Consider the following 246,506-nt stretch of genomic DNA (forward strand, 5'->3'; position numbering starts at 1 on the left):
CAAGAAAGAAGACTGCCACTCAGACCATCTTCTACCTCTTGATGTCTGCTTTCTGGCCTTGCTTTTCTTATCTATTGACTTAAGCAAAAAGATACCCTGAAATACGGGTTGCAAGAAAGGTTTTGGGAACAGGAGAGGTAATTTATTTGAATAATTACCCTTTTCCTCTTCAGAATTTATGGGTGAAACCCGCTCCATTGAAATCAACAGACATTTTGGTGTTGATTTTCATGGGGTCAGGGTTTAATCCTAAATTGATGCCAGCATATCTGTGTTGTTGCACACCACATCACTACCCCAGAATCATTAAACTTCAGTCTGAGAAAGATAATAAAATACCATCAAATTCCTTAGTTAATGTGCCAAGAAAACAATTGCTATGGTTATAGACAAAAGTTATTCTGTGAGACCCAGGTGGAATGATTCTGAATTCCAGGTTCTCACTTTGAGGTTGTTCTAATGTACTCCATTTTGTCAGGTGAAAAAGATGGAAAAAGTGCCAGTGAGGAAAAGAAGAGAAAGTCATACTGACTTTGTTACATTCTCCTCATTTGTTCTCTCAAGACATCACCTTTTTAGGAGAAAGTGTAATTGTGCAATGAAGTCTACCTCTGTCAGAACTGTACTGGATAGGGAGGTCTGCCTGAAAAGAAGACAGATTTATTAAACTTCCTAATTACTTCTGATCATCTGGGTCAGCTCTTCCATAAATTTTTCTTTTGTTCCTGGCCCCTGCCAGACTCTGAGCTGATTTCCAGACCTGCCCTCCCTCACTAGAGTCTTGCAAATTCATTCCGAATAAGGACAAAGCTTGTTTCACTCTGTTGCTGCAAATGTTGCCTTTGGCACCCTTACAAAACAGCATCATTGCCCGTCAGTGCTGATGCCATCAAGAGATTCCATCAGAGAGGAGATGGGCACATGTGGGTGCAATAATGACTACATGCCACTTATGCAAAGGGAGTTCAAGGTACAGTTTTGCAAGTGTGCCCTGAAGCAGCCGCACTAACGGACCAACCTAGAGAAGGATGCACAAACCACATGAGGAAATCAGAATATTCATCTTAAATTAAACAACAATATTTAACAGCAGTGTACCACCTCTAACCACAAGCCCTCTGAAGACAGTATTGTGTGAGCTTTGCAGGTCATACTGAATGGCTTGAGATCTTCTATGAGCAAAACATGAGCAAGTTCATTTGAAGGTCAGCAAACCTTTCCCTGGTCTGTGGGAAAGGTTTCAGAGGAACCTTATTTAATATTTTTTTAAATGCTCCCCTGTGACATTCTTTTCCCCACTTGCCTCCCAAGTTCTGGCAAAATGATGATACTATCTTGAACTTTTTATACTGTGGAGCTAGTTTAAACTTGGAATACAGTATGAAACTTGGAGGATCTAAGTTCACATGCAAGTAGGAAAGGAAAGGAAAGGAAAGGAAAAAGGAAAGGAAAAAGGAAAGGAAAAAGGAAAGGAAAAAGGAAAGGAAAGGAAAAAGGAAAGGAAAGGAAAAAGGAAAGGAAAGGAAAAAGGAAAGGAAAGGAAAAAAAGGAAAGGAAAGGAAAGGAAAGGAAAGGAAAGGAAAGGAAAGGAAAGGAAAGGAAAGGAAAGGAAAGGAAAGGAAAGGAAAGGAAAGGAAAGGAAAGGAAAGGAAAGGAAAGGAAAGGAAAGGAAAAAAAGAAAAGAAGGGAAGAAAGGAAAGGAAAGGAAAGGAAAGGAAAGGAAAGGAAAGGAAAGGAAAGGAAAGGAAAAAAGGAAAGGAAAATAAAAAAGAAAAAAGAAAAGAAAAGAAAGAAAAGAAAAGAAAAGAAAAGAAAAGAGAAAAGAAAAAAGAAGAAAAGAAAAGAAAAGAAAAGAAAAGAAAAGAAAAGAAAAGAAAAGAAAAGAAAAGAAAAGAAAAGAAAAGAAAAGAAAAGAAAAGAAAAGAAAAGAAAAGAAAAGAAAAGAAAAGAAAAGAAAAGAAAAGAAAAAAAAGAAGTGGCTAAGAAAATTCCCTGACAATTACAACAACTGAGCATGGCTAAATAACCACAGTGTATGGCAGGGGGCTGAACAGGCTGACCTGGACAGGAACAGATAAACCAGGATTGTTCTATGTGACAGCAGATGCCTTGGGTGTTCTTTTATTTAATCCCAAACAGCAAGCCTGGTCTCTAATTCTCAGCAGAGTATTTCTGTAGCTAGAGTTGGAAGCTTTATTTTAATTCCATTATGCAAATTGTACATGAGTCTTGAACTGTGGTCTAGATTCAGATCTGTTTTGCGTTGGCATCGGACTGAGTTAACTCAATTAACTTCAGTGGAGTATCTCCTGCCTTCTGCCAATGAATATAAAATCAACATCAGGTCTGTTTCTAACTATCCTGCCCTAGAGACAAGCTTTGAATGACTCTGTCCACTTCTTATTATAGCTATTCTGTCCACCACAGAGAACTCTGTCTACTTGGGAGAAGCCAGAAAGCCAGACACTGAACAGATCCAATCAGAGCACTCAACAGAACCTGATGAAATAATCAAATGATAACTCAGAATTACTATTTTATTGTTTATAATCCTTCTTAAGAGTGGCTTAAAGACAGCAAGTCTTTATCTTGCTCTGTGCCCTTTTCATATAAATTCACCCAAAAAAAAAGAGACTGTTTCGACAGGGTGACCTTCCACCCTGAGTATCTGTGCTCTGAACCTGGTATGATGGGTATGATGAGAGCAGAGCACTATGCAGCTGATCTCAGCAAATCACGTTCCCGTCATGATGCTCTGAATTAGTTTTGAAACTGAGAGTTGAGATTGGCTTCTAGCCATAAAAAAACTGTGAATTTGCATCCAGTTAAAACTGAAAACAAAATACTTAGCTGAATTTTTTAAAAAAGTTTTTTTTGGGTTGTTTTGTAGAGCCAGTTTGGAAAAAAGAAGTTAAGCATGGAGAAAAATTCTAACCAATCTGAATTTGGGATCTATATAGAGAGTAGGGGTATCCACCCTGCTGGTGTCCTTTTTGTGCTCTTTCTGTGGAGAAAAGCAGCCTCAAAGATCTAAAATGGCTGATGGTCCACCATAAGCCTAATGCTACAGCTGAAGTAGGTATGTGGGAGTGCTAGCATTGCTAAAAGGTAACATCTCAGTCCTAGCTTCAACTGCTGATTCTCAGTAGAATATACCTGCTCTTAAGTATTCAAATCCTTCTATGGACCAAAGAGCTGCCAATGAAGATGCTTTTTAATGCTGACTAAAAAAACACCCTTTGCCTATTGCAAAGCTTATGTATAGACAGAAAATTTAACCACTAAATTAATTTAAACACTAAATTAAGTGGGTGAGCAATATTTCTACCTCAGCACAAGATTGCTTGATGTCTCTGAACTTTAAACGTCCAGTAGGTGGTCATAGGCAAAGGTGAGTTCTGAGTCTCATGTCCATGCATTTCTCTCTATCACAATTCATTCACAATGGCCTGTGGAAGATTTCCTACAGAGAGGTTAAAAAGGACATGCAAACGCTAAAAACAGATTTCTGGCTCAAACTTTCTGGCCAGCTGAGCACTACTGAGTGAAAATACCCCCGAAGCAACACAAGAAATGCCAACTCGCATTTTTTGTTCTTCATGAATGGAAGCAAAATCAATCTGGATTTCTCAGGCTATTTTTTTCTTGTTTTTAATCAAAGTGGTTGAATTATGTTTTCATGTTGTTCAGTTATTTATGTGTCTTTATAACAACTCATCTCTGCATTCTTTTGCTCTCCCACCATTATCTAAGAGCTAAGCTTGAGTTTTGATTTTATGAGAGGCCACAAAAATAGTTTTGGTGGAACAGGAGAAGCCCATATAAAAACTAATTTTTATAGAGATGGCAGGATTTGCTGCCTCAAAACAAAATGTTCCTTTGGGTCAACATTATTTGCTGTCTGGCAGGTTCAGCCTTTCACTTCCATAGGCAAAACCAGGAGAATAACCTCCCAGTGAATATCCACAGGGAGCGACGTGCTCTTTATTTTTGTCATACATTTTGTGAATTATCATGTTTTCCAGGTAAATCCAGACAGCCATGGCCAGTCATGATGGAAATTTATTTAAAGGGTCTGTCACAAACTCATTTTCTTTACAATTTAATATTTTTCTCATTTCAAGACACCCTAGAGGAATGGGATATAAAATCTACTCTGGAGAATCACACTGGATGCTTGAAAAGCTCTGTAGCTGGCCAGGGATATGATATATATCCTTTGTTTACTCTGCAGAATGTGGCAGCCCATCAGCAATAGCAGTAAAAATAATAACTACAAAAAATCAAACAGCAAATCTGTTCCAGCATGAAGCTCATTGAAAAATGTCAATTTTCCAAGACCTTCCTGAGGGTGCAACATGGTCTCTTCCCTAGCAAGTGCTGTCAGCAGGGCAGTGGCATGGTGAAGATCTACATTAACCTGCCTATGGTCTTTAAAGCTTCCTCACCTGCTGAGCATCTTGCAACCATCAGTGCAGTGCCTGTTTGTGGCACAGGATGAAAAGTTGAAGAGCATTACCCCCCAAGTTTGGAAAATACTGCCCCAGATTTTTTTATCCTTTTGCTTCCTGTTACAGCCAAAATGTTATAAAATTCAGATAAGGCCAGAAAGAGAGGCTGTGAACCATAGTACTGCTGCATAACTTTCCATAACAAGGCACAGATAGGATTTTAGCAAACTCATGGGCACCAACACATATAAAAAAGCACATACACCAAATAAGAAGCAATGAAGCACATTGACAGACTTCACAGGTTCATACAAACTCTCCCTTAAAGGTCAACTCTTAAAGTGCTTTCTCTTATTTCATGCAGTCCTATCTCAGATGAAAGAGTCATTGACCATAGTGAGAGATTCAGATGAATTAAGAGATATGCTGATCACTCTCCTCATCATCAGTATGCTTGAAGCTTTCTAGGTGTGTAAAAAAATTAACCAGTGAAAAAGCAAGAGAACCCAACCTTTAAATGAGGTTTCTTAACTTTCTGAAACATCAAAACCTGAACTTTTAAACGAGGCATTGAGTTTGTAAGAAAAAAACAAACCCCCAAACCAACCTGAAAACACCCCATAAAAACTTTCCTCTGAATATATTTTTATGTTTTAAAAAATGGTAAATTGTTTCCAGCACTGTGGATGTTCTACAACCTTCAGCCAGTTGCCCATAAACAGATAAACCAAGCCAATCCCTGGCTGAAGAGTTCAATTTCAGGAGATCTTTGTGAACTAATTTGGCTTTAATATGTATCAGACAAGAAGAGTTGAGGAGGGGTGAGGAAAAGGACAAGACATGATCTCATCTGAACCTAGACCAAGCAGTATATAGAAGGTGTAAAAACATTTGCCTGCACATATCCAGGCAAAGTAAAAATGACAAGGCTGCTGCCAAAAGTAATCCTTAAGAAACACAAGGCTGAGGAACATTTAACAGCTCTGTGTCCATCCAAAGAGGAGGTAGATCAAGTAAGAAGGATTCACAAAGAAAAATAGACTATGCTGCTGTGGATGAGAACAGAAGAGGTGCTGGGCTGGTAGGATGAGAAGAACCTGCCAAGGATGGAGATTCCCTTGCCCAAGCCCAACAATTCTGTGGCACTGGTGTTACTGGGCAAGGAAATTCCTCCCGTGTGAGCCAGTCAGCTGGGATATTGCAGTACACAGCTTGGCTTGTACCAGCCCATCAGGCTAAGGGAAGTTGGGGGGGGTCTAAACACTCCTGAGGATTGCCAGCTGCTTTACAAGATGGGAGGAAAAAGGCCACAAATCTGACACCATGGAGGAGGGAAAATTAGAAAAATACAGGCAACCAACTCCTGTGGACCTCCTTGAAGTGAACTTGAGAAAGTCTCTCTGCCTATGTGCTCGCTGTACACTGACTTCAAAGCAATACGCTCTCTCTGCTCCACAATCCGATGTTGAATCTCAACCAGGATGTAGGTCACAAACCCTGTCCAAGTTTGCAGTGGTACCTTGATGAATCACAGACAAATGCACCCTCACCTCACCATGTTTTTGTTTTCTGTGGCCTTTGGAGTATGTTTGCATTAGTAAATCAGACAGGAAATGAATTGCCACCCCAGGTGGACTCAGACCTTTGGATGGGCATAAACTGTCCTTGAGAAATGCCCACATCTCCTGGTGATGGAGAAAGCAAAGGGGAGCTGACTCTGAATCTAGAGGCTTTGGATAAATGCCAGCAGGATCATTCTGCTTGCCCTTCCAGGGCAAACTGTGGTTTCTTCTCTGTTTTTAGACATCACAGGTCTAACCCCTTCCTCACTAAAAGCAGTGAAGGATGTCCTTTCATATCCAGATAATAGATCATGCTATATACTCAATCAACAGTTTGTTATCAGCCCAGGAATGATAGGAACAGGCTTTGACAAACACAAAGTCTGCTGGGCCTTAGTGACAGTTATTCCCCTGTTTTGCTATCAGCATTTTCCGAGTTTTTACATGCATATTGCTCATGCACATGAACACCCAGGAGAAAAAATAAAAATCTAATATGCATGATTTGTAACTGAAAGGATTAAGAAAGTATTTCTTCCCCTGTACATCCCTTGTGCATGTAATTTTTATCTCCACTTAACAACATTTCTGACATTTATTCTAAACAAGTGACAAATGCATTTCAGCGAGGGCTGCATTCTAAAAGGGGTGTTGTATTTGTTAATAAATAATTTTATGGCTTTTGCGTATTCACTGAACTTTGCTGAGTGATTGCTAAACATGTTATTAATATTGAATTCTAAACAACAAATACAAGCAAATACTGAGTCACTGGCGGGGGAGGGTTTGGTTTGGCTTTTTTTTTTTTTCCTTTGTTCCAACAATGAAATGATACTAAGAAATCTCTGTAAGTGAAAAAAATCCGGAGGGTCATTCCATCTACTTGGCAGGATTTAAGCACAACGTACTTCTGGAAAGCTGGAAAGCCAGAGCCAGCATATTCAGTGTTCTCTCTCATTGGTGGTTCAGCCACATGGGATGCTAAATAACACAGCTGTACACACTCTGACAGCCAACTATTAATAACTTGTGCCCCCTCTGATTGCCTCCAGAAGCCGTACCAGCATCTGTGGGGAAAGAGGTGAGCAGTGAGCGTAGCTGGGCTGACCCAGATTTCTGTGGAGCTGGTTAGCTCCTCATGCCACACTTTCACTAGAGTTGACTTCTCTTGCAAGATTACTTAATTTCTCTGTAATACTATTGCTAGTATTATTATAGGAATAACAACAACAATTGTTGAGCATGAATGATTATTCTTTGAAAACCTTACATTTAAATAGCTGCCATTTGGTGTAAAACGTTTTTGATGATATTTGACCTACTTTAATGACACAAAAGAATAGAATGTCACAGATAAATACTGGCTTTTAAAGATCTGCTCATGTATGTTTGTAGCTGGAGTTTCAGTGTCTGACAGAGGACTGCCTCTTACCCACCACATACCCTACCATGTCTGAATCCAAAACTCAGAGATATTGAAGGGAAGAGGTTTTCTCCTTGACTTTACTGGGGTTTGGATCGGGCCCTAACCTGAGAGGTTGTCTAAAGATGTGGGATACAGAGTCAAGGTCCCACTGCTCTTCCTGACCTCCTTCAGAGTTTTGGGGAAGTTAGTAATTTGCTCTCAGAAGACCAGCTGATTGCATTGACTGGATGCATCTCAGAAGTTCTGGTTGACGTGACTCAGCAGCAGTATCTAAAGCATCAGGATAGAAGGTAGATTATCCCATTGGCCCCACCTATGTCCCAGAGGATTTCTGCAGACTTGCCCAATACCTCTTTCCTATTCCATTTGAGTAACCGTCAGGTGTGGTTGAAATATTTCAGTTACTAGAAACTTGCTAAGAGGAAAAAAAGAAGTAAGAAAAAAAAAAAGCACCATGAGGAGCTGACTCAGACTGAAACAAGCGAATAGTGGTGTTATGACAGGCGCTGAATTGAGGATCCAGGCTGGCTCAGCAAGAGTCCTTCCTTTGGGGAAGCACGTACTGCAACAGGAAGTTTGGTCACTGTCACTGATTTCCCACTTCTGGGCAATCTTGTATCATGCTTGGAAAATGTCAGAGACCCTTCGCTAGATGATCTGCTGATGTGGCAGCTCCAACACAACGCACGGTTGGCCAACAAGGACTGTACCTCTTCATTTCTGCTAAAGATTATCTGTATCAGAGACCAACCTTTTGGTTACACCCTGAAAAAATCACCAGCAAGGGAAATTGCATGGTGACAAAATCTTCCTGGCCTTTGTCTCCTGTAAGAAGAAGGCATTTCCTTGTGCAGTTACCTTTCAGAGGTAACTGCAATAACTTTCCTCATCTGAGCAATAGCCTTATCTGGTTGAAGTTAGACTTGTTAACGTCAGCTAAGACTCTGAGCTGGTGCACATACGTGTGTGTGTGATCAAAATGCAAAGAATAGGAAAGTTTAGATGTTCAAAAGTAACCATCCATGAGCAATTCCTGTGCTTTTATCAAGCAAATATTGCCTTTGGATCTCATGAGCTTAGGTTTGTCTGGCTGTATCCAGCAGCTTGTGCTGCTGGGTGACACAGGCAGACTGTTGATGGAGTCTTTCTCCTAATGAGGGTTTTGGCTAGTAAGAAACAGGAAATTCAGAGGGCGGAACAAGAAGCAATTTAGAGGTTTAAAAACTGACTGAAGCCTGTTTCCATGAGCACCCACAAAAAGGGAGGGCTGAGTTAGCTACCCTCTCAACTGATTTTAGCCACACACACTTAGGCACATACACCCAAGAACTGCAAATTCCCCACCCTGCCTCAACGCACTCGGTGGGCCCCTCTCTCTGCTACGTCTGGAAGAACAAAAATGTCACACATTCTGACGAGCACATTTTCCATCCTGAAACTGCACTGGTTTCTGGCTTGCTACTGGGACTCAGGTCAGGGAGAGGAGAACAACGTTGTCTGCCTGCATTCAGCAACCTTGAGCTGTTAACCCTGCTCACCTTAGAGGAGCATTTTGCCGAGGAGTGAGGTTGCCGAAGTGAAGAACATGCGACCAGTGGTACTGAGCTGTCTGCATTGAGTGCTTATCTGAAAGGGTGGGCAGCTATGACCCCGCAATAGGTCTTGATCAGTGTTGTGTGTGTTACCAGGCAGACTTTATAGGGAAACAGCAAACCAAACTGAAGACACTGATACTCAGGGTGGCTTGTACCCTCACAAGAAGATGGCACTGTACACTCTCTGCAAGACTCTTGTTTTACTGGGTGAGTCCTGTCCTCCTCAGCTGCCCACACTCTCCAAGAGATCCAAGGACCACATTGCTGCTATACAACCCTCCTTCATGAACTCCCAGTATCTCAGTTGTTCAACAGTAGCAAGGCTGTGGATCTAGACAGCCCTGCTTCTGCTAACACCAGAGAGACTTAGATCACTTGAGAATATGTATGTGATCGACAGCTGGCCACATTGGTGGCTCACATTTTTTTTCCCATATAACTTAACTTCTCGTTCCATAGAACAGAGAAACTGTATGGAAACCCTTGGCATCCAATGCGTGGCCTGATACTCTTTTGCCCACTAAATGCTCTCCAGGAACCTTTTTCATCCTTTTGCTTCTTTTATCTCTTTCTCTCTTTACATCACTGTCTCTCTTTCTTCTTCAACAAGTACTGTAGGTCTGTCTCCATCGTAAAGGCCAGAGCCATTCAGGTACTCCTCATCTTTGTTGTACTGCTCTGGTCCAGAAGAAGGCATGGAGTTTTCAGAAATGGAGCCATTTTTTACATAACCTGGCAAATTCCGGTGTCCATTGAGGGTCCCTGGTATAAGTCTTGTATTGAGATGGAGGGCAAGTGCTCCTCTTGTGGCTACATTTGTGATGCTGGTGTGGGAAACCATTGGTCCATAACTGTAGGTTGTACTCCCACTTCGTGCTTTCCTTTTAAAGTCAAGTGCTAATGTCCACCTGCTCCATGACTTCTTTATTTCTGCTTGGACCTGAGAAGCAAAAGGGGATAAAAAAGCATAAGTAGGAGCAGATGGGAGCAGGAGGAGGTAGTATCCGCAGACAGCATGGGTGAGAAACATTCTGGGGAGTGAAATTGGAAGGAACACTAAATTCACATTAAATCTGCCCTTTCCAAATGAAATATTTGACATTGGAAAGCTTGAATAGCTGAAAACATCTAACTGAAATATGTGTTAACTCTCTCCCAGGGTTAAGGGACATGATCAGCTCCCCTTATGATAGGTATTTTATCTTAGTTTTATGCTGTAAAACTTAAGCAGTGGATTTGTAGTTTCATTTAGCCTTAAAATCCATAAACTTAGGCCAAGCCAGCCTTATGCTGGACCAGTCTTATGCTGGGCCACATTCTGTTCTTTCTCAGTGTACAGCCACTAACCATCTAGTTTCTTAGTTGGCAGGAACAGAGGGAATTAGTGAAAAAAAAAAAAAGACATTAAAGCATTATCACTTTGGAAATAGAAAAAAGGTCAGAAAAGCCTGGACAATTAAAAGAGCTTGCTGGTTAGGCAGCTACTCTATTGATCCACTTTTCTTCCTACCACAGATCTCAAATTAAGCAACACTAAACAGCACTTATGCTAGGAAAAGGAAAACCACATTTTTTTCCCCTCCATTAGCTACTTCCAGTAGGTTATTTATTGGTGACATATTGACCTGGATATCTTATATGTCAAAAGCAAGGATATGAACTTTCTATGTGCACTGACATATCTTTCATTGAGAGCAAAACAATGTTGTGTCTCTAAAATAAGTGAGGAGATGCTGATGTGCATCTGCCTTACCATATGTGTGTGAAACTAATGTAACAAAGGAGAGAAATAATTAAGAAGCTGGTGACATACCTCTCCATTGCAAAAACAGTATATGATGGCAACAAAAAATCCCTAGAAGGAAGAAGAAACAACATACTAATGTTAATCTTGCTGCATGTGAATATTTCTTTTCTGATGACACTGCCCAGCATCTCTGTGTTCCTCTGAAATCAATGACATCCACAGTATGCAGTATATAATATGTGTAAGAAACCTTGCATTGTTCAATAGCACATGAGAGACAGATCGACACAGACATTTTCCTTCAGACTATTGACAAAGTAGATAGACTATATAAGCCCTCTGGGTCATGGCTTAGCCATGGGACTATTTTCACCCCCAGAGCTATTGCAGAGGTTGCAAGATGCTGATGGGTGCCTGGGAAGTTGGTGGCATCTACCTCATTGGGCATGTTTACAAACTATTGTATAAATATTTCTAGTGTTTTACATGTAGCTCATCCTGCTGCAGGATGTCAGAGTGGAAGGTGGTTCTGATGGGGCTTTTTCAGCTCTGGCTGTAAGTGGGGTAGCCTGTGTGTGAAGTAGAATGGACTTAATGGGATCAGCAAAGGAATTCAGATGTGAGCAAACCATCTACATCTTTGTGTTGGCCAATAGCTTACCCAGATCTTGTTGAGGTAACCTACTGTTTCATCCTATCTACACCCAACAGGGATTGTGGAAGCACATGAATGTAAGCTTGCTCCCCATCTCTCTTGCAGTTTTGCTAAACCATCACCTGGCCAGACCAGCTGTCCACATTTCATCATCCACACTGGTCAACCATGACGATAGTAGCATATGAACCAGAAATTCATCTCTCAGGGAAAGGTGTGCAGTAACAACCAAACACTGCTTTGCTTGTAGAGGGTTATGTATTCTTGCTGCTGTGTCTTGTATAGGACCGGTACTGTAACTGAACCTGCCTTTTGCTCAAACCTAAAACTGAGGAATCCATTCACAGGACTGAAAGACAACTTTGGGACAAGCAAAATGGAAGCTAATTTGAAACAACATGTCTCTGTGGAGAGACCAGATTACGTCTAACCTGGATTTAAAGGGATTTATTCTGTGGGGCAAGTTATCTTTCAGCAGGAACGTTTTTTTGTTGAACACACTGAGCCTTTATATGTTGTGTTTAGCAAATATAGAACATAGTTGATGCTAAAATACTGTCAAATCACCTTGTGAATGAAATCTGGTGTATTGTAAAAACAGCCCTGCTTCCAAAGACAACCTTACACTTTCATTTCTCTTCCCACCCCACTGAAATTCTTTCAGTTCTTCCCCATGGTTTAACAGTTTACAGTACCTGGAAAGAGTTGAACAGCATTTCATAGTGCATTTGAACTTGCCAAAGAATCCCTGACACATCTGTGTATGGCATAGCCATGAAAACAATATAGTGAACGCCAAACAGAGGCATAAGGACGAGGGTAGATTTCAGCAGCTTCCTATAGCAATAAGAAGAGAGAAAGACACAGAGGAAATTAGTGGGTGGAGTATACCTCCCAGTCAAACTTGTCCACCTCATACCCTGGGCACAAGTTGAATGTAATTTCATACCTGCTTGCATGTCCTCTTGACAAGGTTTGGATATCTTACATTTACACAGGCACTGTGTCCCCCTGAAGTTTCAAACTTACTTCTCTTATGGCATGTGACACAACCCAGTCCATCTCAGGCATGTGTTGATGTGCTAGTCTAACCTTCTGCACATACATGTCCCCATGTGATGCTATATATACTGGAGATTAAGATTCTGAGATGTCTTTTTCAGCCTCAGACTATCCCTGTCTTTGGCTCAGGATCATGGGTACAGGGTGGAAATGTGACTGGAAAGAAATTTGCACTGCTGCTTCCAGCACTCAGCCTCTGACTGGCACTAAATACCCTTGTCATCATAGAATCATGGAGTGGTTTGGATTGGAAGGGACCTTAAAGCTCATCCAGTTCCAACCCCCTGCCATGGGCAGGGACACCTTCCACTAGACCAGGTTGCTCCAAGCCCCATCCAACCTGGCCTTGAGCACTGCCAGGGATGGGGCAGCCACAGCTTCTCTGGGCAACCTGTGCCAGAGCCTCACCACCCTCACAGGGAAGAACTTCTTCCTTTATACCTAGTCTAAATTTACCCTCCTTTAGTTGTTTTCCCTAAAGTCAGTTTGTCTCTAAATGCTGGTCTGCTTCAGCTTATGACAACTGGACATGGTCCTCTACAACCTACAGTAACTGACAATGCTGGAGCAGGGAGGCTTTGGATACATGACCTCCAGAGATATCTTCCAACCTCAACCACTTTGTGATTCTGTGATTGAGCCTGTTTATTGAGGCAAGACACGAAGGTCCACCCTGGGTTAGTGCCTCCTGTAAAGAGCAGGGCTGGTGGAGAGGTAAGTGCATCTAGGAGCAGAATTCCTCTAGATATCAAGGGGAAGAGGACAGTGCACTACGGGGTGAGCATGGTGAACACTCTCAGGAGGTGCTTTGGACTGCCATCTCACTTGGAAAGCCCCTTTTTAAAGAAGCAGATCCACCTCAGCAGAGGACCTGTGCTGGGGACTGGGGGGAGGTACAGTGCAACCCTGAGTACTTGGCTGCGTTTGCTCCCGACGGAACCAGCCTTGCCTGGAAGTGATATTAATTGAAGGAGTAAACATTCTGCCAAGAGTTACAGCAAGTCACCAAGTGCAGGCAATGACTGAGAAGGGTGGACATCATTACCAGAAAGACCTGGTACCTCCTCTGTCCAGCAACTGGAAACCGCTGAGGGAATTATCATATTAAAAGGAGAAGGTTGCATCCAAACCATAATTAAGAGCAAGCTTCAGCCAGGAGGAAATAAACAAATAGATAAATCAGAGCCCTGACAGGGCAGCAAAGCAAAATAGAGAGGTGTTTTCCTGCCAAATCTCATTCCTGCTTCAAATGAAACGTCTTGTGTTTGGAGAGTGAGATGGTAGCAATGAGCTCATGGTTTGCATCCCAAATCTTTCTGCCCCCACTCCCTGCCTTTGCTGGTCATGCTCGTCAGTCAAGCTCAGGAGATTACAAGAAGCCTTGGGAGCAAACAAACAGCCAAGGTGTCTCAACAATCTGCTTTTTCTGTGCAGTTTTGACCATGCTACAAATATCCTAAATTATCAAGAGAGAAGAGCTGGCAGAACAAAGGAAAATAAAACAAGCAGGGATATGCCAGGTTTCCAGCAAAGAGTCAGGAATCCTTTTTTCCTTTCAGCAAAGGCACTGAAACATCCACTGAAATGCAGATTTAACAAACAGACCAAGTTTTACAAAGTACAGGAGAGAAATGAAAAAAATAAATAAACTGACACAAGTTTTAGGGACTCCAATGGCAAACACAATGCTTTTATTTTTGAACTTTTGTTTCAAGGCCAAATTGGCTGAAGACTGAATTCATTTCTTTAAACTACAAGGCAGGTCCCCCAGGTTGTATTTGAAAGGTTTAGGAGATGTTTGAACTGCTGTTGATTCATTCTGCCTTACCAGACTTGGAAGACAGCATTCGTTTCACCTTATTTTAGGTGTCTACAGTGTAGACACTCTAAACTAGTCACCCTAGCCTCCTTCTCTAGTCAAGGGGTGAAACAAAGACTTTGACATCTCCCCAAAAGTGGAAAGGGTATGTGACTCACCTGTACTGTTGTCTTGAGTCACACCTCCCTGCATTTGTCTCTCGTAGCTTGGTTGCTAGGACTCTGATAATATTGATAAAAAGAATAAAATTTACCTGGAAGAGGTGGGAAAAAGAAACAACACAACAAAGAAAGGATAACTGTTAATAAAGATGCAGTCAATGGTAAGGCTGTTCAGTCAGTGCTTTCCCCAAGATGAGTGAAGGGGCTGTGGCAGTGACCTGATCATGCTGTGTGAAAAGCTCCTTCTGGGGGAGCTTGTACTGTGGAAGGGATGAGCTCCCCAGGAAAGACCACAAATGGTTTGATGGGATCTAGTCATCTGTGTTCAACCTGAATGGTTGAGAGAGAGAAGGGAATAGCTGTCTCTGACAAAGTGTGGGCATCTCACATGGATACACCTACATCTGTGCTAGCTAGCCTGGCAGACACCTGGTAACGGGACATGATATCAGTATATAAGGCAGTGCTTATCAGGCATTTTGAGGCCTGGACTACAGACAACTGTCAGTATTTTTCACACCATCTTTTTAAAAAACTCCATACAGAAATATGGGTCATTTTCATAGCCTTGTAAATCTCTCAAACTTAGCTTGGGATCTAAGGAGCAGACTGAAATACGGTTATATTTGTCTCTTGTAGCCCACCTGAGAATTAGATACCCTCTGGCTAAAAGAAGCATTAGTAAGATGCCTTTCCATATTTTCTTGTGCAAAAGGAAAGAAGAGTAAGCAAACTGCACCATGACAAAGACATGGAGTAGCCCTAACAAGACACGAGAGATCAAGAATGCAGAAAGGCAATAGAACTGTAAAACTTCTGTTCTATATGCACTGCTAACTGTTCCTCTGGAGGAGTGTTTAGTATGGACTGGATAAGGACAATAAGTAATACCTATTTCCTACTCAGGGAGCCACCTCTACGAGCCCATCTTGTGGCCAGCTGCTCAACTGAGCTAATCCAGTCCTACAGGAACATGCTCATGGTGACCTGTGCTGCAAAAGGCAATGGCACCATTTTATGGCTGCACTGACACTTACCAGAGGGGGGAAATGAGGACATGTTTGAGGGATTCTCAGCTTTTTGGAGCTCTTCAGAGACTGGTTTCACTAGGGCTGGATTTACATCTGCTGCTGCCCTAGACTATCCTGTTTTTGGGACTATGGAAGGCCATAAATAGAACCATTGTGTAACTGTCCACTGGGCTGATCCATGTTGCTGGGCTAATGCTGATGCCTATGGGTTTCTTTTGAAGCTTGCAGCAGTCATTTGACTTCTCAGATGCCAGTATAGTGGCATTTCAAGGAAACAACTTGCCATGTCACACACAGGCTCATAGTTTTATGCCAGAAGGGACCATTGTGAACTTCTAGTCTGATCTCCTGCAAAACGCAGTCCATAAGACCTCCTTGTATTAATTTTTCTTTGAGTTATAGCAGATCTGGGTTTCAGTGTTTCCATGACGGAGATCCTACCACAACCATTGCTAAGTTGTTCCAACGTTTAATTATCCTCACTATTAAAACAAGTAGTTCCCTGAGCCACTGAATGAACACGGCCTGGTTTACTATGGCTTTGTCTTCTGTGGTTGGATTCCTTCTCCTTTAACGAGGTGCAAGTTCATTTTGAACAGCTCTCCTCTGTGTTAAAAAGGAGGTGAGGTTGTACTACACCCATTCCCTTGAAGGGGCATTAGTAGAATTTCTCTCCCATATCTACTCAACTGTTTTCATGAGGTTTTTGGGAATTTAACATCCATGCAACCCCATTCCCTTCGTTACATTTGGTTGGAATTTACTGACTGGCACAAAAGCTATAGGGAAAAGATGGATAGACTGACAGGCAGAGAGGCATACAGCCTAGGGCATTTAATTAATTTTCATTGGAAATCAATCTGAAAGGGAAAGAAAAGAAAAAAAAAGGGCAGGCTTTGTTTCTCATATGAGTTTTTCTAGCTTCAGAAGCTCAAAAGTGGGATTTTGTTCTGCATTTGTTGGCTAAATTGAAGATGTCCAACTGTATCACAGTCAAGAGGGAAAGTCCTCTGACTTCCTGAAAAGTGCTAAGTTTCAAAAGAAATCCAGACTACTGAATAAGATCAAAGCTACCAGCAGAATGGATGGATTTTAAGCCCCTCAGCCTCCAAATTCTCTGCACTACATCCAGAAAATGCTGAAGTTAGTCCAGCAACATACGACAAGCTAGTGTGGGAATTGAAAAGGCAGCCAAGTGAACAATACGAACCCACAGAAATTAAACAGAAACAACCCACAGAATATTTTTGCATGATAAATAGCTGCATTTGCAAATAGCCAGGCTACAAGCACAGCAGAGCCTCGTGGAGAAACATTGTTTTTACAAGGACAAGCCTTAATTGAGCTCTTTCTCCTCTGCTAATTGGGCTTTAAATTAAATGCAATGGGGTTGCTGGCATTCATCTAGTTGAACTATCTGAACTTCGTTCTCCATCCTACTATTTCATTTCCAGTGACTACAATGTGGGCTTGGTGATTCGTTTCTTCCAAGGTGCAGAACTATTTGCTAGAGCCAGGTGGAGAATTTCCACCAAAAGGAAATTCTGATGAAGAAAAAAGCCCCCCAACTCAAAAGCAGCTCACCTAATCACATGTATGAGCACGTTCACCTCAGAAACTTTCCTGCTGTTTATATGCAGATGGTCTGATTTTTCTCTCATCCACACTGATGATCTTCTAAGGCTTCCTGATGTGCGAGTTGCAAGGAATTATATACAGCTTGATGCAAAACCCTCTGAAGACTGTAGGGAGATTCATGGATGAATGTAAAGAGGACCTAGGATGTGTGGGAGTGGACAAGCTTTCCTGCATGCTCTCATGTAACCATCAGAAGATAGAGTAATGGAGAACCACAGAGACTGAGGGGGAAGAAAGGGTATTTAAAGGAAACTATGAAAGCAAGTTCTCTAGCTAATTAGGACCCTGCTCTTGCAAATGCACACTACCCATCTGATTATCTTTGTGAGTTCTTCAGCTTGTGAGATCTCAGTCCTTTGTCTGCGTAATGTTACTTACATCCTTTCTGTTCCCTCTGGTTGTTGGGTGGGGGCTGAAGTAATCCTCCATCAGTGATTATCATTGTGTCCAATCATAGCTGGGATGGTTTAATTTCCATCCCCACCTTTGAGTTATCCAAAGCTTTTATCAGTTCAGAAAGATTGTCTGAGACAATCTGATGACACTGAAGCATGACTGGGGAAAAGGTTTGGTCTAGGTATGGAACTCAAATTCCAGTTCTTCCGACTGGAGATTCCTGCTGAGAACATGTTATGAACCCTGAGGGGTTCCCCCCATATCATATGGGTTGGGAATATTGGTTTGAATATGTGTTTAACTAGTGATTTTAGCATCTTACTCCTGCATCATTCTTCTCCCCTAAGCAAAACTTGAAGTTGCTCATAAGCCCTCTGCAGTATGCAGCTATCAAATTTAGAGGCAGGTCAAATATAAATCCCTTGAACTGGATATATAGAGACTCCATGGTATTAAGGCAGGAGTTGTGTTAACAGGGTGATTAGAGTAGGGCCGTCTGGCTCAACTCTTCCCACTGGGCCTGCATCAACCAAAGGCACTGCTTCCACCCCTTGCAATCACCCAGTACTCACCACTATAGCTGCCAGGATGGGCACCTGAATAATCCATTTTAAATTGCCAGCACTCAAGTCCCAACACCTGAGAAAAGATTGACATCCCATCAGGAAACCATTGGTTACAAAGAGCAATACAGTCAAGCATCTTGTTGGATAAAACCACCCTGAAAGAATGGGTTCCTCCAAAGCATGATGTGGTGGAAGGACTTAGCTCTATCCCTGCCTTCAGTTGTCATGGCTTTGAAATTAGGCCTTTCTCCTGCTGTTATAATGTACAAAACTGAAATCACTAATAGACGCATTTACAGTTATGCTCTCCAGATGGTGGAACAGCTCTTTTCACAGCCATAAAGGCTTGTTCCTGCTTCTGGGCAGGAACCCACCCTTTTCCACTTCTTCACCTTCTTACTGTAAAAAACTACGATCTTCGTGAAAACAAGAGGCTGAAATGGCCAAATATTATCCCTTGAAATAAACCAGCACCATGTTGCATGGGTCCTGTCTGAAGACAGTGGTGGGGACAACATTGTGGTTCTACATTCAGTTCCTGGGTTTCCTTCAGCCCTGCTCTTGCAATGAGACCCAGCCCTGCCTCACAAAAGCCTTTATCTCTTTTTCATCTTTAGCCCTTATCCAAGTGAAGACTGGAAGGGCAAACTGTTGGTGGCGTGGATATTGGGCTATTCCCTCTGCCAAGAAGGGGCTGAACACTATTTCCTCCCAGGAGTTTCCAGCAGCTATTAAATAAGGTCACTCAGTGTTAATTACTCTGAATTCTCTCCAACCACGGAGAGAGGAGTGCCACAGGCTTTTCTTTATCTGAGCCAGACGGCCCCCACAGGGAAGCTGCAGTTTTCATTTCACTGGCCAAATACTGCCCAGGCAGCTATTCAAGGAAAGCGAGAGGCAGGGGCAGAGAAACCACCAGTGCTGACTGAAAGACGAGGATAAGGCTCTGCCAGTGCAGATGCGTCAGACCTCAGTAGCTGTGCTATTCCATCCTTCCAAGCCTGGAGCTGGTATCCCATTTAGGAAACCAGTGTCCTCCTAGCGGAAGACATTTGAAAAGCTACCTGGGGACCCCACACTTTTGCTGGTGGATCATGGGCTGGTGAAACCCGTTGTGTGGTCAAGCCTGTGCATCATGGGGAGAAAATGTGATTGTTTGGGGGTTTGAGGGTTGGATGCTATGCAACCTTCATTCAGCACTGTAAGAGTAAGAAGCCATGAGGGTGCATGCGTAGAACTAAAGAAGCAGCTGATCTGTATCTTGTTTCTGACAGTACCCAGAAGCTGATATTTAAGGTGGAACAGCAGTTCTGCCTAAGCAGGTAGTAATGTTTTTCTTGCTTTTTCTTCCAATACTTTGCTGTTCAGGATGGCTTCCTGAGCCAGACAATTACAGAATAACTAAGACTTCTAGAGGAATTTATCTTCCATGAATTTGTACAAATGCTTTTTAAACCTAAGGATATGCTGGCATCCACACCTCCTGCAGGGAGGAGTACAGCTTCCCCACCTCATCAACACTGTGCTGAGCCTGTTATCTCTCAACTTCATTCCCTTTCATTCAGGATTTTAAAGATCCCCATCCTGTCCCTGCCTAGCTGTGAAGCAGTACCTTTTAGCCCCAGGGATAACAGCTGCAAGTGTTCACATTTATCACATTCTGTAAAATGAAAGGAGAGCTGGGAACGTTGCACCCACTTTGTCCTTTCATGCCACACTCACCCCCAGAAGTTTGTTAACTTCATGGTAGGAATCGATTCTGGCTTTGCCAAAAGCCCCGCAAAAGAGTAATGCGTAAAAGAGAGAAAAGAAAACACAATGCAACTTACTCTGTGTCGGCTAGAGTGGCCCTCACGCTGGCCCATGCTGTAACAAATACAGCAGGGAGTCCTGCAAAAAAACACAGGTCAAGCAGGGTGAGAAGGGGGACTGGAGGGGTCCATTACCATAAGCGTAGGTGGAGTGGGAGAGAGGAAGGCGGAAGAATCAATTTTAAATATTTAAGCATAATTAGACCAAGAAAGCTGGGTCTTGGTGTTATGTCTCTTCTGTAGGCCAAATGGTAAACCGAACAGTGGCAGGGAACATTTTCTGGAAGGCAAATGTCATAGTCTGCACATGTCCACCCCACTGAACTCTCCTGGCTTTTGAAACAGTTCTCCAAAATCCCAGGAGTGGTCCAGGCTTAAGCTACCTCCTGGTTTGTGTTTGGGAGATAGCCGTGTGGTCTCTCCTGGGATGGTCATGGACATGACAGGATAAATCATCATGTCCCGTGGCTTTCTCTAATGCTACTTTATAGGTACACAACCTGCAGTGCTTGAACCTGGGTAACTGATACCTGCTCTAGCCCACTCATTCCTTTTGAAGCAGAGAAGGGTTTAATGCAGCACACCTTTCCCAAGGTATTTGTTCCCTTCCCCTGACATCAAAGAAAGGTGTATCTGGAGGCACGCTCAGAGCGTTTCTCCCAGCACAGGGCTGGATGGATTAGAAGCTTGTTAAGAGTGAGAGACTTGCTGCATGAAGCAGCTAAATGCTAGAATTTAGAGTAATGTTTGCAGAATATACTAGTCAAACTTTCACTCCCAAATGAACCATCCTTATTTCAGCACAGTTACACCGGGCTTCATCTTTTCCCTGTGAAAAGGTGAAGAATCACCAATAACCAAATGCAATCTTCTATTTATTTTTTTAGGGTCCAGTTCTGCTTTATTTGTACAACTGAGTCCCCTACTGGCTTCCCTTACAAGGCAGGATCAAATCCACAGTAGCTTCCACAAACTCAAGAAGAATAGCCCCTTTCAGGTGAGAAAAAAAATAAAAAATAAATAAAGGCGACATTTATCACTGATGACTGTAAATATGCTGTTCACAGTCTAAGCTAGTTGGGGCTCGGCATGCATAAGCACACGCTTAACTTTCAGCATGCACTTAAGTCTCATTAGGGTGCTTAAAGGCTTTCCTGACCACGAGCGCTTTCCTGAGCTGGGGTGTGGAGCAGGGATGCTTGTCTCGTACACACATGGACAACGGCGCCGTTATCTTGGTTCAAACTTTAAATGCCATGGTAATATAAGAAAGCATAAATAATTAAACACAGAGCCTCACTCAGGACCACTGCAGCACTGCTGCCTACAAAGATACATTTATAAGGAATGTACCCTTCTCTACAGTCCCCTGCAATGGCTGGCATTGGAAAGAAAATACTTAACCTATTGCACTGGGAACCCATGAGTGTGTTGAAGCCTAGGGCTTGGGGAGGGTGATGATTTATTGTAACAAACACTGCCTGTTTCCTCCTTACTGTTAATCTCCTATCTATGAAAAATACGTGCATGCTCCAGACTACTGGCTGAGATATCAAAGGCTTAAGTGCTGATACCATTGATGATATTCCAGTTTATATCAACTGAGAAACCGGCTGTGTTGAGAAGCTGACATGCCTGCTGCCCACCTGCAAGACAGTAGATGTTCACCCACTACTGTGAAGCTCTAAGTTTGAAAGACTGTTTCAGAGATTTGGATGTGTTTGACATGTGCTTGTTCCTCTCTAGCCTGTCCTGCACTTCAGAAGAAATACTGTCCCCATTCATACTAACCCTGTGCTGTGTTCAAGGTTCCTAGTGACAATAAAATATACAGAAGAAAATAATTACTCCTAAAAAAATCCCTATGTGTGGGTTTATTGTGGGTTTACTCCTAAAAAAAATCCCTGTGTGCTGCCGCATCATTTCGTTCAGGCAAGCTTAGGAAAAGGATCCTTGATATTTTCTGCAAAACACACCAAGTGAATTCCTGGCACTGGTTTTATTGCTACGTTTGTCTTTCTGTGTCCCTTACATAGTTCTTTTGCAGTGTTAACAATCCTGAACATTTTTCAATTCACAAAAAGTGGTATGAATCCTCTCCCTCCTTTTCCTCTGCCTCATGTTTAGATTCTTTCTACACCAACATATCATGGAGTGCTTGGGCTGTCAGGTAATTTCTAGATCTAATTCTCCCACTGTGGTAAGCTAGTCTTACAACATGAAGATTCAGAAGGTTTAGCTTTGCCTCCGGCACGTCTTTTACTTTCAGAGGGTGACAACTGTCTTTCTGGTTCTCCATTTGAAAGTTCTGGTCTCTGATGCCCCAAGATTGACAGTCCCTCCTGCTGAGCACTCATAGCACTCATTGATGGGAGAATCATTGACCCCCAAATCAGGACTGAAGTCCTCAAAGCCAGACATCCAAGGATGTCTGGAAACAGCAAGAAAACTGAGAGGGTGCAGCTCTGTGAGCAGGAAGGTAATTCATGTTTAAATGCATCTGGCCACCTCACCAGAGAAGGGAAAGCAAATCTCCAAAAAGCCTGTGATCTCTTGGGTAGCTGTGAGCAGACAGATGCAGTTGTGGATGGATGCGTGCCCCCTTGCACTTAAGTACCCCATGTGCACGACCAGTGTGACACAGGATGAACCCCACTGGGCGGTGATGCTGTGAATGACTTCTACAGAATCCACATTGTATGCGCTGTGCATTTCCAGTCAATACACACAGTGTGTACAATGCAGGTGCTATAAAGTCAGGTATCTCCCCAGCAGCTGGAAAATGCAAACCTCAAGCTGGGCAAAGTCTCGTGGCCATTCCAACCCCTTGCTTTCTTTTGTTGCTTTTCTTGTGTACATGTCTGCTAATAGCTGGAAAAGTGGCTTAACATGCGTGTGTCAAAGCTGTGAGTAAGGGAGGTGGCTGCAAAGCGACTGCTAGAAGAAAGCTTATGAATAAAGACCTTATGTAGGTCTACAAAAATCTGGTCTCAGTTCCCTGTTATTTGAAAACCTCTCTGAGGAACAATGCATGTGTTTTTTCTGCCTCCCTGTGTCACAGTTTCTTAATATTAAATAGAGCTAGTAATATCCTTTTTTTGCCTCTTATCCTGTTAGGTATGAATGCTTTCAGTCAAGGATGATTTCTGCTCAGGTAAACATTCAGGGTTCACCATCATGGGGTTTTTGGACCTGAGCACCTCTAACAGTACCACATCGATATATCTGTCTTTTCAGGTCTTCCTGCAATCCTCATTTGCACCGTAGCTGCAAGCCAGTGCAGTCCAGCCAGTGGCAGTGAATTAACACGGTGTGGAGGAAAAATGCCAGTGGAATCAGCTTGGGTTTTCTAGGTATTGGTCATGCTTCTTAGGCTTCCTTCATAAAACAGCTGCAGGGAACTTGAAGTCTGCTGGGGAATTTATTGTTGCCCATAATACCGTTATTTATTTATTTTTTTCTGGGTGCTGGCAAGGAACAAATTCCTTTCAGTCATCAGTGTCTCCCTTGCAAGAAGGGTGCTGCAGACTTTTAAGGAGCTGTGCTTCCTTGTGCCAGTGAGGATATGTATGGAAAAGACTCAACAGAAATCTTTGGGTGTGACATCAGAGAGTAACTATATGTTCTGGTTTCTTCAGTAGTCTGGAAATAAGGTGTTGTAGGGTGATTTTTGCTCCTTGCTCCCACCTTGTAAATTTCCAGGCAGGATAAATGCATGCTGCTTATCGTTATGCAAGCAAACAAACAAAAAAATCAGAGCTTTTGGGGCAAACTTGTCTTTGAGGAAGGTTATCATTATTTATCACTGATTCCCTGTTACTCATTTCTGTGGTATGGGCAGGATCCAGTGCCCACTGCAGGGAACTGGAGTTCTTCCACTGTCTCCAGTGGGTCTTGGATTGGGTTGCCCTTTCAAGTGCCCAAAAGCTATCAAAACAATACATCTGTGCGGGTGTGTGTGTGTACATTATCATGCTAATCAAAACAAAGCAAAACTGAATGCAACTGGAGGGATCCTATTTTCTCATTCCAGAGGAATTTAAACTGAGCAGCCTCAAACTTTTGGAAGCACACGGATGATTGGTGTTGTGACAGGTGTGACTTCAGCTTTGTGGTTGCTCTGATAAAACAATTATACTCTGGCTGTGGCTGGAGGAATTAATGAGAGAAAACCATGCCTGTTAGACTGTTTTCCTTTGGCTGCATTACAAGCAACATCAAGTTGGTTTTTCTTGTTAAACATAAGGCATTATTTTCCAGCTGTTTCCCTCTTTTCCAGAATTTGCTCTAGGGAATTGCTTTTTTATGTCTGCTCTGTACAGTTTAATGCCATTTTCTGAGAAGCAAATTTTATGTACCTTGAAGGTTTGGAAGAGGATGAGTTTGGGGTTTTTCTGGATTTGTTTTTTGTTTGTTTTAAAAAAAGAGGTGACACCTAAAGTCCTCTCTGCAACTGCAGTAAGAAATGCCCTGTCTCCAAAATATTTCACAGAATCACAGAATCACACACAGAATCATAGAATGGTTTGTGTCGGATGGGACCTGGAAAGATTGTCTATTTCAACTCCCAAGGTGGCAAGGGTTTCCACCATCCATATACTTCATGCCCCCAGATTTCTACAGAAATTGTGAAAATAGGGATTTTAAATCCCAATCTATTCAGCCTTCATTGCACCCTCTGAGGCTCCCTGTGACCCTTTTGTGCTTCAGTACTCTACGGGTACCTACCAACTGGTTGGGACTAGACTTTGCCTGAGAAATGGATGTCCACTTTGGGACTCATATTTACACCTCCCATCTTTATCATATGACAACACCACCAGTTTTTGACCTATACACCAGCTGAACATGAGGTTAACAAGGAGCTTCTGGTCCCCTTCTTGCCCATATGACACTTTGGAAAGAGAAAAGCTGAAGAAAGTCCTGCAGGCTAGACTGCCCTGTGTTACTGAATCCTTTGCTTGCTCTCCCAAAACAAAACCCTCCAGTTCTCCATAAACTCAGTTCTGCACTAACTGGTTTGCTCAGAACTCCACTGTTAGAGACTGGTTTTCTTCCAGAAGAAATCATGTTCTGGAATGTGGATGGTGTGGTGCACACATTAATCTTGCCCTAAAATGCAGTCAGGATGTGGCCAAGTACATTTTGGTCTTTTCTGGGGAAGTGGTCCTGTGCCATACAGTTTAGAGATAACCGTAGACACCTCTGAACAGTTCTTTCCTGCTGTAAAGTCCTTTGTAGGCCTACACCCCATTATTTTTAGTTATATCCTCAAGGATTTTGTAATACATTTCCTGTTCTCCCTTATAGTCCACACACTTCAGACAACTGTGGGCAGTTGTTATATTGTTCTCAGCTTACCAGCACCTCATAACTCCTTGCAAGCCAAGGCTAATGCCAGAAGTGAACAGAAAGCACATTCTTGTCTGAAATGTTTGTGCCCACAAAATATTTGCTAATGAGCACCCTCCCTACACCCACATCCCGCTCCTTTTTCTTTACTCCAGGGAAAAGATGCCCAGGTTAAAAGAAAAGGAAAAAGAAAAGTCTTCCCCATGGATCACAGGTTTCTCCTGGTGTTCCAACACTCATAAAACCTCAGGAGCTTTTTAAAGCAACTGAGATATGAGGCAGGAAATCAGAGCTTAGGTCTGCCACTGGGAGCAGATGCTCACAGCCTCATGCAACTTTCTGCCCCTCCAGCCCAGTGCCTGTTTCTCAGCAGAAGGCACTTGGCAGTGATGCAGGTAACTAAGAAGGCGCACTACAATCAGCTGTCACATGCAGACATTTGCTGCCCTGGAAGAATGGCAAGATATATTGTTACTCCAAGTTTGGGCTGATCCTTCCAGAAATCCTGGAAGTGCCACGGTTTAAATACGACAATTTAGAAATGATAACAGTTTCACAAGAGAGCTAACCTGTCCTTGCAAGAGTCATTGTGTCTCTGGTGCTTACCCTGCCTCTCTCCCCTCTTGTATATTTAGTATATGTACTATCTGCTTCAAAGACGCCTCCAACAAGCTTCTTACAGATCAGCTGTAAGGAGCAGCCATAACTTACCCCAGCCAAATAATGTGAATCCCCAAAGATACTTCTTCTCTGAGAAAAATGCCATGAAGATGAGGCTGTGGAGATAGAGCCCTTCCACCAGAATCCAGTAGTAATTGGTTGCCAGGAAGTAAAGGAAGAAGGTAACTGCTACTTTACAGCCTACCTGCAATGACCACAGAAAGACATGGTTAAGTGAGGAATATGGTGTAAAATTCTTGTTCTGCATAAAACCATCATTTACAAAAATGGGATGGAAAACAAGATGAAGAAAGGGAAATAATCAGAAAATTCTGTTCCAGGGCTTTCACAAGGCGGAAAAAACAGTGTAAGAACAGAAGAGATGACCAACTGAGAAGAAAGCTTCCCCTCAGCTTGACATTGTGTGTCCAATAGCAGGTGAGTTGGGAGGTGCAGGACTACAAGGCACTTGCGGAGACGTTGACCTCATCCTACTCTCTTCCAATCCCAGTGGTGAGGGTCACACACACTTTCAAAGGCAGCTGTGTTTCATCTTTTCCCTCTGTCTCTTGTCTATGTTAGGGAGGAAAGGGCTGTAGCCTTGGTCTGGGTGACCTGGTGCAAGTCACATCACTTGGAAGTATGAATCCCTCCTCAGCTCATGGAGAGATATGGGCACCATGCTGAAGGTGAGTCATCCCATCCTGTTGTGGATGTTCAAGACAGGGTCCTCCAGGCTGCCTGTCTTTCCTCAGTGACTCTGAAGACACTAGATGGCTGCTGTAGGCTTTGGTGACTGGTCCTCCAAGGCGATTTCAACCACAGTGTCAAGGTGTTTTCTGAACAGACCTAAGCAGCAAGATAGGAGACCTGGTAGAGACTCCCAGGACATACTAATCTTTAATAGATTCATAAGCTGACCTCTCACTCCTCAGTGACCTGGAATCCTTTGCTTTCATGAGAGGAAAACCCTGACTGCAACTCAAGGCTCTCCTGTCCTTCTGCCACAGTGGGGTAAAGCCACCCTTCTTTGAGAGGGAGTGGGAAGGGATGGAGAGAGGTTATGGAGAATGAGGGAAAGGGGGAGCTGGTGTCCCTCAGTAGGGTGGAAAACCCACATGAAAGTGGCCAGGTGTTCAACAGAGAGGACAGAGGAACAAAGCCTGGCGAACAGTCTGCTCCGGTGATACTCACAAACTGTGATTTATCTGCTGGAGGTGCTTCAGTAATGGATTTTAAGTCTTCCTCTGAGATCCTTTCCATCTCCTCCAAAGCTGACCCAGAGTACAAGACTGCGTCCTTCACAAAGATGCTCACGGCTCTCAGCATGAAGGAGACAAACAGGTGCATGTGGATGTAGTTTCTAGTGCAGTGCAAACGTCTGGAGGAGAAGACAGAGAAGGATTGGAGTATTTTAGACCATCTGTTGGACTGTCTCAGGGATCACCTCTGCTTCTGAAGAACCCCAGCTCCTCTCATCAGCACTGTGCCACCATGGGAAGCAGTGCTAGTGCCACTGCTACCCTGTGCTCACAGTTCACCCATGGGGTTGGTAAAATAATTAATATCTCCAGGGTTTTGGCTGCAGCACACTGCTGTTGGCTTTGCATTAGGACAATTCTGTGCCTGTACTCAATTAAACTCCTTTATTTCTGGCTGTGAAATCTTGCAGAGAAACAGGGCTGCATTTTGCCTGTGTTGGGCATGGGTAATGAACATGCATGCAGTGGGCAGCGCGGGCATTGAGGATGGTGTGTGTGCAGTGCACATGCAGCTGGAGGAGGGTATGTGGTACGCAGTCCATACTCAGTGTATGCAAATCTGGAGTGTAGTGTGTGTGCAGTGTGCATGCACCTGAAGGCAGTGAGAGGTGCATTTGTATGAAGCACATGTGCAGTGTCAGCACATCTGGTGAACATCAGGACAAATGCAGTGGATGTGCAGCTGATGTGTAGGGTATGTGCAGTTAGCATGCATCCAGTGTGCAGGGTACATCCAGGGAATGTACATCTGGTGTGCAATGTGTGTTCAGTGAGCCAACAATAGCTGGGCAGTGTGTGCATGGCAGGCATGTCCCTGGTGCTCAGTGTACATGCAATGAGTGTGCACCAGACGTGCAGTCATTTTCCAAGATGTATAGACAGAAGGCAGCATACATGCACCGTGGTCACCACTACTAAAGTGTGTATTCTGTGTGTGTCCCTTTCACTGTTAAATCCATCCCTCCAACAAATACACCCTTCTGAGTCAAACCCTGCATTTAAAAACTTCACAGAGGAAATGAACTACAAAGGCTACAGTCCTTGGGGCCACTAAAAACCTTGCAGAGGTTTGTGTAAACTGCTAGTATTTGTGCCCACTCCAAATTTAGTAGCAACTATAATAGTTACTATAGGGTGCTCAGCTGCCTTCTTGTTTCAGTTAGAGATGCTGTCCTTTGCTTGGTCATATTGAGCCGTTTCTGGGCTCCACCCCAGCAGTGGCAGCAATGACCCCAAATGCTGATTGTAAAGCGCTTTAAGATCCTTTCCGGGGAAAAGCCAGATGGTAAGAAGTGAATGGGTTAGGCTTGTATTTATGAGGTGTGTTTTAGAAACTGTAGCCATGCCTTTGGGGAGAAGAAAGAATTAACTGACCTGTTGAAGTCCCCTTCTGTCCTCTAGACCTCAGTTGCCTGGCTAACCGTGCAGGAATAAATTCATACCCCCTTAAATCCCCAGCTCCAAAAATGGAAATAAAAAGTCAAAGCCCAAAAGAAGATGGGCTTTGTTCCCTGCATTTGAAAGGTGATCACTGAATTTCTGGATTATGTGTTACCTGGAATAAAATCTGTCTTGGTCCCTGCTGCTGCTTTGATCCCTGGGACAAAGACATTTTAGCACAGTTGCCCATGTAGTCTGGGCTGTAAATGGAGAGCTCTGACTACATGAATAAAGACAGAGTATGTCTCCTGAAACTAGGAGTACTCTTCCATACATGAATACTAAATAGTTGAACAACCTGCCACTGTCCAGTCAGAAATGAAACAGAAGGGAATGGGTTGAGAGGACAGGAGGGTGGTGGCAGGGATGGGTTCTGGGAAGTGTCTCCAGGAGGGATCTGCAGTCCCCTTTGGCTCTAGCGTGTCACGAATTCAGGTGCTGGGATGCTCTGCTGTACAAGTAAATTCCCTTGACCTCCATTTGTTCACAGAGATGCCTGAGCACATTCAGTGCCAAAGGCCACACATTTTATTCCCACTGGTATGTGTCTGAGGCTTAGCTTGAACTTGCACGATGGGAGCTGCTGAGCCTATCTATCTGCAGACACCATGTGGCTGTTTGCTGTGCGGAGAATTTCTCTTCACAGCTGTTGTCTGGGTCCTGCTGTCTGCTAGGAGAAGAAACTGCCAGCCACAGAAGGGAAGCAATCTGGGACTCAGGGGATCGAGGGTCAGCACCTGCTCTATCTGCAGCTCATCAGGTATGGTTTCCCAAAGGACAAACTACTAGCCATGAGCAACTCCTTTCATTCATTACATCCTATGGTCTCTGTGGCTGCAAGAAGATGCAACAAGTAGGCTTGAGGAAAGGGTGGCGTGGGTTCAAGATGTATCTAGGGGTCTACATCACCTGGTAGGGGTGATGGAAAGGGACGGCAGACAATCAGAGTTAGGAGGGTGAGCGGTCATTTTTGGATGAGGTCCCATTCAACTGATCTACCCTTCATGAATACTGGGGTTTAGAGCGGAATTTCCCTTATGAAACCTTAGTTATCTAAACATTAGCCATTTAAATCTAAGCCAGTCATCTGAAGGGGTAATACAGACAGAAAACCCCAGATACTCTTCCAAGCGAGACACGCCTCTTCCTGAAGTTGCCTCTCTTTGCCTTTGCAACAGAAAGGGTCTAGAAAACTCAATTGCAGGCAAAAGGAAGAAGTTCAGACATCCCACCCACCATCCCCCAAGAAGTTTGACCTATGTGCCACTAACACAGCCCAAAGCAGAGATGCAACCTCTTGTGGCTTGCTGAAGAAGCACAGGCCGCCCCAGTTTTATCTTTTAGGAAAGCCAGAGGCTTTTCCAGTCTAGTGAGAACTCACTTAGGTAGAAACAGAGCCGCCTACCTGAAGTATCCCAGGATAAGGACAGCAACTGTGAGGGATCCCAGAGAGATGGAGTATCCAACAGTATAAATCAAATAGAGGCGATCAAAGACCTCCTGCAGTACAAATGATGGAAAAAATAGCGTCACATTAGAACGCGTCCTACTGCATCGTAACACAACCATGGTAGCAGCACAGAGATTCAGGCTATCATACTTGCTAGGGGCGTACAGCTCGGGGTCTGTGTAACCTTTGGCAGTCATACGTCTTGTCACCTTTTTCATGTAAGATCAGCTTTGAAAGCAGTATTCATTTTTCCTAATGACTGTGGGGAGACAGGATTTTTGCAAGGGACAAGTGATGGAGTTGGGTTAATCCCATGCATGGGAGTTTTACAGCATTTTCATCCCAAAGGAACCCAAAGCGCTTTACAAACTCTCAGCCAAATCCAGAGATCATTTGGCAACTTTTGCTTGAACAAAATGCCCACTGACCTGGGATTTTTATGGAACTTTAAAATTTAAGGCTATGCCATACCATTGCTGAATGACCGATGTCCATGCTGGTGGAGTGTATCAATCCACCACAGAAAACATGGCAAGGATATATTTTGGCTGCAGGATATGAGAAGAAATCACCTGTGTTCATCTTTTTTTGTTTTTTTTTTTTTTTAAATCAGAAGCAGCCAGTGACTGCAGTTATCCAAACCAGACAAAAAATTAGCTTGCCAAAGCCCCATTGGAAATGGTCCTGTCACAGCAGAGCTTATAGTAATTAATCCTGTAGCAGGGTTTAGTTCTCTTGGCCCCCTTTTATTTTAGAGTTGGCCTTAGAAACCCTAAGGTTTCCATTAAATACTGAGATGTTTTCCTTCATCCTGTGCTGGGGCATACAGCTTAACTCAGGGATTACTGAATATCTGCCTGAAAAGGGTTAAAACATCTGCCACTGTCCGAGCTTGTACTGCCTTTCGTCATCTAAAATTAGAAATAAAACCCAAAGAAACCAACAAATTCAGCATCTTTCTCTTTGCTTCCTCTTCCTCCTCCCACTTTTCCCTCACCCCACCCACTGGGTTACAATAACATTAGTAATGCTGAACTGTGAATGACAGCTCTGATTTTTATTTGAAGCTAGAAATGCTGTCCTGGAATGTGAAACCTCAGCCCTATTACATCAGAATCCCCAGATATGTGACTGTTTCTCTGTGGTTTCCACTGGTAGAGTGGTGCACTTGGCAATATTAACCTAGTGCGTGTGTGTGTATTTATATATATATTTCTATATATCTGTGCAGGCAGCAGGCACTAAAAAGCCACTGTAAGCAGATTTGAGAGCTTTAGGGAAAAAAAAAGCTCCTTTCCTTCTAAGCACTGCCAAGCAGGAATCCTTGTTGAACTGGAAAATGGTGAAAATTTAAAATCAAATAAAAAACCCTCTCCAGGTTTAGGATTCTTTGTAGTTCATTAGTTGTGAGGTGTTACTATGCCCAGCTGAACAAAAGTGTCCCTGAGACCCATTCAGAAATTTAACCAGAAAGATCCATGCTCCCATCGGACAATGACACCGTTGTAGCAGCAATGGTCTTGGGAAGGCCCTGCTGATTGGCTGGCAGGACGTTTTCAGAGGCTGTGGTTAATTCCTCTGATTAACCACAGGGCCTCTTTTTGAAAGGATATTGAGTCAGAACTGCCAAGACATACACATGCATGCAGGCATGCATGCTGGTGTGCCTGCTTGCATAGATAGATGCCACAAATCTTACCCTGTGTCATGATGGGGAGCCTTCAGGGAATGTGATTTTTTGGATAGGGGCTTAGGTCCTTGGGAAAAGCCTCAGAAGCAAAAGGTTGAGGTTCTTCAAAAGGCTGCATAGAGAAGCCCCTTGGAGTGCAGCTCATGCTTGCTAGTTCCCAGGAGCGTTCATCCTCAGGAATGGGGAGACTTGAATTTACCCAGGAGGAAAAAAAAACCCACAACTCTCTAAAGGCAATTCCAGGTCTCATTCATCTCCTAGCATGACGGAGGTCCCAGGTTGGTGGAAACCACAATGCTGAATCAGGAAAGGTCCTCCAGGTAACAAAATATTGAGTCATCTGCCAGCTGAAACAACCACCTCCATGGTCTGAGAACCCTCTCTTTGGAGCTGAGATGGATGGCAATTTAAATAATTCACAGAAGACCATAAAGGTCATGCATGGCCAAGCCACGGGCACAACCTGGACCACCACAGTCTCAGGACAGCACACTACTTACTAGACCATCCTGACGCAGCAGGAGCTCTACCTGATTTATCTTATAAATCCCCCCTGAAGATAGACTGAGCATCAATGGTCGTCCACAGATCTTCTGGAGGAAGCAACCCACCCTGCAAAAATGTACCCTTGCCACACCATGAGACCCCGGTTTAAAAAGTTCGATCTAAATCTCCCCTCTGTCCTTTTAAAGCCATTCCCCCTTGTCCTACCACTACTTGCTCTTATAAAGAGAGCATAATACGACGCTGGGAATAGCATTATATGGGGAAGGTGTGGGAAAGTTGTGGGATGGATCTGATCCCCCTCGCATTTCTTCCTGTTTCTTAAATTTTTCCCGTGCTTATTGCACTTGCCATCTCCCCAAGGCGTATCCAACTTGTCCACTTCCCCTGCCAACAGAGCTTGCAAAAGAGTGCTCTGTAAACCTTCCCTTCACAAGGCTGAGCTAGTCGTGGTTGATCCTGAAGGATGCTGGGCAGGATGAGGTCCCCCGTTGTGGATGAGCTGGTTTTGGGGTTGGAAAAGTGATTTCTGAACAAGTCATGCACCATGACCTCTCTAGGTCATGCTCTGTGGTGCCCTCAGGCACTGCACGTTCTCAGGGCACTTCATTGCCCTCATTGTCTCTGGTCACACATTGTAAAGCTCCACCAAACCACAGCCATTTGTCTTATACAGCCAGGTGAAATGATCTTTCTGCAGTGAGCTAGCCCACCTGGTCCTGACTTCCCAATCTCGATCCAGCCATAACTCAAGAGACTCACAATAAACCAAGCTGCAAAAAACATTAAGTACTATTTCAGCTGTATTGACCTGTAACAAGATCTCCCTTTCCCCCCTCCCTCTTGGTCTGGTGGGAGACTTCCTCTCTGCTCCCCTTTGCCCCTCAGCTTTCCACCAGCCTGACCTCAGGGTAGAAACTTCACAACAGCCTGGCAGCTTTAGGAGAATAGGAAACCAATATAGAGCTAAAGATGGCTTCTGCATGAACTCAGTGCATGGAAAAACCAAAATAAACAAAACCTAGCCACCATGGGTATCCATGGGCTGGATGTGGTCCCCTCCCACAAGGATCCTTGAATTCTTCACTCCCTGAGGTTTGGACATTTTCCAGATGTGTGACCCTCAGAGTAGCTGGCTATTACATTTTCATACTGTGCTTGGGGCTCAATCTGACTCCTAATTTGCCCACTTCCACCAATAGGGAGATAATTTGCATTGATCTGAATCCAAAAGAAAACTGCTTTCTGCTGCAGGACAGGTCAAAGCTACATCAGAGCACCACGCATGGGACTTTTGAGGCCCTGTCCATTGTGAAACCATGGATGTGCTTTTATCTTGCATTGCAACCAGGTGTAGGACCTTCTGTGTGAATGGTATTTCTGCTCCCTCAAATTCTATTATGGTTATATGAGCTTATAAAGTGGATGTGGTCCTCTAATTTAGGTGTCTATGATGATGGCTCCATCAGAGCTGGCCACCTAAGGGCCCAGCAGCTGTAAGAAAGAGGTGCTTCTATTTTAACGAGAGGATGGTGCCCTCAGCCATCAGCTGTACTGTCTGGGTTGTCACAAGCATTGTCCAGAATGGCTAACTCAAATGGAAGTGTTTACATTTATACAGCAAGTCCCATCCATTTGAGTCTCAGGTAAGAGATCTTGCAACACTTAGGACTCAATTAAATTGTCTTTACACGTGTCATTTTAGATACCCAAGTGTCCTGTCTGGCTTCAAGCCGCTTTTACATAAGGGAATGCATTTCCTCTAGGTCCAGTGTGGTATCTGCAGTTCTCTTGTAATTGTCTTATACACCCTAGGACACCACATTTAACTCTGGGTGTAAATGACACCTATGTTTCAGCATGTCTGAAAACTTCAGGGCTTTGCTCTTCATATCTCCTGTTTCCTTTGAGTGGCACAGAGAGGGACACGGGTGACTGAGACATATTTTCTAGATGACTGAGGGCAAACTCCATTTTGAGTATCACTGCACTGTGCCCTGTATCCAACTTTCTCCTTTCATCCTTTTCCTTTCCCCTTTGTTAGACAAAAGCAAGATTCTGCAACATTTATGTTGTGAAGCTGAAATGGATCCAGTGGTCTTTTGAGGGGTTGGCAGGCTATACTGAAGGGTGGGATTAGCAGTATATAAGGATGGAAGCATATGTAAGGGCTTTCCAGATCAAGTATCTGCAAAGTTTTACAAAGCTGCTGATTCAGATGTTGCTAATGACATGTTTGAAATTAACAGGGCAAGCATTTTACTGCTTTGACTGATAAGCAATGCCAGAAAGACTCTGTCAGTAGCTTTATTCATTATTTTCTTGTCTTTTTTTTTTTTTTTACAATAGACATGATTAAGGAAAGAAGCTTAATGGCAGGGAGAAGGGGTATTTTGCTAAAGGCATAAAACAGTCAGTGATTTCCAAAGCCTCTAGACTAAAAGAATAGGCATGATATAAGGAGTGAATTACAGGGCTGCTTGTAAAAATGAACACATCTTGAAGATGCTTTTTTTTTTTATTCCTACAAATACTTAAAACATCTGCCCATCTTTCATGGTGCAAATGTACGACACTGATGGCATTTCACCTGTATTACTCAGTATAAACTATGTAAACAAGTTTTATGCCATCAGTTTGAGGCTACACAAAGTTGTTTGCTTTTAAAAGGACCCCAGAGAGCTCCAAGAACAAAGGCCAAGCATAGAGGATTTTTGGTTTGAACAATGGTGTTTAGATAAAGCAGCCCTGCAACATGCTGTGCCTTTCCCATTGTGTTTGACATGCCATGGAATCTTGAGGCCTTTCTGATTTCCCTAGAAGCAGTAAACCCACCATGATCTAAACAAGCAGTAGCAGATGAAGACAGGATTGGTGCAGCGAGGTTAGATCTTAGGATGGTCCATCTTACTAGACTGGTGGTTTCCAAGCTGAGCTAACCTCCCAAGTTGCTGGCTTGTATTTCCTTTCCCCATGATTTCAGTAGATGTAGGTCACGCTTGCCCTTAAGCTCATCCTTGAAAACAGGCTGGGTTTGAGTTGTTTAAAAAAAACCCCATGTTTGGCATTAGTGTTGTTTTGGGGGATATGGGAATGAAGGAAATTTCTGCTTATTGAGCAAAATATGCCATTACTCCTGTAATGTCTGAAAAGGAGATGAGAAAAATTACCATGCTGAAAGGTGCTGCTATTGGCTGGGATGTGTGGAAGGGGGCTGTAGTCAAAGTGTTACTATGGGTTTTGGAGAGAAATGCCCAAAAGCTGCTTCTTCATGACAGGGGCACACCAGGACTTTCCGTGTATGCCACGTTTTATCCAAAGACTGAGGAACTCTTAAGAACACAGGTAGCCCTCCCATTTTTAAGGGAACCTATGAAAGCTGTAAGTGAATGGCTAATCTGGGCCAGACCAAAGGTCCTTTTACCTGTGCTCTCAGTCTTCTACATGCCCATGAACAGGTGTTTAAGTACAGATCAAATACAGAATATATATAGAATATATATACACATACACCTACGTGTCTGTCATCTAGTGGTTATGTAGCGATGCTGTATAGCTGTATACCTCTCCCAGTGTTCAGCAGCTTGTGGTTCAGCAATGTGAAACACACAGGAGACAGATAAACAGCTGGTGTTTACCCACACCACCTTCCTCAAAGAGTGAACACTGGCCAATACATTCCCTTTCCTTCCCTTGTCCCACCTTCTCGCTTTACACACTGATGGAAAATAAACGAAGGGTGCTGTGGTGGTAAGCCACAGATCTCTCATCTTATCTGTTCAGAGGCAGGGAGACTTTCTGAAGATACAGGGTGTATTTAGGATGGGGGATGCCCATACATGTCTCCTGGAGAAGTAGTTGGAGAACAAGATTTTCCACCATCTCTGCTGCACTGGTGAAGTGTTATCTTAAAGGAAGAATATGGTAGAATATATACAGACTGTGGTGTAGTGGTGGCTTTCAGCACTGCCCAAAGACACAAAGAAAACTGTCTTGTCTTCCCATGACATGCTGCTAAAACACCTTTCCACAAAGCTTCTTACTAATCCTTGCTAAACAATTGTCTTCTACAGGCCATGCGGGGGACATGGTTGTTTGCATCAAGATTAATGCTATCTGCAAGGTATTTTGGGAAACACACTTCAATAGCTAGCTGCAACCTACCTGCTTTCCTGGCTAAAGAGAGGACATCAATCTTCAGTGCTGTCAATCCCGCGTCCTTTAGCAGTGCTAATTTTCCCTTAGGAAACAGCCCAAGAGCAATTGCTCACCGGGCAGTTATGAGCTGTAATTCTCCTGGCTCTGATGGCTTTAGCATACTTTGCTAATTTCAGAAAGCAGTTTCCATGCTGCTCTGTGTGAAATAATCCTACTCATATGGTTCAGGAAAAGGTAGCGAAAGATGCAAACTTGCCCTGGGGCCCTATGTTTGCTGCTTTGGTCAATCTTATAATTATCCCACAGTGGCTAAAATGAGAAAACTACACACTTAAACAAACATACATGGACATATATATGTGTGTGTGTGCGCATGGACATGGGTTTTATTAAGGGTGTGTATCTGTACATATGCCTATCTATAAATATAGGCCTATTACTAGGCATAGTAATGCAGATATATATATATCTCGTAACAGACAGACATTTTTCCTAACGCTTTCTAATGCATAGTTTCTTACAAGTTCCTCTGGTTGCATCTGTTCAGATGCTGTCCTACTTGGGAGTCAGCCCACGATCTCCTTTCATAACGTTGGTTAAATGCAGCTGTTACTGGTGATGCAAAGATGCTGTTCCCCAGGGGAAGACATAATAATAGAAAACAATCTCCCTCTAAAGATGACTAGTCTATCTTGCCAAATTCCCCAATTCTGACATCTCTTAACATATTTACTTCAAAAAGAAAAATAATCAAAGGAAGGTTTATTAATACCAGTGCTTGAGAGCCACTCTTGGGTGTGAAAGACAAGAGGCCTTCCTTGCTCTCTGGAAGTCATCACCCAAATGAGAAATAAAAGATGGTTATTCCTTTTCTTTTTGTTTTATTTGCAGAGTGCTTTTCATTTCAGGAGCCCCAAGAGACCCACAGCGTGTATGCATTGCTTCACTTGTTACTAAAATGAAGCCACCTGTATGGCAAAACAAGGCAACTACATGACCACATGCAGCTATGTCACTATGAGATGAGTGCACGGCTGGACTGAGGAAAGCAACGTCTTGCAAATACAAGGTTAATAATGATTATCATAGTGAGTAATATATGCTGTTGGAAAGCATTTGTTAATAAGATACAATTCCAAAACTGAGGAAGCACAAGAAGGATGTGGACCTGTTGAAGCAAGTCCAGAGGAAGCCACAAAGATGCTCTGAGGGCCGGAGCATCTTTCCTATGCTGAGAGACAGGCTGAGAGAGCTGGGCTTGTTCAGCCTGGAGAAGAGAGCCTCCAGGCACATCTTAGTGCAGCTTCCAGTGCCTAAAGGGGCCTACAAGAAAGCTGGAAGAGGGGCTTTTGACAGGGACAGGTAGGGATAGAACAAGGAGTGATGGGACAAGGGGTTTAACCTGACAGAGCGGAGACTGAGATGAGATCTGAGGAAGAAGTTCTTCCCTGTGAGGGTGGTGAGGCCCTGGCACAGGTTGCCCAGAGAAGCTGTGGCTGCCCCATCCCTGGCAGTGTTCAAGGCCAGGTTGGACAGAGCTTGGAGCAACCTGGTCTGGTGGAAGGTGTCCCTGTCCATGGAAGGGTGGTTTAGAACTGGATGAGCTTTAAGGTCCCTTCCAACCCAAACCATTCTACAATTGTATGAGAAGCAGTAATTTTCCAAGAGCAGATGCTGAGTGTAAAAATGCAGTTTTCTGCATCATGACTCCCCACCAAATATCTGTCCATTAGGAAGCACAGTCCATGTTCCTTATCTGTGCAGTGACCACTCAGGAGACACAGACAGAGACAGGTACATGAAACCCAGGGCAACAGACTGCTTTCAGCCTTTTTAGCAGCCTGTGGGTGGTGGTCTGTATTTCCTCCCTGTGCTAGTAAAAAATGGACAACTCTCTTCTTCCCTGTGCCCTTCTCCTACAGTTTTACCTTGACCAAGTCCTAGCTGCCAGCGTGGAACATTTAAAAGAATGGACCTCTTTTCCCTAAGGGAAGTCTAGGAGAGTTGCTTGGAAGAAGTCTGCAGCAGAAAACTCCCACTTCAGGATATGGCTGAGAGGGGTTGAACAGGGGAGACAATGACTTCAGAGAGTTTAAGAAGTTGTGCAACTTAAAATCATAAAATCATAAGATAGTTTGGATTGGAAGGGACCTTCAAAGGTCATCAAGTCCCACACCTCTACAATGAGCAGGGACATCTTCAACTAGATCAGGTTGCTCAGAATCACATCCAGTCTGGCCTTGAATGTCTTCAGGGACTGTGCATCTACCACCTCTCTGGGCAACCTGTGCCAGTATTTTACCACCCTCAATGTAGAAAATTTCTTCCTCACATCCAGCCTGAATTTTCCCTCTTCTAGTTTAAAAGCATTACCCCTCATCCTATTGCAACAGGTCCTCAGAGCCTTCTCTTCTCCAGGCTGAACAATTCCCACCCTCTCTGCCTTTCCTCACAGGAGACGTGTCCAGCCTTCTGATCATTTTTGTGGCCCTCCTTTAGACCCTCTCCAATAGGTCCATATCTAATGCTGTTAGTGTGAGCAAGATTTTAATGACTCCAACTCCTACTCCAGAAACTTCCCAGAAATCTCTTGGGGCTAAAATAGTTGTTTTCACTATATGGACTGGGAAAATTTAAGTCCCAGCAAACTTGATCTAAATGTCAATGTTGTCTGCCACTGAGACAACATGCTTTGCTGTTAAGTACCTGGTGTACACAACCTTGTCTGTTCCTTGACTGTGTGATATAAAGCATGCAGATGTTCAAATAACATCTTTCCTCACTAAACAATTTCATTCATGTGTTGCTTCACTGCTGAGAAAAAAACAAAAAGGCAAAAAAATTTCTGTGCTGTGGTTGGATTTAAAATTAAGAACATTCTCCCAAAGGGACTGTGTATCAACCTTAAGCCTGCTCCCCACTGTGAAGCTTGTGGTTGGATCTTTATCTTCTGCTGTCTGAAAATAACCCGTGCTGCAAATGATCACTCCCTAATGCCATATCCAAGGAGGACATCTTTCAAATACCATTGAGAAAACAAAGGTTTCTGCTAAATTCTTTTCAAATTACAGAAATAGAGCGGCAACCTCATGTGGGTAGAAATGTCTTTCTCTGAGAAATGAGGTCACATCCTCTTAGGTGACTCCACTGACAGCTTTGCTGTCACGTTAGCATGGAATTGCTTCTGTGATGCACCCAGCTTGGGAGGCATTCAGTAGTACCACAGAGTCCCAGCTGGGCTCAGACACAGACAGAGAGGTAGGAAATTCCTGCCAGCTATTATTTTGCCAATGACCTGAATTTATGTAAAAATAAGGCACATAGCTCTGATGTACTGATAGGCAACACCTCCTTGCCCCCCCTCCCCCTCCTTTTCTTTTTCCTCCATGTGCTAGGAATCCTTTCTCTAACTTTGGCCTGGTGTCCCTGTTTCAAAATTGTGATGACACCAGAATTAGTTCAAGATCCGTTCTTATATGTTAATTTGCTTTAGCAAAGGATTTTTTTGCTACCCATCTCCAATGAACAGATTATGTAAAAATCTCTGATACTTCATCTATACCTCTCAACCAAGAGGTTCACTATTAATCACCTACAGAAACAGGATTGCTACCGGTTTGACTGACACTTTTTCTTGGCTGTGTTTGTACACCTCCTAGCACAGACAAGCGCATATACATTGGAATTATTGGTAACAACCTGGTAGCAAAATTATTGCCTGGTGGGGAAGAGGAAGTTGCAATGCATGGAACAAGCTCCAACCACTTCTTAGTGTCCCTGAGCTCGTTTCAAGTTTCCCCAAGATCTCTTTAAAATGGGATCATGGCAGGTGGAAGAACCCTTTTTGGCTTTGAGGACAATTTCAAATTCAAATAATTCCGCATCAAAACAAAGATGTGGCTTTGGCAAGCTCAGACATAGTTTCCAAGAGGAGGCAGCAAATTATAGCTCATCAAGGGTTTTAAATGAGAAATGCTCCTAGTGTTAGCCATGGATGAGGCCAACACTTCATGCTCCACACACAAATGCAGTTGCCTACCCTTTCCCTCGTCTCATTGGTGAGAAACTTGGCACATTCACTGTAGTTTGCCCAGGTGCGGTTGTTGCCTGGGACCAGCTCCCAGCTCCCGTTCAGGTCACACCGGCGATAAGCATGGCCTTTGGGAGAGATGAGAAAGAGAGTAAACAGGACTAGACCTGGCAGAGCAGGAAAAGCTTCTTCCAGTGGTGGTTCCTATCAACCTTGATGCCTCCTGCCTGCTTTGAAGCTCAGCTGCAAGAACATAGTTTCCATCTCCTTGGCAACTTTATCAATTTTCTAGCTGAGAAACACCAGAGAGCTAATAAAAAGTTGCACTCAGTTTAGGTTAAGATATCGGGTCTACAAACCAAGGAGAGATGCTTTAAAAAGTCCCAAAGCACAAAATCATCCTCAGAGTTGCAGCTCTCCCTATGAAAATAAGCAGTAACCTATATTATGCTGCTCTTTTTTTTTACAGATTCAGTACACCTTAAGATAGATTTAATATGGTTACCCTCCACATGATGATGATGAAAGAAGAGAAGGCGAAGTTTCATTTTAGGTTTCAGCTGACAGATGAAAGCATCCATGTGCAGAGTTTTAGGCTGGTGGGTATCATTTCATGAACTGTGTGTAAGAAGTTACACATCACAGTTGACAGGCATGAAACCAGTCAACAGATCTGTCCTGTGACTACAGAGAGAGAGCGCATAGAGACCTCTGCACCTTAATCAGTCAGTCTTACTCTGACTTGCACACTAGCTGATTTGACCAGTGGATATCGGTGCAGTGTGGAACCTATGCCATGTTGGATTGTGAAGAGAAAAAGGATGGATTGCCTGTTTCTCCTGGCCTCTAGTGTGAAGTGCATGTTCAGTCCCTCTGTGAGAGGTCATCAGCCAGGGGTTAAGCTGGCTCAGCTCACGGACCCTTCTAGAAAAGTCAGGACAGACTATGAACAACTGCGGTGCACTGGAATATCATTACTTGTTTTCTGAAAAGAGCATCAGTACTCTGCGGAGCATATAGTCTTAATTCCCTAATTTTTCAGCCTTTGGGTGCACAGCTTTCCCTGAGAAAAGAGAATGCTTTAGCTTTGAAAATACACTGAGGAGCGAGTGTACTTCAATTGCTTCTGAAAACATGCACAGACTTTGCGGCACCACAAGCAAGCCAAGAAATGTGCTGCCTGAGGGAAAGTGAGATGGGGAGGAATTCACATGTTCTGGTTACTGGCGCTGTTCTCAGAAACCCACCATAGGGGTCTGGGCAGAGATCAGGGGCTAGAATTAACAAACGCGTGAGGAATATAAATTGGAAGAATATCTTGCAGGTTTCTATTGGTATGCAGTTTGCAGTGTCAAACAAATACAGATTTGTAATGCTGCAAGACTACCAAGTTGTAAGCTTGCAATTGGTGCTTATAACCCTAATTAGACACCCCAATCAGTGCCTAACCCCATTACAGTCTGGGTTGGGCAGGTGGGAAACTTGTCACTGTCTAGGTTAAAACAGCTTTTCTTTCAGCATAAAACCATAATGGCTGTTTCTTTACTTCCCTTTCTCTGGCTTACTCCTGACTGGGTGGGAGTGACCATGTCATAAAACAGGGATGCTAAAGAGGATTTTAATTTTCTGATTCCCAGGCCTCCTTTTGTTGCAGCTTATCAGGCTTTGCTGACACTAAGGTCAACACATACCTTTGTGATTGAAGTCATAGATGTACTCAGGACATGGCATAGCCACCACTTTGCCTGGCACACCTTCAGGCCAGCAGACGATACCATCCCACTCAGGAAGACAGAAGCCATCTGTGGAAGAGACACAAAGATACAGAGGAGTCACTGGACCTCCAGAGTCCTGCTGTTTGGAGAGGGCTGTCCTTGAAAAAGCCATCAATACTGTCACTCAGTTCAAGAAAACCGCTCTTAGTCATCAGTACAATTTTCTTCTTAGTGTTTAGCTCCAGAAGGTACAACTTCTCACAAGGTTTATTTCAGAAGGACAGGTTCCCCAACATTGGACACTTAAGATTTGGTTGGACAGGGTGCTGGGCCATCCAGTCTAGATCATGCTTTGCCAAAAGGTTGGATAAGATGATCCTTGAAGTCCCTTCCAACCTGGGATTCCAGAATTTTATGGGATAATACCTGATGAGAGTGGTCAAAGATTTTGGAAAGCTGCTTTCCCTTGTGGGCTGGAAGAAATGAAAATGAGGCAGGACAGCAGAGTGGAGAACAAGAGGACCTAAACAGTCAGGACTCTGTAGACTGATGGGAAACATGGAAAAACCCAGGCAAGTTTGGTTATGTATAGCCTTGATATGGCAGCACATATCTGAGCCTACACTAGCAAGGAGATGGATTATGCTGTGGCTACATTACTGTGAGCCTCAAAGGTACCAGTTCAGGGAAGGTACTCATGCACATGGAGTGGGAGGGCTGTGATTTAATATCTACATGCCATTAATCCAAATTCAGCTGTATTTTTAACTCATTATTTACATCAGCTTGTGCTATGCTATACCACAGTGCTCTGCTGCTTTCTCAGATGTGCTTGTGTGCCTGAATTTTGTTGTTCTTTTAATTAACACTAAGACTAGCAAGAATCTATAGAGAGGTGTCTGTAGCACTGTTTCTAACCATAAATAGAGAATATTTCATTACCTTGCCTCATAAGGTGTGAAACAATGGAATTTCTGTTTCATAAAGATTTGCATCCTTTCCCATCTGACAGCCTTTTTGCTTAGGACTTTGCCATTGTACCTCTACCTCTATTTTCCTCATTGTGCAAGATGCAGTGCAATCATGCACTGATCGATTTGGAGCTGTGCCCATGCTAACTGGCTGGCAGTGCATGCACACTAATTGACCAGTTGCGTGCCGCCAAGAACAGGGTGACATGGCTGAGCTTTCCCAGCTTCCCCATGTCTACCCTTTTTCCCCAAACCTCTTTTTTCTTTTTTGAAAATTGGCAGGTATATAAGTACATATTGTAATTTTGCAATTATCCAGAACATAAGAAAAAATCAAGCAGGTCTTTTAATGACCCATAATTATGAGAAGCTTTGCTTCTCTCTTCACAAATGAGGTACTAGCTGATCATTCAAGGCCTCCAGGTTATGTCCTATGCGGGCTAAGAGCGTCTTCAAGGAGCTCTGCAGCCCATGCGATTTGCCATCAGCTTCTGAAGCAGCTGAGATACCAGTGATGGAGACAGACTCCCCTGGGAGATGAGTGCCCACCCTCGCATCAGTCTCATCTTCCTCATTGTCTGTTCATTCTTTCTGCAAGGGACAAAGCCAGAACATACCCACATTTAGAAGTGTTGAGAAATCCTCCAGGCATCTCAAAAAACTGTGGAACTTGACCTCATTTTCAACATTGCTTTAAAAAGAGGGAACTCAAACCCTGCTCTCCACCTCTTTTATCCTTCCAGCTTGTCAACCACCCATTTCTGCAGCTTTTTGTCCGTAAGCTTCCAGTTCCAAAAGGGTGCAAGTTCCAGTTCAGATGCAGACATTCAACATGGGCAGGCAGGACTATGCAACCAAGCCTAACCTGGTGTTTACATATGCCTTTGTGTTGGCCTGCAATAGCTGCACCTACCAATTAAAACCCAGCTGCAGTAGAGGATTTGAAGTGAAGAGCAAAAAACAGTGAATCTACCCAAGGTCTGGTTTCAGAACTGCCTCTGCCCCCTGTACCCATGGCAGCCGATGAAGGAATTTATCAACAGCCTATAAAGTGTCTGACAGAGAGGAATTATACATGAATCAAAATAAAATGAAATGGACCACTCTTATCTGCACAAGAGCTCGGCTTGAAAAGAAATGATAAACACGACCAAGATTTCAACATATTTCATTAGTATCAAAGCTAGTGCCTTAGCAATCTTTCAATCAAAGTGCAATTTATCCTTTATAATGAATGTATTTTCACAAGATTAAATAAGGATGCAGGATTGCTTTAAAGACCTTTGGCTGGTATTGTACCCTCTAGGGTCAGAGCTGACAGTGATCAATTCAGTTTGCTGGTATTTCGGGGTATGAAAAACAACAGAAAAACTCTGAAGAGCTGATTTCTTATGTTTAATTTAGTGCTGATAAAGAGGACCCAACTAATCACTGCCTATCTTCTAAAACTTTAACTGGGAGTGAGGATAGGAGAGCTAAATACCTCTGTATTGTTTCCATAAAAAAAGAGGAAGAAGCTTATTGCATTTGCTCCACTTCCAGTCACATTAGAGGAAGAATAATGCTAGATTTCCTATTCATGGAAACCAGGAAAGCCCTTCCCTTTGGCTCATTATGTTGCAGGATTACTTACACTGTGAAAACTGGTTTATTTATTTTCCAGTTCTCTGAAAGGATCAAAATAAAAAGGAAAAAAAGTAGCCCACAGAATTTGGATTAGGACAAAATGTTATTGTCTCTGAGGTTTTTTTTTGCAGACAAGAAAGTAAATGAAAATTTAATTTAGCAGTCAAAGTGGTCTTACCTAAAATAAAACCAATTCCTTTTACAAATAAATAGATTTGGGTAAACTTGAAAATGAATGCTGGGGGGAAACAACACTGAGGAGAAAATGTCATGCTCTGAAATACTGAGAGAAAAACCTTGCGCTTTTCTACGATCTTCAGAATAGCTCACAAAGGTCAGCCTTCACTTGTAAGTAGTTTCATTTAGTATCATACTGCAATATTTGTCCAGAAAATATTAATGTGGAAAAGTATCTGATGTGTACACCTTCCTTACAGCGTAAACATTCACACACACATTTGAAATGGACTCATTCAAAGGAAAACAATGCTTTCTGGATAACAGAATATACAATTGTTTCTTTTGGGGTACTTTGATCCCCACAGTCCTTGCAAAAAGCAGAGGACACCTCTGGACTGGTGTTTTATCATGTGGACAATTTGGGAAGCCATCAGCTGCCCCCAAAAATTTGGAAAAAAAAAAAAAAAATCAGGTTTGCTGCCTCTTAACTGCATCTGAAATATTTTATTGCCTCTGTGTATTGACCCATGGAATTGATTCATTTAACCTGATTAGGATTTGGTGGGAATTAATCTTCAGAAACCATCCAAGAAAGATGCAAATGAGTCTGTCATTGTTATCATGAACTGTTGCAACACAGAAAAACCTCTGTAGCCTGCTCTCCATCTCTCTGTCATCCCCTAGCTCTCTCTCCCCACTCTGTTCTTGGAAAACACATTTCAGCCAGATTTGAAGGAGGGGTAAGAGATCTCAGTCTGCCAATTTCATGGTGATAGATGATCAGTAAAGAGCAGGTGAACATTTGGCACCTGCCACCTGGCAACCAGTCTTTGCCAACCGACTAGCCAACTGGCACATGCATAACTTAAAACTAGGCACAGCATGGCTGTTTCTTGCCAATCCAGGGTGCCATAGGTAAGGCAAGGGGAGAGGAACTGGGTGGGGAAGAAGGACTGACAACTACTAGAGAACATCAACAGGGCAAGCCAGGTGCCTCTGGATCTCCTGGTTGCAGAAAGAATTGAAAAGTTTCTAGACTGATTGAAACCCTTGGAAAACATTTTTCAAAATAGAAATATTGGACCAGCCATGCTTTCTGACTGCTTGATCCACTTTCCTGGATTTTAACACAGCCAAAAGCTTTTTCTCCCCTCTGTACATGCCTGTTGTCCCATACAGTAGCCCCACTGTCCTTCTCTCACTCCTTCCTCCAATACCTCTATTTTTCCATCTAAGGAGACAAATCATCAACCATCTGACAAGACAAGGAGTAATGGCTTTAAACTAAAAGAGCATTTATTCAGACTAGGTATGAGGAAGAAATTTTTTACAGTGAGGGTGGTGAAGCACTGGAACAGGTTGCCTCGAGGGTGGTGAATGTCCCATCCCTGGAGCAACTCAAGGCCAGGCTGGACAGGGCTTTGAGCAACCTGGTCTAGTGGAAGGTGTCCCTGCCTGTGGCAATGGGGTTGGAACTAGATGAGCTTTAAGGTCCCTTCCAACCCAAACCAGTCTATCATTCTATGACTCCCAACATCCCTTGCTTACTCCCTCACCTTGTCTCCTCTGGTCCACCCAGCCATGTGGCACCTTTATCATTAATTTCACCAGTTTGAGACTACTGGGAACAAATTCTGCACCTTCTGCCTCCAAGTTTCTCCTATTTTACTCACTCTAGAGGTCACTTAATAACTGAGCTGATTATACAATGAGGAGGGAAAATACCGTATATTTCATTGGTATTGTGCTGGAATCCAAACAAGACTTTTCTTTTTGTTTGTTTTCCCAAATATTTCCAACATTTTTTTATTGGTTTATAAAAACATTAACAGTACTAACAACTTGGCTTCTCTCTGTTGTTTTTCTTTTCCCCTGGCCATTTCTCAAAAGAAATCTATGCTGAGTTACAAAAAGAAATCTGAAAAATGGTGAGGAGTTTCAGGAAAGCAATAAAAAGAATCTGAAAGCTGACATTTTTTCCTGATGGTTATGTTATAAAATAAAATTTAAAAAAATTTACAACCTTTTTTTATAAGCTGTCATTAGAAAAAAAAAATGCACCACCTGCAAGTAGTGTGCTTTTGGCGTGCTAAATACAAGTCCTTCTCTCCTGGGACACTTAACAATATTTAGAAGCATAGATAATCAGAAGGGATCCAGTTCATCCTAACTGCCAATAGAAAAGCTCTCAAAAATTTCTTTTTTAGGTGAAAAATAATTTGAAGGTTCAAATATGCTGTTTGGGTTGATACAGGTGAGTAGGTTTGGGACAAAGAGCCACATGTTCTAAGCAAACTGGGAATGCAAAACATTTCTTTCTTTGGAAGAAACAGTAGGATTCACTGAAGACGTAAGTCAGAAGGAATTCATAAACTTTCAAGAAAACAAGAAAATCTCACACATATCCCACATCCCAAGCATCTTGGATGTGTATCAGTCATTCAGGCAACGCTTTCTCAGGCATTTATGTATGCCAGTGAAGCTCCTCTAAATTCAGAGCCATAACTCTCATGGATGGAGACAGGGAAGGTGGGAATTGCACCAGGGTTTCTCATTGTTTAGAGGACATGACTGACCACTTTAGTGCTGAAGAAATTAGTTTTGTTGGACAACACCAGCAGCTGGAAGTGATGCAAGAACTTTTTCTTTTCTAGAAGCTTTGCAGATGGCTCATCCTGGTGTCTCCCCTTCTGTCTCCATGGTTTGATACAAATTCAGGGAGATAGAGCAATTGTACTCATGGAGAAAGTGAGTATCAGTGACCAACACAGTCCCTGACTACAAGCCTATCACAGGCAGGTAAATGAGTTGGTAAAAGCTGCTGAGGCAGGAATTAAAGGTTTGTCTTTTAAGACTTATTGTGCTTTTTCATCCCTTAGGAGCTGCTAGAAGAGGTTTCACAAGTCCCAAGATGTCCTTGCTACTGATGAAACAAAATAACCTCTCTGGGGAAAAGATCCTAAGTTCCTTTGCTGGAAAGGAAGGAAAGAAGTCTTCCGGCAATTTGGAAAGACTGGTAGGGCGGAAAGATTTTTTTGATGCCCTAGAGGAGAATAAAAGTCTCGGTCTGCTTAATCCAACAAGAGAGAATGAGAAAGGTTTTTCTCATAATACTGGTAAGCACTATGAATGGACATGAGCTACAGAAGTGCAAAAATAACGAGATGTAAACTGGCAGTGAACAAAGCTTATACTGGAAATTAAAAGAAGTTTCTATCCTTCACATGGGTAATGTTTGTGCTGAGGCCAGTAAGTTCCATTTCCCTCAGTGATTTTTAAATGGTATCATTAAAGCAAAGGGAGGCTGTGGCATGAATGGGGCTGGGAGGAGAGCACCATGTCACTTGCAACTTTCTCTGCCATCCTTGTGCTAGGACAGGTCAGTGCATCTTCATCTTATTTCAGTATCGTGTATGCTGCTGTGTTATGATCAGCATAGTCACTTGTGCTTCCTAAAACCATCTCAGTTTTCAGGCTGACTATCTACCTTTCCTCCAGGTCTCAGAAACCATCTTACACCAGAGACAGTTACTTCCAAGGGCAGAAGAAATTCTAAACCAGTCCAGATTATTGTGTCCTTCCATCCCATTACAAAGATGCCAACAGACCTCCCAGTGTAATTCTGCACTCATCCCTTGAGACACCCAGCTCAATGCTTCCTCAAGACAAACTAAGCCATGGCAGAGCTGAGCCTCTCTTTCCACCACCATAGCCCTGCACCAGTAAGGGTCTCTAGTTTCCCGAAGCATTTCCTATAAGGTTGTTTTTCACTTCTCAGCCCATCAATCCAGCTTGTTCAAATCCTCAGCTTCAGCTGAAGGCAGCCCCAAGGGTTCAGGCAACAAATCCCTCATCAAAATACAGACTTCTCTCTGAGGGACATGTGTTGGGAGAGATGGTGCTAAATGCTGCCTTCATCCACTGCCTTCCCAGGGCTGTGCTTGAGCAAGGATGCAGGTCACCACCAGACGGCTGCTCCTCTGCAGAGAACATACCACCACCATGAAATAAGCACTCTGAGAAGATGAGACATGTGGTGTCAATTCACCGTCTAAGTAGAAGTTACCAGCGCCTCATTGAAATGCACTGAGTGGCAAGTTCCTCTAAATCAATCTCAATAGGATGTATACCTATCAGATATAGGTCAGAAAATCTGATTTACTTCTCTGCATGTGCATACCATATATCACAGACCATCTTTGCCCATTTTCTAAGACTAGAGTGTAAAATATTCCAGGCAGGGTGTGTGTCTCAGTTCCTGAGGTGTCTGAAGGTTACTATTGTAGGGTACCCATTCATCTCACCATTGCTTGGACTGTCATGAACACTGCCTTACAGTAACACCATCCTACAGAGTAGTTATAGCAGCACAGATTACTGTAGTTTTAGAACAGATGTGCCTTGCAACTCTCCTTAGACCTTGAGGGTTGAAGTCTCGGGGCATGGAAATGTAGTCATTATCAGAAACCAATATGATATTCAGGATGGAGTAAGCAAATGCTCTGTTTGATGACTTTGCTGTGGGACTTGCCTTTTGAAGCCCGGGCACAGAGTGCTTTCCGAAAGGGCTGCATCACATGCATCTCTTATTTTTTCTTCATTTCTGCTTCCCCATCTGAGCCTTGTCAGAAATCCCAGGTTGTTTTGGTGGGAGAGGAAAGGAAAGGCATATTTTGGCCATGCCTGCTCGCTTGCTCAGACTGCATCCCCAGGATGTAATGAAGGCTATTCTCTCCTGCCTGCTACTTTTCCCTTGCCTCCTCCCTCCTTTCTTTCTCCCCCAGACTCAATTCCAATTTCTGTGAAAGTGGTACATGCATGTGGAGAACACATTAAAATCATCTGTGAGGCTGCTTGGCAGCTGGATAAATGCAAACACGGTCTTGAGGTGTTTATCTAGGGGTATGGAATATAAATCAGCCCAACTTATTCTGGCACCATGCAAGGCACCAGGGAGACCACATTTGGAATATGGTGTGCAATTGTGGTCACTCTATTACGGGAAGGACATTTGGAGGATTGGAAACAGGCAGGGAGGAGCAACTGAAAAAATGATCCAGCATTTTGGGACAGGAAGGGGAGAAAGGGAGGCTTGGAGGACCAGTGGCTCTGTATAGGGGTATTTGGTGTTGCAGATGCATTGGCTGTCAGAGCATGTGTGTATGAGCACCTGCACACACATGTATAGCTGTGTGTTGTTGTTGACCTGTGCTGTGCAACTGGGGGGAGGATATGTTATTCTGGGGAAAGATGCTCCCATGCATCCAAGGGCATTTGCGTGGGTAGCTGGGGACATACAGTGGAGTTGTGTGCAGTGTGTCCTGTGCCAGTGCACGCAGCTCTAAAATTCTCTCTGCGTATGGGTTCTGTGTGCTGACCTGCTGAAGGGGAGGGTAAGGAGAGAGAGGGGATGGAGGGATGGAGGGATGATGGATGGATACAGGTTCTGCTTATTACTACTCAGAGACCTTTGCTGGTCTGTGTAGCAGTGCTCAGTGGGCAGAACACCCCTTGCATGATCAGCCATTACAGGGGAAATCTCCTGAGACCTGTTCCTCCTTTGCATTGCAAGACTTATATGGCTACCTAGTAGGCATTTCTTAATGGGATTGGAAGTCCTTGACCTATAAACCTTTGCAGGTAGAGGCCAGCTGTTGGTAGTTTCTATCTCTTGCTAGCTCTAATTCAAGCATGACTGGCAAGCAGCCATCTGTGAAGAGCTGCAAGGCCTTGAAAGTCATCATAGTCTTCTGTCTTGAATGGTAGCTGTGGTAGATGGGTTGGATGGAAGAAGACATCTCTCTGTAGGGTTCCGTGCTTCTTTGATTCATCCTAGAACCACAGATGCCATGAATCTGAACTTCCCCCTCACAGTCTTGTCTGGTTTGCTATCCTGAAAGGTCTCCTGGTCCATGCTGTCCCCCACACAGTGTCCAATGGAGCAGTGACAGCTGTCCCAGGCCAAAGCTGTGCTAGAAGCATGCTAACAAGGGGTGGTTTGATGTTTGCATGACAAAATTTAGGCCAATGTTCTAGCCCTACACCATAGAGCCACAAGGACTGAGAGAAAAAAACAGGGTAGAAAGAGAAGGAAAAAAAGCCCTCCAAAACCTACCAAAACAAAACAAAAAACAACAGCAGAAACAAGATAGAAAGAGCAGGAAGAGATATGGTTTTATAGTGGTCTGGGTGTTTAGGGCAAATCCTGAGTGCCCTGGATGCCTTTGTCCCCCTTAACTTCTAAGCCACCTGAGGCTACTCAGACCCCCTGAGAAGACCCTGGCAGGCTGGATGATCAGGGGGTGGTGCTTGAGCCTCTGGAGAGAAAACCAGGAGCAGATCCTCTGCTTCTGCAAGCCCAAAGAGAGCCTGGGCTTGGGTATAGGTCCTTTAGGGACAATTAAGCCATAAACTCAGTTGCACAACCCACGTACCTTAAGTAAATACACACAGCTTCTCAACTAAAAATAAAACCCTCTCCCTAGCAAATAGGTTTATTTACTATAAAAACAAGGCATCCTGAAGCAAGCTGGAACACCTAGGACTCTGAGAAAGGATTGCTGATGGCCTTTACTAATAACAGGTTTGTGTAAAAATCTTTCTTCCCCCACAAAATGTCCCATCTCCTTTTCCAAACCAGGGAAAGACAGGCTTTTAATTCATGGGTGAAAAAAAAGGAAAAGAAAAAAGAAAAAAAAAAAAGCAGGTCTGATGGCATATGGCTGGGAATTTCACTTCATCCCCTTCCAGGTTTAACTTTGGGGTGGCATCAGGCTGCCCACCATGCCTGAAATGTAATATTTGTGTACATAGAAAAGAAATTTTAGGGTTTCCTGTTCTTTCCAAAAGGCTTTCATCTAGAGACTAAATTTAAAGAAAAAAAGAGGAGAAAAAAAAGAGGAAAGAAAAGAGGAAAGGAAGCCAAATGCTTGTGGGGACAGGTTTGAGTTGGTTTTGGTGTGTTTTTTTTTTTGTTTTAATATTTTGGGTCTGTGTCCCTCACTGCCTTAGCCAAAAGCAGCAGATGACGCACATATCCTGAGAGAGGGGTGCATGGAATCACACCGGAGTGGCTCAGCCCTGTCTCCCCATGGCACGGGTTCGTGTGGGGCTGTACCCATGCCATCCCATGGATCAGAGTCCATGGCAGGTTCTTAGGCTCAGGGATATGCCTGGGAGGTGGGCAGGGGACAGATGACACTGTCTACATAATCTATGGTAGGGGTACAAGAGGAAGCTCACCCTCTGTTAGCTAGTCTAAAGCGAAAAGTTAACCTTTTTAAAGGGAGAAAAAAAAAAAGAAAAAAAAGGAATTCTGAATCTTTACACAGAAACAGGAATTCATTATTGCTAAAGAAAGTTTAGAATTGTATTAAATTTTTATGTTTTATTTTCTAGGACTTTCTTTTGGACTACCAACACTGCTACGAATCATACATATAGTAACCACATGTTTCCACTCTCCAAAAACACTTGGCATGTCTGTTACTCACTCTGATGCTCCTTAGTCCCTAATTCAGCTCTTGAGATGCATCTCAGACACATATCTAAATAAATTGCATCTGGTTTATTTCAAGTGAACAAAATATTGCTGAACCATAATAGCAGATAAGATATCTGTATACTACTTTTGACAGCTAATTGCATAGGGCAGGAATCAGATGAAAGTTAAACACATGACAGTGAACATTCTTTCCAGACTCTGGAAACCTCCTTCCAATAAACGTCTCTTTCCAGTCTCTACAGGGTGGGTGGACATGACTACACTCTCCATACTCCCAATCAACTCTATTCTTTCTTCACAATATGCAGTTCTAGTTTTATTATATTTTTATATTTATTTATTATACTGGGTATTATGGCCATTTTTAGTAGCTGGAGGTACATTAAAGATCAGCTCTATGGCACAAAGACAAAGCCAGTGTTGGTCAAGCTTGTGAAGGTGCAGGCTGATCAGCAGAAAAACATAACCACTCCCTGGTCACTCTGGTAGGAACTGCGCTGGAAACAGCTGTCTTTTGGCACTGCACTCTGAGGGCCATGGCACTTGCTAATAATTGTGCAGGCTGAGGAAAATTGTGGACTTTATAAAACTGAGAAAGTAAAAACCAGCAAAGGGAAAAGGACAACGCTAAGTGGAACAGATGGGAGACCAAGGTCTTCCTGCTTCCAGAGGATGGTGGAGCTTTATTCAAAGTACTTATCTCTTCTGGGCTGGCTGCTTCCTGGTGAAGAGTTCATGAAGTCCATGCACAGCCAGGATCACATTTTCCACTCAAAGAACCAGTTCTAGTGCATGTTCTATGCCAAATCCAAGTCTGTGATGGAAGAATGATGTACAGAAACCTCCTCAAAATCTCATTTCCCCTCTTGGGGGCAAGGAGGGTTTCTGTACACACAGGTCCCTCCCATGGTGTGTCTTCTTGTGTTAATCTGTGTAGCCATTTCTAGTCTGTGATTGCCAAGTAAAAGCATTAGGAGTTGGTAGCTGCAAGGCAGAAGAGTGAACAGCAAATAACAGTACAAAAATGGAGGTTCAGTGCTGATCCAGGCTACCTCATTCATTAAGGCCCATGGATATGTCTGAAATTTTAATTTTCCCTTTGTAAAATAGTGGTTGAATGAATAGGGGGTGGAGAGGGAGGAAGGGAAGGAGAAATAAGTTGCAGAGCTGAACTGTGTAAGAAATCAGTGAATCTGAGATAAATCAATGCCCTCACTAAACTGAATAGGAATCTGCCAGTTCATACCAGGAAAAGAAGTGGTCCATGAAATGTACTTAGCAATGAGATGTACAAAAGAGGAAGAGAACCCAGGTACCCACTGCACTGCAGGAAATTTCTAATGCACTTTCCTTATTTCAAAACAAACCTGGAGGCTTTAAAGTGAGAACGATGATGAAAGTTTTGAGTTTCAGTCAAGTGGGATTTATCCAAAGATTTTTGTCAGTTTCTGTCCACCTGGATTTGAATCTTTGTAGCCTCACCTTGAATTCCAGGACAAAAGGAAATGTGGTTTGTGGCTTGTGCCCTGGCTGAAGAGGAAGTAGATGAGCATTCAAATCTTGGATCTGCCACAGACTCTCCTTTGAGATTGGAGGCGAGGCGTTGAATATCCCTGTGTGTCAGATCTCAAGAATGAGGTCACAAGCCCCAACAGGCTTTCATGCCAGCTTACATGATATTTCTATCTAAAAACATAAAAAAATAATAATCAAGGTGTCCCAAATTCCCTCACAGCTTCCTAAAACACAGATCAATTAGCCATGGAATGGAATAAATCATCACACTGGGCTGCGATCACACCCAGGCAGAGGCAGGATCCAAGCAGCCCTCTGCCAGGTGGTATCTGGCAACTTCTGATGAACAGGAATAGACGTGGGTGAGTGCAGGACAAGATCTGATTGCACTAAGTGGATTCATACACCCCTTGAGGTAAAGTGGGCCTGCATGGGAACAAGGAGAGGAGGCAATGGGAAATAAATCCGTTTGGCTTTTCAAAACCTCTTGATATTCATTCAGCATGTAATGCTCAATGCAGTACTGCTAACACCAACACCTTTCTTTCCTGGCACTGCTCCTTTCCCTGTGATGGCTCTGTTTATGTGGCTGCATTATGATCCAGATCAGGAAGCCTCCTCCAAAAAGGCTGCTTCTCAGGTCAGTCAGTTGCACCACTGGCCCGCTCATACTTGCATACTAAAGGGAGTCTGAAATAGCAAATGAAGGCATTCTTCTTGGTGATAAGAAAACTGACCTCTGTGTACACACACAGGTCCTCAGCACCTCTCTTAGCATAACCTGAGTTCTGCTTAGTCCCTGTTAGACATACTGTCTTAACCATACCGGCTTATACTGAAGTCACTCCTTTCATTTGTCATCGAGATGCCCTGCAGAACCAGTTCAAGACATGACATGCAGTTAGGAGTCCATGGGACTCCATTTTCCTTTTGTCTGAGAGGAGAGACATTACTGCTGCCTCTTCACCCCTTCCATCTGGCTGCCTTTGAGCTGGCAGAACAGTGCTTTATTCAGTCTTGTTCAAATCCAGGTATGAACTCAAAGTGTTGATGAGAGCAGGTTTGCAGGAAGAGGTCCCCAGAAGGCTCGAGGAGAAGCAGAGGCTGTCTGCAGACATGCACGTGCCTATTTCTCATAGTTTAAGAGAGCCATGAGAGGAAAGTATGCATGCGTGCCCATAGCAATGGATGTGTCTCTCAAAGTCCTCTTCTGACTATCCACAAGCCCTAACACTGAACACTGAGGGGTGCAGGACAAAACCCCAGAGCAGAGGCATGAAACACAGATCTCAGGCTGAACAAATGTCTTCACTTGTTGCAGAGCTTGCGTAAGTGTTCAACACAAAGCAACTCTAAAACAGCCATGGCGCAAAGGCCTCTTTTCCTGTAACCTCTGTGGTTAAGAGCTTTCCTGGAGAGATAGGACTCTCGACTCCAAAGCACTCCTTGTTGACTTGGGCCAGGGGTTTTAGGCAGGAGTTTTCTCCTTTCCCAAACATCCTACACCGCTGGGCTGTACACAGAGTTGTCCCAGATTTAAAGTTGCTCCATGTTGAAGGCTGCTACAGTAGTCCCAGAAGATACTGGCTCTACAAGCAGATTCTGAGGCTGGGCAGCTGAGATACAGTTCTTGCACAAGTGCTTTTTGGTACTTTCAGACATAGGGAAGCAGAACTAATGGAAGGGAATTCAATCTCCTTTTTTACGTTTGACATGCTAGGCAGTAAATAATTGTTTCTGGGAAATAGCAATATATATTTAGATTCCCCCAAGCAGAGCTGAATGTGAGTATTTTCCCTCACCAGAAACAATTATGTAAGAAAGACTGGACAAGTCTCTTCTTTTGATGACTGTGTGATGAGCTTTCCTTATGATCTTCCCAGAACTACTGCCTCACTGTGGGCTTGTCCTTTTTCCTTCTTTGGAATGACAAACCAAGCACAGACTTGAACATGCAAGATGACTGGATACAACATCACAGAATCATGACAGCTGGAAGGACCTCTGGAGATCATCTAGCCCAACCCCTCAGAAAATATAAAAAACCCCAAACAAACCAACCACAAAAAAAGGAAAAAAAAAAAAAAGAGACATAACATGTGAAGACCTGTGAAGTTCCTTTTCCAATGTAAACCCAGACCTCCCCTTCTCTCCTTGTCCAGCTCTGCACCTGCTGCATTCTAGTTAGGCTCTCACCAACCTTTGATAACTGAACCTTGAAGTCTACAGGGAGGAAACAATCCCTCCAAGGAGCCTCCATGTTGTTAGCTTGTGATCATACATCCCCTGGGCAGGACTAATTCAAGGCCACACTTGAAATACTGTGTTCACTTCTGGACCCTCACAACAAGGAAGACATTGAGGTGCTGGAACATATCCGATAAAGGGCAAGGAAGCTGGTGAAGGATGTGGAGCACAAATGTGATGAGGAATGGCTGAGGGAACTGGGGCTGTTTAATCTGGAGAAAAGGAGGCTCAGGGGAGACCTCATCACTCTCTACAGCTACCTGAAGGGAGGTTGTAGTGAGGTGGGGATCAGTCTCTTCTCCCAGGTTACAAGCGACAGGACAAGAGGAAGTGGCCTCAAGTTGTGCCAGGGGAGGTTTGTGTTTGATATTAGGGACATTTTACTCCCTGAAAGGGTTGTCAAGCATCAGAACAGTCTGTCCAGGGCAGTGGTGGGGTCACCGCCCTGGAGGAATTTAAGAGAGGCGTAGATGTGGTGCTTAGGGACATGTTTTAGTGGTGGACTTGGCAGTGCCAGGTTAATGGTTGGTGCTGATGATCTTAGACGCCTTTTCCAACCTAAATGATTCTGTGATTCTGTTGTTTCAGGCCAAGGGGTGCACTGCTCCCTATGAGCTGTCAAGACAGGAAGGAGCATAGCTACATACTATCCAGAAGATCTTTCAAGCAGACAAGGCCCTTTGTGCCTCTCACATGGAGACCATCAGTCTCATTGCCAATAGGTAGACTTGTTACGGATATAGTAGAACATCAATGCCATAGGCTGCCACTATTATTAAACTGAGGGTCAAATGAACCTGGGCACAGCTCCCTGCCTGCAGAATCCCTTCTTTTCCTTCCAGGAAAGGCCAGGTCTTGCAGATCCAAAATACAAATACATTGTAAGGGACAGCTGTGTCCTACCCCACTAGAAATCCAAAGACAAGACAGATAGGGGACCTGGTGGTGTAAAACACAACTCAAGTTCTCCGTGGCAGTTAGAAGAGTCCTCCTGCCACCCAAATGGGTGCTCTTTAGAAACACTCCAAGTGATATCACAGGACACTGAAAGCTTGGGGTGGCTGCCCAAGGTTTATATTGCTCCAAGTGGCAACAACTTGGCCCCCATAAATATTGTCTGCAGGTGGGGGCTGGTGCATCTTATTTGTAAAGACAATGTTGCTCTTAATAGGCTTTTTCTTTTGGGTCTGTACCAAGGGAAGAGGCAATAGGATGAGGTCCTCCATCTGGCTGAGAAGGGCAGACCCATATGTCCCTGGATGATTAACACAAATCAAAACCAGGCCCCAGTTTCCATACCATCAAAGGAGGAAAAGACTGGACCTAATCACTTTTCACCCTGGGCTCTGAAGCCTTTGTGCAAAAACAAAGCTTCTGAGCCTTAGCCAGACAATTAATTACATTAAAGCTAACACAGTACAGATTAAAGCTTTTTGTTCTGTCACTCCCCACCCCACAAGAGGATCTAAAACTATCCATCTCCTTTGACTCCTGCAGCATGAAAGAGCAGATACACCTCAAAATGAAGATCAAGTTAGTCTGTTCTCAAATATCCATATAACATTATCATTTCATGTATCCAAAGGCATCTGTAGCTTAAAAATCAGTGGATGACAGCTCTTCTGCATAGTGGGAAGATCATTTGCAAATTGCAGAATCCTCTGTCTGTGATAGCCAACTCTAGACCACCTCAGAAATGGTCTGGCAACTTGATACCTTGTTTGTGAAGTACCAGAGTGAATTTTGGGGGTGTTGCAGAGGCGCTGCCACTGAAGATTCTTTCACAACATCTTAAACTGTTTCTGGGGAAAGGCTTAATGAGAATTCATTGTGCCTTTGGATTAGCAGACCACTTACAGATTAATTCGATCTAACTACTTTGATGTAAAGCTAATGATTGCTTTGACTCTTTAAAGCTGTATTACTGCTGTGATTATTGACATCAAGGTGGTTCCTCCTCTTGGCTGTGCTCTTTGGGATTAGGCAGAGATTTGCAACAGAGAATGCATCAATGAGCCCGAGTTCTATTGCCTGAGCAGCTCAGAATAGCTTTTTCCAAAGCCATGACTTGGGTTCATGAGATATCTAAATAAAAATATATTAGATTTCTTTCTGTTCCAGTCAAAGGCAGAGCTAATGCCAGCCTCAATCACAGAACCAGGTCTCAAAACAGGAACAAAGGCATATTTGCAAAGCCCAGTGCTATGATTCCTCTGCTCTACCAAACTTGACCATGGTAAAGAGCCCAAAGTCTGCTTGTCAGTGACATGCATCTCCCCAACCCTACCAAAACTGCTCATGACAATTAAGAAGATAAATGCTAAAGGCTAACAGTCATATAGAAAAGAATTAGAAAATAGGGTGTGAGAGCAAGACCAGCTGGTGGACATCACCAGATGCCAAGGTAGGTAGGTGGTCTATAGTACAACAGAAGGAAATGCCTTTGCACATATGTTTTTTAATGAGGTGTTAATTGGGCATTGGGTGGACAGGACAAAGAAGCAACTGAGGATGTGGCTTGAGGTTTTGGTTGATGCAAAGCAGGAGGCCTGGAATAAAATGAAAGCTGGGCTTTTATGGCCTCTTGCTGTCCTTTTGTCATTTGCAACAGGAGAGGGACACCAGGTGGGCAGGCAACTCTGCTCTGAAATCATAGCTAGCTTTAGGAAACCCTCCTTCTGCTGGTGGTGTCTCTAAGTACTCCCAGAGCACTGGCTGTAGAAAAGAGATTTCTAAGATGCAACAGTGGAAGTGGGAAACACTCTAGCTTGTCTTCGTCAGTCAGGCAACAGAGGGAGATGGGACAGCATGCCCACCCAGGAGTAGCTGAGTGGGTGCAGGATGGCTCAGCACACAGACCTGGTGCCAATAATTAGCACATCTGAAATTGATGAAAGAACCCAATAGGAGATGATTACTTTGCTACCCACATGAGAGAGCTTTCTCCCTTCCTTCTCCCTCCAGCTTTACATCTGGTAACGATTTTGCAGCTCAAAATAGAAAGGAAGGCTTAGCCGAGCTTAGGCCTATTTGAGGAGAATAGAGAGAGTATGTCAGAGGGAAACAAAGAAGTGTTGTTGGAAGAATGCTTTGTTTCCTGTACCACTGGTGTCACACTGCAAAGGATCTTGGGAGAACTGATGGTGAACGGTATCTCCCATACTTTGCCTGGTGATGGTAAGTGGGCTCTGGGTATAGCAATAAGGGCTGTAAACCCATGACTAAGACTCTTTCACCCTCCTGACCCCTTGGCATCTGGAGCTCTGGAGGGGAAGAAAGAGGCTGTGACAGTTTTGTTTCACAACACCTTGTGTTAAAGATAGCCTAACCTGAAAAAAAATATATTGAGCCTTCTTCAGCTACCTACCTATATGCTCTGTGTGTGGGACTAAGGGGAAGGGCTGCATTGGAGCAGAGAGGAGCCTGGGCCCAGCCCCAGCCATGCAGTCTGGATTGCTGTGGGAACACTCACCATGCACCTTGGGGACCTTGGCTTTGAGGTGTCGTTCACACTTAGCCTTGGCTTTTAGCAGTAGGAAGATCTGCTCCTCTTTGGTAATGACATCATCAGCATCCACCTGCAGTGATGGGGAGAAATGAGGTCAAACCTCAGCACGTGAAGAGCAGCAGGACACAAACTTATTAGATAATGCAAATGATCTGAATGCATAACCTCCTTTGCATCAGCAGTTTCCTCCACCAGCCTTACTCTATGTGTATCTCTGTTTGCTCAGCAGTCAGTGTCCCAAGCAACACCTCTTACAAGATGCCACATGGAATCATCCGTGTACATGGCAAAGGAAGCACACGCTGCAATTATTCACATCATACACATGCACACACAAGAAACCAGCAATTTCTGGGCTGGCATGCCCCAGCTTGCAGGGACAAGACTACTGTCTAAGAGGGAAAAATATCCTAGTAAATAATATTGTAGCAAGGACTCCTTTCTTCCTCTTAAAAATTGCAACCTGCCACCATCAATGCAGCGCTATTTCCATCTCTGCATGCAGGCAGGCCTTCAACCTCTGTAAGTCCAAGAACATGTGCAGAGAGGGCTGTCCCAGGCAGGCCTGTGAGCTGACAGCAGCTGCCCCCCAAAGACGGAGGCTCTGAGAAAACCGTGTGCACCATCCTGGGAGAATTAAGTTTCTCATCCTGTAAGATCTCTAGAGGGCAAGGAACAAGAAAAGGGGGGGCAGGTAGGGTCCTGTTTTACCCCCCTCTGTTTGTTTCTTCCTGATATGAGATATACTTGGCTCTCAAAGGCACTCACTGCTCATCAAAAAAGAGAAAAACAATCTTGCTTCATAAGGCTGGCACATTCCCATCAGGAATGGCTGGCCTCAGTAATCTGGGGGCACCACCATGGGGAAGGCTTGTTCTACAAATGTTATAGAGTATAGAGCTTTGATCTGATGCAATATGGCTGCTTTAATTTTCTGCTGTGCTTCTTGGGCACTTAGCCTGTATGTCCTACTCAGGAATCCATGACCGGTCCCACTGCCAGATAGAACCTGAGATTAGGAAGACTTCTTGCATGTCACTTTGTCAGGAATGCATGAACATTTCACTGTACCCATCCCAGGTACACTGAGGTGATACTGCCTTTGTTCTTTTCTGCTTCCCCACCCTCCCCTAAAAAAGCTGTATACTTAACCTTCTCCCACATTCATTTTTTGCCCTAGATCTCCATCACCACCAGAATGGGTGATGCTGATCATACCCTGCAGGTGCTTTGCGATTTGCATCATGTAAGGGAGTGAGGAAAGTTGGGGGCTATATTGATCTAGTGTCAATCCTCCTTTTCAGGCTCTGACCTGCAGCACCTGACCACCCCTGTGAAACCTTTGAGGTTTGGGTCCATCCCTGGAACTCTGCCAGTCATGGCAGAGTGTCTCTGGGAGAAATCCTCATACACAAGATTGCCCCAAAACAGTTCAAAGCAAAGAATAACCATGTGTAACACTTTGTAGGGCTCCTGAATTAAGGGTGTTGATAACGCACTATGACCACTCTTCTCATTGCCTCGGTTTCCCTAATATGTGTCTGGTTTGATTAATCAGGCTATAAATGCAATGAGAGGAGATGTTGCCTCTGGATTTGTAGAGAATTTAGCACACTCACTCACAAAAGCATAACGTAAGCAAGGGCTGCAATACTGGTTTATAGAAAGCAACTTTTATTTTTCTTTTATTTTATTATATTGACTGTGCTGGTGGGACTGGCCACTGTAAATGTGCAATGCAAAACCTAGGGTAGTGCTTCACATCCTGATGGATGAAGCAGACTTAAACCTCAACACATAGTACAGGCAGGCAAAGGAAAGATTACAAAACCTTGTGTAGACAGCTGTGATCTATAGATGAGAGGGAAACCTGTTGATGGGTTGTAGAGCCTGCTTATGGAGCTGGCTGCTCATTTCAATTCCTCTGAAGCACAGACTTGAAGGGGAGTTATGACATTTTGCTGTACTCCCCCAGAATGCTGCTATTCAGAACTAAGGTCACTTCACTCAAGTTAATTCGTTTTGGAAAGCAAGTAAGATAAACCAGCTGAAGGCAAAGCAGTTCTCGAGCAAGACTTATTACAAATGACATAAGGAGGGTTAATGAAATCCAGCTTAGAAGTAAACTCAGATACAATTTCCCAGAGTGCTCCTATGGAGAGGGACAGTGTATGTTTGAGCAGCTGGTGCAGCAATGGACACACAGATGGAGAGCTAGATCTGATAAGGGGACTCCGAGTAAAACAGAAGTTAGTTTTTCATGTCCCTGGAAAAAATCCACACTAAAAATCCTCCAGAAGTGGGAGTTGGTTTCAGAACTGCATCAACATTAATCCAAAACAAAGCCATCCTTTTCCAGATGTTTGGCCTGTCCATATTTAAGGCAACATCCCACATTTAAACTCTTATTGCAAACATGAAGCCTCTGGGTCAAATTCTGCTGTCATTTATATCTGCACAAACCTTGAGTGATTCCACCAAAGCTGGGGGAGTTATAGTCTGGATTTACAGTGGCCAGAGTAGAATCTGACCTTAGGCATTTTAAATGATTCATCCTTTGCATGCTTAATCCTCCGGCTCCTTTGGCTGTGCTTTGAGAGTAGGGCCGCTCCCAGCCAGAAGGACATATGGTCTCCAGGCCAGGACAGAAAATAAGTTTTACTTCCCAGAAAGGGAGATAAAGTCACCGAGCACTGTCGGAACTGGGCAGAATGGCCGGGCCAGAGCTCTGAACCCAATCCTCAGGACCCAAAGGCTCCTCAGCCGTCCTGAGCCCTGGTTACTAGTCTTAAATTTAGAAAACCTGCCAGACCCTTAAAAAAAACAACAAAACCAAACACAACTCCTCATTCTCTCCCCTCCCCCAGAACTTGTTCAAATGCTAAGAGGTATGTTTAGGACCTATCTTTCTGTGTTTCTCCTGGGTCAAAAAGGCTAAAACATGTCTGTAAACAGCTATATGAACAGGAATAGATTTTCATTTGGTCCTGCAACTTGAAGGAGACACCTATTCTCAAGAGACTTAGGAAAACTATGCAGTCTGGCAATGCTGCTCCTTTGGTCCTGAATCATAGAATGGTTTGAGTTGGAAGGGACTTTAAGAGCCATCTGATTCCAATCACCCTGCCATGGGCAGGGACACCTTCCACTAGAAAAGGTTGCTCAAAGGCCCATCCAACCTGACCTTGAACACTTCTAATGATGGAGCATTCACAACTTCCCTGAGCAACCTGTTCTAATGTCTCACCATCCTCATAGTGAGGAATTTATTCCTCAGATCTCATCTCAATCTCCCTGTCTGTCAGTTTAAAACCATTCTCCCTTGTCCTGTCCCTGCCTGCCTTTGTCAAAAGCCCCTCTCCAGCATTCTTGTTGGCCCCTTTAGGCACCGCTCTAAAGTCTCCCTGGAGTCTTCTCTCCAGGATGAACAACCCCAGCTTCCTCAGCTTGTCTCCTTAGAAGAAGTGCTCCAGCCATAGAAACATCTCTGTGGCCCCTGCCTCTATCCCCTGTTAAACCTTCTTCTAAGGCATTTCAATGCATTAGCCAAGCTCTAAGCTCTCCAGGGGCAGAGGATTGAGCCGTATGCTGCCAGATGAGATACCAAAATGACTCAGACTTGGGTTCAAGAGACAGGAGTTAGGATAGAGCAGAGAATCACAGCTGAAAACCATAGAGCAGCTTAGGAGTTGTTGGCTACTAGAACACTTTTGACTGTTCAATACCACTTTTTCCCATGCATCTGATTTTCTTGCTCTGGATATTCCAATCTTAAGGCAATGCTGCCTTACTCATCCTTTCATCCTGGCTGTCAAAAGTTAAAAGAAAGCCACAAGAACATTTTCTTTACAACACAGATGCACTCATGATATTAGACTTACTTGCATCTGGCTCAGCAAAACTTTTTCTTTAACAAACAGTCTCAACACCTGATCCAGAAATACCGTGGGACATTGGGATTGCTAAAGTAATTAGCAATCATGAATGCCAACTTCTTGGAATCTGAATGTCCCTAGGCAGAGAAATAAGTGGCTTCATTTTCAGACGTGCTGTGGTACAGGCTATAGGCATTCGTAACAGGTGGGAGCTAATGCTAGTGAAGCAGTCACTACTTTGGAGTGGATTTAGATCCCTTGCGTTGGGAGAAATGTGGCCAGAGATACGTCTGTAAAACACTCAATGGTGCAAAGCTGAGCAGTCACAGATTTGCATAATTTGAAACCTGTGAGGCACAAGATAAAGAGAAGGTCTAAAAGGAATAGAAAAATGCATGTAAGCCAATCATAACAGTGAATTCAAAATAGGATTAGACAAATTAATAAAGAAAAATATCCATCAGTAGCTATTAAAAACTGTAGCTTGGATACAAACTTTCTGATGCAGAAATTTTCAGTGATCAGCAATCTTAAACTGCTGATCACCAAAAGCTGGAAAGTGACATCTGTAAAAGCTGTCTCTTTCCCTAAACATCCTAAACTAGCAGCTTCTAAGGATTGTCTGTTTTGACAGAAGATTGACTGAATAAGGCTGTTTCATATAAACCTATAGGCTATTTTTCTAAATCCAAAGAAAGCTTGTGCATTCTGAGCATGCAGGAACATAAACATACATCCAGGGTTTGGTATGATTTTACATGTTCAGCACAATCTGCATTCTCTACATCTGCTGCTCAGGACCATGAAGCAGTAGATAAGAGGTGCTAGAAGTGCTTCATTTGGGTGAGCACTGCAGCCACAACTTGCAAAGGCTTACATATTCAATATTTCACTCACCTTTAACAAAAAAACCTGGCTATAAGCCTACTTATCTGCAGCCCCAAATTTTTCATTCTGTAGCTACTGATTAACCAACAGAAAAGAACAACCACCACATGTACTTATCAATACAATGCCTGCCTTATTGGCCAACTGGAAATATTCAGGATAAGATTTACCAGTCTGAAGTATCTACCCAGAGTTCCCCTTATAGTCACCAAGTATTTAGAAACACAGATCAGCTGAAATTCATTCCATCCTCAAACCACCACCTAAAATAAATCAGATCAGCTGTGGGGATTCTCTCTCCTCTCCCCCTTCCTCTTTTTTTCCCCTTTAGGCAGCTGACAACTGCAGTAATTGGTACCACTAACAAGACTGAGATTTGTGGTGTTTAATTGCAGAGCTTTAGCTGGCGTGAGCTCTAGAAGCAAGAAAAGCATCTGAGGTAGGTCAGAAGTAGTGTCACAGGTAGATGTATCTCCCATATTCATCTATTTTGAAGTATGAGATCAAGGTCATTGTGCCCCTGCAGAAGTTAATCACTCTAAAAGAACTGACAGCAAATTCCTTTTCATGAGTCCTCACATAAATTTTTTCAGTGTAAGTTCCTGTGCTGAGATTGCTTGCCATTATGTTTATACAAGCTGGAAGGTATAGACAAGTTATTCAGGCTGGGCACCTCACAGCTGAGTGCCAGCTTTACACTTCAGTCCTGCTGCTTCAGACTAGCTACAGCGGGAAGAGATGGGGCTCCTTTCTGGCTTCCCCAGCTTTGTGATCAAAGCCCATCTGCTACTCTTTCCCAATGGTCGTCACCTCTCAGTTTCCCAGTGCTGTTTTTTGCCAGGAAAAAAAAAAAAAAGTGTGTTTTTTTCTCCCCCTTTTTCAGAGAAAGCAGAAATGCAGAGCAGGAAGGAGGCCAAGCAGGGAAGGGTAGAATGACAATGCTATCTAGAGGCTGTTAAATCAGTTTTGGTTCAGCTTTCCCTCCCCTCATCCCCCCCTTCCCTTGCCCCCAGAGGAGGCCATGGGGTATTATGATAATGTTTTCTAGTATTTCCATTTCATTGGCTAATCTCCCAGCCCTAAAGTAAACCCCAAATCTCAACGGGGAGGTCATATTCATCCTTGTTTATGGGACTCATTTTCAGAAATAACACTATCCTTTTTGTGAAACTTCCCTGGCAGCATCTCAACAAATATCTGAAGGCAAACAGATTCCTTGGTTGGGGTTGAGAGCATCACAGCTGCTTGACAGGCCCAAGGTAAGGGGTGGCTGGTGATCCCCATCTTGGACAGCAGTAGACAAGGTAATTGCTGGGTGTGAAGCAGAAAGAGGGTGCAGGCAGGAAGGGAAACTGGGAAAAGAAGGAAAAGGTGAAAATGAAAGCATCAGTGCTGGTGGAAAAGGGAGGTGGGTCCCAAGGGTGGGGGAACAGGGTGGGACATTGCTGGATCTGACCGTGCAGGTCACACTCCAAACCAGCCCTGCTGATTCTGGTGATCACCTCTGGAAGGTGTGATGGTACTGCTGTCTTTTTGTGGAGTGAACCTGATGGACTGGTGTGGGGACACAGAGACCATCATTTAGTCATCTTCGCGGAGTATGACAAAACTTATGTTTTTTCTCTAACAGTGCCTGGGTGAAGGGATCAACTGAAACACCAAATGAATCAATAGAAAATCATAAACAAAGTCCATTTTCTGTAACAGAGACTGCAGTTGAGCTGAGGGTATGAGTGGGAAGGAAATAAAATTAGAGCTTTATTCCGGCCTTGCTAAAGGAACAACTCCTCTCCTAAACTCTGTAAGGGTCAAGATAGCTGTTAGAATTAGAAGATTAATCTAATCTAACACAAGACCTGCACCTGCTACAGGTGAGCATACCTCTGCTGATATCAGAGCATCAGGCTGGGCTGGAGACAATGCGGTGTTGATGCTAGGCATGCAGACAAGGATGCATGACTAAATGCCATAGAGTAGGGATTCATCTGCCTTTGGCAGGAGCTGATGTAGCCATCACCATGGGATGAGCCAAAACTGTGTCAGTCAGGAGCTCATGGCAATGGGGGATTGCTCAGAAGCAGGAAAAGGTGGCAGTGTGGAGGTGGCTGGCAACACAAGGCATTGCATGAGGTTGGTCAGTAGTGGGGTGGCAACATGGGATGGCGTACAGCTGAGATTCCCATCCCTGGGTGGTTTTATTTTTTTAGTAAATGGAAATGCCTTCCTTTAGATGAGAGAGGATGGATTCTCTTGATTATTTTATGATTGGGCTTAGATACCTAGTTTGTTTTCTCTGATTTCCTATACTTTGTAAATGAGTGTTTGCTCAAAACCTGCATCTCCTGGCCACTGGCTCCTGCTGATTTACTCAGGTCCAGATGAACCCTGGCAAGTATGGAAGGACTAGGGATTTGTATGCGCTCTCTTGGACAAAATGTACCCTATGCAATCTCTGTTACTGGGTCTGCTGCCAGTCCTACAGCAAAGTAGGATCTGTCAGGCTGTAACTCAACTGGTGATTAACTGTGCTCTGTGCCTGGCTGTTTTTCACAGAAGAAATACAGGTATGCTTGTGATTGCTGGATTTGCATGCTGGCTTTTGCAGACACTCAGGACAAATGCTCCCTGGTAAGCAGAACTCCTTGTTGGGTTCAGAAGGAGATCGTGACCCCACCACTTGACTCTGGAAACTGGCATTTCAGGCAAAACACATCCCTTGCCCTCTAAAAGCTCCTCTGGGCTTGTGCTTGGACTGTATGGGTCTCACACTTCATATTTCAGCAATGGCTTACAGCATTTCCCTTGTGGAGAAACAGTGTAGGGTAAATACAGATAAACTGTGTTTACTCTTTCCTGATTTGGGCAGTGCTGGATTTGCCCGCTGCCCAAATAATCTAATTCCCTTTCTTAATTTCCTGCTACCTCTGCTCTTCTTACCTTCTGCCTGCATGTTGTCAGTGCCTTGGCATAAAAACCGTAAAGAAAAAAGGAGATGACAACTAAGACCATTGCGGGGCAATTTGTTGCAAAGAGGAGCTAACTGAGGGAGGCAAGCAGGGAGTGGTACTTGTTCTGCCCTGAGGGATTTAATTTAACTGAATAGGCATTATTTCCAAGATTAGGGGGGAAAAAATAATGTGGTTTGAAACGTATTTCCTTTCAGGTTAATGCTGGAACGATTTAGAAATAAAGCCAAAGTACCAGCTGGCCCAGCCAGAGATACAGCAGTGAAAGCAGCAGAGACATGATCCACTGCCAGCAGCTAATCGCAAAAGCTATGGAGCTGTGGTTTGCTCAGAACACCAGAGTGATGAAAAGGATGGCAGAAGGCAGGTTGTTTTGTAGCAGGAGACTCTGAACTCATGGACAGGCCAGGTCCAAGCAGGAGAAAGCAGATCTGAAGCCACTTCTGCTGCTGGGTCTGCAGCTTGTGTGGGCTGCTGCAGTGGGACTGATGTCTTTTCCCTTCTACCAGCTGCAGATCTTTGCTCAGTGCATGCTAATGTGAGGGTATGACAGCAGCAAAGTGTGTAAGTCTTGGAGGAATAAGCATCAGATTTACTCACCTGTTGTGGGACCAGACATGAGACTAACAGGAGCTCCTGTTTTTATCCCTGAGCTCTACTGTGGTTGCCCACGGACATCCAATATCACCCATAATGATGATGCAGCATGGCAGGAATTCAGTTGTGAGAGCTTGGGCAGGTAAGTGTTGAGCTGAGCTGATCTCTCTGGGTTGCTTTCCTGCCACTTGAAGCAAGGTGTGATTCTGCCCCTCACCTCATCCTACTTACAGAAGATGGGAATCAATCTCAAAAGACGTCTTACTTCTTTTAAAGACTGAGTTTATAAACACCAGAATGGGACAATCAGATCAGGAGAGCTTGAAGACAGAAGGGTGAAAGGATGCAGAGACCCAAGAAGCACCCAGATGAAGAAGAGGATGTGGAGAAAAGGAGTTGATGTGAAGGGGAAGGAAGAGCTTGGTGGATCCTGATGAAATAGGACTCTAGCCACAAGCTGGGGAAGCACTGAGAGGTTAGTGCACAAGCTGCTCTGCCCTCTACTTGCTTTTCCCAGTCTCCCAGAGGGTAAATGAAGTTGGTGGTTTTGATTTAATCCCTTGACCACATCACCCAAACCACGGCCTGCTCCAGAATGGCAGGACGTCTCTGTTCTGGCTAGTTGGTCTCAAGGACCCTGCACTGCAGATACAGAAAGCTGAATAACCTCATGCTGTGTTCAGGACTGTCTCAGCCCTTCCCACAGCTGTCCTCACTAAGCTGGCTGGTCCCCACTCTTCATCCTATCCTCAGACCCAGACCTTCCATGTCTAGGAGGCATCTATATGATTTTGAGAAGCTTTCCTTCCTGTTTTGCAGTGCCTCATTGCCCTGTAAAGAGTAGGATATAGTCCTGCCCTCAATCATAAATCCATCCTCTCAGCCCATGAATAATAGAGACCAGGTCTCAGCATGGTTCTCCCATGACTGCTGTAAAAAGAGAAACACCAGTGAATGGAAATAGGAAATGTCATCAGGGAAAGATGCTGGGCAGAACTGGGAATGTCACATTCTGTCAGTGTTTCTTGGTGAATAGTACAGTCTAAGTTGGTCTCCTTGATGCCCTTCCAATCCTATTTGCTCTCACTTTGCCTTGGGGAAGCCTTGTCATTCAAACAGAACAAGAAGAGTGGGAAGAAAATCTACCTGGGCAAAGCACAACTTTCATATTCATGCTAATTCATGCCAGAAGAAATTAACATGGATGACTGCATGCATTTGTGACCATATAGGGAAATATTTCTTTGGGATGGAGTGATACCATGACAGCTATAGAAGAGGACCTTTATCATCCTTGTCACTTCTAAACTGAAGGGGTCCACATATCTCCAGATCTCTCTGTGGAATGAGACAAACCCTTTACAGCTGGATTTCCAAGCCTGAGACCAACTGAACTCAAGGACTGTCCCCTCTGCCTAGACCAAGGCAGGGTCTGCAGGCTTAAGGTAGAAAAGCAGGTCTGTGCTCTCTGAGTTGCTGGAGAGATGCAAGATTGCTCCTTGATGACTACTGAATATGATGCCTGACCCTCCCGAAACTTGGAGGTCCCCTTCTTTGTTGATGGAACCCTGTGTCTATGCTCCACTCACTTGTTGAAATATTGAATGACAATGAAACAAAGTAGAGGTCACTCTGATATTGTGATTTGTCTTTGCTCACATCTTCAAGGGATGAGAAAAAGAAATGTGCTGTAAACCCCCACATTTCCTAGCGTGTAAGCCTAGCTACAATGCTGGCTTCTCCCTCATTTTGCCTTGTTCTTTGACAGCAGATGGTTTGTTTTAGTTTCATACCTTGCTATCTACAATGATTGTTTCACAATTATCAAGGATACGAAGCTTGATTTTTGCCCTTTCTTTTCCCTTTTACATTTAATTTAAATTGGAAGAGGGGAGATTTAGATGAGATCTGAGGAAGAAGTTCTTCCCTGTGATGGTGGTGAGGCCCTGGCACAGGTTGCCCAGAAGCTGTGGCTGCCCCATCCCTGGCAGTGTTCAAGGCCAGGTTGGACGGAGCTTGGAGCAACCTGGTCTGGTGGAAGGTGTCCTTGCCTGTGGCAGGGGGTTAGAACTGGATGAGCTTTAAGGCCCCTTCCAACCCAAACCATTCCATGGTTCTATGATTTTATGATTTTGTCTTGCAAAACAAGAGTCCAAAAGGGGTACGTAAGGGGTTCTCTTGTTAAAATGGACACCTTTTTCCTTTTATTCACAGATACAAGGAGGATCATCTGAGTACAGGACCTCTGGTCCCAAAATTATTTAAGAAAGTGTGTTTCAGTTATGTGACAGAGGACACCACTCAGAGTAACAGATGCATTTTACTCGATTCTTCACAGGAGATTCCAACTCCTTCCCCTTTGTCTCCCCTTTTGCATCTCTTAAAACCAATTCCCTCTTTCAGTTTTCTCTCTGGTTCTCAAAGCTTCAAGCACTGGTTTGTTTTTTTCATGTTTTTTTTTTTTTCAATTTTTTAAATTGTTTCTAGGAATACCCTCACTGGATGAGGGAGTTGAAGTTCAGTCTTTTGCTCAAGTACTCAGAATTTTCCTCAGACGAGACAGATGGTTGCAGTCAGCTGGGCCAACAATGCAAACAGATTTGTTTTAACGGACTCTGACACATATTCCCTTGTCATCCTCCCACGGTGGAAAGTACTGATAAGAAGTGCAGGAGAAAGATCTGTATCAAGTCATGAAATAAGAGCTCTAGAAAAAGAGTACTTTTATTTCTCACACCAGCAGCAAAAGAGCCTGGGGTTCTAAAACACAATATACCTCATGAGAGTGTGCCTGGGAGGAGGATGCTGACAGTCTTTATTCAACTCTCCAAACTTCATAAAAATGGGGTTTTCTCTATTTCACAGCTAACTAAATTTGCTTGTTTGAAACCAGGTCAGTATTATTAATGCTGAAGAATGAGACTCCCAGTGGAGTGTCTAATTGAAAGGCATTTAAGGCAACAATTATAAGCAAGGTTTATGAGTAAACACCTGCTATTAAGTAGTAAGAACTATTACCTCTATTAAGTAGTAATACAAGCAAAAAACATTCTGATGAGTTTGATCCATGAGTACTAATAATTGATGTGCCACTGTCACACCTCACTTTAGATGCTCAATATTAGGCAAAATAGAGATTCACATATAGAAATAACATATTGCGTATACTTATCCAATACCACAGATATGAATATCTTTTTCAAATCAAGCCAAAACAAACTTTTCCTGCATTGGTGTGTGCAAGTGTGCGTGTGTGTATGTGACTTGCAAAAACCCCCTCAAGAGCTGGAGGTTGCAATACCCTGCTCTGCACCTGAGTCAGACCTGTCCTGAATATGAAGTCATAGAGTGAGAGTGGGAGTTACTTACCTGAAGATCAATTAGATATTTAAAACCCTTTGTTGACTAAATAATGCTGGATGGTTTTGGAGTGTAGGGGTGGGGAGGAGAACACTGTTTTTAGAGTTTGGCCAGTCCTCCTGGCTTGTAGTGTGATGTGTGGCCCAAGGCAAAAATATCATAGAACCGTAACACTACTGTTGGACCACTGAAAAAATCAAGACAGTGCTGAGGAGCATCTAGAAATAAGGGAGGTTGATCTGGACAAAAGAGGTAGAGTGACAAAGAGCAATGCCAGGCTATAAATTGAAGTACATCATGCTCTAGGGTCTGCTGACTTCATGGACTAGATCTCCATATAAAGGTACTACACTGAGAACATCTCCTCTTCAGCACTGGAATCCCCTTATATCCCACCTGCCCTTGTAGCCCTCCCATGTTCCTCATAGTTCTTAAGTCTAGAATGGCCCAATATTGCCAGCCAATAAGATGTGGAGCTAAGTACAAGTTCAGGCAACCTATAAGGTCACTTAAAGGAATAGGGCCAGGACTTGGGAGCACATGCTCCTTGGTACAGCTAATGAATCACAACTTACCACCTACAGGGCACAGCATTTGCCAAGAGGAAAAAACAAACAACTCAGCTGGGGGTCCCAAATAATCTTTTACTAATTTGGCATTGAACTCTGAATATGTTCAGTACCTACATACCTTTGCAAATCTAAGCTTTTTAGGTAACTACATCTGCATCATTGGGAGTTTGAAAAATAAGTGGAAGTGACACCTTTACTGCCTCAGTTTCTCCCAGGCACAGCAAGCCTTCTCACATTTCCTACCATTATCTGTTTTGACTACCTCTATCTTTTCCGTGGATATATGTCTCACCAGGAGAGGGGGTGGTGGCAGGAGAGGAAAAGACAGATTTCAGAGCAGACTGATACAATGAGCGGTAACAAGCTGTAAAACATGAAGCTCGCTTCCACTGGTGTCAGGGGGGGAGCTCTCCTTGCAATGGGAACGAGAAAACAGCTTCTGCAGTCTGAATTGCTCCTCCACAGCCTTCCATTGGCAAATCATCAGCCTGTTTTGCTCAAAGGCTTGACTGAATTTCTAATGCAGCTGCTCCAGGCTGTAATTGATTTCTTTTTTGTGCCCTGCAGCTTAGAGACCTGGGACACCACAAAGCCTTTAGGTCAGACTAACCTCCTCCTTTTCAGAGCCCTGTGTGCATTTTGCTCTCTCAGTGCCAAACATGCAGATGTATCCAGCCTCAGCCAGAGACACACGTAGATATATCAGAGACTACAGGGAGCTGGCTTGGTGCAACCCTCTGTTCTCTCCTATTTGAGGAAGAAGTCAGCTGGAAGCTAAATTCATTTTTCCCATCTTTGATGTCCATACAGGGGCTTACTGGATGCTCCTCAGATGTTTCTGCTGCAACTGGTCAATACCACATCCCTCAGTCTCCTGTCCCAGTACTAGGGTTTGGGATTTACTTGTGCCAGGTCACGTCTGCTGGTGGGATGCTACCACATATGGACCACAGAATGATGAGGAATTTGTGCCCTGTGTATGCTGTGCCAAGGCTGTGGGCCAGGCAGGTATGGGCTGAATGCCATCTCCCCTCTCTGCACTCCGTGTGCCAGCAGTCACCGAAAGCAGAGACACCTTAGTGGCTCATATAGCTCACAGCAAAACAGCAGTATCTGTTCTCTCTGAGGTACATCTTCACATACCCTCCTGTGTGGGACATGCTGAGCAGCATGTCTGGCAGCTGAGGTCAGGTACTAGTGACTGATAGCAACACAGGGTTAAGCCATAGCAAGGACAAATGCCAGCATGGATTTGGTCAGGAAAATAGGCTGTCAGTGGGGGCAGTTGGCACGGTAGATGTCAGGCTGCTGTGCCTATGTGGTCCCATAAATATGCATCAATGGTCTTCATATCACCTAAATTTAGAGGTCAGTACAGAGAAATAAGCATTTCCAGAGGGCAAGAAATCACCTCTCAAACTAAATATCACCCAAATAAGTGGGCCTGTTAAGGCTTGGCTGTTGGCTATCCATGTGTCTGAGCATCTCTGCAGCCACAGGAAGAATATTGATTACGATTCTATGATTCTATGTTGTCTAGAGCAGAGGTGTTCTTTAGCCAAGTGGCAGACAATTGCACTTAGAAAAGATGCTACATGTCTGTGTGGTGAAGCAAACCATCCTGCACCATCCTCTGCCCCTGAGGTGCATGGGACAATCCACATCCTTGCTGTCAAAATCTTGCACTTTCTAAAAAAGAATGGCTGCATCCAAACTGTCATGTGGGAATGATGCCTGATGCACAATGGCTCAGCGAGGGAGAGGGCTCTTTCACTCAGGTGAAAAGCATCCAAGGAATGATGCTTGGCATTTAGTTTCTAAGGCAGTCATGAACCCAGACTCAGGAACCTTTCCAGTTTATAAATAAACTTATAGCAGTAGCCACGGATTTTTCAGGGTTGAAGTCAGAACTGCAGGGTCCAAAAGCAGGAAGCTGTGAAGTCTGGGCTAGGCTGATTTGGCCTCTGTTGAAAATATCTTTGGTACATGGAGACTCACCCTTCACTGTAAGTTCTTCTCACAAGACACAGGTTCAGAGCTACAGTGGAACCAAGATCTGCAGGTACCTAGAGGAATGCTGAGAGTTTAGATAGTGTTGTGGATTCAGGTCCAGTATCTAAATGACCTTGGCGAGAGCCAGTACAAGCTACAGACTCCTAGCAGGAGAGGGCATGTGAATTGCTGTGGTTTGTGCAGGGTGTTTGGGGTGGCCAGCCCTTCAAAACAGGCTGCACATAATCTTGTTGCTTTGATGCTAGCCTGAACTTCTCCTCAGCTGCACGTAGGCAAGTGCAAACAAACCTTCAGAGCAGGAAGGGAGGTTGGGATGGGAGGAGGGTTGCAAGAATTGGAGAGGACCTGAATTTCTGGCCAGCCAAAACCACTCCCACCCTCAGGGCTGAAACCCTAGCCCTACCCTGGTGCAGTAAAGCTCTGCGGCGGGTGGCATGGAAGAGTGTGCCCTAGTGGGATCTCCAGGGCGACTGCAACACAGTGCATGTATTCTCTGCAGCCCTGGAGCACACAACACCACTAATAGCTCTGGAGGAGCTGGCATGCCAGCATTCCTTAGCTGGTGCCAGGAAAGCTGTGCAGAGTACACAAGGATTTGGCTCTCCTCTGCAGTCACATTAGAGGCACTCTCAGGTCTTCCCAGCTTTTTCTGCAATAATACATCATCTGCTTCATTGTCCTAGGAGGCTTTGCAGAGTGCAGCATGTGGAGAAAGGTCTTGGGGGAATCAGCCCCTGTGCCATCACAGTGCATTTGCCCTTCATCACTGTGACTGAGAGTGTCACAGCAGATGTGCATAGGGTGAATTAGGCCTATCCATTGAGGACTGTCCTACACTAGAACACTGGCAACTTGGTTTCTATTCCTTGCTATGCTGGGTGAGCTTCCCCTCTTTTCCCCACTGTACAGCAGGGGTGAAACCCCTTCTCTGATACTGTCTTCTTTTATAGCTTAAGGAAAATCATTGCATGTCTGTGCACTTCAAACATTTTATCTTAGTGGACTCCTGAAGGCTTTATGATCATTAGCAAGTCTACATCTCGTATTCCACCTAAGATGTGCCACAAAGACCATCTGGTGTAGTGGAAAGGAAGATCTCATACTGAAGTTACTGTATGTAGCAGTATGTATGTATGTATGTATGTAACAGTCACATTTTTACCCAGATGACTAACAGACTGCCTATCACAATACCTGACAGTATCTCCCATTAGCATCTCTGGAAGCAAAGGTCCCAAGCAAAGAAACCCACAGCCAGCAAAGAAAGTCATCTCAGCATATCTTGCAAATATCTGGGACCTGAAAACAGAGAGCTGGAAACAGCTCTATGACTGCAGGAGTATAGATTTCTTAGGACTCCAAGAGGTCCTGGGAGCATGGATCCATTCTGGGTCCTAGTCCTAGGATGGTGGGAGAAAGCTCCTGCAGGAACAGAGGAAACATTCCAGCCCACATTCAGGTTTCTGCAGATGTGAATTTGCCTTTTTTTTTTTTTTCCTGAAGGAAATTCCCTCCCATTCATCTGGGAGCCTAGATGCTTGCCCAGGACTTGCTGAATATTCAGCCAAACCATTAGACTAGGCTGATGCCTTTTGCATGTGGATAATTACCTGCTGGAGAAGACAGGAATGGGCTGGTCCTGCTCATTGTGAGTCAGTGCGATAAGAACAGACAGCAAAATACAACTGCTCAAGCAGTCAGAGCCTTATGGATCCTGTAGCTGTTGCACCAGAGGATGCTGACACCAACAAGCTTGTCATTCCTGGAGAGCAGCTGCAGAGCACTCTCATGGTACTCAGCTTTCCAGGAAAAACAGGTTTCTCTTGTCTACAATGTATTCATGAAATCAACTGAGACCACTGTGACAGCAAAACTCCTTCAAATCAAGGTAGTTTCTAGTAGCAATAAAAAAAACAAAACAACCCAAACACCTGTTTTTAGTTTGAAGGTGTGTTTTCTCTGTAGGAGATTAGAAGTAATATCAGCAAAAGCTTGTCACATTTCAACCAGCAGACCAGGAAACTAACAAGTCTCTGCAGCAGCATCCAGGACAGCAGCTGCACTCAGTGTGTCAGTTAATGAATATGGCCCAGATTAATCCCAAACTAGATGGGAAAAAAACCCAAAGGCACTCAAATCCTATGCTCTGAAGTCCACAGGGACTTGTTGTATCTGAAGAATCACTCTGCAACAATCAGTTCTCACAAAAGAAAAAAGTCTTCTTGTTGAGCAACTTTTTGTGAGCCCACATTTTGGCCCAAAATAAAGTGAGTGGGATGGAAGTCCTTATGGCACCTCATATGACTCTACAGCGTGGACTGAAGATCAAGCCTCTAAGTGGTAAGTAGTCATACGACCCCAGGCATTGTCTGACTGTCAACCCCACTGCAGCCCGCCCCAGCAAAAAATGTCCACACTATGCCTATGTGGAGCCAGCTTGGATGGAATAGTTGAAGGCTAGGTTGGATGAGGCTTTGAGCAATCTGGTCTAGTAAAAGGTGTCCCTGACTGTGGCAGGGGGGTTGGAACCAGATGATCTTTAAGGTCCCTTCTAACCTAACCATTCTATGATTCTATGATCTCCCAGCAGAGTAGCCTGGTCCAGCCTGTTCCCTGGAAGAAAAGAGCAGAAAATTGCTCCTAGCTTGTGCCAAGATTTCCAAGGTGATCCTGGTTTTTGGTGGTTTTTTGATTTTTGTTTTTTTTGTGTGTGTGAAACCCATAGCATTTACTCTGGCAGAAAATAGTTAAAAGGGGTCATAGTGGAAAACCATATTATTATTACAGTCTTGACATGTCTTGCCCCTCTGGGTTTTCCCACCTTATTCTCCAGCCCCACTGCAGCTCCAACACATTGGTCTTCCTCCATGACATCGCCATGCTCCCACTGCCCACTGGTGAGCTCCCAGCACTTGCTGGTAGTTGCAGGCACTGAGCCATCAGGCCTATTTTCACTGAATGGCATCCTAAATTGGGGTCTCAGTAACTCCTGGGCTTATGTGCGCTTCTCGGTTGGACTAAAATGTGATGTTGTTTATTTGGCTGTAATGATTTGTGATAGTCAGACGTTGCCTGGGGAAGAGAGACAGCCTCTTCTTTCCATGTTCTGGAGTTTACCCAGATGGGTAGAGCAGATCCAGATCAGGGGAGCAGGTTGGGTGTGATGGACCCTTTGCCTGTCCAGGCACCCCTCAGCCTTGCACCCCAGCATGGCAAACTAGGCCAGCTAGGAGTATAGAGATCACTGAAGACTGGATAAAACTGGAAGCCACCTGCAGGTGTTTTGGGAAAACTGAGAGATAACGTGAAATTGTCATTCTGGGGTAGATATTTTCAACAGGTGGTTTCCAACCCTTCATTCATTCGAAAATTGCAGGCTGAGGTTAAAGATTCTCTCCAGCCCTAATTCCCTCCACTCCAACTTGCTGGTTTTAATGGTAATATTGGAAATACTTGCAATCTCTTCAAATGTCCACTTCCCTGGATCTGATGGCAGCTCTTGGTTTCCATACCTCTCTTGTAACAACAAATTCCTTAGTTTGGTAAACCTTTGAAGCATTCTAGATGTCTTATTTGTCTTTCTGTTGAATTTGCTCAGAAAATACCTTTCATCTTTTGCTATGAGACGCAAGACAGATGTCCCTGGGCACCTTTGCCTCATAGGTATGTCTGTTCTCAGCCCTGTCTGCAGATTGTGTGATGCCTTTGCTCCATGAGTCAATGCTCATTTGACCCATCTATGACCCAAGTGACTGATTTCAGTGGACGGTGATGCTCCAGACTAACCATAAACAGAGGCAAAATCAGGCTTAGGCAGATCTCCATGAAAAGCACAAGAAGTGGGGTAAGGTAGGCTATCTGAAGAAATAATATACCCTGCTGTATAAGCCCCAATGGGCAAACATGATGGATCTTATATCAAGTAAGCAACCGTGTAAAATTACACAGTTGACAAAAGTTGAAGCAATAAAAGTAGGCAAAAATAAGGGATTGTTATAGGTTTCCAAAAATGGTGGAAGGGACTTGGGAAACAAGGTAGTGACATAAGTCTGGATTTGAGAAAAGTTCTCTTCCTTCTCATGCCAAAAGCACATTTGCATGAAAGAATATGAAGAAACTGAAGCTGCTATAACAAGGGTACGCAATGCCTGGTGGGATACAACATGAAAAGGAAGGTAGATACTCTCAGTTACAGATACTTCTAGAACTTTACTGGGATCCATACAATTTTGAGTGCCAAAAGCTCAGATACTTCCATTCAAGCTCTGCACTTCCTTTGAAGCTAATGAGGAGAAACGGATACTTTGATTGATCAACTCTATTTTAAATGTCTATTTTTAGGTGAACCTAAATAGTGCCTCACATGCATGGACAGCATGAATAAGATCTCCATTATCTATAAGGATGCAGAGAGCTTCCCACACTTTGGGTGTCTGCATGAATACTGTGCAAAGTTTCTCATATTCTTTGCATCCTCAGACTCTTTCCAACACAAAAACGTCAATAACAGTATTAACACTGGCATGTTCTTTCACCTTCAGCAGCAATTCTAAGCACTACATGGTGGCAACTTCAGAAAAGATTCCCAAGAGAAAACCCTATCAAAAGGATGCCAAAGTATTATATCATTCCTAGGAGCTGGAAGGCCAGTTCATAAGGGATCACTGGTTTGGATCTAGGTAAAATGCTCTAACACACAGAGGACTTGTTGCCAGGACTCTGGGGTCTTCCTTTGTTTTCCTTTGCTGGTGGGACTGTGGATTTTGGCCATAAAGAAAAAAGCACAGAGCAAGTTAAAGAACAATTAGTTTTGCAAGAAAAGAAATTGGCACCAGTAAGAATGTTGCTGTTTTTTAGTACTTGTGTGAGTTTTCATTATAGTAAACAAATATACGCATACAAATATTAGCAAATATGTCTGTCTTCAGTAGCTGATTTTTTCCTAGGCTTAAATTTTTGCCTTTTGTGAATTAAGAAGACAGAATTTTATGTTTTTTACGGGGGGGGGGAAGAATTTTTTTTCCTTTTCAATGAACATTCCCATTTCATCAAGAAACCATTTTCTGCTGGGAAAAAAATATGCTGAGGGAAATCTTCTAACCAGCTGCTACAATGCATCTTGCGACTTCAGCAGGGTGCTTGCAATTTTAATTAGTGGTTAGTACAGTAATGTCCTGCGCTATTCTCTGATTTGAAGTACTAGCAAATAATTATTCCTAGCACCTGTTGGATCTCAGATCTTAGATCTTAGAAACATGTTGTTTCCATTTCTCTCTGGGGTTCAGCAGCCTCTTGAGATCTGCAACCCCTTTTAATCATGGTGATAAAGGATGGTCTTTTTATCAACAGCACAGCAGTACCGACTGTAAAGAGGAAACTAATTAGTGAAGCAGCAGATTGCTTTCCACCTTCCTCTTCAATGTGGCAGAGCTTCCATATTGAGGCAAAGTGGTGCTTCCATGACACAATGTTGTCATGGAGAAGGACCACCTCTGCTGCAACTTCATTGCTGTACTTGTCCATTCCCAAGCATCAAGGCCACCATGACTGGCAGTTGGCCAACTGGGTGCATCTCACAGCCCAGAACGCAAAGGTGGCTGAACTGAGTTTGGTATGATCCAATGCATATATGCTTTAGAAGGGGAAATGACTTATTACCAAGAGAAGCAACACCTGGGCAAAAGGGCTGAACCACATTACAGGATAAAATTGAAGTTAATAGAGAAATGAGAGCAAGAAGAAATACATAATTCTGCCAGGGTGAGATTCTAAGTGAGAACAATTTCAGCTGAAAGGCCCACTCCCCGTCTTAGCCTGGCCACATCACATATCCCAGGACACTGGAAGTTTCAAGAAGTGCTTGTTTAAATACAGTAGAGAATCACAGCATCTTCTGACAGCTGGGTCCTAAAGGTCCCTTGGAAAATCAGAATACATTTCTCTAGATAATCTGGCTTGATGCTTTTAAAAGTAATCTATCTAAATATGCCTTTAGGAGTGCAAAGCACAAGGATCATAGTAGAATGCATGTATCTGTGAGTGTTTGTGCATGTATTATTTTCCTCTACTTGCTTTCACACTTGTCTTCCCAGTTGTTACTGTGCTTTGGAAAAAAAAGTATCAGACAAGTATAAATTGCCAACAGTCTTTTAAAATAACATTTAGAAAGGATTTAGCTGACTAAATGCAGATGTCTCCACTGGAACTAGTCACCTTGGGCTCTCTTCAGCGTCAGCGGAGATCTGCTTAAAATAGATGGTATTTGTGTTCATTAGTGAATGAGTTATTGCTGGGGAACCCCTCTGGCTCTGAGGCAGGCATCAGGACAATGGTCTGCTTGGTCCCTGGCACACCTTCAGCTTAGGCTTTCTCAGAGTATTCCTGGGCATGGGTCAGCAGCAGGATAAGTACCATCCCTGACATGCTACTGGGATGGAGCCACCCAATGCTGAAGGTGAGAGGAATTTAATACCAAGGAAAAGTCCCAACTGGTGCCCTGGCACTGGCAGTGTTTAGTTTACTAGAGATGTCGTTTTGTTGACAGGAGTACCAGGCGTGATTTATCTCCTCTTAAAGTAGACACGTAAACAGGGCACATGAATCATGCCTTAAAAGTGCCTGTTTTTCCTCACTGGCTATAAAGGGAGCCTGGGATATGAGCTCAGAGGGAGTGGTTCCCACCCTTGCCACTGAAAGTGAGGTGGGTGAATTGCTCTCCTTCCTCCTGCATCTTTGCATCCTCTCCATCTGTAAGTCTCAGAATAGCTGTTTAGAATACCATTCCCTTTCTTATTTTTTGTGTTGTTTTTTTTTTTTTGGGGGGGGGGGGGTGTTTTTTTTTTTTTTCTGTTAACCACCGCTCTCAGAGTTTATAAAGACAACAGATGTGGCTTACACAGGGACAGATGTTCCAGATAGCTTCCTTAACAACTGTTTCAACAAAGTTTTCCTTCCAGTACTCTGTCTGTCAGAGGCAGAGCTCTGTGGTGGGGAATAGCAGATCACCTGGCTGGAACTCAGATTTGTTTTTTTTTCTGCTGCTGTTTGCCCTGTGCAAAATCCACTTTGGTAATCACCAGGCTCTCCTGCAAATGGTGGTGATGCTTGAACTTGACACCTTGTCTCCTGTCTCAGGACAAACGACTTGCTTGTCTCTCCATCACAGCCAAACCTCCCTGCTACACTTGATTGTTTCAGCATGTACAAAAGCAGATTATCATTATTTATAAGAAGACAAAAAAAAAAAAACAACAAACAAAACCAAAAACCCTAAAAATATATCACTGTGTTTAACCTCCCCAGCACCTCAATTCTCTACTGTTGAAAGCTCTTCCAGAAACTCTATTCAGATTCAGAAACAACTCAGCCACCAGTGTGCATCAACAAGGCTATAAAAGAGCTAATGAGTTTTTGTCTGTTTGAAAACAGATTCTTGGTGGGGTGAGGTTGGTTGAGAGATTACGACAAACAGTGCCTGCTCACATCCTGATTTGGAGGATAAAACTGTGCCAACAAGAAGCAGAGGGGAAAGAATTTTGTTGGAATCAGGAGGATATTGGAAAGTTATGAGATGGAGCAAGAAGATGAGACTGAAACAGGACTCTGGGGTCATGATTATATGCAAATGGGAAACAAAACAGTGAGAGGAAACCTGAAGTCAGGCATGTTAGGCCTACATTTGTACTCTACAGGTCATAGAATCTTAGAATACTAGGTTGGAAGGAACCTCAAGGATCATGTGGTCCAACCTTTCACAAACCAGGTGAACTGCTGTTATTGGTGGGAAGATGAGGAAAGGGAAACTTAGCTGTCAGAGGCAAAAGGAGTAAGTTCTTTGGCCCTGGAAATCCTCCAGCTCTGCCATCAGGGAATATTCTTGATTGTGACTTGTAGACATTTCTTTAAAGATGCTGCCAGGAGCTCTGGGCTCATTATTGCCCTGACAAAGGCCGCTGCTCCTTTTTTGGAACTAGGATGCATGCAACTTGTCATCACTAGCCTAAAACCTTATTCTCTCCATTTTCTGCTTTACTGACAAAATGCTCTTCACTCAACTGCTTTCCCAGCAACCAGCAGGTGACCCACTCAATCAATGTTTGGGGTGATCCTGTTTGCTTGGAGCCCTACTCTGCGGTGGTCATATGCAACCATCTCTGACCCTAACCTTCAGCTTCTGTCTGTGTTGTTTGTCACTTTAGGCCAGACTGTGTCAACACTGATATCAAAGTTGTGGCCCCATGATTCTGCTGACCTTTCATGGTTGTTCCTCAGCTTGGGTTCATTGCCCCTATTTCCAGGCATGTAAGAGACACCAGGACAATCAGCTTGCTGCTCCAGGCTGATTCCATCCTTCCAGTAAGCTACCACTCCCCTCAAGATCTCAAGGTGCCCTTCAATGCCTTGGTCACACACAGAGCAAGCTGACCCCTGATATAGTCATCTCAGGCAAACCTAAAGTTGAACTCCTTGTCTCATGTCACTGAAAAAAAGGGATATTTATACATCATATTTCCAGGGCTGGTCTAGAGCTACCCAAACCCAAGCAAATCTAGTACACATGTAGAAACACAACATCATCCATTTAATCTTCTCTTTGCTGTGTCTCACACTGAAGCTGGGAAAACCAGTGCTGTATTTCTTTTGAGTCCTTCATGCTATTTTTCAATGCCTACCACAGCTGAATGACGCGAATTCTCCCATCACTGGCAGCCCCAAAGAACCAACTAGAGACACAGCAAATGGGCCCAGATTTCAGGCAATGTAAATCAAGCCACCCCACTGACGTCAACTGGACTATGCTGGGGTAGGATCTCTTACTGAGAGACTGTTTCAGAATACCAGTGTTCTCACAATCACAATACATGATTTGTGTCCACTAACATCTAGACAGATATGGATATCAGCACGTGCAAATATCAAATTACTGTTTCCCCAGATAGAAATACTCAGTGGAGCACTGTGCATTTTGGTGCACACCCAGTCCTGTGACTCTTTGTTGATGTATATACATGTGTCTGTGCCTTAATTTTAGCACAGGGCACAGACTATTCTCCATCTGGAAAAGCAGAGTGGATGTCTTCTGAAAAAGAGATGCCCCATCTTAACTGTGAGAAAGGGGCTTTTCTGCTGGAATAATGGAGAGAAATTCTGCCTTGAGATATACATAAAAGCCTTTTGGCTTTGGTAGCTAAGAATACATTATGCTAACAGATCATTGCATCAATCATGGATGAAGTATATGCTAGTTTTCTTCAACCTGGCATTTCAGGGACTCTGGATGTTTTGTTGGTTAATAAAGCTGAATGTAAGGTTCAGCTTCAAGTTTGCAAGATCACCAACTGGTTCGATTCCTTTCCTCTAACTGATAGCTGATTTTTACAGACCTTGCAGGCAATGGCTGGCTTTAAAACCTCAACTAGAAGTCAGATTTGCTTAAAGTTTTCCAGAAGATTCCAAGAGGCTTGAAAATTACAGTTTTAAAGGAAAATACATGTGTGTGCACACACTTGGACAGCTTAGACATCCTTGATGATTCAGGCTTTTATTCAGGAGTCAGAGATTAGAAAATAAACCCAGATGAAGGAGAGGGAGGAATATTATACCGCATCTATTCACAACAGTGTTTCTTCCAATTTCCTCTGAAAAGTCTGGGTTTTGGCCTCTTTGGAGACAGGAACTGGGGTAAAAAGACCCCAGCTGGGTTCAGCTGAGCAAGCCCTCTGTTCTCCTTGTGAGAACAGTACAGCAAGAGCAATGATGTCCTACAGTTACTGCCACAAGACACTCAGCCCTCTAGTCACGGTCTTCTAACTCCCAAAGCAGCTGTCCCCAGTGGGTAATGAGTCCTAATTGGCAGGTAACGAGAAGGGAAACAGGCCTCAGAAAGAGAGAAGGGGAAACGTGGGCTCTGCCATCTGGGAAGTTGGTCACTCAAAACAAAGACCTGCAACAGGAAACCACTTCTATCAACATGGTCGACAGAAGCCTGAGACAGAAGCCAAATGTCTTTAGTTATAAGCAGGGCCAAACTTAGTAAATCAGATGGAAGAGGGATGAAAACAAAATGGAACAGTTTTCACTCCTCATGCAGGAGAGGATACACCTCAGGTTTCCAGAGACACATGAGGTGCTCAGGATCTCATTAGGTTTTTACAGTACCTAAGTAGAGAACGGACATGTTTCCCGTCCCACTATCTGCCCCCTCCCTTTCACCCATCCTCTGGCACTAGCTTATCCTTTTCGGTGGGAACTGAGAAGGAAAACTGATAGCAACACTATTCACTGTAGGCATTGGTCCAAGAGCACTTTGCTTCCCCACACCAAATGTGATGGTGATTCCATCCATGCTGAAAGATTTGGTCTTCTCTTGAAGCCTCGGAAGAGGAACATGGCAAGGAAATCGTTGTTCTTGGTGGCATTAGTCCACCTAGTTGGCATGAACCATGCTAATGGTCCCTATTGGTCCCACAGGTCCACATACTGTGAGAAATACTTTCAACTGGGGCACTTTGTAAGACTTTCTGAACAATTTGAAATGGCAGAAGAATGATGTCATGTGAATGCTGGGGATGTGTGTGGGAAATATGGGATCATGCTGTGTAGCACATAGCTCAGGAGCTGAGAAAGAGTGATCCAGTACCTTGAGGAACCAGGAAGGTTTTACTGGTAGGAACATAATTCTCCTGTGTAAATTTGGTCTTCTGGTTTGCATGTAACTTTAATGTTTCCATCTAAAAACACCATTCCCACAACGTGGATACTTCTCATCTAACTTTATGTACCGCACCTAAATTAGGAGTAGAGTTTTGTGGCAGCTCCCATGCACCACAAAAGACAAAGGTTGGGCTCTGGAGGATGATTCAGTCCATCCTAAATCATTGCTTACATTGGAGGAGCCTTCACTGACTACTGGGAAAAGCTTAGCAGACTAGATCCTAATTCTTGGTACCTCTCCACATTGTGGGAGAGAATGTCTTCTTATCTACAAATAGCCTTCAAGCTGTTGGCTTAGATGGAAAATCCTTCCTTAGTAAAACACCACTGGCATTATTTGGTGTGTCCCAATGTCTCCCATTTTAGAAGGCTGGCCAGCTGGATGCAAAATGATGCAGTCCCTTGTCAAGAAAGACAGCAATTAGATGGCCAAGAGTGACATCTGGTCTTAAACTGCCCTCAGGAAAACGTATGCTTGACCATGTCTCACACTAATGGGTGTCCTTGCTAACCAACAACTTGCTCAGCCTTTTTGCAGTGAAGAAAGTGCTCTAAGGGCTGCAATGCCTGAGTGTGGGTTTGTATGTATGCAATAATATATGCTAGCGAAAGCCAGAACCCATGCAATTTTCATTCCAGAAATACTCTGCTGAAAATAAACCAACAATCGCTTACCCTCCTCTCTGCCTCCAAAACAGACAGTGGTTATCTACAGATCATGATTAATGTGTTCCTGACTAGTGCTGTGGCAAGTTGATCCCAACTATTCCCGGCAATGGGGCAACTGAGATAGTACTATTTGAATCCAGATGGATTTCTCCCCAAGGACAGGCATGAACTTTCATCTTTGGGCTTTCTGCTGGTATTTGGGTTTAAAGTCAACAGCTTCTAGGAAAATACAGACGAAAGCATCCACATCCAGATCTTCTGGGAATGCAGCTCAGTCTGTTACTAGTGGAGTGAGGAGAACCAGCCTGGCCTGGAGATCGTGAGCTCATGTCTTGCCTGGATTAGGGAGGAATCCTCAAGGAGACACTGAATGGCATCCACCCATTTTGATATTTTGCTTTTACCATGACAGAAATAAAACTAAGCAACTGCACAGACTCATCTGGGTCCCAAATAGACTTGCCTGCTCTTTTTGCACCAACCTGCCAGGCCCAGACATGCACACTGCTTTTCCACACCAACATCCAGAGGCTTCTAAAAGAGAGGATGGTAAGTAACTATGAGCTATTTAAAAAGACGCTACCCATTCCCTATCGTCCCACATGTTGTCTCCTGGTGAGCAGAAAAGGTTAAGTGAACTTGGCACGTGTGAACTTGGACCTGGCAGGAGTTTGGAGTCTGCAACAAAACTTAGAGACAAGCGGTCTGCCCGAGTGGGATTGTGTTCCAAGAGGCTGCATATGGTTCCCCAGTGCCAGGACAGGACACTGAGTGTCTCGCCTGATTCTGGGAAGATGTCCTGCTGAGCTGGAGGCATTTCAGCACAAAGTTGATTCCTGTGCTTTAAAAGGCAACATCCTACTTGAAGTACACAATCTCAGAGTCTTGCCTTTGGCCCTGACATGCATAAGTTGTAGTCAGCACAGGGGTCTGATGTCTAACCAGGAGCAAAAATCTAGGCTGAGACAATCACAGTACTGTTTTCTACGGAAAGAGGGGGATTCTAATTTTTCAACCCCAAATTTGTCCCCTCCCTCCCCTTGAGCCATGCAGTAATGGCAGAGACAGCCAGTCTTATCCCATCACAGGACACGAATGCAGCAGCACCACCTGGCACTGTAAGAGACATCATCCTGATGCAGCTGGGGACAGAAAAGGGTGGAATGGAAGAGCTTGATGAGCTTGGTGGGAGAGGAGAGACAAAGGAGAGTGATGATGAGGAGCACTGCTAGAAGGGAAAAAGGCTGTAAAGCTGGTAAAGAGATGAATTAAAAGAAGATAGATCAATGGATCAAGGGAAGGTGAATTCTGTGTAGACATGCCACTCAAGAGAACAGCTAGGAACTGAAATCTCTTTTCTCCTCTGACACAGACCATGCCAATGAGCACCTTCTTTCACTGTTCAGAACTTAAAATTCTGGTTTAAAAAGAGTATGCAAAATTGGCACACTCAAAGGAGCTCAACCTCCTTTGGAAATGCTAATCAGAAGATGTGGAGCAGAAAAACCAGTAAATAAACAGAGAGTGCAGACAAATAAACAAAGGGTGCAGCAAAGAAAGTTTTGATTTGGGTTTTGACACTATGCCCTGGATCCTCAGTATCTCTGTGTCCCGAGGAGGCAAAGGATTTGTCACAGCTGTATGTTCGCCACTCCCTTCTGGTTCCACTTAGCCACGTGTGAGCGTGCGCGTGTGTGCAAGAGGTGGAGCTGCAGACCAACCTTCACCCTGCGCTTTTCTCAATTGAAAACAAATGAACGCTCTCCATTTTCCATCCACTGGTTTTATAACAGTTTGAAATTAGACTGATGATGTGTTTCCTTGCCAGCACCATCTATCTTGGTCTAATTACACAGGCGGTGCTAATTGCAGGAGCCAACCTATACAACTACAGCATTCCTCTTCTGCGCTTCTAGAGGGAAACATATGGGGGAACTCACGCTCCTGCTCAGTCTGTCTCTCCCTCCTGCTCTCTCTCTTGCCTGGGTGATTATACTCCTGAAATGATAATTGAAGGATTGCAAAGAGAATGGGACCTGGCAGAGAAACAGTGTTCCAGGCTCTGGGGAACAGCCATGGGTCTGGACCCTGGATAACAAAATGCAGAGCAAAGAGCTGGAGGGAGAGAATCCAGTAATCCAGCAAACAGCAGCTTGTGCAAAACTTTCTCCTTGGTGGTGAGGTGACTGGGAAGGTGTTTGCTTCACTGCCTAGATAATATAGTTTGAAACACTAGGGTCAGTGAGATGCACAGATACATCCAACCCTTGCACAGCTGCCATCAGAGGTAAAGTAGGATTAGGACCTTGTCTCTTACAGTGAAGAAACCAAGATGTAGAGGAAGGCTAAGTGACACCATCAAGGCCATCCGGCAAGCCTGGCCAAGGCAGGAGCCTAAACCCATATCCAAATGTGAAGTTAGTGCTATGACAGGGGACCCAGCCTGCCTCCCCCAGCAAGTCTAGTACCTGCATGGGATGAAGACAGATGGACTTCAGGTCTATCATTAGTTCCCTCCTTGACACTACAGAGGAGAAAGATGTCTTCACCAGGCTGGGATGTTTGGGACTTGATGGAAAAAGATGGTTCCACTCTGAAAGGAGGACACAGGGAACTCCTGCTAAGGCAAATAATAACTGAATAGAGGAACGGCTGTGAAACACCATGAGCCTCCAAGCAACCTCCAGAGCTCGCAGCCTCAAAACAGCAGCTGGGGCAGGAGAAGGGGAAGGAACACTGCCAAGAACTGTCTTTTATTCCTTTCTCCAAGCACCTGAGACTATTCTTTATGGGAAACAGGGCATGGGGCTGGGTAGACTTTTGGCCTGATGGTGTTTGGCTTTTCTAAGTTCTTGCAGAGCAGGAACGATTGTCATCTTGCTGGAAAATGGGAGCTGGTAAAGTTAAAGTTGTCTTGATACAGAGGTGGTGCCTTGATGTAGAAGTGGCTATGCAGATCTATAGATGGAAAGCCCTCAGTTTTGTCATCTTTTTCTACACCTAGACTCAATGGCTGCATTTTACACTGGCAAAAGGAACAAAACCAGGGCTGTTTCTCTGCTGCTGTCCCTCCTGTCCTGTTGCAGGACATTCCCCATCCTGGGGCTGTGTATGATTGTCCACACCCATGTGATGGGCAGGGATGTGTTCCATCAGATCAGGTTATTCACAGCCCCATCAAACCAGATTTTGAACACTCCTAATGATGGAGCATCCACAGCTGCTTTGGATTCTGGAACCATCCAGATTCTGGATTCTGAAACCTGTTTCAGTGTCTCACCATCCTCATAATAAAAAATGTCTTCCTTATGTCTAAATCTACCCTCTCTCAGTTTAAAAACATTGTCTCTTGTCCTGTCACGACAGGCCTTGGTCATCTTCAGGACCGTCCCTGTTGAGCAATACTGAGGGTCTTACCAGGCCTGGCTCTCTCACAGTCCCCCAGTTCATCCCAGCACCCTGGAGCATCCCAACATCTCCTGGAGGAGATCCAGGGATTGCTTGCTAGTGACCACTAGACCTGCTCGGCTGGAGATCCCAAGGTGTGAAACAGCTGGTGACCTGCATCTCTGCTCCCCTCTCCTTTTGGAGAAGAGACCATGCCCATACAGCAAAGGGATGGAGAAATTTCCCTGACTTGTGCCTTTGTTCCTGCAGCTCCCATCTGCAGCCAGCCAACACAGCGGGATGCTTTGAGACATTTGCTGCCACCTATGGCCAATAATAAATAATGCAAAAGCAGGCAGAGAGCTGGGGTCTGTCTGCAGAATGGAGTGACTGCCTCTCCACAGGAGCGCTTCTCTCCCTTGCGGGTCAGGGCTGGCCACAGGGATGGGTGCAGGGAAGCAGGGTGGTGCTGTCTGAAAGAGACTGTAGTAATCCTGCCCCAGCACAGCTATGTCATAGAAAGCTTCTGCCCTGGGACCCACAGGAGAGCAGGATTGTGCCAGACATTCAACTCTGAGTCCACCAATAATAACTGTTAAGTGCAGAAACAAGAAATACAGGGATTACCTGTGATAATCTGGGGCTGCCAATGATGTTGCACAGCTGCCCCACAGGTGGCACACAGACAGGGAGACAGACAGACACACACACACACTTGAAGGGCTTTGGAAAACATTTCTGCCCCTTCATCTTGGTGTCGTTCCTCTCCCTTTTCTCTTTTATACTTTTGCACCTCCAGAGCAGATGCCTGGAGAGCAGCCAGCTCTGATTTTGGGACTGCCATTGCATCAGCATCTCCCAAACCTCAGAGAACTATTTCAAATGTACGAGAAAGGTTTGAAGGTGGTGATTTTGTCTTGGCAGGCTTGGCACCAGATCATATATCATCTCTACACCCACTCTGGTTTCCTACCAGATCAGCTGCAGTAGCTGCTGTAGCACAGCCCTATTTTCTATGTTCTGGCTATAGCTTCAGAAACGCAGGTGCTTGATCTGCCCTGGCTTTTGGGGGCTATCACAGGTCACAGACACACTTTTAGTGGTCCTGGGGTAATTGGGAGACAGCTGGTTGTTCAGAACAGCTTGCACCTTCGCAGCAGCCATTTAGCAAGTTTTGCTTTCTCCCTTTGACCTGTGCAACAGAAAGGGGGACAAAAAGTAGAACCTTGATGGCTTTCTCTGACAGCATGGTGGACACAACCAGGCACTGGGAATGTACCTCTTGGAAACACTGACAATCTGGATCTTCTATCAAAGCCCCTCTGAGCACAAGGCTGTATACCTCCGATCAAAGCCCAGAGCTGAAGCACCTCTTCCTCCCCACAACACTGCATGCCAGATGAAGCTTGCTAGAGGTGATGTCTGCTGGTAGTGCTGTGCATCTGCCCAAGATCCCACAGGCAGCTTATGATAAAGCAGTAATGCAAAGTGAGTAAGAGCCTTACCACTGCCCCAGTGACCATGGCACACCCTTTCTGTGTGCAAAATGAAGCAGGGGCTCTGTTGGGTTGCAGCCCACCATCCACATCTTAAACTGCTCAGAAGGCCTTTGTGTAGTCTGAGTTTCCCAATACAGGGGTTAGAAAATCCATCAGTTCTCATATGCATTTCTTACCTGCTCTTGGACCATGTCTCTCCCAACTGCATGTGGCCTGGGAGTCACCATGCCACATTTCAACCAGTGCTGGGGCTTTATGGCCAGTAGGGCCTTGTGTCCTAGACAACCCCATTGCGTTAATTCCTTCCTCCCCCCTTATGACATGATCTCACATGCCAGAGACCTGTTTCCTGCTTCATTGTTGGGCTTGAGCAGTCACCTGCAGGTAAGGGAGCTGCTGGCTACGTGCATATATCTGCTCCAGGGACAAAGAACGAGCCTACAGGGGATTATTGCTGGTGGCTGAGGCACTGTGACACCATGTCCTTTCACCACTGCAAAAAGTGTGGAACTATTAATTCAGTCTGCTAGTGCAAAACCCAGAGAGGAACAAAGCCTGTGTTGCAACACATGGCTGATACAAAGGGCATTTTGATGAGCACACACCATGCAGGGAGCCTTTCCCCTTTGCGCTGGTGTAGGGGAACCCCAAGGATGACACATGGCATCAGCACAAGAGAGACACTCACTGGGTGGGGTCTTCACCAGACTAAGTGGAGAAGAACATTTAGGGGAAAAGAGACAGTTTTAGGACAGCATTTCTTTGATCTACTTTACACATCTCTTTATGCAGAGTGAGCACTGTGCATAGATTATGTGCCTGTGTGTGTGCATGTGGGTGTAGACAGCGTGTTCGAGAACACAAGCTCTCTACCAGCAAATGGACTTTTCATGCAGCGCAACCAGAATCACCGCGGGTTTTCTAGCTTCCTCTCTTGATACTATCACTTGTGTGCATGTGGGCTCAGTGCACGCGAGGTTAGCAGGGAGGCAATGGAGAGATGGGTGAACAGAGACACAGATCTACAGCCCATGCTGTGAGTGAGGGCTCTTCTTCAACCCCTGTGAGAGCCCAAGCAATGCCTCTGACTTTCCAAGGACATGGTCTTCTCCTTGAGTACACCCCTCCAACAAAAAAACACAGCTGTGAATTGCATCAAAGTACCCCGTAGAAAACAGAAACTCGACTGACAGATTACAGCACCTTTCTTAACATCGCACAAGTATCACCATCACTCAATACATCAAATTTGTCTTCCTCTTTCAGTGAGTCATTTCATCCCCATTCAGATTTCTGCCTGCTCTCTGCCTCTCCAGGCCACCACTACCCACCTCTCCTTTGCCACCCACCCCCACCTTCTACTTGGGCTGGACTGTGCTTGAAGTGTGAACTCTCTCTCCCATTTACTGCAAGGCAGAAACCTGAAGCACTGGATGCTTTATGCTCTTGTCCTCCATCCTTTATCCTTCCTTCTTGTCCAGGGGTCATCAGATGAAGCTAATAACACAGCCTTAACTTAACAGGAAGACATTTATGCTCTCAGGGCTGTTTGCACCTCCTCTCTCTCAGAGCTGTCACCTCTTAGTATTGTATCCTGTTCCCAAGTACTTAGTGCAGCTAATTCAGAGGATCCCTGAGACTGCATTCAGCTCATGGATACAGGGACACAGGCATGGCAGGAGGTCCCTCCAGAAGACACCACTACCCCCATTTCAGCCATATTGCACAGCTTTTCCTAGCAGGTGGAAAGCCTTCTCCACCACATACCTGCTTTTCACACACTGGGGCCTTTGTAGAGCTGTGTGCCCAGACCACTAGGTGCTGGTGCTCGTCTATGAGAGGGTTTCAATGTCCTGCTGAGCCTCAGTGTCTGGACATTTGTGTCTAGACATTTGTTAGCCTGCCTGCATCCACACATCACTCAGGATGCGTGCATCCCCCCCCCCCCGCCGCCTAAAACAAGTTCCTGGTGCAAATGACATTGTGCACGCTCATGCCTGCAAGCATCTGGGAGCTGCACAAGCCAGCATGTGGTGCCTCCCTCCCTCCTTCCTGGAGAGGCAGGAGAAAGCATTCCCAGTGTGGATGGCCACTGTTAATGGCCCAGGAATCCTCAATGCAGCTGTTTGTTCTGGCACCAGCACAGCGAAGCAAGGTCCTGAAGTCAGTTGAACCGCATCGACTTCCCTGCCAGGGTCAGATTTCAGAGGTATGTGATTGGGGATGCCCCCACTGAATGTTTCCAGCACCTGGCCTCCGCCCCCTTCCCCGAGCTTGCCAAGCTTGCCATCACTCCTGCAGGAGGGAAACCTAAGCCTTTTCAATACGGGCAGGAGAACAGGGCTGCCAGGAAAGTGATTTACAGCCCTGCGAAATCCCATCACTCAGCCAGCCTACGAGGCAACAGTGCTGCTATTGTGACAGCCAGCTTGGCGATAGCAGAGGACCCCTGGGCCAGACCATCTTCCTCTGTTTCCTTCTTTCCCTTCCCAAACCCAGGTCCCATGGCCCCGTGACCCTCTGACATCTGCGGGACTTGTGCAGCAAAGCACATAAATAAGATCCATGGTCCATGGACTGGCTGGGTCTCTTGGAGCTGGTGTGTCTAGTGTGGGCACCATACAGTTTCATGTGAAAAAACTGAGAAGCTGAAATCAGGATGGGGTGGCAGGTTTACCTCCACAGTACCAAGGACACACCATGTCCTTCCAAACCGGTTCAGCCCACCCTTTGGGGAAGTCTGTGTCAAGAACATAGATGGTGGAGAAAGATGGGCTCCACCACAGGACCATGAAGTCCTCTTCAGAGTACGCTGTGGCAACAAGTCCCACACATCATTATCTGCTGTATGAACTTTTGCATGCCCCGCTTCAAACCATCACTGTGTGACAGGATAGTAACAGTTATCCATTCCTCAGACCTTAGAGGAATCAAAAGGTATTTGTTGATGCTGTCTTTCTGCTCTGCCTTCTGAAGAATCCAGATGTGCTTGGATTGCTAACTTAGCTCAGCCACACTACTTATTCCAGGTGAAACGAATTTGGGCTGTTTAGTTCAGAAAATCAAATAGAGCTAAGTGACAGATCTAGGCACAGCAGGGAATGTGGTGGGAAAGGGCACAGTTCTGAAGGACCATCTAGACTGTTAGAAGACAGGATGTTTCCAGAGCCTACACACAGAGGTGCCCTGGCTGCCTAGGGAAAAGAAGGGTGTGCCTAAGAGCCCCCAGTAAATCTGTGGTAAAGCCAACTATAGAAATCAGCAGTGTCCATCTTATACCACCAGTCTGATTTGATGATCAGCAAAGCTCTGCATGAGTTCTGATAAAGTTGGAAAACTTGATGCGAAACACTGTGGATGCTAAAAGGAAAGGCCGGAGAGATTAGAAAAACAAATAAACAGAAAAGCCACTCAGGTCTGGTATGTCCATGGGAAAAATGTCTTGCTTAGGAAGTCCCTGAACTTTGTATGGTTTGGGTATTGAAAGGAAGCATTGCATTACGTTTGACCTGTTGTATGTTTCCAAAGCCATCTGCTCTTGGCCACCTACAGAGAGGGGAGTCAGGAACGTTTGCTGAGCTGCAGGGCTGCTCTTCATAAAGAAAGCTGTGCAGATCAGTCATTCTTCCGGCTGCTCTCTCGGGTATGAGTCTTCCCTCTTCAGAGATGTGGAGCAAATGTACCTGGAATACTACACCAGTACAGCAGGACAGGCAATTACTGTGTTTTCTGTGTGTTTTGGGAGGCCCCCAGGGAGTATTGGGTTGTGTTGTGCTGGATGCAGTGTGAACACAGTGAGGATATCAATAGGGTTTCCTCCTTCCTACATCAGATTCTGGAAGTACCTGAAAATTATCTGAAAGATGTTTCATCTGGGCTAGTCTCTGCAGGGTGCTTTCAGCCAGCTGAGAAAAATCAGTGCTGGATGAAGGCAGTTCAACTTAGGAAAGGTTTTTACAGATGGCTATTCCCTTCATGGCCTGTGGATGTGTGGGCTGGAGTGACCATCTCAGAGAGAAGTGCTTATCTTTCTGACATCCAGAAAAAGCAGAAGTGCCTCAGCTTGGAAGATAGCACAGTCCCCTCTTCCTTTCCACCTCCTCTCCCTTCGGGAGGAAAGCCCTTAGGGATGAACCACAGACTGATGAAAAGACACCAATGCATGTGCCCATCCCAGCCAAAAGAGGGTGAGGTGGGGGGTGTTTGTGCAGAAAAAGGACCAAATAATTTTGCAATTAAATGAGACATAACTCCAACCAGACACAAGTCTGGGGTGGTCCTCATGGTCTTGCATCTTCCCTGCTATGGCTACTGACTGGACCTGCTCTAGTGAGCTGGTTTTGCAGGGTCCCCACACCACTGCCTGTGGTGATTACTGACATGTGGACCTCTCACTTAACCGTGTATCAGATACACAGGAAATCTTTCCAGTGAGTCAGGTTTGGTTTGAACCATTAACTTTGTTCTAGTGTCTGGGCTGCCCACACTTGTGTGGGAGCGTTTGTGTTTAAAGAAAATATTTCCTTGGAGTTTTGAGGGTGTATTTCTTAAGAAAACCGTGGCAGACTCTGCAGTCATAGCACTCCCTCTGCTTCCTTCTTCTGCCCTGCCCTCCCTGCCCTTGAGGGCCCACAGAGCAGATCAATCCTGCTTCATAAATATTTTACTGGCTACTTAAATATGCACCAAAGAGACTCCTCAACACACATCAGAATCCTGCCATCAGAAAATGATGCAGTGATACCCAGACAAAAACCCTGCTATGCCACCAGGAGAGCAAGACCCAGCATCTCCGTCATCAGGGGTTCCCCTTCTAATGTGGTCCCTTGGACCTTCCTCAGGAGATTTATCCCAGCTCCTTTCTGTTGATAGGGGAAAACATGATGAGCTTATGGGGAGGGGTTCAGGGAGGCTGTCCATCCAGTTGATGCTGTGGGTCCTCCACTGCTCATCACTTGAGAGGAGTTCAAGAGCAGTGCTCCATCCTTTCTCCAGCAGCTGCCTCTGGGGGATCCTGGATCTCCCGCATGTGGTGGGTGTAAATGGAGAAAGGACCAGGCAGAGGAACAGCTTCAGGCTGAGGGGATTGCATTCATCCTGGGGCATCCTGTTCAAGGGTTCAGCCTCCCCACAACATCCATGTCCTAGACACGCCCTGTCCTTGCTCTGCTCACGTCCTTGTCTTTGCTGCATTCATGCCCTCTCATGTGTGAGAGGGAGGGAACTTGCTTGAGCTGCGTCTGCCAAATTGGAGTCCTATCATCACTGACTAATCTCTTATCTATTCTACTTATGGCACACAAGGGGGACAGATCATGTCCCACTAAGAGCAGCTGTATTTTTTCTATTGGTTCACAACTGCAAGCCAAAGAGCCCCCTCTCAGCCTTTACTCTAGCCTTCTCAATGACAGAGGAGTGTCATTGCCCTTGTCTTTGAAGGAAGCTCTATGATAAGGAGGAAAAGATACACCTTGGAGCACGAAGCCTGTCAAACAAAACCTTTCTTATTGAGCCCATCATGGGATATTTTGGGTCCTGGGACTCACAAAGCTCTGCATGAAATTGAGACCAAAATACCTGTTTTTTGCTGAGCACACTTATTTCCCTGATCCTTCCTGAATTCCTGGTATGCTGTGTGAGCTGAACGCTGATAATGGGCTCTTGGGGTGCATGCTGTGTACCTGCATGCAATATGTCTTGTAGCAGACCTACTTTGCGTAATTCTAAATTGCTCAATAAGTGCTTCATGAACAAGTAAGAAAACCCAAGGGTTTTGAAGGCTGCAGACTTGCTGGGACAGCATTTACCCCACTTCCTCCTGCAGCTGCCACAGGCCATGGTGCAGAGCTGGTGTGGCTATGAATTTTAAAGAGTGTAGCACAAAAATGGCACTGCTGCAAGTTTTACCAACCTGATGACTTTTACAAGAAAATAGTAAGATCTTTCCTGGAAGATAGACAGAAATACATGGTCAGATGCCTGCCTTTATTTCCCACCCTTCTGGGTATTAACAAATGTATCTGTTTCCTTCCAGTCTTCCACCTCTTTTAGGTGCTTTACACTATTAGACAAACCAGCAGTAGAAGGAGAGGAAATAGAATTAAAACTGATCTGCTCTACCTCCTGGGAGCTCTGTGAAAGGCAGCATCCCAAACTTTCCTGGGTAAAACAGGAGGAAGGAGAAATAATAACCCTTAAAAAAGAGGGAAAGAGGAGTGGGAACATTTATTAAATTGAAAAGATACGTTGCTTGTGCTGCCTATGTACTTATTCAGTACATAACCAGACAGATGTTGGATGGGACTACTCAGAAGCATGGCAGGTGCTATTTCCATGAGGGAGCAGAACTGACACCAGTTCAGAGTGTCAGTTCTCCCAGTCGTGTGGATTCATATACAGGTGACAGTGGCCTGCAGTTTTCATAAAATATCTAATGTTTAAGGGGTCTGAACCTGCAGCACTTTTAGAAGGCTTGATTCTGCAGATCCACTTCTATGTCTGGAGAACACAGATCAGCAAAACCTGGCAATCAGGTCTGGATTCAGAGGATACAGATTTCCTCATGTATCACCTGCTTTGAGCACAAACAGAAGCTGGCCCAAGTCCCTGCTGTGTTCATGAACCAGTTTCCCACATGCCAGTGCTCTGCAGTGACATTATACGCTTACCCAGAAAGTCAGAACACGAAGCAGATACAAACATGCCATAAAGCACCACCAATACAGTAAACACAGTGAAGATTACACAGACTGATTTGGCTGGCCTGCATTAGCTATTTTGCAGGGCTCCAGTGATGCAAAGCAGCTGTCAGCTTGGTCATTCCCATGGACAACCGTCTCCTATTAGCCCAGCCTTGCACTTGGGTCTGGGCATACTTGGGAATCTGCCCCACGGATTGCACCCTCCATGCACATACATGGATTCTGGGACACTGAGGGTTCTTCAAGGTATTGGCATGCTGTGCAAGTGCCTGGAAGCCATGGGCTGTGAATAAGAAACCCATTGAACTGAAGCCAGCTGTGGAGAATGTAATTACACAGTTAAAACTCGAAGACCACTGGCACTTGCATAACAAAGGAAACCCAGCCGGGCTGGAGGCAAATTGCTTTTGTTCTGATTGAGAAAGGAAGGTTTTGTTGACAGCCCAGATATCGGCTTTCAGACAAGAACATTTAGAAAGACTCACACAACAATGTTTTACTCCATTAGATAGCTCTACTCAGGCTGACTGGGCTTCCCTGTCCTAGAGGACTGCCATTCTGTGATGGGGCCATTAAAATGGCAAGCCAGCTCATCTTATCCTCCAATCATCACCATCATCTGCAAAAAAAAACCAAACCTTCAGAAACACATTAAAAATGTAGTGAATCATTTAGGACATGTTGTTTGCTTCCTCCTCTCCTTCCCTGAAAGACAACTGTGTGCAGAGGGGATTGTCTTGGGGTTTTGAAGATCCTGATCAGGTTTCTTCAATATATCCTCTATTGGGAAGTTGCCTTAAGAGTAGGAAGGTAAAATAAACAGATCTTGGGTACAGAGGAAGGTGGAGGCTGTAGGTTGGGTGGTCTTTGGGAAAATGTCACAACTGAATTGTTAGATCTGGTGGGAAGGACTGTGTCTAGTTTATCATAGAGTTTATCATAGAGTCACAGAATGGTTTGGGTTGGAAGGGAGCTTAAAGATCATGCAGTTCCAGCCCCCTGCCATGGGCAGGGGCACCTTCCACTAGACCAGGTTGTTCCAAGCCCCGTCCAACCTAGCCTTGAACACTGCCAGGGATGGGGCAGTCACAGCTACCCTGGGCAACCCTTCCCAAAAGGGAACAACTTCTTCTTAAGATCTCATCTAAATCTACATAATATGTAATCTAAATCTAATCATAGTTTTCTTAATCATATGTAAAATAAGTCTGGTTGTAATTGCTTTGGTGAGGTGCTGGAGCTGTTTTAGAAACTCTCAGAGGTAGACACTCTCTCTCCCTTCATGAGGTAATGTGCTTCCCTGCCCGACTATTCTCTGTTAGAAAGCTTTTCCTGACATTCAATGTGATTTCCTTTACATTAATCTAAGGTTATTAAATCCTGTCCCTGAGGGACATAGGGAACATTTTTTTAATCTTCATTCCTTTACGCAGAAGCCTTTTATGTCTTGGAAGGCTGTAATCACGTGTCTCCTTGATCTTCTCTAGACTAGACATCTTCTCTCCCCCATGTCACAGATCATGAGGTCCGTGTTGCTCTTGGCCACCTCAGAATATCCAGGCTGACGGGGCTTGGCCACCCTCATGGGGCTGCCAGAGTGGGACAAAGGCATCTCCTCCACTGGATGTATGAGAAATCATTATTCCTAGACTCTGTCATCTAAGAATGACAAGACTGCTCACAACAATAACCAAAAGGGGTACTTAGGGCAGATTCATAACCTTTGAGCCAAAAATCTTCTAATATGTCCTCAACAACTTGATGGAGGCTGTGCTGGCAGGTAGGTGGACACAGGCTAAGAACATCCTGTGGTGTGGGGAGCCCTCTTAAGCCTACTGAGTCTTTCTAGGGAGGGAGAAGAATGGTTCCTAATAGCATTGGCTGTGTTTGGCTGCAAGAATTGTGGAGTGACAAAGCAGTTGTGGGACTTCTGTTAAGGCCAAGGAGTAGCAGGTTTGAGATACTCATGCAAAATGTAGTTAGATTCATTGCTGCAAGATGTTGTGGCATGGAGGACTTGTAATGATTGAAGGTATGAACAAACCAGACTTTCTTATGGGAGGGCAATCCATTGAGAGGTTATTCAATGCAGAGACCCCACTGCTAGCTCACAAGTTTGGTGTGTCAATGGAGTGGACTAGTCTTTAACCTTCTCCCATGAGCAAAGCATTTTTCTTCTTTAAAGAGTTCTGGAATGTGCTGGAGTCTTTGAACACTCAGGACTACATCACATTAAATGCTCTACTTTTGTTGCCTGGGAGTTGGCAGGTGTCTGACCTCTGCCTTAAGGAACTGCAAAACCATGCTTGGTTGTGATACCCTTGATCTTGAATTCTAATATCCTGCCTTTGATTCTGGCCAACATCACCTGCTTCAGATGAAGGCAAAAGAAATTTTGTGGCACACAGCTATTAGTCTTCCACTGGAAGAAAATTCTTGGCCTTTATTTAGAGCAGACTGGCTTACGTGCTGAAGAATCACAGTATATCCCAAAAATGTTATTAATGTTATATTAATGGTACTTCTATCCATTTTTATGTCCATACTTGAATTCTTCTCTACCTCTGTTCATAATGCACTCTTATGGCAAAGAGTTCTACATATGAGGTGTGCATTTGCATGTTAAAAAATAGCATGAGGGATGGTTATTTTACCCAAAGGCTAATAGAGGCTACACTTCCTAAACATACTGAAGTTTCATAGACTTTTTCATGAGAAATGAGACAGGAGACAGTTTTGGAGGAAACAAATTAATACCCTGCACAAACTCAGCTTATCCTACTCAGTTGACCGGGAGTATGAAACAATATCCATGAGCACTCAGATGCAGGGGGAGAGGGAAGATGGTTATTTTGGAGTGACTGCTGAAACCACAAAGCTGTCATGCACAGTTCCCATTGTAATGATCTCTCAAATTGATTAACTCTGATTTTTCTACACCCTTCCTCCTTCCCATCCTGGGTTGATTTGCAGCAGAGGCAATGAGAAAGCAGAAATCTTCTCTGGCCAGACTCCATCCTTTACAGGGGCAGGCAGACACCGAGGAACACCAGCCCCCATGCTCATTTTCCCCTCATATCATCCACTACTGCTCTGCTAGCATCAGCCACGTTTGAACAGGAGCTGGCATAGCCAAAGTGCTCATGAGATGCACATCTCCCCATATATATGCTCCCCTCCATGCTGAGGATCCTTCAAAACTGAAAATAAAGATGCCTCTCTGAAATAAGATACTAGATTCACACAATAGATCTTGCAGGGGGGGAGGACAACATGTTGGTTTTGGCTGCTTGCCCACACCAAAAGCAGCCACCATTCTAAAGCCAATAGATCTCTATTAGTGACTCCTGTGGGAGTCACAGGCTCGAGATTTATGTTAGTATTAGTAGGACAAACACATTTTGAGGCCACAGATAAAAGTCTCCTGCTGTTGTGCTTATCTTTCCACAAGTTTGCAGCAAAATGTATCTCTCCTCTGAGGAACTTATGGCTCAGGGCCCAGAAATTAAGGTGTAAAGTTGTTTCGGTGATAACTTCCTCAGATTTCAGTTTGTACCTGGATGGGTTGAAAGCCAAGCCTAAAGAAAGAAGTTGGGCAAAGGATAGAAGAACCAAAAAAGGAAGGGGCTTCTCAAAGTCACCCTGAGGGGTGATTGGCAGAGCCAGGAATAGCACACAGGTTATTCTGGTGCAGAGCCATCTTCATCCTCAGTCGTATAAAGGTTAAACATCTAACACTGTATGTTATTCAAAGCTCTTTCTATAGACCACAGAGAAAAGCAGGAGCAACCACCTTACATGGGGTGAGAGGAGAGGTCTGACTGACTGTAGAAGGAACATCAAGAAATTTTCTGGCCCTCAAAACAAGAAGGTTGTGGAGCTGTTGCAGTGAGTCCAGATGAGGCCCCAAAGATGCTCTGAGGGCTGGAGCATCTCTGCACTGGAGACAGGCTGAGAGAGCTGGGCTTGTTCAGCCGGGAGAAGAGAAGGCTCCGGGGACACTTTAGAGCAGCTTCCAGTGCACCTAAAGGGGCCAACAAGAAAGCTGGAGAGGGGCTTTTGACAATGGCAGGTAGGGACAGGACAAGGGCGAATGGCTTCAACCTTACAGAGATTTATTTCAGATCTGAGGAAGAAGTTCTTCCCTGTGAGGGTGATGAGTCCCTGGCACAGGTTGCCCAGAGAAGCTGTGGCTGCCCCATCCCTGGCAGTGTTCAAGGCCAGGCTGGACAAGGCTTGGAGCAATCTGGTCTAGAGGAAGGTGTCCCTGCCCATGGCAGGGATTGGAACTGGATGGGCTTTAAGGTCCCTTCCAATCCAAACCACTCTGTGATTCTATGAAATAATTTTTAAAAGGCTAGATAAGATTAATCCCACCTGCTAGTCTGTGGCTCAAGAGAGGCCAGAAGCACACTCTGTCTCCATCCCAGCTGCTTTTCCCATGCCATGGTCAGCAACAGTCAGGGGTTGACAATGTCTTGGGAAGTGATCCCCAGATAAGCTACAGAACCAGAGTAAACACCAGCATTTTTGAATAAAGATCAGAAGATTAAATCATGGTGGTCTGAAGGTGATATTGGTGTCTAACTGTTCCCTTGGCCACAGAAATGTAGAAACTGTTGACTGAGTGGCGGCTATCAACCTTTTTTTGTTATTTGTAAGCCCTTTGTAATTTTTTGGTGGAGGTGTGGACCTTGTATCAAAACCGCATATCTATTAATGAAAGGCTTTGGGATTTTTGTCCACCTTTCACAAACCTCTCAGTGTTCATCACTGCCAATGAAATTGAGGACTGCAGATGCAGACTCAAAACCAGGCAGGTATGGGCTGAAACACAGGTACTGTCTGGGGTTTTAGGTGTTCCTGAAGAGGATAGGAGTCCATGCAATAGTACCAACTTCAGCATTACATTAAAATGCAAACAGATGGCAGGGACAGGAACTTGCCATGATTTTCTCAGAAGTCTCCTTTCAAGTGGATAGTTTCCTTCTGGTTTTTGACTTAATAGTTTTATTTACAAGCAGATAAACGTCTGTTTTCTGGCCATTTTCCCCAGCAAAAGCACTGTAAAAACTTTACTTAAAATACAGATTTGAAGCCCCATATTCTGGACAGAAAAGAAGGATAAAATTCACAGCCTTGCTGCAGTATTGGAGGGATTTTTATTGGTAACAACTGCTTGCATTACTACAGCAGCTGCAGGTTTTGACCAGAAATTGGAACTGTCCAGAAATTAGTTTAGCATGATCACTTAGGCCAAAATCCACCACATATACTTGAGTTGTCCTAGGATAAGTCCCTCCAGCTTAGTCAACAGAGAAAGACAGACTCTGCTTGTGAGGGGTGAATGAATCTTTTCCAGGTCTCTGTCTTGCTCCACTGACCACAGAGAGGAAAATCCCAAACCTTGCTTTGCCAAAGGCTGCTCAGTGGCAAGAAACAAGGTGTCAAGTACAACATGATGCTCTGCAGTACCTCACTTGGCCTCCAGCTCCTGCTCCATGGCTTCCTGCTGGTCCTGTGCCATGTCTACCTGACCTTGGCAGATATCTCAAGATGCCTTGGGTGCCTCTGTATGGCTACATGAAGGGAAATGAATTGAGCCTTCATTGCCTACGTAGCATGAACCAAATCTCTTCCCAGGCTCATCACTGAGCTGGCTGGAGCTCCAGGACAAACTCAGACCACAAAGCCCAGGTAGACAGACCTAGACACCTCAGAGCATGCAAGAGGAGTCTCCTGCCCAGATGCCTGAAGGAAGGGGGGACGAACCTGGACCAGAACACAAGGCAGTCACTGCCTTTCAAGGCTCCCAGCTCCAACACAGCCAAGAGGAAACAGGAGCATTTGGAGAAGAAAGAAGCTTCCTTAATATCCCCATGAGATGCTCACACAGCTACCTGCAATACCTGTGCTCACTTCATCCAAAACAGTCTGCATTCCCCAGGGACCACACTTACTGCTCTGTGGTTCTTACTATGACTGTCCTCTTTCAGTCACATTTAGGACTCCTTTTTTTTTTCTTCTTAAATTCGTGCACAAAATGCAGGATTTTGTTCTTTCCAAAGGTGCATTTCCCAAATTTAAACATGAAAACATCAACGTCAACATCCTAATGCTGAGCATCACAAGTGTAACAAAAGACCATGGGCATAGTTCCCCAAAACACTGACCAAATGAAACCAATTTCCTTTCAACACCTGTTCATAATACAAAAAAAAAGAAATCCCCAGAGGAGTGAAAACACAGGAGATTATTTTCTTTTAAGTTGCCCTGACACCTTCCTCTACCACAGAGTGACTGGCTAGATGATGAAAGTGGAAAACCACAAAAGAACTTTTACTTTCAGTAACTCCCCCAAAACTCTTTAGATGTCTACTTTGTCAACTCCTTCGAGAAGGTGAACTGCTGAAGGACATGCAGGAAGACTGACTCATTTTCCCCTATCCTTTAAGGACAAGGGTAGCAAGCCATGTATCAGGACTGTGAATTCCCACTCCTTTATCTGGTGTTTTATAAGTCTGGTTTTCTTTGAGCCTTACCTTCTGGAGTCATATACTGGGGGATACACAGATCACATGTAAAATAAAAGGAAGCATTTACCTGCCATGGCAGCAGAAGGAAGCTGGAGATGATTAACTCCAAAGTGCCAGAATAAGGGGAGAGAAAGGAAGAAAAATAAAAATTTTCCCTATTCAAAAAGCTCATAACATTTTAAACCACTGTCATAATTTTGTTATTATTTTCCACCTATAATTATTCAAATGGGTTGCTAAGGCAGGGTCTCCTTCGCTGCACCATGGGTGCTACCTGCAACCCTCTTTCATTAGGAGGAAAATGAGATGTCCATTGGATTGCAGAGGCTGAAGAGGTTTCTTCCTACATGACAGAGGGGAAAAGACTTACAAGGTCTATTGCTGTCATCCACTGCCAAGACAAATTCAGAGCAGACAATGTTCATGGAAACCAGGAAGCCTTTGAAAACATCCTGCTGATGTTGCTAACCACGATTCCACAAATGCAGCATTACTGTCTTAAAACTAGGGAGGATGCCTGAAAGCCCACCATGGTTAAAAGATGCAATAATAAATCTACAAAACCAGAAACAGGTAAAGGACAGCAAAAAGAAAAAAAAAAGAGGAGAATGATGCAACTCTAAGCCAACAGGCTTGGGCTTTGCCTAGCACTTCCTCTTTGGGGGTGGCTGATGGCTGTCTAGACCACAAGCAGAAGCAGCATCTGTCAGTCTGCACTGATAGGACCTGGTAGACAGACAGAGTGCAGGGGAGAAAGCAGCGATGTCATGGTGTCTTATCCATTTAGGTGCCTGCTATTGCATCTCTCTCCTTGCTGAATCTCTGCTGTCTATGGAAGAAAACCAGATTATCTCCCTCCCTTGGAGATGGAGAGGCTATGGCCTCCAAAAGCGAGAGCCATCTCATCTTACTTCCAAGCAAGTCTGACAGTGTTATGGCCAATATCATGCTTGCTATGGGGACTCCTACCTCCCTCCAGGCATCAGAGATAGAAGGGAAAAAAACTTCACATAGGTATTCCCACAGATCCCTCACAGCAAGCTCAGGTCTTGATCACAAACACAGACCCCTCTTTTTCTTTATACTCTCCACTCCGCCAGCCTTGTGCACTTGCAGCGTGGTGTTATGGTTCCTCTCCCCTTAGTGCTGCGCATGGCTGGGCCAGCTCTCCTGCTTGTGTTTTCAGGGACTGGGAGGAAAGAGGGTTGGATGGGAGCTGTGATGCTGGGGACCACAGCGTGCTTCTCTGAGGGCAGGCCCCAGATGTGGCTGCACTCTGGCTGGTACCCCTCTGTCTTCCTATGCCTTGTCATAGCAGATCCTGTGATCTTTTCCCATTCTGTGAATTCACCCATTGTGTCTTGTCAAGGGTGGGGAGAAACCAGGATTGAAAGCTCTGCAAACTGCCTGGGTGGACCCAAACCTGAAGTCCTGGCAGCTTTTCTAAAGCTTTATAACACCTTATATATTCTGAAAGCCAGACACATCTGAGAGCCTGTTCCATGATGCCTTGGAAAGCAAAGAAGCCTCAATCCTGGGGGAAGGGGCCCTGTCTCCTCTGGTCCGAAGCTCCCAGGAAGAGGAATCCCGTTTATTTCTCTCCCATGCCCCTGGCCCAGCCTTTAGGCTCCTGCCTTCTGACCCTCCTCTGCCGCTTCTCCTGCCTGATTGGTGTAATTAATCTTCATGCTCTCATACCGTCACTTTCTTGCTAGCATTTGTGGGAAGGGATGTGCAGCAAACTCCCTGAACAGAGGGTGCAAGAGGGAAGTCAAAGGCTCAGCAGGAAGATTATAAAGCAGGCAGCCCTCTTCTCATACTCCTGTCAGCAAAGCAACCAGGAAACCCTGGATAAGGTGGGTTTGGGGATTTTTTGTTGGTTTGTTTTTGGTTGTGTGGTTTTTTTTTTTGTTGTTGTTGTTTTGTGGTTTTCTTTCTTTTCTTTCTTTCTTTCTTTCTTTCTTTCTTTCTTTCTTTCTTTCTTTCTTTCTTTCTTTCTTTCTTTCTTTCTTTCTTTCTTTCTTTCTTTCTTTCTTTCTTTCTTTCTTTCTTTCTTTCTTTCTTTCTTTCTTTCTTCTCTTTCTCTCTTTCTCTTTCTCTTTCTTATTCTTTCTCTTTCTCTCTTTCTCTCTTTCTTATTCTTTCTCTTTCTTTCTTTCTTTCTTTCTTTCTTCCTTTCTTTCTTTCTTTCTTTTCTTTCTTTCTTTCTCTTTCTTTCTTTCTTTCTTTCTTTCTTTCTTTCTTTCTTTCTTTCTTTCTTTCTTTCTTTCTTTCTTTCTTTCTTTCTTTCTTTCTTTCTTTCTTTCTTTCTTTCTTTCTTTCTTTCTTTCTTTCTTTCTTTCTTTCTTTCTTTCTTTCTTTCTTTCTTTCTTTCTTTCTTTTCTCTCTTTCTTTCTTTCTCTCTTTCTCTCTTTCTTTCTCTTTCTTTCTCTCTTTCTTTCTCACTTTCTTTCTCTTTCTCTTTCTTTCTTTCTCGCTCTCCTTCTTTCTCTCTTTCACCTTTTCCTTTCCCACCTCCATCAGCAGCCACTTCCCCCTTTCCGTCCTCAGTCCCTGCCTCCTGGAACGTCACAGCTTTGCTCTTTCATGAGCAGTGTGTGGTATTATGACTCCAGCAATGCTGAGTCCTGCCAGCACGCCTCAAACCACAGGTATCTGACCCTATCCTAAGCCCCATAACATTGATTAATGTCTTGATTCACAACTGATGGGGTCAGCACCATTGGTACCTGAGATAGGACATAACCCCACTCCCTGCTCCCTCCTCTCCTCCCTGCAGACCCCTTTTCTCTTTGCCTGGGGAGTCTGGGGGAGCAATCCATGCCAAAAAAACCGCCAGCAGCAACTGTGGGCAGGGAGTGCGGGAGCTGCCAGAGGCAGCTGGGAGCTGTGCATGGTCAGGGTGCTGTTACAACAAGGCCAGCTCTGTGATTACGGCACATTAAGCCCTCAGTGTGGTACAGGCAGCTCTGCGCATGACGTCCTCCCAGCTCCAGCCAGTCAGCACTGGCATCCCCCTCATCTCCTCCTTTTGCTGGGCATGGAAAGGAGACACTGGAGGGCTTGACATGCTGCTCACCTGGAACTGAAGGCAGCCACAGGGGAAGGCATGGCAGGGAGAAAAGCTGTAGTGGCCATTCATGCCTCAGCAAGAAATGGAGGGGAGGGAGAAAGGTCCCCACAGTGAAAAGCATAGGCTGTGACCATTGAAAGAAGCCAAATCAGCGCTGGAGCATGTTGCAATGGGCATCCATTCACCTTTTATGGGAGTAGAAGCATCCCAACACTCCAGGGATACCAGGTGGTGGATGATGGTGGGAGTCCCTGTTTTGGAGCTGTTGATGCCTTGGATGTGACTGTAGCAGGGAAAGGAGTTAGTTGCATGCCCATGGTCTCTGTGCATGTCCTATGGACACTCACCCATGCGCGGTCCCAGTGACAATGCTGACTGCTATTACGCAGCAGATTTGGGTGAATAGCAATTACAGAAGGGATGGGTGATTCACCTCCATGTCAGCAGAAACAGGAAAACTGGCAAATGGGAGGATGCAGGGATTCACCTGGGCTGTCTGCTCCTACTCCACCTCAGACCTCTCCTCCACCCAGCTCTGCTCACAGGATGGCAGTCAGTCCACTGACTCCCTCTGCTCAAGCCAGTCATCTGACTTGGCCACTTTTCTGCTTATCTGGCTAACTAAGAGCCCTTATTGCCCTGGGAAGTGCTGAGTCAGGTCAGCCAAGCATATGCCCGCATTGACCCTCACGGAGACCCTCTTTGTGTTCAGACTTGCTGGCAAAGATCTACGGCTGGATCCTTACCTGGGTGCAAAACAAGAGCTGGCTCTGTTCCATTTTCAGCAGCTGAAGCACTCTCCCTCCCCCTGCTTCTCTATAAGCCTGAGTAATATTTTGCTGATGGCAAACTACAAGTACACAGTAGCTGTAAATTTGAATGGCTTGATTTCCCACTTCCAGTCCTACAAAATACAAGCAAAAGGCACTTAAAGTTCAGTTTGTTGATCAGACCAACATTGCCAATGACACCAAGTGATGCAAGGGGAAAACCAATATAAAAATTTTGGTAGGAGTAAAGAAAAAACAATTAAGTATTGCACAGTCTGCTTTAAGCGCTGATGTCAAATTTGCTCAAGTCTCAGAGATTCAGATATCATGATTTGGTATTCTTTAAGAATGGACACAAATCTATAGCTGAATTAATCCTTGTCCTGTGGTTTGAAAAATCCGGTCTGTCAGCATCCCTCCCCACTGTCATCATAGCCAGAAACAAGAGTGACACTCCCTCCTTTCAGATCCCCCCCAAACTGCTCTTGTTTAAATGCTTTCAGGAAGGCATTCATTGTACAAGGCAGCCAGCCACAAAAGAAGCTACTGAAGCATGGCTGAACACAGTTTGGAGAAGCATCTGGAAACTGGGGATTGTCATCTGGCCCTGGTGTCTCAATCTGCAGAATCCTCTCTTTTCCCATCCAGATGCAGCCCAGGGCCAGGAGACCAGGACCAGCATGTGCCAGTTGGGCTTCTCCAATTTACGTTCCAGCTCTCCGTATTTCCCTGTAGTGACACTGATTGACATCAGATGAGATTCTCTTGGCCTTTCTTCACTCCACAGGAACACCACTGATTTACGCCAGCAGAAGGCTCTGACCCCTTGAGATTTGTGGTTTCTGTGATGAGGCTAAGGCAAATCACAGAGAAAATCTGATCCCAGGAATGAAACAAAAAAACCCCAAAACAACAACAAACACGCTTCACTGTGGTGGTGAAAGCCTGATGGAGAAACACCAGTCGTGGTGAGAAATGAATTGGGGATGAAGTTGGTACTCTGCAGTGTGATCATATGGTGGGATGATCCAAGGCTGTTTAACAATGCTACAGCATGAGTCAGAGCTGTACAGTTATACTCACATGCTCATTGTATATACACACATACATAACAGCTTTGCCAGCTGAGGAAATAAGACTTTGATGCCCACCCAGGTTTTGCGGGGTGTAGCCACAGGTTGTCTGTGGTGGGATGCTCTGCAGCTGAGCAGGTCCCTCGAGGATATGGGGCAGCTCCAAGGTGCATGAGCATCCATTGCTGACATCTAAAGCCAAGCAAGGGAAATCAGACCTATCCTGCTTTGTCCTCATCCAGTGGCTAGCCTGAGTAAACAGTCCTGGTCATTTATTATGAGTGAAAATAAGTCACGTCTGCACTATATACAGTACATCAGACCCTCTGACCACCTACGGGTGTGCGCTTTAGCAACCACGGCTATTTAGGCTGAGAAAATATTTCCACCTTAGTGCCTATAGAGCCACCTCTCCCTCTTTTATCCTTTTCAGAGAAGAACAATAAGAATAAAGCATGTCTCCAAATGCAGACTCCTCTGCACTCCCCACAAGTCCTCTGTGCCTTTGCTGCACATAGAGAGCAAGAAATGGCTGAAAACACACAGAAAGTCAACGGAAAGAGTGAAATCTCAATTCTTTGTCTCCTCTCCTTACTGAAAAGGCCATTTTAGAGGAAGTCAATCAGTGAGTGTAACCTCAAGGGTACTGGAAGAAAACACAAGCTCAGAGAAAACTTCAGGGATATCAGCTATGGGATGTTAAAAGGCTTCACAAGCTGGTGGCTCTTGATAAGCCAGCAATTTTAGCTTTTGAAGCTTCATGTGTTGGTCATCTCTTTGCAGTCCCATCTATTATCAGCTCCCTCCTGCTTTTATTTTAATCTTTTTTTTGCTGCATTTTTACTGAGCTGAGTGAAATTGCTGACCATGAAATAGATACTCTACGTAATGCTGCTTTATTGATCTTACTCTTTGAGTGCATCCAGGAGAAAGAGGTCATTTCCTTGCAATCACTCGCCATAGCCGGTGTTTCAAAGCTACTTTAGCTCAGGGTCTGAAAGGAGAAATGGTTTGGGATGTAGGAGTCAAGAAGAAAGTCAAGCTAACATTGAAGCAAGGCAGGGGTGTAGGCAGTGAAAGTGGGATAAACGGAAAGAGTATGTGAAGTTCATGGAAATCAGTCCTGTGGTTTTCACTGAGTTCTGAAATTTTATTTGTATCTTTGCAAAACAAAAGAGGCTACTGGGTATTTGCTCCTAGAGGAGATCAGGCACTGCCTAACATGTTTCAAGATCAATAAATTAGTAACTCTATAGGTCAGCCTATTGTTTCCTATGGCTGAACAGTCTCAGGAGCCACTGGCCCCTCAAGTATCTTGGAGTCTATTCTCAGGTCTTGTGGGTAAGGGAAATGGCAGTGATATAGTCTGGGTATGAGCGAGCTTGTGCATAAACTTTGTCTTTTGGTGAGCTTCCATGTGCCTGCAGGGAGGGGTCACCATGTGCCTTCCAGGCTGGTCAAAACAACTATTGCTTTCTCCCTAGACTTGTGAAAGAAAGCAACAGAAATGACAGAACAGGCTGTCCATGCAATAGGGAGATGGAGCAGGGGAGCAGCACAGGACAGGGAAGTGTGAACAATATGAGATTCAAACAATTCTCCTGGGTACAGCAGTCCCAGCCTTTCCCAGACAGCAGGGCCAGGGTCCTTCCGTCTTCTGATACCCTCCTTTTCCTCCTCAGTTAAAAAATGTCCCACTCCATGCCTGCTACCAGCACCATTCCCATCGATGGTGTAGGGGATGGGCCTGGTGCTCTCCTGGGATGCTGCAATCCCTTGAGAGCTCAAGGCATATAAACCAGGTGAATAGATCAAAGTAGTAAGATGATGATTAAATGACTTACTAGTAGTCCTGAACAGCAGCAGAGTCCCCCAGACCCCACTGAATCTTGGTTAATTCAATGTTTGTCCTCTACTATGTGCCCAAGAAGTGGTAGCTTCCCACCATCTCCTGCTCCTTACAAAGTGCCTCCTCCCTTGAAGCACAGCAGGCATGAGCTAGGATTTGCAAACCACTCACTTTTCTGTGAAAACATACAGAAAAAAGATATTTAGGTCTCAAAGTTCAGTGAAGAGGACAGAAGGTTTTCTAAGGACAGCCAATGACTTTCAAATCAGCCTTTACAGGTGCAATTGAGGCTGCTTCTTGCTTTCAGTGTGGCAAGACCAAGCAGATACATACACTGAAATGCTTGCAGAGAGGGGAAGGGAGACTGAAGTAAAGATAACATCAAGGAACCCTGATTAGCAACAGGGCAGCCTTGTGAAAAATGAGATAACCAGCCTGCCTTGCATGCTGAGACAGCAACTTCTGTCTCCAGCCCTTGCCCCAGACACTGATCTAGGAGGAGGGCTTTTCCAAAAGGCCAGGTCTGCTTTTGATGATCAGTCCTTATCTGACAGGTGGCTGAAACTTAAGGTCATTACGATAGAAAGACTCAAAGACACCAAGCGCCTTTGGACTTTGAAGGTTCATTTGTTCTGCACCTCGACAGGGTCAGAGAGGTGGGCTAGGGCAGGATGCCTTGTCCTGCCTGGCTCAACACCTGCCTTGGTTTGGACATAGGGGAAATGTTTGGCTTGACCACTTCACTGTCCCTGCAAACAACAGGAAGCAGGTCACTGAGTACCAACCGTGTTGTCTCTCAGCTTGTACTCTGAGTCTTGTAAGTCCCTGTTGATGTCTGCACTTCTAAATACGATGCCTGGGTCCTGTCCACTGGCCCTGAAGCCAAGTGGCACAGCACACCTCATGTCTACAAGCCTAAACTCATTTTTCCCAAAAAAATCTGAAGACTGTGGTCATATCTAATACCCCTGACCTTTTTTATCCTGCACCGCCACTTGGCACTATGTGCAGGACTCATCTGCTCAGATGAGAACTCTTCCAAGTGTGCTATTGATCAAATGGTGTGGCTGATGGAGGGGAGGTTCAGAGGGAGCACAAAGCCTACACTGAGCTCACGTTGCGGTATGTGTATTTATTGCCAAGGAGTGGGAGACGTACAATGCAATGTGGGTCTGTGAAAGGGAGGACCTGGGGGATTTTATGCCAGCAAAATACAACTATACAACTATTGTGTCAGGGCAAACCTATGCACATTGCTGGCTGCTCCCATGTTTACCCTACTTCTGTGACCCAGTGTCTCCCTCCTGTGACTTGGGGATTCATCCAAGCCTTTGTTGTGCAGATGCCATTCACTGACCCAGCTACAAACCTTCTGCATTTATTTTCTTTTTTCTATCTTGTGTTAGTTTTGTGCAAGCTCAGTGAGTTGAATCGGCTCATGGAAGGGTGCACATGGTCAGGAGGGAAGAAGGGAGACAGGAACACAGCCCCTGTGCTGCTAAAATAAATTGAACGAGGGATGCTGGAGAGGTGAGAGAGAAAAGGGGCAGAGACGTCCACTTTCTTCTTTGCTGGATAAAATGAAAACAATACAGCCAGAAAGACAGGCCAGCCTTGCAGAAGATTTCAACAACTGAATCATCACCTGAATGCTGCCGGAGGGATTTGGGTTACAGGAGGATCAAAGTACAATCTGTTAAGATGATGCTGTCAGTCCAAAATTTTCCTTTCTTGAAAATCAGGCTGCTAGAGGTCAGTCCAAGCTGAGCCTCCAAAGAGAAAGGAAAACCCTAAAACACAAAGCCCCTCTAATCACTGGCAAGGGTCAGTCTGGCCTCTGGAAATAAAGGGATTAATTACAAGCCAGGTACATCAAGCATGAGTTTGGATGTTTTCTTCTCATGACACAAGACAGCAAAGCTCAGTCCAACAAGGCAGGTATTCTGCTGTCTGAGTTTCAGCCCTGAGGGTAGTTTATTTATTGCCACCAACACAAAGATCATCTTTAGTAGAGCAGCCCTCACAAGGCCTAGTGAAGTTTTATGGGTCGAGATCTCTGTTGATACAGTTGGAGAAAGCAGATTCTCCATGTTGGAGCTAAATATCTTTGATATGGTCTAATCTTTAACATAGACTGATTCTCTTGAGTTCTTCCATTCAGTCAGGGCTTGCCCTAAGGAATACTTTTTTTTTTTTTTTAATAGTGGTTATTAATTGAGAGACACCAAAATTTCAGTTACAGCAGGAGCTGAGCAGACAGACAAACCCTTCTATGCTTGACCTTTTGCAGAGGAACAGCCCATCAAAAAGGATGGGGGATCCCTGCCGGCTTCTCTCTTTGATCCAGACAGTGTCAGAGGGTGAGGGACTTCGGAGTGCTCAGAGCTAAAATGACTGAGACTAGTCCAGTGACAGCCCTGGAGTGAGAGAGCTGCACAGTCTGGTTGTACCTAAATACATGCTGTACTTCTTTGCCCTCTCCCAGCAGTGTGGGATGAGGACGGAGATGCTCAGCAGCAATGAGGGATGGCTCCTGGGAGGGGATTAAATCGAAGGCAACCATAGTCTGGCTCTGCTATTTCTTCCTTTTGGTCTTCAGGAACAAGGGAAATTCAAGGACTGCAGGGTTTAGCTGGAGCCATAGCTCTGCCACCAAACCCAGGGAGCTGGATTTCCCCAGCCCTATATCCGAGTTCCATAAAAGGTGCTTTACCACCTCACCCCACATTGCTTGGTCAGAAGCTGCCCATAATAGCTGCAATGGAGAGGGTGTTGTTTCTGTGTGATGTGTGGTGTCTGTGCCCCCAGTAGCTTTACAAACCAGGGACTGACGGAGGGGCTGAGCAGTGCATTCCCAAGCAGAGGGAAATCCTTCAGCCAGCATCTTTACAGCCTAGTCACTTATCAGTACACACAGCCCAGGAAGATAGGCAATATGAGATGCACAGCTGTGGGGTGACTCTCAGCATCGTTTTTCAAAGGGACATGGGAGCGCAGGGTGACAGTGGCAGGAACAGCAGCTGTCTCTGCTTGAGCTGTCTGGGCTGGGAGTACCCCTCTCAGGGACTGCAGACACACCACCCCAGCCAGAATAATCCCACTGAGCTCAAAGCACCACTCTGGGGCTATTTCTAGGAGGCCAGAAACCAAACAACAACTGCCTGGACCTGAAAGGCACACCTCGGATTTCATTTCCTCCAGCCTTGACACCCCTGTGTGCACAGTTGCCCGGTTGCTTTTCCTCTTCCCAAGGCGAGAAGCTCACACCAAACCCAGCCTGCTCAGGTCAGACTTGCCACCAGGCATCTGAACTTCTTTTGGCCTGTGCTGGATGAAATCACAGCCCATGCATTACCCTGATGCAGACGCTTGTTTGCTTTATATTTTGTGGTTGAGTATTTTATAGTTAAGGGATATCTGCTAATCCCAAAGTACAATAACAAAAATGGTATCTTTCATAAATACACGGGGTAGGGATGGGCATGCTCCAAGTGTGTGTGGAGAAATGAAAATTTCAGACATTGCTTCCCTGCGCTTGGAACCTGTCCTCAGTTAATGGAGTTAGATAGCTAGTTGGGATTTGCAGAATTATTTTATTAATATTATTCTTTTTTATTATGGGACATATTCTGCATCAGAATATGATTCTCTTTCCCTTCCAGATATAAATTATTCAACTTCCAATCCTTCTCTTGAAGATGTAGGTCTGATCAAAGGAACAAGTGAAAGAGTGAAACACTGATCAGCACCTCCTTAACGTAGCTGCTTTGCTGCCTGAGCACTGGGGTCTTGGCTAGTTAGTGACCTAAGTATCACTCTGGAATGAACTTTTTGATTTATTCTGGACTTTCCTAGCAGAGATTAACACCAATGCTTGTGTGAATGCAGCTTTCTTGGGAATAGAGGCTGGGAGCTTCCTCCAGGTGACCTGGCTGAGCTTGTATTTTATTTGGGTTATATCTGCAAGCAAAGGTTTCAAATCCCCTAATGATACTACTTGAATTTCTGGGAGAGTGCTACAGCTTCTCTGCAAAACTGGAGGGACGCTTCAGCTTTGCCCAAGCAGCCTGAGTGGGGCCAGGGCTGGGGAACCACAGGCTGCAGCAAACAGAAAGGCGTTGAGACCGTTCTGCTGCCAAAAAGCATCCCCCTGATGTGCAGCACCTTCTACAAGGTGCTGAGCACTGCTGAAAAGCAAGACCCACACACAGTAAAGGAGGGTCCCTTTTGCTACCCCTTTCATATCTGTCATGGATCTGCTCCCGTGTCCTGTTTTGCTCAGCAGATTGCAGCCAGCTCAGGCTCATCATACCTGTTTCCCAAAACGGAGCTATTCTGATTCAAGGCTCTGCAGATGACTTGTGGACGATGATCATCATCATAATCGTCATCGTCATAATCATTGTCCTCATTGTCATCATTATTATGCAGAATACCTTCCCTAATGATTGCTAGGTTAGGGACTGCCAGGCTGAGAAGGACAATAGAAGGAAACAAAGTGAAAACGGAAGGCTCAGCAGACCAGTCCATGGAGGTTTTGCCTGGGAGTGGGACTAGGACACAGGGACGTTTTTCTGCAAGACAGCACCTTTCTGATAAAACCATAGTGCCTACATGTTAACTTCTCCCTTGCTCTGCTGATGTCAAACCCTACTTTTAAAGCTCCTTTTGCACACATCATACTTTCGAGCCCATGTTTACAGGGCTATCTGGCTCAGGACAATCTTGCTTCCCCAGCCCTTGGACCAAACAGCAGAATTAACCCAAACTTACACCCTCACCTCACAAGATTTCAGGTTCAAAGCACTCAACTGACAGGTGAAATTCCCCTTACTGTTCAAACAGGTGTTAATCATGTTATCCACATGGCAATTCTCTGGGTAGTTGGAGGAGAGCAAATCTTCACCCAGTACTTCTCCCCACATCAAAGACAGCCATCTGTGCCTCTCAGCTGCCCCTCGACAGCTCAAGACAGAGATCTTGATCTAGGTATGGATTTTGTGTGGCCGCAGGCTCATGGAGGGGGCCACAATTTCTGCAGATACTTTTAACTCTGAGGACTCATTCCCACAGCATTTTTTCCCCCACCCTGGTTTACAGTGAATGTAGGGACACACAGCCTGCATGCTGTGGAGAAGTGATTCAGTGCCAGCATCCTGCCCCGTGATGTATCAGTGGCACAGGCAATCAAAGAAACCATTTCCAAGCCCTACTTCAGCATTTTTGCTTTGGAAAGTTCCTTTACTGTCATCTTTGCTGGCAAACAAAAAGCATAATGGGAGTGACAGCTTCAGGTCTGGGATGCATAATTCTCTGCCCCATCTCGGCATCACCAACTCTCAAGCGCAAAACGACCCAGCTGCAAAGACCGCAGCAATTAGGGCCACCGTTCTCAAGACTTGAGTCTTCCAGCCTCAGACATATGAATTGTGCCCTGAAGCTCTGAGCAGCGTCTGCCTCAGTCTGTGGAAATCCTCCTGACTCAAACTCACAACACAGCTTTGATTTGCTTTGCTGGGGAAGTAAATGATTGGGTACCACTTTTAGCTTAACCCAAAGCTGCCACAGAGCCTGTCTCTAAATTAAGTCCCTGCATCCCCATCGTTCTGCACATTGATTTTTGCTTGTTGCTTCTAAGAATGAGGCACTTGGTGACTTCTGTTGATAGCAGCACATAAAACACACTCAGACCTGCTAGCCAAATATCAATATATATACGACCCTTCTTACAGCGTAGCTATCAAGACATCACCTTGCTGAAATATGCAGTCAACACTATTCAGTGTTTTCAGAGTTCATTTAAAAATCAAGTTAGTTTGGAAAAGAAACAACTGCAGCAAAAATAAACAGGGCTTTAGGCACCCTGCAAGTTGTTCCTTGCCTCGCAAGTGGGTGTACAGTGGGGTGACATGGGATGAACTACTTATTCTGCTTAAGGGGATGCCAGAAGGGACTGATGCACGGATAGACTCCACAACTCGTTAAAGTTGTAAAATAGGTATGCTTTTTATTCAGCGCTGAGACGCACATTGGTCAAATCTCTGCATCAGGACACACAACATTTCAGCCCCTGAATTGTCAGGACAACTTTTCAAACCTTTTGACAAGTCTTTTAGCTGTCAGTACTGAGTTTGAAAAGCATGGGAAGTGTCTGAAACATGCACTTCAGTCTGGGCTTTATTAAACTCAATGGGGTTTCTTGCGGCAGGACCCTATGCCAGTACAGGAGGGTATCAGGATTTTGGAAATGCAAAAGAGCAAATACTCTTGTGCACTCCTTGCCTAGCCTTCCCAGTGAAGTTCCCTGCTTTCTTGTCCCTCTGTGATTCTATGATTCTATTCTAGATTTGTGCCCAGGTCCAACTCACCCTGAAGTGGTGCACTGGGCATGTTCAGCTGTGATCCAGTTGCCTACCAGTGCTGCTGAGCAAATGGCTTGTGATCTGAAAGTGTCTGTTGTGAGGGGGGTGTCAAAAATAGAATAGCCACTGGGAACGCGAGATGGATGATGCTTGGTTCGCTGTCTGTTCCTCAGCACCTTCTTGGAGGTACTGGGATGTACTGAGAGAGAGGAGTAAACCGAGAATGGGACTGGAGGCGCACTCTGAAGCCTTTCCTGTCTTTTCTGGGTCCTAAAGTTTGCTGAGCTCTAATCTGTCTGTTTCGTGAACCTGATTTTCACCATTACCAACAAAGACACCAAATCTAGCAGGAATTTTGGTGCTGACTTCAGCGGCAGCAGGGCTGTGGAGGTGGAGGTAGCAGGTGCTGCAGGACTTGCACTCTCATGATATATCCCCAAATTCAGATGTGGTCATGGAGATGTTAATCCCACCCCAGAAGAGGGGAAAAACCTCAACTGCAGTAAAAACAAATCTACAAGTGGTCCTCCCAGTTTCCCCAATTTTCTTTGTGTTTTTCAAGGTTTATTTGTGCTTAGAAATACAGCAAGGCAAGGATGGACCGCAACGGTGGTAGTTTTCCAAGGGGCTGTTTCTTCTCATTTATTGATGAGATGTTTCCCTTTAGCATGATGCTGGGTGTATGGTGGCAATACTCCCCTACCAGCCCTGCACAAGGTCACAAATAAAGGGGACAGCGCCCAGGGTGATGGTTCCTGGAGGGTCAGGGAAGACCTGGCTGTAGCCAGGGTCAGGGTGAGCCTACTCTCTTCCAAACACATCTCCATCCCTCGTGGAAAGCAGACACCACTTTAGATGGTGGTCATGCCCCTTCCTAAACCAAAAGGCACTGAGAAATCATAACAACAGCGGTGGTTCCAGGGACAGAAAAAGCAAGGAAAGCACGTGTCAGAGCAGCATGCCCATCTGTGGGTTAATATGTGGTGGCCAATTCCGTATCACATTCCCCTTCACTTCTGCAGAAAGGCTTTGGAGACCACTTTGGGCTGCAGAGGGGGTCTGTAGCTCTTAGCCCATTCCCCACTGCTAGCACCAAGGCATTTTTTACAAACTTCAGCCCTTTGCTACCTCTGGAAAAATATTCTCTCCTAGTGTGTGCAGGAACAGGTGAAAACAGTGACAAGTACTAAAGGGTTAATACTACTTTCATGTTCCTGAGTGTAAACTGTCTGCAAGCCCTGCACTGTAAGGTCCTCTCCAAATTTAATCCCAAAGAGGAAGGTACTGTTTCGCTGAGATTAAGCAGATTTGCAGATTAAGAAGATTGAATTAAAATTAAATTTGGTGTCTTGGGGAGGGGTGGTGAATGAAAAAAAAAAAAGAAAAAAAGAAAAAAAGAAAAAAAGAAAAGGAAAGGAAAGTTGCCCTTTACCCACAGGTGTCTTTTAAATGATCCCCTAAATGGTGTCCCTAGACTCCTGTCAAACTGCACGCGTTCCTGTCTGGAGTGGTTTAAAAGTGATTCAAACTCTTTTGGAAACACAGACATACAGACATTTTAATTTCATCTGGTACAGCAACTCTGAGACCAACTGCACACACTATCTGCCAGCGAAATAAGCCACAGGGCTGAAAAAAATAAAAAAGCAAACCCAGCACTCTGCCTTCTAAATGCTTGATACAGTAAATTACTCATCAAGGAAACAGCCGTGCAAGATCGTTCAAGAATATGAACGCGAAAGATTGAGGGACTCACCAGAGCGTAGACTGAACTCAGGACGGAGCAGCAGAGGATCAAACCCAGACTGTGATAAACCAGATATGATCCCATATCCAAGAGGCTTCTTCCAGCATCCAAGCTTGCCCAGGGAAGTAGGAGGACGAGAGGTCTTCCAGCGTTGCAGATGATTTCTCCTTCTCCTTCCCTCCCGCCCCCCCTTCCAGAATTTGTGTGTTGTTTGATTGTTTGTTTGTTTCCACAGTTTTAGCCAGAAAGGCACATGACAAGAAACCCCGGTCTTTTGCTCCGTTTTCTCATGGCTGGAGATCTGGGCAGCTCCCGAAACGCAGCCGAGGAGCCCATGTGAAGCAGAGCAACTTCGCTCCCTTCAGAGCTGCAGCCCCTGGTGCTGTTTGTTTTCCGTGTGCATCTGTCTCGTAGCAGAAAAAATCACATCCATATGTCAAAACTGCTCTTCTGTTTCCTTTTTATGAGGCAGTGGGAAGTTCAAATAATTTCTTTGTCAAACGCAAACACACAGAAGGAGAGAGAGAGAGGGAGGGAGGGAGAAGGCGAGAGAGGGGTGGAAGGGGTGGGAGATTGGAGAGGGTGGGGGAGGCTTTTAACCACTGCTTTATTTTTAGATCCAGTAATTTTATCTTTTAGTTTCAGAGGGGTTTGGGGGTGTGTGTGGAGGGGAAAGCGCTTTGTTTTTTTTTTTCTTTCGCCTTTTTTTTCGGCATGCAAACAAACGGCAAAGTCGAAAGTTACAAAAAACAAAAACTTGGAAATATTTTCACTTAGCAATTACCTTTTCGCAAACAGTGGTACTCTGGGGGCTTTTCCCTTGCATATCGCGGCGCGTTTCAGCTCCACAATAGGTTTATTCTGCCAGCCTTCAAGGTTGCAGTGCGTTTTAGTTACGAATAGGGGTGGTTTATTTTTTTGCTTCACTCTCCCTTCTCTGTCTCAAAGGATCTGCAGTTTCAAAAAGCCGATTGAGTACGGCATGAAAGCATAGGGCTGAAATATCGCTCCCCCTCCTTCGCCACCCCCTTTAAGTAGTTTATTTTTGGTTTTTGTTTTTCTTCCCTCGGCAGAAACGTTTTTCACTTACTTCGCGAAATGTTCTGAAATCCTCGGGTTTTTGTTTTATTATTACTGTTACTGTGTTATATGCATGTATGTATATATACGCATTTTCTACTCGCGCACACGCGTCCTCCGTCCCATGCCCAGGACAAGCCCTCAGAAACCCGGCAGAGGAGCCCGCAGCCTCTCGGGGTTCTCCTGGGGCTGCCCGGGACGGGGATCATGTCGCTGCCGAGCCCCCCCCCCCCCAGTACCCGGGGGAGCCGCGGCTCCGCTGCCTCCCCTTCCTCCGCTGCTACCCGCCTGGATTTCACCGATTTTGAGGAGTTTCAGGGCAGGGATGTTACTCCCAGCTCAGCCGGCCGCTTTCATTCATAAAACTAAGAAGAAAGGAAAAAAAAAAAAGATTTATACGTGTAGGAACACCCTCCCCCCCCCCCCCCCAGTCTCCCCAAAGCCAAGCAGCCAGAGGTTTTGTTCAAGAGCCGAAAGCAAGCTACAGCAACCATCCCCTTATCATTTTTAAGACGTGGGAGGAGAACCGATGAGGGGAGGGGGCTGGAAATCACACGGATGCAGCACGCTAGCAGACACACACGCAGGCGGACGCGGGGCTCTGCGCTCCGGGCTGGCTCCTCGGGGAACTTTGGAAATCGAGTCGTGGTGGTGTTTTAGTTTTTTTTCTTCCCCTCCCCCTTAATTTTTCTTCCTTTATCTTCTTTTTATGTGTGTCCGTCCCCCCCTCCCTCCTCCCCACCCTTGCCTTTTTTTTTTTTTCTCCTCCGTGATTTGATGTTTTTTCGGTTTATTTTTCCGCGCAGAAGCAGCGGTTCTTTTAGAGGAGCTGAACGGAAGCAAGGAAGGGAAAAGAAAGAAAAAGTAATAATAAAGAAAAAAGCGCGCCAACCTCCTCTCTAGGTCTGTCAGAGAGCAGACGGTAAAAACATCAAGTTTTCGCAGAGTGGAGCTGTGTGCATTTCTGTCTTATTTTTTGGAGCAGAGGAAAAAAAAAACCAGGAAAAAGAAAAAAAAACCCACAACCAAACTCTACAGTTCGTTTGTTGCGTGCCTTTTTTTTTTTTCCCTCCTTTTTATTTTTTTTTTCTCACAGCCCCATGGCTGTGAATAGGTGCCTTCAGCTAATTTTATGAAAAGGGGCTCTTTCCAAGGCGAAGGTAGAGTAGGGCTTCCTGTAAGGGGGGGTGACGGGGAGGGAAGTTCTGCTCTTGATGCAATCTTTTCCTCCACCTCTTCCTCCTCCTCCTCTGCCTCTGCCCGCCAGCCCCGGCGGGTCTCCCCGGTTGCGGGAGGAGCGGGGCCGGTGTAACACCCCCCCTCGGCCGGGCCCCCATTGGTTGGTGGTGCCAGGACTGGGAAGTACGGGGTCAGTCCTGCATCTCTCCCACCCATTCCACCCCGGCCCATTCCTGCCCCATCCCCTTCCCTCCAGCTGTCGGGGGACACGGGCCTCTAGTTAGGGAGAGGATGCGGGGAAGGGGGGGAGATGGGGATAGAGAAAGGAGGGAAAGCCGAAAGGGAGAGATGTGGAGGGGGGAGATGGGGAGAGGGATGCTGAAGGAGGGAGATTTAAAAGCCATAAAGGCATCCTCACCCCACCCCATTCACATCTCCCAGATATTTCAAGCTCTTGCAGAGTGGAATATATTACAAAGATACTTACCAAGGAGAGGGGTTGAAGAATGGGTGGGGGGTGTGTAGTGGTTTGGGAGGGATTCCTTGGGGAATCTCCAGGCAAGTATTTCCAGCTCTTCTGGGGTTTGTTTCTTGGGTATGGGTATGGCTCATGTCAGCCCAGTGTGCCCAACTTGGGGGACGGAATGGGAGGAGAGCCCCTATCCCCAGGGGAGCCTTCTGTGTGCTTAAGTGTGGGGTGGACTGAGCAAATATGTACTCAGGGCTCTATAGTCATTCTGAGAAGGAGGAAAAAAAATCCACTGCAACGTTTCAGGGGCCCCATCACAGCTCCCTTGCTGTTTTTTCTCTTGGAGAGACAGGAGAAGCAGGCAAAAGCCTTGTATATTAAAATGCCCTCACCTCCTGCTCCTACCAGGAGGAGGAGGTGCTGATAAGGTTTAGGGAATGTCTACATCCAGATTTTGGTCCCCTGTCTCTATCTGGTCCCTCATGTATGGATTATGGGACTGGACTGGGGATGCCTTGGGGCTGGTATTTATTAATTTAATGATTAAAGGCAGATTACTACCTAATTGCTGAAGCTGCACAAGAGGAAATTTTTCTGTTTAAAGCTTGCCCAAGAAATATGGCAGAGAAATCTGACTCTGGCCACATCTTGCTCTCATGTTCACAAAGGCTACGAGGGGTGTTTTCCCTCATTCCCTTTATCTACAAGCAAAATAAACTCACACCTCAGGACTCCCTAGATCCAAAGACAGCCCCTGCCAGGTACAGCAGTCAGGGTATAATTCATTTTTCCCTGCCTGTTCCCTCCTGGGAGGATGGGAGGTGCGTGGGCCACAGCTATTCTTTGGAGGGATGGCACTGCAGCCTGGTCTACAGATGGGTTTCCCCAAGCAGTAGCTGTAATCCTCCTCCCGGCCACTTGAAGCAAGGCACAAGTGAAGACGGACAAGGTACTGCCCCACACCTTCATCCCTCTCTCAGATGCTGCTGTAAGAATTAAAGCTTAGTTCACAGCTCAGCATCACTCATAGATTTTTGCCACTGCTGTGAATGAGGTCAGATCCACAGAAGTCTCCTGGCATCTCCTGGATGCCACCCTGTTCCACTCATCACCTTCTTCTCTATCCTCTGGGTAGAGCAGGAATGCAAGACACAGCTGAAGAGCAGGACTACACTGGTGGTTCGTACGGTTGTCCTCTAAAGTCATGGTAAAACATGTCCATGGACTCCCTGTACCAGGGGTGGACTTGTGAGCATCTTCACCATTCACATGACCCTACAGCAACCTAAGTCTTTTTCCTACATAAGAAGGAGCTGTCTGACTCATGAGGTGCAGAGAATTGGGCCCTGCAGTTTTAGGCCTTGATATTCTTGGAAATTGTGATTTATAAAAGGTCAGACAAGAAACAGCTCTACTGCTGTAGGGTTTTTTTTTTAGCAGGTGCCTCAGGAAAAATGATTTTCTCAACACCCACCATCCCCAAACACTGTATATTCTCTCTGCCCTGGTTACAAGAGGATCCTTTCTCTCTCTACAGTCTTTTGAGGGCAAGATTATGCATTCTGCATTTCCAGATGCATGCTTTTGTTTGGGATGATGCATTTGTGAGATCCCTGCTTGGAAGTCTTCCCACCAGGTGGCTAATGCTAAGGACATTCTCCTTAGCAGATCAGTCACAGAATCATAGAGTGGTTTGGGTTGGAAGACACCTTTAAGCTCATCCAGTTCCAACCCCCTGTCATGGGCAGGGACATCTTCCACCAGACCAGGTTACTCCAAGCCCCGTCCAACCTGGCCTTGAACACTGCCAGGGATGGGGCAGCCACAGCTTCTCTGGGCAACCTGTGCCAGGGCCTCACCACCCTCACAGGGAAGAACTTCTTCCTCACATCTCATCTCAATCTCCCCTCTGTCAGTTTAAAGCCATTCCCCCTTGTCCTGACACTACATGCCCCTGTAAAATGTCCCTCTCCAGATTCCTTGTAGGTCCTGTTTGGGTATTGGAAGGCTGTTATGAGGTCCCAGGCTTCTTTCTCATCAAGGCAAAGGCAGTTTGGACAACTAAGTTTTGTTTTGGTTTTCTTTCAGGTTGCATCCATGGATGTGTGTATATTGAACCAAGAAGGAATGCGGTGCTGAAAGAAGCCTTTGTAATGTTGCTATTTTAAGGAGACCCTTGGGGATGGCATGGGATGAAATTAGTTTCTCCAACTTCTTACAACAAAACTTTCCAAGTGTTTATATCCTTGTACTGATGTAAAACAGCAAACTCCCACCCCCCAAAAAATAGCACCCAGTTTGAATGGGCTAAGGTTTTTGCCAGAAATGATTGCTATTGGTAACTGGCTTTATTTTGTAGCTAACTTTTACACAGCCTAATAATAATAAACTTATCCTCTCCCTGGATTGTTTTCTTCCCAGCTGGGTGAACACTTCCCTTCTGCAGGAGCTGGAATCCCATCCTGGATAAAAAGCCTCCTGTTCTTTTTCTCCTGGGTCACTCAGGTTCAGCAAAACATCACGACTTACATCAACCAAAGCCATTGACTGGGAAGGCAAAGGTCTGACATGGCTGGTGCTGGCAGCCACACAGCAAAAAACCCACATTGTGTAAGAAGCAGGTCCAATGACCAAGTGCTGCAGAGGGTAAGAGGCCTTTCCTGCCTTGTTTCCTCCTGGCTATTGCTCATGTTTTGTTGGCAAAGTCAAGGCCAAAATATACAAGAAGGAACTTTGGCTAAATTAAGTTTGTGCATTGGGCAAAATGGCCACCGTGGATTTCTGGCTATATTCGCTGTATGTTTTGTCTGGATTGCAAAGAAGAGAGTTTTGATGTCACTGCTTTCTTTCAACGTGAGCAGAGAAAAGGAGTAATAACAAGGCCTGATACTTCACACCTAGTGCTATTTGCACAAGGCTGAAGTTGTAACTCTTGGCTGTGATGACTCTGAAAGAAGTGTGTGATGGCTTCCCTGCTGGCTCTTTAGGGGAAACATCTGCTCTGGGTCTTACAGACAAAATCAAAGGTGAAAATCTCTGTCAAAGCAAAATTAAAATACATACAAGGGTCCTGAGAGTAAGTCATGAGTCCCTCCATGGTTTGGCTCCTGGTGCTTCATTTTAGCCTTGGTGCAATGCTACCATAGTGAGCAGCCCATATTGTTATTGCCAGTGGTGACCAGGACCTCTGCATCCTTGTTGTCAAATGCCTCTGTGACCTGGATGAGACTGTCTTGCTTCAAATCTCCTGCTCCTTGTGACTTGGATAGTCTTGACTGAAGATCTGCCTTGTGGGAAAGGAAGGGCAAGGCTGGGTATTCAGTTCCAAAACCAGTGTCTCAGTTGAAGTTGCCTTGCAGGGGGGACAGCAGCACCCACATCATCAATGAAGAGGTGTGAGAAAAGGGGTGAAAGAGAGGAAGATGTCAGAAATAAGTCTGTGGAGGCAGGCTCAAGAAGAGTGACACCTAAGAGGTGCCACGACACTGAAAACAGTATTAGAGACGTTCTCACTCGGTAGCTCCAGGCAAAACACAGACCCAATTAGCTAAACTGAAGAAAGGTGTTTTTTTTTTTTTTATCTAGCAGTTTCTGCTGCATATGTTATATTTGGACTTGCACCAGACTAGGTATGCATCTGCCCATCATTATCACCAGTGGGAGAGATGCAGTTGGATGAAGTGAGACAAGTTTTGGGCGTTTTTGTCAAGTAGATGGGTGGGCAGGCTGTTAGATATAAGTGGGTTTCTTCCCTGCTCTCTCCTACTGCTCCACTCACAACCTTTCAGTCAGCACCACTGTCAGCTTCAAAGTGGGTTTTCCCTGGAATATATTCTCCAGAAAGCCAGCCCATCTTGGTGTCAAGGCTTCCAGGGATGGCAGATTACATTCTCCCTGTCCTTTCTTTGAAAGACAGCATGAACCATTGGTTAATCACTCAAAATGTAAGAAAAACATCCCCTTTTTTATTTTTTAAGCTGTAATTTGCTTTCTGGTACTTGTTCTGACTTTCTTCATCAGCATTTAGCACTCCAGGATCAGGGCTGCCCTGCAAGGGAGGAATGGGACAGGGAAACTACACTTGTTTTTCTCATGCAGCCTGAATGACCAACCAATGAACGATCATGACGAACTGGAGGTGAGAGTCTAAACTGCTAAAACACTTCCTAGAACAATGTTCCGGTTTTCAGCAGTTTTCTGTTTTGTTTTGATTCCTCCTGCTTCTCTGTCTTCATGTAATAGGAAATCAACTTAAGTAAAAATATTAATATTGGGCAAAAAAAGATTTTTATATTTATGGGAGAAATCTAAGGATAAATTCTAAAAAGTAGCTTACTTTTCTCTGCAAAGGCTTTTTATCTCTCTAGGTAGGAGTATGTAGGACTGCTTGTGATCTGTAGTCAAAAGTGGACTAAAGAGCCTGGACATCTCTTATAACATACTGTGGTAATGGTTTATGAGGTGCTATAGCAACCATGTCCATCTTCTTTTATGCTTGTGTCCATTCCTGAGCTATTATCCAGGGCCTTCAAACATGCTAAAAGGTTTATGTATTCAGGAGGACCATGAGATCAGATGAATGTCTGATGAACCTGCAATTCATGGGATGAGTCATCTGTGTTGACTTCACCTATGGCCTATATTCTCAGTGGTAACTCTTTCCAATTGGAAATGTACAACCAAGACCTTGCATATCTCCAGTCAGCAGGGTACCTCTACCTGTGTACGTAGAAATTGGGCCAAACATGGGAAATGGTGTGTACAGCCACCAACAGCTAGAGTGATGAGAGAGGAGGTTTCTGGGTCGTGCTTTGGGCTCTGGTCTGGGTAGGTGGTAGTGAGTCATCTCCATAGGGTTTGTTGCCCTGCATGAGAAGATGCAGAAAGTGTAGCAGTAGGAAGATCAAAACTTCTTACTGCTGTGTAAAGTAGGAAGAGCTTCTCCCAAACTCTGGGAGAACTCTTCTCCCAGACTTTTGGGAACTCTTTGGGAGAACTCTTCTCCCAAAACTCTGGTTTGGGAGAAGAGGGAGATGAGGTGTGTGGGGCTGAGGGCTTGCATTAAAGCAGACAAAGGAGTACTGGAGGTGAAGAAGAGTTCTCCCCTGAGAACAGTCAGATCCACAGGCATTTTCTAATTTAAGCAAGCCAGGTAAATTAGCAGTTGGGCTACCAAAGAAACCACCAGCAGAGACAGTAGCCAGTGGCTTCAGGGAGTGACCTTCAGCTGAAAAAAAGCTGTACTCTTCAATTTTTCATTATGAAACAGGTTTGATTCAGTCCTTTTTAAGATTTTCCAAGCAATTCCATGAAACAAGACTGAAGGTGTGCATGGACCACCTTCCTAAGCAATGGGCTTGGTTTCCATTTAGTTGCATTTTTGGAACAGCGAGGGGATGTGGTTGACTCTCTCTCTTCTTCTAAGCAGCCCTGAAAATGCCAGCCTTTGTTGAACTGAAGGTGGGACAGATAGGCTCTGCAAAGCATCCTGGGTTTTATTCTTACTCTCCGTCTGTTGCTCTCCTTGCTCTTGGCCTGGTCTGAGCTGGTGCTATGAGCCCAGATGGACGTGGGAAGGATGGAGATTGGAGGATGAGATCTGAAGCAAGGGTAGGGCTGGGAAACACAGCTCTAACTTGCACTGTTTTGTGTCAGTCCCTCAGTCTTTCAGCTGGGCAGAAGTCATCAGCATTCAGCACTGTCTACTCTGATTCTTCACCCTTCTGCTGTGAAAAAAAAAAACCCTGATAGGTAGGCGAGCACAAGAAGGAATGGGGTAAACACTGCAACTCATCTCTTTCCCAGGTGAGGTTTTTCCCCATGCTAGCGACTGATTTGCCTTCAGGTCATTCACCATATCTGCTTTGGAGAGCAGCAGCCAATGACACTTCTGGCTTGCACTCTCTGATTTCCTTCCTAGGGAGAGTATTCTTTGATTTACCAGCTCCATCTTCCAAAATAGTGATGTGAGTTGAGCGGTTTTACATTATATTTCACATGTAGTTACCCTCCCTGCTGCTCATCACAGTTTAGCTATTTCAGTGATTTCTGAACACCACTGAGCAATCTCATTCCCACCCTAAGGGAGAATCGAATGTCTCGAGCCTGCATAATTTTTCCATATGCACAAGGTCTTCTTTTACTCTGTTTAAAGATTATTTTCCCTCTCTCCTGTGATGTGCATGACAGCCTGGATGTTTCTGAGCTTGAATCAAATTGTCCTTTCTTCGTGTTGCCATCCAGCCTACAGTCAGAACCACGAGCAAACTTCAGTTCAGAGGTAAGCAAGAAAAACTACCAGGGGCTGAAAAAACTTGGCAAGCTTTGCAGAAGAAAACTGCCAGCATGGAATAACTAGATGGGAGCATTACTTCAACAGAAGAAGCTCTGATTAGCAGATTATCGCTTAAGTGATGTTGATCCCAGCCACGCTGCCTTCCAAATGAGCCCTTTCACAGTTGCCAGCTGCACCATGGAGTCATGCATGTAAATAAGTGGGCCAGATACTTTGCTGGCAGGGGTTGAGGCAGCTTTGATGGACCGTCATGGAGTTGAAACAGCTGGAGAAGTCTGGCTATAATGGGGGCCTGACTAGCTTCTCAGACTTATAGAGTTTGTGGATGAGAGAGCCTGAAAAAGAGCTGCCCACATATTGCAGAATGGGACACCTTCTCCCCTTCCAACATCATCAAAACCACAGCACACTACAGCTGCAGGGACCCTCTAAACTTCGATTGCATCCAGTTGCTGATTGACAAGGTGTTCTTTGTAAGTAGTACTTATTTTTTTTGATCGCAGATATGAAACTGAGTTAGCAGACTCTGCTGCAGTGTCTGTAATGTGCTCAGAGTCAGCATGCAAAGAGCCTGTGTAAGTGGGATGAAAGAAGCTAAAATCACCTTATCACTAACTGTAAGAGAGCTCCTTGCTGAGTCAGATAGGGGAATGATGAGGGATCTATTTTTTTTCTTGACAGTTCCTGAGCTCCTTACCTGTTCCCTGGGACCATAAACCAGTATATGGCGTCTCACCCTCATAAATCTCTATTTATCTCTGATAAGTCTGTTTGGCTGAGCATTTGGGGAGCATGTGAGCAACTCTCATGAACAGCCTTGGGGTGAGCCTGCCCTGGAGTTCACAGTCCATTTCAGCTCTGATAAGTGTTCAAAGGTGATGGCCTGAAACCTGCAGAGCTGGCAACTAGGAAACAAGCTCTCTTTGTGAGGCTGTTTAAGCTTGCTGCTCACACTGGAGACAACAGAAAGCTGCAGCTTGCTAGGATGCCTGTGCTTGGTGCATTGAATTAAATATTTCATTTGATTCTGCAAACAGTCTAGGAAAATCTTCAACCTTTGTCCTGAACCGACCTGCATCTCTGCCTAGGAAAACACTGACTGCAAATGTCAGTGACTTCAAGCTCTGGTAATTTTTATGCTACTGGGTTGAATCCTGGTTTGTCAGCACACGCTTGCTGTAGACTTGGACTTTGCAACCTAGAAAAGAGGGTAGTGAAGAAGAGGAGAGTGATAGGTAGGACATAGATCTGTGAAAATCATGAAGAGGGCCACTGGGAAATAGTCATAGAATAGTTTGGGCTGGAAGGGACCTTAAAGATCATCCACTTTCAATCCCTCTGCCATGGGCAGGGACACAGTCCACTAGATCAGGCTGCACAAAGCCCCATCCAACTGATCTGGTATCTCTCCTAATATAAAGATTGAAAATTTCAGGGTAGGTGCAAAGCAAACAAAAGGAGATGGCTTTTCACAAGCGGGCATTGAAGCTATGAAACTCCTTGCACAGGATCTTGTTTGCAAGGATTCAAAATGTGATTTAATGAATTAGCAAAAGGAAAAAAATCAGGACTTTTAAACATTAATGTGACATCTGTGCCCTTGGAGATCTCTGAGGAGTTACTGAGGAGTAACTTGAGTTACTGAGCAGTTACTGAGGGCTGGGAAGGTATGTGGGAAACCCTCAGTACATGTCAGCACTGTTATTATGGTAGTAGCAGTGCTACTAATAGTTGCCAGTACAGCACATTGTTCAGTCACTATTCATTATGAGTGCTGTTGGAGCTAGGGTACTCCAGCAGGTGGATTTTTAATCTGAACTGGATGAGCAATTCTGCTGTTAAAAAAAATACCCAAACAAAACAACAGAAGATTTTTTTCCAGTCACACAGATGGCAAGCTCTGCCTCTGACCAGGTCCCTAGCTCTCTGAATGACTGATCTTTGGAGAACTGTGAGCACAGACATGCTCCAGGTCCCACATGCCCCTGTTTATCTTCACTGCCTCTCTTCCAGCAGCCCATGGACTATGTGCAGTCAGTTCCTCTGGGTCTGCCCCATACCATGGGTGAACCCCTCTGCCTGCCTAGCTGGAAAGTCAGGTCTTGGAGGGGTAGGATAGCCCAGCAGTATTAAAAGCTGGAGTTTCAGGAGTCATTCTTTTCTTCATTTTCCCAGTGTTTTGGTAAGACCAGTCTGAACCTGGCTCCTGCTCTTTGAAGCAGGCAATCTTAGTATTATGTCTGCTCCCACAAATGCTGGAGATGGTCTTGAGAAGTGTCCTGAGAGTCATGGAGCCTGTTTGTATTGCTTGCCCCTGCTATCCAAGCCTGAAGTATTTCCCCTGATTACCACAGCACTGATAGCCCGCTCTTTTTGAGGTGTGTGAAAAGCGTCTAATTGAGAACAAGGCTTTACCTCTCAATATGGAGGCTTAAGTGTCTAAAAATCTATTACTTCTCATATCTGGCTCACTGCTAGAAAAAGGTTTAGCTGCATTTTGGCGTTCAGCTCACATGGCTTTTGTTTCCAGCTCTCGAACTTCGGAATGCCTTTCTTTCATGAACAGAGAAAAGGCTTGTCTGGTCTTTCAGTCCTCACAAAGTCTACTTTATCAAAGTGGATGGCTTTTTATGAGTCATCTCTGATTGAAGCTTCCAGGCTGCATTGGGAAATATTGGAGACAGACAAAGGAAAAAACCCCGCCTGTATATTTTCAGTGTCAGTCACTGCAGACTCAATGAAGTATTCAATTATTCTAAGCAACACATGATTATGGGCTGTTTTCTTACTGTCCTGTAACATAAACTCTGAAATAAAGCATGCTGTGGTACAGCAATAAAGCAAAAATACCAGCACTTGCACACTAGAAGAAACACAGTGAAACTTTGTGGTTAGGTCATAATTCTGTTCATTTTTCTCTTCATAAAATAACTCTGGGTTTATTTTCTTAGCTAATGAAGCAAAGATTTTTTTCTCCTGCAAAATGAATGCAATGAGCAACGGTCCTCTTGCATCTTTGTTAAAAATTTCCCCAAAGTTTGCCATTCTTCCTGTTTTCCTCCTGAATAAAAATAAAGAAACTAGGAAAATGACAGAGGCATAAGAAGAAGAACATTACCAGTTGTCTCAGTTGGGGCTAGGTTCATGAGAAGGCTGGCTTGCTTTTGTGCTGAAGGTGCACTTTGCAGAGAGGAACCAAAACAGCACATCTGCTCCCCTCCCACACCAATTCCAAGCTGAAAGTGTTCAGAAAGCCAGCACTTGGCAGTCTTGCTTCCACTGAGTGTCAGATGATGACAGTCAGCCAAAACCTGTTCTGGAACATGTTGGCACCAAAGAAAATTGCCTTTATTTTGTCAAAATTTATCTCCAGAATGGGGATAAAATTGTAACTTTTGAGAAATGGATGTACGTTACTCAAGAAAGTGGGATGCTGTATATGCCTGTGTCCTGGGTTCAGCAGTAGCAGTCATGTTTCTCCTTCTTGGTAGCTGGTGCAGTGCTGTGTTTTGACTTTCGGCTTGGGAACAGAGCGGATAACAATGATGTTTTGGTTTGGCCAAGGACTTTGCGAGCCTCATGCTCTGCCAGGGAGGAGGGGAAGCTGGGAGGAAGCAAAAACAGGACACCTGACCCAAGCTAGCCAAAGAGGTATTCCATACCACAGCACGTCATGCCCAGGATGTAACTGAGAGTTACCCGGAAGGGCTGGGACTGCAGGGTTGGAGGAGGTACCCGTCAGTGCTTGGGGGGAGCGAGTTATCGGTCGGCTGGTGGTGAGATGTTGTATTTTCTTCCCTTGTTATTTCCTTTATCATTGTTATTATTGGTAGTAGCAGTAGTGATTTGTGTTATACCTTAGTTACTAAACTGTTCTTATCTCAACCCTGGGAGTTGCATTCTTTTCGATTCTCCTCTCCGTCCCTCCGGGAGTAGGGGGAGGGAAAGAAAGGGGGGAGTGAGTGAACAAGTTGTCTGACTGGGTTTAAACCACAACAGCCTATTATATCTGCCAACGCTACTGGTGTCCAAGGCATCTTGGGTGTAACAATGCACCTGTGTTGAGCAAACTGACTCAAGACCCTAAGGTTAAATAAAATTGCTTCCACCTTTAAAATCAGGAAAGATGAACTTGAACCCTACATACTAAGGAAGGTCTGTAATTTAATCTCTCCGAGTTATGATTTTTATATATAAAATAGGACTTTTAAATATAGAAATTGTTGTAAAGTCTTACCTTGAGCTTTCTCTTCTCCAGGCTGAACAAGTCCAGCTCTCTCAGCCTGTCTTCATAGCAGAGGTGCTCCAGCTTTCGGAGCATCTTTGTGGCCTCCTCTGGACTCGCTCACATGAAATACAACAGTCTTCAGAGTGTGGTTTCTAGTTCAAAAAGTAGGATCTTCAGTAGGAGATCCTCTTCCAACACAGTAGCACAGAAGTGGCACCACATTGGTGTCGCGGTTTAAACCCTAGCCAGACAGCTTGTTCACTCACTCCCAGTGAGTGGTGCTGGGCTGAGAGCAATCGAGAGCCCCCCCCACCCCGGGGCTCTCCCCTTCCCTGCTCCCGGAGGAACGGGGAGGAGGATCGAAAGAGTGCAACTCCTACGGGTTGAGACAGGAACAGTCCAGCAACCAATGTACAACACAAATCACCACCGCTACTACCAACGACAACAATGATAAGGGAAAATAACAAGGGAAGAGAATACGATACCACTGGCCAAGAAAACGAGTCCCATCCGGAAGCCCGTGTCCTTCCGGGTAACTCCCAGTTACCCCCCACCCCGGCCATGACGTGCTGTGGTATGGAATACCTCTTTGGCTAGCCTGGGTCAGGCGCCCCATCTCTGCTTCCTCACAGCTTCCCCTCCTCCCTGGCAGAGCATGAGCCTCACAAAGTCCTTGGTCAGGGTGAACATCACTTAGCAATAACCGAAAACATCGGCTTCACCAACACTGTTCCCAGGCTGGAAGTCAAAACACAGCACTGCACCAGCTAACACAAAGGAAAAAATATGACTGCTACTGCTGAACCCAGGACAATTGGGAATCTCTCAAGGGGCAACTGGATGCTCTGGGCTTCCCATAGATGATTACTGAGTGCTTTGAGTCCTGCTATGGCACCCCCAAGCTATCATTAGCTAAGTGAGATACTAAAGCTGGTCCCAATGGTCTTTGACTCTCAATCTGAGTGGAGTGCCTGCTTTTAGGGAAAGATTGCAGGATAACACTCAAGCAAAGCAGAAAATGCCTGGAGGAAATCCAGCAGAAAACTCGAGAGATTTTAAACACAGTCTAGGAGGAGAAAATGAAACAATTTTTTATTTTTTTTTTCCCAAGACTGGGAGACAGTAGCAACCTCCTCTTCATTTACAGGGGAATAATAGCTAACGTCTTCAGGACTTCTATGATGTACTCAGAGAAGGACATTCATAGAAACATACAGTCATAGAATACTGCAATCCCAGGTTGGAAGGGAACCCAAGGATCACCTGGTCCAACCTTTCCAGGCAAAGCATGGCTCTGACTAGATGGCCCAGCATCCTGTCCGACCAATCTTAACAGTGTCCACCGCTGGGGAGTCACCACTGCCCTGGGGAGATTATTCCAATGGCTGATTGTTCTCGTGGTGGAACATTTTCTTCTTGTGTCCACTCAGAATCTCCCCAGGAGTAACTTCTGCCCAGAACCCCCCATTTTTCCATGTGACTCCTTGTAAAAAAGGAGTCTCCATCTTCTTGTTAAGCCACCCTTTAAATACTGGTACATTCACAGCAGGAAAGAGATACTTGCAGTTAATCACTTGAATTTCTTGTACCTCAGCTCAAAGTTAAGCACAGAAGAATGCTAGCTGATTTGATCTTGTGCAATGTAAAAATAATTTAAAGTTGGAAGTGTCTTTCTGCCTGTCTGCACTATACCTAGTAATATGACCGCCAGGACCCTGAAATAGCAACGTAATAGAAATCTGCTGTTGCACTCTTCTGTTTCATTAAATCATTTTGATGTGGAGTCTTGAGCAAAAATCCATTTAGAGTCCAGTGTAAAATCTGCCATGTCATTTTTAGATTCTTTTGCAGGTTTACAAATCTCTGGCATGAGCATTCACGTGAAGCAGTTTGAAGACAATGGAAAACAAGTTTTGAGAAGCATTAGAAAGTTTGTCTCTGTGGCAGAAATACTTTTTTCTCCTTCTTTTTAAAAACCTTTTAGTGTGGGAATTAGATTGTCTCCAGAGATACTTGGAGTGGGAGCAAAGGTACATGATTGAACATATTTGAGTTATGAAAGCATTTTAGGATACAAATGGGGATGCTAGAGCTGAAAAGTGAATTTCCATTTATATGGTGTGTGTCCCCATACATCCCCAAAATAAAAATGCTAGGGAAGAATCTGTGGATATATAAGAAAATAAGCAGTTAGGATAAGCTTATTACTCCCCTGAAATGAGAATCCAGAAGACTGAAATATTCTGAGGCCTCTTTGCATTTTATTTGCATAAAAGCCCAGTGTTTTTCTGATAAGATTCCTCAAAAACCCATTTTTTTTTTTTGTTTTCCTAGAGGATTATAGAAGAAGATGTTATAAGAAGGCAGTTAGATAAGGAGTACTTTGATCGATTAGATTAGACAGAAATCTCAGTTGCCTGAAGGCAGAGATACAACTGATGTTTATGCAGAGGCAAAAAAAAAGGAGGACTATGAAAGGTGCAGATGATGTTGTCCAGCTTCAGGTTTTGGGAAGATGCTGGAATGAATTCATCATAAATTCATGAACACCTGGAAGTACTAATTTGGTGATGAAAAACAACCACTAGTGATCTGTCAAGAACAAATCATGTCAAACTACTTGTCAATACTTTCAGTTTTGACAAGATAATGGGATCAGGGAGAAATAGAAGACTGTGTTATGTTTTGGTTCTAACAAAGCATTTGGCGCTGCCTTTTATGGAACTATCATAAGCAAACTGGGAAATACTAAAGTAGTATTAATCTTCCCTATATTAGATGTGTGTTGGGCATTTGTTTTTGAGCCAGTCACCCCTAGGTAGATATAAAGGAGTGTCTGTCTTGAAGTAATTAATCTCAGCCAATTTAGACACTGACCTTAAAATGGGACAAATTGTGCTCTGCAGGTGCCTATTTCTTTCCCCTGACAATGAAGATAATCTAGTGTTACCACCTCAGCATTTTTCAACTGTCTTTTAGGCACTCAACTTAGGGAAGATGAATTTTACTTAGAGTCTAAATCATTGGTTAAAATTCGTATTTTTTTGCACTTAAATATTCCCACTGGATTGAAGATAATTGTAATGACAACTTAATGCAGGTTTGCTACAAACCAGGACAGAAGATCAAATAATCTGCTTGCAGGAGAGACTAATTTAGCATTTTTCTGAGCAAATTAAATGTCTAAAATTTAATGCAACACCAAATTTGGAAGGAGAGAACTCACAGAAGAATTCAGAGTGATAGTCATCACCTGGAAGAACTGTCCCTAAGCAAAAAAGTCAAATTCAGTAATGTAAAATGCAAAGACAAAAAACAGAGCAAGAGGGAAAAAGAGGGATCTGACATCTTTACTTTGAAATGAGATAGTGTGGGAAGAAAAACAGTAATGGTCTTGTTTAACGGTATGGGAATCTGCTAAACATCACATAGAAATGCCAATGTAGGAGACAATCTAAATCTCACAGGTCCTTTTCCTTTCCCATTCCTTTCCCTTCTTCTTCATCCCCTTCCTTTTCTCTTTCCACTTTCCCATCTTCCGCCCCTTCCCCTTTCTTTTTTCTCAGGTATCTTATTCCATTTTATTCTCTTTGAGACAGCATCTGTGTGTCCAGTTGCTGTCTCCCTTTGTTCTCTGTTGGAACTTCATGAGAACCTGCAATATCTAAGATACCAGTTACTTCTTCCTATAATGAGTGGCAGAGGAATTTTGTGCACTCAGCAAGATCTTCTCACAAGACTAATGTTTCTAATCAGAATAAAAACCACTTAAAGCCCAGACCCTTCCTATTTACCCTGGAAGCTTGTCTCGGTTCTCCAACAATGTAAACATTAAATTTTTTTCTCAAAAACAGTTTTTCAACTCATCTTTACTCTAAACAGCCCTATCCAGTTCCTGGTCAAGAATGCTATGTTAAAATAAACTTTTCTTTCATGGGGGGACCATATAGTCTAGTTGTACCCTGACACTTGTTGTTTCTTTGAGATTTTTTTCTTTCTTTCATCTTCTTTTTCTTTATTTATTTATTTTGGACTTTTTTTTTTTTTTTTCCCTTTTAATTCATAACTGCTATTCTAAGAAATGCAGTGTAACATAAGATTTTCTGTGGGATTCACACCATATTGCTTATGGCAGACCATATCCCACTCCAGCTTTATGAAAGTCAGATATCTGTGATGCATAGGAGCTTCCCATGGTCTATGCATGAGCACTTGGGATGCATGAATCCACCTGTGAGGGCACTGATTTTTTTTCCATAGTTTAAAACAGGAATGCAGGGTTGTGATTCATCTTTTCAGAGGTCAGCTTTTAGGAAGTGAGAAAAATGGGGTAATGGACTCCAAGTCTCTCAGAGGAGCCCTGAGTGACCAATTCAGGTGAAGACACTTCACCTTGCAAATGCCTATATTTAACTAGACAAATACCACCACTCCCCTTTCCCCCCTTTCAAAGGTGGCTGTTTGGTTCCTTTATCAAAATAAAGGCAGCTCATCCTATGATGAGACAAAATTCCTTTCAGGGATATCCGTATCTCTCCACTGAACCAAGAACCAAAGTCTTTCAGCTAAGTCAGACCTCAAACTTTCAATCACTTCAATGTTAACTGACAGGAGCCCTTCACTAAGTATCTCTAAAATAAAATTAAGTTCTTCAGAGACATTGTCCTTCAAGCTTCCAGAAGGACTTTTAGCAATGAAAAATGGGGAGAAAGGCAATTGTCTTCTATGAAGGAAAATGGGGTTGATGTTCATTGTTTGTTTTCCAATTTGGAGCAAAGCTGCACAACCTTCAAACTTTTATGTGGAGTAGCTTATAATTTTTCTTTTTTCTTTTACTAAACTAAACCTCAAACTTTCTTATTCCAATCCCTATTGAAAAGTTTATTTACTGAATCGCGATGGTGCCTTGAAAATTAATCCGTAAATGTCCAGATGACATTTACGAGGATATATGTTGAACTGAGCACTTCGCATCCTGGGAACAGGCCCTTGTAGGTTCTTGATTTGCAATTAGGAGTCAAGAAAGATGTTAAGAGACAGGTTATCCAGAATTAAGTGAACTAATAATGGTGTATATAAAAAATGGAAATATATTTTATTTTTTTTTCTACAGAGTTCTTGGACTGAAACAGGATCTGCATGCTCAGTTCTAATGAAGTTACATTCTCCAGCCAAAAACCACCTATTCCTCTCTGATTTCTGATTGCTTAGCCTGGACAGCAATATTTTCTCATTCTTTTTCAACCAGTGGTCCTCTTAACTTTCTAAGTTAGCGACACAGACAGAGAAATGGCTCATCTTGTGTTCCTTTTTTGTCTGCTAGCTGGGAACGAGAGAACTGTGATGGATAAAAAAATTAAGTTGATGAGCTCCTTTAGCCAAAATAAGTAGAACGATTACAAAATCATTTGTTACAGCATTAATTAGGAATATTTTAATTGAAAAAGCTGAGAAGTTTTTCTGCCTTTGTACCGTCACTGACACACACCTGCCAGCTGGCTGGGAGTTTCCAAATGAGAAATTTCATGCACTTTTCTGATCTCTTCAGCACTGCGAGTAGTTTTTAGAGCATCTAAATAAAATCTCATACCCCCCCCCCCCCCCAAAGAGCAAACAAAGCCTCCAACAACCCTCATCCCCATCCACACCAATATACTATTTATTACATTCGTAACTTTTTCATTTGGGCATAAGTAGTCTTTCTTGAGAGTATCACAACTTTGTTAAACAAGGAAACTGAGCAGGGGATGGGTTAGCATGTTATGAACCAAATCTGGGCAAAACACATTGAAGGAGGATGCATGAGTTTTTTAACTATCTGCATTACTGAACCAAGCTTTGGAGTCAATTTTCATGGGAGTTAGATGCCCCTTGTAACTGCATATAGCAGTGGAAACACTCATATGCGTTTCTGTGTGTGCATTTCATCCTACACATGCAGAGCTTAAGAAGAGCTGGTAAAAATCAAGGAGAACCCTGTTCCCTGCCCAGAGAGGCTGGTTTTCTATCCTTTAATACAAGGGTTTGAACCTGTGCATTTCATGAGTGCCTTGATTGGCTATAGGAGAAGTTCACATCTGACAAAATATCGCCTCCATCCAGCAGCACCTTCTCCAAATTGCTATATTTCCACCAACTTCTTCCATTTCAAAAGGACAATACATTTTTTAATAAAGAAGCACCAAAGATTTTATTAGGAATACTCCAAACCAGCTCCAGTCGTGTACCCATAGGAATTTGTGAGCCTTAAGGGGATTCAACGATCCATCCCCTTCAGTAGATAGAAGTAGTTAGTCAACGGTTAGGAAGATAATATTTTATAAACAAATTAATTTTCCTGGCAAAAGTGCCTTCTTAAAATGGACCTCTGAATGTTATTCAGCACTTTCTATTGTTCTTAGAGTTCTTGTTTTTATGTTTTTCACTACTTTTAAAATCATGTATTAAAAAGCAGTTGGGTCGCAGTACAATTCCTGAAAGTCTCTGTACTGTGAAAACAGACTTTGAGTAAAAGCTGTGAATTTTTTCTTTCCTTCAGCAGAGATAGAAATGTTATAAAATAATGAGAAACAGAAAACATTTTGTTTAATATGTGTGAAATGCAAATGTTTTTAATATTACTCCTGAAGACTCTTGTTTTTCACACCTGACAGCTGTGAATTAGGATTTTCCTTAAACTTGCTTTCTTCAGACAGAATTTGGAGACATCCTCATGTTCCTTTAGTTTGCTCTACACTTGCATGAACTGTGTACCTAAAGGCCATCTATGAAATACACCAGGATACTGTATGGTTACAGCCCATAAACATTTTTTGCTGCATGAGGAAATAGTGGAAGTTGGCTCTTGCATGTTTCAACAAGGTAACTCAGCCAAGCATAAGAATAAGGGACCAGAATGGAAAGTAAAAAAAAAAAGGAAAGAATGAAAAGAAAAGAAACACACCAGCCTTTGGAACATTTACTTTTTTTCCAGGATTTTAGATATTTACAGTTTAGGAACATTTTCCAGCTTCTCTATTAAAAGCTTTTTCTTAGTTATAAATAGTGCTACTTTAGCAGAAGTGAGTGAAAAATTAAATTTCATTTTATAATAAAATTTCCAAAGCAAGAATCCCTGTTCTTTCAGCATTTATGTAGTCAGAAACAAGGTCCTACCTTTCAAAAAGATGAGGACTTTTCTCACAAACTCTCACATCTCAAAGACAGATCTATTCTCAAAGAACTGTCTTTGCCAGTGTGTTCTGGGCTCATTCTCTGTGTGCAGGATTGTGAAAACAATAAATATGTGTATTGTATTTGAAGTATCAGTCTTAATGTTATAACTGAGCATGTTGAGGACTAGTGGAGATTCATGCTTTCTCCTTCTTTTCTCCAATATTCTGCATGTGATCCTAGTTGAGAGACAGTCTTCCAGCTTCTCAGCTCTTTCAGCTTCTCAGCTGGTGGAAATTTATCCTCTTCTGCCTAAGAGGTAAGTAGTAATCTAAGTTTAGGATGTTATGGAGAAAAAAAATACATCTGTTTGGGGATAGCTGAGGTAGGGTTGCTCTTAGCTTGAGGGGTGGTCAGATGATGCTGTAAGGTGCCTTCCATATCTGTTTTTCTAATGATTCAGTGATGCTGAAGTGATGCTGGAGCACAGGCAGGGAACCTAATCTGTGGCCAGTCATACAACTTACACATTTATTGGTTCTTTTGAGCACCAGATTGGATCTTATGGTAGATTTTAATTAAAAAGTACATTGTTTGACCATTGTAGCAGGAGACTATCTCCCCTTCTCTCCACTGAGTTTTCACTAGATAGATTATAATTTTGTTTGTGTTTTTGCAAGCTTGGATTTAAAAATCGTGTCCTGTCCCAAGACTTGAGCAAGTCATTAAATTTTTGCAGTTTTGATTCACTGAAGTGAAGCCTTTTTCAAAGCCTCTTTTGTGGCAGGAAGTCATTTAGGTGATATTTTGCCATGTCCTTGAAGGTCTGTGGAAAAGCTAGACGCTCAGCATTGACCAGAGGTTGAACCAGTCCAGTAAAAGCTGTTTACAGCACCCCACATGGTGCTTGGTCTCTATCTAGTGAACCAAGCAGTGAAATATCTTCTGTTTTCACATTTTCAGGATATAATTATTTCACATATCAGAGAACGGGTGGGAGAGTTAAAGGAGATAATGAAAAAAGCTGCAGGTGTCACAGGACTTCATAAGCCAATCATCTCCCAGTAAATGTAAATGAATAAATGCTCATTAATGCCGGAACAGCTAAAAAAGGATGGATTTGTGTCCCTTGCCCTGCCAGAAGCAATGAGACAAATAGAGTCCTTTTCCACGTGAGTCAATAAAGAGAGGGTCAATAAAGAGACAAGTGACCTGTTTTGTGAAAGTAGGGTGAGGAAGGGAAGAAGCCACAAAAGATTCATGCAGATGCAGCTCAAGCATTACTTTCTCTCCCGTCTAAATCAAATTTTCCCTCTCTTTGTCTAGAGCAGGTTTTATTCGTTGTTTATCCTAAATAATATCCTAAATAACATCCATTCACAGCAGCAGCAGAATTCATTTTCCAAAATGTAGGCAGTACTTTCTGAGGTATCCTGTGCTATTCAATATATCCACATCAGGCTAGCAGGTGGGACACTGGATTTAAGGGAGCCTTTTGGAGTGCCTTGCAGCACTGTAATTGTAGACTATAGAAATGTGTTCAAACCACTGAATCCCTCTGGTACAGGGAAATTGATCCTTCAGTGAGATGGCAGCTGTTCATAGCAGAAGGCTGTGGATGGTCAGAATTAGGGAAGAAGCCAGTACTGTATCCCGTTATTATATACATAAAGTCACAGAAAATTTTTAATCATATTGGCAGCACTGTGCTATTGTCTGAGCTCCGGCCATTTGGGGCAACAAAGAAAGGAAAGCAAAAAATGCTATGCATCATTGGAGAAGGAGCCCTGCCAAAGAACTGGGTCCAGAGGGCTCATAGCAGAATGAGAGACCCAAAGCAACATCTTATATGTGGCGTTAGCTTGACTCAATGGGTAATGTGAAATGAAAGGGAAGCATTTCATTGGTCTGTTGATGTCAATCTTGCGTGTTGAGATGAAAAGTTGACCTTTCTAATCTGAAATGTTTCCCTCCAGGAAAGTTTAAATATGTTGACTTTGTTCCAGTTTGAGAGGAAAACAAATGTTAACATTTCAGAGCCTTCTTGTGCAAGAGCAATGTCATTGCCCCATGTGCTGTGCAGTTGCATTTATTAGTTTGCTTATATATCGCAGTTGATATTTTTTCAGTGGAAAGTTTTAAATGGAGATGTTTTGGGTTGGTTCTGAAGACTGGAACAAGGCTAAACATACTTCTCTGGGATTTCTTCTCTCCTCCTCCTCCTTTGCCAAATAATGTGGTAAACTGAGTCATGTCTAGATTCCAGGTGCATATGCCTAGATTTTATTTGCATGTGAACATCCATTTGTATAAACTTATACATGTCCAGTGGCAAGAAGAAAATAAGGACAAACAGAACCTTATTTATGCCAAATAGTATTGGTAGAGAGCAGGGAATAGAGAGAAAACCCCAAATTCACCATGCCAGAAATGTGCGTGAGGGGGAAACGTGTCAAAACGTAAAAGAAAGATTGCTACATGTCTAACTTTCAGAGAGGAACAAATATTTAGCTGAGAGGAAAGAGATTTCCTGGAGTACAGAAAATAATACAAAGATTGGCCAACATATAGTAATACTTATCTCTTTAAATTCAGCCATTTAAAGATACTTTCCTAGGATATTTCAGATGCTTATCTTTGGGTGGGAATGAAAGAGAGTGTTGTCTTCTTTCTCTGATGACTCTAGGGGGAGACTAGATTAGTCTCAGCTAGACAAGTCAATAGCTGAAATTTGGTGAAATTAATCCCATTTTTACTGTCTGTCCCTTGCTGTTGCTCAGACTCCAGTTGAAGACACTGCATGCTTATTAACTTCAAGAGAGTTTCTGATTGCTGAAGATGATAATGATCAAGATCCTTATTCCCAGGAGATAGTCTTGAAAACACCCAGAAGGCAGTCAGTAGGGAAAATGCTGCATGGACAGAAGAGTCTTGAAATAGAAAGTTGGTCCAATGTTTCTAGGAGATGACAGCAATTTTTAACTAAGCTTTGCCTGGAGATGTTCAACTGGTTGGAATTAAGCCATTTCCAGAAGAGGTGAATCAGTGTCTAGCAATTCACTAAACCACTTGTCCAAGTGCTGGTTGCTGAAAATCTGTGCTGGTTGTTAAAAATCTGTGCTGGTTGCTAAAAATCTGCACTGTTTGCTAAAAACCTGCATTTCATTGCCTTCCTGAGGGTAGAGTCCACCAGCACGCACAAGTGCATCCAAGGAGGCAGCTCTAAAAAACTTGTTTAAGCTAGTGAGTACCGGAACTGTGGCTGTCAAGCAGAACATCTCAGGCTAGACCATAAACCTTTGTGGGTTTGAGATGAGACAAGGGGAGTCAGTGAGAGGTGGAAGGGAAAAGTGTTGTGTGAGCTAAAGAACAGTTTTGTCACTGATGAGTATAAATTGGCCTTGAGCAGATTTGGGCCACAGTGAAAGAGTTGGTCTCTGTCCATCCAGGGGCAGTGGGTCCCAAATGAACTCCATTAGGTATAGTGAAAGCAGAAGTTTAGATTATTACTTGAATACAGAGTCATATATATTTCCTTATGCATTATGTAAAAAAAATTCCAGAAAGAAGAGGGAAGCTGTATTAAATGGTAGAGAAAAACTTGTTTGTATTGGATTGAGTTATGGTCAGAGGCTGCAGAGAATTGCCACCAACTTACTGAATGAGTATGGAGGTTATTCAGGTCATTTATCTTCCTAGAACACAAAGGTCAGCCAAGAAACTAAGCCCCTTCTTTAGGATTTTGAATGACTTTAAACCCAAAAAACTAAGAAACCCCCTTCCTGGAAGACTTCCCGTAGGACAAAGTGGGATTCAACTTGCATATTAAGATAGCTAAAATTAGAGATGACATTCAATCTGAGATTCAGGCATCTAAAGTGAAGGTGTGGTCTCTGCATGGCTTGATTTCTTCACATGGAATTAACCACAAATGAAAAGCTGGTCAGCTCTTTCTCCTGCAACAGCCACAGCATTCCTGAAGGTGGAAAAGAAGACCTTATGTTTACTAACAGATTTAAAACCAACAAAGGAGGAGTCTTTTTGGTCTTCAGTCACTGATGTGATGCTACTACACAAAGATGAGTCTATCTCACTTGAGATTATGTCTAAAAGTTACGTCTCCAGTTAAAGTGGCAGATGTAACTCTAGGCTCTTGAGTCGGTGGAGAGAGTCAACATTTGTAGAAGGTGAGGCATAATGCTTTGGCAATACCTTTGAGCATGTAGTCTGAACAATTTGCAGAAAGGATAAGCTTATATTTTAGACAACCAATATTCAGTTCAGTGAATCCTGTGTGACAGCTTCTGTGAAAACTATTTTATTTTATTCCAGTTTTTACCTACCGTAGCTTTTAGCCTGATTTCTTAAAGCAATGATTCTGTATTAGAAAACCCTATAACCCCAACCCCCCACACCCCACCCCCCCGTTCCTTACTATCTGTTGACCATCTTAGCATAATGCCCAATTTATGTTACCCAGTGAGTTAATGTGGGAATCTTCCAACCTTCTTGCAGCTGAGGCTTCTGTGTGCTAGTAGACAATGATGCATTTTGATTTCTCGTCCAAGGAAGGTTTTTAGTGCTGGAGACACTGGATGTATGAGGTTCCTGCATACCTAACATGACACCTCTCTGTAGCCTACCTGAGAGGAACATCTATGGTCGTGATCCAAAAGTGACTCATTGTTCTAAGAGGAAATACACTTGCAAGGTTGAGTAAGGCATGAATGCTATCCTGATGTCACTGTTTGCCTGTTTTTTAAATAAATATACTCATCCATTCCACTTAAGAGGAACACTCATGACTTAGTTTCCTAGGGATGGACCACTTTGTGATTAAGGCTCTGGCCTGAATCCAGAAAATGCTCCAGATTCATCACTAAGTCTCATATTTGAACTGGTTACTTGTGTACGCAACAGCAGTTTTGCCAGCCATTTCTCTACCCTTGCCTGAATAAGGTACAGGTCCAACAGGCTTGGATAATCAATTGGCCAAGTCACTGATTGCTCAACATTAGGTTTCACAGTATCTCTGATACCCTGTTTTATGGGGTTTTACGGTGTTTACTTGTAGTAAATGGGATTCAACTCACTTAAATTTAAACATTTAAATACTGGCGTCTAGTCTGAACTTGTTATGTAGGTATTGTACCAGAGGGAGACTCACCCTACAAACCTACCCTTGCATCGGATGGGCTGCTGTGTGGAGAAGCTGATCTCTCTTTGTGAACTCTAGAGGGAGCCTGGATGACTGCTTTAGAGGAGATACGTAATTTCTAGACAGCTAAATGAGGCGATTCAAACCCCGACATCTCTGTTTTATATCTAGCAGTTGGTATTGCATTTCACTATTTCAGCAAAACACAGCACTCAGTCTTGGAAGCTGTGCAGTTCCAGTGGTGTTCTATATATGCTTGTGTGAGAGGCTGCTGTGAAAAAATTGGTATGATTAGTGAAACCCAAGGATGGTGGGGACATTTATACTCTGATGAAAGAATCCTATTGCCATTACTTTGCTGATGGATCAAAAAAATGAGGCAAGGACTCATAAATGGCAAAGACTGGCAAGGACTTGTTAAAAAAAAGAAGGGGGAATTCCTTAGAGCATTCATGAAGACAAGAAAAATATGTATCAATTATCCTTCCTCATCAAAACAATCGAGATTATCACAGTTTTTTAAATAATTTTGCATGCATTTAATTCTATTCAAATTGTGGTTTTCCCCATCCGTCTGCTTGTCAGGTCCCTCAGTCCCTGCCCCAGTAACTTTTGAACCTGTTGCTCAATTTTAAATAAATTAACAGGTACATGAAAGTCCTGTAAATATTAAGTCATTGTCAGATTTGTGAAAATAGGTTGCCTGAGTGGAGAGGAAAAAATCCAGACAAGAACCCCTCCCAAGTGAGGGGCTGCAACGTAAAATAAGTCACTAAAGAAACTATAGGATGGAACTGCAGGAAACAGAAGTTTGTAACTTCTGCTGTTTGAAGGTCTCCTTTTCTTTTTCTGTCTCTTTTTATTAAAGCAGAAATTGTTTCCTTATATACATGCCAAAGTTAAATAAAATTTATTTATTTTGAAGGATGAATAAGCTGTAATCATGCCACTGCAATGTGGTCTGCTGAGTTTGAGTGGAGAAAGCCTAATTTAGAACCATGTTATAAAAGAAAATTAGAGAAGCCCAAAATCCCAATCCTATAATGAAATTTGCTTAAACATATTTTTTTAGTATTTTTTTTTTTAGTGGTCACCTATATTTGAAATATTGATTTCAGCAACTCAAGTTCACCCAGATGGAAATTGTGAGTGTATGTGATTGGAAGACTTTTGAGAAAGTCTAACTGTAAAAGGTTTCCCTGACAAGAAGACTGTTATAGGAGGGAAATGAAGAAAAGGAAAAAGAGAAGGGAAGGTAACGAAAGGGAAGGGACACCTTAAACTCAAAACACACCTTAAACAGAAGTATATGCTTACTGCTCATATAAGGCAGACTTAAGGTTGTTTTAGTGCTGTATATTAAGAGATTATACTTCTAGAGTTTAACCCTAGGAACTCATAAAGTCACTAGGTTGATATTACTTCAGAGTTGTTGTTGTTTTTTTTTTATTTTTTTTTTCTTGTTTGTTTGGTTTTGTATGGGTTTCTTTGTTTTTTTTGTTTTGGGGTTATTTTTCTTTCTGTAATAAATGCAGTATTGCTGTGATGCCTTTCCTGTCAAAATACCTCTGTGTATTTTTTGGCCTGAACAAGGTTTTTGTGAGTCTGATTTTGTCTGGGATCAGAAGAGCATGCAAGTATTTAAATGATGTGTTTGAAATAGTCCCATCACCATGTTTCTCAGTGTGAATGATGGACAATGGACTTCAGCTGTAATAAAGAAGATTTGAATTCAAGATCAGGAAAACATTCTAACAAAAGAATAATGAAATACCAAAACTGAGGAGAGGACCACATAGCTTCTGCCACTACGAGTTTAGAACAGAGAGGTAGATATGGTGGGAAGGGCTTATTAGACTTGGCCTTCATTTGGTGATGACCATGTACTTCCAGGGATACCTTCTGACCTAATTTTCTGGGAAACAGGATTTGATATGTCTTGGGGGAAAAGAAAAAATCCCTGTCCAAAACAAGCTGGTAATATATCCAAGTCCACAAACTGCGTTGTTGGATACATAATTACAAAGTCATGATGGGCTTTTTTTATGAGGATATTAAACATAAGAATTGAAATTATTGTGATTATCTGTCTTTTGGAACTGACATAGAAGGCCTTCTGTGGATGCCTTAGTAGGACATTTTTATCTTTTGATGAATTTAGGTCTGTTCTTATCAGCGTTATTTTCTCATGCTGAGAAAATCCCTTAAGATCCCTTAAGTGGATCTCAGTTGGCACCAGGCACCAAATTTCAGTCACCAGAGTTGTGATTCTGGGGCTACTTCAATCTGCCTTTCCATGTGGACAAGCCCCAAGAAATCTGGGAAAATGCCAAGTTTTTGCAAACTCAGCTGTTGAAAAGAGATGAAAGCAGGGACCAGCAGCAGCCACCAGAAAGGGTGATATATACCAGACTGGAGGCCTCATTTAGACCTTCAAATGTGATTCTCCTTAGAGATTTGTTTTGCTCATTTTATGAGAAAGCCTTCAGCAGAGTTACAGCGATGAACCCAGCAGAGAAGTTAGTGCATTACTTTATTGTAGGAACCCTTGTCTTTCCTCCCCACACTCCTATATCATATGCAACTCCTAAATAACGACAAGGGTTAAGGACAATGCTGTGGAGGCCAAACACTGAAAACTGATAAAAAGAAAATATTTTTCCACTCCGTTGGTTCATTGAGTTCAAAGGCAGGAGAGTTCATAGATAAGGATGTCTTGGATTTCAAGGAACCTTCACTGGTGAGGTCATTTGAAAATACATGGGCTTGCACTAAGGGCAAAATGTAATCTGGAATGAAACGACCTGTATTTTAGGGGAAGAGGTGCTCTTCCTGCCTCTGTTTTTAAGCAACTATTCTAGGCAGTTAAGTGGTTAGATTTTCTGAGGGAAACCATGCCAAAGATACAGAAATGTAAGGACTATAGCAATTTCTCTGGAGTAAATGTTGTGAGATGTTACCTGAACTGTTACATACATGATACATGTTAGAGAGGGCCTCTGTCATACAGTAGCTGAATGGAGTATGCCTGTTGTCCATGCTCTTTGCCTGTTGCAATTTCAGGTGATATACCAGCAAATCACTTGACTTATATGATGGAGCATGTGTTTCTGTCTGACCAGCACCAAGTGTTGTGACTCCTGCCAAGCCTGCTATAGCTGCAAAGCTGTTACAATATTGTGACAAGCAGTTTTGAAATCCCAGGGTTCTTTGAAATACTAGGAAGTTTATGGCCTATGGCATTGCCTTCCCTGCTGAGGATGATGAAGAAGAAAGAGCACAGTTGCCTTATCAGAAATGAATGAATGTATGGTCTGTTATTAGCCAACAGTCCCAAAGGTAAGAAGCACTTAAGAGTAAGCAAAACCTTACCATGAGTATGGTACAGGCTAATGCCCCTGGGATTTTTTTTTCCTTTTAAACAGAAATGTATCATGCAGAAATGAAATGTTTTCCTTTATGCTCCTACTCTGACTGCACAGGCAAGGGAGAAAAACCCAAAGGTTTAGTGAAACTCCACTGAAGGGTAATGGAGGAAATCACTTTTAAAAGCGTTTATAAATAGAGGCTTTTCTATTTTCTTGACATTTCCAAAGAACTCTGTTTTGACCACTTGTGCCCTGCAGCAGGTTTAGTGATAACTGTAGGATCCTTACAGCTCATGGGATGGATGAGCCAGTTGCGTGTTGCTCAGCTCCAGGTCCCCTTTGGAGGAGGGCAGCAGCTATTTAAAAGGCCTTGTGGGTCTCAGAATGTGCAGATTTACTGAGGAAAAGGATAGAGAGTAGATTTAGGTTAGATATCAGGAAGTTCTTCCCTGTGAGGGTGGTGAGGCCCTGGCACAGGTTGCCCAGAGAAGCTGTGACAGCCCCATCCCTGGCAGTGTTCAAGGCCAGGTTGAACAGGTCTTTGAGCAACTTGGTCTAGTGGAAGGTTGTAACAGGAAGAGCTTTACCCAAACCATTCTATGATTCTATGGCTCTTCTTTTACCTTTGGTAGGGGGATGAGCAGTTTTGTGTGTGGGCTGGGTGAACAGGGTAACAACAGGGAGAACTCTTTTTTCTGGAGCACTTAGAGGGTGGGATAGAGCTGTTGGGACCAATGACACAAGGTCATCTTAGCCCTCCTCAAAGATCCTTGCTCCATGTTTCCTACTAATCCTGCTTTGTTACTTAAGAACATGGTCCTCTGCTCTTAAAGTTTCTACAGGACTTATTCTTGCTTCAAGCCATCTTTCTCAATGATAAACTTCCTCAGTTTTTTGTTTTCTTGTTTTGTTTAATGCAAAATTCAAGCCATTGTAGAAAGTGATCTAAAATGCTTTGACCTGAAGCATAGAGGTCAACTGTTGGAGCTGAACTGTGATTTGTTAATTGTAATAGACTGTTACTCTGCCGGCAGATATGCCTCGCACAATGTCAAGCACATTGTGGGCTCATAAAGAATGCACTCTGACCAACTGTGATCAAAAAATATTTTGCCACATTTGGGAAGGCTATGTATTTTTGTTTATCCTTTTAATTAGCATCACCTTTCCCAACAAACCCCAAACCATTGGAATTGCTGCAGCATAAACCTGCTTTTGGGAATTTACTCTAAAACATATTCCAACACCCTGGAGGCAATAAATCCAGAAAGTCAAAGAGGAAAATGTTTATCTCACCATTATAGCATCATAGAGGGAAACTTTCCCTGTCATGTTCACTAGTGAGTCAAAGTCCATCCAGAGGGCTCCTGGTATTTAAATCTTCTAAGCAACCTTTCCTCTGTTACACTAATTGCATTAATTGTGGGCTGATTTTAAAAAGAAGCTGTAGGAACAGAGTGTGAAGCAAAGCTCAATTCAGAAGTGTTTCACACTTTCTAAACATGGAAGAGGCAGGCCATGTAAGTGCAAGGCTCTGGCTCTGTCAGAGTTTGCTGGATGTCTTTGATGAACCACTCCCTTCACCCACCAGACACTGCAAAGCCTGACCTTAGTTCTATCCAGACTTCATTAGTTCCATTCAAACTTTGTTAGCTGCCCTCCTGATTGTCTTAGTGTCCTATTGCGCTTTTGCTATGGGCAGAATTTTGTAATGGGCTATCAAAAAATTAGGTATTTAAAAAAGAAATATTGCTGTTGTTACTCTCTTCAGATTTTTAACAGCCTTATCAAAATACAAGCAGTTATTTTATGCTGTTACGATGATCTGGATACAGACAAAATTATCTGTTGCTCATTCCTATTTATAATGCATTTCAATTACGTTATTATATACAAACCTTCTACTATTCACTCCTTTTCCCAGAATTATATTCCTCCTTCCTCCGTGCCATTACAGCAACTTATCAGCCTGACAAGGTCTTTACAAGAAAGAGTGCAGTGTTGACTGTGTGGATTTCTTTCCTTCATGTCAGGGTTGTATAAAGGGTTGCTTTTTATATATTTCCAGAAGAATATTGATTAACACTTTTCTGATTGTCCTAAAAGGGTATTTAGAGAATGACTGCTAGCATTCATTTGCTCTTCCATGTATGTGGAATTGTTTCTTAAGTAATGCAGATGCATAAATCTAATCAGGTTAAAAAACACCTTGAAAATAGTTAGACGGTTTACTAAAGCAAACCCCAAACCACAGGGTACGTAATGAACACCCGATGAGTGAGTAATTTTCTCATTGTGTTTAGGAGAATTTAGACAAGGGTAATTTGCAAACACAGGAAAACATTCTTAAATACTTTTGCAAACATCAGTGAAACGAAGGTAAAAATATGTTCAAAGACAGAGAAGTCCAGACAAGGATGGAGGAGTCCAAAGTAATGTGCTCCATTGTTTTTCACTTCAATTAAATGCTGCACACTCTTCCAAGACGATGAATTTTCCTCAAAATGACATGGTCTTTGAATGGGGGCCCAGTAGCAGAAATGTCTGCTCAAAAGATTTTTATAAAGGCTTTATTCCAGTTCTGTTCTAATTTCACATATATAAAACTGAAGTCAGCGGATTGATCACAGTGAATGCATGCTCAGAGTAATGTCCCAAAAGAGACAACAGTTGGAATGTGGATAGAGGTACTGAATCAAGATGACAAGGATTTTCTGAGTTACTGTCAACAGAGCTGTGTTAGGCCCATGTACTTTCCCATTACTTCCAGAGAGAGCTAAACATGCTCAGCACCCTGCAGAATGAAATCTAGGGTGTTTTGCACTTTTTTCCTTCCTGGCAGGATGTGCTCAGCGCAGTCTATTTCAGTTTCAGCATCATCCCTTGTTTTTTTTTTTTTATTTTAGGATAATCTAGGACTTGCTTCATCAATAAGTTTTGTTCTTCCTCTTGTGCCCAGATGCATATGCCATTTTTTCTATGTATAATTTATTTTTCCTATACTGTTGAAGTTGGAATTGAAATATGGGGGAATCACAGGTAACTTTTTGCTAGATAAATGTAAAGGAATTGCTCTTTTTATTAAAAGCAAGAATGACAATTAGTCAACCGTATGTGGAGTTGTTTTTTTTAGAAATGGATTATCTAGAGGAGAATAGGGATGAGAAGGAGAAATGGTAAAGAAAACAAAGGAGATCCTAGAGGATCACAGCCTACACTGACTCCAGGGAGCAGAATTATTCCTTCCAGGGGAGGCAGCAGTGGGTTTTGGACTGGTGGCTTGGCACAGACAAGCTGCAAAATGTGCATTCCTCAATGGACTTTGAAGATACTAGTTGCAAGGAAAGGAGCAAGTGTTGCTCTAAACTGCTCAGAAAAAGAAAATAGAGATAGGACTGAAGTTCAAAATTTATGCTTAAAGGCAGGTACAAAAAACCTCAAAGCATATCTCATTTCAGTTCTCTCTTCCAAATGTTGAATAAACCCAGACTTTTCAGTCAGACTGAAACTTTGATCATTACCTTTTTTCCCCTGTTTGTCCATTATGTGTTCCTTGAAGTGCATAACCTGAAACTTGACATAGCAATTCAGCTGAGGTGTGAGCTGGTTCCCCCAGACGAGGCAGATCTCAGTGCCATCTTGTACGCCAGAAGAGAAATACCTCAAAGTCTGTGTAGGTTGAACCTAGAATTGCAGATATGCAGTCATGTACAAATGTTCTTTCTGAGATACCAAATCCACACTGAATTCATGGTCCTGCACAGTTCCTGGCATCTCTTGGAAGACAGTTGTACTCTATCAAGGTCACTGAATATGTTAAAGCTTCTTGAATATCCATCTGCTGCAACAGTTAGGCTTATATACACCATACAACATTGGGTTTGCCTTATACAGCTTACAGAAAATGGGAATAAATAAATATTGTCAACATTGGGTAACATTCAAGCTATTATAGGAACGAGTAACATGTATGGAAGGGAACTGAGATGAGTTAATGTCACTTCAAATTATCCTGTAGTAAAGAGACTGAAACACAAGGCATTTCAAAACAGAAAACCCTCTTAGCTGAAGATTTCCATAGCAGGAATTATAAATCATGGTATTTACAGTGGTCACATTTGATGGTGATTGGGAAAAAAAGTTTAAATAAAAAAGCAAGAGATAATAGAGCAGGTCAAAACTTGTTATTTTCATTTCAAGACAAAATAAGAAATGATGAAAACAAACCAGATTTGGTTCAGTTGCAACAAAGATTAATTCATTTTAGTAATGAAGATCCTGAAAATACTGTTTCACAGTAATTGGAAACATTTAGTGGGACTGAAATGAATACAAAGTTCACTTCAGAACTTGACACAGACAAACTAGATGCTTTGCTTTTAGCTGCTTACAGGAAGGTACAATTAATCCCAAATTTACCTGCACTGGATGAAGAGGTAAGGTGCGATTTTCAAGGTAAGTGCAGTAAGCATTTACCGCTGCAGCTTTTCATAACAGTAGTTGCGGTTGCCATCTGATTTAAAGAAGGGGTGAATATGCAACCACACACTGCCATTCTCATCTCATAATGCTGGGAATTGCACTTAGGATTCCTGTACTTATATCTATGAAAATATTTGCAGAAATATGTGTGTATGCATCATCTATCACACATGCAGGGAGGCTGTTGATGTGTTAAAACTTGGGTACACGTAGACCAACTGCATGCGACCAGTACCCATGGTCCTGCAGACTGGACATCCAGCCACTGTTTCTAAATGTTTGGAAACTACAAGTAAATGTACTTTTCCAGAATTAGCAAATTGTGGCATAGAGAAGTTGAATGGAAATGGATCAAATCCCTCTAAACTATCCTCATTAACAACTGAAAGTTAGACCAGTTCTTCTCAAGACCCTCTCTTGGCATAATCTGACCTAGAGAACCATGGGCAACTACAGACATCTTAAAAAAGAATCTGACATACTAATTGCTACAGCACTTTATTTTATGTTTGTCTTTTCATAGATGAACTGTGGTTCAGTTTTCTTTTGCAGCTAAAGTTTAACTATCCTTGCAGTAAAGCAGCTTTTTCTTTTTTTTTTTTTTTTAATTTTTTATTAAATCTGTTGGAAGGGATTGGGGGTGGTAGAAAGTAGTTTAAAAATTAATAAAGGTACTTTTTTTTCTTAACTGAACTATAAATGCTATTTTAATGGGTGTCCAGTAAAGTAAAAACCTAGACAGGAATTCATCTAGAAGAATGAGAACCAGCCACAGGGTCACAAAATGGTCCATTCTCAGAATAAGTATGAAATATAATTCATATTTCCTGTGGGTGGTGGTTTCATAATGTATAAAGCTACCAACAGTTTTGTCTTTCCTCCAATTTCTCATTACTCATTATTACATTTTAAAATGTAATAACTTTAAAATGTAGTAATGAGAAAAAAAATCTTTCAAGCAGAACATTGCCAGTAACAAGTTTCCCCCTTTTGTCTGCTCATTTATTTAAGCATGACTCCCTCCCTTTACATATTCTGGTGGGGGTTTTAACTTGAGATATTGGGGTTGTTTGCTATCATTTCTTATGTCTCCATAAAGTAGACATCTGACATAGATCAGATAAATCATGCCTAGAAGGGCTGGTTTTCCATCACTGACAATATAAAGCTGTAAGAGCAAGCCTGGAATATGGCGCATGAATCTGAAGCTGAATCCCAGCGTCTCTGTCTGAGGTCCGATGTACTGAATCTCAGGTAATGATTTGGGTAAAATGGATGTCTGCACTCTTATTTTGTCTTTGACCTGAAGCTGCACTGATACAAGCTGCTCTTTGCTATCTATAGCATTCAGCCATATCAGATCTTCTTGCACCTCAAGCTCACCATTTAGATGAATCCCAGGTTCTCTTGCAGCATACACAACAGCATTTTTTTAAAGCATCAGGTTTGTCTTCCCTTTTGGTTGTATTCTCCTGGACAATACAAACAGGAGCTAAAGTAAAGAAGCACTGGAAGAATCAACAAGGAACTCTAAGCAGGCTGCTATCAAGACTTTTGCATGCCTGGGAATATTTGAAATTCATAACAAAATGGTAGGAATAGGATGCAGCTGAGGCTGAGTTAATAGCACAAACTGGCTTTCGTGAGAGTCCTCTGTTATATGCTGATTGGCAGGTAGCATATGTGGGCAGGTGCATGGATTTGTGTGCTCCTGCTTTCAATCCTATAAGAAAAATGGCCAAAATGGATACAGAGAGAAGACAGATCCTACAAGACAGTTATATGTCTAAGTACCCTAGAATTGAGAAGGTAGCTTTGTTATTTCAATGTTAGATTGAAAGCTTCAAACCCTTCAGAAAATTTTGACCTATGCCTTTCTCATGGCCATGTCTGTACAGGTAGATAAGGTTGATAAAAGACAAAGGGAACTTGATCAAGGACACAAGGGGTTCCAGCCAGGGTTTTACATCTGGGTCTGATGAGCTGGAGGCTAAACTCTTCTGTATCTTCCTCTGCAAGGAGCAAGAATGTACTTAAAGACACATAAATATGTACTGTTCTTGAATTCTGTTGGTAAAATAAGATGCAATGCAGCTGGCAGAGATTGACCAAAGTCTAGTTTGTTTTATGACTAAACACAAGATTTGTTTAACCATATCCAAATAGCGTGGATATTATTTTTGATTTATAGATCTCCAGAAGTTTTATCCAAACAAAATAACGTCTGCCTCTCTCCCATGTGTCAGCTAAATGCTCTCAAGACCCTGTTTAAGAAGTAGGAAGTTATTCATTGGTCACATTGTGACCCAGTATCACCTAGGGTGGAACCAAACTGCTCCAGTCACTCAAAATTGCCTTCTGCCTTCTAGCCTAAGTTTATGCTGGGTCAATCTTTAACCTCTTTTCCTGTGCTAGTAATGACTTTCAGAATAAATGAATAACTCCTTTCCTGGTGGGAGTTCTCCCATGTATTTATATTCTCACTCAATGTTCACTTTGCTGGACTAAGCATAATATGTTGGCACACCATTTGTTTTGCTTGTGTCCTTGTCTCCTGGTTGTGCACACAGTTTGCATGCTGGTTTGCTCTGGGGTGACTAACCATTTTTCTGGCTGGGACACTATATTCTAAGAATTAAATCATGCCCCTTGGGATGGAAAGAACAGGACATTCGTTAGTATGCGCTCAAATATAATATATTCATAGCATTAATCACCCCTGACAAAATAGTCCATCCCTGCCCATGGTCATCCCAGGGGCTTTTTCATGTAGCTATTTTTATATCTTTTCATGTTTCTTGATCATGGCATTGGTAGGACTGGGAAAGTACATAGGGCAAGAGGTTCATAACTAGAACTGTCCAAGTAGTTGTTTATCCAGATATAGCTACAGAAAGATTCTTAAAAGTCAGCTCATGGAGAAGGTGCTTCTCAAAGGTATTCATCCTTTGAATCCTAAGATAGGCTTTTAAGTCAACCATCCTAAGATAGTTTTTTAAGTCAACTCAGGTGAGTTGCTTGGCAGGGACCTTTCTTTCTCCACTGGTGCTAAGGGATGGTCACACATCTGAGACTACAGGTGGGACTAATTTAATCCAACTTCAGACATCTACAAGTTGTTCTATCTGAGCTAATAACTAATGACTAGGGCTTTTTTATAGTCTGTGGGGAGAAATAGAAATTTGCAGGATTAGGAAGAGGAATTTGTAGGATGTTCAGGGATCTGATTTGTTTTTCTTATTTCTTCTGTGTCTTTGAGAAGCCTATTTCTGTGTATGGACTATGAAAACTACAGGAAAAGTGAATGGCTCAAGTGCAACTACTGGTATAGTTTTCATATCTATGCTAAAAAAAAATATCTGAAATCTTATCAAGAGCAAGGAAAATAGCTGTATCTGAGAGACAGAGCACATTTCTCTGCTTTATTACAGCTGCCATGTCTCTTGCAATCACAATGTAATTCCTTTTGCCTCTGCTTTTGGAGCAACTCTGCAGAGCATCTGCTGTTTTCCTTGGGCTGTGCTCCACCAACCTATCCTGACTGGTCCATGGCACTGCAAAGTTAGAGAGGCAATACCATGTCAGAGGGAGAAAGAAAATAACAGTTTCCTTTAGTAGGAATGCAGGTTGAAAGAGATCCTGCGAAAAGAACCTCCACAGCTGCCCAGAGAGAAAAGCTGTTTCTTATTGTATGAACATAGGTGTCTTCATTCACCCAGCAAATATTCCTGGCAGATATGGGCCAATGCAAAGGTCTTAGATGGCAGGAAAAAAATATATTCTGCAAGGTTTGTTTGTCCCATCTCTTGGTGGGGGTCTATCACCCACCTAGCCTGGGAAAGCTGCAGAAGATACGAAATTGTTTAACAGTATTGCTTTGTTTATAGGACATATCAACTGAGATTCATCTTGTCTTATTTAATCTCAAGATTAAGTAAAATGCTATGGTCCAATTTACTCTTCTGTCTGTGTTTTTACTTTTCCTATCCTATGTGGTCATTTCTGAAGCACTGCCTCACATCTTGATGTTAATTGTCCATCAGAACTGTGTTGGGGTTGCACAGTCCTCCTGCACCAAACTTGAGAAAATGTGGCCCAAAGACAGTCAAAACCCCAAGACAGGAGCTATGAAGTGCCCAGTTCCTGGTATTTTTAAGTATTTAAATAATTTGTTGAAGTCCTAGGGAAAAAACAGGGCTCTAGTATGATTCATAATGCCAGCTACTGTGCATACGCACAGAGAGGTCTATTTCACTAAGGTAGATATGAAGGCATTAGGTATTTAATTCCAAGTTCATCACCTTGGCTTCCTTCATGATTAAAAAGGGAAAAAGGCATCTTCAGAAAACAGTTAACTTGACCTATCTTAGATGACTCTCTTAAGACTGGAAAAACTGCCTTTTAGACTTTTGACCTTAGGAGAGATTAATCCTCCCTTAATTGTTTAATATAAATGAAACATTTAAGCTCTCCTGCTAGAACAGGCAGTATAGCATGAACCTCTGGAAGAAAGTTTATGCTATTTTCAGAGTCAGAGCTAAGGCAGGTGGGACAAAACATATTAAATTAATGGCTTCTTTTTCCACTGTTTTAGAAAAAGAACATTCAACAAGGTAGGGTAGACCTTGAACTTTTATATAGCTATGATTGGATGAAAGAATAGCTTTCTAGCTTGTCTATGGTCACTGGCTAGAATGTCATGCAATCTACCTCTGAATGATACGTGATGGTACATGCTACTGAACTATTCCAGACGGTGTACGTGACAGTCCCTTAAAACAAGACGAGATAAACATGCAGCATGGAAGAGAAGAAACTGTTGTCCTTTGGCACATTAGTGTTATTTTCTGTATTCCTGGAGTACAAGAATCACCTTTTGTACTTTCTTCAGCAACATGGGCTGAAATGTAAATAATTCCAGTCAGTCAGTCCCTCCTCCCTCTCAGAAAAGCTGATACTTTCTGGTTCTGAGTCAGTATTAACTGGTATATAAAATGTCCCAAGAACCCTGAAGTCAGCTGCCAACATCACAACAGGAGTCCTACAGCTAGGTTCTCTCCCCTCCCATTGGGGTGCTTGTATACAAACATACAAATGTACACTGGGAACAGCTCTTAGCCTGTGCTATTCTCCTAGTTTTGCACAGGCCAGGAACTGCTTATAAAAGGCAGTTTGGAAGGAGAAATCCCTTTCTGGGGGAGTAACAGAGCTTAAGAACATTCACACAGAGACCTTACTGCCAGTTGGCCTCCAAGCACGGTCCGTGCATATTTGACTTACTACCATAGAGAAGCCAGAGAGTGCAGAGCTCTGCAGGAGCTGAGAACCACTTCTCCACCCAGAGGCTGTTCACTGGTGGTATCTGGGCTTCTGCGGTTCCTGGAAAAAATGACTGGCCACGTTCTTCTTTTGTGCAGGGCAGTGGCTTCTGATGATTCCTGCTGAGGTGCTCAGAAAGAAGTCATTGTCTGAAATAGAAATAAAAATGGTGGCAAGGTGCCCTTCCATACAAAAGAAAGAAAGCACAACTTTGCCTAACCAGTGGACACCACCCTGATTTCAGCAGTGACTGACAGCTGCGGCAGGCATGGGTTGCAACTGGAACAGGCTATCTGAGCTGTAAAGGCGCGGACCAACCACATTCTTTAGCACTGAAATAAAAATGAGTGATGGGAAGTTTCTGGGGCATAGAGCAGCATGTCAGAGTGCTAGGGCCCCACATGCAGTGGTAGCTTCCCACAGCAATTTTTGATACAAGGTTGTTTTCCGGTTGCTGACTAAAACTATGTTGTTTAGAGAACATTGACCTTCAGGCTGCAAACAGCTGGTGGCTTTGTGGCTTCCGGGTTGGAAAGGATTGGAAGTCCATGTCCTTTGGACTTACTAAAAAAGTCATGATGGAAAAGAGGTAATGGAGGCAGGGAAATGGTTTCAGCGTGCAGTCTCACAATGCAAGGATGTGCTTCTTACTGAAGAAAAACATGAGTTTGGCCTCTCTCTTTTTCTTTACGAAGTACTCTCATTCTTTCGCCTTGTACCTTTATGAGTCCTTGCAGTGCTATGTAGTGAGATAGACTGAGTTAGTTGGTTAGTTTTCAGCCAGAGCAATTCCCTGATCTGGCTCACTGTACTGCCATACTGGTGGCACAAAAAATGGGGAGAGGACTATTCCTTTTAGGAGCAGTGAGGAATTCAATTATTTGTCAGACTTCAATCTGAGGATAATGGAGATAAGTGACTTTCAGTTTATAAAAATAGATGGAGGACCAGATCCAGGGCCAAAGGGTAAGATCTCTGCAAGACTGCTTTAAAGATTGAAGGCAAAATGCAGCCAATGGGCTCAGAGTGGAGAGATATCCCCAGAAATGACAGGAGGAAAGTCTGCAGGATTTCAGATGTCTAGCTGAATGGCAGAGTGTTATGGAAAGCTGCTGCATAGGTGGGATTAAAAAGGGATTAGAGAAATTTCTGGAACATAAATCTAGTGTTTTAGGCAGTCCTAAACTCCTGACCTCGCTAAACATGTAGGATACAACCATGGGAAACGCAGATCTAGCCTTGCCTCGTTTCTTCTGTGGTTTCCTCACTGCCCCCTGTCAGAGAAAGGATACTGAACCCAATCACTAACCTTGACTGGATTTTCCTAATTGCAGTTTTCAGACTTGTAACAAACAGTTGAATAGAGGAGCAAACATGTTGTGCCTGGTTCACTCTGGTAGTCACAGTTTGGTGCTTCCACTTCAAAACACAGGATTTGTGCCAATGGAATCACTTTGCAGACACATGGAGGGTCTTTCTAGTCACAGCTTGCTTGCATGCCCTTTCCCCCTTTTCCCCATCTCCCTGAAGAATGAATACTAATCCATTTGTTCACATGTCAAAACAAAAAACAATCTGTTTTCAAACAGGTCATGTTTACTGCACATGATGTGATGAACAGTACAAGGTGCATGCAGGCGTTTAGGCTACATAAAACTTGAGTCCCTTCTTGAATATGAAGATTTCTGAGCTTTTCCAATACACAAAAAATCTCCAAGGAATGGAGAAGAAACCAATACTGAGGGAGAGATGTTTTTTTCTGCATCACTATCTTCAATCTGTATTTTCTACCTGCATGTCGTATAATAGTTTTATATGGTAGACATTGCACTGCTTTCTCTTTCCACTGAATGTCGTCAGGAGAAGACAAACTATTAGAAGTTCATTAAGTCTGCTTCCTTTTTGAGCCCTTAAAAAAATGTTACTATGGTGGGAGACTCATTTAAGGTTAACCTGAGGACAAGCTGTATCTTGCTGAATGTGAAATGGTAAACATGCCTAGCTTAAACCAAGAGCCATTGTCCAGTTTGTTCTTGTTTCCAGTGGACAGTGGGAGCAGAGGTTATGAGAGTGAGGGAAGGAAGCTGTGTCACAAGTCAGCATATGTTAGTTCTTTTTTGTGCTCATAATGGTGTAAAACCCAAGAAGATAGTTATTCCTGTGGGTTTACCAACTCCATCATACTTATTCATCCTCAGAAGTTTAGTAGAAAAAGTCCCTGGAGCTCTACACCTTCAGCTGCAGTCCAAAGAGCTTACTTTGCTTAACTTTGTTAAGATTTGCATGCCCATCTCATCTGAAAGAAAAACTACTTCAACAAAACATTTCCTTGATTTCACATCAGAGTTTAAACCTCACCAGCTACTGTTGGACCTCTGCGTGAATCTGTTTATTGAATCAGTTCTCAGGTTATTTTATACCAAAGAATGAAGATAAAGATGAACAATTCTTCAAATACCCCAAACTGGCATGAATTCAGCCTGTTCTGGATTGCAACATACATGAGTGCAAGGCATCACTTCTAAAAATTTACAGGCTCTGGTGCAGATCACACTTACAGTCAAAGTGCTTAAGTCCGCTTTCTCAACATACCTTTGCCTTCAGTTGCTCCATAGCTCAAGAGGCAGGAGGTCCTGTTTGCAGGACTAAACTTAAGATCTTAAGTTGTAGTTGGTAGTTGTAGATCTTAAAATGGTAGCTGTGGTTCTGTGGATGTGGTCATAGTTCACCACACAGCTGTGCCTTAGCCATGATAAAGGATAAAGCTTAGCAGAAGGTCAGGCAATACGATAAATAAACCCAAACAGCTCAGCAATCCCACTGACCAGAGGATTCACTTTGTCCTCGTCGTTTAATGCCGCAAAAGAATTATTCCAGGAGTTCAGGAAGGAAAACACTCCTCTGTCTCTGCTAGCTGCCATGAATATGGCTCCTAACCACACCACAACCTCCCCCACTGGCAAGACAAATAAAGTCATGTTTTCCTAGCTCCAGCCTCCTCACTCCCTGGGAGGATTCCTGTGATTTTAAGGTGATTTGCAACAACTTTCATTTTTTGTGTTCTGACAGCAATGTTAAATATTGTGCTTTTTTAAAGCATGACAGATGTTTGTAGGAGTATTGTAGGTCTGGAAATTTCTGACCATCTTGGACTCATCTTTCCCATCCTGAACTCTCTTTGGAGTTTTTTCTTATCTGATTCATTCAAAGATAGGAAGGAAAAAAAGATTTTGTTTTAACATAAACAGGGAGTGCTTGGTGCAGTAAGACTCTTTATCAGTGAGAAAGGAATAACCAAACCCATGAAGCTGCAGAGGCATGTCCACAAGATCATAAGATATGGAGTTAGCACTTCATGAGAGATTGCCATCATCCTTTGAGATTTTTTAACAGATCATGCCCCATCCCTGGCAGCGTTCAAGGCCAGGTTAGACAGGGCTTGGAGCAACTGACGTAGTGGAAATTGTTCCTGCCCATGGCAGGAGTGTTGGAAATGGATGATCTTTAAGGTCCCTTCCATCCCAAACCATTCTTGAATTCTATGACATGTTTCTACAATCATGTTCACTTACGTGTCGTCCTAGCCCAATGCAAGTGCGCTTTAATTCACTAATAGATAGTCATGAAAATTGGTAATATCTGAAAACATTCCATTGTTGATGATGCTCAGGGTTCATGTTAGTGTTCAACCTAAACAAGGACAAAGTGTTTTTTGATGATTAGAAGAACAATAATCACATTTTTGATGCCAGTGTTAAATTTGGGGTAGAGGTAAAAAAAGCAGAATTAAGAAATTAGATATAGTGTGTGGCAAAAGAAAATACATGAAAACTAGCTTTACTTCACTTTACTCACACTGATCAGAAACTAATGCAAGCAGACAGTAACAGACTTCTCTACATCCTTCTATGCTTGCCAGGCTCTACCTGAAGAGCTGGCCAAGGAAGGATGTACATTCACTCAACAAGTTCATTAGAGCACTCTGTCTTGTTTTGATCCATTCTGCCTCTCTGTAACAATGGTAATTGCAGTGGAGACAGTCACTGACTGCCGACTGGAACACCAGCCTCCCATGGAGTTTTTGCATGGCTGCTGTGCAATGTAGATACACACACACTTTCTAGAGTTTGCTAATCCAGAATCACATCTGGGTGACTCTACTGACATTTGTCTCCCTGCACCACATAATGGAAAACTAATATGGGTACAGGCCCTTTAGCTACAAGTATTCTTTTATTCTGCTGAGCCTTGTCCTTCTCAGAATCACATTCTTGTTTTTGATTGCTGCAGTACCACTCTAGCTAGATTCTTCTGTACGTGCACTTTTACATGGTTTTGTCTCAGAAATCAACCTCTGCTCTTATTTTTACACTCTCCTTTTCCTCATCCAATATGCAAAATTCATTGCAATTGAAAAGTATCCCTGTTTGTGAAATGGTTTTCATTTTCAGACAGCACATCTGCAGAACTGAAATGCGAGTTGTGCTCCGTTTCTGCTTTTTGATGTAAGGAAAGAAAAGGGAATATTTGGTACAAATCCCAACACTTTCTTAAAGAAAAAAAATATGTTTGTGATGGAAGTGTAAATATTATGTCAGATAAAACTGGTCTGGAGGAAAAAAGGGAGACAGAGAAACCAGTTGATGCTAAGGGATGAAGAAAGGAAGGATGATCCAGCTGGTGAGTTATTACTCTGGGATTCTCAAAATTGTCAGACTCCTGCAACTGAAGATATTGATGGGTTTTAAGATATTCTCCTCTGCTGGGTGAGCAAATCTCTTTGCATGTACTCCCTTGGTCTGGTTGTTGGAAGTACAAGTAGTTACTTTAAATCCCTTTATATTGTAATCTTACTTCTTCAGGTTGTGAGTTACATCAGAGTGATTCGTGTCAGCAACTCAGGGGTCCTAGTGATCATTGCACTTTGTGTGGAGATGGAATCCCTTGTGATCATTGTGCTATGTGCAAAGAGGATGATAAGTGTCCCTGTCAATACCACAGTGAGGAGGAAGAAGAAAGAAGGGAATAATTCCCCTGGCTCAACTGCAATATTGTGCAAAGAAATGTTTTGTTCATTGTTTAAATTGCATGAATGTTCTTAGAAAAGGAGGGAGGTAGGTAACTTAGAGATATGTCCTGTTACAGAACATTGTGAAATCTGTGCGCTGAACAAACAAACACATAAGGAGTGGAATTTATGGGGGCTAAGATGGCGGTCAGACTTGTGATAGACATAATATTTCTTCACCCAGAGACAAGACCCCAACAACAGGTGGAGAAGCCTGGGAAAAGAAGACACCAGGATTGTCTGAAGACACCTGGGAAAAGAAGACAACAGGATTGGCTGAAGCCCAAGAAGCCCGAGAAACCAAAAAGTATAGGAGACTATCCCCAGAAGTTCCCAGTGTGTGAGCGAAGACTCCCCGGCGCACCCAGCGCTGCTTGCTTATTGTCTCTCAATATTAATTATAATAAAAATCAATTAAAACAGATTGGCTAGATTTTTATAACAAGGTGATCATTCATCTTCCTTCGAGTCCCAGCCTCAGAGTTTATAGGCTGCCCTCAAGGTGTGACTAACTCCCATTTTCAGTTCATAAAGCAGTTTTGATCACAGTAGACTGCAAACTTTCCAGAAGATTTAAAATCAATGGAACCACTAGATCAATAATCCTAACCCTGCTTCAACACAGGGCAGAGTTTCTCCTGATGAGTCCTTCACTGAGTTCATTAACAACCTTGTTAATGTTGTGCAGAACAGCTTCTCAACTGATCTTTCTCAGCTGAAAGTTCAACAGACGAAGTCATCTTTTTGATAAAAGGAACAGGTTAGGCTTTTTCACTCCATCACAGTGCAAAATATTTTCTGACTTTTTCTCCAGTGCTACTGTGCAGCTTTGTCTTTTCTGTATTGTAAGACATAGTTTTACTCCTACCCAAAAACCTTTTCCTTCAAATACACTTTAAAAACTCTTTTAAGTGTGTCTTCGCAGACAGGAATCCTCTAGGCTCTTAAACATTATTTTTACTCTGTGTACCTCCCACTTCTACTCCTTCCCTTCCCTTCCCTTCCCTTCCCTTCCCTTCCCTTTCCTTTCCTTTCCTTTCCTTTCCTTCCCTTCCCTTCCCTTCCCTTCCCTTCCCTTCCCTTCCCCTTCCTTTCCTTTCCCCTTCCCTTCCCTTCCCTTCCCTTCCCTTCCCTTCCCTTCCCTTCCCTTCCCTTCCCTTCCCTTCCCTTCCCTTCTCTTTCCTTTTTATATTGATTTCCTGACTCTATCTCTTTTTACTTTGCCATCTGTCCTTGTGAAATCACACCCTTTAGAAATCTAAATAAAAACTCCCAGAGCTCTTGTACATTTTTCATTTGCTTTTCCTCCTCTAAATCAATTTTGCTCATTAATCTTTGCAGGCCAGACATAAGAGGCCTTTCAGAAATACCAAGGATATAAATGATGGGTTGAGACACATCCATTTTCCTATAAGGACTGTTATCAGGCTCTGATCACTGATCCCTCAGAAACCACCAGATTCCAGTTCTGTGAGTAATTCATCTTTATTAAGTAATGAGTTCCAAAATAACCAGCTTGCATTACATGTGTGACCTTCCAATGCTACAGGATGACCAGAAGAAACTTAATTAATGCTTTAGCTGGGTTTCCATCTTTCATTGAGGACTGTGTAGAGCAGCTGATACATTTACTCCCTTCAGGTTCTATTCTGTTATAAAGAAAGGTGATTGATCCTTTGTGTGTGTATTTGGCTGCAGTTCCTGAACTGGTGGCTCACAGCTCCAGCCAGCTGTCTTAAACACACATAGAAATTTCTATGGGTCCCTCTGAGATATATGGCATGGGATTTGGTTGCTCACAAATGAGCATCCTGTGTCCCTCTGCCCAAGGTATACCCATACTCAAGGTATATGAGAAGCCTACAAAAGTTTGGCAGATGTGACCAAGGTCCTGGAGAAGATCTGTACTGAAGTCACCAGACAGCAAGTGAAGTTGAATGCTAAGAGCTCCTTGGTTGATCCTGGTAACTGCTATAAGTACAGGCTTTCATTTAATAGAAATGAGCCCTGTGATTACCTTAGGGGAAGAACTGCACAGAGCCCTCCTCACTTACTAGTCAATGGGCTGCAGGCTCTATTCTGTCTTTCAGAATTTGTTCATATTCAAAAAGAATTCTTTTTTTTTCCTTTTTTTTTTGGTGATTCCATAGGATAAAGTTGCCTTCTGATTAGGAGATGTTTGATGTCTAGCTTTGGTCTGTGTGTTTCTCCTGTCTCTTCACATTTCTTTCATCATGCCAGTTCTGTTTGCTTTGGGAAAGTTGCAAAACAGCTGATCCAAACCCCATAAAAGTCAGTGGGAGACTTTGAACAGGCTTTGATGGGGGTTTGGATTAGTCAAGTGAGAAACAATGATAGACTGACAGATTCAGATTTGGCATTAAACCTTTTGGTTGAAATAGCTGGCTGACTCTTGTTATATGTCTGTTGTTTCTTTTAAGTATTTTTACTTAACTATTTAGAATTGAATAAACAGCTCCTGGAAAAGAAAGACAGACAACAAACTATTTATCATTCTTCATTGCAAGTAGCTGTTTGCATTACATTAGTACCCAGTGGCTTTGCTGAGTCAGGTGCTGCAAAAACATGGGCTTGGTAACACGATCTCTGATGAATTCCTGAATAGAGAGTGTAGTATCACCCTCATTCCTCAGCTGGGGACTTGAAACACAGAGGGATTAAGTCACTATTCCTCAAGTAGATGCTGGCTTAAGTCTTTGACACGAGGTTTAATCAAAACCAAATGATCACAACAGTCAGTGAAAGAATCTGGGCTTTCCTTTCTCCAAAACAGAGTTTCTGTGAGATTGGAGACTCAACGAAGGGCAAGCTGGACCCTTCTGGACATTTTTAAATACAGAAAGGCCATGGGCTTGTTGAGTAGTATCTCGTAGTCCATCCTAGAACAAGCAAAGAGCATGGGGTCAGCAGTGAACAGCCAATCATTCAAACGTGGTCAGACATACAGTTGGTGACTTCGAGGTGGCACATTTACATGTATTTCCTAACTTTTTGGTCTCTGGCACTTTCATTAAGGGTGTCTATGTAGCAAGCTGGTGCTAAACTTGCAAGCAGAGTCAGCTGATAGTCCCCATACTTGGTGTCTTCCAGGTATAATGTCCAAAACACAGCCTTTGTTTCATCTTCCCTCCCACGATCCCATTCTAGCTTTGACCATCTGTAAGTTCTACGGAGTCAGGTCTACAAGAAACTGTCTAGGCTGAAACAAGACAGATCAGATGCTGAAATAGATCCAGACTGGGTTCCCAAAGGCATCTCAGTACAGAACCCGTGTTCTTACTTATTTGAAGGGAAAGCTGGTTGCCTGGTTATTTCTGTTCATTTTTTAATCTTGACTGTTATGGCTTTTAAATGGCAAACCCTCTGTAAAGGTGAGATGATGGTAACAGTTCCAAAAGGTTCATTGTACTTTAAGCAGTAAAGAAGAACAACACTGGTGCTAAGAACTGACTTTATCCTTTATATTTAACTAGCCTTTGCCCTTATGTGAAATTCATATACAGATAGTTATTTCTTGACATCTATTAGTGTACAATCTAATTTAAAAAAACAAAAAAAACCTGTGAATGGGGAGCCTCACTTTCTTGTCTTTCTTTGTTCCCAATGCAAGATTGTTTCATACTAAGCATTCTTTATTGACAGCCTGCAGTGTATCATCTAATTTGTTTGGACAATTGTTAGAATAAAAGTATGTATTATGCATAATTCTAACACGTAGACTAAGAGACTCTCACTGTCCACTTCATTAATGATGGTCTCTGAACTTCCAAAGTAACATCAGACATAGATGTCATTGAAGGATGAATGAACTCAATACAGTTCCATAAGCATAGGTAGTTTTTGGCATTTGACGCTTCCTAGAAAATCTGAGACCTCCACATGAGACTGGCAGATATGACACAACATGTATGAAAACCTTACATTCTCTTGCAGGAGCAGCTGGAATTTGGTTAGAATACCCTGGAGCATCTCTGGTATCACTAGATTCCCAATACTAAGCATCTGTATTAGTCAATGGAACTGGTATAGCCTTGGCATGTTCTCCTAAAGCAGACACCTACATCAAGGACCCACCTGACTTTTTTCTGTTGATTGTAAAGGAAGTCCAAGACATGAGATGCAACCATCTGATTGTGCACCTGCGACAGATGAGAGTGTTCTGTTTGCTCCTCGAGGGCACTGTGCACCATGAAGTGCTTGACTTTCCCAGTGTCACTGCCATAATTATCATGGTTAGCAAATGAGCCCTTTCACAGCAATTCCAGCTGAACTGTATTGGTAATTGACATTTTTTGGTACTTGAGGGTGCCATAAGGCCAAAATACAAAGAAGAGCTTTGTCATTGTCATATTTTCCTTCCTTGCCCTGTCCTTTTACGAGTAATAATAATGTCAGAGTTCATTTGTGGTAAGATGAATGGCTTCAAAGGATTCGCAATTGAAAACACAGCCTCGTGTGGGGTTGCTGCATGTTTCAGTGGGAGGTCTGGAAGAAATATAATCCCCTCACCTTAGGCTGCCAAGTGTGGGTAACTGTAGCGATATCTTTGGCAGTTCTTGTCCAGTTAGTAGACCTACAGCTATTATGCAATTTCCTTTGCTGTAGGTTTAATTTGTTCTGTCACAGAAACAGAGGGAGTTTTTCTAGAGCATCCATAAGGGAGCAGCTAGCCTTCCATGCACAGCTTGGCAGAGGAAGGCTGTCCTGATGAGAACAGAAAATTTTTCTAACTAGGCAACAACACACTGGGATATGGCCATTCACTGGGGCCAGCATGTTCCAAACATCTTAAGTTTCATAAGCTTCTGCTGAAACTGCAGGACCCAGAACACAGCAAAACAGAGGATACTATCCCAGAACTGATAATTCAGAACTCTTATTATGCTAGGTGGCTCGGACTCTGTTCAAGATATGTAGAAAGAATTAAAGTAATGGCAGCTCTTTTCTCAGGACACAGGTTTGAAACTGAATTTCTTCTAACTTTGCTCCTACAAGAAAGGGTCTCCATGAGATTTCTGAAAGTTTGGAAATGTGTAGTTTGTCCTTCAGGCATTGAAAAGGCTGTTAAAAAGGGGTGAGTATTTTACCATGCCTTTGCGTGTGTGTTGTGTTGCTACTAACGCATATCCTTAAGCTCTTACTGTCTCTTTTCATAGTAGGAAAAGAGAATAAGGATAAGAAAATAAAAAATCAGTCTGCTCTGTTATCTAAACATGTGCTTTGGATGCGCTATCTACATATTGCAAACTTTTGTACGAAAATCTTGAATCTTATTTTGTATAAAACAAGCACAGAAACCTCAACGACCACAAAATAAAACATCAGAGTCCAGTTTTCTTCTTTCAACAAGTCTCCTTCCCTCCAGCCAAAGAAAGAGTCTAAATTAATTTATCACATCATTGATTTCATAGAGCAAGATGAGAAGTTTTCATGTGTCTGACATCTGAATAATGACCTCCACCCACTGGAGTGGGACCCTGCAGTTCAGCCACTGATGCGGTGAGGATAACAGGGAAATGGGAGGCACGATCTTGAGATATTGACATAATTTTTTATGACAGAATTCCTGCTTTAAATCAAACCCATGCACACTTTTGCAATTCATACTTCTTTTGTTCAGCATGCAGGTCAGTGAAAGTTTTATGGTGAGCTGAAAGAGATGAGGATCTATCCATATATTAGTTGTCCTGCATTTACAGTTGTGGCTATTTCTGTTCACACAGTCAAGACACAAAACTTTACTTAAACCTTGTTCTTCTGACTTTCCATATTGTATTTCTGCAAACATAGTCTCAGTCCCAGCTAGAAAGCCCACCTGAATATAACCAGTTTATTAGGAGACCATGAAATATAGCCACAAAACTTGCCTGTCATCCAGCTGGGTGATGGAAAGTTGCACAAGGTTGTGGAATGCACTGTGCTTAATAAAGTCCTGAATGTCATAAGGAAGGTGACTAGGGCAGTATTTCTCATTATCTTTTGCACTACCAGCACTTTTGAAAGCAAATAAAAGCACTGAGTAACAGCTTCTGAAGAAGCCAAGGAGATAATTTTTCATATGATACATAGCTAAGCTAAAAGTCTTTTTGTTGAAGACAATGTGGATGCTAAATGTTTAAAGGGTTTCAACAGGTAAGCAAACCTAAGAAAATAAAACTCATGCAGGGCTGTTAAATGGAAAGGCACCACATCCAGTTTAGGAAACTCCTGGATTGCAGACTTTCATCCTGTGCTCACCTTAATTCTGTGGCTTCTGTAGTCATCTGTTTTTGGCCACTGCCAGAGATAAAACATTCCTTTTCAGTTTATGGGTTGATTTACATTGTGGCTTGACATCATGTCTGTAAAGGAGGCAGACTTGCTGTAGAGGACCTTGGTGGTTGATTGTGTGCAGTCAGAGAACATTTAGCACAGTTTCGTGCCTGTTTAAGCTAGTCCCAGTTTTAAAACTGGGGACATAAACTTCTCAAATAAACGTCTTTTTTTTTTTTTTTTTCACTGTATTGATGCTTATCTGAACCCCACATCCAGTTTATATGTGTTTTTCTGGTTCTTGCTGCAAACATCTTGTAGCGTGGACTGGCTCTTCTGCTTTCATGCCAGTCTCTAGCATCTCGGGTGTATCTCAGCAGTATCACTGCCACCCAAATGGAGCCTTTTCCATAGACATGAGTGTTTCAAAATAACCTCAATTTCCTCTGTGTTTCCTTTAAAACTTTTGTCCTTGATGATGGTCTCTTGCTTTTCTTACTGGTCTTTAAACGGGCTTGCTTTAATACGGAAAGAAAGGACAGTTTTCCTTCAGAAGGAAGCAGTCACTCTGGTCCATACCGTAAAACAGAGATAATTAGCACCTGGACATTACTTTTGATTCCCTTTGATTTCATATGGCTAGGAGCTTTGTTGTCAGATATTTTTCACAGGTTTCCAGTCTAAAACTGTTGAGGTGCTGCAGACCTGAGGGTGCCATAGACATGCTCAGCATGAAACCCACACTCATCTGATGCTGACCCTGGATGTCACTGTTGTAACCCTTCCATAGTGTTTTCATCTGATGTTTCTATGAAGGAGTTTGCATTAGCTGACCTAGTGGTTCTATTGATTTTAAACTGTCTGTGTAATCTGCAACATAAAGACAGTTGTGTGGAGGGGGCTGTTCATGCAATACATGTATGAGCTTTGAAGAAAGGTGCAAGCTGCCCCAGGTGTCACATGCAGTTATGGCATCACTTCTCCCCTCCCCATGACTCCATGTATGCTTTTCTGCTTGGGAGATACCCCTTGCCCCATGACACAGAGTTCTGGTCTTGGAGATATGCTAGATATCTGTGTGGGAAGTGAATTTATATGCTGTTTTCTTTTATCTTCAAACTATCCCTCATAGCTTCCTCCCCCTTTCCTTCCCTCCTGCCTGTCTGTGTCTTATCTCTTACTTGTTAACTCAAAACCTAAAATCTCTCTTCCCACTACAGGAGTAAAAAAAAAAAAGTTTAATCACCTGCTATGTCTGATGATGACCTAGGTCATGTCTTTGTGTCATGGTTTAAGTCCAGTCAGTAACTGAGAACCACAGAGTTGCTCTCTCAGTCCCCCTTCCTCTCCCCACTCCCAGAGGGATGGGGAGGAGAATCAAAAGAATGTAACTCCCATGGGTTGAGATAAGAACAGTCCAGTAACTAAGGTATAACACAAACCACTGCTGCTGCTACCAGTAATAATAATAAGGGAAACAACAAGGGAAGAGAATACAACCGCTCACCACCCACTGACCGATACCCCAACTGACCAAGCAGTGAACTTAACCCTTCCAGATAACTGCCCCCAGTTTATATAGTGGGCATGACATGCTGTGGTATGGAATACCTCTTTGGCTAGTTTGGGTCAGGTGTCCTGTCTCTGCTTCCTCCCGGCTTCCCCTCCTCCCTGGCAGAGCTTGAGAATCAGAAGTCCTTGGTCAGAGTAAACATTACTGAGCAGCAACTAAAAACATCGGTGTTATGAGTGCTGTTCCTAGGCCGAAAGTCAAAACCACAGCACTGCACCAGCTACTAAGAAGGAGGAAAATGACTGCTACTGCTGAACCCAGGACACTTTGGCAGAGTCAAGCCTTAAAGCTTGTTTTCCTGAGTTCCTGTCTCAAGCCTAGGATATAAGGATATGGCCCTGTGGAGGAATGGGCATGACACTTTCACTTTCTTACCCCTGACATTCTGCTTCTCTAAGAGGATTTCAGATGCAAACAAAGGAACATTTTAATCCTCAGAAATTTCTGTACTGCTGCACAGCTGTGTTGGCGCAAGGCTGGAAGTCTTCCTGCAGTGAAATAGAACTGACTGCCAAGACCTGTGGAGATTTTCACCTGCCTCAAACTCATGATTAGAAGGAGGCTCCTGGATCACTGAGTTCAGAGATTATAGTGTAGCCTGTAATTTAAATTTCCTCAGGAATTTATCAAGCTGCATCTTACAACAAGGTGGATATTTTTTTTCTCTTTTGTGACATCCATGCCTCTTTTGGGTAAAACAAAACACAGCTTCATTATTAATACTTTTTTTCTGATAAACATTCTGATTTACAGCCATTATAAAGTGCTTGATAAGGCAATGGCTGAAGCAGGATACCAAAATGACGGGTCCAAGTAGCTGATTGATATATTCCTTTGTTTATTTAGCACTGTCATTAGCAAAAAGAAAAGCATTCCTATGGTGGTCTCCTGAAGCTACAGTGGAAATGAAGCGCAGCCCCACATGAGAGAGAAATGCCACAGAAACCGATGGTAGTATCTTCAGAAAGCATTTCACACTTCAACTATAGCAGCAGTAAAACCGATCCCTCCCTTCATCCCTCCATTCCTTGCTTGCTTCTGTCTCCAAGATCCGTAAGTCAACGCACGTTTACTGTATAAAAGGAAAAATGGATGCTGGGCAGGATTAACCAAAAGGCTGATACTTCAAGGGTTTCAAAGAAGGATCCTGCTAAAGTCAATGGAATTTGTACCTGTACACCCCAATTAAGAAGGGGAGTGCACAGGACAGCTGAATTTGTTGCTATATACACAGGGTTTTTCTAAGGAATGTTGCATGCAGGAATCCTACAATACCAGCGGGGGAGAAAAAAAGACCTTAAACAAGTTTTGAGAAAGAGGAGGAGTTTTATACTCCTTTGCAGAAAACACTCCAAAATTAATTCCATTAAAGGTATTTGTTTTCAAGGTTAGCCTTGATTTTCTTTCTGACCCAGTTCTGCTGCTCAGGCGATACTCCTAGAGGATGCTGGATTTTAAAAGCAGCCAAATATCTATTACAGATGCAGTTCAGGTGTTTGAGAGATATTGATTCAGACCTCTGTGGGTGTAAATCAACAGAACCTTTTGGATGAGAGATATTGAGCTAATATCTTTTTTCTTAGTTCTTTGAGGTCAGTGGAGGCAAACTGATTTAGTTCAGCTGAGAATCTGCCCTAAGATATGTTTAAGAGTTATGGGAAACTGAGACAGCTTCAAGACTGGGATGCTGGGTTGATCAGACCTGAGGGGTTAAAGAACAAGGACAAAAAAGAAACTTTTAAGAGATGGTTGTTAACAGCTCTCAAGGGAGAGTTTATTCTTCATAAGAATGAATAGATCATGTTTTTGGCAACTTTTCTGGGAAAAATATATGGACCTCTCTTTAAATGGCGCAGAGGAGTCATAAAAGAATTGCTGTATGAATGGTTGAAGAGACTAAATCAATCCCTGATTGCTGGCAAATGAAGAAGCCAGTTCATGGAGGTTGGACACACTGCAAATACTTTGCTTTGCAATAAAGCAGACTAGTCCAGAACTACTAGGTCTTGGCCTAGTGATAAGCTCAGTAGGGCTTATTTGTGTGAGTATACCCCTCTAACAGTCTTTTAATGGCTGATGCCTTCTGTCTTTTTCAGGGTGTGGCAAGACCATGCTACAGCCATAAAAGCCCACATTTTTGGCCCGAAGTTGGAAACATTCATGGGCTATCAAAATTTCTCTCTTACTTTTTAGCTACTTAGAGGTTGAATAAGACCTTCATAAGATAGGTCCTCATAGGACTATTTCCATTTTCCTACTCTTCTGAGAACTACATGAATTTCTAAGTGCCTGAAAATCTTTCAAGACACTGATGAAAGGTCTAAATAAGTGTGTTAGTTTAAGCTAGACCCCCTTCCAACCAATAAAAATGTTCTAACACTGAAAGATATTTCCAAAGCTGAAACAGGCTGTTAAAGCATCTTCTTTTACTTGCATGCTGAGACAATTTTCCTTTTTATATGTAGCCTTGAAAGAGTTAACTGTGTTCATTGCTACTAAGTTTAATGAATCATCTTTTATTCTATGCAGTGCACTGCTTTTGCAGGTAGCAATTCTGTTCTCAGACATCCATTAATCTGAGTTATTCCAAAATCAAAGCCAAAATATCTGTCAGAATTCATCTTGACTGATTTTAGTATTGCTTCTTCTACATAGCATAAGCTGCACCTGATGGAATAGGCCATTCCAGCTGGACTATGCCAGAGTCTGTTAAAGAAACAATTCCCTGTATCTGTCTTTTCCATTCTGTCATAACAATAACTGACAAGTAAATTACTGATTTAGAACTGCAGCTCGTTAGGACAACATCATTGACCAAAGTAACCAGCAATGTTCAGTGTTCATTACTGAGGTGTGACGTATGGCCATGTAAACACATGTCTCCTCTTGCAGCATAGAATCATAGAACCATAGATTCATAGAATAGTTAGGGTTGGAAAGGACCTTAAGATCATCTAGTTCCAAACCCCCTGCCATGGGCAGGGACACCTCACACTAAACCATGTCACCCAAGGCTCTGTCCAAGCTTGTCCTGGGTTCAGCAGTAGCAGTCATGTTTCTCCTTCTTGGTAGCTGGCGCAGTGCAGTGTTTTGACTTTCGGCCTGGGAACAGAGCTGACAGCGATGTTTTGGTTTGGCCAAGGACTTTGTGAGCCTCATGCTCTGCCAGGGAGGAGGGGAAGCTAGGAGGAAGCAGAGACAGGACACCTGACCCAAACTGACCAAAGAGGTATTCCATACCACGGCACGTCATGCCCAGTATGTAATGGAGAGTTACCCGGAAGGGCTGGTAGACTGCAGGGTTGGAGGAGGTATGGTTCGATGCTTGGTTGGGCCTGGGGGGTGAGTTATCGGTTGGCTGGTGATGAGGTGTTGTATTCTCTTCCCTTGTTATTTCCTTTATCATTATCATCATTGGTGGTAGCCGTAGTGATTTATACCTTAGTTACTAAACTGTTCTTATCTCAACCCGTGGGAGTTGCATTCTTTTTGACTCTCTGTCCCTCCAGGAGTAGGGGGAGGGCAAGAGGAGAGGGGAAGTGAGTGAACAAATTGCCTGACTGGGTTTAAACCACGACAAACTTGGCTTTGAACATTGCCAGGGATGGAGCATTCACAGCTTCCTTGGACAACCCATTCCAGTGCCTCACCACCCTAACAATAAAGAACTTCTTCCTTATATCCAATCTAAACTTCCCCTATTTAAGTTTTAACCCATTACCCCTTGTCCTATCACTACAGCCTCTAATGAAGAATTCCTCCCCAGCATCCCTATAGCCCCCCTTCAGATACTGGAAGGCTGCTATGAGGTCTCCATGCAGCCTTCTCTTCTCCAGGCTGAACAGCCCCAACTTTCTCAGCCTGTCTTCACACGGGAGGTGCTCCAGTCCCCTGATCATCCTCGTGGCCCTTCTCTGGACTTGTTCCAACAGTTCCATGTCCTTTTTATGTTGAGGACACCAGAACTGCACACAATACTCCAACTGAGGTCTCAGAGTAGAGCAGAGTAGAGGGACAGGATCACCTCCTTTGACCTGCTGGTCATGCTGCTTTTGATGCAGCCCAGGGTACAGTTGGCTTTCTGGGCTGTGAGCGCACACTGAAGCCAGCTCATGTTCGTTTTCTCATCAACCAACACCCCCAGGTCCTTGTCTGCAGGGCTGCTCTGAATCTCTTCTCTGCCCAACCTGTAGCTGTGCCTGGGATTGCTCCAACCCAGGTGTAGGACCTTGCACTTGTCATGGTTAAACTTCATGAGGTTGGCATCAGCCCTCCTCACAAGAGTGTCAAGGTCCCTCTGGATGGCATTCCTTCCCTCCAGGGTATCAACTGAACCACACAGCTTGGTGTCATCAGCAAACTTGCTGAGGGCGCACTCAATCCCACTGTCCATGTCAGCGACGAAGATGTTGAACAAGACTGGTCCCAACACCGATCCCTGAGGGACACCACTCGTTACTGGTCTCCAGCTGGACACTGAGCCGTTGACCAGAACTCTTTGCGTGATGCCATCCAACCAGTTCTTTATCCACTGAGTGGTCCATCCATCAAATTAGTGTCTCTCCAGTTTAGAGGCAAGGATGCGATGTGGGACAGTGTTGAACGCTTTGCGCAAGTTCAGGTAGATGACGTCAACTGCTCTACCCCTGTCCATCAGTTCTGTAGCCCCATCATAGAAGGCCACCAAATTGGTCAGGCAGGATTTCCCCTTAGTGAAGCCATGCTGGCTGTCACCAAGCACCTTGTTGATTTTCATGTGCCTTAGCATGCCTTCCAGGAGAATCTGCTCCAAGATTTTGCCAGGCACAGAGGTGAGACTGACTGGTCTGTAATTCCCGGGGTCATCCATTTTCCCCTTCTTGAAAATGGGGGTTATAGTTTCTTTTTTCCAGTCTTCGGGAACTTCACCTGACTGCCATGATTTTTCAAATATGATGGACATAGCAACTTCATTCACTATCACCTTTAGGACCTGATTTCATCAGATCCCATGGACTTGTATATGTTCAGGTTCTTAAGAGGGTCTCGAACCAGATCCTCTCCTATGAAGCCTAAGGTCTTCATTCTCACAGTCCCTGCATCTGCCTTCCAAGACTTGGGTGGTGTGGTCAGAGCATTTGCCAGGGAAGACTGAGGCAAAGGATTCATTAAGAACCTCAGCCTTCTCCAAATCCAAGAACATCCTTGAATGCTCTGGGCTGGTGATGGGGAGTGCTCCTATTGTACCAGGTCCTAGGACTCAGAAATGTTAGTTTTCTTTTGAATGATTTTATCTTGGCAAAAGAAACAATTCTAATGTGCATCATAAGCAAAAGCAAAGAAATAGTCATAAAAAGGAAAAGACTTACTGGCAATCTCTTTGCTGTCCCTCATAACCTGGCCTCTCATTTCCCAGCAGAAGCAAGCAATTGGAAGAGTTAAAGAACTTGTGTCTAGGAGAGTGACAAAACACTATTACTACAACTTATTTCTTTTATACCAAAAAGCATTTCCATATTCATTTAACAGGTTATTAGAATGTGTCTTGGTATTGGCCAAACATTAATTTACTGACATTTGTGCTACTTATATATACATAAGATCTTTATGGTCATGTGTTTTGAGATTGTTGTGCCTTACCTGATACTTCATCAAAGTCTTTGAGGTCAAGTCAGCCTAGGCTTGTTTCTGTCTCACCACAAATTTAACACCATCCAGTGCCAGAGCACCCAGAGCATCCCTGAGCCCATTCCCATCTAAACACACTACCACAGCAAAAGATTTTGTCATCTTTTACCTTTTTCCTGGGTCAAAAAAATGAATCACTCCTATTTATTTCATCAGCTAGAAGAGTTTCTGTTCAGTTTGTCCACTGAGGACATCAATTTTTTTCTTACTTTTATCATGGCAATTTTTTCACGAATGTTGTCTGATGTGACATCACAGATGTTCATGTGGTTTCACATTTTAGCCTCTGCGAAGTGCTGATAGATCCTAGGACTTCAAATACACTGAGGTATTTCTCTGTACATCTGCATGTCCCCTGTGAGCCTGCCATCACTTTCTAAGAGCAATTCCTCCTCCCCCCTCTTATTTTCTGTTGAACAAGTACAAAGGGTATCATGCTTCATTAAATGTACTCCATAATTTAGCAGTGATGAATGCAGATCAGAGTTTTATTCTACATCAGTGATTCAATCTACATAGATTTTCTCCCAGAATTTCCTTTCCTCTAAATAATAGATTATTTGCTCTTTATTGACATTTATTTAGCTTCCTTGAGTCTTATTAATAAGCACAAGGTTCTGACTCCCACATTTCCTTCCTTCCCCCTTCCCTTCCCTTCCCTTCCCTTCCCTTCCCTTCCCTTCCCTTCCCTTCCCTTCCCTTCCCTTCCCTTCCCTTCCCTTCCCTTCCCTTCCCTTCATAATAGGAACCCTTCAAAAAGCATCAGTCATCAGGTGGCATTCCACAGTGTGCTGGGAAATTCTCTATTCTCAAAAAAGCATCTTCAAATTCTTCCTCAATTGCTTTATCTTTTTTGCACTTCTGATAATTACCCTCTGTGAGGAGATCAAGGGCTTAGTCTATAATTGATTTAAGCATTTACCTTATGTACTTCTCTTATGGATTTTAACTCAGCACTGGAAACACTGAATTTTATCCATTAAGCTTCAACTGCATGTGGCGTTTGGTTTCTTTCAACAGTAGCATCACTGTTTCTGGCACTTCTGAATCTCCTGTCAGTCTGTTCAGCTTAAAAGACACGTCTATTTCCCTTCTGCCTCAGTGCCATGTGTTGTACCTCTAAAACTTTTTATAGCTTCTTTCTTTCCCATAGCACATTTTTGTAATGTGTTTTACTTCTGGCACTATGTAGTTCAGTTATCACTTAGAGCCAAGGAAGCTGACAGCACTCTGGTATGTTCATTTCCAGAGTTTTGAGAGAAAATAAGAGCTTTTGTATAACATAATGGAGGAGCTGATTCCAGCTGACTCATACTAAACTGAGGCAAAGACTGCACCACACACAGATGATTTAAAAATAATGACCATGAGAATCTCCAGCACATCAGTCATGCAATTTCCACTCTCAGTTCCTGGGGCCTCAAAATGTTGGCCTGGAAGGTGTAAAAATGGTCCAGGCTCATTGTAAATAATTTATAAGGTCAGACTTCAAACAGGCAAGTTCTCTTGTACCACTATCCCAGCTCAGAATGGTTTCCGATTACACAGACACAGGCGCAGGTGGTGGTGTTTTTTTTGGGCTAAAAGCTGCTATAGAGAACTGCTGGTCCATCTTCTACTGTCTCACCACAGCTGAATTATCTGGCTTGGCTGTACATTTTGGCACACTCTAAACTTTATCAAGTCACCTGGTAGGAGTCTGGGCTTCCCTTTCCCCAATTTCAAGGCCATTTCAGTCAAGATTTTTGGACAGATGTCTCTGCTGTGGTCATGGCACACATGCTGCATGCTCTAGGCCATGTAGATGATGACCAAAAGCTTCCTCGTATGTTCCTTTAATCCTCCTGGACAGGTGGACACCTGATTTCATGACAAGGCTGTCCTACACAGTTTGAAACCCCTGATCACCTGACATCTCCATTGTCCTACTGCAATGGGCAGAGCATGGAAGATGGTGAAAAAGACTTTGTGCCATTTGAGGGTGTCTCATCCACGTTGTTTTGAGGGACAGGAACTCAGCAGGTGACAGGACAGCCTCTGCACCCACGCACGGCAAGAGAAGTTCCTTTCTGTCCGTGCAAAGAAGGCTTTGAAATAGCACCATCAGTACCTCAAGTTCCCTACCCTTCTGTTGCTTAATCTCTCTCTAACAGTGGTTCTGAAATTTCTGCAGAAAATTGCCTTCAGGTTCCTATCTACATTGTTTTAATGGATTGCTGAGTTTTTGATTTATTATCCCAAATGTCTGGCCAATGTAAATGTTTCCTTTCCTTAAAGCCAGCGAAGATCTGTAATATGCCTACAAATAATACTCCAATCTGACCACATCAATGAGATGGCAGTAAATTACAGAGGCACACACAATCCACTCACTGGTATATGTTGTGTATAATTCTATGTTGCTCATATAGCTCACAATCCAGCTTTTAGCCTGAAAATAGCCCTACTTTCCAAATGCTTCTTCCCCTTTTATTGATGAATGCCAACCCACATTAATCCTTTCTCTACCATTTCTACAGCTCAGGCACAGAGGAGTTATCTGATAGCAAAATGTTGTCATCATCAGGAACATAAAATCTCCCTTCTGGGAACAACATATGTGACATCTCCAGAAAGCTGTATCTTCAGTTCTCAATTTTGCAGGTGGCACATATCCTGATAAATATTTTTATGGAAAAGTTTACAGGAATTTCTTGCTGCTTGATGGTTCTTTAATGTTTTCTGCAGAAATTGACTTTCTCATAGAGTGTTAATCATATACCACAGAAATCCAGCTAAAACTATTTTAGGGACAAGATGGTCATACTTGTCAGTGCTTGTAATAACCTTTATTTCAAGGCAGAATTGGCAGTGGATAGTGGAAATCCACTAAGAACAAACTGGTTAAACCTAGGTTTCTTCAAACCTTGGACCTTGTAGTTAGGTGAGTATATAGCTACTTTATCCCTCCCCTGCCTTCTGTTTGCTTTTATTAAAACTAAGGCTTCTTTTAGTTAAGAAGATCTTTCACCTGTCAAGGATCCAAGCAAAATGCCTGAAAATGTGTCACTAGCCGTCTCACAGCTCAAAACCACTAGCTGACCAAAAATTGTTCCACGCATAATAAATAAAGACATTTTATGTGCAGTGGATGTCAGCTTCCCAGTGTGTTTCAAAGCTGGTTGATTTTTTTCACTGAATAATACAGGAGGCCACGTGTGAGTTTCTATGTTGTAGAGCACCAGAGGCTACTCTGGGGCTGGACGTGAATTCTTCCAACCAAGAAGACCAATTTATCTTTGTTGGAGACTCCATAAATCTTCCTCTGTGTGATCCTGCTGGTCATTAATAAAGCTGGAACTCTCATCACAGCATTTTTTTCTGGACAGGAGATGTTGTCAAGCATGTTGGCTGTATTTGGATGCTGATTTTCATTAAGCCCCATAGAAGCTTCTGGGAGTTTAAATTAAGTTTAGCTGCTATTGGCATGTGGGGTGGAAGCTGCGAGGGGATGCAGCAAGAGGAGAGAGAGTCATTCCTACATGCATCAGGTTACAGCCAGCACATACCTGCATGTCCTTAGGAGACCAGGTGGAAAAAGACTTCAGCAAGGCAGAGTTCATGTCATACGAAGTCAAGCCCCAAAAGGCCATGGATGCAGTTTGATTTCCTCAGTGGCTCAGCACAAGTGGTTTTAATCATTGCAAGGTTGTTTTTCTCTACATCAAGCGCAGTTTCAGTCAGCAAGTGCCTTGCAGCAATTTTGCTCCTGCAGATGAACAGATCTAAGCAGATGAGTCCAGATCTTAGTGCTGCGCCTTGGACTCTTCTTATTATATTTTCTCAGACAATTTTCTGAAGCCACATCTAGACCCAGACTGTGAATGCAGGCATTTCCATGTTCAGAACTCAGTGCAGGGCTGAGAAATCAGGTGGATGTTACAGCAGAAATGTTGGGGGTTTTTTTTGTTTTTTTTTTTGTTCCTAGAAATGGGTTAGATTTTGTCCTGGACTGCATGTCTGTAATTTGGAGGAAAAAGAAGGGATAATGTCCAAACAATCCAGAGTGGTCTGTGCAGGCTCTGTATCTGTTCACATCCAACCCGAAAGGTGAGGATTAAGCAAAGAAGAGTGAAAACCAGGCAGCCCTCACTTACAGTAATTTCTTAAAATCTTGGCCAAAGTAGTTTATCACTTATTCCTTGTTTGTCATGAGCATCTTTTCAAAGAGAAGATCTCCTAAGGTGAGATCCTTTGTAGGAGGATCATGTCTGGAGACAAGGTAGAAACATGTCTGGGGAGCTGGGGGGTATGTTCACCATTTCAGGTCATCTCACAGTGGGGACTTAGGGTCTTTGCAAAGTCAGGCTGCAGATGTAAGAAAGGCCAGGTGACTTGCTGTGGGTCAAAGCCAACTGTGCAATGCCGTGGTCTTTCTCTGCTTCAGGAATGCAGTCATTGGATCCAGGAGATCAGACTGGAATTGGACACATGCAATCATGTGAGAAGAGAAACTGTAGTTCTGTCTTGTAAACATATGATGTCCCAGACTAACTAGAGGAGACAGTGTGATAGGAGCCAATTCAGAGTGTCATGCTGGACACATAACGTGACACGTTATATTTAAAGTCTGTTCATCTGAGTATGACGTCCATGGAGAAACTGAAGGTCAGGAGTACAAGCTAGTCTCCACGAGAAAGGGGGTTACACCCATGGCCTAGTTTGGGTTTTAGGGCTGTCTCTGAGGCTTGTTTTCCTCTAGCAACTCATAATAGCTCTTCTCTATTTTTGGGGCAGAAGAAACTAGCCCAGATCCGGTCCATCAGCACAGGGCTTGTTTGTATCTTCTGGAGTTCCTCTTGTTTTGGACTGTGCTGAAGACTGAATTCACTATCTTCCAGAAGAAGCCAGCTTTCAGTACCCTGTCCTCCATCATCCCTTTGGTTCCAACTGGTAACAAAGGTAAATGACTCATAGGGATGTCAGTTCTTATAGAAAACAGATTTTCTACAAGAAGTGACTCAGAGTATCCGCCTCAGTATTGAACAATGGGGCCAGTCACCCAGCAGATCCTCACAAAGCAAACAGCACTGCAACCAGAACCCGGTGTTCTGTCCCCTGTTGGCAGAAATATTATTCCAGTGATAGCTCCACTAGACTTAAAGACACAATTATCAAGGATCTGATTTTAGAGGGATCATTTAAACTCATTTATGGCTTACGGACACTGTCAGGAGCAAGGGGTAAAGTATATAATCTCCTGCAGGTTGGTGGGGCAGGAATTATTTATTATTGTGTATATTATCAGAATTCTGTTATTATTTGCAAGGCCTGACTGCTTTAGTAACCTCCCAGTGCTATTAGCCAAGCTTTTTAGACTTAGACATCTAATTTGAGCTGGATTCTCAGTGAAGGGCTCAGTTCTGCTCCTCTTACTCTCCTCTTACTCTTGCCAGATGGGTCTTTAGTCTCCATATAATTCCCTTTATATCAGTATTCTTGTACTAAGTAGGTAGAATTAGGTTCCTGCAACATCTTCTATGTCAATAGGATCATGCTTTTGTGAACAGGGATGTGAGGCAGCCATCTCAAAGTGTTTAAAGAGCAGACAGCTTGGCTACTAGTGGAGATTCCTGGGATCCAGCTGATATTTGAGAGTGGACAATAGCTCTTTTATATCTTCTTCCCTTTAGTCTGCATTTGTATGGTCCAAAGTAGACCATAATTCTAGTTCATTTAAGAGCTAGGGGCACTGTGATACTGTTTTAGGAGCTGAGAATTTGAAGATTTAAATTTTGAAAAATCTTCTCACACAAATGACTGGTTTTATTACATTTAATTAGAAGGGACAACAGTTTATTATGCTGCAAACAAGCCACCCATACTTCAAGTCTCTGCTCCTTGCCTTCAATTGCTGTAATGACATAAGTGCAACCCCAGCCTCATTTGGGAGTGTAGTTTTCGTGTGTGTACTAGAAAATGCAAGTTTTGTGTCTTATCTCCTTTGTTGGTTAAATCTCAATTATATCTACACAGAAGCCTGTGTCTCAAGTGGATGTCTAGTTTGGTTTGCTAGGCAACCCATGAAGTGCTGCATTGAGTTCTTGAATTGGATACATCCCTTATCACGGGGGAATCTCTTCCCTTCAGTATGATATGACTCTCTTCTATGATTCTATGAAAATTGACTGCAGGCCTTGTATCAGTTATGGTGGATCAAGCTGATACGGCACTATCTCAGAAGCTGTAAAGTAGTACTGCTGGTCTTCTCTCTTCCCTTCCCTTCCCTTCCCTTCCCTTCCCTTCCCTTCTCTTCCCTTCCCTTCCCTTCCCTTCGCTTCCCTTCCCTTCCCTTCCCTTCCCTTCCCTTCCCTTCCCTCTCCTCTCCTCCCTCTCCTCTCCTCTCCTCCTTCCCTCCTCTCCTCTCCTCTCCCTCCTCTCCTCTCCTCTCCTCTCCCTCCCTCCTCTCCTTCCCTCCTCTCCTCTCCCTCCCTTCCCTTCCCTCCTCCTCCCTTCTCCTCTCCCTCCCCTCTCCTCTTTTTTTCTTTTTTTTTTCTTTTGTCTTGCCTTGCCTTGCCTTGCCTCTTTCCTTCCCTCTTCCTTTCCCTTCTCTTCCCCTGCAAAACTGACATATTTCTCTACTAGGAACACATCTTTGGAAAAATGTATGGGTTTTGTACTTTTTTCTAGACAATTTACTGAAAACGGTCTATAATGCCTTCATCTGAATTCCTGTCTCAGATTTCCCATTGAATTTAAACAAAACAGGTCATCTCCCTTTCTTCTATCTCCTGTTTCTTTTTGTTTTGAGATTTCAGGCTCTCTAGGACCTCATGTTTTCTTTCTTGACAGTTACATCAGTCTACATCCTGTTACAGAGCATTCATCAATTCCGCTCCCGTGGCTGGAGAGGAGACCAGGTCTGGTAGTCCTGGGTAGAAATGGTGATTTATCTAACTTGATTTATCTAAACATTGAGAGTCTAGTATCAGGTGTTTACTGTTCATCTTGATGTAGTCAACAGGAATTGATGGGCTTTATAGAGTAATGTGTTCCACCTGGTCTAGTCATCACAGCAGCAGCCTCTGAACATCTGTTTATGACTGTTGATCAGGAATTAGCAAAGGTTGTGGCCTCACTGTGGTCTGATGTTAGGTAAAATCATGCCACTGGCCAAATGACTTAGTATTCTCTTGCCCTATGGAACCATAGAAGCTGAGTTAGGCATGTTGGGCAGACGACCAGAACCTGGTCCTCACAGCTTTTCTGTTGCCTGGCAAAATGAGTTCTGGTCATTAGGGAACTAAAATAGTAGTATTATTAATGGTTATTACATGCTAATTGTCACTTTGAGCCTACTCTCAGGCTATTTCTTGAGATCAGCAAAATAAGATGTCTGGAAACAGCTGTGGGAACTGACTGGGGCCCTGCATGAGCTGTTTATTACATTAATGTTGATGGCTGCATAACATAAATTGACAGCTACGATCATCTCTAGGAGGTTGTTGCAACCACAGTAGGGGGGATAGCTCTTGGCTAGCAGGGAACTCTATGGTCTGGCTGAGCAATCAAAGAAGGTGGTAATAGCCAGGCCTAGCTATCTGGGATTGCTGGGTAATGCAAAATGCCATTCATTTTCTTAGCTGCAAATAGCCTTTATTTACATTTCCACTTAGCTAGGTAGTTTCCTTAAGACTCCAAGAATTCAAGACACAGACATGTTATTAAGACATTTAAAACATTCCTGTATTTAATGAATATATTTTATGGGATTAAAAGGCTTTGATTTTTTTTCCTCATTCTTACTCTTTCTTTCTTTTTTTTATTGAAAAGCAAAAGCATATGAAAATCTAAAGCTCTTGGACAACCATAAAATGTCTAAGAAGGGATTTTCTTTCAAAGTGGCATGTAAGCAGCCTGTACAAATATATTTTTTTTTTTTTTTTAAGAAATTATTTTAAGTTTTGGATTTCAGGGGTCATCTTGTTGGAAGGAATCCAGAGCAATATACATCTGCAGGGCAAAGAGAAAGGATCTAGGGTGGATTTTGTAGGTGATTTTGGTTGATCTCCCTGAGTTTTTTGTTGTTCAGGAGTTGAACAGATAGGGAAAAAGGAGCAACAGGGGTGCTGAATGCAATTCATTCTTAGTGACCACCACTGCTCCAGGCCAATGTGGAGCTCTGCTGATGATCCTACACAACTTGAGAAAGATGTGAATGGTTACATGACCACCATTGATTTTCACACCACCAATCCCACCCCAGCCCCTCTGCACCCATAGTGAGCAGATGCTGCGGTTTCTTTTCTGGCACCTGGTTCCCCAGCGTCTGGGCAAGTCCATCTGTATTGGCTTTGCACAAATACAGCCATGTGAAATACAGCTATGACTTGTAGGAAAGACGTTGAGACAGGCTTACATGCACAAGGATTTATTTTCAGTTACACATATACAGAAAGAGTATTGAGGAATTGCAGTATCTCACCAGGGGCTCGAAAACCGCCTATTTCAGATATTTGTACTGGTCCCCCTCCCCAGTCTAGGTGTTTAACCTGTGCACACTCCAGCCATTGCCTTGGATGCATTACGTGAGTCTCTACATCATTCAGACAATGAAATGAGTGATAGCTCCAACAGCTCTCCAAACTGAAGGACAGAGTTGCTGCAGAACGTGTCCAAAATAGAAGGCAAACCAGAAAAAACAAAACAAAATCTGAGGCTAAAACATTAAAATGAAACAACAGCCATTAAAAAATGCAGCCAGCAGCACGAAAAGAAACCATGCTTTGCCCTCACCAACTCCTACTCTGTAATTAAGTGAAAATACTGAAGGTTTGGTATTTTTAAAACTGTTCTTTGGTTTCCTCAGGGGGAAAAAAAAGGGGAAAAAAAAAAGTGTGCCTTGTATCCCTGTCCCGAGTAAACAGAATTTCATGGGCTTAATTCTCCCAGTTCTGCCAGAGCTGAAGAATGCTTTTCCTCTGTTATTTTTTTTCCTCCTGTGACTTCTAATTTTGTCACCAGGTTTCATAGTTCCTTTTGAGTCCAGAAGAAATCTTGTAGAGCTTTAGATGATCTGGAGAAAAAGGTTTGGTGTGTTGCATGAGAAACCAATGAAATTCAAGTGGTGAGGAGTGAAGGGCTGTCCTTCAATCATTTCAGGGTTTCTGGTCCTGAGGCAATGCCTGTGCTGAGGAATTTTCCTATTCAATTGGATAAGAGTAAGGAAAAGGAAAAAAGAAATAAATTTATATAATGAGTTATTAAGAATGAACAACAAATTAACTTTTTCTCAGGAAAATGGGAAAAGAATAGTATTTTCATTTGCTTGTTAAAAAATCTAACACCAAAATAATCTGACCAAGAAGCAAATGTGGCTGCAGAGCCTGAAGGACACTGAAGCACATATGTTCCCATGCTTCTCCATGGGCTGGACCCACAGGACAGACAACAATTCCCACCATTCGTAATGGTCAAACGTGTAAATGAGGACAGCTGAATACAGGGAGATGTAGTTTAGCTTTGAGACCTGTCCATTGAGAAAACTAAGACAGTTTTCCATTGTCAGAAATTATTGTGTCAGCCTTTCTTCATAAAGATATGTCAGTGATTGTCCTCAATACTATCTCATAAATTGAATCACGGGGCGGGGGGGGGAGTGTTAGAAAACTAAATTTTGTGTTAAAAGGAGGAAGACAACCTAAAAAGAGCATTGACAAAAAAAATTTCTTTTCAAAAATAGTAGAGAAGTCTGAAGACCTGCCCATGCTATTCTTAAATATTTTGTTTACCTTTTCCTACATCCACTAGTGTGATCACCAGCTACTGTAGTTACTATTTGAAAAATATGTAGACCAGTCTTGACTAATTGAAATGTGAATATGAAAGGAAATATGATTCTCTGCTGAAGATGGGAGAAAAGTTTTGGGCTAGGGGAAGAGATTTTCTCTGAATCTACATCCAGAGTCTGTTGTGAGCCACTGTGGTGCACTGATGACTTTATTGAAAAGCCCTAAGGAAGACTTAGCTGAGCAGCTGATCAGGAAAGAAGAAAACACAGGGAAGCTATAGGCTGATTAAACCCCTTTTTCCATGTCTGGAGATTTGATGCTCACCAGATGCCTGCAATCTGGTACCTGGCCTGCATTTCCAGTATCAACTCACTTTGGGATTATTTTGCATGGGTTTCAGCCATGTCAGTTCCATGGTGAGCACCCTGTAACAGCGAGTGATACCTTGAGTTCCTACACGATTACTTTGTGGAGAATGAGAATATTATGGAGTCCCACAGGATTTTGGGAAAGCAGCGACAGATCCATGATTGCTCTTGCTATATGTAGGGGGGAGATATGTAGTTGAAGGCCCTGGGACTTCCTGGTCTTTGCATGACCTTGCTGTATCAGACATTATGAGAGAGAAGAACAGCAGGAGAAACAGCATGTATGGGTCACTGCTCCTTTTACATTAACCATCTCCATTCAGGTGAACCATCTTCACTGAGGTGGCTCACACAGAAATCTCTAAAGACATTCCTGTCTTGGTCCTGGGAACCAAGTATATATGCACAGAACCATCATATATGACATAGTATCTTCTGGACCAGACTGATATAACACTCTCAAAATACGTAGAGTTTGGAAAGAGAATCAGAAACATGAAGTGTTTTGCGTAAGAGGCCACCCAGAAAGACACTAGCAAAAACGAAAAGTCCCAAGGACCTTCCTGTTGACTTGGTGTATCTCTAAAGCATTCTGTATTTATACAGATGTCAGCAAGATAAGAATCCAGCTTTAAAGGCTTAGCATCTTGCTCCCCTTAGTCATATTTTACAACTATTTTTTTTTTTTTTTACAGTTGTGTCGATATATAGAACAAGTCTGTTTCTCATGAACCCAAAACCTGCTAGAGGATATTGAATGGAAACAGGAAAACGTTATTTACATTTTGCAAGATGTAAAAATATCACATCAGTACATTGCAGAAGAATAAAGCCAGAGCATCAATGGAAAAATACCTTTCTTCAATCAAACATCAGAGACAATACATAATGAAGAAAGCTGGGTGTGGTAGAATATTTGATTTTGGCATAACTGAATTGCCACATATCCATGTGTATCTGACTAGTAAATCTGACTAGTTTATATGGGCCAAATACTCATCAAGATCAGATATAGTGTTCTTTCATCTTTTTATTTTTCTTTCTTCTTATTTTAAAAAATAATGGAAACAGTAAGTTTATTTCAAAATAACTTACATCCCTTGAGATTCTAGTAAGTGAAATCTCCACTCAGAGCATGAGAGATATAAAGCAGAACTGACTATAAGGAAGAGCTGTTTTCATTGTCAGCTTTGGGAAAACATCAGAAATAAGTGTCAATATTTTTCTAAATAACTGTATAATTGAATGAAGGATGGATATTTCTTTATAGAAAAAGTATATAAAACACATAATTTTATAATTAGCATTTTCAATCATGTTATACTACTCCAGCTTTTAAAAATTGATTCTTTTTTATTCTCATAAGAAGAAAACCATAAATATGTGTGTATTTATCTATAGAGAATAATGATGTACAAATATATCGATAGATGAAGAGAGGGTGTATCTGTGAGAGATCCAGTATATGCCCTTAGATACACAGAAATATATACCTGTGTACATGTGTGTCCACATGTGTACATACATGTATGTGCTTGTGTACTCAGACAATTTTAGTTGGATGAACTGCAGACATTCTCGCACCATGATAAGTGGCATAATAAAACACATATTGCAAGACTAGTCATGTTATAAGGACCAGGGTAAATTGGGACAGTATCACTTGAACAAATATGGTATTATTACGTTAACCACAAATTTGGATACAGATGTAAACATGTACTCGCACCAATCTGTACATGCTTTTATGCATCTGCTTGTTTAAATACACAGCTGCTCCTATGCATGTAAACACATATTTGCTAAGTATGCTTGCATACAGACTTTTGTGCATGTTTAGATAGTCTTGTTGGCTGCAGGTCTTTGTGGACATGCAAGGTTGTCATCTAGGCTTTCATGTATGCCAACATCACATACTTCACATGCAGCTGGAAGAAACTCTGCAATAACTGGTGTGAGCCAGTCTGAGCACTGAATTAGACCTCTTCCAAGCTGGATAACAGTACCAAAACAAGGCATTGGAGGTCTTCTTCCCTCTACCATCAACAGCATCCTATGGAGTGGAGCCCATTTTTTTTCTCTCTTAAAAAAAACTATGGCTCCAGATGTTTCATTCTGGGACTGAAAAAGGCATTTAAACAGTGAGCTGGATCAGATCAGGCCTTTTTAAGAAGAGGACATAACATTACTTACTGGGTCTTGAAGTGCAAGAGAGGTCAGGCCTCTTGATGAAAGCCAGTGGAAAATAACTACTGCTCCAAAGTGCAAATTGCACTTGTAGAAGCGATTTCTTTCCTGTATCTCTCCTTTAGTGGAGCTGAGCACATACACACACTCCATCTGCTTCAGCTCTGCAGAGCTGGCACAGCTGCACTCTTATCTTCTGCATCAGCATCCCAGACCTTTTATTGCTGACAAAAGAGAAATATTTACGCAAGAAGCTGTGGGAACACAGCATTCTCACTGGCATGTTCTCCCATGCCTTGTTTTCAGTCACAAATAAATAACGGCATGGACGGCCTATCTGTATCGTGCAGGCAATGGCTAAAAACACAAAACTCTGTGGACTGAGGTCAGACCCATGGCTACTAATCGTAGCTGACATAGAGAACTGGAGAATCTGTTCCAATAAACTTATTATGTACCCATCTCCCAGACCCCAGCTGTAAGTCCTGGTCCTGGGCAAAAAATGTGAACAGTGTATTGCTTAGCAGCTGGCATTAACTTGTGCAACAGCGTTAAGTGATGTTATGTTATGAATCACCTGTGATTGTTGCATGGTTAACACATTTTATTTTCCTTCTTAACCTGAATTAATGCCCCCTAGGATTTACATTTAAATCACTATTTAAAGGTGTTTAATAAGACCTGCTTTTTAGAAAGTTCTGAAAATCTGTCCCTAGAAATCCTTTCAAGTGTCACCAGTCTGACAGTCAGAAAAAAAAAAAAAAGGACTAAGTAATCGCTTTAGAAAATCTGTCTGAAGTCTTTCCTCTTCTGCTATCAATTGGTGGGTTATGGTTCCTGACAGTCTATTTGTTATACTAAGTTTACTCTGCAGATTCATTGCAGTCGCTTGAAATTTGACTCCTGCTGTTGCTGTGGTTGTTGAATAAACCATGAAGAGCTATTCTTGTTTTACTTATTGCATGAGCTGATGGATTTGTCCTCAGTGAACACTTGGGGATGCAGATTTAAGCCTGGAGTCGACTATTAATCGACTAATAATGGTTTCTGTGGAGGGAATCATTCCAGTACTCACTCCAATGTCCTTTCTAGATCCCTAGAAATGGTGCATGAGTTTGATATTATTTCTTGATAATTTTTTTAAAAATATAGGTTTTATCTCCTTTTACTGGTCTTTTGTATCAGAGGTATTTTAGTTAAGGAGCATTTTACTATTTGAACATAAAAGAGAGCTTAGGTTTTTAATGAAATTGATGTTGGGATCATCACACCTCCCCATTCCTATGGCATATTTGAACTCAGCATGTGTCTATACCATGAACAGATAGTTAAATGAGCAGCCTCTAAGTGTCTGAACTCTGGAACTGGCTCAGAGACACCTGTCCTGACTCCACAGTCAGTCGCAAAGCTCCAGGAGCACAGCATGGATGTGGCCCTGAACTTCCAGTTCCAGGCTTGCCAGTTTGCATGGCTCCAGGCAGTGATGTGTGGGTCTCTGCTAATCTGAGGATCTCTGTATCACATTCTCTTCATGTGCCATAGGTATAAACAGCTGATGGCATAATATGGATTTTGCTGAGTGTAGTGTGAAGCTGTCCATTAAGTCAGCAGGAAAGTGCAGATCTCTATGGCAAAGCCTTACTAAATATCCCTCTATATTCTACTTCATTCCCTACTGTAAGGAGGGTTGAGTTTTTTTCCCCCAAAAATTTCAGTTTTTCTTGTGGCTGGCTGATACCAATTTATGTAAACCAAATATTTTAGTGACCCTGTAATGCTTTTTACAAACTTTCCATAGGATGGGGGGAAATTTTCTCAGTTTCTGATGGAATTTAAGATGAAAGCAAAAGTCAGATTAGATTAACATTTTCAGACAGTAGCTGGTTATCGAGGAACCCACATACAGACTGGAGACAGCTTGGACCTTGTCCACCTTTTACAGCCTTTGTGAGTGTTTCAACCAAATGATGAACACCATTGAAACTCCCCTGCTACAAGGTTTCGTTCAATGGAGACAATCGAGAATTCATTAGAAGAGGGGTTGAACAAGGGTGTCATGCAACTGCAGAGTATTTTCTGTTGCCTCTCTCTGATTGTTTGTGAATTGAAGTAGGAAAGGAATATTTTCTTGAACTTTTCCTTCACTCTGCTTTCTATCCAAACAGAATGGTCTCTCTCTTTCTGGGGAAAAAATCAAATGTGTAAAGGGACATTGAGAGTGGACATAATCTCTGTGCTTGAGATTGCTGTGAGGAGGCTTGTTATCCTCTCACCTGGCAGACAGGAATAACAGCAGGAATAGACCTGAGCAAAGCAGCTGTATTGCCCTCCTTGAGATGCATTGTAAAGATTTAAATATTTAGTGAAGGATTACACAAGGTTTTCTCTAGAACACTGCTCTCCATATTGAAAACACATTTGTCTTTACCTTCACTCATTAGGTCTTCTGCATTCACTTTATTCAAGAAAACTGGTTAACAAGCGTTCTTAATAAGTATAGAATTGGATGGCTGGTTAAGAATACAGTAAACACATTTTCCTTTGACTTCATCCTTGACCTCATTAATGATTCAGAAACCTCCATGAATTCCTTCTTTTCCAAAGTCTAAGAAGAGTGGAGCAGAAAAAGGAAGGATAGAGCCTGACAATGGTTTGGTCACTGGGACATCAACTGATGCTGAGTCTCCTTGGTTTAATATCTTGCCTTGGATGTCATCCATGTACTCGTCAAGATAAAGACTGCATCATGACCTTTTGAGGTCAATTTAGATAGACCAGACAATTTGTGGTTAAAAGGAGCCTTTTAGGCACTGACATGAGTGGCCAGATGAGAACAAAACAAAAGCATTTTCTCCCTGTCTGTTCTCCTAGGGCATCTTGGGAACCACCTAGGACAAAAGATTGGTTGTGACAGGTTTTTTCCTGTCTGTGAAACTTCATTAGGGATTCATTAGGGACATGGTCCCTTAAGATGCCAGTCTGTATTAGTGAACTGCTATCTCTGTCCCTCAGCTTTAGCATTTACAGAAGTCAGCTGTCCCTAATTCTGGAGGAAATGTGCAGAAAGCCAGAATGACATTGAAGAGGAAAATCATTCCTGAATAAACAATGAGGTCTTTTTTCTGTTCTTTCTTTACAGAAACCGCCTTTCTGATGATTAAGACAATCACTTTGTTCTACACGTTTTCTGCTTGAAGCAGTAATATGTAATCAGGCATGACTGGCATGGTATTAATGTGTAAGGCAGGAAACATTCACCTCCAGTGGCAGGCACACAGCAAGAGTGCAATGAGTTCAGTTTCCAATCTGTGTTACATGATCCCAATCACAGAGTGCTAAGGCTTTAATAAAAGTCAAGCAAATATTGATGTAGAAAAATAGGGGATAAGCCTTGTACATCACACACTTTGATTATTCATAATTGTAACTCAGAGTTTATAGAAGAAATAGTTTCCATCTGGAAAATCAATATAGTGGCTCTTCATCTCTCAGTCTTATTTGCCTGATGCAGGCATTACACATTGTAAGGACACTAAGAAATGTTTGATGCAAAAAAAAAAAAAAAAAAAATCAAAATGCCAGGAGTGGATGAGTCCTATAGGATCATGCCTAAAGAACACTTGATAGATTCACATCTTGATCATATGACTGGCACCTAGTGCAAACTTGGACACAACTCTTCTTCCCTCATTTCTATTTCCTTTAGCAAGAACAAATAATTGATCTGGAATCTTTGATTAATTCAGGTCTGAGCCAGGGGAAATCCCCATGTTAGACATACATCCTACTTCTGTGCAAAGGAGAATAAAGCAATCATTGTTTGCTCAAATCCAGTTTTTAATGGATTATTCAACTTCTAGTCTTGTTCAAAGTCTGTTTATGCTAATTTCTGAGCTGGCATATTGTGACTGGTCATGTAAAACAATCAACTTCACTCTTTTGTGCAAGGGATTTGTGTAGCTTAATTAGCATGCTGCCTGGAATTAGTTTCCACGGTATTAGTATGTGCTGTTCAAATTACCGAAACCTTCAGCATTTGTAATATTCCCTTTTGCTACACCACAGCCATTCAGAAAGTCATAAACAGGGCTTCTCTACATTTATAAATATGTTCTATAAACCAGATTTTTACAGGACAGATTTGAGCTTTCTGAGAAAATAGCTTCAAATCCCATCTGGGCAGAAAAGAAGGGAATGGCCAGGGAAAACCAGACTTAAAGTTGGTCTGGCTGTAAATAGTGATAACAGATATCATAAATTAATATAGTACTCAACTAATTCTAACATTTAACCACTTATGCAAAAATCTGTTTGTTCCTAGGGTGGTTATCACTGCGTGTTTTTTTTCACTGGACTGATGCTGTTGGTTTTGCATGGCCAAAATGTAGTTTGCAGCCAGCCTGGAGCCCAGGAGCAAGAATCAGATCAATGAAATTCAACTACTTCTTCCAGTAACAAAAATCAGTTACCTCAGTTTGTACCCTAACCTGTATTGAGTAAGAAAAAAGTAGAATCTACAAAATATAACCTACATATCTCGAGGTTGTAGGACAGAGAACTTTCAGTGACCAGCTACTGCAGCTTAAGGACTTGCTATGCATCAGCTGACAAATATGAATCAAAAAACTATTGATTGTGAAATAGAATGACTTAATTTTTAGTTGCTATGAACATTTACATAGTCTTTACCTGTTTCCCTGAACAATAGAGTGGACAACTGGTAGGTAGGTGTCTTGCTTCATTGTCCCTGTTCCAAGGGGACAATTTCAACATCTCCAACATCTGTTCCACTTCTATCATAGATGAGGCAAAAGGAGTTATTTTACACTTGTGATAGCAAAACTGACTAATCCTTTGATTAGAATTTCCTGAGGGATGGAAAGAGTAGTTCAGTATGTCCAAAATTCTGCATGATTGCAGGAATCCATGGGGAAGCAATGAGCATCCCTTCCTGTCTCATCTGGAAGATGTACAAAAGTTAAGTCTGGCAAGAAAGAGTCTTTAGTATGGTAGAGTTTCCTTTTTGGTTTGCCTAAGTGTATATGAACTTTCCTTATGAAAGGGAGGGCAGAGTTAAGATAGATTCTCTTATGATAGTGCTGTGCACATACCAGCCTCCTCCAGAAAGGGATTGTTTTTTTTCTGTTTTTTTCATTTTTTTATTATTTTTTTTTCATCAGTCAGTGGCTGTGAGTTCTTCTGCATGGCAGCCAGGCTGCAGGATTTGTTTTCAGACACATGGATTTTATTTCGCTACTGCACCCGACCTTGGCAATTCTGTGTTTATTTTCCCTGATCCAGGTCCTCCATTTCTTTCAACCATTCTTCCAGCTCTAGTCTTCTCCTTTTGTTTTCATTTGAACTGTCAGTTACTACATTCAGATCCTTACAATAAAGTCATGGGCCAAAATAAACCCTTGCCTTGTGGCTTGTGTTCACTTAAATGACAAGTTCTTAGGACCACTGTTTTCTTTTTACTCTGTATTCAGTAGTGGTGACCTCGCCAATCCCCATGACCTTGAGTAGTATTACACTAATAAGGATGTTGTTTCACAGCTATTCAGTGAAGAAACAAAAACTTGCATCCACAATATCATCATGTAGTAACTCCTTGTTGATGTTGCTCACTTCCCCAGCACAGTGTTTGACATCTTGTCTGTGTGTTTAGGGTTACAGTTAGCATGATACCTGCTAAGGCTGATAGTTATATCCAGGACAGCTTAGTTGAGTTACCTTAGACAGCTGAGGACATGTGGAGATGGTTCTTTTCAAATGGCTTTCGGAACAAGAGTGACTTCTGTCACCAAAATTGTTATCAGTCTCCATGCATCTCTTTGAAGCTCCTGGAAAATGTCCCATTAAGCTAACAGGGGAACTCCTTTTACTAATGCCAAGGTCTACATCTGATTTAGTCATGCCAAGCTCCCATTGGAACACCTGGAGTTGTGATCTCCTTGTTTCTCTTGCCCTAAACTGGGCATTTACGATGCAAAAATGCCCTTTTCTCAACTGTTTATGAAGAAGTGTGAGTTCTGTAGCTCAGATGGTGATATGAATATGGATGGACTCAAAATCACAATATGTGATTTAACCTCAAAATTTTCTAGCCAGGGGAAAAGGACACTTTCAAGGATAGAAGAGACCTGTACTAGGCACTTGCTTTAGGAGTTCAATTGTTCCTTTGCCTGGATTGAGTGGAACTTCATTATGGGGAGGCTTGGGATAACTGGATAAAGTGGAGATATCCAAGAGAATCCCATTCTGGATCAGTTTTAAAACTGTGTTAGCCATCTCATATGTTATCTTCTTAATACAGCTTCAGCAGCTAAACCAGGCATGCAAACTTCTCCGAATCACGTCAGTGCAAGTTCAGTAAAGACTCACATCCAGCTTTGCTTTAAATTGGACGGGGTGTGTGCTAGGTGGTGGAGTAGATCCTTTGATGTCAGACAGCTGCATGGTTGTACCTTCCAGATGAGAGAATAAGCAACAGCTGAGAGTGGTACTGTAGCCACATGCTCCCACTAGATCTGAAAAAGCACAGCTCTGCCTATAATCATATTTGAAAGCACTGTGAGGATCACCTTAATTAGGTTCTTATCAGGCTTCTGTTCCTCTAGTTGAGATCTTACTGCATTTAACTAAATTGCTGTGAGCCAGGTTTCAGTTAGCTTGAGAACAATTGCACTCTGTTCCATACTGGTTTCAATTCACTTTCAATTTCATGTTTTATAAGCATGCCAGAATTACAATCTGGGCCTCGATCTCAGCTCCATAGCTAGGAATCAGGGTACATAAATTTGAGATCAAACATATGAGTAAAGGCAAAGTTTACTGTGTCTCCCAAAGCCCAAAGTGCAAGGTAGGGAGACTGCCAAGACGCTGAGACATCCTTTGGGATTGCTGGGGATGGCTTTGTTGCTGGAACATGACATTTAAGGCCTGGTTTATCACGGATAAAACAGGTAGCCACTTGGGAAAGCAGATTATCAAGGGAGAACAGAAAGACAAGGTGCAGGCTTTGCCTGTCAGAAGTCCTTTCTAGCCTGTCTGGCTACAGCTGCTGGAGATAATAAGGTGTGCAGAAGAAGGTCAGCAGCAAACTGGGGACACCAACTGTGCTACCTGGGAGTTAGGGAATAAATTTCCCTGTCAACCTCACTCCCTGCTACTTATGACATACAATGCACTTTGAGTTTCCTTCTTCAACATGTACTTTTTGATGACAGAACTGGTACCAAAATATCATTAAAAAAAATCACTTGTGCAAACATGGTTTATCTCCTTGAAGGAAGGAGAAGACATGTTTCTGGATAGGGTTTAGGTTTGTGACACTGGGTGGGGCTCCCTTTACCTCCCTTCAACCACCAATAATATCTCAGATAGCCACCTTAACACTTTCTTTGTAGGTGAAAAAGAGCAATAGGTGTTTTTGAAGTGTGATTCACCTGACCTGGTCTAAACCATCCTAGATTATTTAGACTGAGATGACCAAAGACTGCTAATTCTCTCTATTGCCACAGTCTTCATTGTCTACAGCAGCACTCCAGAGATGCTCACTTGAATGTAGACTGACGTGCTTATATACCTAAGAGAAGATTTAATGGAAAAACAACTGAAAGAAGCTGATGTTTCCACTTCCTTCCACAAGCACCATCCAGGCCATGTTGATGAAGAATGGCTGTGTCCTTGGGGATGCAAAAATGGACTGGGCAAAAGAGTGAACACCAGGAAATTGAACGATATTTCACATAGCAGTTAAGGTGGCACAAGATGAAAGATGGATGATACAGCTTTGCTCCTCAAATTGTGTCTTTGAACACATGTGCCATACCCCTTATCTGTTGAAGGGAGTGAATATATGATATTTATCTTCTTCCAGAACATGAGTGGCTTTGTGTATAGATAAGCCATGCCCTAGTGATGGCAGTAATGATGAAGGTAATAAGAGGTAAGATCGTAAACTTTAGCAATGGCTGAAGAGAGCAGAAATACATGACATTTTCTACCATAGCAATGGATTTTTCGAATGACATTCAAACACGGCATGTTGGCCATTCACTTGTCTTCTAGGTCTCCTTTGCAGAGCCAACACTGACATTCTTTTCATACAAGTAAAATAAAAATGGAAAAGGAAATCATTTACAAGCTTGTATTTTGGGACCTGGATTTTTTAGTCTGCTTTTTTTGTCACTTTCTCCAGGAAATACAGAAGGTGCAGGACCTGGGAGTGAGAGGTGAACAGAAGCCCAGTGAGTGCCTGGAGTCCAAGATGTAGCTCACTAATGATGTGTTAGAGAGTCTTGGAAGCCAGAAAAGGGAAAACACTACTAGATTGATAAAAAAAATTAATACTCCCTCTGCCTGTGTAAGATTGTTTCTCCTCTTACATCTCCATGATTTTTATTCCTTCAGAAAGGAAAACAAAACACAATGAAAGATTTGAACTCTGTGGTTACAGAACTACCAAAAGCACACACATCTCTGGATACTGTATACATGCACACGTACCTGCACACACTTACCCATGTATGCCTGTGTGTATGTATGAAAAGTCTAGGGGAGGATAGTGGGCAGGTTTAGAGTAGTTTTCTCAGGCAATTTTATGTGAAATCATGAGCAGAGTGTGGCTATAGATGTCCATCTTTCTCTTCCAAGCTTTCTGAACTTTTTAACACAATTTCAGCTTATTCTGAGAGACCCAAAGAAATCTCAAAGCTATTAAGTTCCTTATTAAAACACATTATGAGTGTGTTCATTGAAAGAAAATCCTGCAGAATGAGCTGAATGTGTAAGACCCCAGTGACATCCCAGAGCTATCTGTCCTCATGCAGGTAGTTCTTTTTGTAAGATTTTACACACTGTGCATGGACAAGCTCCCTGACCTGTAACTGGGGATGTAAGTGAACAGGCACAAGAGGAGGCAAGCAAGAGATGAGGACTCAGGTGTATAAGGCAGAACGATTCCTAAATTTGTATCTTTCATTCCAAATCTGGTTAGCCCCAGGTCAAGACAAAGAGCAAGCCAAGGGGTACAGAGAGAACAAGCAGATGGGATATGAGTTCTGGTAAAAACTATGTCTGTGAGCCTGAACCCTCCACGCTCAGACAGTGGTGGATGGGATGATATCAGAGCCCTGTTTAGGGCTGTCCATTTGAGAGACTGAGACAGCGGTGAATAGCATGAGCTTTTGGGGCATAATTAAATCATTTCATTATCAGATGAACAATCTGTGGTTGAAAGAGAGGGATACTCAGCGGAAACGGAGAAAGATTTTGAAGGAAGCCCGAGTAAATGCCAGAATCACACAAGGTGGCAGTGCAGATTGTCAGCAGGGGTTTCTGGACGTTAGCAAAAGGCTAAAAATAGTCCAGTTGAATCAGATACAACAGGAGAAACTAGACACTCACAGATGATGTAATTCCATTGATTGTATTGGAGTTTTGCTTGTGTGACTCAGCACCATATAGAGTCTATAGGATAAGACATTGGTCAATTACTAATTATTCTTATGGATTGATGATCATCGTATATTTATCATAATTTGTTTCTATCTCGAATTGATCTGATTTTTCCATTGTCATTCTTTAGATGCAACCATTTGCACCAAGCTATGGGCACTTGATACCTCAAGACTTCTTATATCTCTGTGAGGATCTCTGTGGTGTTGGTTTTCAAAGTAACCATTGTCTGAGTTCACTGCTTTGATCTGATACTCAAGTGCACATGTAGTGAGCCCTGTAACCCTCAGGTCAGGAGAGGAACAATTCAGTCAATAGTCTGTATATATTTATATTTTAAAGCTGAACACCAGGTAAATGCACAGACTAAATAATGTCAAAGAATGGCTTCCTCCATATCTCCTGAAGCTCCAGTGCAGAAAGAAACTTCAAAAGTTTGTGACTTAAGCATATCCCTGTGGTGAGGGGTTTATTTCATTGGGAGAAAGGGGCCAGGCCTGGCACTGAGGCAAATGATACCTCCTTGCTCATTTTCCCTTTCTTTCCCAGTGATACTGTCGCAGATATCAAATAGTGATGGTGACATTCATATTATGGACAGCTTTCTACTGAGAACATGAACTGAAAATTCATTTCATGCAATAGTCAGATGCCATGAGGGAAACATTTTCCCAGTATTAAAACCCGTACCAATGATTGTAGTACATATAATTTATTCAAACATTTCTTCTGGCGATACCAGTTAGTATATTAATACAGTCTCTGGCTTTTCTGGGGAATGAGTTGACACTTGTGCTGGAGCAAGTGTGTAGACAACCCCTGTAACCTAATTTTAAGGATGCTTTGAGGGCAGAATCCAGAGTTCTTCTACAGTCTATGGGCAGAAGCAATGGCTTCTACTGCTATGGGTGCATCATTTCCTCATCTGATAGTACTGTGACTGAAGTCAAGCATCCTTAAACAGCACTGCGAGATACTCCAGCTGTCTTAAGTTGCAATGAAGTTGCAGCTCAGATGGATGCAAAAGTCACTTTTCTGAGCTCATGGCCATTATTCCTTCACATCTTCCAGCACAACCACACATGTGGTCAGACCCTCATTCAATCATGACAAAATTATCTAGGTTAAGTTAGAAACTTTAGAAGAGAATTTTGCTATTTTTGCTGTGGTTTAAACCCAGGCAATTTTGTCAGGACTGTGTTTGGAAGCAATTAGAGCACAGTTATGGCACCACATCTGAGAACATGGTAATTCCTGGTGAAGAGAATGAGGAAAGAATTGTGGGCAGTTTGGAAAGGATTGGTAGCGATAACCTTGTAGAGCAGATGAGGGGCAGCCAAAGCAGCAGATTTGGCCACAGGCCAGGTGGCGTAAAAATGCACTGCGAGGCACTCTGGAAAATCCTACGCAGCGCAGGTTTCAATGACCTTGGTAGTTAAAATGGTCATAATTTTAAAGCTCACCTGCTACAGAGGTACCTAAATGAAGGGTGTCATTGAATGAAGAATTTTACAGCCATGACCACCTCATGTAGGTACAGGTTAACAGCAAAGCAATGGGAATGACTTCTGTCAGGGATGGATTACTGATGCCAACATCGCATCATATCATGAGATGTGAAGCAGAAGTGCAAAGAAATGTTCCTCCTCATGAAGGCAACTGCAGGACCTTCATTTTTTCATACAGAGTTCTCAAAAGTCAGGAAACACATTAAAGAGAGAACAAGAAACTGGACAGAAAACCTACGTGAAGGGAACCACCTTTATTTCTCCTCAGATTTGTCCCACTTCTGAAATTGAAACCCAAGCATTACTTCAGGGCTGTTTTCCTCAGATTCTCATTGCTGGGCTCTTAGGAGTAATCCCTAATTTGTTGAAAAGTAGATAGACAAATTGAATCATCAGCACAAGTTTAGAGTTTGCTGAGGAGATTGTGAAACCTCCAGCAGCCCCAAGAGATTAAAATGTTTATCTCAAACTTCTTGAAGTGTAAGTTAACTTTTGGTTGCTCGCTCTTGTTTTTACTGCCAAAACACCATAATAACAATAATGAAGAGGCAAAACAACTTTTCCTCAGATTGCTTTCTGGCAACTCATCTAGTTGCGTAAACCTTTTTGATTCCACATTGTCCTTTGGTTTGGAGCCATGCTTTGTGCTCAGACAGGGAGCAAAGGGCTGAGAGTGCTTCTCCAGAAGGGTCCCCTGAATGGCTGAGGTGGAGACAGCCACAGAGCATAACAGAAAGATGAATTTATTAAGAAAGAAGGCTTCTGAGGAGGAAAATAGCATTTCAGTGAACTCTGATGCTTTGCCAGCAAGAGGAAAGGTTAAGAGCAGAAGGAGCAGTCCTGGCCTCACAGGCTTATATACCCTTTTCCATCTAATAATAAACCAGAATAGGAAAACATTGAATTAATTGAGGTAAAATAAAAATTGATAGACTTCTACAAGGGAATTAGGTTCAACTGCTATAGTAAGAGCAGTGCTTCTGGAAACGCTGATTTCAACAGGATGCAGACATAAACACTGTGAAGATGGATGAAGCAAGAGGAACTCCGTTTCAAACACAGAAGTGGCAGGCGTTTCCACTGGTAGCTGTGCTGAAAAGCTTTGAGATGTTGAATCCCTGGTCTGTGAATCTGCCATGATGGATGCAGGACACCATATAGATAAAACAGCCCATCTGCCTACCACACTTTCAGTCAGGGTATCAAGAGCCCACGGAGGAGGAATTGTCTGGAAGGACTCATGCAGTTTTGCAAAAGTACTCAACAGCTCTTGTTTTCCCTGTTTGTTCAGTGAGCAACGGCCTGTTTTCTCTATGTTCTCCTTTTGTACTACCACAAATCTGGTGTGTCTTCCTGTGGGACTAAGCAGACATTTGGGCTGCTTTCCAGTTTCTTCCAAGGTAATTCAAATCTATGCTTACAAACAAAATGAGACGGGCTGATTATCTAACTTTGAGATCAGCTGGCATGTCCATACCATTAGCTTCCCTTAGCCTCCAGGAGAGGAGGGCCACATTCAAAAGGCTTACTGGGAATGGTCCCTGGACCACCTGAACTCCAAAAGTGCTCAAGAACATGTTGGCAGGGCTGATCACATCAGATCCATGTCAGGGATTGCTTATACATGTATGTGTGACAGTACGTATGATGAGCTTACAGCTCTTGGAACCACCCTTAGACACTCTTTAACCTTCTGATGTAGATGCCTGTTTATTGCCACACTGCATTCTTGTCTTTGCTAACAAGCTTCCCTTTGGAGTAAGTGCATTAGCTCCTTTGGAACAGACTGTAGGAGTTTTCTTTCTGCAGTGAGAGTGCAAACAAGCCTGCCCTAATTGCCTTTAGAGACCAAGCTTCCTACTGTGTGAACCACAAAGACAGAATGAACAAATGAAGAGGGAAAAAAAAGCAGAGAATTTTGGAGCTCCAGATGCACCCATCAGCATTGTCATTTATTTCTTTGAAAAGTCATGTTTCTAAAGGACTTCCACTCTTCCAGTTGTTCTGCCTCTTTTTTGTAATATTCACAAAACCAAAACAGAGCTAGTTTAATGAAAAGATGTTTTAAGAAAATGTGATAAGAAAATAATGCTGTGAAAGAAAAAGCAAATTTATATAAAAAGCAAATTTATATATAATCATCAGGTAAAGAAAAGAAACAGTATCTATGGCATAATCACTAGAACTATAAATAAATTGTTTATTCTAATTAGTAGTAGCAGAAATGGTCATCATATTATTAACAAAAAATTGAAAGCTCTTGCAGTGCTTTCAACTTGCACTGTAAGACTGGAGTTATCTTACACCAACATTTTTTTCTGTTATCAGAGTCCTAAATATCACCTTAAAATATGTCAGGCTGTTGAATTTTCAATGTCTGAAAAGGTTAGGAGGATGCTTAAGTCCTCCCTCATGGCGTTGGACTGAGCAGAGCTCACAGGTTGCCTTTGCTGATAGAAAGCAAAGCCGATGATGGGTTGTAGATGTGTGAGATGCCGGTGGGACATTAGGCAGGACTGGGAACTACAGCTGTGGAGGGGTTGTTGGAGTGCTGAACATGCTGTGGGAGTGAGAAGAGAAAGAGAGTTTAAAGCTTCCATATTTTGCTTTGCTTTGGTTTGTTTATTCTCCTATGCTGCCTTTTTTTCTTTCTATGGACAGACAAAAATTAATAACCCCACCTCAGTACTGGAGAGCCCCAACAATTTAATTTAACTTGACATTGTCCTAATATCTGAGCGCACTTGTTTATTTTCCTTGAATGTGAAAAAGAAAGTGACAAACAGCACAAAGGGTATTCTGGGACTTTTAATAATATTACTCACTTCTCTCCAGCAAGGAAGGACATTCCCTTCTGTTGGCTCCAAGTCCATTTTCCAGTTGCATGTTTAATTGCTAATCTAGTGGTCTCTGGGGAGTCCAGATAAGATCAGGTGAAAACGGTAGGTTCTTATTTTACAGAAATTTCCAAATCGGGACCTTACTGCTTCCAGATTTGATTCACGCCTGGAAGGTAATGGATCTCATTAGCCATATAATAATAACAACCCCCGGTGTTCCTTGTGCCTGGCTGTGTAAATGTACACGTGGGCTAGGAGATGGTCTGCACACACTGTAAAAATTTGTCTGAACACAGGAATAACAAAGGAGGAATATTTTCCTCCTGCATCACTTCAAAGGAGACACGCTTACAAGGCCACCCAGAGAAGCAGCGTCAGAGCTTGGTACCAGCCCCCAAGCTCTCAAATTCCCCACCCAGTGTATTTGTCTCATTTTCCCTGGTTTAGTCATTTGTGAACAGCTCACATCAGAGTACATGATTCTGGCAGCAGGCAGCTTAGTTATGATTTGGTATCAAAATATTTGGACAACAGACCTTCCAAGCAGAAAACTTTCCAGTACAGAAACCTGCTTCATCCTTCACTACTGCTGCCCCAGGCTGGTTTGATGTCTCCCAATCCCTGATTACGGAGAGGTTGTGCTCCACTCTTTTTCCATTAAAGCTCTGATGATCAGGCCCTTAATCAGCCCCGGCTTCCACTTCAAATTGGGTAATGTCTGGGCCATTAATACTAATGGAAAGAGGAGATGCTTCTGTTTGTTCAATTTTCAAGTGGTTTCTGGGGGATATCTCCTAGCTAGAAACCACATTGTCTGAAACACAGGCATCACACACACACCTGCTCAGCTATAGAGTTTTTTCCAGATGTTGACTTCCCTGTTGATGCTAAAAAGCATATTCTCTTGATACCTAGTCAGTCCTTACAGTCCTTTTTCTTTTTCATTGCCCAACCTGAAAGCCATTACCAGACATAGCTATATCTGATTGTGCCCAGAGCAGTTGTCAGACGTTTTGAAAGCTCTGGCTGGGCTTTTGGGTATGGGAAGGGTTTTGGTTTTTTTGAAGGGATATTCCTGAATAAAATCTTACATAATAAGATGAGCTCCCTTGAGCTGTAGTCTCAGAAGATTTTGCCATTCCTGGTTTTTGCTGTTGTTGGTACTGCTGGAGGGGTTGCTTCCCACCACTTAACAAAAGACTGTGTGAAACTCCTTATATTCTTCAGAATGAAGATAAACTTGCTCAAGAGACATTTATATCACACAGAGAGGCACTGATACAATTATTGTGGGAGCATTAACCTTCAATAGGAAGGCAGAAAAACCCTGAGGAGCAGTAGCATCCTGTAGAGATAGATACATTATGATTTTTTTTTTTTTTCTCAGCAATTGTGCACGTCTTTTCTTTCTCTTTGATTTCTAGCATATTTGTTGAAGAAGAGGTCTTCTGTCCTTAGGCATCCCATACACTTTATAGAGCAGATATGTGGCATATTCCTATGAATGAAATAACTTGCATTTCAGTAGTGTTGTGCCTGGACTAACTGAAAAAGCTTCACAGTCAACTCCCCTCTCTGGCTGGCCAAGCGACATAGCTCAAATAAAAAAAATTCTAGCATAGTGAAGAAAAGAAACTTATTTAAGATATTTGCCGAAAGGATCTGAGATCCCATGTTTAGAGCTAAGACAGTGTTCAGCTGCTTTACAGAACAGAGGCCTGTTTCTCTTGGATAGAAATACTGAGAAGATTTGGAGCTGGGAGCCTTTCATATCTCATTTATGCAGCAATATGCTGGAGTCAGAGCAGGCACCATGCTTTCCTCTGCCCTTTCCCCCTTGGTTCTCTGAGCTCCAGCCCCTGACCCATGAAATTACCCCGCTCCTGAGTTCTGTGGGGAGATAACACCCCTGCTTCCCAGGGGTGTGCTTCACTTTAGGAAATTCAGACCACCACCCCCAAAGCTATTTATAAAAAGTGGAGGCTTAATAATTACATGAAATGATCCCTTTGGGTCATATCCATTACCTATTTTTGACAAAAGTAGAAAATGGAAAAACTATATTAACTGGAGCTAGTTAGTGCCAATGGCAATAAGGTCAAAGGACACAGGATCCAATCACTCAGTCACCTGGAACTGGTTAAAAAGTGTCTTTGCATTGCCTACATGTGGCATCACAGGAAAATTAGATTGTTCTCTGACTTATTAACAGCTCAGATACTTGGGGACATGCAAAAATACAGGCACACACTTATGAAGAAATTCCTAGTTTCCAGCTACCCATGGAAAATCAATCAAATCCTGGGCTTTGTGTCCCCAAAAAGGAAATATTAGACTTTTTCATCTCATTCTGAATAGCATATTGGTAATGCTCAGGGGAGCCATGAAGACATCTGCAAATGTGATCTGAGGTCCTGATGTCCTACATGACTTCAAATACCTTTGCAGTTTTCTTTTTTTGCAGAAAAATATCCAGGGAGCAACAGTAAATTCCTTCAAACATGACCTGCTGGAAGATGAGAATGTAAAACTAAGAAAGGTTCAAGAAGTTTGGGTTTTTGTTTAGTTGTGTTTTTTTCCCCTCTTTTTCTCCCCCCCTCCCCCCTTCCCCCCCCCCCCCCCCCCCCCCCCAGCATGGATGGTATGTACTGCTGAAGGCAAAACAGTGAACTAAAGAGGACTTTGGTCCTGCTCCTTGGTGCTAGTCATGCTGTTATGACCACTGTCTGCCAAGACCTAAGGCTCCATCACTAATCTAGTGCTTATCAAAGATTTTTTCATGTGTTATTTTAAAAGGGTTTGTTGGAACATTTTCTCATATTTCTCATTCTGATGGCTGTGGTGGTTGCTTCCAAAACCAAGGCAGAGTACTGGGACTTTCAAGTCCCATCTAATTTTTCTTTTGCCAGAAGCCACAGTGAGATGAAGCCGGTCAGTCACTGATTCTCCCTGAAAAACCTAGGAAATATTGCCTCTTTGAAGCATGAGACAGTTTAGAAGGGCCATTAAAAAGGAAGAGGTGGTCTGTAGGATTTCAGAAAGAAAAGAGCTGAGCGAGAGTCAAGAGACAACAGGCACTTATGATTGATAGACATCAGGAAACCATAGAAAAAGGCATTACCCTGCGGACCCTACCCATGCAGTAAATAATTTCTCATTTTGATTTCCAACGCTCTGTACCGGAATTTGGCTGTTTTCTTGTGTGCTCATGCACAACGTGTGTGTCAAGTGGATGAAATGAAAGACCACAGTGATAGGCTGAGGAGCACAATCATTAAGTAGTCTTTTCAACACTGTTGGGCAACACGTGCCATTAAACAAGACATTTCAGTAGCACTTTTTTTCCTTATATACCTTTTTCTTTTGTCCCACTCTACAAGTCCATGCTGAAGCTTGTGCAAAGTCATCTGTGGGTCTTGCTGCCTCAGGACATGTTGGTGGAAGATGTGTTGGATCCAAAATGCTGATTAGGCAGCTGATGAAAGGTGGGATTTTGAAGGAAAGGGAAGTTTCAGAAAAATCAGGAAGAATACATGGACACTGGAGAGGAGAGAGAGGAGGAAGGGAAAGGGAAGGAAAACATTATTCCTAGCCCAGGTATAATATTTTTCATTCTGTAAGTGCTTCAAAGAAACAATGATTATGGGCTGACTTCGGTTAAAAGCCAGTAATAAAGGAATCAGTCATGTAATAAAAATAAATAAATGTTGTCTGAAAAATTCAAATGTCGCACTATTCTGTGGATGCTGTCAGCTTCCGGACAGACCACAGGCAGAACTGGCCCTGCAAAGAGATGGATGCAGAGTGACAGCATCATGTCCCTGTCAAATGATCACACAGGAATAGTCTATGAATTCATGTTAGCACAGGAATGTACTTGGAATGAGGTCTGGTCTCTCAGCTCCATGACGATCTATTTAAAAAGGCAGTCAATGGCCTGATTTTTCTTACCCTTGTTGTTTCTTGTGTTTTCTTTTCATGTCTGAGGTGTTTATTAGGTTTGAGGGCTGTACAAATGAAAACAGACAAACAGCCATCAGTTGGCAGTGGGGCTGTTTAGCCAAGCAGAGGCTATTTTGGAGATCCACCATTCTGTCTTTCACTGCTGCTTGGAATACAGATGTTCAGGAGCCAAATTGCATGCTCCATTTTTAACTTGTCGTCCTGGTCCCTGGGGGTGGTGCAGGGGTTATTTGCACAGGTGAAACACTGAGGCTTTGCTGCTCTGCAGAAGGGCTAACAGATATCCTCCCCACCCTCTGACCACAGGGAAAGGCATCAGTAGGGCCTGTGCATGATGGGAGATACTTTGCATATTTCTGATTTCTGTTTCTGGAAAAAGTATTGGGGTATTGTTAAGCACTGTGGATCAAAAGGTGAACTGGTAATGGGGGTGACCTGCTCTCATCTTACTGAGGATTAGTAGGATCACCTCAGGGGGTGGGAAAGAAGGAAAATCTTCAAGCTTTGATGTAATCCACAAGGCAATATGGCATTGGAAATACCAATTTCTTTTTCTCGGGATTCCACTACAACTTCTCATGCCACTGAAGCCTCTGCTCTGCTCTACCAATTGGTTGAAAAACGGAAGGAAGACATAAGGATGCAAAGTAGAACCCACCGCTGTTCCAGGTTTTCTCCTACTCTCCCTAAGTGCCAGAGGGAGAGCTGAGCAGGCAAGCAAAAGGAGGTGTAGGCAAAGATTTGCTATACCATCACACCTTAGATGTCTGCACTTCTAAGACTGTGAGCAAAATCCCTTGGCCCGGCCCTTCCTGCTTCATTTTCCCTCCAAATTTTTATCTGTTTTCCAAATTTAAGCTCTCTGCTCAGGCAACCTATAATTCACTATGAGTTTCCCCCAAATAATTTTGTGCCTGAACAGCATTTAGTGCAACAATGGTATTTGCAGTATTTCTGTGGGATGCTACCCTCTACGGCGAACTGCAGGGAACACCTATGAGACTCTGGAATGCACAGCAATAAGTCCTGCAGTAGGACATACATAGACACATACATAGAATTAGAGAATCATAGAATGGTTTGGGTTGGAAGGGACACTAAAGATTACCTAATTCCAATCCCCTGTGCCATGAGCATGTTTGTATAGTGCCACACAAGGAAAAGGGACACAAGGACACTATTAGCTGAAAGTTTCTGTGTTCCCTTTCAGTTGAGCTGCGCCCCTTGCCTGCACAGAGCATCTGCCCATTTAGGGCATGGTGTTCAGTCTTCCTTTTCTTATTCAGGGATGATGACTTGTTTGTTGAGTTTGGTTGGATTTTTGGGGGAAATAGTGGATTTTTTTATGGGGGTTGTTGCGTTGTTTTTTTTTTTTTAAGCAGGGGGGTAGAGGGGAGTTTGGGTTTTTTTTTCTTTGTTTAAGGTGGTTCTTTTTTTTTCTTTTTTGGGAGGAGGGTTTTTTTTGTGGTTTTGTTTTTTTTTCCACGAAGTAGGGACATTAATTCATATCCAGTCACACAATATATGAAGGAAGGGAGAAATGGGAGAAAATGAGAAACAGTCTCACAGAAGAGGTATTTTTTATGGCCAAGAGCTCAGCTCAGGGTGGCAGGAGATAAGAAAGTGCTCTGGGGCTTTGCAGACTGACAGTCCTTTCATAGAATCATAGAATCGTTAGGGTTGGAAAGGACCTTAAGATCATCTAGTTCCAACCCCCCTGCCATGGGCAGGGGCACCTCACACTAAATCATATCACCCAAGGCCTCGTGCAACCTGGTCTTGAACACTGCCAGGGATGGAGCATTCACAACCTCCCGGGCAACCCATTCCAGTGCCTCACCACCCTAACAGGAAAGAACTTCCTCCTTATATCCAATCTAAACTTCCCCTGTTTAAGTTTTAGCCCGTTACCCCTTGTCCTGTCACTACAGTCCCTAATGAAGAGTCCCTCTTCAGCATCCCTATAGGCCCCCTTCAGATACTGGAAGGCTGCTATGAGGTCTCCATGCAGCCTTCTCTTCTCCAGGCTGAACAGCCCCAACTTCCTCAGCCCATCTTCATATGGGAGGTGCTCCAGTCCCCTGATCATCCTCGTGGCCCTCCTTTGGACTTGTTCCAACAGTTCCATGTCCTTTTTATGTTGAGGACACCAGAACTGCACGCAATACTCCGAGGTCTCAGTAGAGCAGAGTAAAGGGGCAGGATGGTGTACAAAGAATCAGGATGACTGCATGGGAAAAGCCAACTTTGTGCCATGATCTCATCTTTAGGCTCATCTTCAAGTCTGTCTCTGCTTCCTGAGGGATGTTGTGTGGTGTCACTTCCACAGTGCACTTTCTGGTCAAGAGAGGGAGATCTAAGGAGCATCCTTCTTGAATGATGCATGATCTGAATGCCTGATCTGAAATGAATGGAGTGCCTAAGGGGAGAGGCAGAAATGGGGACTCAGTTCTCATCCGTCTGTGCTGTTTGAAGCAGAAATATTTCCTTGGCATGCCGGAGTGAGAGACAAACACATAATGACTCAATCTTTCTTTCTGGTGCCTTTTTGGTGGCACTCGTGACCTGCCTGATTGGCTCTTGGTTCCCTGATTTCCTGGAAATCTCTTCAAGATGACACATAAAAATTACTAGGGATTTCTAAAGAAAAGTGTCAAGAAGCTACCTGCTCCCCAAAACAGTCCTGCCATAAATTTCCAGTGATACAATAGATCTCATAAACAGCTGGCAAGATATCAGAGGAGATCTAGCTATGGGCACTAGTCAGTACTTGTGTAGTACCCAGGAGCATCTTGAAACCTGCACCTAAAATCTGGGAGATCTGAGTAAAGAGAAATGCTAACATACTGGAGATAGCCATGATGTGCGCGCATAATGCGTGTATCTTTGTGCAGCCCTGGGTGGATGCAGCCATGCGAAATGCAAGAAGAGGTTCACGTGATACCCTCCCCAGTCCGCCTGCAGCAGCGGGGCTTCGGCTGAGGACATCTTTATTTGGAGCTCAGGCCAGGCCAAGTAAAAAAAAATCTTTGAATTCACCTTTATACAGCACCGTTTTTAAGAGAGTCACTCTGCTGCGTGTAACCACAGAGTAAGGAGAAGGGGAGGGAAGGCCCCTCACTGGCTCTGAAGAGCAGGTACTGTTCCCTTCTGGTGCTATTTCTGGAATGTCTTGGAAGTACCCTGGCTTGTGCTAAAATAGTGTGCAGGCCCTGACTTACCTCATGTTGTGAGAAGAGGCAAGTGGTTTGGGGCGAGCCTTGAGAAAGGCAGGCAGACTGTGCCAGGACAGGAGGCACACACAGCCCTTTTGATTCCCTGAAAATTAAATAAGGAGTAAAGATCCACAAGGCTGAATGTGGGAAAGTATGTGTGAATTGGTGCCTCTGCTCCAGGGGGAGGTCACCTGGGTGAGAGGTCGTGCAGTGCTGTTTGAGGTATTGGAGAAAGACCATCCATGCCTCCTGGCATGGGGTGGAAGGTCCCCAGGGTCTGCTCTTCCCAGCCCCCCAGAAAAGGCTTGCAGGAGAGGGAGGAGAAAAGGCAAGAAGTGATGTACAAGAACACTCATTTTGGGGATGTTTGAGGGGTGAATGCTGGCACAGTAGTTGACCAGCGTTGGTGCATGGCGTTTTGCAAAGTGAGCCCTAGGGATGAGCACCCTGGCAACAGCAAAATGGTGCAGAAGGGTTACACTTGATTCTTACAAGGAAAAAGCTTCAGTCTTTGACAAGTTAAGAATTCTTTTTATTTACCTTTCTTTAATGTCATTTTAAAAGAATCAGTCTGCTAACCAAAACAATATGACTTAGAATTTGTCTGCTGCAGGCTAGGGCTCTCCTGCATCTCTCTGGATCAAGCTACCAATGTGACTCAAAAATTAAGGTCTCCGTTTCCACTATCAATCCCTTAGCACTGTAGCTGCATCTAGCACCAAATGAGGATTAAATCTAAAACATTCACACAGGGCTCCTCATCTGTTGTCTCCGGATGTAGCCACTATAGGAGTGTGATATTTGCTAGGTGGATCAGCTTGCAGTTTTTTGACAGCACTTCGGACCACTGGCTAGTGGAGAATTTGTTTGTCCAGGTCAGTGGTGCTTCATGTAGTTCAGGGAGCAAATCACACCTGACCTCAGCTTGTGGTTCCACGGCTCTCCCTGTCAACTCTGGGATGAGGTCTGTCTGCACTGCACCGTGTATTTGCTCAGTCTCTGCTAAGATGAAACTCCTGATACTGCCAGGGGGATTTGTCCCTGAATAGCAGACAAAATTGAGGAAGGACTTCCTAACAAGGACTACCAATTACTTTCCTTTGGATATAGTGCATGTGAACTACTAACTCACTCCCACTCATTTTGTGAATATGGCACAAAATACATAAATAATTTGATCAGCAAGGAAAATAGACAAATGTCTCAGATGCTTCTGCTACTCTCCTATCAGTCTAGATTATGAAGTAAAGGTCTTTGCAAAGATGCAGCAATTGACCATATAGACAGGACTCAAGGAGGCAGCAGTATCTGAGTGTAAGCTTAGTTAGGAGCATGTCCATTGTATGGTGTATGTGACCTTCCACTGGTGACAGGACACCAGGTATGTTGTAATAAATATGAATCTCTGCCCTTGGTTTCATATCTCCTGTGAAAATCAAGACCTCAGGGGAAGGAGGAGGTGATGAGGTCAGACTTAGAAATGTTCCACCTCCAGGCAGATTCCAGATGGCACAGAACATAAGCCTTGAATACCACTTCGCTCTTCTCGAGCAAGTGATTAAGCCCATTATTGTTAAGGTGAAACATGGCAGACCATGTCTTAAATCACATAATCTAAACATAATGCCATGGGGTAAGCAGCTGCCCTGTTAGATGTAAGCACCTTCCACCTTGGGTACTAGCTCAGCTCCCATGCACTCTCTTGCTTACATGGGTTTATCGTTATTGAATCATAAATGATAGGTAATGCCACTGTCTCCCTCCATTTCCTGAAGAACAGAAAGGCTGAGCCAGCTAGGTAAAAAAAAAAAATAAAAAAAGATGTATCCTTAAAAAGAAAAAGAACTGAGACAGTTATTTTCCCAAGATCATGAAGTTATCTACACTGCAGAAGATATCAAGTCCAAGATAAGGAATGTGGAATAGCCCAGATTCTTGTTCAAGGTCAGGTCTATGTACAGCAGGCTGACTGTTTCCTAATTCCACATGAAAGGCCATGAGCCTTTTAGGTACTGACATAGTGATCCTAAGAAAAAATTATCGTCTTTCGTGAGGACTGTGTCACCTACAGCTGTGTGTTTCTAGCATGGAAGGGAGTATGTGTGCTGCATGGCATGTGATAGGAAATGGCTCTATGCAGAGGTGTTTGAAGGTGAAGAACAATACTCAGGTTTCCTCTTAAAGGGAATTGGTGGAGTCATGCCAAAAGAGATCCTGCAAATGAACTTACATCCATGCAGTAGGGATGACTTTAGGATGAGAACCTATAAGAACTAAAGTGGTAAGCTATTCAGCAGCTTAGATGCATTCACTGAGCCCCTGGAGCTTTGGAACACCAGCCACCCAGCCGCTGACAATCACTCTGACCTTCCTGCTTCTCAGGATGCAGAGCTACACTGGTAATGGCAAATTAAGTGCTATTGGAACTGTTGTGTGGTCCAGAGGCCAATGGGCACAGAGTAGCACGTGCATACCATCAAATTCCACTACCTTCCACAACAGGATGGCCACATCCCAAATGCCTGTGGGGAATGGCTCCTGGCCTTGCTAACCCCAGACATTGCCCAGGAACTGTCTGGAAGGTTGCTAGTAGGCAGTTGAAAGTCAGTGCTCAGTATTGTTCCTTTTTTCATTCACCAGTACAGATGTAGATAGTATCACTGGGGACAAATCCGTACACCTTGCCCTTGCTCCTGTGTCAACTGGCCCTGGCATACACGCATGGAGGGTGACATGGGGAATGCTAAAGGTGGGCTGGGTAGGATTTTACAGCTGCTCCTCCAGGGATAAATTCCATCCTTGGATGTTTTTTTGCACTGTTTTGTGAGCCATATCTTAAAAATAGCTCAAAAAGTAAGGTTTGGTAATGATGAGAAGCTAATGCTCATTTTGCATCAGAGGTGTTCAGTGTTCCTGCAGATCTCTGTTTTGTGTTTGGTATCAATCAACTAATCACCAAGCATTACCCTAGGACATGGCTCCTGTTGTCTGACACACTGAGAATTTATTACCTATTGCCCCATGGATCAGCCCTCCAGACATGTTTCTCCCCCTCCCACTTCCTGCTCTCCTCTGCTCACAAGCAGGAGAGAAATTCAGCTGCCTATGGAGGGAAGGCAGGGAAAGCAGGGGAAGCCTTGTTTAAAAAATGAAAGATGCAGCTTCAGTGTTTGTTTAGGAATATGTGGTGGTGGGGCTGAAATAAAGGTTATTTTGGATAGACAGAGAGCTTTACAGAACCTTCATTCACTCCCTTTGACTGGATTGCATAAAGGGCTACAGAGCCGATAAACTTTTAATGAATGTAAATTCCTCTCTTAATTAAATTACAGGAAATTAAAAAAGACACATTTCATGGGCTGGTGGGGGAAAAAAAGTGATATTTGTCCCCCCAAAAGAGATCAGATTTCCAGTCTGTTTAGTCCTGGATTTCAACCTCCTTCCTCCAGACTGTGCGGGGAAATACGTAGACGTCTATGCTTGCCTGGAGCTCAAGAAACAGGTCTGTTCTCTGAGGGACAGAAGTGATTCTTTCTTCGACATGACAGTGTGTATTCTCCAGTGACTATATGTCAGGAAGAGGTAATGCATGTTTGAGTAATGAACCACTCTCCTTTTCGTCTCATGCAGGGAAACCGTGGCCATTCCTACTGTGAGAAACCTGCAGTCTCAATAGGTAAGAGCAAATGCATTAAAACCCTCATTGGAAATTAAGCTGATGATATGCAATCAAATGACTCAGCAAGGAAAGAGATGTGATCTCTTAATAGGCTCTGCCTTTCATTGCAAAACCATTCAAAGCTTGAAGGCACCTTCTGCAGCCGCAGATAATGCAGATCCCCTTGCAGCATCATGTGGTCATGTGTGCTCTCTCCTATGTAAGTGTGATTCTCACTGTGCTAAAGGGCCCTTCCTTCTCCAGATCTAACACATAAGGGCTGGGAGGTGAGAAATACTTCCTGTGCAGAACCGGCTTGGCCTGACCCAAACTTTGTGTTTTGGTGTGTCTTTCAGTGCAGCTAACAGCCTCCTAGTACACCCTCTCTGACACTCCAGGCATCCTCGTAGTTGTGAACATGAGCATCCTGACTCAAATTCCATTCCTCACCTAATCTTTAGAGCTGCCTCTGGAAAAGAATAGATTTCTCTATATACTGCTTTGAATAGCCCCCAGGTTATTCTGCCTGGATGAAGGAGGTCTGTTCTGTTCAGCATGCAACACAATTCAAGACTTGTTAATATATATAAGAGAGGGAAAAGAGAGAAAAAAAAGCAGAAAAAAAAAGGTCTCCTTTGTGAAAAATGTACTTGTGAAAGGGGGAAATGTCTGGTGGTGGTGGTGTCAAAAGCTCTAGAAGACTGAGTCTATTTTGGAGCCTCCTGAGGTTAGGTTTAATCAGCTCAACACACATAGTTTCACTCTTAATGTGACATTAATTTTCACTGCTAGCTGAAAAATGCCTTAATACTCAATGGGAAATTGTCTTTTTCCCATGCCAGAGACCAAGGGCATATCTCATCTCTCCGAACCATTCCAGGATGTTTGAACAGAGAGGTAGAGTTGTAAGCCATGGATGGGAGTGAGAGTCTGACTTTGATAGGACCATAAATACATTTGCCATGTTTAATGGGGGATGACTGAAAAAAATACCATTTCAAAGAGGCTTGTGCTTTGTCTGAAGAGATGTAGAACTATTTAATAATAAGGCTGGAGTCTCTTTAGTTGCACCTTTTCCTTTTGCCACTGACAGACTTTCACAGGTAGTTTTCAAGCACTGTATTCAAACAGCATTATTATTTTGGGATGCATTGTCCTCACTTTCATCAAGTGAATAAAAATATCAGGAATCCCATCTAAAAGGAGGTTTTCTTATACAACAGCCAGAGCATTAATTCCAAATGTGTTATTAAACACAGCCTCAAGTCTGAATTGGCAATGGGGCCAGATCTTCCCAACTTTGTCTTTGCATTGCTGGCCACTGAACCTACCAGCTACCTACTAAACAACCTATCAATATGAAATGTCCAATGAAGGATTCACTGGGCTTCTGACAGTCCCGGTGAGATCACTCCAGTGATGTTGCTTTTTATTCTGGGAGCATTTAGCTCATTACATATTCTGTTATCAGACCTATATAGACTCATTCATTTAAGAAGGGTGAAAAACACCTCTTCTGGGTTCCTTACTTTGTTTTCACCTTCCACAGAAAATCCACTCTCACAGACCTGCTGGGTGAACAACACAAAGTCCATCTCAATTCTTTGTATGTTCCTGCTGGAATACCAGCAGGAAATTTCCTGTGTTTGGTGGTGGAGAATTCTCAACTTACGGTGAACCCCAGTATCTGTGCTCCATCTTCCTTGATGACATGCCTTAGTGTTAGTTGTGAGTAGCAACCAAAACACTGAATACAATAAAACCTACACTGGTAGCAGTAGCTACCTTATTGCCTCTGTTTGGTCCAGTCACTAGAGAGAGACCATCCCATTCAATTAAATATTGAATGCCAGTTCTGTATTGCTACTGTGAAGGCCCTGAAACAGATGGTTTCAAATGAGGTTGTATGAACTGATTTTCAGTTTGGGGATATTATAACTTTATAAGCTAGTACATATCTCACAAGAATTTCCTTCAATGCTTGGTAAGTTCAGGTGTGGGCATAAGAACAAAATTCTACTGTCAAGTAATAAATAGTAAATATAATCATTTTATGTCCTGTATTTTTTAAATATTTAGTACAGCTGCATGAATAATGGATGAATAATAATAAAAAAAAAAAGAATAAATAAAAAAAACAGCCAGAGATCAAAAGAAAACAAAAATACTTGTTTTGTGGGATTTCTTAGCACAGTGAGAAAAAAAAAAAACATGTTAAACCTTTTGGAGTTCTAGGAATATTTTTTTTTGCCACATGGGAATTTGTAGACCATACCTTAATGCCTGAAAATTTTTGACTGAAAATTCTCATTTCCCTGTAGGATATAATTTTCCAGAACAGCAAAGACTGAGGCTTAAGAAGAGAATTTGATCACGTTTGAATTTGTGGCAGGTAAATGGACAGACCTTCCTTTATACAAAGACACTGAGACACAAATTATTGTATCCGTTAACCATAGACCATCTTATAGAGATAGCAAGAGGTTACAGGCAATGACCTTTTCTATTCCTCATAATCAGAGGCCAATCTTATCAGCACCATATATCACTGTGGGTGAAACATGGTCAACTGTGCCTACAAGAGACACTGCACACCATAGAGAAAGGGATATGAAGATAATCTCTTACTATGTATGAAGTTCTTTCTAGTGCTTTGAAAGTAGCTGTCTGGTTAGAGTGAATAGACACTCTCCCTGCTATTCCTTGCACTCTGAGCTGTCTATAATTTAATCAGGTTCTCCCTGGATATCTACCAGATGTACCAGTTCCAGCTGCTCAGCATGGATCTAAAGGGTGCAGATTGAACCACTTCAGCTTCATTCCATGCATTATGGTCTGTTGCCTCTCTGGGATAAAAGACTCATCTTTATCATTCATGTGATCTTGGAATCTCATTAAAGTCATACATTTAAGATGCTGATAGAAGAAAAAAACCCAGGGAAGACTTCTAATTAGAGATTATAGAATGATAGGATGGTTTGGATGAAAGGGACCTTAAAGACCATCTAGGTCCACCCCCCTCCCACAGGCAGGGACACCTTCCACTAGACCAGGTTGCTCCAAGCCCCGTCCAACCTGGCCTTGAACACTGCCAGGGACGGGGCAGCCACAGGTTCTCTGGGCAACCTGTACCAGGGCCTCACCACCCTCACAGGGAAGAGCTTCTTCCTCACATCTCATCTCAATCTCCCCTCCGTCAGTTTGAATCCATTCCCCTTTGTCCTATCCCTACCTGCCCTTGTCAAAAGCCCCTCTCCAGCTTTCTTTTCAGCCTCCATAGCCACTGGAAGGCTACTGTAAGGCAGAGGTTCAGAGCGGGTGGCAAGGATTACCGAAGGTAAGAAACAGGAGGAAGGACTGAGTTAGAAAAAACCTTTTTAAGATCTTGGGACTGCACATTCACTATTCATGAACTAACTCACAAAATTTGTTATATCTTTGCAGGATCCTGCTGATACACCCAGAAAGTGCAGGTCCCTTGGGCTTTTGGATCAAATCTCCATGCAGGTTGTTCAAAAGGTGCTGCTGAGTACAGCTCAGTGTTTTGCTGTTTTGGAGTGGAACATAACACATCCTTAGGTCACAAGAGGGCTGTGGTTTCATCTGTGTGTGAGATGAATGCCTTCTGGTCAGTATTGTTGGAATGCACAGCCCTGCTGGATGACACCCCACTTCTTTGGAGTGTCTAGTCATGAGTTCGCCCATTGCTCCATAGAGTAAACATGGATGATGGGAAGATTAAATTAGCTGAAGACTAATTAACAGATTAAGATTAATTAAGATATAGGTTAATTCATGGAGTAGGAACATGCTGGTAATGATGCTCTCCAGACAGGGAAGATGCTGGCCTGACTGTGTGGGAGATGGGCTGTGAATCCTGGTTTTCATGCTCAGCACATATATGACACTGCTGGTGGCACAAAAGATGATGGAAGGCAGTGAAAGGGCCGATCTACCACCCTCATGGATTCAGTACCTGGACTAAAAAAACCTGGGTCCATCTGCATGTTAACAAACCATTTTGTTTTCAGGAGCACATTTGCTAAAGATTAGTGGCAAATCTTGCTTCTGTGCAACTCCAGAGGGAGGCAATGGAGGAAAGGCACTGTGGTTCCTAAATAAGTGAAAGGGTGGAACATGCATTACAAATGGAAGGGGCTTTCTTCTTCCTTCCACCACTGCCATGATGGGGGTAGCCACAGACTACTTTGAAGTTCTGCCCTTCAGGCTCTTTGCCATCATTTGTGCTCAGCTCTTCCAACAAAAGCACAGTTTCTTGGTGGCAAGAGACTTGGCCGAGGAGCAGAAGGCAGGCTTTTTACATTAAGGGAAGGGCTGTGAACAATTTTGCCTTTATCACCACAAAAGGGACTGTAAATCCCTCAGAGTTATGGATTCTGGTTCTGCAACTTGATCTCCCAAAACCAGTCATTTAAGTTAGGATAAATCTTTTCATTATTATTATTATATGGTTTGTTATTTTATTCTAAAAGAGAAAGAGAGAGAGAGGAGGGAGCAATTTGCTCTAGCATGGCTTGAAAATAATATTTGCAGCCAAAGAGGTATTTTATGTGTACTGTTTTGCCTAACTGTGCTTTGTAAGGGTATGAAAGGACTAGAAGGCTCAGACCAGATCTCTCCATTAAGAAATGGAGCTTAGTCTATTTCTTGGCACTACTAAGAAAGCTAATATTTTCTCTTTCTCCTTTCTTTGCTAAACTTGGTGGAGTAGAAGGTCTAATTCCTAGCTCCAGTTTGGGATCCAGGAAGGCTGGCAGGCATTTTACCTTGCAAAATTATGCCCTGCACAGTCTTGGTCCTGGCTGTTTACAGCTCTTTCACACTCACTCCTTTGATCCCATTCAGCTCATTGCAAGTTTGTAGACTTGCTCCTTCCTTGGGAGCCAAGGGGAAGCTGCAGCTGCAAAGCCTGCTTTGCCATCTGCTTGCCTGGTGTTTGAGGATCTGGAAAGGAAGAGAGGCCATGCCATCATTTGTGTTGTCTTCGGGACTCCAAGGAGCCCTACAAGAGAGCAAGGTTTTCAGCTGCCATATATATCTGCTGACTCACACTATTTAGTTGTAGACACCTTCACCCTGACATGAACGGCAGAAAGCTGAGCAGCCTGTTTTGCTTATTAACAAATGCCCGTGGCAAATTTCCTTTATGTTGCATTTACAGTGCCAAATATGCTTTTAAAAGCATCTCTGCTCTGTGCCACTGGTACCAACTTCAGTAGCTATTTGGTGCTGGTGTAGTAGTTTGCCATCACTGTTTTGGAAAATGGTCTGCATTGAACACCTGGACCCACTCTCTAAAGCTGCATCCTGGCAGCTTCCTGAGCTGGCTTTTCACAACCAACGTGATGGAATGGAAGGGGGCTTGTGAGCTGCCAGTCTCTTGCCTCAGCACCTCAACAAGGATTTTCCTTCTGAAAATGTGATTGGTGTTTCCATCTGCCAATGCAGTACTGCTAGCCCTAGTTCAAAAATCTCTGACTTGCTGTGTCATGATGTTGCCCCTCAGTCGTCACGAATGGTTGGATGGAGCAGCCTGGTCTGGTGGAATTGTCCCTGCCAGTGATTGGAACTAGATGATATTTAAGGTGGCTTCCAAACCAAACTAGTCTATTCTAGGATTCTGTGAATAGAGAAACAGATCTATAAACATTTCCTCATATATGCGTATAATAAATCACAAATGAAAATAATTATATGATCCTTATTATCTATGTGTATATACCTGTGATATTTATATATATGTTTACTCGCTTGTTTAATAGGCAAAATCCTATGTGGTCTGTCTTTGATTTATAAACTCCTCTCCTCTCCAGATCCCGCATGTGTACAAATGGGTGTAGTGATTCTTTTCCTGTTTTAAAGTTTCAACCCCCTAAAATCTGCTGTCATGACTGCACATTCGCCTTTCCTAACTGGTTCTGTTGTTGTTGCCTGGATAAGGAAAGCCATTAATTAAAATGTTTAAGTAAGTCTAGAGTATTTTGGCGCAGCTGGGTTAGGTAGGTTTATGCTGGCAGGGTGAGGCTTGCATGTGGCAACAGGCACATTATGTGCTCAGGCTACCCCAGTGTCTCTCCCCTTCTATCCTCAAAAGCAATACGACTCACTGCAGTCTTAATAATTTGTAGAGGTCAGCTTTCCAGGCAAGAAGGAAATCCAGATCTGCTGGGATACTGAGCCATAGGATCTTCCAGGCTCAGACACATTTCCAAGTCCTTGCTGAGAGCGAAGCACAGCCTGAATGCAGCAACTTTCTGGATGGCTACAATCAGCCCATCTTCCTTTTTCCTGGGTTGCATGAGTTCTGCAGCAAACAGCTTTAGCTACACTTTATGGACACCTGGACCCATCCAAAGCAAAGCAGAACTAACATCATAATGTCCTCTCCTGGGCACTGGGAGGAACTTCTTTTAAGCAACAGTCTGTGTTTCGCCAGAAATTATTAGTTTCAAGTTAACTGGTGGTGACCAGAATTTACCAGCAGATGAAATGGATATACAGTCAGCCTTGGTTACACTACCATCCCATGAACCAGAACCACGAAAGTCTTCAGTTCCTAGAAGAAACATGTTGCAACCAGGCATAGATTTATGGAGGAAGCTAAGGAGATATTCTTCTTTGTATCCTTTTCAACTGCCCAGCACAGCATATCCATCATGCCAGAGGAGGAGATGACCGCCACAGTTGCCTGCATGGCACCTTGGCACTCTTGGCACTCATTAGATTCTGAGGTGCCTTTAACTGAGAAGTGCTGTGAGAATCTTCATGAAGGTTCTTCTTACTGTTTTAGCTATCTAAGTACTGACACCATCCAGTTTCAGGAAGGTCTTAGGTTGGGGCAGGGCTCTTTGGTCAGGAGCTCAGCACTATATAGCTGAACTATGTTATGCTGGCCTGCAGATATGATGGACCTAATGCTCTCTAAGACCACGGTATCCACCTTCTGGATCAGGGATGTTCCCAGCTGCATGGGAGCTCAGAACTTGGGTGTCTCTACACCTAGTTATGTGGGCTTCCCTTTACTCTTTCACTGGATCCACCCTAACACCCTTCGGACTTAATAGATGAGGACCAGGAATGTCTGATATTTGTTTTGCACAATCATAGAAGACTAGAGTGGTTTAGGTTGGAAGGCACCTTAAAGCTTATCTAGTTCCAACCCCCTGCCATGCAGCCGTCCACCAGACCAGGTTGCTCAAAGCCCCATCCAACCTGGCCTTGAACACTGCCAGGGATGGGGCAGCCACAGCTTCTCTGGGCAACCTGTACCAGGGCCTCACCACTCTCATGAGGAAGAATTTCTTAATATCTTATCTAAGTCTGCCCTTTGTCAGTTTAAAGCCATACCCCCTTGTCCTGTCCCTACCTGCCCTTGTCAAAAGCCCCTCTCCAACTTTCTTGTCAGCCCCTTTAGGCACTGGAAGCTGCTCTAAGGTCTCCCTGAAGCCTTGTCTTCTCCAGGCTGAACAAGGCCATCTCTCTCAGCCAGTCTCCAAAGCAGAGGTGCTCCAGTCCTTGCAGCAACTTCATGGCTTCCTCTGGACTTGCTCCAACAGCTCCACATCCCTGTTCTGTTGGAGGCCCCAGAGCTGGATGCAGGACTGGGGGGGGGGTGTGTGTCTCATCAGTGTAGAGTAGAGGGGGAGAATCCCCTTCCCTTGACCTGCTGGTCACGCTGTTTGTGACGCAGCCCAGGATATGGTTGGTTTCTGAGGTACGAGCATACTGTGCTTCAGTCTGACTGGGGAGGGTTCACAGTTGGAAACCCCAGATTGATTTTTGAGGAAAGGGAGATTCTGAGCTAGGGGAGAAAGAAACTGAGTTCCAAGTCCTTATACCTTATCCTACTACATGACTATCTCCTAAAAAAAGTAAACCAGATCCCAGAGGTGCAACTGTCTGGTAGGAAATGAGGGCTGTTTTTCTCCATTTCATGTCCTTTAATTCCCTTTTAATTGTGAACATCTTTGAAACACCAGATTTCAGTCAGAATGGAAACCTATTTCTGCAGTATCCCCTTGTTCCCACGAAACAAACCTCACTGTAGACGTAATTATCCATCCATCATTGTCACAGCGAACACAGCGCACACGTGTGCACATTCAGATGTGCAGAACTCTGTGCCGTAGTTCAGTCATTTTCTGCAATGGTTACTGAGACTATTCATTAAATAACGATCTTTGCCTTGAAGTAATGATACATTACTTAGAGACAGCTCCTCTCTATTTATATTATTTACCTGGCTGTAAGCCTACCCCAATCATTTATAATGAAAAAAGTTGTCTAAAGAGATGAGATGTTTATACAGATGGCAAGAAGATTCCCAAATCATAGTAGTAAATACTCAAGTTTTTTGGATAAGATGTAAACCCTCACACTCCAGGACATCTGCCAAATTGATGGGGTCAAGGGGAGAGCAGGGGGAATAAGATTTCTTTGTCTTGGTGGATGAAGTAGAAAAGGGGATGGCAGGAAAAAGTGATTAATTATCACTTTACCTGAAATAATTGGATTTCTTTATTATTTTTTTTTTTGAAAACTCATCCTACCTAAAAAAAAAAATATACTGGAAAAAGTTGAAAGGAATAGGAAGCAAGACATCTCATTAAACACTCAAGATAGTTAACACTTCTCTTCAACTTCGCATTTGAAGAAGGAAAAAGACACATTGCAACTAACAATCAAAAAATTCTGCTTAAAATTTGAAAAGACAAATGCATTGTTTTGCCTTTCCTTAATACTTTATTATTTTTTTCATCGTTTTAAAAGTATTTTTATCTTTTTTTCTCTCCAGCTTAAATGATCACCTCCATTTGACACAAGCATGAAATTTATTTCTATTCTTTTAAAAGTGTCTTCCTTGGTAGAAATATTATTATCACAAAACTGATCAGATTTTTGTCAAAATGAATACTTCCTCCATAGGCAAACAATCTCCTCACTCCTCAGTACAGCTTCAGGCAACTTTTTACCAGAACAGCTGTCTGCTGCTAAAGAAAGAGAATGCTGAATAGTCATTTGAGATGTACTCTTGTCTTCTCATACATGAGCTTTGTTTTAATTTGCCTGAAAACTGTAAGCACATTAAAATGTTTTCATTGACCCATCTGTTAACAGAAAGGACTTTGTGAAATCCATGTGAACTTCCATTGATATATTTTGCTCTATTAACTATCCAAGCCATGTTGATTATTTATTATTCATTGTTTAGATTTATAATAGTGTTAATAGAATAAATATTTATTCTAAAAGACCCTGTTGTCTAAGGCACTGTTGTAAAGAAAACAGAAAACAGCTTGAGTTAAATACCACCCTTCTTTCAAAAACTCTCCCTAACTGTGGTTGAATTCCATGTCTCCATCTCCTGATGGTTTGAAGAACGTTACTACAAGAGATCGACAGAGTGATTTACAGTTAAAAACAAAGTCTGGTTGTTTGGTTTTTTTTGAAGTGACACTGGGATTAAAAAAAAAGAGAAAATGTAGTAAAAAAGTCTCACTAATCATTCGTTTAGATATCTCTGACTTGTTATTATTTTTTTGACATGGATTTGCCTCCTTAAGGAGAAGGAGTCTCCATAAATGCCCATATTCATAGGACCAAAACCGCAACACCACCAGAAGAGCTGTTACCTCCTGCCCTGATGGCAAGAAGAACGAAAACCTGACGACCATGTGTGGGAAACCATATCAGCCAAGTCTGTCTCTACCCATGTCAGGTGAATGTGGAGGCTAGTGACCTCATGAGCGTTGGAAAGCCCATCCATCCACATGCCAAGGATGGATTTCTTTCACATTTGGAAAATTTACTTTTGATAGAGCTGTTTTGGATTCAGAAGCACAGAACTGAACCAGAGGCTGAGCATCACTGTCCCAGAGTGAACACCCTCATGCATTGCCCCATGTCTGCTTTCAGGCTTTTTTTAACTGATTATTTATTTTTAATGTGACCTGCTTATTTTATGGGCCTGATTGAAAGTTTATTGGTGTTAGCAGGAAAGGTCTCAGTGACAGCTATGTTTTCATGCTCAGACTGTAGAAAGCTTGTGGAAGATCATTCATATATTATTCGTTGGAACCTTGCAGGGTGGGCGTTAGACCAGCTGGGCCACTGGAAACTGCTGACAAGGATGCAGTGGTTTGGGACTTTCATGGGGTAAATCAGCCTTTTTAGACACCAAAGTGCCAAGAGGCCTTTAATTTCTCCTCCTGTGACTACAGCCCTCCCATCTCATTATATTGTTTATTAGGAAAATCCTGATATTCTTTCTAGTATTTAAAAAAAAAAATGAGAGAACCAGTTCCAGATTTGTGCTTTCATAACTGGTTCTTGTTAGAGTCACCACGACAGGTTGGGAACAGAGCCCAGAGTGGGTGGGTGGAGACCTTCTGGCCAAGCACTGCTGGCTGGCTCTTGGGGTGTGCTACGCAGGAGCTCGAGACTTTTCAGAAGCATTTGTGTTTTTCCCCTCGGCCTTGTGATCTCTTGTCCTTTGGCTTTATTTTTAGCCTGACTTTATCTGGTGTTGGTCTCCCCATCTACACCAATCTCCCAGGAGTAGGGCCTGCCTCCAGATCACATCTCTGCCTGGACACAAGTGACGAGCTACGGTGCAGAAGCTGTAAAGTTTCTGTACATCTTGTGAAACTTGAATAAATCACCTGGGAGCAGTGGGCTAAAGAAGAACTTAGGGACACCACCTTCCAAACATCTCCCAGTGATACAGAATCATATAGTCATAGAATTGTAGAATCGCAGAATCATGGAATCATGGAATGGTTTGGGTTGGAAGGGACTTTTAAAGGTCATATAGTCCAACATACCTGCAGTCAACAGAGACATCTTCAGGTAGACCAGGTTGCTCAAAGCCCTGTCCAACCTGACCTTGAATGTTTCCAGGGATGTGGCATCTACCACCTCTCTGAGCAACCTATGCCAGTGCCCCACCACTCTCATTGCAGAAAAGTTTTTCCTTCTATCTAATCTGAATCTATCATCTTTTAGTTTAAAACTATTACCCCTTGTCCTACCACTACAGGCCCTACTAAAAGTCTGTCCCCATCTTTCTTATAAGCACCCTTTAAGTATGGAAAAGGTATACCTAGCTCCCTGCCATCCCTCCTCATCACTATGCCCTCTCCATACCCTCCACTTCTCAAAATACCTCATCTTTCTTACATGTTGCCCTGGCTTACTTTCTTGCACATCTGCCTACACAATCCCTTGAATCTGTGGTATACTGGCAACCGTTATCCATGTCTTCATGTCCATCTCTCCCCTGTGCAATCCCTACACCAACACTATGGCTAACAGCTGGAAGGAAAAAGGACAGATACTGATTAGACCAGAGCTATGTGAACTGCTATTACTGCATCACCCTTTGCAACCCCTGTCTCATCCCCAAACACAGGTATGCCTGGAGGAGACAGGAAAGACAGCAAAGTCACCTGCCAAAATGCTGATGCTTTAAGATGTTTCTTTAAACCAGATGGTTTCTAGTAAGCTTGTCTTTGTGTTGGAAGCTATTTCCTTCCTACCCAAAGGCAGATCAGAGCAAATTCGCCAAAAGCATTCTGAAATATATATGTATATATGCATACATATTATACACACTTATATGCATATACCTAGCTAGACAGAAGAATATCCAGATTCAGTGCATTTAGAGACAGGAACAAAGTCAAGCCTCAGTCCAGGCAGCCATGAAATATAGAGGCCATAATGTGGATATAGGTTCAGCCATGGAAAGTGTCTAGATTTTACCCTGAGATCTTTAACAATTCACATGCCTGTCTTATTAAACATTGCTTTTCGTTTAAGGATTTGGTGAATCCTTTGAACTCATTTTCTGATTTTCTGTACATATACACATTATCTACATTTTTTTGGCTCAGACATTTTTACATTAAACCCACAAATGTTCCATCCCTGTGGTATTTGAGGTTTCTAGTCTTCAAATAGCCCTTGTTCACATCCCTAGCTAGGTTTACCTATATTCACCTTCTGTTGATGGAGTTTTCAGCTAAACCACCACATTTTCAAGGTTTTCCCAAAACCATGGAATAAGAAGTAGCTACCTTTTTTCCCTGTTTCTTTTTTTTTTTGTTGTTGGCTTTTTAAAAAAAATATTTATTTGATTAATGTTTTTAAATTAAGCACGATATTTTTAAGTAGTTGCAGGAATCCAGAAGCTGGCACTATTGGGAAGAAAAAAAAAAGAAAGAAAAGAAAACGAGAGACTTGCAGTAATAAATTGGCAGTTATGAAAAAGCAGGCCTGTGGTTTGCTATTTATACTTGTGTCTGATCTGTTTGGCTCTTGCCTGAACTAGATCATTGAGGGGATTATTGCTTTATTTATAATGCACCAAACATATCGTTGGTATGAAAATTATCATGGTACAGATGTGTTCCTTGGGTTGCATCTTGCACAACACATACCTCATAGTAAATCAGAAACAGCTTCAAGAAAGGAAGCAAAACTGGAGTCTATCTTTGTGCCCACTGTATATATTTCTATCAGGCTATGAGATTTGTTTGACTTCCTATGACTGAGTACTGAGCTAATGTTGATATTAGCAGCTAATGCAAATGAAATATTGCCAGAGCTGCTGCCAATTTACATTCAAACAAGGCTGATGGATTGTTTTTGGGGTGGGATTCACCTCAGCTAATTTTACAGTTCAGTATCTGAGTTAGTCAAACCCAGACTTGGTAAAGGACTTGCACTGCTTTCAGTGATACAAAGCAATACAAAGCACAGAGCCGAAGATCCCTACTCAGTTATTCTCCTGCCCTTTATGCCCCCATCATTTTTTCATTAAACTGTGTTGTTTAGTTGAACTCTAAGAAGTCAGGTTTTTAGCATCTTTTCATGGGTGGGAAGACGATCAAAGCGAAGAAAGTTAAAAAAAAAGATGGAAATGCATTGAAATTGCATGCCTGTTCTCCAGAAACAAGGGACCTTCTGTGCAGCAGAGTAACAAGATTTCTGAGTATATTTCTGATGGTGAAGGCCTTATCTTTACCAGAAAACTCTGATGAGTTGGTTTGTTGGTTTTTTGGTTGTTTTTGTTTTTTTTTTCCTTTTTAATCAAGTGACTACATGAAGAGATCTATTTTACAGAGAAAATATAGATACTTATACTCTCAAATCATCTTTAAAAATGCCTCATTATTGCAGAAATCGGAAGCATTTTCATGAGATGCTTTACTAACAACTCCCATTATTAACTCCTCTTCTTGAGGATGGCACTGGGAGCAAATCCTTCTGCAGCAAAACTTTATTTTCAATTAAGACAAAATATTTTGCAAAAACGTCAGGGTTTTTTAAGCTTTTAAAATGAAACAATTTTTTTGCAAACTTTTTTTCTAAAACTCCTTAATTTTTCCTTCAGTTTTGAAGTATTTTATGAAATGTCATTCATACTACCTCACTACTGCTGGATGAAATGCAGCATTTATTGTTTAAAAAGAAATCAAGGACAGCTGTTTCTCAGCATTCACTAAAATTTCTTATCTTTTCTGGATCAAAGTGTTTTCTGTCTGTGTTTAAATAGGGCAGTATGATACTTCGACTGTTTTGTGGGGAACCTCAAAAGCTTGTTTTCATTTGGAACAAAGAACATTTTTGTTAATGTGAATTTCCCAGAAAATGGAAATACTGAGTTTCAACCAGTTGGATTTGAAATCTTGACTACCTGTCTCTATTCACCAAGCTGCACAAAACAAAGAGATCTACTGGCTTTTCCAGCAACATAACTTTAGTATTATACTTTGCCAGTACTTTAATTTGTCTCGCTTCTTTATCCATTTTACACTAGTTTTTCTGTATAACAAATCCAATGCTCTTTTTCCCAACATTAACCTTAGTCCTATAAAATTTATATTACAGATAGGAGCAAAAGCAGGAATGATGAAAAAAATCAAGATTTGATCTGTCAGAATTTCTATGGAAATCAGGTTCAATAGTTTTGCAGATTCTGACATTTTAATAGGTAAATATACTTCACGTCCATTAAGAAGTTAGCAGTGACCTGTTTGGTCAAATTCAATGTAATCATTCTTTGACATTTAAAAATGTGTAGATGTGTGCATTCAGACTAATCTTATAAAAGAAGCTGGTGAAGTGGCAGGGGAAACTAGTTTAATACAAAAGGTTTACTATCTGTCACTAGAAGGTATGTCTCCTGCTATATTTATTGCTTTACAGCTGTTGAGACACATAGCATAGTATTTATCTTATCTAAATTTAGCCACCAAAATATTAGACAGCTGGAATCTCAGCTATTTGAGTGATTAGCCTAGTCAAATTTTGTGTCATATATGCTTTAGATATGCAAAATTTCCCTATGAATCCTAATCATAATGTAGGATCTGAAGTTTCAGACATCTATTCAGAATATGGAAAAGAAGGAATTAAATTAGCATGGCAGAAAATTCTTTAGAACTATATTCAAATTATTTAATGATCTACAAAATGAGTTTGTTTCATTGCATCAAAGTCTAAAGCGTTGCTGTCATTTCCAACTCTTTCTCCCAGACTGGCAACCAAAAAGTGTCCATATTTTCTCCATCCCAAATCTGCCAAAGGAATAAGTGAACGAACAAGCAAACTTCACTCACCTTTGCGCATATCAGCATCAAATAAATCTATTGATCAAAACCCAAAGAAGCTGAGGAGCTGAAGTTGTACAAAGCCACTTGGTTGACAGCTGTTGGAGAGGTTCTGAAAATAATAGCTTCAACTGCAGATGCTGACAGTGTCTAATTAAACTGCAATGTGTATATTGTTAATGACAGTGAGTTAGCAAGCATCAATTTTCTTTTCCAAGATTCTGGGCCAGGGCAACTCCCAGTGCCATTGTAGGCTGGGGGATGAAGGGACTGAGAGCAGCTCTGAGGATAAGGTCTTCAGGGTGTTGGCTGACGAGGTCATCACAACCCCGCAATCTGTGTTTGCAGACCAGAAAGTAACTGTGCCTTGGGCTGCATCATCGGCACCATGACCAGCAGGTTGTAGGAGGGAATTCCCCTCTACTCTGCCCTGGTGAGAACCTCCCTGCAGTCCTGTGTCCAGCTCTGGGTCGCCAACATAAGAAGGATGTAGAGCTGTTGGAGTGAGTCCAGAGGGGCTACAGAGATGCTCCAAGGGCTGGAGCACCTCTGCTATGGAGACAGGCTGAGAGAGCTGGGCTTGTTCAGACTGGAGAAGAGAAGGCTCTGGAGACACCTTAGAACAGCTTCCAGTGCCTGAAGGGGCCAACAAGAAAGCTGGAGAGGGGCTTTTGACAGGGGCAGGTAGGGACAGGACAAGGGGGAATGGATTCAAACTGACAGAGGGGAGATTGAGATGAGATGGGAGGAAGAAGTTCTTCCCTGTGAGGGTGGTGAGGCCCTGGCACAGGTTGCCCAGAGAAGCTGTGGCTGCCCCATCCCTGGCAGTGTTCAAGGCCAGGTTGGACACAGGGGCTTGGAGCAACCTGGTCTAGAGGAAGGTGTCCCTGCCTGTGGCAGGGTGTTTGAACTGCATGAGCTTTAAAGTCTCTTTTCACCCAAACCATTTTATGATTATTTTGCAACTCTATGCTTGAAAGTTTATCATGGAGGCAACACTGAAACTGCAGAAGAGAAGCTATGAACTTTCACTGTCCTTTGTAAATGTCTCTAATGCAAGTGTGAACCAAAGATGAGGTAGCTGCAAGTGCTTTACTGTGAAGATTCTCTGAACTTTTCATATCAAGACTTTGTAGCCAGTCAGGAAGGTGCTCAAGCATCAGTAACTGGGATTCAGGTGTTAGAGCTGTCACATCATATGGAAGTATTTGATGCCTCATCAAGTGAGAAGATCTCTAAAGTGGCAGTAGGATGAGCATTGTGGTCTCAGTATAAATAGTGCTTTACTGGATAGCATCTAAATTTTTAATGTGTCTTAACCTTTTTCTCCCACTTCTATCAAAATAGATTAGGCACTACATCATGTTTAAGTGTGAGGGTCATAACATTCCCATACTGTCTTACCTCTGGGACAGCCCCAGTTCTGAGAACTTTGTATTGTCATCTGGAGTAAAGCTGACTTGTTTTCTCCCTGTTCTTATGGGAACATAAATTCTCATATTATCTGTGTTCTTCATCTTGACAATGAAAAATACCCCAACTTTTAATTAAAATAGATGGCGCCTCTTCTTCATAGATGAGAAAATTAAGTCCCCTGCCCATTAGTTTATTATGTTTAAGGGAAATGAAGATAGAGGGAATTCTTCACCCATTAAGTCTACCCATAATGAATTCTGCATAGACTTTATGAAATGCAAAAGTCTTTCCCCTTTCCCCATTACCTTATGAACAGTGCAGTCTACTTGAAAATTAAGCTCTCAGAGCCTGAGCAGCAACATTTTACCAACCAGACTTTCTGAGCTCTGTTTCCATCCTCGTCCTTCCCCTTCAACCCAGTTATTCCTTTTAGGGCTTGTGTTAAACATATAAGTAGCACCCTGAGCAAGGTGGCATTGCTGCCTGTGGGCATGTCATCTGACCCTACAATCCCAAAGGGCAGGCATTTGAGTAGGTGGGTGACTGAGGGACCCTGAGGAAGAGAGGACATGGTTGGTTCAAAAAGAAAGCAGAGACTGGTCCCCTCTTCTCTGCAGGTATGTTTCCCATACCAGCGGCTTTACCCCAAGTTTGCTGTTTATCAGAAGCCAATCTTAGTGAACAGCCATATACTTCTCTCCTTGACCTGAGACCCCACAAAACCTTGTTTCTTTAAACTTCAGACTGGATTAAGGAGCGGCTAACCATCGAGGTTCAAACAACTTTGTGAAGAGTGACAGGAGAAGAGCATCACCACATGATCTACATGGTGGTGTCAGCTGTTCAGCATCCTAAGATAAAGGACATGAAGCCAGTTTCCACTTGTAAACAGTTCATTATGTTATTTACATCTCAGGGTTTCTTTTTCCTGCTGACTTCTCCCTTCTACACTCCAAGACTAGATAATTATTTTTATCACAGGTAAAGTATGAAGTCAGGAGGTTCCAGATCTCATCAACTGTGTGCTTTTAAGCCTTCAGAGCTGACATACCATTTTAAGATTCAGCCTGGCTTACCCTTGGCCTCATAACTTTGCATAATCTGTGTCTGGGAGGCAGGAAGAAGCGGGAGAAGGGATAAAGTAGCCCAGCGAAGATGAATCCAAGCTAATGGGAGAAATGGAATGATAAAATCGTTTAGGTTGGATAAGACCTTTAAGACCATTGAGTTCAACCATTAACCCTTCGCTGCCACCACTATACTAAACCCACCACTAAAGCACTGAGTGCCACATCTACGTGGCTTTTAAATACCTCTAGGGATGGTGACTCAACCACTTCCCTCGACAGCCTGTTCCAACACTTGACAAGCCTTTCCATGAAGAAATTTTTTCTAATACTTTCTCCTGGTGCAAGTTGAGGCTGTTTATTTTTGTCCTATCACTTGTTTTCTTGGAGAAGAGACTGACTCCCACCACACTCCAACCTCCTTTCAGGTAGCTGCAGAGAATGATAAGGTACCCCCTGAACCTCCTTTTCTCTAGGCTAAACTCCCCCAGTTCCCTCAACCATTCCTCATCAGACTTGTGCTCCAGGCCCTTCACCAGCTTCATTGCCCTTCTCTGGACCTGCTCCAGTACCTCAGTATCTTTCTTGCAGTGAATGGCCCAAAACTGAGCACAGAAATTGAGGTATAGCCTTACCAGCGTCTAGTACAGGGAGATGATTGTTATCCTAGGTACTGCTGGTCACAGTGTTGTCTGCAGAGCTTCTTCTCTCAATATTCTCACTTCTTTTTTCAGCTAAAGTTGCACAGGTTTCTTTTCCCCCTACTTAAATATGTTATCCCAGAGTGAATACCATTGTCACTGATGGGCTCGGCCTTGGCCAGCAGTGGGTCTGTCTTGGAGCTGGCTGACACTTGCTCTGTCAGACATGGGGGAAGCTTCTAGCAGCTTCTCACAGAAGCCCTGTAGACTCCCACTATCAAACCCTTGCCATGCAAACTCAATACATCATGATATATTCAATACTATCCAAAAACTCTTGCAAGTTATAAGATGGTAAAACAGAACCATTTATACCACCATTGGCAAGCTTGTGTATGTATGAGCTAACGTGTTGCTGTTGTCCTCTGGGAGATGGATGATCCAGCAGATTGCAGTTGTCACTGCTACATCCTTCTGGTTTTTCATCACGGTCAAGAGGTTTGTGCCTTATGGCAATGTCAGTCCTGCTAGAGCTGCCTAGAGTTTTCCAGCATTTGCTTTTACAGTGCAGCATGTCCCTGCTCTATTGAAAGGGGCTTATGAGCGTCTCTGAGCACAACTGATGCAATGGAAATAATGTGTCTCACAAAAGCTAACTGCCTCTTAAATAAACACTCACTAGATTATGGTAGCTCCCATCAGAAGCACATTTCCAAAAACTGCTAAAGAAAACATTGAAGAACAAGAGAGCAGGAAACATACTGGAAAAATTACCTTGAGATAAATACTGTTAGTTTATTTTTCTACTCTATTTTAATGAGGTAATAGTTGGGGATATTACACAGATGAAATTGCCTTGGCTAACTGGGTTTGCATCTTACCTCACGATTTTTTATCTTCTAGGATTTCCTTCCATTGGATTCTGAGGAATTTATACTATGCTAAGTGCTTTCTTGGTATGGAAAAGGGTAATCCTGGTGAAGAAGTGTTCTGCAAACATGCCTTGGGTATTGGAATAAAGTTATGGAGGGTGCACAAGCTTGGTGATTTTCTGTTGGGTGTGCAATATGCCTAGCACATCTAAGATTCTTCTGTGTGCAAATGTGCATTTCTCAGTGTTTGGACTACTTGAGATGACAAGTATAAACCCAGGGACATTTCATGTGCAGCTGTTAACATCAGAAAGCAGAATAAATGAAGTCAATACCCCTGAACACTAAGTGTTTGATGAGGGGAGGGATCTGGATTTCAATATAGCCCACATTTTCTGGTCTGCAAAAGCATTCCCTGTGAGTTGCAGCATGTAAAAATTATTGGCAATTGCTAAGCTCCCTTATCAATTCATGAAGACAAATAGGCACCTCTAAGAGGTGATTCACCCCATCATAAAACCAAAATGTAAGTAAGGACAGTCACATAGTAACCCAAGCCATCCAGCTGGTTTGGGATGTTGACTAATTGCTGCTCTGAGACACCTGCTTATCCAGATCAACAGACTGTCTCTCACAATGAATTTTTCTGCACATATTTTGATTTTACTTCTTAGAGGAAGCTGCCTCTCTCCAGCTATCTACTGACTCTGTATGCTTATGGACTCTCCTACCTACTAGTATTCTTCCTTTTCTTTGTAGACTTTAGTGCCAGATTCTCAGTGCCAAGGACCTGGGATGTCTTTTCTGGGAATGTGATATTTTCGAGTTACTGACCTGAGGGACTCTGTCACAGCTCTGGAAGCTGCTACAAGATGGGTAAATGAATGCAGCTAGCTGCAAAACATAGTTGTGCCTCTTATTTTCATGATTGCCGGGGTAGGATTCATCTCACTTGAAAATTAAACATTTAGACTGTGTAGGCTGCTTAGAGAGGCAGAGCACTCTAAGGGAGTGAATCACTCAGATGAGACACTTCAGTCAACACAAGTGTCATGTTTGAGTCACCTTTGCTGATACTGTTCACATGGATACAAAGTATAACAAGATAATGGCAGATAAAATACCTGAAGTTTATTGTATACAGATACCCACTCCAGCTCAGAAAGTCATGGAATGTGCTTTGGGGATATTTATTTCTTTTCATAGAATCATAGAACAGTTTGGGTTGAAAGGGACCCTAAAGCTTATCCAGTTCCAACCCCCTGCCACAGGCAGGGACACCTTCCTCTAGACCACGTTGCTCCAAGCCCCTGTGTCCAACCTGGCCTTGAACACTGCCAGGGATGGGGCAGCCACAGCTTCTCTGGGCAACCTGTGCCAGGGCCTCACCACCCTCACAGGGAAGAGCTTCTTCCTCCCATCTCATCTCAATCTCCCCTCTGTCAGTTTAAAGCCATTCCCCCTTGTCCTGTCCCCTTGTCAAAAGCCCCTCTCCAGCTTTCTTGTCAGCCCCTTATGTGTTGGAAGCTGTTCTAAGGTGTCCCTGGAGCCTTCTCTTCTCCAGGCTGAGCAAGCCCATTTCTGTCAGCCTGTCTCCATAGCAAAGATACTCCAGCCCTTGAAGCATCTTCGTGGCCTGCTCTGGACTCACTCCGACAGCTCTACGTCCTTCTTATGTTGGGACCCCAGAGCTGAGCACGAGTCTGCAGGGGGACTCTCACCAGGGCAGAGTAGAAGGGGAGAATCCCTTCCTTTGACCTGCTGGTCATACTGCCGATGATGTAGCCCAAGGCACAGCTGTTTTTCTGGTTTGCAAACACAGATTGCAGGGTCATGTTGTCCTCGTCAGCCAACACCCCAAAGACCTTCTCAGGGCTGCTCTCAATCTGTTCTCTGCTCAGCCCACATTCAGGGGGTCTTGATGTTATATTCTTCCTAGGTCTTTGTTGTGGGTCATTTTCCAGGAAAGACTGCTATGGGGTCCATAGGTCTGGCCAATTGCAGTTACATTCCTATTTTCTTCAATGGGATGAATCAGTCTCTGGATTTACCTATTTGTTTTCATGGCTAGATAATCTATATAAGTGGACATGAGGGATGGTGTTCTTACCTTGTGTTAGACAACTACAATGTAGTACTCTAGAATTAGTCAGTCAAAGCCCCTTCTAGTCATTGTATAGAAAAGAGCATTTTTGGAGAGCAGTCCATCTCATGCTGAATTATGCCTCTTCTATAGACCAGAATCGCTGTTTTATTTCATACCTGTATATTTTTCAGAGAACAACACATCTCATTCTAATTCTGTTTCTTCTACAGACCAGGTCATTGTGACCTCAAAGTTATTATTTCTCTTTTATTTTTTTCTGAGACATCTGGGGTACACGATCAACAATAGATGAATCATAGAATCATAGAATAGTTAGGGTTGGAAAGGACATTGAGATTAATTCCTATTCCATGTTTAGGTAGCTGAAGGTATTTGCTATGGATCTCACCTCTCACATCCTTCTACCAGACACAGGTAGCCTATTTCATGCTTCTTTTTCTCATAGAAAGAACCAATTGTGTTTTTAGACTATACATGGTCTGCTATTGACTGGTAATTTGGTCCTCATGTTCAGCACAGTAGTCCCATGTGATGCTCTTTGAGTGCCTCTACCAGTGATATACAGAAGGGCTCTTTTGTTCTTTGAACTGTCCACTGCTTCAGTTCCATACAACTCCCATCACTGTGGACAGAAAAGGCTTTGCCATGTAGATATAAGATGGTCTCCACGGTGTTTGATTGATCTGCGATGTTTTCTTTTCCTCTTGGGCAAGAGTGAATATGCAGTACAGGAAACTGTATTCTATGTGGTGGTACTCAGGGTTGAACAGTAATATGAAATATTATTATGTATGTCTTGTAGGAGACAGTGATGACCCCTGAGAGGTCTTCCTGCTTCTTTCGAGACTTTGCTTGACCCAAGGAAGCCAAAACATGCTGTTAATCTGGATTTTCTTTTTAACCTCTAAATCTCAGATCATGGGTTTGTACTCACAGGGAATCTGTTCTGTCCACAATTTGGCAGAAGAAGATACCATCTGTCATTTTTTATCAGAAGTACCTATTGCTTTATACAAAACCCCAGGATCTCTCCCAGTCTCAGGACAAAGACACCACATCCACAGGTCATCTCATAGATGCAACAAGCCTGAGACTGTCAGACTCTGCAGTACGTAGTTGTCACACTGCAACACAGTGATCCTTGTTTCTTCTGAGCAATTTCTTTCACTCACCCAACAAAATTTCCTATATAAGTGGGATGGGGGAACATGCTGTTAAATGTTTATTACTGAAAATTTGAGGGAAACCACATGGATTTGCTAGACAAGACTTACAAAAACAAGTTGTAATAAAAAGTTTATAGCATCTACCCCAGCACCCTAACATAGACTTCCTTTTTGTTTATGAAACATATGCATAAACTGATGGGCAAAATTTGCCTCTCTGGCTACATGACAAACATCCATTTCTGACTGTGCTCATATGTACCAGATGAAGAGTTTTCCTGTTACTACTGCATTTGAAAAATTAGCATTTAACACAACTGAAATTTGCACTGCATGGGGCAGAGTTGCAGGAGGAAGCAAAGAGGAACGCTATGTTACTAGTGTAAATTCCTTTTATTTTACTTCACTTCTTCCTCACTCCACTTTGGGGACATTTGCTAAGAGATTGATATGTGTGATTCTGACATCAGATCAGACAATTATAAATGGTCTGGTTATCTCAGCTTAATGTGCAGCTCACGACAGACCTTATCAATTTATTTCAAGTACCAAGCATGGTGCATTGAACAAAGGAATTCTGCTTTACATAGGAAAGCTTGGAGCACATGCAGATACAGTAATTTCCTCACTTACATTTTCCTTTCAACTTTGAATTAGTACTAATTGAATCTGTAGATGAAAAAAAAATTAATATTAATTTCAAGTTTAATATTAATATTAGTGTTAATATTAATGTTGTTATTACTTTTATTATTAATATTGGTATTTCGTACTGTGTTACAGTACTACACAAATGGAAGAAATTCTCCATATGGCTTAGCTGTGTATGAACTTGAAATAGTTGAAAGTTCCCAGCAAAAATTGAAAGAACCTGCAGTGTAAAAATAACATACTAAAGAAAGAGCTAAACCATTATTTTCCAGTTCTCAGTGTCCAATGCAAATAGGCTAAAATAGTCAGAGGGTCAAATCGCAACAAGGATGAATCAGTTTAGGCATCTGTACAAAAAAACCCAACCAACCAAACCCACCAAAATTTGTGTAATGGTGTGGGGAAAGAAACCTTCTATGCATTGCTTAGGGAGAGAGATAATTTCCCATCCCTGAAGATTTTAGGTCCAGGCCTGCTAGGAATGACAGGTAGACTCAATTTTGACCTGTCAGAGGAGACATTAGCAAAAGGATTTTCTGAGATTTCAACCAATGTTGCAGTTGCAGAGAACGGGTTAGTTTTGCAAATATTTTGTTAATTCTTCATTTGCTTTTTTTGGCATGAGAAGGAAAATGAATCCTTGTTAGGATGAAGATTTATAAATAAGATTAGGATCAGGCCTAATGGAGTAAAAGGGGATTCGAGTAGCTTTGCAATTTGACAAGTTCCTTTCAGTTTTCTCCCATCTGTCAAGTAATACTAACAAAGGGTTTCCTGTTGGAAGAACACTCTCAGGAAGTACTGCTTGAAATAAACCTAAATAGAATAAATTGATTTTGTCATTCTTTGGGGGAAAGTTTAGATCTTATAAAAGCATTACACATGATCTCTGCCTTCTGTGTTCATGTATGTGCAATGATCTGCCATTTACCTGATGTGACATGAGTCAAAATGATACTCAAAAGTAGAGGAAAGAAGATTTTACAATGTGTATAAGTAGGCAATTACCATGACTAATTGGGCAGTGCCAAAGGAGCTCCCATGAGAGCAAGGAGAGAGGGTGGAAGATGGAGTCAGAGACTGATTTGTCTCTCTTTGACCAACCACCATGAAGACTGAAAAATTTCTTGCTTTACCTGCTTCCACCTTTTATCCCTTGCTGGCTTTTGCTAGAGATCCTTCTTTGAGGTTAACTGTTTTCACTGTTGTAGAGCCATTCATATGAGTGTTACCTTTCACCACAAGGTCACCTGCCTTTGTGCTGGATTAAAGAGAGTCCCATCTACTGCAGTTCTGCTGGTTGCATGGGCTTGAGGTTTCTTCTGGGGACAGAGAAGAACATACATTGTGGGGAGGCTGAAACCACAACAGCTATATATAAAACCAAGCCTTCATCAGCAAACCTTAATGGCTTTACATAATGAATGACAACACTGTCCTGTGTACTACCAGGATGCAGGAGTATCAAACTTCAAGTTGGTCAATAGATACAAACAGCTGAATGCGCTAACATTTTTATCCAGAAAAATTAGGCTTGGAAGAGGTCCTCTGTCCACTGACAGCTGAAACTTTGCTCTGGCCCCAGGACGTGACAGCTATCCAGTGCTCTTTTTTCCTTATTAGTGGTGAATATTCCCTGACTGTGTGGTAAAATGTAATAACCAAGACGTGTGCATGAACAATTGTTCAGTATAGGAAGGACCATGAGGAAATGTGATCTGGCATGAGGCTGCAGCCCTTTGAATGGGAAGATGTCTCAAATCCCTTTCCAAAAGCAGAACTATGTGACCTAAATTTAACAGCTATCCATTTTCTGTGTTTGGCTTTATGGGAAAAAATTCCTTCTACTTCAGCAGGTCTTGTCTTAGCCTGTCTGAGAAACTACTAGTAAACCCACATCATATTAGAGCTGGGAGAAAGTATGAGGATGAATCAAATCAATATGTAAACCTTGAGGTGGAATGGGGATGGCTGTAAGACATTCTGAGATGATGGACCAGTGGAGAGTATGGTATCCCTATCTACCATCTTTCTCTTTTGGTGGAAGAAGCAGAGACTGAATATTCCTGTGTCCAATAACAAAATGACTAAATACCTAATATCTTTTCCTTCTTCCTCTACTTTTCTGAGTGACTAGTGAAAAAAACCTGCTCTAGACTCATGTGCCTCCTTCCAGTCCTCTTTGTCCCTGATGGTACAGAGAACATGTGCGGGTAGGTTTTTGGCTCTCAGGCCTTGTTATGTTTTTATAGCCTGTACAATTAATTGGTCAGGAAGGCTGTTCAACATGAAGAGCTGTATTCTATATGTATGAAAACTTCCTCAGGAACCTGGACCACAGCCAGCCTACCTGAGCTCATGATTGGTACCATTCACTGACACACTGAGCTCTGTAGTCTACATGGTGGCTGGGGTGGTCAGAGAATGGAAAAGCCTGGAAGAGCCTCAAGACATGTCCCAAGATTGGCTGACTCCTCCACATATTTCTTACCAATGCACTGGGGGACTCTTCATGGGGATGGCTCCTTCCCATGAGGTCACCTTGTTACAGAGCCCATCTAGGTTGCAATGTGATGCCTTCAACACAAAACAGAGCCCTAGGATCAGATGACGGCAATTGCTCCCACTGCATCCAAAACACTGCCTCTCAGCAGAAAAATATGTCTGGAATGCACTGTCATTGTATTACATAGGGGGGCAATTTCACTGCAGGGGATACAGTAAACCCCTGAAAGATGTTGGCAGATCAACAGATCATGCCATAAGACTCTGCTCAGATCGCTTTTGGCATGGCTGCCTTGAGACAGTTCTAATTAAAACCAGCTGGCCCTAACTATATTTAGTGATATTTATTTGGGTTTTGATGCCTCTTTTTCTCTTCTGTTTAATCCATATGTCTGAAAGAATTTCTAAACAGGCAAGAACAAGAAACATGTTGTTGATCAGCTAATGAGAACAAGAGCTGGATAAAAGGGAATGGCAAACCCAACTGAAGGGCATGATACACTAATGAATTGGCCGTAGGCAATATTTATGTTGAGCTTTATTTGGTGTAGCATTGTGACTGGAAACTAAAGCAGCTAATTGTCATGCCTGTGTGACTGAGAGAATTCTGATTTCTAGTAGGAACCTCAACATCCTGGTAGAACCTGAAAGACCATCCAGTCCCAAGGCAAGAATAATTACATCTATGCTCTTCCTGACAGCAGTTTATATAAACTCACCTTAAAGATGTCCAGCAGGCAAAAGTTTTCCATGAGATAGATTCCAGCACAGAGCATTCATTGTAACAGTTTCCTCTAATATTTAAGGAGGAAGATTAACCATCCTGGAGTTTAAGCTCTTGATTGTGACAAACACTGAGAACAGACTAATTTTGTTGCCACAGACTAATTTGCTCTGAATAATTTTTTCTTGTTTTTGAAGGCTATCAAGTTCTTGCCTTCTCCTCCCCTCTACATCATCTCATTCCTCTTTAGCCCAAACAAACCTAGTTCATTCAGTCTGTCTTCACAGTTGATATTATTTGGATATCTCTGTTTGACAGTATCTGGGGAAGTCTGCCTTCCCTTCCCCATATGAAAAAGCAAACCTACCTCTGTGTCTCTGTCTATCTGTTTACAGGATTTGATGGGCTGTTATTTGGGTGAGATGGGTGGGCTGCATACATGTGGCCATCCTCACTCCACAAGAGTAGGCACTCACCCCTTACCAATCAGTACTCATCAGATGAGAATTTACACAACTGAGAGTCCCTTCCCTTTATCCCTCCCTTAAATCAACTTCAGACCTAGTGTTGTAACAAGTCAGATGGTCATATGGCTCCTGTTACCCTGGGATCCTAGCAAGGCCCATCATTTCATCTAACACCTTGTGAGTAGTGGCTGGGGATTTGATGTTTTGTGAAACCATGCTTTTCACAGCTGATGAACCAGAAGGGAAAGTCTGGTAGACTCAGCGTTTTATGAGAATGGGGAGAACAATGCTGTCATCAGATTGCACTTAATCCTTCCCTCTTGGCAGGCCAGATGTGAGAGAGGTTGACGTGCTGCTTTGTTTCAGACTGCAGTGATATGGTGAATACGGCTGTTCTATCTACAGCTGCCATTCAACATGACACGATGCCAACCTCATGAAGTTTAACCATGACAAGTGCAAGGTCCTACACCTGGGTTGGAGCAATCCCAGGCACAGCTACAGGTTGGGCAGAGAAGACATTCAGAGCAGCCCTGCAGACAAGGACTTGGGGGTGTTCGTTGATGAGAAAATGAACATGAGCCGGCTTCAGTGTGCGCTTGCAGCCCAGAAAGCCAACCGTATCCTGGGCTGCATCAAAAGAAGCATGACCAGCAGGTCGAAGGAGGTGATCCTGCCCCTCTACTCTGCTCTTGTGAGACCTCACCTGGAGTATTGTGTGCAGTTCTGGTGTCCTCAACACAAAAAGGACATGGAACTGTTGGAACAAGTCCAGAGAAGGGCCACGAGGATGATCGGGGGACTGGAGCACCTCCCGTATGAAGACAGGCTGAGAAAATTGGGGCTGTTCAGCCTGGAGAAGAGAGGGCTGCGTGGAGACCTCATAGCAGCCTTCCAGTATCTGAAGGGGAGCTATAGGGATGCTGGAGAGGGACTCTTCATTAGGGACTGTAGCGATAAGACAAGGGGTAACGGGTTAAAACTTAAACAGGGGAAGTTTAGATTGGCTATAAGGAGGAAATTCTTTCCTGTTAGGTTGGTGAGGCACTGGAATGGGTTGCCCAGGGAGGTTGTGAATGCTCCATCCCTGGCAGTGTTCAAGACCAGGTTGGACGAGGCCTTGGGTGATATGATTTAGCGTGAGGTGTCCCTGCCCACAGCAGGGCGGTTGGAACTAGATGATCTTAAGGTCCTTTCTAACCCTAACGATTCTATGATTCTATAAGAACTCTGCAATACTTGGAAAACCTAACTGTTTGTTAGGTCCTCTACCTATCTGACCTGTTCTTAAACCTCTCTTTTTCTGTAGTTTTTCTACACTGTATGGTCATGTACAGGGAAAAATGCCTAGCAGACTTTTTTTTTTAATGAAAAAAATGTTCATAAAATGAATATCCATAAGCAGTTTTCTCTATAGATGTTTTTCACCAGCTGAGGATGGGAAATGGGATGCAGCAATGTCCAGTTCTGTGTTGTACTCTGCATTCATTTCATTAGGTTTACTTTGCATGGTTAGGTGAATCCCAGAAAATAATCGTAGTTGCATATCTTCTGAAGATACACTGAACCATTTATTGTGACTGCACTTACACTGGAGGAGATCTGAACAAATCACGCCATCCGTCTTTTCACTCATACCTGTGGGACTGAGACCTGCTCACCAAAGAGATCACTCCATGCCCAGTATAAGATCTGCTGCAAAATTGACAGCTGAGGACTGCATGGCTCCTCAGGTCTTACCTGAACACTAAACAGTTATCATCATCACCCTCAGCTAACAAACAAATCTCTCTGTATTATTCTGATTCTCCCTTACCAAGCCCCAGGTACCCTTTATCATTCCAGAAGATTCCTCTACCATGTTCTCTGTGCCATGAATTTCAGGAACTTTGCATCTATCCAGTGCTCCTGTCAGAAAAAAGAAGCAGCATAAAAAACTCTGGTCATTAGGAGCAAAATTAACAGGCAGATTTGGATATGTTTAGGGGGTTATTTTTTGGGTATTTTTTTTTTTGGTTGGTTGGTTTGTTGTTGTTTGGGATTTTTTTAAATGACAATGTTATTAATGTTTTCATATTTACCATATGCATAATATAGACTCATAGAATTGTTTGTGTTGGAACAAACCTTAAAAATCATCTAGTTCCAACCCCCTTGCCATGGGCAGGGACACCATGTATGCATATGAGATATAAATGTGTATGTATGTATATGTATGTATGATATATATATGATTATATGGGTGTGATATGCACAAATTCATATATATCTAAACAACATATATGCAGAATTTCCTTGAAAGATTAATTGAACTACATTGTATTTTTCCCTTCCTGCTGTATGTTTAGGTATATATGCAGTAAGCTACACATATTCATAGGGCATGCATGTAGCAATGCGAATATATTTATTTCGGCTCCAGATAAGCCAGTGTAACAAGCCAGACAGAAAGCAAATATGCTTTGATATCAGAACCTCAGAACATTCTTACAGAACCACTTTTGGGTTTTGGGAAATTCTTCAAAATGGTCAAGCGTATCTCTGGTTTGTTGACGTCAACAAGTATGAATTGGAGTCATTCTTTCCAGGAACTGTCTTCTTTCATTATGTCCTTGTGGTGTACTGTAAAACCAAAATGTGACTGGCCTGAGCTGCTGGGGATCACATGTCTCTTATCATCTGAACTGGAGGCCAAGGTCCACTTCTGAGCTTAGTCCAAGCGTACAGTAAGTTTTGATGTGCTCCCAGACAACGCTTTGGGATCTTGAAAGGGAAACACAGCACTTCTTCAGCTGCTGTTAGGTGCTAACCACTGGTAATAAATTGCTATCTTGGGGAGCAGAAGGGTTTGCCTTTCTGTGTGCTGTGTGCAGGATATCCTATAGGCAACACTCATGGGACATGACTCGTTAGCTGCTTCTGTAGGAGACTGATATCCACTGTGGGTATCACAACACAAAAGACACTTGGTGGAGCACAGGTTCAATGTCACTTTTCCCATACCCTTTCCCCATTCAGTGGGTTCAGTGAATGTTAGCAGTGGTTCAGTGACCAGTTGTGGAGCTCATGCCATCCTTAGTCGTTAGATATCTGTCCAAATCTTATTCCAGCTTCTTGAGGAGGTATATGGGAAATTTCTTGGCTCAGCTAAAAAGCAAGGGAAAGGAGGAGTACAACAGAAAAGGGGAAAAGGGTAATTTTTGAAGAACAATGAAAGTTTAATTAGATGTCAAGATAAAAAATAAGTTTGTTGGACACTGTTTTAAAAGTGATCATCAAAGAAATAAGAAATAAAAGGATAAGACGATAACTAAGGCAGGGCGATAAATGTAGCTAGAAATACGTACTAGGGCAAGACCTGGATATGAATGCTAGGGGGTTAGCATGGGATCATAGTTCGTGTTGGCTGAATTGTGTCTGTACATCACAAACTATCCATGGGCAGATCTGGATCTCCATGCACTTTTCACATTTTGAATGTTAACTGCCAGAGTGAAGCTCTCTTTTCACACCTCCAAGGCGTCTTCAGTCAAGCAGCGTCTGGTGGAGGGTCCCCAGGGTTTCAAGAGCACAGAATAGAGCTAACCCTTGAGTCCTTCAGCCCAGGACATTCCTGGCATTCCTTTGTCAGCCAGCTCTATTGTTCCCAAGCCGTTGTTCCAGATTGGGTTACAGCTCTTTATAGGGGGCATTGAGTTTCACAACCCGGCCAGAAATTCCACTGCATGAAAAAAGATTAGTATTTTGGGAAGTGACATTAATATTACACCTGTGACACCAAAAAGAAAAGGCTCCATGTTCCCCCTTAATATCCCTTCTGCTTATATATATATATAAATAAAAATAACATCAGGACCAAGTAAATTATTTACTGTTAAAACATTGCTGTACAAGATTTCATGGGTATGTTTCCATCACATCCACTGTGCCTTCTACAGGAATTGTATTCAACTCCCAGAATATATAGTGCAGTGTGGAAACATGAGAAATTTATTTATTTCTGAACTCTGCCACAGAAGCTCTGAACTTGGTCAAATCAACTATCCTTCCATTACAAAAAACAAGGGTTAGGACAATACTTCCCATTCCCCTTTTATCTCCCATTTATATGTTATAATAAATTTTTACATTTTTATTTCTATAGCTTGCTTTTTTTTTAATTTTTTTTTTCTCCATGTCTGTAACTAGAAAGGAGGAATTCTGGTTTCTGCTGGGACTTCAAGATAATGATAAATGCTAACAAGGTATAAATTACTTCAATGTTGATGCAAAAGTTGCCTTTACAGTTATGGCCCATAATTTTAAATTTCTCTGTTAATAAAAAAAACAGTAGAGAAATGAGTAGAAGGGCCAGATCATGAGTCTCATGGTTCTTTTGAAGTTGTTAGAGCTCATCTCCAAGTAGGATTTGGCCTACAGGAAGCAAAATTAAGATAAGCTGGGTACATCTATTTTTGTTGTTCAGCAGAAATTTCAAACAGAGGCCTGAGTTGTTGGAGGCTGTTTCTTGTGATGTGGGATTTCTGCCTTCATCTCTCATCACATCAGGAGATAGTATAAGCTCTGTGCATCTCAAAGTTACGCTTAATGCTACAGTTGAGGTATGTCCTGAAACAACTTCTGACAGACTGAGCTTGGGCTTTGGTATTGCCTGGAGTAGAGACAGCTCCCCAGAAAATTTGTGGGTGCCAGCATCACCCTGATAGCATCAGAACTGAAAAGTGGGAGTCTCAGACTCAGTCTATGGCCTTCTTTAACCCCAAATTTGCAATACTGCAGATGTTAACACAACTTCACAGCCAGAAATACAGTCTCATTTGGCTGAAGCTCATTTCATATAACTAGCTATCCTGATTAGTCTTCCAGGCTTCTTGTCTGGTAAGTGGAGTGATACAGATGCCTTTGAAAAGGAAGACAGATTTCCAAGAGAATGAGATAAACAGTGCTTTATCCATGGATTTCTTTCTATTAGTTCCTAAAAGGGATCCTGAAGAGACAATAATATGAAAGGGAGAAAGTAGGAAGAACAACTTGTAGATCCAGTGTGGGAACAACCTTGGCTGCCTTGTGGTATCTTCAAATAAGGAAAGAGTCAACTGCAGCCCTGAATAGAGGATGTTTTCTTGAGGTTGAAAGCAAGAGTCTTAATTACATGAGGTATTTAATAGTGGCCAGTGCTCAGACTCTGGAAGAGACAGGAAAACCTGAATTTCTGAAGAGCTACTGAAAATACTTCACCCGAAGAGGCCTGATCTACCACCATGATTTGTCTGGAACAAATAAAATTGACGTGTTACAGGTCTGGGTGAAGATGCTTCCCAAGATACCTAACACATTCCCTCCATTGTGTGATACATTGGTTTAATTCTAGTGGAAAGAGAAGTCTTCTGGGATGTCCTCAGATTTTGCTGTAAATCTAGATAAATTACTTTCCCCCCCTCCATGCATCCATCATTGGCCCCTTTGGGATTTTTTTTCCTAGAACAGAGCTAGATCCCTGTGAATTCACTTCAGGTTGGTAGAATTGGGCTGCTCTTACTTACAGTCCCTTGGGTTGCTTTTCAGTTAATGCCACTGAAAGCAAAACAGCTTGGAAGAACTGAAGAATACCACCTTTTCTCGCCCCTTGCACTGCAGCTGTCTCTGATAGTGGTTTAGTAAAAATATGAAATGCTCAGCTTTGAAATTTACAACAGCCACATTGCAGTACAAGTGGGGACAGCCAAAGGATGTAAAAATATTTGCACTGCCGTACGAGCTGCTGATCACTTACAGCACCAAAAAAAAGAGAGAAAGGAGCAGAAATGAAGAAGAAAATGTCACATGATTTAAATCAGCCATGTGTATCTCATTTTTCTTATAAGGACTTTATAAAGTTGAAAACATGAGGTAATGACAAAGTGGTGATGGTAGTGGGGACTTCTAGGTAAATCAACATGCATTTACTACTTTTGCCTTCAGCATCTGCTCTAGGATCTGCACGGTCTTTCTCAAAGAGAAGTATTTACTTACCTGCTAAGTAACCAGTGATCAGGGTATGGATAGTAACCAGCAGTCAACCTGTCAGTTGCTGAGATTGATCATTTTTCTTTGTCCTTGAGAAGATCATGAGTTGACTTGCCCATAGCCTGTAAGTCCTCAAAGGAGAAGAGTTCTCAAACTCTGTTGAGTTCCAGAGACAAACACATAAAAACATTTGATGGCTAGAGGTAGGTATGCTCCTTTTGGAAAAAATGGAATGCATTATTTTATTCCTTTCCTGAAAGAAAAATTGAAATGCCCTAATGGGGATGAAATGGGCTGCATGTGTATGGAATGTGGAATTTCCTAATTTTAAATATCTGAAAGTTAAGCCTCCAATGTGAAAAACTGGAACTTCCTTTGCCAATATATATAACAAAAGAAAAGTCTAGAACAATATTTATCCTGTCTATTATAAAGACCAAAAGATGGAAGGAATGACCATTTGGGGGTGTTTCTTCTTTCTAACAAAGAAAAAGCATAGCTGGTCATTCATCTACAAGCTAGACATTTCATTGATGCTGAAGTTAAATGGCACAACTGTTCCCTAATGTTCTGATAGGAACTAGGTGATTTCCTGAGGAAAATGAAAGTCTATACTTAAAAGAAGTAGGCTATCATGAAATCTGCAAAATAGCTGGTAATTAGTCCTTTCAATTGATATTTAACACTTTTTGCTTTCAACAAACCACTGAAGGATCTTGTTGATTTTGTCATGCTTTCACTGTCTTTGGAACAGATCTTCAAAAGTTCGCTAAGGCTGTAATATAGAAAACATTTCATTTCTGTTCTTCATCCTATGGTACCTATATAGTCTCAGGATCCATTATATATTCATTTTCTACTAAATCCCACATGTCTTCATGAGCAAGAGTACATTTCGACTGGATTTTGTGTCACCAGCGTTGCTTGGTGTATTTAGTGTTGCATTTTCTGTATAAAAGATACAGCTTTTTTTTGCCTTCTTCTCCCCCCGGCCCCACTTCCCCCCCCTTTCCCCCCCACCCAGATGAGCAACAAACATGTGTTCTCCTGATCCCAGTTAGAAACTAAGATGGTTACTGCCAGACTATCTACTATTCTGGTCCATTTCCACAGCTGGCATAAATCAACATAGTTCCCTTGAAGTTAGTAGAACTCTCTGATTTATAGCAGCCGAAGTGTTGCTCCAAAGGCAGGCATTTGCTTTCCTTCACAGCTGATGTTCCTATAGGGAGATGTGAACAATTCACCCTATGGAAACTGGGAGCAGTAACAGTAATCTTTAAGAAAATTCTTATTTTTACCTCTGTCTTCCTCCACCTTTGCTCACAGCAGATAAACCCCCTCACAGATGGCCTACCACATCCTTCTCCCTTCATGCAAATACAGCCTCTTCTGTTCTTTTTTCCAGTGTCTTCTTGTCTTGTTTGAACCACTCAGATGTTAAGACGTGAATGGATAAACTGATGAGCTGTATAGCTGACAAAAAATAGGGAGAGAAGCCCTGTCTGGTTTTATATTTTTTTTTTCATTAACTATCTTTGAAATGTCACCGACATTTGAAAATATCTGACTTTCTGTTTA

General features: G+C 43.0%; 1 protein-coding gene and 2 long non-coding RNA genes across 6 annotated transcripts; 1 reads left to right on the top strand and 2 right to left on the bottom strand.

Annotated features, from left to right (window-relative positions):
* Positions 1 to 2,085: 2,085 nt before the first annotated feature.
* PTH1R (parathyroid hormone 1 receptor) lies at positions 2,086 to 120,452 on the bottom strand. 4 transcript variants are annotated; one of them, XM_062603971.1, is made up of 16 exons: positions 120,355 to 120,452; positions 119,612 to 119,827; positions 119,167 to 119,333; positions 118,392 to 118,785; positions 59,697 to 59,802; positions 42,158 to 42,268; positions 40,476 to 40,594; positions 30,040 to 30,134; positions 27,127 to 27,313; positions 25,984 to 26,137; positions 19,939 to 19,999; positions 18,116 to 18,182; positions 14,476 to 14,570; positions 12,132 to 12,273; positions 10,848 to 10,889; positions 2,086 to 9,974 (listed from the first exon to the last, which is right to left on the bottom strand). In XM_062603971.1, the coding sequence occupies exons 4-16, from the start codon at positions 118,464 to 118,466 to the stop codon at positions 9,612 to 9,614; spliced, it is 1,617 nt and encodes a 538-aa protein (XP_062459955.1). In that variant the 5' UTR covers positions 118,467 to 118,785; positions 119,167 to 119,333; positions 119,612 to 119,827; positions 120,355 to 120,452; the 3' UTR covers positions 2,086 to 9,611. The 4 variants fall into 4 exon arrangements, with proteins under 4 accessions (XP_062459955.1, XP_062459954.1, XP_062459957.1 ...); XM_062603970.1 differs by lacking the exon at positions 120,355 to 120,452 and adding an exon at positions 120,044 to 120,149 and having other exon boundaries at positions 119,167 to 119,827; XM_062603973.1 differs by lacking the exons at positions 118,392 to 118,785; positions 119,167 to 119,333; positions 119,612 to 119,827; positions 120,355 to 120,452 and adding an exon at positions 53,945 to 54,144 and having other exon boundaries at positions 59,697 to 59,803.
* On the bottom strand, positions 52,507 to 53,953 carry LOC134156141 (uncharacterized). Its single transcript, XR_009961834.1, has 2 exons — positions 53,830 to 53,953; positions 52,507 to 53,446 (listed from the first exon to the last, which is right to left on the bottom strand). It is a non-coding gene; the product is annotated as an uncharacterized LOC134156141 (long non-coding RNA).
* Positions 64,619 to 73,026, top strand: LOC134156132 (uncharacterized). Its single transcript, XR_009961831.1, has 4 exons — positions 64,619 to 64,957; positions 65,678 to 65,754; positions 66,126 to 66,366; positions 72,801 to 73,026. It is a non-coding gene; the product is annotated as an uncharacterized LOC134156132 (long non-coding RNA).
* Positions 120,453 to 246,506: the final 126,054 nt, after the last annotated feature.

This window comes from Pezoporus occidentalis, unplaced genomic scaffold (assembly GCF_034315485.1).
Source record: "Pezoporus occidentalis ecotype Australia unplaced genomic scaffold, CSIRO_AGI_Poc_V1 ctg82, whole genome shotgun sequence".
Taxonomy (NCBI): Eukaryota; Metazoa; Chordata; class Aves; order Psittaciformes; family Psittacidae; genus Pezoporus; species Pezoporus occidentalis.

Bases quoted from the DNA above. Each gene is read 5' to 3' on its own strand.
- PTH1R (XM_062603971.1), bottom strand. From the start codon at position 118,466: ATGGGATCATATCTGGTTTATCACAGTCTGGGTTTGATCCTCTGCTGC. The intron at 40,595-42,157 runs GTATGTGTTGAC...TCTCTCCCAAAG, and splicing joins CTATGACTTCAATCACAAAG to GCCATGCTTATCGCCGGTGT. The intron at 30,135-40,475 runs GTAGGCAACTGC...TTTGTACTGCAG, and splicing joins CCAATGAGACGAGGGAAAGG to GAGGTCTTTGATCGCCTCTA.